The following is a 288,358-nucleotide window of genomic DNA, read 5'->3' as shown; positions in this document are numbered from 1 at the left end:
AGGCGGAGGGAGACTTGGCTCACGCTCGCCTCAGTGCCATGGTCAAAGTGTTCACTTCATCATGAAACAGAGCTACATCTGTGCCCTCATCGCAATGATGGTGAGAGACATTTTAGTGTGTGAATAGCTGTTTACTGTGTCTGTATTTCTTTTTTATTTCCTAACCAGCGCAGTTAAAGCCCTAAGCCAGTAAAACTCATTTTTGAAAACAGTTTAAAGGGCCCATATTACGCCATTTTCTGATCTTTGTTGTAAAGTTGTTTCCTCATCATAAACAGACCTGGAGTTGTGTTTTGTTTCATTCACACAAGTTTAACGCACAAACCGTTCTTAGGCTTTTTCTCTCAAACAGAAAACACCCTGTTCTAGCTTGTGATGTCATGTGGTAATACAGGAAGTGCTCTATTGCATTTTCAAACTCCCCCCCTTCACTAGAGTCATTTGGATAATTTCAGCCCTGGACTTGCCAATCTCTACTGAACAAAAAGTAAATGGTAGCTGTTAACTTGAAAACTACCACTACATAACTACTAATAATAAAGCATTACTCAAACATGTGAATGAAACAAAGCACAACTCCAGGTCTGTTTTTGAGGAGGTAACAACTTTGTAGCATGGCTTGAAGCTCACATTAGTCTATTTTCCTTAATATTTACAGATCCCCCATTGTAATTTTCTTATAGTACATCTGTTTTTGGAGCCTGGGACAACACAGCTAGCTGGGTTGGTGCCACCTAGTGCCTCCGCTCAATTTCGTTTCTCTCCAGTGAATAGGTCAGGAATCAGAATACACTACACGGTTTGCTAGAAACCCGGATGTTGTAGACCGAGCACCGGCCAATCAGTGAAGAGCTGTGATGCCATGACGTCAAACTCAAGCGCCTGTCTGGGTCCCTTTTGTGGTACAGCACAACAGTAAACAAAGCGGTCGAGATGGATGTAGACGAAGACAGATATTCTGTGTTGGCAACGATTCCTGAGATCGAGGCTTTAAAGCTGGAACAAAGAGAATGTTTGGTGAATTTTATCAAGGGGAACGATGTTATTGCCCTTCTTCCTATGGGGTTTGGCGCATTACATACATCATGACCAAATAGAAGCGACTGGTTAAATAAAAAAAGTACCCGCCTACTGTCAAGCGAACGAATCCTAACGCTGCGAGGTCAGACGGTTTCCTCAAAGTGAAACCAGCTGATGAATCAGGCTACAAAACAGCTGAGTTGGAACAAAAGTCTGTGCTACTTTTAATGGACTGCAGAAAAATGTTGTCTTATTAGAATTTCAAATTGCTAGCATTTTTAGATATTTATGGATTATCTGTACTAAAATATAAATAAAATTTGCACCAATTTACTACATTAATAATGCATTGGTCTTATCTTGTACAGTGCTGTTCCAGATACTCAAAGTCGCTTTACGGTTTTGTGCATTATTCATTCACTGCACACTTATTTTGAAGGTCCTCCATTACACAATCTGACTCCTGTGAACTTTGAGCCATGTTATAATGTTGTTACCTCCTTAAAAACTCAAGATGCTCTGTCACAAAGTAGTAGAGAATAAGATAATGCATGACCAGACTTTTTCTTGTATCCTCTCTGTCCTCCTTCCTCTTCCTCAGGCGTGGAGCATCACGTACGTCAGCTGGCTCACCTTCGTCTTCCTCATGTGGTCGTGCATGCTGTGGATGGTGCGCGACCGGAGACGCTATGCCATGCTCTCCTCGCCGTTCATGGTGGCCTACGGGGACCTGGTCATCGTGCTGCAGTACATCTGGAGCTTTGAGGACATGGGGGAGATCTCTGGGCTGTTTGTCAAGAAGAACAACCCCTTCCACTCACTCTCCTCCAAAGGTGGGGCTCCTCTGTGTGTTTGACATGTCATATAAACTTTAAAATCCAAATTCAGATTAAAATCCTTGTAACTGGGGCTTGTACTGAGTAGGGATGCAATGATATTTGATATAATATCCAATCGTTTGATACTGGTGTCACGATTCGATACACGTTTGGTCAATATGTCATTTATTTTGCTCTGAAAGAGAAACCGTAATCGCTGCGTCCTCCTCAGATGCAGCGAGTAAACAGCTCCATAGGGACTTACAGCTGAAATATTCTAACAGAGATGGGTTTTATCTTTCAGTCACTTTTTATTTTATGTTGTTAGACCCAGAAATGACAAAAATAAGAACTTGTAAATACTTTAGAATCGCTTTTGGCCTTACATCGGCTTTCATCAAATATGCTCATATACTCACATGTGATTCAGGTTACATGCGATTTTTTTCTTTGACTCTCTCTCAAAAGTTTTACACTGAAAATGGTCTGTTGAGACATTTCTATACATAGTTTGAGTGGTCAGAAAGAAGATAGGAGAGTGTAGTGTGTGAAAAAAGAGCAGGGTCGTGTGGGAGGAGCTCCTGTGTGTCTCTGCTGCTGCTGAAGACGAGGCAGAGCAACGTGGACACATTGTGAAAGAAAAGGCATAATGAAAAATAAATCATGAAACAATCATCAAAAAAGAAAAAAATCGGATAGTTTCCCATCGCAGTCTATATTAAGACTATGTTATAAGAACTGTTCTCCTTTGAAAGCACAAATCTTATTTTCACTGAATAAAAAATCTGAGCTGTAAATCATTGAACCAAATGAACTAAAACACTTCACATATAAACTACGTCTTTACACTGATTGTGCTGTAATGTATTAAAATGTGATGTTCTCATTAATATCATAGTGTTTAAGTCACAGGTGTCAAACTCATTTTGGTCCAGGGGCCATATCCAACCGACTTTGATCCCAAAGGGGCCGGATAAGAAAACTCATGGCATATAAACCCCAAAAATAACAATATGTTCAAATATTTGTGCAGAGAAACGCAAATCTATTACAGAAATCTTTTTAATTGATGGACTCTTTCTTTTACAAAATATTATAATATTATGAACAACCTGAAACTTGAAGAAAAATGCAATTTCAACACAATGTTTTAACATTAACTTGTGTGCATTTCATAGAATTTAGTCATGCTTTCTTTTTGCTCCTGGATCTTGGCATCTTTTAGCCTGTACAAGTGGATCAATATCAGGCACCATGTCCTGAGTAGCTGCTCTCTTCAGAATGTTATTCAAGTGCGTGTGTGTTGTGTGTTATGTTTTAGTGTTGAGCGCAGCTTTGTTTTATTAATGTTCATTACTGAGAAAACCTGCTCACAAAGGTAGTAACTGTAAATCTATTATTTCTAGTTGCATGTCTGCGGGTACATCAGAGGTTTTGACTGTGAATGGTGTGAGAAAAATTGCTAATTCTGTCTTCAGTTTTTAAAATATAATTAAAATATTTTAGTAGAAAATCAGCCGGATCTGGCCCCCGGGCCGTATGTTTGACACCCCTGGTTTAAGTGATTATATTACGCAGAAAACGTATCACAATCTATTGTGACCCATGTATTTAGATACGTATCAAATCGTTGGAAGACTGTATCGTTGCATCCCTAGCACACATAAATCAATTTGTTTAAATCAATTTGTTGTCTATATTATGCAAAATTTACTCTTGTGAGCTTTAAAGGTGTGCATTGTGTAACTTTTCTGCAGTGTCCGCCACCTGATTTTCTCCATAGAGATGTTATTGCTTTGTCTGAAAAGTTTCACAGTATCGTAATAAACCTTTCTATCTTCATGTAGACCAAACCAGACCAAGTTAATACATGTAACTGAATGAATGTATGGAAGATCTGTTTAATGTCATATTGTGGAACATTTCAAGCAGAGCAATGGCAGCATGCTGAAGGACCCCCAACCAAAAAGTTACACAGTGCATCTTTAAGCCATGTTTAAAAGTTCGTACCTCACCAGAAACAGACCTGGAGTTGTGTTTTGTTTTTCATTCACTTTAATATTAGTCTGTTTGTCTAACAGCTCAAATTAGTCTGTTTGCTCTGTACACTGCACCTTGTGATGTCATGTAGTGGTAGTTTTTATGTCAACAGCTTTTACCTTTTTACCTCTAGTTGAGTAGAGATTAGCAATTCCAGGCCTGAAATCATCCAAATGGATCGACACAATATTTGATATATTCAAGACTGAAAATCTAACTTAAACAATAAACCTTCAAAGTGACAAATTTTATTTTATTTGGAATAAATGGATTAAATACATCACCCCAATCAGAAAAAATCTTGTAACTTCTCCACTTCTGGTGAAGATTAGTTATATTTTATTTTACACTATATAACATATATATATAAGTTTTGTGTCTGTGAGCTTCCCTTTTCTTATAAATAGTTTAGTTTTTGTTTTCAGTCTTTTTTTCTCCTCTTTTTCTTGTTATTTACCAAAATTGGAAAGACCGTCTTTGAATTGAATTTGTAATATGTAAATATATATTTCCAAATAAAAAGAAAATAAAAAAAAAAAGAGAAGGAAATCATCCAAATCATTCTAGAGAAGGTGGAGCGCTTCCTGTATTACCACTCGATGACATCACAAGGTTGAACAGAGTTTTCAGATTGAGAGCACAGCCTAAATATGCAGGGTTTGTGTGTTAAACATGTATGAATGAAACAAAACACAACTCCAGGTCTGTTTTTGATCAGAATACGAACAAAAATATAACAAAAATATAACAAAGATACAACGTTTGGATAATAGAGACCCTTTAATAACAGCACAAATAATGTATACACGTGTCCTGTAGAGCTCGTAATCCTGTCTATACTAAAGGGCTATTTTAAAACTGTATTTACATATGATGTTACAGCACACTTGCGATCCTGTACATTGTGATTCACCCAGGCTCTTGTAAATCCCAGGCAGCGATCATATCTGGCCCTTAGTATTGAGTAAATGCCATTACTCATCAGCCATCGGTGTTTATTTAATGTGTGTGTATGCCGTGTCCCTGTGCTTCCACGCTTCCGTAGGTGCTGTGTCTGCTGACTTTCTGGCTGCTCCTCAGACAGACCCTAACGGAGAGGCAGGAGAGAGCCGACCAAGACCGCGCCGGGTTATCGCAAGTGCAGGTGGACGACCAAAAGAAGAAAGGTACGACAAACGATTCTCTTAAAAAGTGCACTGAGGAATTTTTCTGGTGGAGGGTCCATCAAATGCTTTTCTCCGTGGAGACGTTATTGCTTCGTCTGGAATGTTTCACAGTATGGTATTAAACCTTTCTATCTTCATGGAGACCAAACCAGACCAAGTTACAGGTCAGATCTGTGAAGAGGCGACCCCGCTCACAATCAGAATGTTGTATTTCTAGGTCTTTTTGAGCTATAAAACCATCTGTAATTGAATAAATGGAGCTAGGGCGAGAGCTGAGTAACATTCCAGACAGTATAATGACATTTCCATATCACCGAGAAGATGACAGACCCCCAATCGAAAAGTTACACAGTGCACTTTTAAAGGTTGTCAAAGTATTCTCTTTAAAGGTCCTGTACTATGCAGAATTGACTCCCATGAGCTTTTATTGTTGTTATTTCGTCAAAAACCTGGAGTTCTGTTTTGTTTCATTCATTTCATTCACACATGTTTGAGTATTGCTGCATTATTGGGCTATTTATTGATACTTTGTAGTGACATCACACTGGGGATGCTCTACATGTATGTGTGTGGCAGAATGTTCAGCAGTTACGGCGGCACCATGCAAACACAGCCAAAAAAGATTTTAGATCTGAAGTCTGAAACCTCAAGAAAAAGTACAAAATTGTTTAGGCGTTCATAGTCCTGCTTAGTACTGTTTACGTGTTCATAATCCTACTTAGGAGCCTTCATAGTCCTACTTAAGAGCAGTCATTGTCCTGCTTAGGTGTTCATAGTCCTGTTTAGGTGTTCATAATCCTGTTTAGATGTCCTTAGTCCTGCTATTGCAAATCTTTTATAAGCTATTGTTTGTGAATATGTCCTTGAAGAGTGTAAAATTATAATTCAAATATTTCTGCCAAAGTAGGTGTTTACTGGAGAAAAAGACACAGAGTTGAGAAGAATGGGTGCTTTTATGGCTTTAAATGTGAACCAGCACGCCTGTGATTGGCTGACAGGGACAGACAGTAGGTGGGCTTTGGTTAAAGATAGACTGCGTAACTTTTCTGATGGATGGGGCACCACCTGCTTTTCTTATAGAGATGTTACTGCTTTGCCTGAAGGTTCCTCAGTGTGGCATTGACCTAACCTATCTGGTAGTCCAATGAGGTTCATTTGGTACTACGAGTAGATGTGAAGCTAACTGAAAGCACTGCTCTGATAGAAGAATGCCCCTCAGCATTCTGACTGAGAGGCAGTTTAAGAGGGAAAATGCTTCTTTGTTTTTTCTTTTTCTTGCCACATTTTTATCCATGGAGTTGTTGTTTTCATCCACAATATTTTTTTTACTCAACATCCAAGCTCAGGAACATCTTATTTAAAGATCCTATATTACATAAAATTATTTTTTGTGAACTTTAAGCCATGTTAAAATGTTGTTTCCTCATCAAAAACATACCTGGAGTTGTTTTTGTTTCATTCGCACATGTTTGGGTAATCTGTTATTACTCTGTCTACATCTTCAAAGCTCAAAATGCTCTGATCCACCTTGTGATGTCATGTAGTGATAGTTTTCAAGTTAACAACTACCTTTTGCCTTTTATTCAGTGGAGAGTGTCAGTTCCAGAGCTGAAAACATCCAAATGATTCTAGGGAAGGTGTATGGAGTTTAAAAAGACAATGGAGCTCTTCCTGTATGACCACATGACATCTGTTCGAGAGAAGAAAACACGTAAATGAAACAACAAAACTCTGGTTATGTTTGTGAAGAGGAAACAACATTATAACATAGATCGGAAAATATTGTAATCTGGGCCCTTTAAGAAGAGAAAGGTTCAGTTCAACAGTGTCTGATCCAAAGTCTGTATCACTGACAAATGTGTGGTCTGCATTATCCCTATTGTTTAGCTAACTGTTAACAGGTTTTCTACGACTGTTTACCCGATCTTCCTTTAGATGTGTTTAGAGCTTTTACAGGAGAAAATGTTATAACTCATGACTGACACTCATATATACTAATAATAATAGCTTTAACACTTGATAATAAAGTTCCAAAGGTTGCAATATCATCTGCATAATGTCAATACCGAGTCCAATACCACAGTGATAATAAAAAATACTTTTTATTTTGACAATAGAAGGTAATTTTCATATCTGTGTAGTCCCTCAGTGGTTCAGGTTGGTTCCACAGTGGTCCATGTGCGTATATTAGTCTATGCGCTCTTATATTTGTTCTGATACAGCTCAAGGTCTTTCTAAAGCTTCAGAAAAGGTTCATTTCTGTCCTGTGAATGTGACTTTTTAGCATCAATACCTGTGCAAATGAGTAGTTTCGATACTAGTTTCTGTTTCAGTTAGTATGTGATTTTCTGTACTTTTGACAACTAAAGGTTGATTTTTTTTTTTTTTTTTAAATGGCCCTGCTGTAGGTTTATTGGACTTACGGTTAATGGTTTTCTCTGGCGAAATATCTGTGGAAATGTCTCGTGTATTTTCCAGCAGCTTCATAAATCTGCCCCATCACCAAATCTTCATCCAACAAGGTCGACAAAGAACTGTCCATGAAGAATTTATCCACAACTATCAAGGTAAGAAAGATGAAAACGTAAAGGTGAACAATGACGAGCTTTATTGAACTACTCCTGAGCAAAACTAACATTATGGTCATGAATAAAGCATAAGTAACTTGTTAACTCAGATTGATTCTACAATTAAAATTAAATATCAATTTCACTATGTAGATATTGGCAAGAGATTTGTGCAGTTTAAATGTCTAGCCTTTAAACTGCACAAATCTCTCTATCTATGCTAATATCTTCATCGTGAAATAGACTATTAATTTTAATTGTAGAATCAGTCTGAGTTAACAAGTTACTTCTGTTTTATTTATGACCATAATGTAGTTCACTAATACTAGTCGTTATTGTTAGCCTAAGTTTTCGTCTTTCTTACCTTGATAGTTGTGGGTAAATTCTTCTTGGACAGTTCTTTGTCGACCTTGTTGGATGAAGATTTGGTGATGGGGCAGATTTATGAAGCTGCTGGAAAATACACGAGACATTTCCACAGATATTTTGCCAGAGAAAACCATTAACGTAAGTGACGTTTACCCTACATCGCGCCACTTCCGGCCGTTGTGAAAAAGCTCTATTGCGTCTCGTGAGCTTTAAGTCATGTTATAATGTTGTTACCTCATCAAAAACATACCTTTCATTTACACATGTTTGAGTAATCCTTTATTATTAGTCTGCATGTCTACGTCTCTAAAGCGCAAAATGCTCTGTTCCACCTTGTGTCATGATGTTGTAGTTTTAAAGTTAGCTGCTATCTTTTAGTTTTTGGTCAGTACAAATTGGCAAGTCTAGGGCTTAAATCATCCAAAAGGCTTTAGTGAAGGTGTATGGAGTTTAAAAACACAGTGGAGCACTTCCTGTATTACCACACAACATCACAACAGAACAGAGAGAAGAACTCCTAAATATGCAGGATTTGTGTATTAAACATGTGAATGAAACGAATCACAACTTCAGGTACATTTTGGTTAAACAAACATTATAACATAGATCAGAAAATAATGTAAAACAGGCCATTTCTTTTGTCACATTTCCTCAAAAATCTGTCTAAACTGTTGTGCGTTGTGTGTTCCAGAGGAGGAGGGCGCAGAGGACGGGGCCGAGCAGGACACCATGCATGTTCTGGGCAGTATGATCATGGCCATCCTGGTCAAATACTGGATCTACATCTGTGGAGGCATGTTCTTCTTCGTCAGCTTTGAGGGGACCATCGTCATGTACAAGATTATCTACATGATGATGTTCCTGTCCTGCGTCGCCCTCTACCAGGTCAGTACCACTCACCTGTAAGCACTGCCCTATCTGAGGCGTGTTAGATTTTATCCAGTCTCCTTTATTTCTATAGCACATTTCATAAATAAAGTGCAGCACATACAAAAATAATATAATCAGCTATTTAATACAATAAAAAAAAAAAGTGTAAAAATAAAAACAACTAAATAAAAGTGTAACCTGATCTGACCTGTAACTTGGCCTTGTGATGTGGCCCCATGAGATAATTAAATGAAATGCCATATTGTGGAACATCCATCCATCCATTTTCCTCCACTTATCTGGGGCTGGGTCGCAGGGTCTAAGTAGGGACTCCCAGACTTTCTTCACCCCGGACACTTCCTCCAGCTCCTTGCCTCCTGAGGCGTTCCCAGGCCAGCCGAGAGACATAGTCCCACTAGCATGTCTTGGGTCTTCCCCGGGGCCTCCTCCTGGTGGGACATGTTTGGAACGTGCCCAAGAAGTATCCGGAACATATGCCCTCCCTCCAGCTGCTCCTCTTGGTGTGGAGGAGCAGAAGCTCTACTCCAAGCTCCTCCTGTGTGACTGAGCTCCTCACCTTATCTCTAAGGGAGCGCCCAGCCACCCTGCGGAGGAAACTCATTTGGGCCGCTTTTATCCACGATCTCATCCTTTCAGTCATTACCCAAAGCTCATGACCATAGATACTGCAGAACATTTCAGGAAAAAACAACAAGCAGGTACCAGAAAAGTTACACAGTGTGCCTTTAAACGTCTCACACATAAAATTACAGACACAAGTTTTTCAGTTCGTCACTCTCACCTTTTAAACACAGGACCATGAACGCTCATATTGATCACAGGCTCACCTATTTTGTATTTTCTTGTGTTTTCAGACTATTTTAAAACTTGTTATAGCTGCTCATGTGTGCTTTGTGTCACCGTGGTAACTTCTAAATATTCCAGTATTAGAAATACATGTAAAACCTCCCCAGTATGATGCCCAGTCAGTTACATTACTTTACTATCTCAGGTGGGTGTGATTGACAGATGGATTAGCCAATCAGAGACACAAATGATTCGTCCATATCAAAATAAGTGTGTTTGCTTATGAGGAAAAAAGAAAGGAAAAAAATATTACAGTGGACTGAAAACATGGCGGAGAGAAGTTTAATTTTGTTGATAGGTGAACAATCAGCTTCTTCTTTTCTCACGTGTCTCTAAAAAAACAAATCAGAGTGGACGATCATGTTTGGTTCTGATATCCCTCATGCAAACAGTGAACATGTCAAGACAAAACAACACTTTTTTTACAGTGCTATTTTCTAACTACTTATTTGCTCACCACAGTTTATACTTTTATGTCATTAACTGCATATTTTTAGTAGAGTTGTTGGCAAAAGCTTTTGAAGTACTAAATTAAAGGTGATTTTATAGCTCAACAATACCTAGAAAACAGATATTCTGACTGAGCGGGGTCGCCTCTCCGCAGATCTGACCTGTAACTTGGTCTGGTTTGGTTTTTATGTTGACAGAAAGGTTTAATGTCACACTATGAAACTTGAAAAGCATTTGATCGACCCTCTACCAAAAAAGTTACACAATGCACCTTTAAATCAACCCAACTTAACAAGATTCATCAAGATTATTATATATTTGACTCTTAATGTTTATTCTTGTAGATTTTCTTAAGAGACAGCCTTTTAATAGATTTATTTTTTGCTCTTGTAACAAAATTGAGGTATCGGTATCAGATTGGAAACCACAAAAATGGTATCAGAACATTAAAATTTTTAGGTGTACAGTAGAAATGGCATTTGTGTTTCTATTTTTTCTTATTTTGTAATTGAAGTTATTACATTGTGTGAAGGTTTTGTTGCAGATTTAGTACCTATCCTTAATTACTTCTCCAAAAACAGTGGTAGGGATAATTTAATGTTGTCATAACTCTCACCTCAGGCTCATATTGCGTGATGTTTTTTACAACGGTGATCACAGTAAAAACCATCCCCTGAAATTAAAATGCTCTGTGCGCTCTGTGTATCTTTATGCATATGGCCTATTAAAGTTTGGTAAGCAGTAATTCTGTGGCAATATAATAAAGAGAATTCTCTATAAACCTGAGATTACAGGTTGAGTAATAAGAGGGATGTGTTATTATAATCTTATGTACAAATGTTGACTTGGAGGGAGGATGTTTGGACTAAACCAGGTCTAAAACTAGATCTAAACCAGGACTAAACCAGGTCTAACCCGGGTCTAAACCAGGTCTAAATGTGAACTAAACCAGGACTAAAGCAGGTCTGAACCAGATCTAAACCAGTTCTAAAGCAGGTCTGAACTGGTACTAAACCAGCTCTAAACTGGGACTAAACTAGGTTTTAACCGGGAATAATCCAGGTCTAAACCGGGACTAAACCAGATCTAAACCAGGTCTAAACCGGGACAAAACCAGGTCTAAATCAGGACTAAACCATGTCTAAACTGGGAATAAAGCAGGTCTAAACTGGGACTAAACCAGGTCTAAACCAGATCTAAAGCAGGTCTAAAGCAGGTCTAAACCAGGTCTAAACCAGGACTAAACCAGGTCTAAAACTAGATCTAAACTAGGTCTAAACCAGGACTAAACCAGATCTAAAGCAGATCTAAAGCAGGTCTAAACCAGGTCTAAACCGGGTCTAAACCAGGTCTAAATGTGAACTAAACCAGGACTAAAGCAGGTCTGAACCAGATCTAAACCAGTTCTAAAGCAGGTCTGAACTGGTACTAAACCAGCTCTAAACTGGGACTAAACTAGGTTTTAACCGGGAATAATCCAGGTCTAAACCGGGACTAAACCAGATCTAAACCAGGTTTAAAACGGGACAAAACCAGGTCTAAATCAGGACTAAACCATGTCTAAACTGGGAATAAAGCAGGTCTAAACTGGGACTAAACCAGGTCTAAAACGGGACTAAACCAGGTCTAAAAAAGGTCATAACCGGGTCTAAACCAGGTCTAAACCAGGTCTAAATATGAACTAAACCAGATCTAAACCAGATCTAAATATGAACTAAACCAGCTCTAAAGCAGGTCTAAAGCAGGTCTGAACCAGATCTAAACCAGTTCTAAAGCAGGTCTGAACTGGTACTAAACCAGCTCTAAACTGGGACTAAACTAGGTTTTAACCGGGAATAATCCAGGTCTAAACCGGGACTAAACCAGATCTAAACCAGGTCTAAACCGGGACAAAACCAGGTCTAAATCAGGACTAAACCATGTCTAAACTGGGAATAAAGCAGGTCTAAACTGGGACTAAACCAGGTCTAAAACGGGACTAAACCAGGTCTAAAAAAGGTCATAACCGGGTCTAAACCAGGTCTAAACCAGGTCTAAATATGAACTAAACCAGATCTAAATATGAACTAAACCAGCTCTAAAGCAGGTCTAAAGCAGGTCTAAAGCAGGTCTGAACCAGATCTAAACCAGGTCTAAACCGGGACTAAACCCAGGTCTAAACCAGATTTAAACAAGGTTTAAACTAAACCAGAACTGAAGCAGGTCTAAACCAAGTCTAAAACAGGTCTAAACCAGGTCTAAATATGAACTAAACCAGAACTAAAGCAGGTCTAAAGCAGGTCTGAACCAGGTCTGAACCGCTTGCTTTCTCTCTTTCTGTATCTGCAGGTTCATTACGAGTGGTGGAGGAGGATCTTGAAGTACTTCTGGATGTCAGTGGTGGTCTACACGATGTTAGTCCTGACTCTGGTCTACACCTATCAGTTCAACAGCTCCCTAGACTTCTGGTCCAGCGTGCTCAAGATGGACGCAGAGGGGTGAGATCGAAATTTACGGATATATTTATGTTTTCTTGGCAGATATTTACCTACTAACGATGTCCAACCTGATTTATTGCCCTTGTTTTTGTGAGGAAATTAGAAAATCAGTCACATCAGTAATCCCATCATGTTGTTGACTGAGTGGGACTAGTACAGTGGACTGTCACATACTTAGAACAATGGAGCTGGAGAATATGAATAAAGATTTACTTCAGACTGCAGCCTAAAGTGACCCAAATACGATTTTGGGGGCCGGGACTAAACCAGATCTAAACTAGGTCTAAACCAGGTCTAAAAGTGAACTAAACCAGGACTAAAGCAGGTCTGAACCAGCTCTAAAACAGGTCTAAACCGGGACTAAACCAGATGTAAACTAGGTCTAAACTAGGTCTAAATGTGAACTAATCCAAGAATGAAGCAGGTCTAAACTAAACCAGGTCTGAACCAGGTCTAAACCAGATCTAAACCAGGTCTAAATGAGAACTAAAGCAGGCCTAAAGTAGGTCTAAACCAGGTCTGAACCAGATCCAAACCAGGTCTAAAACAGGACTAAACCAGATATAAGCTAGGTCTAAACCAGGTCTAAATGTGAACTAAGCCAGGACTGCAGCAGATCTAAACCAGGTCTGAAACCAATCTAAACCAGGTCTAAAACAGGACTAAACCAGATATAAACTAGGTCTAAACCAGGTCTAAATGAGAACTTAACCAGGTCTAAATGAGAACTAAACCAGGACTAAAGCAGATCTAAACCAGGTCTAAACTAGGCCTAAACCAGGTCTAAATGTGAACTAAACCAGGTCTGAACCAGATCTAAATGTGAACAACATCAGGACTGAAGCAGGTCTAAACCAGGTCTAAATGAGATCTAAACCAGGGCTAAAGTAGGTCTAAACCAGGTCTAAACCAGATCTAAACCAGGACTAAACCAGGTCTAAATCACGTCTAAAGTAGGTCTAAAGGAGGAGTTTTTAGTCCACGAGAGTCAGCTGGTGTTTTGTTTCATTCACACATGTCCGAATCTCTGCATCTCCAAAGCTCAAAATGCTCTGTTCCACCTTGTGATGTCATGTAGTGATAATTTTCAAGGTAACAGCTCCTTTTTACCTTTTGTTTCGTGTAGATTCCAGGTTTTAAATGATCCAAATGATTCCAGTGAAGGTGTATGGACTTTAAAAACACAATGGAGCAAGCCGGTGTTGTTTTCCTTTCAGTCTGAAGGATCTCGGTCTGGAGAAGTTCACTCTGGCTCGGCTCTTCACCCGGATCTTCATACCCACGTCGTTCCTGCTCGTCTGTATCCTGCACCTGCACTACTTCCACGAGCCCTTCCTCCGACTCACCGACCTGCAGGCTGTGGTGGCCAAAGAGCAGAGCACCATCTACAGGTGAGGAGGACAAACAGGTCAGGAGGTTTAAAACGGTAATATGGTTATGGAAATATCTAAAGAAATATCTAAAAATTTGCACTTTGTAACTTTTTGGTTGTGGCTCCATCACCTGCTTTTTTCATTGGTCTGCCTGGAATGTTCCACAGTATGACATTAAACAGCTCTACGTCACATTTATTCAATTACAGGTGGTTTTATAGCTCAAAAATATCTCAAAAAAACAGGCATTCTGACTGTGAGATCTGATCTGTAACTTGGTCTGGTTTGGTCTGTTTGAAGATTGAAAGGTTTCCTGCCATACTGTGAAACATTTCAGACAAAAATAATAACATCTTGATGAAGAAAAGCATTTGACCGAGCCTCCACCAGAACATTTACACAATGCACCTTTAAATGTAGCTCGCTATTATTCTAGAAGTGGAAAAGGCATTGATTATACTGTATAGACCTTTTTCACTATGGCCAGAAGTGCCGCGATGTAGGGTAAACATCACTTAGGTTAATGCTTTTCTGTGGCGAAATATCTGTGGAAGTGTCTCAGCAGCTTCATAAATCTGCCCCATCACCAAATCTTCATCCAACAAAGTCGACAAAGGACATATTCTGTCCATGAAGAAATTATCCACAACTATCAAGGTAAGAAAGATGAAAACGTAAAGGTGAACAACGATGACGCATTAGTCAATTACTGAGCAAAATGGTCGTGATGGTCATGAATAAAAGATAAGTAACTTGTTCACTCAGACTGATTGTACAATTAAAATAAAAAATCTATTTCATGATGTAGATATGAGCATAGACAGAGAGATTTGTGCAGTTTAAATGCGAGACAATCTGTGAATTTTAGTGTAGTGTAACAATATCCAAGTCTCAGGATACGATATCGTCATGGTACGAATCTCATGGTACGATATTTATTGCGATATCGTGGGAAAGCTCACGATTAGGGATGTAGCAATATCCAAATCTCTCGGTACGATATTTTCACGATATACATCTCGCAGTACAATATTTTTTGCGATATTTTGTGGAGGCTGCAAACAAAACTGTTAATATGCCACTTTTTCCTCTTAAAATGCCTTGACAAAACTTAATCCAAAGAACTAAGACTTAAAAGTGCTGTTATTTCTTCATGTATTCTGCACTGAAATGGAGCAAAGGATCATGGTCTATGTAGTTCCCTCTGTCTGTTTTTTAGCTATTGCTGTACAATAACTTTTAATTTAAGCAATGAGACTTGTAATTCAATATATTGTGATGGTCCACGATATTATTGTGAGAACTTTGATGATACGATATCACGATATTTCGGTTATTGTTACATCCCTAGTGAACATCTGTAGCATTTAAACTGCACAAATCTCTCTATGCTAATATTGACATCATGAAATAGATTTTTTGAACAAGTTACTTATTAATGAATTACTTATTACTTATCTTTAATTCATGACCATAATGTTTGTTTTGCTCAGGAGTAGTTCAGTAATGCGTCGTCGTTGTTCTTCTTTAAGTTTTCAGCTTTCTTACCTTGATAGTTGTCGATAAATTCTTCATGGACAAAATTTATCCTTTGTCGACCTTGTTGGATGAAGATTTGGTGATGGGGCAGATTTATGAATCTGGTGGAAAATACACAAGACATTTCCACAGATATTTTGCCATAGAAAATCATTAACGCAAGTGACGTTTACCCTACTTCCGTCACTTCCGGCACTTCCGAAAAAGGTCTATTGTAGTATAACATTTTAACTTTGTGTAACTTTTCTGGTGGAGCGCCTGCCACCTACTCGTCTCCATGGAGATGTTGCTGCTTTGTCTGAAATGTCCCAGTATGGCATTAAACGTATCCATCTTGCCTTTACTCAATAACGTGGGTTTTTATTGCCAGAAAAACTTACATTTTTACTGTGAGTGGGCTTGCCTCTCCATAGATCTGACATGTAATAGAGATAGACAAGTGTAATGCCATACTGTGGAACATTCCAAGTAACTTCTCCATGGAGGGAAGCTGGTGATGGATCCTGCACCAGAAAAGTTACACTTCAAATTACAAAACTGAGCTAATTTGCAAATACAGTAAATAATACCAAAAAAATACCAAATAATTCTTGATTTTCTAGATAAATTACAGATATTTTTCTGACATTTCTTCTCATTACTTCACATTTGCATTGCTTTAAGTCCATTGATCTGATGTATCAATGCTTGTTTTTTCATCACTTCATGCTCATTGTTGCTCGTCTGCTTAAAGGTTCGGTATGTAGTGAAGTAGTGAGTATTTACAGGTTCATACACGACCAGTCAAAAGTTTAAACTCACCCTCTCATTCTGTGTTTTTTCTGTATGTTTACTGTTTTATATGTGTTATATACAAACAGAAGACTACAAATATACAGTATAATTAAGTCAGAAAACAAAGAAGCAAAGTTAAATTAAAAGTTTAAGTTAAGATTTTATAACAGCAAAAGAGAAATTCAATTTGTCAATTGGACAAATGTTTATTTAGGTTGAAAACATCAAGCATTTTGCAGCTACATGTACTGAATGAGATGATGTGTCCAAACTTTTGACTAATGCTGTTTAAACATGCGTGACCCGTGAAAAGTTTGGACACCTTCTTATTCATAGTTTTTTTTTTTTTTCTTTTCTTTTTTCGTACTGCTTTTTACATTTTAGATACATAAAAAAAGTGAAATCTATGAAGAAAGATATATGTAAGATTTGGTAAATAAAAAAGGAAAATTACTAAATAAAAGCAAAGCAAAAGATGTTTTTTTCCATTCCAATTTTTTTTTCCCATTTCATACCTTACTTCATATATTTGATGTCTTTGATGTCCAAAATTAAGTCGTGGGCCAAACTAAATATTTATTGATAAATTTCAACAACATCTTCACATGTTTTCTCTTCTTTTGAGATATGTAATGTTAAACCTTTTCTTAGTTTTAATAATGTAATAATAATATAATAATAGTTTTGCTTAAACATTGAATCCAGAACAAGTATAATATAAAATAATATCAAAATTTTAAATAAATAATGTCTCTGTAGCTGTAGTCTATCTGTAGCTGGCGAGCAGCTCTAATACATATTTGATATGATCTTACGGGCCAGATATTATTATATCATCGGCCAAAATTGGTCCCCGGGCCTGAGTCTGACATGTCTGTGCTAGAATATAAAATGTAGAAAAAATATCAAACGTATAAAAAGAAACATTGAATGAGAGGGTGAGTCTAAACTTTTGACTGGTCGTGAAGATGAGAGAGTTCCTTTTAAGGATTGTCTTAAGTTAGTTCTAGTTTTGGTGTCTGGCAGCAGAAAGTCTGCAGCTCTTATCTGATTGGATGATTTCTTTCAATCTGAGAGAGCAGGCAAAGGTTTATTTAATAATTCTACATACCCGACCTTTTAAATTAACATTAACATCTTTGTCTTAATGTTAACTGAAGTCATGTGCAGCTTGCTTGGCTCATCTCTGCTTTTGTCCATTACCTCCATCTCTCTTTCTCTCTTTCTCTCTTCTCTCACCCCTTTCTCTCTCTCCATGTCCCTCTCTTCTCTCCCTTTCTCTTACCATCTCTCGTCCTCTCTCTTTCTCTGTCTCCATCTCTCCCTCGCTTATAATATCCCACCGCCTCTCTCTCTGTTTCTCCTTCTCTCTCTCTTTTTGGTTATCTGGCTTTCTCCCTCTCTCTTTTTCGGTCTGTCTCTTTTCTCCTCCCCTCTCTTTGCTCATCTTCGTTTCTCTCTCTGTCTGTCCTTCCATCCGTCTTCTCTCTCTCTTACTTCCTCCTTCATCTGTCTCCCGCTCTCTCTCCATCCCTCTTCTTTCTCTTACCTCCCCTCCATTTCTTTCCCTCTCTCTCTCTCTCTCTCTCTCTCTCCTCCCTCTCCCTCTCTCCCACCTCCTCCTCCATGTCTCTCTCTGTCTCTTTCCGTCCCTCTTCTCTCCCTCTCTCCCACCTTCCCCTCCATCTCTCTCTCTCTCTCTCTCCATCCCTCTCTTCTCTCTCTCTCTCTCCCTCCTCTCTCTCTCTCCTCCCTCCATCTCTCTCTCTCTCTCCCACCTCCCCTCCATCTCTCTCTCTCTCTCCTCTCATCTCTCTCTCATCTCTCTCCCTCTTTCTGTCTCTCCATCCCTCTCACTCTCATCTCCACCTTCCCCTCCCTCTCCCTCCTCCTCCTCTCCTCTCTCTCTCTCTCTCTCTCCTCTCTCTTATCTCTCTCCTTCCATCTCTCTCTCTCCTCTCTCTCCCCTCCATCCCTCTTCTCTCTCTCCCTCTCCATCCCTCTTCTCTCTCTCTCTCTCTCTCTCCATCCCTCTCCCTCTCTCCCACCTCCTCCTCCATGTCTCTCTCTGTCTCTTTCCGTCCCTCTTCTCTCCCTCTCTCTCACCTTCCTCTCCATCTCTCTCTCTGCATCCCGCTCTTCTCTCTCTCTCTCCCACCTCCCCCTCCATCTCTCTCTCTCTCTCTCATCTCCCCCTCCATCTCTCTTTCTCTCTCATCTCCCCCTCCATCCTCTTTTCTCTCTCTCTCTCTCTCTCTCCATCTCTCCCTTCCATCTCTCTCCCTCTTTCTGTCTCTCATCCCTCTCTCTCTCTCATCTCCCCCTCCATCCCTCCCTCCCTCTCTCTCTCTCTCTCTCTCTCATCTCCCCTTCCATCTCTCTCCTCTCTCCCTCTCCATCTCTCTCTCTCTTCTCTCTCTCTCTCTCCTCTCTCTCTCCCCTCCATCTTCCTCCTCTCTCCCCTCTCTCTCTCTCCTCCCCTCCATCCTCTTTTCTCTCTCTCTTTCTCTCCCTCTCTCTCCATCTGTCTTCTCTCTCCCTCTCTCCATCCTCTCTCTCTCTCCTCTCCATCCTCTTTTCTCTCTCTCTTTCTCTCCTCCATCCTCTTCCTCTCCCTCTCCATCCCTCTTTTCTCTCTCTCTTTCTCTCTCTCTCCTCCATCCTCTCTCTCTCTCCCCCTCATTCTTCTCTCTCCCTCTCCATCCCTCTTTTCTCTCTCTCTTTCTCTCCCTCTCCCTCCATCCCTCTTCTTCTCTCTCCCCTCCATCCCTCTTCTCTCTCTCCCTCTCCATCCCTCTTTTCTCTCTCTCTCTTCCCTCTCTCTTATCTCCCTTCCATCTGTCTCCCTCTTTCTGTCTCTCCATCCCTCTCTCTCTCTCATCTCCCCCTCCATCCCTCCCTCCCTCTCTCTCTCTCTCTCTCTCCCTCTCTCTCATCTCCCCTTCCATCTCTCTCCTCTCTCTCCCCCTCCATCCCTCTTCTCTCTCTCCCTCTCCATCCCTCTTTTCTCTCTCTCTTTCTCTCCCTCTCTCTCATCTCCCTCTTCCATCTCTCTCCTCTCTCTCCCTCTATCTCTCTCTCCTCCCCTCCATCCTCTCTCTCTCTTTCTCTCCCTCTCTCTCCATCTGTCTTCTCTCTCCCTCTCTCCATCCCTCTTTTCTCCCTCCCTCTCTCCCTTTCTCTCTCCATCCCTCTTCTCTCTCTCTCTTTCTCTCTCAGTCATGCTAAGGTCAATGGGCGTGTCTATATGATCATGAGTAGGTGGGTGCTGCTTGCGTTCTCTGCTCTCTCACCACAAATTTCACTTTTTGTTATTTTATTTTATTTTATTTTCAAATCCTCCCTTTCTTAAATAATGAAATATATAAGTTTATTTTTGCTTGTGGCCTCCTATGGGGTTTTTCCTGGGTCTTTGAATATCCAATTATGTCTTGTTTAGAAATCCCTGTCCTTATTCGGTAGTTTTGAGTTACTAAAAAAAATACAATTTCTATTTTATCAAGCCTCATCTTATGTAAGTTTCCAGCCTTTTTCCAACCAAAATGAGTTTATAGAAAAGCATGTGTTCAAACTATAGTCCCTCCAACATGTGTGGTCAGCCATATTCAAGACTTCACTCACCAAAAACATGCCTGAAGAGATTTTAGATGTCATCCGTGCATGTTTGAGTAATTTAGTGATCTCTCTTGGGCTTCATTCAAAACCTTTTTATGGTTAGCTGTAAAATTCTGTCCAAAGATCCTCCCACAAGCCTACATACAGAATTTCTCCAAAAAATATACAAAAACATGATACAAAACAGTAAACAACAAGTTGACAAACCTGATTAGCAGAATCCACACTGATTGTGTTGTGGTAGCGCTCTGAAGGGGGAGTGACTTATCGTGGAGAGCAGAGTGTCAAAAACCACTGTGAAACTTATTAATTCTTTAATATCCCCTGAATATTGTGTTAATATTGTGTTAATAATGAAATAATGTAGATTTACATTTTTGTCATTATTGCGCACCCCGAGGCCTAGTTAAAGTGTACAGGGTTCCCACGGTCATGGAAATCCTGGAAAAGTCATGGAAATTGAAAATGTCATTTTCCAGACCTGGAAAAGTCATGGAATTTTGTGAATTCAATGAAAGTTTTTGAAAAGTCATGGAATTTTTGTATCTCTTTCACACAACTACAGCGTTCTGTTAAGTTATCATGAGACTATTATGATTATTTCTGAACGTCTGCGCCTTTTGTTTAAAAGAGACGACAATAAATGCACTGACAGTATTCTGAATGTTAAAAAACTATAACACCAAACCATAAGGTGAGGAGAAAGGGTGAACATTTCATATTTAGTCCCAAAAATCTGATCAATTCTACACATGTAGGTGCTGTAAAGTTATATATAAATTCACTTTAGGTCATGAAAAAGTCATGGAAAAGTTTTAAAATTTTGTCAGTGAAATAGAGTGTGAACCCTGAGTAAAGATTTACTCTTATGAGCTTTAAGCCACTTTATAATCTTCAAAAACATCAAAAACATTCCTGGAGTTGTGTTTTGTTTCATTCACGCGTTTGTATAATCTTTTATTATTTGTCTGTTTACATCTTCAGAGCTAGAAAATTTCTGTTCCAAGTGATGCATTTCAAGTTTCAGCAGCGACCTTTTAGTTTTTCAGTAGAGATAGGCAATTCCAGAGCTGAAATTACCCAAATGACTCTAGTGAAAGTGTAGGATATTTAAAAACACAGTGGAGGATTTGGTGTGAATGAAACAAAACTCAACTCCAGGTGTTTTTGATGAAGAACCAACATTATAACAGCCATCAGAAAATAGTTTTTACTCTTAAATGCGATAGAATATGGCTGGCCAGGCATCCTCTGAACCACCCTTGCCCTTAATAACAGTTGTTTCCACTACCCCATAATACTGTGTCACACTTAAGCCCTCCCATTCTCCATGTAACCTGTGTAACCTTACTGTCCGGAGCAGCATCAAGAAAAGAATCCCTTTACGACAGTCCAAGTGAGTATGAACATCCCAGGGTTTAACCAGTGCCTGCTTTGACTTGGGTCGACCCTCTGCCTGAGAAGTCCAAAAAAAAAAAAAATCACCCAGAATTCAAAGCGCTGATGCATCTTTTTCCTGTGGGAGCTCCCCAGACTCTGTTGGACGAGAGTCTAACCTAGAGAATGCAACCGGAATGCACCCTGCTTTACTCTTAAATGCCTGATGTAGTGCTCATGAACACAAAGTAGACTTCTCCCCATTATCTCTTGCATCGTCAGAATGAAAACTAAATATCTGGATAGTTTTGTATGTATACCTTTGAGGACATTTCAAGTCAAGCTTCTCTACATCATACGTGGGGCAATCTTTGAAAGCTGGTTGGAACTTACACTGTGAAATTGGTTTGTTAAACAGCAGTGGTTCTCAAATGTTGTCTTTACTGAATAATATTCCTGCTTTAAAAAGAGGTAAGGGTAACCAGGGTCTAAATGGTGTAGTTTTGAATCAAGATTGGACCAAGACTTCTCAAAAATGTGACAGATTCAATCCAGGACTAACAGCTGGTTTAAACTTTGACTAAACCAGGACCAAATTTAAGCTTTATACGGAACAGAAGTCATGACTCATGAGTATTTTTTAGGACTTGAGACTTGACTTGATAAAATGGACTAATACTTGGGACTGAACTTGGACTTGAAGGTCAGTGACTTGGGACTTGACTCGGACTTAAGGTCTCTGACTTGAGAAGACTTGAGAAGCACTTGTAAATCTGAATTCTTTCTATTCTGACCATAATGATTCACACTAAGATCTTGTCAAGACATTTAAGAAAGGAAAAATTAACTAAATTAATTTCTACAATTCTTATATACTCTATAAATACTCATATATAAATATACTATGATATTTTTTAAGTGCAATTTATCTTAAAAATTCATATAAACTGCAAAAATCTAAGCTATATTTGGTGCTTTGGTTTAAAGACTTGAAATGACTTGAATCTCAAAGCAGACGACTTGGACTTGAATTGGACTTATGGCCCAGTGATTCGAGACTCGACTTGGATTTGCCTGCATTTGACTTGGGACTTGACTTGGACTTGAGGTTAAAGACTTGAGACTTCCCTGAGACTTGCAAAACGACGACTTGGTCCCACCTCTGCATAAGAGTACTGGACAAATCCTTAAAGCTACAGTATGTCACTTTCTGGAGATGGCATGTCAGCTGCGTGATTCCATAGAAATAGAAAGTTAAAACAATACTCTGGGACATTCTCCGTTAGGGCTGGGTATCATTAAGAAGTTGCTAATATGATACATACCTTGATATGTAGGTTACGATACGATACTTATCTCGATACAGTGCACTTTCGATTTGATACGATTCAGTACGATATATTTCAAATCAGTTCGATATGGCTCAACAAAAAATAATGGCTCAAGTCTTTGTTAAACCACTTCTTGTGCGAAATTAAAATGAAACACAAACATTTTAATCATAAAACCAGTGAAAATGTCAAATGTGTCGCATAAACAAATTTCCTTCCTCTGAACAAGCAACAAAATTGTAGCGCTCTAACAAAATAATTTAGTAAAATATACCAAAAAATACTCTTAGTGATATATTGATACAGCAGGCCCTGATATCGATACTGTATCATCACATTAAACAATACGATATATCGATATTTCAGTAGTTTTGTACACCTCTATTCTCCGTGGAGGTAAGTTTTATGCCGTACCGTGGAAGATTATTATCCAGAAGGACAACATCTTCATGGAAACAAGCAGGAAGAGATCCTCCTCCAGACCAAACATGAATCATGGTTGTTGTAGATCCAATCCTGCTCAGAGTAACGACCATAGACTGTATAAAGAAGTGGATTAAGTGGAATAAGTGGATTTATAGCTTTCGACTCCAGCCAAATGAAGCTCACTGAATTTTAGAGTTCCATATTTGGAAATCTGAGCTTGCATATTTGATTATTTATTTATTTATTTCGGTCACACGTATATTTTGACATTAATTCACAGACAGTCATATTTAACACACACAGACCGAAAAGGTGCAGGCTGAAGCTTAAGCTTATTATGCCTTTACCGTTTATTCCTTTGTCGAAGCGTCATCTTGACACCAGTTCATCTTCATAAATACAGCAAGAAGAAACAAACAAATCAGAAACAGAACAACAAAGTACTACGGCACAAACTAAGTATCATATTTCATCTGTCCAGAGTTAAACATTTAAACTTCTTTATAAAGTGAAAGAGACGAGTGCACAGTTTAAGGTTTTCTGTACAGTTGTTCCAGAGCTTCACCCCTTTAACAGATTTACAAAATTTCATAATGTTTGTTCTGATTTTCTTTTTAATAAACATGGTCGTGCCTCTGAGCTCATATTGGCTCTTTCGGATTTTGAACATGTTCTGTGAAGATTTTGACAGGAGATTATTGTTTTTTCAGAGTAAAAAGGTCGACTAAATCATAAAATTTCAGAGTTTGAAGGTTTATAAATAACGCATTGGTTGATTCGTTATAAGCTGATAATGTGATTGCTCTTATTGCATTGATGGAGCCAGAAGAGCGCCCGTGCTCACTTCCTTTCCTCACTGGAACTTGAATAAACACAACCAAAAAATAAATAACAACATCAAAAACAATAAAATCATGCTTTTATTTTAATCTAGTTTTGAGCCAAAAAATAACATACTGTGGCTTTAACTAAACCAAGAACATTTTATAAACTTTATAAACCACACAGATAGTAATGTGAGGTATAATAACCACATTTTGAGAACCCCTGCACTTAGGCTCTGTTCACGCTTACGTCACAAACCAGGAAGACTTTTGGAAACATGTGACGACAACTTCCAGTGTAGTTCCGCGACAGAAAATAATTGGGGAAGCACTGCTCTACAATAACATGTAGTTGAAGAAAACTGGACCATTTTCTCATTTTCCCGAGATTTTGTCAGACCTACTACTGCAAACAGAGCCCGTCGGAAGTTCTCATCGTATGTTTCCAAATGTTTTCCTGGTTTGTGACGTGAGCGTGAATAGAGCCCTTTGAGTTCCACTTGCAGCAGAACAGCTGAAAGTAAACATTCGAGTAATATCTGTTCCTCATAAGTATATCTATACAAGTGTGTTTATAGCTCTAGTCTGGATTCTAACTGACGTCATATTTCCAGATTGGCCCATCCGGAGGGCAGCCTGGCCGACCTCACCATGCTCAGCGCCAGCTCCGTGGAGGCCGCCCTGCCCCCTAGAGACGAGGAGGAGAAGGTGCAGGACAGGCAGGAGGAGTGGGAGGCGGAGAAGGAGCAGGCTCTGGTGGTGGTGGACGACGACGGCGGCGGCGGCGGCGGCGATGGGTTCAAAAGCAAAAGTCTGTCAGACCTGAGGCAGTCCAGCTCAGAGAGTCAACACTGCAGCGCCAAGACGGAGCCCGAGCCAAGCACAGAGCAGAGTTCAGGTACACACAAACTAGGACACAAAACTCGAAACTCAAAACTCAAAAATCAAAATACAAAACTCGGTACACAAAACTCAGTACAGTCGGTGTTAGGGTTATCTCTCTTTCTTTCTCTTGCAATTTTTCTCTTTTTATCTCTGTCTTTCTTGCTGTTTTTCTCTATTTATCTCTCTCATAGTCTCTCTCTTTCTGTCTCTCTGTTCCTCTCTCTTCTCTCTCTTTCTCTTTTCATCTCACTCTTTCCCTCTGTTCCTCTTTTGTTCTCTCTATTTTTGTCTTTGTCCCTCTCCCTCTTTCTGTCTGTCTGTCTCTCTCTTTCTTTGTCTTTTTATCTCTCATTGTCTCTGTTTCTCCCTTTCTCTCACGCTTTCTATATCTCTTGCTGTTTTTCTCTTTTTATCTCTCTTTCTTACTGTCTCTCTTCCTCTTTCTTTCTTCTCTTCTCTTTCTCTCTCTCGCTCTTTCTCGCTGTTTCTCTCTTGTTCTCTCTATTTCTGTCTCTTTGTCCCTCTCCATCTTTCTACCTGTGTGTCTCTTTTTCTTTCTCTTTTTCTCTGTTTATCTCTCATTGTCTCTCTTTCTCTCTCCTTCTCTCACTTTGTCTATCTCTCTCTTTCTTACTGTCTCTCTCTGTCTCTTTCTCTCTGTTCCTCTTGTTCTCTCTATTTCTGTCTGTCTGTCCCCCTCTCTTTTTTCTTATCAGTCTCTGTCTTTCTCTCTCTTTTACTCTTTTTATCTCTCTTTTTCTTTCTTTCTCCCCCTCTCTCTTTTTCTGTCTCTCTCTCTTTCTTGCTGTTTTTCTCTTTTTATCGCTCTCTTTCTTACTGTCTCTCTCTTTCTGTCTCTCTGTTCCTCTGTTTCTCTCTCTCCTTCTCTCTCTCTCTTTGTTCTTCTCTTTCTCTCTCTGTCCCTGTCTCTCTCACTCTTTTTGTCTCTCTTTTTATTTTTCTCTCCTTTTCTCTCTCTTTTTTACCATTTTAACCCCTCCCCCTCCTCTTTCACTCTGTTTCTAACTCAATACAGTAGATGTTAATGTTGTTCAAAAGTATCGAAAATCATTTACTAATCAACATTAAGTCTAGTATCGAAACTAGATACTCATTTGAGCCGGTATTGGTACTAAAAAAGTCACATTCACACGACAAAAATGAACATTTCCTGAATAGTTTTAGAATGATCTTCAGCTGTATCAGAACAAGTATAAGAGCACATAGACTAGTACCGTATTTTCCGCACTATTAGTCGCTCTGGATTATAAGACGCACTGTCATTAGAATGGTCTATTTTCCAACTTTTTTCACAAATAAACGGCACCGGACTTTAAATGAAAAACAACAGTTGGATGGGTCAGTGGGACTTTGTTTGTTTGTGGCGTTCACGGTGACTCTGGGCTTTGTTCAGTTGTGGCGTGTAGGGAGGGTGCTGTCTGGGACCGCTGGATTGTCGGCGTGTTCGCAGTGACTCAGTTGTTCAGTCGTGTCTAGAAGTGGCACATTGCACTCGCTTTTTTGGTTCGTTCCTCCGTTCTGTTCCTCGTCGGCGTGGAGTGATGAGTGTGTCTGCGGGTGTTTTCTGCTGTGCGGTCGCTGTCTGCTCCGTGTGTGTTTGCGTGCGCTGCGGATGATGCGGCTTTGTAGTTTACTGAAGTCGTACTGGGACACCCGAGTAGATTCGTGTACAGGGCGCTCTGGATTGTGGGGCGCACAGTCATTTTTTGATGGGGTTGGAGGCTTAAGAGCGCGTCTAATAGCCTGGAAAATACAGTATTCACACATGGACCACTATGGAACCTACCTGGACTATCTAAGGAATTATAATCGATTGAAATGGGAGCTGTGAAATGGCACCTGTTTTGTTTTGATCCCCAACTGATTTACCTGAACTACGCCCAGAGCCACGCGCTTTGACGAAACTTTACAAAACCACCTGTTAACTGGATCCTGGATTGACAGGCGGGTTAAACATTCAGAGGGACTCATGCTCTATTTGCGTCAAAACAAACGACGTGGACGACAGCGATGGGTTCAAACGCAAAAATCTGTCAGACCTGATGCAGTCCAATTCAGAGAGTAAACACCGCAACGCCAAGACGGAGCCCGAACCAAGCACAGAACACGACGGCGATGGGTTCAAACGCAAAACTCTTACACGGAAGTACTATATGGAAGATAATGTGCTCCATCAGATTTTGAATTTTAAATACTGCTTAATTACTCACTTAGATTTTTTTTTATCTGAAAAAAGATGTTTGAATTATTTTTATTCTGAATTTAGTTTAGTTTTTTAATATGTTTAAAATTCTAAATAAAAAATTCTCATATTTTCAAGCCCTCAAATTCAACAGTCAAAATTCAGAATGTAAAATTTGCTAATTCTGACCAATCAGATCACTTCACTGCACCATTTCCTGCTTGGTTACTAAATTTTGTTGGATCGCTTTGGATCGATTGCTTCGGCCTCGGCGTCTTGCATCTTTCCTGTGAATTTTTTTCCCTGCGAATTTTACACTTTGAATTTTGACTGTTGAATTTGAGAGCTTGAAACATATCTGTGCCGAATATTTAAAAGGTGACATTTTTTGTTTTGAATTTTAAACACTTGTAAATGTACACTTAAAATCTCAGCAACTAAAATTCAGAATAAAAATAATTCAAACATGTTTTTTTTCAGAGTTAAAAAATTCAAAGTGAGAAATTTTTTTTTTAATTTTTTTTTGTTTATTAAGGACATCACAATCGCATTAGACAAGCCAGATGCATTGCTTTGAGTGTTTTAGCACAAGTGATTCAAGTTTTCAACACCTGTCGATATAAAAATATAAACTACAGGCATAAAAACAGAGAATACAAGACACATAAATTACACACAGATAAAATATATACAGTACATTTTCAGTGGATGCAGTTTTGATTGGAAACATACAATAATTTAAATTTCCTTTTAAATTTGTTGTTGTTGGTTTCCAATTTTAAATGAGCTGGTGAACCGTTCCACAGACTGGCCCCTTTAAAAGAGAACGAGGACTGACCAAGAGTCGTCCTGTACCTGGGAACATCACAATTACCACTAGTAGCGCCTCTTGTGTTCGCTCTGTGTGAACATTTTATGGTCCTGGTAAATTCTGAGTGTAATGATGTATCGCAGTTAAGACACTTAAAAAATAAATAAGATTATTAAAATTGATAAAATTTTCAAAGTTAAAAAGTTGATGTTTCTTTGTAATTTCAGAGTGGTGCCAGTGTTTGGGCTTTTTGTCAAGGATCTTAAGGGTCAGTTTGTAAAATGAACAAAGCGGTTTCAATGTAGTTGAGGAGGCCTGTTACCATAGATAGATAGATAAGATAGATGAGAGAAGATCATTGCGTTCATGAATAGTTTAGAGGTGTGGAGCGATAGATCTTTATGAAACGAAAGCAACTGAGACTAGTCTTAATCTTCTTCACCAAGTATTTTGTGTGACCGGTAAATTCATCTAGAATGAGGCCAAGGTATTTAACTTCACTGACTGCTTGAATTTTCTCATTGTGCGTAGTCACTTCAAAGTCACAGTTTTTTGTTTGTGTACACACTGAAAAACAAAGAGAAACTGTTTTTTTCACATTTAAAGTCAGATGTGACACACTAAGCCATTTTGAGACAATTCAACAGCAAATTCAGAATCTAATGAAATAAATTATCTTCCAAATTATCTTCTAAAATCTCGGATAAGTTATGTATTGTATTCTGATTGATACGAGAATTTTCTAGCAACAGAAGTAGGACCGTCCCAAGTTAAAAATAGCTGTACAGTTTGATTCCAGGACCCTTCTAGATTCAAGCACAATGTGGAAGAGACTGGACCAATTCATGACGTCAGTGTCCCAGAAACGACTAGACTCACGATCAAATCAATTGCAATGAAATGTTTAGAAATCATCGCGTTTGTGCTGTCATCCACACGCCACGATCAATCTTCAGTACTGGTCTTAAGAGCTGTTAAGAGAGAATTTATTCTGCTCTGTGTCTCGTGTGAGTTCTTGGCCCAATCTTCTCTGCTCTCCGTCTTTTCACTGGGGCTTTGAGCTATAGGCTGACTCTGCCTGCTGCTAGTTTTCTGACCATAATTCTTAGACGTTTCAGAAACTTTGTCCCGAAGGCCTGAGTTTTTTTTCTGCCATGCTTCATTCCTTGGCAAGTATATAAAACATAATATGCAAATTTTCAAAGTTTTCAGGACCAAACATGACGTAAACCCCACTCACATGTTTTGAGCTCTTCTTTACCTCTCTCTCCTCCTCCTTCCAGACTCCTCTCTCTCTCTCTTTCTTTCTCTCACTCATTATTTCTCTCTTTTACTCTCTATCTTTCTGTCTCACTCTCTTTCTGTTTGTCTGTTCCTCTCCTGTTCTCTTTGTTTTTCTGTCTCTCTTATCTTTGTGTTTCTTTCTCGTTCTCTCTCCCCTTCTCTTTTTCTCCCTGGGTCCTCTCACTCTTTTTCTCATTTTACTTCTTTCCCTCTCTTCTGTCTCACTCTCTCTCTCTCCTTCTCTGTCATTCTTTCCCTCTGTTTCTTTCTTTTTGTCTCTCTCTTTCTCCCTTCCTTTTTTTCTGTCTCTGTCTCTCTCTTTATCTCTCTCTTTCCGTCTCTCTGCCTGTCACTTACTCTCCATTTTTGTCTATCTCTCTGTCCTGCTTTCTTTCTCTCCTTTTCTCTTTTTATCTCTCTCTCTCACTCCCTCTCTTTCTATCCATCTGTTCCTCTCCTGTTCTCTCTCTTTGTCGTCCTGTCTCTCTCTTTTTCTGTCTCTGTGTTTCTCTCTCGTTCTCTCACACCCTCTCTTTTTCTTTTTACTTCTCTCCCTCTCTTTCTGTCTCACTCGTACTGTCTCTCCTTCTCTATCATGCTTTCTCTCTTGTTTTCTCTTTCTTTCTTTGTGTCTCTTTCCATTGCTTGTTCTCCCTTTCTCTCTCTCTTTCTATCTGTTCCTCTCCTGTTCTCTCTCTCTGTCTGTCTTTCTGTCTCTCTTTTTCTCTCTGTTTCTCTCTTGTTCTCTCTCCCCCCGCTCTCTTCCTCCCTGTGTCCTCTCTCTTTTTCTCTTTTTACTTTTTCTCCCTCTCTCTCTGTCTCTCCTTCTTTATCATTCTTTCTCTTTGGCTTTCTCTTTCTGCCTCTCACTCTGACTTCCTTTCTTTCTGTCCTCTTTATCTCTCTCTTTCCATCTCTCACTCGTTCTCCCGTTCTCTCTTTATATCTCTCGTTTTATGTTTTTATCTCTCTTTCTCCCTCTCTCTTTCCGTCTGTCTGTCCTCCTCCTGTTCTCTCTCTCTGTTTTTCTGTCTCTGTTTCTCTCTCGTTCTCCCTGTGTCCTCTCTCTTTTTCTTTTTACTTCTCTCCCTCTCTCTTTCTCTCTCTTTCTGTCTCCCTCTTGCTCTCACTTCCTTTCTTTCTATCTCTCTCTCTGTTTATCTCTTTCTTATTCTTGTCTCTTTCTGTCTCTCTCTCCGTCACTCACTCTCCGTTTCTCTCTCTTTCTATCTATCTCTCTGTCTCTCTTTTTCACTTTTTATCTCTCGCCACCTGAGCATGTCTCTTGTTTAAACACCAGCTCCTCCCATCTCCTCCTCCCCTCTTTCCTCTCCTCCCTCCTCCCTCTCCTCCCTTCTTTCCTCTCCTCCCTTTCATACATCCAGCTGTATTTCTTCACAGACACCACCATTAAAAAACCCAGTGTTCTACAGAGATTTGGTACGGGGCAGATTTACTCCAAGTTTAACTCATAAGTCACTTTCGGTGCGCTCCCTTTCTCCTCTCATTCCTTGTACGACCAACACAAGCACAGTATTCGTATTTCCCACACACACGAACGCACCACTCTTAAATTAAAGCGTTGTATATACACAGAAAATAAAATAGGTGATAAAACAGAACTGCCAGACCCCTCTACATGTAATGAGCTGCTGCTGTATGAACTATATAAGCTCTCGGTGCAAACAATGGGACCACTATTACTCCAAAAATAATAGAGCTTTTAGAAAACACGGGCTATATTGCATTATTTTAATATACTTGGGAGAATATAAACATTTGATTGGAGTCAGAATTCCCCAATTAAATAATACGGAGTATGCTTTGCCAGTTTTAAAGGTGTTATAATGCTTATGTACTCGCAGTGACGTCATGGCTACGTTCAGACTGCAGGGCTCAATTTGGATTTTTTTGTGAAATCTGATTTTTTTGGCGAGGTTGTTCACATTTCCAATTTAATGCGAATTGTATGTGATCTCCAGTGTGAACTTTAAACGCCCCCAAAGTGTCCCTCATTCGCACTGGAGGACACGACGACGTCACACGCAGCGAGTAGCCTGAACGCTTGGCTTGTCTTCCAAAATACATTTCAGTTCTTCGTAAAGTGGACAGGCTACACGTCCACGGTCGCTTTGTTTGTTTGAGTCTTTAGCCTCCTTGTATTTGACTCTCAGGCTCTTCATTTTTTGAGCCAAGACCGACTGTAGCCATACTCGGACACTTCTTTGGGAATCATTTCATAAACTGCCCGGTTCCGATAAGACCCTTCCAATTTGGCCTGAATGCAGCGATCCCCCGAAATATTAATAAACTCTTTAACCTCACTTTTGACTAGACTCTGAGCCTGACTTGTAGGTGGGATGAATGCGACTTGGCCGTTCAGACTGAAGTCACATGTCAAAAGATCGGATATGTATCGGTTCTAGGACCACATATCCAAGTGTCCTGGGTCAAATTTGAAAAAATTGGATCTGTGTCGTTCAGACTGTCATTAAAAGATCAGATACAGGTCACATAGGGGCGAAAAAATCAGATTTGAGTCACTTCAGGCTGCAGTCTGAACGTAGTCCATGATGGGGTTGTTCTGTGCAGTCGTGGAAGAAGTACTTGATTTTGATACTGAACTAAAAGTACATATAGTGAAGCAAAAAAAATACTCAAGTAAAAGTAAAAGTATCACATGAAAAAAATAACTTAAGTAAAAGTATTAAACTACCCTTTTAAAATGTGCTTAAAGAGTAAAAAGTAAACATATTTCATGGAGATTTTGATATCTAATACAACTTAAAATAATCAGAAAAATACTTCAGTCCAGTTTAAAATCTTAGTGGAATAGAAAGTACAGGTATCTGTTCTCAGATGTGGTGAAGTAATGTATGTATGTCTATGGCAGAATGTTCAGCTGTTACCACGGTGACATAGCTGACCCATTAGCCGCTGCATTCAGACTCCTGAAAATGCAGTGTTATAAATCTATTTGGTGTTTTTTTTTTTGTTTGTTTGTTTTGAGTCTTAAAACTTTTTTGTGTCACCATGGTAACTAGTGAGCATTCCACCATACAGATAGACGTACAACACCCCCAGCATGATGTCACTGTGAAGTATCAATACTCTTTTTTTGTTGTTGTTGTTGTTTTCTCCAAAATCGTGCGAACCTTTTTCCAAGTAGCAGAGATCGACTCAAATTCCGACTTTATTGGATGAGACGTATCTGACCTTTTCATGCTCGGAGACTAAACTATGTGTTCTGGTTTGAATCAGTGAAGAATCTTCCCCAGAAAACAACAGAGACATGTCCAGGATCGGGCCTTTAAAAACACGGCGCTGTGATCTGCAGACACCTGGAAATGCTCCCCTCCTCTTTAAAACATCTCTGCGCTTCGTCTGGCTTTCATTCTGTAAACTATTTTCCACCACTCAGACAGAATAGTGACGGGAGATATGAGGTGTGTCCTGAACCAAAACACCTATTGATACTCTGCAGCTGACCTCGATAACGTTCCCTGGGGTGGGTGATGCTAACTGTGGGCACTGCTTTGTCTGAAGATCTGTTAGAGTTTAATCTGAGTTTTGTTTGAACACAGTCTGACCACAAAGAACTGGTTTTGTACTGTTAAACAAGTCCCTCTCAAATAACAATAGTCACAAGTTTTCTGAAAATCTAAACAGAATTTAAACTCGTATTGATCACACGCTCCTGTCATTTGAATCCATTTTGTGTTTATTCGTAAGTTTTCAGATCATCTTAAAACTTTTTTGATGGATATTGCTGTTGTGTGCTTTGTGACACCGGTGTTATTGCTGAAAATTCCACCATAGACATACAGGTAAAACACCCCCAGCTTGATGTCAGTGCAGGACGAAATCAAAACAAAGAAATAATCTGTGTCTAAAGCAGAAGTAAAACAAATACTAAACTGATGAAAACAGGCAATAATGATAGGTAAACTTGGACTTTTGAATTTTTTAGAAGGAGAGAACCAATCTGCAACTATGATGTTTGTCATACTAAATGATACAAAAATGTAATTTCTATGAAAAAATACTACACTAAAAATACCATTCTTTATTTAGACAATGGAGTGTCAAACATTAAATCTTAGTTCTTTTCTTTTATATTAGCCTGATTCGTCAGCCGGTTTTTCTTGGTGGAATCCATCTGACCTCACAGCATTAGGATTCTTTTGCTTGATGGTAGGCGGGAATTTTTTATTTAACCAATCGATGCTATTTGGTCATGACGTATCTAATGTGCCAAATCCCGTAGGAAGAAGGGCAATAACGTCTTTCTCCTTGATAAAATTCGCCAAACATTCTCTTTGTTCAGGTTTTAAATCCTTGATCTCGGGAATCTGTTGAATTACTGTTGTACTGTACCACAAAAAGCACCCAGACAGGCGCTTGAGTTTGACGTCATGGTCTACAACCAGGGTTCTTGCAAACTGTCTAGTGTATTTCCGATTCCTGACCTAGTCGCTGGATACAAGTGAAATTGAGCAGAGACACTAGGTGGTGCCAACCTGGCTACTTTTATATTCCCATGTGACCTTAAAACTTTTCAGGACAAGTTTCATTTTTGTCCTGTGAATGTGACTTTTGTAGTATCAGTATTTCCACAAATGAGTATCTAGATTTGATACTAGTTTTAGTCTTGATTAGTATCTGATTTTCAATAACAACCCTGTATAATAATCTACTCTGAGCTTTGTGTTCTCCTCTCATTGATCAAGACATTATTTAAATATAGTTTTGTATGACTGTAGCAGAAGTTACAGTGTATTTTGTTTCTTTGTCTCCTCTACGTGTTTCTCATTTGTCTTTTGAGTATTTCTGATTGTATGTCTGAGTATTTCTGTGTGTATATTTCTGACCAGACCTGAGGAATAAGTGGCACTTGGTGGTGGACCGTCTGACCGTGCTCTTCCTCAAGTTTCTCGAGTATTTCCACAAACTGCAGCTGTTCGTCTGGTGGCTCCTGGAGATCCACATCATCAAGATCGTGGCCTGCTACATCGTCCTGGTCTCCGTCAGAGAGGTACGCCAAACAACAGGGCAATCATTTCAAAAACCGCCCGCTTCTGATAAGACCCCTTCAATTTGGCCTGAATACAGCGATCCCCTCTAACATTAATGAACTCGCTAACCTTGCTTTCCCTCAGTTGACTAGACTCCGAGCCTGACGTGTAGGTGGGATGAATGTGACCTGACCGTTCAGACTGAAGTCGCATGTCAAAAGATCAGATATGTATCGGTTTTAGGAGCACATATCCAAGTGGCCTGGGTCACATTTTAAAAAATTAGATCTGTGTCGTTCAGATTGTCTTTAAAAGATTAGATACAGGTCGCACAGGGGTGAAAAAATCCGATTTGGGTCACTTCAGGCTGCAGTCTGAACGTAGCCTCAGTTCTGCTTTAAATTCCACCAACAAAAAATACAATACTTTTATTTACCGGCTCGGACAGTAAAGTTGATTAATTCTAATGTTTTTTTTCCTTCCCCTGTGTACTGCCCCCTGTAGGTGTCCCTGTTGAACTACGTGTTCCTGGCGTCGTGGGCGTTTGCTCTGCCCTACAGTCAGTATCGCCCCCTAGCGTCCAGCGTGTGTACTGTCTGGACCTGCGTCATCATCATCTGCAAAATGTTGTACCAGCTCAAGTCCATCAACCCGCCCTCCTACTCCAGCAACTGCTCCATGGTAAAGTGACGCCAAAAGTGCATCGTTATTCATCCACAAGAGTTTGTTTGTACAATTAAAAACATTTATGGACTTAGAAAATGTTAAGTTTGTTTGTGATAATCTTGGTTTGGAGACTGGACCAATCACAGAGAAGCTTTGTGGTTTAACTGGAAGCCAAAGGTGAAGTGCCAGGACTAAATCAGGACTAAACCAGGACTAAATCAGGATGAAATCAGGATGAAATCAGGACTATACTAAAACTAAACCAAGACTAACCAAGGAATAAACCATCATTAATACAGAACAAAACTTAGACTAACATAGAATTAACCAAGACTAAACCAGGATTAAATCAGGAATAAATCATGCCTAAACCAGGACTAACACAGAACTAAACCAGGACTAAAATAGAATTAAACCAGGACTAATCCAGGACTACACTAGAACTAAACCAAGACTATCAATCAATCAATCAACTATAACAACAATATAAAAACATTCTAAATTAAAACTAAACCAGGACTAAACCACACCTAAACCAGGACCAGGACTAAACCAGGACCGGTAGGACTGAACCAGGTCTAAACCACAATTTAACCAGGGCTAATCCAAACAAAACCAGGACTACAGCAGGAGTAAATCAGAACTAAATCAAGACTAAACTACAATTAAATCACAACTAAACCACAACTTAACCCATAGTAATCGGGGAGTAAACCAAAACTAAGCCAGGACTAAGTCAGGACTAAACCAGGGCCAAACCAGGACCACACCATGACTAAACCAGGACTATACCAGGACTATACCAGGACTAAACCAGGATTAAACCAGAACTACACCAGGACTAAACCAGGATTTACACCAGGACTAACCCTCTTGCTGCCTTCTCTCGCAGCCGGACGGTTACACCGAAGCGCAGGAGCAGGAGCTGAAGGACTCTCTCTTGTACCGGGACCTCGTGGATCCTGCCAACTGGGTCGGTCTAAACAAGGCTGACGACGTGTTGTCATACTTACGGGTGAGCATCAGGTTTAAATTATGTTAGACGATCTCATAAATGCATGGAGAAACTTGTATTTTCAATCAAATTATCACATTAGCACAAGATATAGCAATAATGTTTTGATGCAACTAAAATCGCATGTTTATTTTGTCCATGAGCAAAATATATAATTAAATTGCAAAATTATTGTACAAATAAAAATTATTTATCACAGTTAATAAAAGAAACAAGTCCACTGATTTGTACAATAGAAAACTGTGGTGCCCAAAGGAAGCTGATGTAGCTGTAAACATCATCACGACAAAGAGCCATGCAGTTGTTGACAGCTCTGACGGACGGCTGCACATCACACTATTTTATTTACTTATTGTTTGTTTGTTTGAACAGGGACAGATATACAAACTTAGATTAACAATTAAGTAATCTCATGTAGGTATCGCAGTGTTTGTAGCCAAGACTAATTCACAAACCACTTCCCAGAAGAGCTTTTAAAACTGTTTACTAAAAAGCAGTGGGATTGTTGGATGAAAAAACAGTAAATATAGTGAACGCGTCAAGAGAATCAATTAAAATATTACACATGTACAAACTCACACACACTCATTTCACTCTTTCTCATCCCCCTCTCATCCCTGCACTCCCATTCCCTCTCTCTGCAGGAGCCAGTCTGTTTTTAAAGGTTTACAGTCCAGTCATAATCTTTATGTAGCAGGTAGAGGATTAGAGAGCGAGTAGAGGATTTTTTTTTTTCATTTATACCAAAATGACAACGTAGTGCTGCTGAATCCTACATGTATAACCAGTTAGGAAAGTAAAATTGGAGAAAGGAGTAAGTACAGAGAGGGTAAATCAGAAGGGAAACTACTATAACATGGTAAACAGCTCTAAAAGATTGATTTTTGCAGAGAGACTTTAAGGTTTTACTACTAACTTACCCCATGTTAGTGTCCCCGACTACAGCAAGTGTGTGAGAATTTAGTTTTTTTGTCTGTTTAACAACCATTTTGTTATGTGTAAAATCCCTCACTCATCCAGGTAGAATTCTTGGCAAAGGAGAAGTTCAATTTGTCAACTGGACAAATGTTTATGTAGGTCGAAAACACTGGTGGACACTTCCTTAATGAGCAGCATTCTGACCAGAACTGAAGAAGCAGCTTGGATGAGCAAAACATTTTTGACCTAAATAAATGTTTGTCTAGTTGACAAATTGATTTTGTCCTTTGCTGTGGATTCTACCTGGACAAGTGAAGGATTTTACACATAACAAAATGGTTGTTAAACAGACAAACTAAATAAGCAAGTTATTTTGCGTATATTTGGAAATAAAATTATTCCACATCCTGTCTTGTGATTCATTTTATTATTGTCCATTGCTAATTTGCAGTTAAGTCATTTTAGATCAGGGGTCTCCAACATTTTTCCTCCAGTGAGCTACTTTTACAAAACGAAAATGCGCAAGAGCTACTCATTTTAATGGTCACAAGAAATTGAGCATATATAAGAACCATGGTGAGCCTTAGATGAGGTACAGTTAGACGCCTATTAAACATAAACCATTTTCCATTTATGAGTGTACAAAGTTAGGCATCAAAATGATACATTTACAATAGTAAAAGGCATTTAATTCATCAGATTTTACTTATTCAGCACAATGCATGTAATTCAGAAATACCTTGGTGAGCTACTTTAAAGGGGGTGGAGAGCTACTGGTAGCTCCTGAGCTACAGGTTCGAGACCCTTGTTTTAGATCAATATTGCAATTTAAAATGTTCAAATTATAACACAACAATCCAGAGGTGTCATACATATAACTATATATAACTATACAGCAGACACAAGCGCAGTATGTCTTCTTTTACAGTATTTACTAGTATTTATTGATTTAATGTGTTTCTCCTCTCAGAATAACCTGTTGATGCTGGCGGTTCTGGCCTTCGAGGTGACCATCTACAGACACCAGCAGTACTACAGACTGAGGAACAAGCTGAGCCCTCCGGCCGCTCGCATCATCTTCCACGACATCACCAGACAGCACCTGGACATCGGCATTGTCCACTTCGTCAAATACTTTGTCAACTACTTCTTCTACAAGTTCGGACTGGAGGTGAGCGTCAAGAAACTCAGTCATAAAAAAGAAGAGTCTGTGTATTTGTAGTAGTGGCCTTTTCTGTGTTTTTCAGAACAGATTTGCTTTAATAATCAGCGGTGTCTAGTACTCAGTTAGGTTTAATAACTTTTTAAAGATTGCTTTTCTAGCAGCATACTTTTACTCCTACTTGTGTAATAATTTGTATTGAAAAAAACAGTACTTAAATTTTAACTTTCGAGTAAAAGTTGTGGCTTCTCTTCCCACTGTGAGGAAGTCTAATGTGACGCTTTATGTTGACAATATGAAATGATTTGAACATTTGTGTTTCTTGCACCACTTCTTCAAATATGATGTTGTTAGTTGTTCTAATTTTATGTCAATCCTTTGAAAGTACCAGATTTTTTTGGTTATATTTATTGTTTTGTCCTTCAGATTACTGTATTTTTCGGACTATAAAGCGCACTGGATTATAAGGCACAGAATCAATAATGTTGAATTCTCTCGTCTATTTTTGGATTATAAAGTGCATTAAGTGAAACAAACGGACGACACTTGAGACTGATCCCTTAGCCCAGGCGTCCATGATCCATTGGCAGATCTTGGCGTAAAAAAAAATAAGTTTTTTAAAATTTCCTATGAGGAGGACTCAAATATACATTGAGTAATAATGTGTTTAATTGCGCACATTTGTTTACATTTTACAGAAATGAAACTTAAAACCGCATGCCTAATTTACATTAACTTGTGAGCTGGTGCGGTTCAGCTTCTGTGCCCGTGAGGCTCTTGACTACAGTAGCCATAATGCTCTGACCATCCATCAAGCGGTGCGGCTTCGTAGTTTATCAAAGTCATATTAAAACATTTTGACAGATTTTTAAGCGCCATGTATCACATAAAATCAGTTCAAGGTCAGTAAACACAACCAAAGTACACCAGGCACACTGGATTATAAGGCGCACCGTCGATTTTTGAGAAAGGATTTTAAGTGCTCCTTATAGTCCGAAAAATACGGTACTTTAACTTCAAATTATAAACCAGATGTTAAGATATCCAGACTCATGGGTTTCTGGCATTTCTCACACTGTCTCTCTCCTCAGACGTGTTTGTTGTTGGGGGTGAATGTGATTGGACAGAGGATGGACTTTTACTCCATGCTGCATGCGTTCGCCCTGATCGCCGTCATGTACCGCAGGAGGAGGAAAGCCATCGCGGAGATCTGGCCCAAGTACTGCTGTTTCCTGGCCTGCATGCTCACCTTCCAGTACTTCATCTGCATCGGCATCCCACCTGCAGCCTGTAAAGGTGGGTGTGGGGAAACTGCATTCTTCTGATGACCTAGAAAACACAGGGAGGACTGGAAACTTAAAGGTGCACTGTATAACTTTTTGGTTGGGGGTCCAGCATCTGCTTGTTTCTATGGATACGCCAATGCTCCACCTGGAATGTTCCTCAGTATGACATTAAACAGCTCTACCTTACATTTATTCAAATAGAGTTGGTTTTGTATCTTAAAAATACCTAGAAAAACAGGCATTCTGACTGTCAGTGGGGTCGCCTCTCCACAGAACTGACCTGTAACATGGTCTGGTTTGGTCTCCATTAAAATAGAAAGGTTTAATACCATACTGTGGAACATTCCAGACAATAACATCTCTACGGGGATACTTTTAATGGTATGGTATGTAGGAGTGTGCAAAATATATCGATTGTTTAATGTGATGATATTGTATCGATATCGTGGGCTGCTGTATCGATATATCGCCAATCATCAGGCTAATTACTTAGGGTTACAGTGTTGAAATACTTTTCTACTATTATATGTTTTGTTAATTTGTGAAAGAGGTTCCCTGGCTCCCCAACCTGTTCGAAGTTTGTATGTCTTTAAAAAAAAAAGCAAAAGCAGGAACGTGTGATATCATTCTACACATTGCAATGTGTAATCTGCTTTTTAAATAAAAAGTAAATTTCATGACATCACAGGGTAGAAGAGAGCATTTTGAGCTTTGGAGATGTAAACAGATTGGTAATAAAGTGTTACTCAAACATGTGTGAATGAAACAAAACACAACTATAGATACGTTTTTGAGGAGGTAATAACTTTCTAACATGACTTAAAGCACACAAGAGTCAATTTTGCATAATATAGGACCTTTAATATATATGTTTTATATTTTTTATTTACAGATTATCCCTGGAGATTCCCCAACTCTACAACAGACTCCAAAGTGGTGAAGTGGCTCTATGTCCCTGATTTCAAAACAAAACCCAACCCCTCCTTTCTCATCTGTACGTGGTATTTATACATATTTAGATTATTACAAAAACATGTCATACAAACGTTAATTCACCTCTCTTCTTTTCTCACAGATGACTACATGCTGCTGCTGTGCGCCTCGTTCCAAAAGCACGTGTTTGATGATGAAAACAAAGCGGCCGTTCGGATCATGGCTGGAGACAACGTGGAGATCTGCAGGGACCTGGACGCAGCTTCCTTCAGTGTCCACAACCCAGTGCCCGACTTCATACACTGCAGGTAAACCATCTTAATGCTCATCGATTCTGACACTTTAAAATCTACATTTATTTATTTACTTACATTTATTTCATTTATAAAAACAGTGTTAATTCTGTAGATTAAAGGGCTCATATTACGCTGTTTTCTGATCTATTTTATAATGTTTCCTCATCAAAAACATACCTGGAGTTTTGTTTGTTTGTTTCATTCACACCTCACAAACGCTGCATATTTACACTGAGTTCTTCTGTCAAATGGAAAGCACATACAAACAGGAAGTGCTCCACTGTGTCTTTCAACTACACACTGCAAAAAAACTAAATCTAGTCAAGTTAAGATGGCTTGAATTAAGAAAGTTTTATCATGATGTAAGTAAATTTCACTTGACAATCAAAATTATCTGCCAGTGGGATAAGACTATTTGTACTTAAAATATGAAAATACATCTTGCTACACTTAAAATAAGAAACAAAATCAAATGTTGCTTGAATTAAGAAAAACACACTTGGATAATTTTACTTGTCAAGTTGAATCTACACTTGTTTTTTTCCAGTGCATCTTCACCAGAATAATCTGTATAATTTCAACCTTGGTCTCCGCTGAACTAAAAGTAAAAGGCCCTGTTCACATGTAAACTACCACTTCATGACATCACAAGGGGGAACAGAGCGTTTTGAGCTTTGGAGATGTAGATAAACTAATAATAAAGTGCTACTCAAACATGTGTGAATGAAACAAAAACGCAACTCTAGGTATGTTTTTGCTTAGGTAACCAGAGGCGGCGCTACCATTAGGCAAAAGTAGGTGGCTGCTTGGGGCCCCCAAATCTTGAGGGGCCCCCAAACTATTGCCCTCAGTGCCACTAATGGTCAAAGCCTCAGAGCAATTTGATTTTCTCTCAGTATGACCTTAAATGAGAGTAGTTTACTTTAAAACAATCATCAAAAGAAAAATAATAATCATATGTGATGGATGTAAACAAAAATGTAATTGTACTAGAAAAAAAAAAAAAAAAACTTCTTTCAGTTCTGGTTATCTAGTAGACGACTGAACTAATAAGACAAGTTTCCAGTCCACCGTAATTCACGTAAATATAGATGTACATGTCTCAAGAACAATGGAGGAAAACAGAAAAAAAGAAAAACATTATATTGAGGGCCCCAAACTCAAGTTCACCTAGGACCCCCAAATTTCTAACTTCGCCACTGTAGGTAACAACATTATAACATAACTTAAAACTCACAAGAGTCAGTTTTGTGTAATATAGGATGTTTTAACTTTCACTTCCATCCAGACTTGTGTTGTTTTCTCACACTTTGGTGCAGCAGAGGTCTGGGGCTAATCATTGTAACCCGACTCTCAGTGATTCACTCAACACAGGAAACCTCTCATTACATCACTAACACGCTCACATGCTAACAACATACACATAGATCTGTCTTTCAAAGTGACTATTGTAAAGGAAACCACAAGCAGGAATCAAATCAGGAACAAAAACAAATGTAGACTGCACAGATATTTACATGAGTTCAAATTGAATCAGGATATTCATATTGATTATGGATGCTTTGACTGGTAGGGCTGTAAAATAGTTATGATTACCGCAAAACTAAAAAGAAAACTGAAAAGCATATCTTAATTGTTAAGAACTAAAAGCTGGTAGCAGAGTACATTTAGTTTGCCTCCCATTAACTCAAACACATGTGATACCTGCACCTTTGAAAAGCTGCTCTTAAACTTTGAACACACACAGAAATGAAATGCATGTGAAGTAGGGATGTAACGATATCGAAAACTCACGGTAGGATATTTATTGCGATATTTTGTGGAGGCTGACAAAACTGTGAATATGCTACTTTTCTAAAAGTGCTTTGACAAGAATTTGAAGAACTAAGATTTAAAAGTGCTTAGAACTGCTATTTCTTCATATAGTTTGCACCAAAATGGAGCAAAGGATCATGGTCTATGTAGTTCCCTATGTTTTTTTAAGCTATTGCTGCACCATCACAATTAATTTAAGCAAAGGAACTTGTGATTCGATATATTGTCATGGCCCACGATATTATTTTGAGACTTTTGACGATACGATATCACAATATTTTGTTTAATGTTGCACCCTTAATGTGACTAATAGAGATTTGTCAAAGAGTTTGTGAGAGTTTTGAAAATTACCCCTGCTTAAATATATTATACTATATCAACACAAAATTTACACATAGTTTTATGCAATTTTTATCTGAAATTATCTCGATTTGGTCAAGGCCTACTTGATATAGGCCTTACACTGCAAAAAACAACATCTAGGCAAGTTAAGATGACTCAAATTAAGAAAGTTTTATCATGATTTGAGTAAATTTCACTTGACAAGTAAAATTACCAGCCAGTCGAACAAGACTTTTTGTACTTAAAATATGAAAATACACTTAATCTTACTGCACTTAAAATAAGAAAAACAACAACTTATTCCAATGGTAGAAAATTTTACTTTTCAAGTTGAATCGACTCAAATAAAGTAAAAATTTTATTTAAGTAATTTTAACTTATCTAGATATTATATTATTATATTTTTTCTCCCAGTGTATTTTATGTGATGTATTTATCTTAACTCAGGGTGGTGCACACTGGAGGCTGCAGTGACCCGATTTAGTGAAACATGAAAATAAAAATGTGAAGTTTTATTTTGACATTTTTGTAGTTGAACATTTGTCAAAATTGTGTATTAAATTAGGCATAAATGCAACTTAAAGGTGCATTGTGTAACTTTTCTGGTGGAGGAAAAGTTATGTTTCACCATTCTATCTTCATGGAGACCAAACCAGACCAAGTTACAGGTCAGATCTGTGGAGAGGCAACCCCACTCACAGTTAGAATAATTGTTTTTCTAAGTATTTTGGAGCAATAAAACCACCTGTAATTAAATAAATGTAAGGTAGAGCTGCTTAAAGTCATACTGTGGAACATTCCAGGCAGAGTGATGACATCTCCATATGAACACGCCACCAGAAAAGTTACAGAATGCCCCTTTAAGCGCAGCCACACGGATGTATAGCCACAGTTTGCATCCCTTTTTCATCAATGGCGAGGAGAAAATAACCTTCCATCTTAGCAGCTATTTATCGACTTGAGTTTCGACCCCAGGGCCAAAGTGTCTGTGCTTTTTGACGGACACGTGTTTTTTTGTGGATTATGGATTTTTCTGGCCTCCACTCACAAAAGCGTAATGTGATCCCGGCGAGGAGAGCAGGGATATAAGTGCACGGGTCTGTGTGGTGTGGTGTGGACAGACTATAGGACAGGTTTTCCTCCTCCTCTGTGTTCTGCTATGGGGCCCTGTTGATGGACACAGAGTGCGTTAATAAAAGACTTGTCCACTTTGCACATCACAACAGCCCAATGTAAAGAGAGCAGCGATCGATGAGCAGGTGAGGATGCTAAGCTTGTCTTCGGATAATGTCCTGTACTCCACACACTTCACACGCACTGTAAAAAAAAAAGGCAGAGCTGCTAAAAGAAAATGCAGTGTTGATGTAATGTTTAATGTCATATTTTTCAATTTTAATACTTTTTATTAATTGTATCAAAATGCCAAATACAAAAGCACTTTTTGCTTTAGACAATAGAATGTGATTTTCAACATTAAATCGTACACAGCAAAAACTGGAGGGTTAAAATTTTAGGTTAAAATATTTCAGAGTTGTTTTTAACACAAAAAGTGTTATTTTAACTATTTGAAAGTTAAATGGGGTGTTGAGTGTTCTTCTTAGTGGTGTTAATTCAATTTGCTTAGTGTTAGTGCTTAGTGATGCTTAGTGTTGCTCTTAGTGTTAATTCAACTTTCTCTTAGTGCTTAGTGTTAATTAAGTGTTAATTCAACTTCTTCCTTAGTGTTAATTCAACTTCAACTTCCTTAGTGTTAATTCAACTTCCCTTAGTGTTAATTCAACTTCTCTTAGTGTTAATTCAACTTCTCTTAGTGTTAATTCAACTTCTCTTAGTGTTAATTCAACTTCTCTTAGTGTTAATTTGGGTCCTTTCATTCACCACTTCAAACTCTTGTGAGAGAAGACCAGTTTGAACCAATTTTGTACATAATTTCATTTTAAATGAACTAAAATAAAGGAAAAATATAAATAAAATGCCTCTGTGTGTTGTTTAGCTAAATCAGGATAACCCTGCCAAGTGTTATCTGTTTACTCTCTAAACGTGAATATAACTCTGGATTTCGGGGTTAAACAGGAACTTTGGTCCAGTGTTTCTTAATGAACATTTCCAAAAATGTTAAATTAACTCTAGAACAGATTGGACTCATATAAACTCTGAGAAAATGTTAAAAGTGATTCTGTGAGAGTCAATTTTAACACTCCACTTTTTGCTGTGTAGTACTTTCTTTTATATTTCCCTTATTCATTGTACATGTGCATTTATACTTGTTCTGATACAGCTCAACATCTCCGGTGTGACTTTTTTAGTATCAGTACCTGCTCAAATGAGTATCTAGTTTTGATTAGTATCTGATTTTCAAGACTTTTGACAGCGCTACTTTGGATATTGCTCTATACTCGACATAATTCCCACACGTGCACTGCAAAAATGTGCCAGTTTAAATATTGTTAATTGTACTAAAACGCCAAATATCAATATGAAATTCTAAATATTAAAGATAAGCTTGTCTTCCTTCTCTACACACACACGCTGGGTGAAATACTATCAAAACTGTTCAAATGTTAACTTAAAGTTGATTGTGCACTGTAAAAAAGGTCAAACCTGCTAAAAGAACATTCAGTGTTGGCATAATATGTAATGTCATATTTTTTTTATTTCAATTCTTTTTATTCATTGTATCAAACGCAAAACATGCCTCACAGGTCTCCAAGAACAGCTGATAGCCAAGGTCGGTTAAATACAATCAATCAATGAATCTGCCCAGAGATGACAGGTGGAACTTAGCACTGATGCTACAACCTGATGTACAATGCATCTCTCCTGTAAAAAAGGTTAATGTAAAAATTGTGCGCTGTCCCTGTTTCAAATAAATAAACAAATAAAATAAATGAATAAAATGCAAAATATTACAGATAAGCTTGTCTTCGGATAATGCCCAATACCACTTGCACTCTGAGGAGCTGAGGGACCGGCCTCCTGCTGGTGCCCAGAGTCAGGACTAAACACGGGGGTCAGAGTTTCAGATTCATGCAGCTAAAACCTGAAACAGTCTGCAGAGTTGAGACAGACTCTACTTTGACTCTGTTTAAATCTAGGCTCAAAATGGTCCTGTTTAACTGTATGACTGAAAGGTTTTTGTTCCACACTCTTCTCTCTAATTTATGTAATTAATGTCTCTCTTTTTAATTTTATTTATGTTTTGATTTTGTTTTTTATTGTGATTTTAATGTATTTCTTATTATTACTTTGTGTACGAATTGTGGTACACAAATAAACTTGCCTTCCTTGCCTTACCAGTGGTTCCCAAAGTGAGGCCTGGGGACCTCTGGGGGGCCTGAAAAGCTTTGCAGGGGGCCCTAAACTTTGTCACAAGAAAGAAAGAAAATTGAGGTTTAAACAAACTAGATATTTCTTTATATTTGATGATATTAGTATTAAGCCCGCAGGAATGTATTGTAGTTTTATATTCACAAATCAATCTAAAAAGAAATCATTGCATTTTGTTTATATTTAGTATAAAATATTATTAGAGGGGCCCTGTGTGATATTGGGATCAAAAGAGTTTGGGAATGGCTGCGGTATATGACCATCAATACACTTACACTCACTGCAAAAAATGTTTTAGGCAAAATGCTCTAAAAGAAAATGAATGAAGTAGTAATCTAATAAAAGTAATCTTGTACTAAAATGTCAAATTAAAAGAAACAGAAAACACACACCAAAATTCTTGTAGAGGTGCAAATGCAAGGAGCAGGAAGACAAAAGTGAAAAAATGCAAAGCGCACTCAGATGGCCGATGTCCAAAAGCTTTTTTATTTTTTTTAAATAACGTTTCGGCAAAAAGAGCCTTCGTCAGATATTTTTCTTACTTTACTGTGGTCCAAAGTGGCCATCTGAGTGTGCTAAAATGTGACATTAACAGATGTGTTTGACCTCGTATAATGTTCTATATTCTCTGCACAAATCACACATGTGCGCTGCAAAAAATCTTAAAAGGGTCCTATTACTCTGTTTTCTGACTTATGTTATAATGTTGTTTCCTCATCAAAAACAGACCTGGAGTTGTGTTTTGTTCCATTCACACATGTTTAACACACAAAACCTCCATATTTAGACTTATTCTTCTCTCAAGCAGAAAATTCTTTGTTCCACCTTGTGATGTCATGGGGTAATACAGAAAGTGCTCCACTGTGTTACCATTATTTGGGTCATTTCAGCCCTGGAATTGCCAATCTCTACAGAACGAAAGGCAAAAGGAGCTGTTAACTTGAAAACTACCACTTCTTGATATTACAAGGTGGAAAAACATGTGCGAATGAAACAAAACACAACTCCAGGTCTGTTTTTGATGAGGTAAAAACACAATAACATGATTTAAAGTTCACAAGAGTCAATTTTGCGTAATATTGGAGCTTTAAATAATCTTTGTTACTTGTACTAAAATGCAAGCTGAACTCTAAACTCTGCCTCCTCTTCCTCTCTCAGGTCGTATCTGGACATGCTGAAGGTGATCATGTTCAGTTACCTGTTCTGGTTCGTGCTCACCATCATCTTCATCACCGGGACGACTCGTATCAGCGTGTTCTGCATGGGCTACCTGGTGGCCTGTTTTTACTTCCTGCTTTTCGGAGGCGAGCTGCTGCTGAAGCCCATCAAGAAGATCCTCCATTACTGGGACTTCCTCATCGCCTACAACATCTTCGTCATCACCATGAAGAATATTCTATCTGTGAGTGTCTCGATACTGAACCGATACTACCGATACCACAATGATAATAAAAACCATTCTTTCTTTAGACAATAGACAAAATTGACCCTTAATTTTCTGGTGGAGGGTCCGTCACCTTCTTGTTTCTATGGAGATGTCATTGTTCTGCCAGGAATGTTCCACAGTATGGCATTAAACAGCTCTACCTTACATTTATTCAATTACAAGTGGTTTTATAGCTCAAAAATACCCTCAAAAACCAATCATTCTGACTGTGAGCGGGGTCGCCTCTCCACATATCTGACCTGTAACTTGGGCTGGTTTGGTCTCCATGAAGATAGAAAGGTTTAATGCCATACTGTGGAACATTTCAGACAAAGCAGTAACATCTCCATGGAGAATGGACCACTTCCACCAGAAAAGTTACACAATGCACCCTTAAATCATGTTATAATGTTGTTACCTCCTCAAAGACAGACCTGGATTTGTGTTTAGTTTCATTCACACATGTTTGAATAACCCTGCATTATTAGTCTGTTTAGATTTAAGTTCAAAATGCTCCACTTTGTGATGTCATGTAGTGGTAATTAAAGTTAATAGCTACTTTTTTTTTTTTTTTTTTTTTTTTTTTTAGTTCAGTAGAGATTAGCAATTCCAGGGCTGAAATTATACAGACGATTTTAGTGAAGGTGTATGGAGTTTAAAAATACAGTGAAGCACTTCCTGTACTACCACCTGTATGACATCACAATGTGGAACTGAGTGTTTTCAGTTTGAGAGAAGAACTCAGCCTAAATATGCAGGATTTGTTTGTTAAAATGTGTGAATGAAACAAAACACAACTACGGGTTTGTTTTTGATGATGATACAGCATTATAATATTAATCGGAAAATAGCGTAATATGGCCTTTTTAAATATTAGTACTTTCTTTTATATTACCATGTGGTCTTACATCTATATCTATAATCCCTCAGTGGCCCAGGAAGGTTCCATAGTGGTCCATGGGCATATACTAGTCTATGCGCTCTGAGACTTGCTCAAGATCATTCTAAAGCGATTCAGGAACGCTTCATTTATTTAATATTGAAATATCGATATATCGTATCATTTAATGTGATTATACAGTATCAATCTCATGGGCTGCTGTATCGATATATCAGCAAGAGTATTTTTTGGTATATTTTACTAAATTATTTTGTTACAGCGCTACAATTTTGTTGCTTGTTCAGAGGAAGGAAAATTGTTTATGCAGCACATTTGACATTTTCACTGTTTTGATCATTAAAATGGGCATGTTTCATATTCACTTTGCACAAGAAGTGGTTTAACAAAGACTTTCAGTGTCACAAGCAATGATTTAGCTTTTATTTTTTACTGAACCGTATCGAATCGATTTGAAATATATCGTATCGAATAGAAGGTGCACTGTATCGAGGTTTGTATCGTATCGGCGACTTCTTAATGATACCCAGCCCTACCTGTGAATGTGAGTTTTTAGTATTGCTACCTGCTGAAATTAGTATCTAGTTTTGATTCTAGTTTTTAGTGTTGAATAGTAGCTGATTTTCGATACTTCTGACAACTCTACAGGAGCCATAAAAATGTACTGGAGATTTACTGTTGAGTCACATTACATTATCGTTATTTGTTTGGAAGTGGCTTTACAAACTTGTCATATTCTTCTCATGACTCAAAGTTTTGGAGCTAGTGACACCACTTTTTGTAACAGTTGAACTCGTGTGTGCAGATCCTGGCGTGTGGATACATAAACTCTCTGGTCCGGCGCCAGTGTTGGCTGATCCAGCTCTTCAGTTTGGCCTGCACCATCAAAGACTACAACATCGTCATCAACCAGGACAAACTCTGTAAGTCACCATTTATATGCACAGTACTTACAATTTAAAGGTCCTGTCACACAAATTGACTCTCATCATGTTAAAGTGTTGTTACCTCCTCATAAACATACTTGAAGTTGTGTTTTGTTTCATTCACACATGTTTGAGTTTTGAGATTGACCTTGATTTATTGGGCTGTCTACATTTCCAATCCTCAATGTGTCAGTTCAATTCCAGGGCCAGTTTAAGAAAAGAGCGGCTTCTAAATTTACATTATTATTTTGGTAAACATGTGTAAATGACACAAAACACAACTCCAGGTATGAATGAGGTTACAATATTATAACATAGATCAGAAAATTACACAATATAGGCCTTTTATATAGGTCCTGTGAAGTGCATATAGGTGAGATATAGGTTTCACTAAAACATTTAGCTTCATTATATTTAACATTTTATAAATCTTTTCTGTTTTGCCATAGTTTGACCATTTAGATTAATTAAAATAAAGGTGTTTTTACTAGTTTGAGACAGGTTTTGTCTCAAACTATGGTCATATATTAACTGCCTGTGTTAGACCAGGAATTTAAATTAAAACTACAGTGTGTCACTTTCTGGAGCCGCCTAGTGCCTCCACTCAATTTCATTTCTCTCCAGAGACTAGGTCAGGAATCGGAATACACAAAACAATTTGCAAAAACCCTGGAGGTGTGAGTCTGGGCACCAGCCAATCAGCAAAGAGTCATACGTTGTGTGTTGGCTATGGTTCTTGAGATCAAGGATTTAAAGCCAAAACAAAGAGAATTTGTTGAGAGTTTGGTGAATTTTATCAAGGGGAAAGACGTTATTGCCTTTCTTCCTACAGGATTTGGGAAAAGCTTAATATACCAGTTAGCCCCGTTAATGGTTCATTACATACATCACAACCAAATAGCAGCGAATGGTGAAATAAAAAAAAACCCCGCAAACCATCGAACGAACTATCCTAATGCTGCGAGGTCAGACAGTTTCCACGAAATGAAACCGGCTGATAAATCAGGCTGGTCTCCTGCATGATTCCATAAAAATAGAAAGATAAAACTATGTTTTATGCCATACTGTGGAATGTTATAGACAAATTAACAACATTTCTATGAAAACAAGCAGGAGGAGGCCCTCTTTCAAGTAAGAATCAGGTTTGTGGAGATGCAAGCTGCTCACAGTAAGGGCAAATGCATGTTTTTCAGTGTAATAAACACAACCACAAACAAAAACAAAAAAAACATGCTTTTATTTTTTGGCTAATAAGTTACATACTGTGGCTTTAAATACTTCATCAAAATTTTAAAACTGGAAAAAAAAACTTCAGAAAATCCTAATTCTAATGTGTAGTGGTAGTTTTTTGTGAATGATGAGTAGTCTAACCTGTCACACGCTCTTTAAATCCATAGAAGGTACATTTTTGTTGTGATTTCTTGCTCTGATGTCATGTTTTGTGTTTGCCAGCGGCAGAGGAGCACTGTGACGTGCCCACAGGGGAGGCGGGCATCATCTGGGACAGTATCTGCTTTGCTTTTCTCCTGCTGCAGCGGCGAGTCTTCATGAGCTACTACTTCCTCCATGTGGTGGCCGATGTCAGAGCCTCACAGATCCTCGCGTCCAGGTACATGGCAAAGCTCAGATACGCACAGACCTGTCACAATAACAACATTTATCACTGACAGAATTTTTAAAAAGGCAGCAATATCCTCAGAAATATTCTAAATATAAAATATTGTTAAAACATATAAATATAAAACACGTTCTATGTTGCAGTGTTGTTTTCTTGTCGAAAACATGCCTGAAGTTGTGTTTTGTTTCATTCACACATAATTTTAATATCACAAGTTGGAACTGAGTATTTTGGGCTTTGGAGATGCAGACAGACTAATAATAAAGGACTCAAACTTCCTCAAACATCTGTGAAAAAACACAACTCCAGGTTTGTTTTTGACAAGGTGACAACATTTTAACACGACTTAAAGTTCACAAGAGTCAATTTTGTGTAATATCAGACCTTTAAGTGTAGTTAAGTACTTACGTTTGTATCTGTAATGAGTCATGGATGTTATTTATTCAACCCTTTATACAAATTATATTTCCATCCATCAGTTATTGGAAAATATTAAATGTACACTACTGGTCAAAAGTTTTAGAACACCCTAATTTTCCCAGTTATTTATTGCAATTCAAGTCCAATGAAGAGCTTGAAATGGTACAAAAATAAGAACAGAACAGACAGAGGTTAAAAAAAAAAGATAAAAGATACAAAACACAAGTCCAAGCTCTGCCAAAACTACCTCAGGAAAAAAGAACAAGATGGTAAAGCTTGAAAATATGGAGTGTCCAGCACAGTTTCCAGACTTAAACCCCATCAAGCTGGTTTGGGATGAACTGGACAGAAGAGTGAAAGCCAAGAAACCTACAAGTGCCACACATTTATGGAAAACTTCTGCAACAGACTTGGGAAGAACTTTCTGAAGAATATTTGATTTTTATTGTAAAAAGAATGAGCCACGAGTGTGTTCAGCTGTTATATCTTCCAAAGGTGGACACTTTTATGAATCAAAAGTTTACAATACGTTTTGGGCAACAGTAAACAGCAAAAAATTGGAAAAAGTGTGGTGTTCTAAAACTTTTCACCGGTAGTGTATTTTATATTCAAATTGTCCAAGTACCCACCCTTTGCTTGGTGAGTTATTTATTTTTCTTTACTAAATAATTCCATAGATGCTTGCTTCATATATTTTATTTCTTCTGTATGTATATCAAATGTAAAAATTAGGAAGAAAAAAGAAAAAAAAACTGTATCCAAACTTTTGAGTGGTTGTGTATATTAATTAATCTATTTATGTATGTATTCTGTGTTTTTTTTTTGTTTTGTTTTGATCACAGAGGGGCAGAGCTGTTCCAGGCCACTATTGTGAAAGCTGTGAGAGCCAGACTGGAAGAGGAGCGCAAATCTGTGGAGCAACTCAAGAGACAGTGAGAATATTTATATAATAATATATAATATTTACATAATAAGACCCCGTGGAGAGCTAATGTTTTGACCTTTGAAAAATTTTGATAACATTAGATATAAAGGAAATTCCAGTTGTAATTTCAGCTCAATTTCAGTCATACATAAATACGTAAATAAAAAAATTATAAAAGTAAATAGGCTGGGTACATTTACATGACCAGATGCCTTTTATTTGGGTATTTTTCTAAACAAAGAGTAGCCAAAAATTGTATTCAAGTAAGAGTACAGTACTTTAATATTATTCAAGTAGAAGTATAAAGTGGTCTAAGAAATTACTTGAGTAAAAAAACATACTTGGAAAAACTACTTCTACTTACTTATTATTCGAAGCTAATGTAATTTGAGTGACAAAACTTTAAATAATACACAAAATCTGGTTAGAATAGACACAGGATAGACACAAATATGAGAAAACCTACATCACATTTGAAGGAACTCACAGTAGGAAGGGGAACCACAACTTTTACTCAAGTACTCAAAATTCAATAAAATGTTACTCAAGTAGGAATTCTTGAAAAAGTTACTCAAATATAGTGTCCTTCAAGGTTCGATAAGATACTCAGTATACGGCTCATGATTCGATATTATCACGAAATGGCGATACTGCAGTTTTTTAAGAGCCAAATGCATTTAAGCAACGATATTTCTTTGTAAAACCACTTCCAGTCCAAAGTTAATATGAAATATATGTATTTTAATAATCAAAACAGTGATTATTAATATGTGTTAAGTGTCCTGCATAAACAAATTTCCTTCCACTAAATAAGCAACTAAATTGTACAGCCATCACAAAAAAAAAAAAAAAAAATGCTGTTGATATATATCGATACAGCAGCCCACGATACGATACTGTATCACCAATGTTAGTATCACGATATTTCGATATTTCAATATTTTTGCACAAGTACAAATAGTAGTGTGAATGTAGAGTCTGGAAAAGGGGGCAGAAAACATAAGATCATATTCCCTCTGCTTTTTTTCATTAATTTGTTGTACGTTTAATGTTATTACACTGTTGATGCCTTTTTATATTTTATGAATGAAATAAATGAATAAAAAAATACAAAATAAATTATAAATAAATAATAAAATAAAAAGAATACTATAAAAATCTGAAGTTGCCGATACGATACATACCTCCATACATAAGCCACGATACACGGTACGATTCGATACGATTCAATACAATATATTTCAAATCAGATCGATACAGGTCAATAAAAAATAATAGCTAAATCATGGCTGCGATACTAAAAGTCTTTTAAGCCAGTTCTTGTCCAAAGTTCATATGAAACACAAACATTTTAATCACAAAAACAGTGAAAATATCAAAAGTGTTGCATAAACGAGTTTCCTTCCACTAAACAAACAACAAAACTAGTGCTGTAACAAAATAATTTTGTAAAATATACCAAAAAAATACTCTTGGTGATATATCGATACAGTAGCCCACGATATCGATACTGTATCATCACATTAAATGATGCGATATATCGATATTTCTATATTTTTGCACACCCCTAATAAAAAATAATAACAAAAATAATAAATAATAAAAATAAAGATGTGTGTATTATAACGTAACATTAAAAAATTTAAATGAAAAATATATGTGTATGTATGTATGTTTGACTTTTCAATAATCTGATATCCAGAAATCAGATCATAATCAGATTTCTGGTGTGCATGTAAACAGTAAAAGGTTCCTTTCTACTGTACTACTCCCCCCTCCCTCCACTATCACAGTTGTATCATGCCGTCTGGGTGTGCGTAATTGCCCGCAGTTGTTTACACACAGTCTGTGCGTCTCTCACGTCTCCTGTCTGATCTAATGCAATCAGGATGGAGCGCATTAAAGTCCGCCAGCAGAAGTTTAAGAGGGGCAAGGAGAAGATGCTGAGTATTGCCCAGGAGTCCGGAGAGGGGCAGACCCTGGGCCAGGCCGAAGAGGACGATGACGATGGTACGCTGCAAACAGACAAACGCACACACGCAGGACATCTGAGTATTTACAGGGATTCACAGGGAGTTAAAGGACACATATTATGCATTAATTTTGTAGTTACTGGCCTTTGAGTACCTGTGCTTTGGCGTGTCATAGTTTAGAACTTAAAACAATGACCATTATTTTCCAGCTTGGCCTATTCTGGAATCTGGTGTATGGCTCCATCTACTGGGAGAAGTTAGAATTACCATGAGGGAAAACAAATCTTAGCTAATAACAAACATGCCCTAATATCTTGTACGGCACAAATCTCGTAATGATTAAGTCAGGGTTTCTGCCTCTGACGTTACAATCCTGGGAAAATTCAAACTACTACTACTCAGTACTTTTTTCTGATGCCTGAGGTTAAATAATTTCTATAGAGGGTTACTGAAACCAATTTGAAAGCTGCAAAATACAATTCCAGGTACGCCTTTGATTAAAAATTAAAGTCTATTTTGCATAATATGTGTCCTTTAATGAAAGAATATACAGGCCAAAGGGACAGTATGGTCATCTGTGATTGGTCAGGGAGAGAGTTACAGAAATTATTATTATTATCATCTTAGGGTGCGTTCAGACTTAAAAAAAAACAAAAAAAAAACATCAAAATTGTGATTAAACTGTAGAGCAAAACTTGGACCAAGCTAGGACTAAATCTGGGACCAAATTCAGTCTACATAAGGACCAAATGTGACAAGTGTGAACGCACCCTTAGATCCAGATAATGCACGTACAGTCCACCAACACATTTAGAATGACTGTAAACAGAATATTTATTGTCCAAAGCGTGATTACAATGTTAAGAAACACAGAAGCCAAAATGTACAAGTAATGCTCAAAATTAAAATATGAAGTCTGTTTAATAAACCCCAAATTCTGCACTAGAATTACAGAGATAGAGCCTCACCTCCATGTCCATGGCTGCCACATCTGTAACATTTAGCCCCAGGCAGCCGTGGCAACCCATCTTAAAGGTCCTATATTATGCAAAAGTGACTCTTGTGAGCTTGAAGTGTTATAATGCTGTTACCGCATCATAAACATACCTCGATTTGTGTTTTGTTTCATTCATACATGTTTGAGTAACCCTTTATTATTACTCTGTCTACATCTCCAAAGCTCAAAATGCTCTGTTCCACCTTGTGATGTCATGAAGTGGTAGTTTTCAAATTATCAGCTCCTTTTACATTTAGTTCAATAGAGATTGGCAATTCCAGGGCTGAAATTATCCAAATGATTGAAGTGAAGGTGAAAGTTTTAAAACTCAGTGGAGCACTTCCTGCATTACTAGATGACATCACAAGGTGGAACAGAGTGTTTTCAGTTTGAGAGAAGAATTCAGAATAAATATTCAGGAGTTAAACACGTGTGGATGAAACAAAACAGAACTCCAGGTCTGCTTTTGATGAGGAAACAACATTATAACATAGATCAGGAAATAGTGTAATATGGGCCCTTTAAAGTGTATCTCTAATTAGTATTTTGTTTGGTGGTGGGATAATAATTGTATTAAATATTTGTAGTAATAGTTTTACACCAAACAAGTGTGTGAATAAAAAGTAGACTTCACAAAAATAAAATAACAGGAATTTGTGCTGATTTCTAAAACATGTTGATGACATCACAAGAATAATTCCACCATATAACTCACATGTACGCGTAAGGAACACATTTCTGACTTTTTAAACATCATTTCAACGTCATTTAACAGAATTAAAATATTTACATATATTTATATGTTTTATGTTAATATCTATTGTGTAAATTAGACTATTGCAGGAAGTAAAATTATAAACCATAACATGACTAAACTGGGGGTAAAAGTGGTCAAAATGTGTAGCACAATCTGAAATACAATGACCTGACCTGCACTTTAAAGTGTTAGATTTAAATTCAAGGGTTTACTCCAATCACAGCAGACCATCCCTTTGGCTTGTAGGTGCATTTAAGGGCCCATATTACACTATTTTCTGATGTTGTAATGTTGTTACCTCATCAAAAACAAACCTGGAGTTGTGTTTATTTCATTCACACATTTGAGTAAGACTTTATTATTAGTCTGTTTACATCTCCAATGCACCAAATGCTCTGTTCCACCTTGTGATGTCATGTAGTGGTAGTTTTCAAGTTAACAGCTGCTTTTTACTTTTTGGTCAGTAGAGATTGGCAATTCCAGGCCTGAAATTATCCAAATAATTCTAGTAAAAGTGTATGGAGTTTTAAAACTCAGTGGAGCACTTCCTGCATTACCACATGACATCACAAGGTGGAGCAGAGTGTTTTCTGTTTGAGAGAATTTGCGTGTTAAACGCCAAGTAATAACATAACATAGATCACGAAAGAGCATAATATGGGCACTTTAACCTTATAATACTATGAATAATATAACTGTATAATATAATTCTTTTTCATGCCATAGATCTTGTACATATTAAGTTTTAGTTAAAGTTTAAGATGACTTCTGTTCTGTGAAAATAACATATTTACTGTGAAATGTTGCATTGATGTATTTGTGGAATTTTAGGAGCACAGCGAGCGAAAGCCAAGACCAAAAAAAAGCATTGGTGGAGGCCGTGGGTTGACCATGCGTCCAGTAGGTTTCCTCTTCTCTAATTGGCCCTTGTGTCCTTGACCAGAAAGCTCCGGATTCCCACACTGGCCTAGGGCTCTGAAGGCACCACCGAGACAGGCATTAGTCATTTTCTGTTTCTGTTTAAGGGAATTTTGGTTCGTTCGTTAGTCAGCCTAATCATTTAAATGGTAGAGAGGGAAGGAATGTACAATTCAAACCACAACCAGGCTTCACTAATAACATGATGGTAGGACGGTAATAACATAGTGACAAGAAATAAATGAATACTTTGCAGCTGATGTCATCAACATTCCCGGGGGGGCGATGCTAACTAGAGGCACTGCTCTGTCTGTCTCTCTGTGACTCAAATTAGCATCGTTTTAACACAATCTGACATTAAACAGCTGATTTTGTGCTATTTAATTCCCTCTCAAATAACATTACACTCACAAATTAACTCGCATTAACTAACCAATGATTTTTCAGTTAGTTGCAATTACTTTTTTGTTAAAAATCACCTAAACAGGACAATAAACACTCATATTGATCACAGGCTCCCTAAAAATGTGCAGTTTAAATCAGTTTTGTACTTTTTCTCAAGTTTTCAGATGATCTTTGAGGGTTTTTTTGTGTCTCTATTGTGTCATTATGATAAATGCTGAACATTCCTCCATAGACATACATGTAGAGCCCCCCCATCATGATGTCACTGCAAAGTATCAATAATGCATTGGAGGTGAGTGTTGTGTCTTTGCTAAGGACACAACGACAGAAATCATATTAATATAAAAAGCAGAATGACAGATGTGTAATAATAAAGTATAAATATGTTTTTACTGTAATCCCACTTTAATTCCCATGTTATTACTGTCCTATTACCACATTTTTACTGCGTTGTGATGTAAAGTACTACCAAAAATACATAAAAAATGCAATTCACTAAATTCAGTCTTCATATTTTAATCTCTGTCATTACTCACAGTAGCAAGAAAAAACACATTTTCCAATATATTTTATGTATTCTTCTTATTCATTTTATGCAGATTTCTAGATACAGTTTGAGTAAGAGACCGTATTAGTAAATATAAAGTGATTTATTTATTTTTTTTACTGAGTTGCCTTAAACAGATATTGGACCACTGGAAAATACTACTTCCCGACGGTGTGTACCTGCTTTTGCCTGACGAGCCTCCAGTCAAGAATCCGTATCATCATCACTATCACGCAAAGACATGAATAAGACTAAACTTTACTCTACATAAAGCTTAGAGACTTGATTCATTCTTTGCCTGCAGACATGAGCAACCAACAGACGTAAAAACATGCATTTGAAAGTTAATGTATTGTGAATTCAACCAGGAATGAGGAAATTTGGTGCGTAGACCCTGGCAGGAAGAGTGTGGTCGATTTGCAAGTGAAATTATTTTTGCGGTGCTGAAGAGGAAATGGAGAAGCTTGAGGAGGCAGTTGATTTTGCTGCTGCGGTGAACAGGGGAAAGAGAGTGCATTCACTTTGTATTTTATAAACTGAATGAAAAGTTAATGATTTAGAGGCAAAGGTAGCAAGAGATAGTGAGGTTGAGGAAGTTGTTGGTACTGCTGCTGCGTTGAAAATTAAGTGGATATTGGTGTCGATCCTGGACATTTTGCTGGATCGGATATTGGTTTCCAGATAACGGTTCAGTTGATATCCTGAATCCGTGTATCATTCATTCATTCTTTTTTCAATATAAAACCAAAAATAAGAAAACGAAAAAACAGTTTTCTTCATTATTTGTCTCCAAAACCAAAATGAAAAAGCAGATAACGATTTGTTTTTTCAGTTTTCTATTTTTTGTTTAAATGAATAATGGAGAAAAAAAAAACGGATAATGGCATTTCCATGATTTAAACTGCGATGCCGGACTTTTGAACTGCATAACTGAGTAAACCAGGACTGAATCAGTACTCAATCAGGACTGAAACAGGACGAAACCAGGACTAAATAGCTTTCAGTCCTGGTCTGGTCTCAGTCTCAGTTCTGGTCTCAGTCTCGTTCTGGTCCCAGTCCTGGACTCAGTCCTGGTCTGGTCCCGGTCTAAGTCCTGGTCACAGTCCCTGTCTGGTTCCGGTCTGGTCCCGGACCAGGTTTAGTCCTGGTTCAGTCAGTATGCAGCGCAAAAGTCTGGCATCGCAGTTTAAGTCACGGAAATGGGAAACTGCTGTTATCCATTTTTTACATTATTCGTTTAAACACAAAATCGAAAATTGAGAAAATGAATCGTTATCTGTTTTTTCATTTTGGTTTTGGAGACAAATAATGAAGAAAACTGTTGTTTTTCTGTTTTCTTATTTTTGGTTTTATATTGAAAAATGAATGAAAGAATGATACATGGATTACCCTGATTGGTCATATAAATTGCTGTAATATGACTATTACTGTTCATAGATGGTCCATAAATGCTAGATTGATATGTTTAATGTCATACTATGGACCCTCCACCAGGAAAGTTGCGCAGTGCATCATCTGTATAAAGGAAATAAATGCTGATTTCAGTCTCTGCACTGGTATCGATGGATATCGGCAGGTACTTACAGCTAGTATCGAAACTGATATCATAACTGAAAAAGCTGGATCGGTGCATTCTTAGATTGTAGCAAAAATGTGTATTTGTTGAGAGGTAAAGACAGTAGGCTGTGATTGGCTGATAATAAAAGGAAGTGGGGATAAGAAAGAAGTAGAATATTCCTGTTTGAATTTACAAATCAAATTAATTATTTTAGACAAGGCCAGGCAATTAATCAAATTTTAATTGAGAATGTGATTTCAAATGGTCAGTGATGGACTAATCTACAAGACCTGTAGCTGTCTGCGTGGTTTGAACTCATGTCTCTAGCTCACCCCCCACATCACATTTTGAAATTATTTCTCCATTTCATCTTTGTCATTTGGTCATCCCCCCCAGCCCCTCCCCGCTGTGTGCACTTCTGTTCAAGGACATAAGCCAGCCTCCATTGCTTCAGTATCATACGTAGTCCTGGTCTCACTTGCTCTGTCTGTAGCTTTCTATATGAGCTAAAACACTACATTTGTTTTCAGTCGTACAGTCTGCTAACAACCCACTGACGTTTTCACTGCCACACTGCAAAAAAGCAAGATTTGAAATGTTTTGAATGCAGAATTTCAGTCTTGAGTTGAATAGTTTTGGTAATTTAGATCGATTTACTTCATCAGAATATATGACCTGATCTGTTTCAAGTTATTTCTAGTGGCACCAGTGGCGTAGTATTTAGTGTTTAAACCTCGCAGCGAGAAGATCCCAGGTTCAATATCATGAAATGTTTGGGGTCTTTCTTTGCCTTTGCGTGTTCTTTAAGATCAAATCTCAGTAAAACAATGGTCGTTAAAGCCCACCGTGTAACTTTCTATCCAAAAATAGACTCAAACTTAAATGTCAATGCATGCCTTTTTCATTTTGGTTGCGATTATTGCGCTGAAAAACATGCATCCTGACCGTGAGCGGGCTTGCATCTTCCCAAACCTGACTCGTACTGGGCTTGCTTGTTTTCTCCTGCTTGTTTTCATGGAAATGTTGTTCCTTTGGCCTTAATATTCCACAGTATAGCATAAAACTCTGTCGAATTTCTGTCGAATCATGACGGTCACAAACCATAGCACCTCCAGAAAGTTACACGGTGTTGCTTTAGATTAAGGTTGAATATAAAGTCTATACATATAACTGACTGACTAATTTCCAAGATGTTTTATTCGTGTAAAAATGTAGCTTGAAATACGGAAAATATACGTCCAGAAATATCTTGAAACATGTCAAATAAAAATACATGTAAAACTGTTCAACTCAACATTATCATTCTGAATACAAGTCATTTTAACTCCTTCTTTTTTGCAGTGAATTTCTAACATTTTTAAAACTTGTATAATATAAAAGTGTGTTAGTTTGTGTTTCTAGTTTGTGCTTCTAATGCTTCTTCTGTGCAGTAGTCTGGTTTAAAGTGTGGGTTTTGGTTGTGTTAATTGGATTGTGTGTGGCTGCGCTTGTCTCAGTGGTGAGAAGTGGAGACTATTATTTATTTGAGACGGACAGTGAAGAGGAGGAAGAGGAGGATGACAAAAAGGACGAAGAGCCGCCGAAGAAGTCTGCCTTTCAGGTAAACTATGTGTAAAGCTCAGATATGTGTGAGGACAGAGGTGGGTAGTACTCAGTTATGTTTACTTGAGTAACTTTTTGAAGAAATTGTACTTTTTAAGGTACTTTCTTGCAACATACTTTTACTCCTACCTGTGTAATATTTTTTATTGAAGTAACAGTACTCTTGCTTGAGTAAAAGTTGTGGTTCGTCTTCCCGGTGTGTGTAAATGTACAAGTGACAAAAGCTTTACGTGACAATATGAAATGATTTGAACATTAGTCTTTGTTGCGGCGCTCCTTCAGATCTGATTTAGACTACGTTCAGACTGCAGGGCTTAATGCTCAATAAGGATTTTTTTGCGAAATCAGATTTTTTTGCGAGGTCATTCACATTTCTAATTAAATGCAACTTGTATGTGATCTCCAGTGTGAACTTTAAACACCCCAAAAGTGTCCCGCATGTGCATTGGAGGACACGACGACGTCACACTCAGCGAGGGTGCTCAGGGTTCATGGAAGTCGCCTAAACACTGCGCTTGTCTCCCAAAATTCGGTCCAGTTCTTCGTAAAATGGACAGGTTACACGCATAGTTTGTTTGAGTCTTTAACCTCCTTGTATTTGACTCGCAGGCTCTTTATTGTGTGTTAACATTGGAGCTAGGATTGCCTGTAGCTGTGATGGGACATTTCTCTGACAATCATTTCAAAAACCGCCCGGTTCTGATGAGACTCCTCCAATTTGACCTGAATACAGTGAGCCCTCCAAATATTAATGAACTCGCCAACCTCGCTTTCCCTCCATTTAGATTCTGAGCCTGATGTGTAGGTGGAATGAATGTGACCTGACCGTTCAGACTGAAGTCACATGTCAAAAGATCGGATATGTATCGGTTTTAGGAGCACATATGGGTCCGGTCAAGCGGTAACGGAGGGGCAGATTTTTTACATTCAAATGTCTCTTATTCAGAAACTAGAGGGACTATTGAAATAAGTAAAGTATCAGAATGTAGGAAAGAGTTAACACTCCAACAGGGTAAAGTTAAACCTGTGATATTCTTTCAAGTTGTTGACAAAAAATGTTAAAACTCATGTTGGTAACGGAGGGAATGAAATATGCAGTACTTTTCGGGCAATAAATACAAACAGTGATAACTAGTGGTTCTCACTTACATATCCTTAACAAACTGGTTTGAATATTTGCTTCATATAGTTTTCTACCATATGGTACAAGATTAGGTTGAAAAACCTCTTACTTTTTGAGTAATGAGATTTTTTATTAAGAAAGGTCATGGTAACGGAGGGAAAAGTAACGGAGGGAAAATTGTGCAAACAAGTAGAAGGTGCATGATTTTACATCATTTGTCAACTTTTTTCTTCTGAATACTTTAATATTACTTCAAAATGAAAGGAAACTATTTCTATAAAATATATCAGTCCTTCCAAGCAAATTTTTATCATTTTAAATACTTTTTTTTTTTTTGAAAAATCATGTACCTTCATCAACAGTTCAAAGATGGAATAACACAAGATATGATGAAATACATCCATTTATTTACATGATTTGCAGGTCTTTGAAATTTGGGAAATAATTTTTGTTCCATGTTGCATACATGGTCTGTTTAAAACGTATGTAACTTTAGAACCAAAAATGGTACAGAAAAAAGGTAAACAGTTTCATAAACTAGAGTACATATGTATCTGTTGAATACATTTTTATATCAGATGCATTAACTTGAATTTTTGGCCTTGCTGTATACTTCTGCTTGACCGGGCCCGCATTTATACGCGCTGAATACATCAACAATAAATATTTCTCCACAATTTTTTTGAGTTGGAAGTGTTACAAAAATTAGTCACATTAGTATTTGGTTATGATGATCAGGCAATGGCTGTGCTGAGGCCCCTGCAGCGAGGAGGTCTGCGCCGGTCCTTTCGCCTGTGATCACTCGACGGTCTACGTGAGCGTCTGGGTCTGTCCCGACACTCAGTCATGGTTTAGCCCTGGTTTGGTCTTGTTGAAGTCCTGGTTCAGTCCTGGACCCTCATGCCACAGGTCACTATAGGACAGTACTGGAGATATCAGTGTTTCCTGCAGTATTTTATAGTTAGGGCGGCCGACCTTGACAACAATTGCCCCTCACCTTGACTATGTCCCTCCGAACCACGTGAATCATCGCAAAACTACGGTCATGTATTCTGTATAATAAGATGCTTTTATAACCATAATATAGTTATTGAGAAGTGGATTGTTTCAGACGGAGCACTACTGAAGGCCTTGGTGTGAAATGCACAGTCCACCACTGTATTTCTTTGACATGAAAGGACACATGGAGTCAACACAATGAGCACCAAGTAGCGTTTTTACTGTAGATCTGCTTGGTGTGAGCTTACTCAACACCTCACCCACTTTGCCAAGATATGTAGACAATCAATTATAAACAAAAATTGACAAATAAGTTTGTAAATAAATGTGACAAGTCTAATGTCAGTCCAACTCTTTCCAAAAACTGCAGGAAGTACATGGTTCTCCTGCACACTACAGACTTTACACTATGGTACAGCTACCGTAATCTAAAGTCTAGTTTTTGCATCTGGTGGAACAAGGAGGAGGGTAGGATTTAGTGGAAGGTTCAAGGCATCCGGGGATGCCTGAACTTCGACGGCAAAATGCACTGGATCTTGTCATTGCTTATGCGTCTGAGACATGCAGTGTTCACTGCGGTTGCCTTTGGTACTTTTGCAGATTCAAGGCAAATGGGAGGAAGCTTCACAATTTCTTGCTTAGCTTTTTCCTTACCTAACATAGTTACATTTGTACGAGCGAACATGAAGGGCTGTCGTGCCGGAAGCGTTTTTGGAGGCACAGGCAGGTTGGGCAGGTGAGTGAAGTTTATGACAATGTTTTTTTACGATCTGATTCTCTAACTTGACGTCGTATGTTTGATTCTATTTTCCAAACAGCTTTTTCAGACAATTTACCCTCGTTCTTCCATCTTTCCGTGTATGGAAACAGTCTGTTGTCTTGAGTGTCGTGTCTGTGTTTCTCGGCAAGAAGAGGGAGCACAATGCGATTGTCAGCTCGTGCTTGCTGGATTTCCCGCTCCACATATTCCTCATATGGATCATTTTCCGCAGACCGACTGAGAGCTTCATTCTCTTCAGCCTGCAGCTTCCTGCGCTTAGCCAACAAAGGTACATGTGGAGCAGTTGTGCATTGGCCTCCATGTCCTCTCTGTCCTTGAGTCTTCTTTGCCTTCTCACGCTCCACTTCAAGGATGGCTTTGCGGCGGAGAGTTTCTTTGTTATAGTCAATAACAGCCTGGTTTTGGTGCTGCATCTTCTTTTCTCTCTCCAGCTGGTACCTGGTGACTGCTTCGTGTTGTGGCAGTCTTCTCCCCTTGTACTCCCACACACTCAATCTTTCGGCCCTCTCTTGCTCTTGCTGTTGTTTTTTGACCTGGAGCAGGACCCTGTTATCTTTGTCCACTTTGGTGGCCAAAACAGCACTTCGGAAGTCCCTGAATCTACCCTGGGCCCTCAGAATCTTCACTCGGGTGTCTTCAACGATCTTCTGTTTCTCTGAAGGAGAAGGAGGTTGAAAAGTGAGTGAAGTGCGCACAACTTCCCCTCTACCAACCTCAGGGAATTTTCTCCGACCACTGTCTGATAATTTCAAGGGGATGCTTGGGGCTAAAACACCAAATGTGCATTTGCAGTCCTTGGTAGACATTTTCCTGCGAAAAGATCTGCAAATCCAAATCTTCAAGTGACTGAGTACAGAGACTCAGCCACCTTTACAATCTGACTTTTTGAAGTCTTTGTGATATTACAAAGCAATGGAAGCATTAAAGTAGGTGTTACCATGGAAACAAAGAATGAATTATTTTGAATTATTATACCATGACGACGAGCTGTTTATTATGGATTCTTGTGTCTTACGTCATGTGGCACCTGATTTTCCCAGCGGTCTCTCACCCAAGCACCAACCAGGCCCAGCCCTGCTGAGCTTCTGAGATCTGACAACATCAGGCTTTGACAAGTCCGTATGATGCTATTATGCATTTCAGATCTATATAAAAGCAAATAAGAGAAAAAAATAGATATATATCTGATTATTATACACTGTTTTAAACAACATATATGACATTATCTGTTTATATTAAATAGTTTAGACATTATTAAATAATGATTAAATAATAGTCACAGTTGCACTGATTAAGTAAAAAGTAAAAAAGGTATGTTTTTACAAATTAAGCAGTGGATCTTACCTGGACGACTGACACAGTTACACAGATATAAGGCCACATGGGAATATAAAAAAGTAGTATGATTAAATGAAGTCACATTTTAAAAATCATATCCTCTTGTCTAAATATAGAGTGTTTTTTAATTCTCACCGTGGTTTCGGAATTGATATTGATTTGTATATCAAGTCCATTCCTTAGTATTAGGGTGCGCTCACACTAGAACCGTCCCTAAAGCGTGGTACGTTTGTCCAGTAAAACCTTACAAAATAAAAGGTTTTTCTTTTTTTGCACATGGGTCCAGTCAAGCGGTAACGGAGAGAAACGGGGCAGATTTTTTACATTCAAATGTCTCTTATTCAGAAACTAGAGGGACTATTGAAATAAGTAAAGTATCAGAATGTAGGAAAGAGTTACACTCCAACAGGGTAAGTTAAACCTGTGATATTCTTTCAAGTTGTTGACAAAAAATGTAAAAACTCATGTTGGTAACGGAGGGAATGAAATATGCAGTACTTTTCGGGCAATAAATACAAACAGTGATAACTAGTGGTTCTCACTTACATATCCTTAACAAACTGGTTTGAATATTTGCTTCATATAGTTTTCTACCATATGGTACAAGATTAGGTTGAAAAACCTCTTACTTTTTGAGTAATGAGATTTTTTATTAAGAAAGGTCATGGTAACGGAGGGAAAAGTAACGGAGGGAAAATTGTGCAAACAAGTAGAAGGTGCATGATTTTACATAATTTGTTGCTTTTTTCTTCTGAATACTTTAATATTACTTCAAAATGAAAGGAAACTATTTCTATAAAATATATCAGTCCTTCCAAGCAAATTTTTATCATTTTAAATACATAAAAAAAAAAAAATCATGTACCTTCATCAACAGTTCAAAGATCGAATAACACAATATGATGAAATACATCAATTTATTTACATGATTTACAGGTCTTTGAAATTTGGGAAATAATTTTTGTTCCATGTTTCATACATGGTCTGTTTAAAACGTATGTAACTTTAGAACCAAAAATGGTACAGAAAAAAGGTAAACGGTTTCATAAACTAGAGTACATATGTATCTGTTGAATACATTTTTATATCAGATGCATTAACTTGAATTTTTGGCCTTGCTGTATACTTCTGCTTGACTGGGCCCACATTCAAGTGTCCGGGGTCGCAATTGAAAAAAATTGGATTTGTGTCATTCAGACTTTCATTAAACAACAGATACAGGTCACATAGCAGTGAAAAAATGGGATTTGGGTCACTTCGGCTGCAGTCTGAACTTAGTCTAAGTCTCATTTTGGTCTCTGCCCTTTGAAAACACCAGATTTTGTGCATTATTTAATTATTAATGTTTTGTTCTTCCAATTACTTATCAGATTTTATGTCTTCTTGAGTAGTAGTTTCCCCAAATACTTTTTTTACTCTCACTTGAATAACTCTTGGACCACGACTTTATACTTCTACTTGAGTAATATTACTTTGAAGTAACTTTACCTTTACTTGAGTACAATATTTGGTTACTCTATCCACCTCTGTGTGTTAAATATCTATCAGTACTAGAATTTGTATTTTCAACTATACTGATTACAAAAGCCTCTTCTGCTCTCTACATGTTTTGTTTTATTTTACCTCTTTTATTGTTCTACAGATGATTATTGCATTGTTCTATTCAAGTGTTTAATACTCTTAACTTTGTCTCTGTTTATAATCACAGTACGAAAAGAAGTTTTACAGATTGTTATAAATGCAATGACAGTTGTTTTCCGGTGTATTGTCCCGATATCTTTACTTTTTAATATGTTGTTTTTTGCAAATACTGTATCACATTTTAAAGCGATAAAAGGTAACATGGTGATCTAAATATGCTGTGTTAACATTTAAAGAGCCTATATGACACTGTTTTCTGATCTGTTATAATGTTGTTTCCTCATCACAAACAGACCTGGAGTTGTGTTTTGTTTCATTCACACATGTTTAACACACAAACCTGCATATTAAGGCTGAGTTCTTCTCTCAGACTGAAAACAGGAAGTCCCCCACTGTGTTTTAAACCCTTTACACCCTCTCTAGAATCATCTGGATAATTTCAGGCCTGGAATTAGATAAAGATAACTGTTAACTTGAAAACTACTACTGCATGAACTCAAAAGGTGGAACAGAGAATTTTGAGCTTTAGAGATGTAGACAGTCTAATAATAAAGGGTAACTCAAACATGTGTGAATGAGGCCCGTTTACACGTACACAGGTATTTTTAAAAATGGAGACATTTCCCTTCGTTTGTACCCATCTTTTACACGCAAATGGCAAATTCACCTCTGAAAACAAATCTTTCTAAAAACTCAGACTAGAGTGGAGATTCTGGAAAACTACAGTTTGGCGTTAGTGTGTAAAGTGAGATAAACAAAGTTTTAGGAGCTGACATGTGACCAGTGTTTATCTTTTGCCCTGATGATGATCATGGAGAATCAGAGCAGCAGTCACGTTTCCTCTGGTGAAACACTTTTCATGTGTTTGCATTTGCACACACAGCTGATGAATCAGATCAATGACCAGAGACGAACGAGGCTCAGAGACGAGGCTCAGAGGTCAGCAATTTTGCCACTTCTTTAACAGATCTGTGGAGAGGCGAGCCCGCTCAGTAATGCACATTTTTCAAGGTATTTTTGAGTAAAACTTACAACTGTAATGAAATAAATGCTACAGGTTTGAATCTAATTCAGGTGCCTCCCTGAGACTTGGTGTAGTTATGACGGCGCTCGATGGCATATTTATGTGGGTTGATGTAGACAAAAACATTTTTGAAAACAATGCTATGTCCACGATGTTATTTTGGAAAACAGAGAGAGGGAAATATTCGTTTCTCAACATACCCAGCTATGTGTAAACGTAGCCTGAAACAAACACAACTCCAAATATGTTTTTGATGACATAACATTATAACCTGACGAAAGACAGCAGCCAATTTTGCACAATATCGGACCTTTACTAGAAGTGTAATACCCCCTCTTTTAAAAACATACTCTGTTTTTTTTGTATAATTACCTTTGTAGCTAACTAACTAACTAACACACTAATGAAGTAACTGTGTTTTTCTCCTGTCACTTGAAGCGTGCGATTGGGAAGTTTGTGTCTGCGGTCATAGCTTTGCCCAAGTCTATCATAAAGCTGCCTAAAACTGTACTGCAGTATGTAATGAGGATAGGAAAGGTACTACATGCATGGAGTTTGTCTGCATGCCAACCAGCTAATGCATGCGCTCGTATGAAGAAGAAAACTACTACAAATACTACTACAACTACCACTACTGCTACTACTAAACATAATAACATTTGGCTTGTCATGGAAATGCTTACATACGGGTAACTGCATGGTAGGAATGGATTCTGTATGTTTAGCTATCATTCCGACATACCACCACTCTGACATTGACGTCTAATTGTCACAGTGGCAGCATTTTTAGAGTTTTTACACTTTTTTTTTTCAACATGTTCGCCATTCTGACACACAAGATAATTATTCAATTGAGGTGGTGGTCTTTTCAGGACAATATTTGTAGTTTTAGTTCTGATTTTAGTCCTGATTTTGTTCCTGGTTTAGACCTGGTTTTAGTCCTGGTTTAGACTTGGGTTTAGTCCTGGTTTAGACTTGGGTTTAGTCCTGGTTTACTCCTGGTTTAGACCTGGTGTAGACCTGGTTTTAGTCCTGGCTTAGTCCTGATTTAGACTTGGGTTTAGTCCTGGTTTAGTCCTGGTTTAGACCTGGTTTTAGTCCTGGTTTAGACTTGGTTTTGACCTGGTTTAGACCTGGTTTTAGTCCAGTTTAGACCTGGTTTAGACCAGGTTTTAGTCCTGGTTTTAGTTCTGGTTTAGACCAGGTTTAGACTTGGTTTTAGACCTGAATTAGTCCTGGGTTTAGTTCTGGTTTTGCCCTGGGTTTAGTTTTGGTTTAGTCCTGGGTTTATTTTTGGTTTTTAGTCCTAGTTTAGTCCTGGTTTAGTCCTGGTTTAGTCCTGGTTTAGAGGGACAGCCAGCGTATACAAGACCAAAAAATAACTCTCCAAACTATGAATAGGTTGTCAGAATGGCGACATAAAAGGTGTCGGAATGGGGGCATGTCGGAATGGAGGGTTGTCGGAATGACTGAATGCCGGGGTGGGAATCTGTCGGAGTGATGGTATGTCGGAATTTTTATTCTGTATGAAATAAAAATATATTTCAACTTAAAAATACATCTCTAGATACTTGAAAGTTACATTCAGAACATTAAAGTTTGGTTCAGTTCGTGACAGTGAATTTATGCTGTGAGTCTGTGCACTAAGTAAGTTTTCTGGTCTAACTGAACATATCTATCTATTGTTTTGTTGTTTTTATTACTCAAGAACAGACCGGCCCTAGTTACAGACCTTCCACCAGAAAAGTTACATAGTGCACCTTTTAGCTTATAACGTCCAAGCAGGTTTACCCCCATTGCCTGCTGATACACTTCTTGCATCTAACTTTTTGTCCCTCTTCAGTTCCTGTACCACGCCTGGATCACAGACCCGAAAGCAGCGCTGAAGGCTCGGAGCAAAGAGAAAAGAAAGTTCTGGAAAAAATACACCAAAGGGGTCCGGAACAGGAAGGCCAAGAAAGAGAGTAAGTGCAAGCTGCCACGATGTATCACCCAAACATGGAACTATGACATGAAGCAAAGATGGCGGTGCATTTTTTTTCTGCAGTTATTTGATTTTCTTTTTGGGGGCATTTGTGTCCAGTCTTCACAGTTGTGAAGTTTGTTTAAATGTAAAATTTTCAATGGTACAGAAGTAATGGTGCGATCGACCGACATGATACACACAGGACAGAGGCTCTTTCTGCAGGAGACATGCGCAGTAGAGTGAAGTGACAGTGGTACAGGAGGGACAGGAGCAGCAGATACTGACACACAAGACCTCCCAGGGATGTTAGTGTGTACATTTTAATATATAAGTTGCAATGGAGTACAAGTCACAGGAAACACCCAAACCATGAAAAAAGTGTGACTTATAGACCAAAAAAATACGGTACTATATTATATTATATTTCAGAGTACAAACACATGGCTGAAGGGGCGGAGTTTGAAGTGTTAGACCAATCACAGTGTTCCTTATGTCCTCACTCGGTCGGGTTTAGGTGTTTAGTCCCACTTTAATCTTACCAAACTAACTTTTACATGATTTAAAACATGTAAAATGCTAAATGTCATAGCTATCTATATAACCGCCTCTAATCAAGATTGCATCACGACAGAGGGGGGAGGGTCTTATTCAGGTCTCGTTATAGTTCCATGTAGGCCTGTTACAGTCATTACTCTATCAACTTATCGTTCAATACATGAAAGATGGAACAGTATATTTGGGGCTCAGTATTTATGCACTTTTTTTTTTTTGCAACACAATAGTGGGGAGATTTTTGAAATTTGATGTAATAAAATTTCAGCAGTAGACTTCTATGGCTAATTATTGGATCATTCTGTTGCAACAGCTTATAAACATCGAAAACTACATATCCCATGATTCATTTCAGCGCAGACAACATGACGCGATATGTTTTTTACTTGAATTCTTGGGATTATGATGGAAATAATTCACACCAAAATCTTGTCAAGGTCGTTTAAAAGCAAAAGAGTGTTCCATCTACAATTATAATAGCCTCTTTTTAAATATGGTAATAAATATCGTTTATCGTAATAAGTAAGTCACCCATAGCGTTCGGTTCCAGTCAAATAAAGCTCACAGACGCTTGTAGTTTCGATATTAGGAACAGGAATTTATTTACAAACAAAATAGTGAAATAAAAACACCAGGAACATGTAGAGCAGGCGAATACGAACATTTTAAGACCAAAATAACGAGCAGTTGCAGAAAGAGGGGCGACAACTAGGAGGTGAGCTTTGTTCATTTATATATTCAGTCTATGGTTGCTCTTTATTTTGTGTCAGTGGCATAAAGTGGTTCCAATATTATAATTTATCGCAAAATGTCTCTGTAGCGATGTATCATGCTTCAAAGTGTGTTATCGTGACAGGCCTAGCTTCATGAAAACCTTTTATCTGAACATGTTTTTATATTTTCAAACTGCAGCGGGTCACGTGACTATAGACCTGGGCGAGCTCCTACACAACCCACAAACCGACGACGAGAACAAAGAAACAGATGGACCAGGTGGGTGTCAATATGCCTTAGTTTGGGTCAGTTGAATGAAATAAAAATGACATTGAAATTATTCTTTTAACTTACATGTGGAGAGAGGGGTGGGGAGTTGGGGTGTTGTTGGTTTGCATAATACCTTACCTTTCTGAAAAAATCTCCCCTTTCTCTCCTCAGATAACATCATAAAGCGTGTGTTCAACATCATTAAGTTCACGTGGGTGCTGTTCCAGACCACCGTGGACAGTTTCACTCGCTGGATGAACGAAATGTGCAGAGAATACATCGACATCTCCACTGTGCTGAGGATAGAGAGGTGTATGCTGACCAGGGAAGTCAAAAAGGCAAGTACAAACAGAGGGGTGTAGACTCAAAAGGGGAGAAAAGGTATGAAAGGATAGCACATTTAAAGCTCCTATATTACGCAAAATTGACTCTTGTGAGATTTAAGCCATTTTAGAATGTTGTTACATCCTCAAAAACAGACCTGGAGTTGTGTTTTGTTTCGTTCACACATGTTTGAGTGATCCTTTATTAGTTGTTTACACCTCCACCTTGTGATGTCATGAAGCGTTAGTTTTCAACAGCTACCTTTTACCTTTTTTTCAGTATAAATTAGTTCCTGGGTTAGAATTATCCAACAGATTTTAGTGAAAGTGTATGGAGTTTAAAAACACACTTCCTGTATTATCATGTGACATCACTAAGTGTTTTCTATTTGAGAGAAGAACGCAGCCTAACTGTGCAGGATTTGTGTGCTAAACATTTGTGAATGAAACAAAACACAACTCCGGGTCTGTTTGTGATGAGGAAACAACATTATAATATAGATCAGAAAATAGTGTAATATGAGCACTTTAAAAATAACCACAGGTGCCGAAGGTGCGCTACACAGGCTCAACCTGATAAAACCAAACATGCAAAATGAAGATGAAACCAGAGGTGAGTAGAGTAGCCAGAAATTGTAGTCAAGTAAGATTAGCAAAATATTTGTGGAAACGACTACTCAAGTAAGAGCAACTTAAAGAATTTGAAAGACAACATAAAATAATCTGGTATTTTCAAAGGATAGGCACAAAAAGAGAAAGACTAAATCATATCTGCGGTGCACAAGAAACACAAAACGTCAAAATAATTTCATATTCAAAAAGAAAAGCTGAAACTGACTCAAGTAAAAGTACACATTAAAAGTGTTCGATCCCCGTGTCGCCTGGGCTTTTCTGTGTGTACATGCTACAGGTCTCCAGGAAGAACAGTTGATAGCTAAGGTCAGTTAAATAAATTAATCAATGAAACTGCCCAGGGACGACAGGTGGAAATTAGCACTGGTGCTACAACTTGGTACAATGCATCTCTCCTGTTAAGGTTAATGTAAAAATTGTGCGCTGTCCCTGCCTCATTAAATAAAATAAATAAATAAATAAAATTACTTGAGTAAAAAGTATGCAGTCTGAAAACTACTCTGAAAAGTACAATTTTACAATCTTTAAAAGGTTACTAAAGTAAATATAAGTGAGTGCATATGAGTTTGTGCATTAGAGTGATTGATAAGTTTGTGTGTTAGGGTAACGTCCCGACCAGAGAGAGTATCCACGTGTACTACCAGAAGGCCATGAGGCTGAACCTGTCCCGGGAGTCTAGTCTGGACCAGCTCAGTGAGGACGAGTCCACCTCCGGCTCTGGGAGGGTCAGGAGGAGGAGGGCCGGCTTCAGGATACAGAGCCAGGACTCCACAGCCTCCAGGGACTCCATGTCCAGGTACTGCTCCCTGGGATCAGTGGGTCTGTGGTGAAGAACAGGGTGTGGTTGAAGGAATTAAAACATATTTCAGTGTTTTAGAGGAATATTTATGCTACTGTAAACACCTGAGCACTGTTTAGATTCCAAAAAAAAACTTTCCAATCATTATTTCAGGGCTCTAAACAGCTTAGTTTAGCCGAGTTTACTTAATGGATGGGCCGACCCTGCAAATTATTTACAGTAGATGTTGTGTCTTTGATGATTGGTCTCAAATGTTCTCTGGGTTGAAGTGTTTTCAAAAGTAGAATTTATTTCAGTGCAATAACAGTATCAGTCCATACCTTCTTGAAAAAATGTCTTCAACATATTATTAGTATTATGTGTAGAAGGTGGTGACAAAAAAGCTTTGTGAGGAGTTTTGAAAACTGAGAACTGTCTTCATTTCAACATGATACTATTGTTCACCATTAATCTAAACATCATGCATTTAGAGCCCGTCATTCTTCATGTTTTGTGTTCATATCATCACGTTTGTACCCTCCCGCCTCTCTCCCTCCTCCTCTTCTCTCACCCTCATCTTCCCCTCCTCTCTCCCTCCTCACCTCCTCCTCTCCTCCATCTCTCACCCCTCAGTGCGTACACAGAGGCCACCATGCTGTTCTCCCGTCAGTCCACTCTGGATGAGTTGGATGGGATGCCAGAGTGCGTCCCTAAAACCAGTGAGCGCGCTCGGCCTAAGCTCAGGAAAATGAGGGTCCTGGACGAAACCAACTCCTCTGCAGACAGCGGCAGCAGCTTTGTGTCCAGGTCTCACCTCACTCCCATTCTCACTGTACACTGTTCTTCACATAAACATTCACTTAACAGCATTTTGTCATAGTCATCCATGATTATTGCACCTGGCAACTAAGCTGGAAATATTTATGAAAAGATAAGATTAGTAATTGAATTAACCTTTAAACAGGGAGGCCAGATGAACACACTTCCAGATGACAAAGTAGGTCTAATATATCTTATTATGTAGAGCTTATTATTTGCTTCAAGTCATTGGTCTCCCCCCCAAAAAACTTTTCACTGGCCCTTTTGTTCACCCCTGGAGGTTCACCACCACTCAAAAGTTGCGACACACTTTTCCATTTTGTTTTCTCACTGAATGCATCAAAACTATTTATGACCACAGATCCAGAATACACAATTTACTCTGGTTATCGCTGGTAAATCTCTGTGACTTCAGATGGGCATGACTGACAGGTGGAGTAGCCAATCAAGCAAAAAAAATCACAGGAGACTGAAAAGCATAGTGGATTTTTGCAGAATCAATGAGCAAAGCACTAAACTCTGTTGATTTGAGGTGAGAGAAAGTAGATTTTATTTGTAAATGACAGGTGACCAATGAGCTCCTTCATTTCACGTGCGTCACTGAAAAAACTGAACGGATTGTATGTCATCATGTTTGGATCTGGCTCGAGATGTGACTGAAGCTACGTTTATATGTTGACTGTCTGAACAGAAGATGCAAAAGTGGCATCGCGTCTTCAGTATTTATTCCGCGTTTAGACGAGTGTTTTCAGGAGGAAATCTGCATGCATAAGGTGACACAAAAGTGTGTGGAATACGAATGTGTATGCATGCCAGGCGGCTACGTGGCGACGCTAGGTGGTGATGCAATTGACGTAAACACGGACGCGACCTGAGCAGATCTGGCCAGAGTTTTGTGTCTTGGGCAGTGTTGATGGATACGCTACGGCGGAGCATATTCAACTTTTCCACTCTGAAGGGTGGTTTCAGATTTTTGTGGCCCCAAAAACGCCATCACCCTCTAAACGAAAGGCACTTCCGATAAAATATTTTGTCATTTTTACCCTCAAGCTTTCTTGTGTAAACATGCCCAGAGGGTGTAGGGACCAAACTGATGTCTCTGTATAAAAAAGAGATGATATATAAGAGCAGATACTGAGATATAAAAATTGTGGCCTTTCCGGCTTGTCAACGCCTGATCTCTTCAGATCTCAGAAGCTCAGCAAAGCTGGGATTTTAAAAAATCCACCCTTTGCTTTGATCACTGGCATTTCTTGACTCTGATAGGGCACAGCTGTGAAGTGCAAAAACCATTTCAGGAGACGTCATCATGACTCCAAGTGTTTGCAATAATGTCAGCAAAGTAAAAGGGGGCTACTGCGAGGATTGGAATATAAAACATAATCAATTTAGTTATTAGTTATTTAGTATCTAGTTATTATTATTTACTCACTTTTTTTTGCTACTTAATTCCAGACTTCTTACTTTATAAACAGTATTTGATGTCTTCTGTATGAACATCAAGTGTAGAAAATTGTCAACATTGAATGAGAAGGTGTGTCCAAACTTTTGACTCGTAGTGTAACCGAAACACAGTTTGAGAACCAGTGCTCAAAAAATAAATCCATTTGACTGTCCATTAACTCCTGACTCCTGGTCCATTGCTTTTGCCTCCACAGTGAAGCCACCCAGTGCGTGACGCTGTTCTCCAGGCAGGGCACCGCAGACACCATCGAGGAGGTGGAGGACGAGCAGGACAAGAGCGCAGACAAGTCCCAGAGCGTGGAGCCGGAGATAGGGGAGAGCCCGTGGGGAGAGGGGGACAGAGAGGAGACCCAGGCCGATGTACAGGACGTCCCACAGGATTCAGAGGGTCCTGGGGCGGCAGAGGTGGAGGAGAAGGGCTGGGACACAGAGGGATGGGAGCCTTTTGTGCCAGAGGCGGAGGGTGCAAAGCAAGAGGAGGAACCGTGTGAGGTGAGAGAGTGCACAGATAACATGTTCTTATAATGACAGGGCAGTAATTGTAATATCAACAAAAAGTGTTTTGATTGTCACACCTCTATAGTAGGGATGTAACGATATTATTAACGATTTATTGTGATATTTTGTGGAGGCTAACAAAATTGTGAATATGCTACTTTTTCCTCTTAAAATGCCTTGACAAGACTTAATTTAGATTTAAACGTGCTTAGAACTGTTATTTTTTCATGTAGTTTGCGCCAAAACGGAGCAAAGGATCATGGTCGATGTAGTTCCCTCTGTTTTTTTAGCTATTGCTGCACCATAACAATGAATTTAAGCAAAGAAACTTGTATGAAATATCATCTCATACTGTGCTGTTGAGCCGCTATACCGCACTGCAGGAGAAAATCCCTAACTGCCCTAGGTTCGATCCAGGTGCTTGTACTTTTATACAGTTTTTTTGTCAATGTACTGCCGATACCAAGAGCCACTACCACTTACAGTATCTTACGTCTTAAGGCTGGTTTATAGTTCTGTCTCAAATCAATGCATAAATGAACAGCGCCCAGTGGCACATGAAAGACAGTCAGAGAGGTGTGGTATTTGCTGTGCCTTGTACGTACACCCTGGCCAAAAAGATACTACGTGTTGAGTTTCCGCTGAACACAAGAGCTGTGACTGGCTGATTGGTTCATCTACAAAGACTTTACAGATAACTGATTAAAACCGCTCAGACCAGTGAATATTTGGCACAGAAATGCCGCATATCAGGCTAATATGATTCATTGTCAAGGTAAATTCAATGAAATAAAAAATTCTAATTAAATAGTATGGATTCCCATGATGCACTTGATGAGGTCTGTGTCAGGACATTAGCTCCCAGCAGAGTCAGGTCCTACGCAGAACTATAAACCAGCCTTTATTTGATGCTCACAGCTGGCCTCTCAGCTGAGCAGTGAGGAGCTGACCATAAAGAGGCACATTAACTGTCCTGCACATTAAGTTCAGATTTAATCAGATGTGACTGTCATATGAACTATGCAAAGGTCTTAAAGGTTTTTATAGCTCACAGAGGAAATCAGGACAGTGCTTGTGTTTACAGGAGGAAGGTAACGTGGCTAAGGGGCGCTGGTGATGCTTTGCTTGTGTGCATTGTGACTTATTGTAGTAGCATATGTGATAAAAGAAAGAAAACACTTAAGAAAACATGGATCCTTAGCAATTAGGACAGAGATGAAGTAGTAAATATTAATGTTACTTCTCTAAATAATAAAAGTATACCTCTCTAGTAGTGCTGGGTATCATTAAGAAGTTGCCGATACGATACACACCTCGATACACATGCCACGATACGATACACTTTTCCATACAGTGCACTTTCTATCTAATATGATTCGATACGATATATTTCAAATCAATTCGATACGGTTCAGTGAAAAACAAAGCCTGAATCATGGCTGTGATACTAAAAGTCTACAAAGTCTACTAACTTTGTGCCAAGTTAATATGAAAAACACCCATTTTACTCATCAAAACTGTGAAAATGTCAACACAATTGTAGTTCTTACACAAAATATTTAAGTCTACTAACATAGAGAAAAATCCTGCACACTTGTAAATTGTGAGATTTATTAGGACAAACCTCAAAATTTGCAAGTGGGACAGTGTGTGGGATTTTTCTCTATGTTCTTGGGCTGCTCCCCTTCCTCCAACGCACCCGTCTCAAATAACTGATGTGCGAAGTTCTCATTATTTTACAAAATAATTAAGTAAAATATACTTGGCAATAGATCGATACAGCAGCCCACGATATCGATACTGTATCATCAAATTAAACGTCACAGTATATCAATATTTCAGTATTTTTGCACACCCTACTATCTAGTGATTTGAGTAGAAATTTAAACAGCCTCTCACATAAGCATAATATTCTAATAATCCAGTGAAATGAATTGTAAACACCTGTAAAAATAATGCCTGGTATCGATAAATACACAAAGTGAGGTATTTGTAATAAACAGAATAATATAAATACATAAAAGTGTTAGATTTAGGTGTTGTTTTACTCCCAATTATGACACAAACTCTTCTGATTCTTTTCCCGTCTTCAGCAGCTCCAAAGTGAAGGCGCCTGTGTGTGTCCTGAAGATGTGGAGATCGTGACTTCGGCCGATGAGAAAGGTTTTATCTCTGAGAGTGAAGACGGAGCGGGACAGAGGACCTATCTGTCAGAGGTGGGGAACAAAGCTTAAAGAGGCCGTATTTTACTTCTATGGGGTATTAACTGCTAACACATAACATATTTAGATCACTGTGTTAACTTTTGTTGATTTGAAAACGCTATATTTGCCGAAAACAACGTATCAACATGTTCAATAAGTTTCATTTTTGTTTTTGACACTATGATCTCGCAGCTTTGTCCCCCTTCAGAGCGCTACACTACAAAAAATAAAATCTTGTTAAAGTTAAAATGACTTCATTTAAGAGCATGTTATATTAATTTAAGTGTTTTTGTAGTTGAAACACAAAATGCACCTAGTTACACTGAAGATAAGAAAAATAACAACTCTTTGAACTTAAAATAAGAAACTAAATTGTATGTTCTTTGAATTAAGAAAAAAAATACTTAATCCATTAGTATATTGTTTTACTTGTCAAGCGAAATCTACTGAAATCAAGTTAAATCTTCTTAATTTGAGTCATTTGAACATACTTAAGGCCGCCACACACTACAAGATTTTTCAGTCTTAAATGATTTTTAAACACAGACACGAGGAGAATCTCATGAGATTTAAAATCTCCGTTCACAAAGACTGCAGAGGGATATGTCTGCGGACGACAGGATATAAAGTTATGAGTGCGATTGCGTCTGCCGTTTCCTGTCTGCAATAAAACCACTCGCTTTGAGACTCTTAAGTGTTCAAAATATCAGAGCACTGCACTTCTAGTTTAGATACAAGTCAAAACTCTGTTATTATTATTTGTGAAATGTGGTGCAAAACTTCAGATACATGATTTTTAAAGCATAAAGATAAGATAAAGTCTACAGGAAGTAGAGTTACTATCACGAATCTGCAGCTTCACCTCGATCCGTGCGCTGTGTGGATGTAAACAGACACATGTGAGGAACTACTCTCACCTTTTTACTTTAAAAGAACACCTCAAACTGGATTAATAGCGACGTTTTGTGGATTGGGGTCATTATTTGCGGATGATAATTTCTGTGGGTAAAATGCTGTAGTACAAATTTACCACTTTACAAGAGGTGAGGAATAAAGTCTTCTCATTATTTTCACTATGTCCCAGGTTTGTATGTTGCGCCTCTGTGTCCGTCACTTCTCTGTTTTATTGGCTGTTGCCGTAGCGTCGCTGATGTTTGGTGGTTACGATCTGACAGAGCAGCTCAGAGTCACACTGACCCCACACACGAGGAGCACAGCGTCTTCAAAATTGCACTCGAAGACACAAAGTCGGGTCACGCCTCCCCAAACTCGGAGAAAAGCAAATCGCAGCCAAAATCAAATTCTCTTGTAGTGTGTGGCGGCCTTAAGATGTTACTTTTTGCAGTGTGTCACATTTGTATATTACATGTCGTGTGAGCTGAAAACTGAAATTTATGAATGTGACATGTTAACACGTTGTTTTTGGCACTGTTTATTCTCATCATTGCTTCTCACACGTGCGGCATTGATCCGGTAGGGGGCGCTGCTGTACACCCCGGACACAGACGCCTCTAAAACGTCAGACGCAGAAGTGCCTCCCAGCTACAGTAAAGCCGTGAGCTTCGACCGCCTGGAGGTGAGCGACGACGAGAGCGACATGGACAGGAAGAGGTTAATGATCATGACGCCGGACAGCCAATCAGACTGCAGCAGATCTGACCTGGTCCTGCCCTCCATGACCACCGAGCTGACCGCCAGTGAACTGCTGCTCAACAAGTGAGGCTCAAATCTACTGAAACTACTACGCACTGTGCAACTTTTTGGTTGGGGGTCCGTCACCTGCTTGTCTCTGTGGATTTGTCATTGCTCTGCCTGGAATATCCCACAGACATTAAACAGCTCTACCTTACATTTATTCAATTACAAGTGGATTTATATCCCAAAAATATTTAGAAAAACAGGTCTCCTCTCCACAGATCTGACCTGTAACTTGGTCTCGGTTGGTCTCCATGAAGATAGAAAGGTTTAATACCATACGGCATGTCAAAGATATAAAAAGAAAAGTTATACAATGCACCTTCAAAACTTTAAATCTATTGAAGATAATTTGTTTCATCAGATTTTGAATTTTAAATGCCTTTGAATTTCTTACTTTGAATAGTTTTACTCTGGAAAAACATGTTTGAATTTGTTTTCATTCTGAATTCCTGGAGCTGAATTTTTAAGTTCTCTCTTAATTAAAAGTGAAAAAGTCGCAGTGAAAATTCAACGCTAAGTAATCGATCCAAAGTGAGTCGATTTAACTTAGTACCTACCAGGAAATGTTGTAGGCAACCAATCTGATTTCTTAACTATAAGCAATTAACTGAATTTTGATCGCCATTTCGATTTGTATGTCACATGATCTCCAAACTCATATTATCGAGTTGATGTGATGTAAATGATTAAAGCTTAACAAAGTGTATTTATTAAATTTTTTAAATACAGTGATTGTAGAATAATTGGATAGTTTATGTTGGATACATTTATGTTTTTCTGTGGCAAAACTGGTCTAAGGTACATATTTGTAGCCTATATTTATTTTCGTTTTGAAAGTTTTACGATCAATAACAAAGTGGCTTTTTGAGAGAGAAATGCTGACTAAATGCATTGTGTAACTAAAAAATAATCATTTGAATAATCGTTATTTTAATATTGACCAAAATAATCGTGATAACAAATAAATTTTTTCCATAATCGAGCAGCCCTACAGTAAGCCCCGCCCACAGAGGAGAAAGGCCAATAGGAAACCGTCTGCTTCTGTCCTCCTCAGCTTCCAATTTCCTAATTTTTCCACAACAAATTTTACACTCCAACTTTGAGGGCTTAAAATATATGTTCAGAATATTTAAAAGGTTTAAGCACTTGATGTATACAACTAAAATTCAGAATGAAATGATATTCAAATGAAAATCTGATGAAACAAATCCTGTTTTTTTTTCCTCAGGATGTTTTATGACGAGGAGCTGGAGGAGTCGGATAAGTTCTACACGGCGCAGCCTCTGATCCTGCAGTTGTGTTACGCCCTGTACAACATGCTGGTGGCGCACTCGGAGATGGTGTGTTTCCTGGTCATAATCCTGAACCACATGGTCTCTGCCTCCTGTATCACTCTGGTCCTCCCCATCACCATCTTCCTCTGGGCCATGCTGTCCGTGCCTCGCCCCAGCAAACGCTACTGGATGACCGCTATTGTCTACACAGAGGTAACAACACAACACATGCATAAATTAGCACTTAGGCTACGTCCACACGACAACGCTGGATTATTTCTTTTACGGGCTGAAAAAAATTACATCCACCCACGTATCGGATCCATAAATATTCACGTCCAGACGAAAAAGGACCACGGAGTGAAAACGATGTAATCTGTATGTGGCGCTCTTAACAATGATAATAATATTCAACAATGCAGATGTCATCACAGTTTTTTTAAACTTTTAAGGTAATTTAGCCGATTTTAGATGTATCCCAGAAATATAGCTGTTTTGTTAGTAAGTTGTAAGTTAAACATAAGTTTTTGTTTTTAGCTATAAGATTTGGATGAGTATTATTAGAATAAGTTGGTCTCAAAATCCAACAGTTTAATTACTCTTTGCGTAATCTTGTTATTGTTCCGTGTGTGTCATCTGTGGAGCGTGTTGTTAGTATTAGCGTTAGCAGCGTGTCTCGGTTGCTGGGTGAAAGGAGCGGCTCCATAGGTTACACCTGTCACATTTCGACAACGCTCTTACGTAGAAGCTAGTTTGAAGGCTGCAGGCTTTGCTGCATCGGAGGACGTCATCATTTTCCAAAAGCTGTGGTTTGTTTGTCCACACCACACCACAACGCTGGCATTCTCACATTTCTCCACTCTGGAACCTGTTCTCAAAAAACACAGTTTTCGCCCACCCGCCAGCTCCGTGTGGACGAAAAGACCAAAACGAATATAAACTTCACCGTTTTGACCAAAAAACGTTGTCATGTGGACAGACCTTTAGAGAAACCGTATGTAAAGTTACAGTTAAAATTTCACAAACCTGTTTATGTCCCTGGATATGTTATAGACAATTTCAAGCTTTTACTGACTGTAAGTTGTAATGTGATTTATTCTAAAGTAATTTTCACACATTTTAATGCACTCTCTGGACCAAACTCTGTGTGCCCTTTGTGAGTTAGTTCTGTTTACTTCACTTTTGGTTCAGCCTTGTTCACGTATACCGCGCAGCATTCACCCCAAACATCCCCCATGAGCCATGATCACCAAAGTTATTTCTATATCAATGCACTTCAAACAGCCATAGCCCCATGAATATGCACACACACTTGCTTCCCCTAACGTTCGCTTCTTTCACCTGAGACTAAATACACCATGACACCTAGACTCATTTGCATAAATATACGTGATCCAAGTGCTTTTACCCAATTCCAGGCACTGTTACTGTCACCACAGACTGTGTAGTTTGGCCCGAGGTCCTTTCACATTTGCTAAATACTTAAACTTCAGCGAATACATTTATAGACATGTTTAAGCACCAAAATATCCTCCTAACACTAACCCTATTATTGTTAGGAATAAATGTGAGTTATTGCTTATTGAAAATATCATTCCTGTTGTGCACTGCAAAAACGTTAGTATAAAGAAGAGAAGAAACATGGTGAAACAATAAAAAATAAAAAATAAACTTCAGTACCGACACTCTTGGGCACAATGAGAATATACATACAAGAAACACAGAAGGTCTCTCTTGTCCCAGATTGTGTTTTGAACCTGAACAATGATTTAAATAGTCATGTCAATATTGTTATAATTCACTGATTGGAGAGTCGGTGTAACCATGAAGTGTCTGTGTTCACAGGTCACCATTGTCATCAAGTATTTCTTCCAGTTTGGGTTCTTCCCCTTTAATCAGCACAACCTGGACAAAAACAAAGCGTTCTACCCCCCGAACATCATCGGAGTGGAAAAGAAGGACGGATATGTGCACTATGACCTGGTGCAGCTGCTGGCTTTATTCTTCCACAGATCTATACTCAAGGTAGTCAGTTTTTTTGGTTTCACTTTTCACTTTCACACTATTTTCTGATCTATGTTATAATGTTTTTTGTGTCTGTGAAACAAAACACACTTCCAGGTCTGTTTTTGAGGAGGTAACAACATTATAACACGACTTAAAGCTCTCAAGAGTCAATTTTGCGTAATATAAGACCTTTACGGATTTGTGTTGCTTTCAGAACTACCATAAAACTGAGTGTGTTCGTGTTTTTGCAGTGCCATGGCCTGTGGGACGACGAAGACCCTAAACAGAAGCGCGCCGCTCCCCCTCCTCCTCCTCCCCAGGTCGAAGAGTCCGAAGAGGAGAAGACCAGAGCGGAGGAGAGCGAGAGAGAGTCCGATCCGACTTCACTCCACAGCGCCACAGGGAGCAGAGGGTCCAGGACGTCCCTCAGGTCCATAAACTTCGGGACGTCCGTGGACTCGGGACAGGGACCGGTACAGGAGCAGGGACAGGTCCAAGTGTGCTGTCCTCCTCCACAGACCTACCAGCGACGCAAGAGCTCCACCTCCGCCGGCTCCCTCGCCTCCCACAAGTCCATGCACTCGTCTGCGCGCTCCAAGAGAGGTACGCTTTTGACCACGTTTAAATTTTTTTATCCAGGTCCAGGGCTCTTACTTCATCCAAAATAATTCTTAATAAATATCATCTAAAACATATCTGAATTATACTTGCACTTGTATGACCGATTTCAGTGATTCACAAAAAGACATTTAGTAATTCCAAGTTTGTGGAAACGCTGTGAGATGTGGCTAAAGCTTTTGTCAACATTTATTTTACTTTTCTCTGTGCCACTACGTCACGTTTTAGCATCTCTTTATGTAATGCAGTGGGTTTGGCTAGAGTCATTGTACACTTAATATGTTCAATCTCTATAAACAAGTTGCCATAATTGCAAATATATCAGTTTATCACAAGATCAAGTTCTAATTCTAGACAACAGCGCATCAATTACAAGATCTCACAGACCACCTACAAAGTCCTCCATACTGCAGACTTCTCTAAAATTCTAAAACTTATATCAGGTTATTCATCTTGTTTTCAGGTTTATTATCTACTTACTAGTTCTGAGACAGCTTAATTCTAGTCTAGAGTTTGTTCATTTTAAGATAACTGAAATATTGCTGCACAGACAGATAATTTCACTACTTTTAAGTCATTTTCCAGAAACCTCCATACCTCACTGACCTCGTCCAGCCCCACTCACCCTCCTGCCTCCTCCGATCAGCTGATTCAATCCTCTTCACTCCCAGAGTCAAATCACGGTGCCGGTTCTTTGGGGACTGAGCCTTTGCCATTGACCCCAGTAAACCCTCAGTATTAGAACTGTTATCTGTAAAAGCCAAACTTGATTTGAGTATGTTTACCTCACATCTGGGGATACAGATAGGTCACGTTAATTACATTTATTTTTCAGTTTCTTTTAAACAGAAAACTTCAAGCTTCATCCTAATTACCAACGCATTTCATATCCTCCTTCACAACATCCACGATTCTCCTGTTCTGCCTTCCTGTGGATCTCATGCCACAAACTAGTATTGCAGTCAAGACCGCACTAATAAAGACCAAAGCCAGGCCGAGACCACAGGGTCCCAAGACCAGGACAAGACCAAAACCTCTAATGGTCGAGATCGAGACAAGACCGAGACCATGGCCCATTGAGACCAAGACCAGCTTTGCCATTTTCTACATTTATTTGTATTTTAGAGTTATTTTGGCACATGTATATTAATGTTTTTATAAATCTATCTCCATTTTATCTGATTAATGTCCATTTAGTATAAGCAAGGCCAAGATGTGCTGCACTTAATCACTCTGTGCCCCTTTTTTGAACCCTCACCCACAGTTTGATCACTCTTTCTTTAAGCCAACTTCCACTGGCACTTTACAGAAAACAACTTCAAAGTGAATCAAGAGGGTTTTTTCAAGTTCATAACATTTACAGTTACATTATCTTACTGATTTTGTAGTGTTATTGAGGAGCCTCTGCCAGTGTTGGGGAGGTTACTTTTAAAATGTATTCCCCTACAGATTACAGATTACATACACCAAAATGTAGTTTGTAACAGAATCCATTAAATTACTTAAAGTGAGTAACGTAATCTGAATACTTTGGATTACTTGATTTTCTGTAGAGAAGCAAAGACCAAGAAATCTTCACATAAAAGTTTTGTTTGCTAAAAAACAATAAAATGCCCAGTCTTTCCTTAACCGTATTAAAAATGTTATTGATAGAAGAGGAGGAGGAGACATGGCCCGCGCGGCATGGTTTAGTCCTGTTAAATCCTGGTTTATACCTGGTTTTAGACCTGGTTTTAGACCTGGTTTTAGACCTGGTTTTAGACCTGGTTTTAGACCTGGTTTTAGACCTGGTTTAGACCTGGTTTTAGACTTGGTTTAGACCTGGTTTAGACCTGGTTTTAGACTTGGTTTAGACCTGGTTTTAGACCTGGTTTAGTGTCCGGCAATGAGTGGAATTACGAAAAAAAAAGGGGGGGGGGATATAGCCCAAAAATGTAAAATCAGGAAACTACCGCATTGTAATCCATTTATTTCAACAAAGTAACTGTAATCCAATTACCACTCACTGAAACAGTAACTGTAACTGAATACAGTTACTCATAATTTGTACTCTGATTACATAACTCCGGTACATGTAATCCATTACTCCCCAACACTGGCCTCTGCACATTTACCCGCTGTAATAAAATACGATCGCACTCGTCGAGTGTCAGACCTCAAGTCCGAGACCAAGCACCTTCAAGACCGAAACAAGACAGAGACAAGACCGAGTCCAAATGCACTCGAGTCCAAAACGAGACCAAGACCGTAAAAAGCAGTCTCGAGGTCGTTCTCAAGGCCAAGACATGTCTCGAGTACTACGACATTATCACAAACAACATAAATTAAAACTAGAAAGTGGCTTAATGACTTATTTTAGTAACTTGAATACAACATTTTACTGCATAACTACAATTTGCACTGTCCTTTACAACATGTGTGTATATAAGGTCAAATCAAACCTCAAACATTCATTGCTTTCACTGACAGAAAAATGTCTAATTTTCTTGGCATTACATTCTACGGCAATTTGTTAGAAAGAGGAAATATGCATGTATATAATGTTTGCTATATACTTTTTTTCTGAATTGTGAATTATATGAACTGCTTCCTAAAGTCGTGTAAAATTCCTCACATTCAGTAATTATCTTTTGTAAACGTCATTGACCTGAATTGAGCTGTACCGTCTGCCCTCCTCCTCCTTCTCCTCCTCAGTCCATTAGCATCTGTCTGCGCTTCGTTAACTCTTAAACATGTTAATTGTTTCCACAGGAAGTTCCACGTCTCGCCACAGCAGCCACAGAGAGGGCAGTGAGGCCAGTGTTCGGATGAAAACTCGCAAAGAGATGGTCCTGGAGAAACTAAAGGAACAACTGTACAAGGGCAAAGGATTCATGATCAGGAGGTACGAGCTTCTCTACAAAAACTAAAATCTTGCTCAGTTAAAATGACTTGAATTAAGAACATGTTTTAACGATTTGAGTAAAATTCTCAAGTCTTTTTTATAGTTCAAATCGGAAAACATACCGAGTTACACTGAAGATAAAAAAAAATAGCTCTTTGTACTTAAAATGTATTGTATTAAACCTTTGTATCTTCATGAGACCAAACCAGACCAAGCTACAGGTCAGATCTGTGGAGAGGCGACCCCGCTCACAGTCAGAATGCCTGTTTTTCTTGGTATTTTTGAGCTATTAAACCACCTATAATTTAATAAATGTAAGGTAGAGGTGTTTAATGTCACACTGTGGAACATTCTAGGCAGACAAATGAAGAACCAACCCCCAACCAAAAAGTTACATAATGCACCTTTAATCCATTGATAGTGAAATCTACTCAAATCAAGATTAATCTCCTTAATTTGAGTCATTTTTATTTACTTAGATGTTACTTTTTGTGGTGTAAACTTTTGACTAGGCAGGCAAGTAACACTTAAACAGATAAATAGTCGGGTATACTGATTGTAAAACGGATGCCAAAAGAATTGAAATGTTTATCAATAATACACTTTATTTATGTACTTCAGACTGGACTTACTTTAAGACAGTTGCTTAAATAAAGATAAAATGGACAACGTATTTTATTATTCCTTGAGGACATTAAATGAAGTGCCTTTCATTAAGACAGGGATGGAGTTTTTGGGGCTTAAAAGTGCAAAAAATCTGAAACCGCCCTCCAGAGTGGAAAAGTTGAATACGCTTTGCTGTAGCTTTTCCGTCTGCACTGCCCAAGATGCAAAACTCTGGTCAGATCTGCTCACGTCGTGCACGTGTTTACGTCACATACATACAGTACACAGAAACAAACATGTCGGATCATTTCCATGCATCGGACCTTCAAACAAACAAAACTTACAGGAGGCATCCCAACAGATGTACAGAATATGCAGAGATACTATTAGTGAACAGAGAAGGATCTGCAATCACCTCTGTCAAATTCTGGATGCAGCAGTTTGTCGAAGGCGAGACAGACGGTTATGGACGAGACCTGGAGAACTAATCGATGGTGGGACAACTTTGTGGATGAAAACGCTTAGCTGATGAAAATGCGTGGTGCGAAAACTTACGTATGTCCAAAGATGCTCTTGTTGCTTTAAGTACAAACATACACAATCGAATTCCACACACTTTTGCGTCACCATATGCACGCAGATTTCCTCTAAACGCGAAATAAAAAGTGAAGATGCGACTCCACTTTTGTGTTACTATGTTGTTTTCAGCAAATATAGTATATTCTCAAATTAAGGTAACATGGTGATCTAAATTTGTCATGTGTTAATAATTAAAACCCCATAGAAGTGTAATACTTCCTCTTGAATCTGTGTTGTTTTGCAGGTTTCTGGAGATCTACCTGCCCATGAAGCAGTTCTTCTATAACCTGATCCACCCGGAGTACAGCGCCGTCACAGATGTCTACGTCATGATGTTTCTGGCAGACACTGTGGACTTCATCATCATCGTCTTTGGGTTCTGGGCTTTTGGGGTAAGTTCGGCTTGAAGCTTAGTTTCCGAATTTTGTTTTTTTCAATTACTCAGTGCTCTCGCTCTCGACACACACATACACGTTTCAGTTTTTTCCGCGTGTTTCTCGTGAGTTCTCCTTCTGTATTGCGGTGGACTTCCTCACATCATCGTCTCACTGTCTCTGGTGTCCTTGCGCTTAATGTCCTAAACAGACATGTCAGGTGAGGATGTAACTGTTATCACACGAGGAGAACCAGAGTCCTCAGATCAGACCAAAAGTACTCTGAAAAATATGCTCAATTTAAGATCAGGGAAAATTCCGGTGGGTACTTGGAGATTTGCCTTGTGAGATCGTGGCCAGAGCTGGGATCAAGTCATTGTTTTGCAAGTCTCAAGGAAGTCTCAAGTCTTTGACCTCAAGTCTTTGACCTCAAGTCCGAGTCAAGTCCCAAGACAGGCAAGTTCAGGTTGAGTCTCGAGTCACTGGCCCATAAGTCCAAGTCAAGTCCAAGTCGTCTTCTTTGAGCTTCAAGTCATTTCAAGTCTTTAAAATAAAGTAGCTTACATTTTTGCAACGTATATTATTTTTAAACTAAATTGTACTTAAAAACCATAGTATATTTATATATGAGTATTTATAGAGTATTTAAGAGTTGTAGAATTTAATTTAGTAAATTTTTCCCTTTTAAATGTTTTCACAAGATCTTAGTGTGAATCAGTACAGTCAGAATAGAAAGAATTCAGATTTAAAAGTGCTTCTCAAGTCTTCTCAAGTCACAGGCCTCAAGTCTGAGTCAAGTCCCAAGTCACTGACCTTCAAGTTAGTCAGTTTTATCAAGTGAAGTCTCAAGTCTTAAAAATAGTGACTCAAGTCTGACTTGAGTCCAAGTCATGACTTGTAAGTCCCCTCCTCTGATCGACGCCTATGGCTAGAAGAGTCTGCTTTGGTGGAGCTGTGAAAAAACATTGTCCGTTGTCAGTGTAAATCTGGATTTGTTTCATTTTTTGCAAAGAAATATGGAAGATTGTATTGTTTGTATGTAATATTTTCTCATCCGGTTTGCAGAAATGGACTGTTGACATGAATAAAAAGATACTGAAGGAAGTCTGAAGTAGTGTTGTCACGATAAAAAAAACTCTTCTTGAAGGACTCAAACTTAGATATTAGAAACAGAATGTGATTTTCAGCGTTAAATCATAGTCCTTTCTTTACATTCCCATGTGGTCTTATATCTGTGTAATCCCTCAGTGGTCCAGGTAGGTTCCACAGTTGTCCATCTGATTTTGTTCTATAAACAAGCAAAAACAAACAAAAAAGGAGAAGGATGAAAAGTGCATAGACTGTATACAGTATATACGCTCACATAATCACAAATGAGATCATGACCTTCTTTACACATTTTACAACCTTTTTTCTTATTTCAGAAACACTCAGCCGCAGACATCACCTCGTCCCTGTCTGAAGACCAGGTTCCAGGTCCGTTCCTGGTGATGGTTCTGATCCAGTTTGGGACCATGGTGGTGGACCGGGCCCTGTACCTGAGGAAGTCCGTCATGGGAAAGGTCATATTCCAGGTCATCCTCGTGTTTGGGATTCACTTCTGGATGTTCTTCATTCTGCCTGGAGTCACCGATAAGTAAGAGCTCGCAGAACAATCAGTGGAGACTTTTCCAAAAGATGTTGTGCAAAGTGAATTACTGTTTTGCTTTTATGCTGCCATTACTTTGCTGTTTGTTAAAATAAAAAACCTGGAGCTATGTTTATTGGTTTTATTCAAGACAAGGGATCTCTGTCTATACACCAGGGCAAGTATCTCAAAATGGATTCACTTTGACAGCATTAAATCTATCTCTTAATTCTCAATTCAGATTTTTCTGTGAAATCCAATTTTTTTGCGAGGTCGTTCACATTTCCAGTTAAATGCGACTTTTATGTGATCTCCGGTGTGAACTTTTAACGCCCCAAAAGTGTCCCACGTGTGCATCGGAGGAAACGACGCAGCGAGTGTGCTCAGTGTTTCTGGAAGTCGCCTAAACGCTGGGCTTGTCTCTCAAAATATGGTCCAATTCTTCGTAAATTGACAAGTTACACGTCCATGGCTGCTTCGTTTATTTGAGTCTTTAGCCTCCTTGTATTTGACTCACAGGCTCTTTATTTTTCATTGACATTGGAGCCAGGACCCTCTGTGCCATTTCTTTGGCAATCGTTTCAAAAAAACCCCGGTTCTGATAATACCCCTCCAATTTGTCCTGAATACAGCGATCCCCCCAAATATTAATAAACTCACTAACCTCGCTTTCCCTCCATTGACGAAGACTCCGAGCCTGACGTGTGGGTGGTATGAATGTGACCTGGCCGTTCAGACTGAAGTCACATGTCAAAAGATCAGATATGTATCGGTTTTAGGAGCACATATCCAAGTGGCCTGGGTCACATTTGAAAAAAATTGGATCTGTGTCGTTCAGACTGTCATTAAAAGATCAGATACAGGTCGCATAGGGGCGAAAAAATCAGATTTGGGTCACTTCAGGCTGCAGTCTGAACGTAGCCTATGTTCAGACGGGTTCTTTTTGGAACTGGGCGGTTTTTGAAATGATTGCCAAAGAAATGTTCAAGCAGGCAGTCCTGGCTCCAATGTCAACGAAAAATAAAGAGGCTGCGAGCCAAATACAAGGAGGCTAAAGACTCAAACAAACGAAGTGGCCGTGTAACCTGTCCATTTTTACCAAGAACTGGACCATATTTTGGGAGACAAGCCCAGAGTTTAGGCTCCTGCTGGACACTTTTAGGGTGTTTAAAGTTCACACTGGAGATCTCATACAAGTTGCATTTAATTGGAAATGTGAACGACCTCGCAAAATAATCAGATTTCAGAAAAAAATCCAAATTGAGCATTAAGGCCTGCAGTGTGAACGTAGCCTAAGATGCAATTCAACCTTTTAGCTTTTCATCTTTGCCCAATTTATCAGGCTATTTACTGCTTTTCTTTACTACTTGACTTCTCAGTGTGCCAGCAGAAGAAGTCATTTTGTGCGTTCCCATTTGCGGATTTAGATCTAAACGTTTCTTTTCAGATTTCTAAATTATACATGTTTTATTGTGCTAGGATTTGTTTACACCCATCTAATAATAACCGCTGTCTTTTCTGTCTTCTTCAGGCGCTTCAGTGAAAACCGCGTGGCTCAGATGTGGTACTTCGTTAAGTGCATTTACTTCGGGCTCTCGGCGTACCAGATCCGATGCGGCTACCCCACCCGTGTCCTCGGCAACTTCCTCACCAAGAGCTACAACTATGTCAACCTCTTCCTGTTCCAGGGGTGAGCCATGCTGACGCTATCACTGCTCCAGCTGAACAAACAGACCCGAGGCTAGAGGAGGAAGAGGAGGAGGAGGAGGAGAGCAGGATGAGCAGAGAGGAGGAAAGGGAGGAAGAGGGGTATTACCTCATGAACTGGACTAACTTTCTTGTAAAGTTTATACGAGGAGCAAGGCCGCCGTCAGTCTACCCCTTGATACTTCCTCTGAATATTTTTGTTTGGGCTATGGGTTCATCAACTAAAATAAATAGTTCCAGTACATTTTCAGAGCCTATTACATTCACTTGGTTTTGTATTTAAACGCTGTAGCTGATTTTTACTCTTAAAAATGTGAAAAAACTGAACTAGTGTATTGTTATTGTCAGCTTTTCTCACTTTCCTGACACATTCCTAGCCTCAGTGAGTTTATAAGCGCTTTTCAGAAACCAGAGCAGCTTTTGTGCCATCAACTGTTATGCTAATATCGCACCTCCTGGTTCACAGACAATAAACAGTTCTGTAGTTAGATGCAGACAACACACACGGGTCTGTAAACACGATCTATAAACTTGAACTATTCCTTTATTTAACTGTATATTTTGTGTATGTCGTGTTTAGTTTCCGCATGGTTCCGTTCCTGACCGAGCTGCGTGCCGTGATGGACTGGGTTTGGACAGACACGTCGCTCTCCCTCTCCAGCTGGATCTGTGTGGAGGACATCTACGCTCACATCTTCATCCTCAAGTGCTGGAGGGAGTCTGAAAAGGTGTTTATTTAGAATTAAGGGCCTGTGAACATGATAAAGTTGTGCAGAGCGTTCACCCTCATACAAACACTCGTAAAGCAAATTAATGGTAAATGGTAGATTATCACATTTCTGGCTGTATGGAGGATTTTTTTTGTTTCAAATTGTCAATGAAAGTTTAAAATACCATTACAGAGCAGCCTTGTAATTATGATGACCAAAAAAAAGAATGAAAATTCATCAACCCTGGACATAGGGGGCCAGATAAACGTCAGGTGTGAGGTTGTAAATCAAGCTCCCTACATTTCTAGTGTAACTGACTTGTCGGCGTGCGGGGATTACGTGGTTTATGCAGCGGTTCTTAGAGGATTTTTAAAACTCTAGCTTCCTCACATTTCGCACAAAGTTTGTTGCGATGGCGGATGAGAATCCACAACCAGTTCGCCACAAAAGAAAGTCGGTTTTTGAGTTCGCTGAAAGACAAGGAGAAGGAGAAAAGGAGCAAAGCCAAACTGAGGTGATTCTTGGAGATTTCTTCCAGCGATTGCGCAACTGAAGCAGACGAAGGGTCTAAAAACTGACACGCCGGTCGCTAAGTTATTTCTAGACAGGTCACTTCAGCAGTAATTCTGAACACGCACTGCCTGTAAACAAGCGTGATTTCTAGAGTAAGGAGGCGGGAGGAGATGTTTCTAGGGAGCGGTGGAGGAGGGAGGTGGTGTCACGCTTGCACAACATTTGAAAAAGGACTGTCGCTGTTTTTCTCTTCCCTTAAAAAATCCTCTATACAACCTTTAAGTAGCACTTTTCCACCTTCAAAGTACTCAGAGCGCTTTACGGCAAGAAACCACTCACCCTTTCAAAGAGACATTCATACACCAGTGTACGCCAACATTGGGGTGAAGTGGGTTAAATGTCTTGCCCAAGGACACAACGACATTATTTATCTGTAGAAGCTGGAATCACACCACCAACCTGTGTGTCACTGAATCTGACTGCTCAACCAATGATGTTAATGTCAAGAGTGGGATTCGAACAGTGGACAAACGCTCAATGGTCCCGCACACAAATAAGTACAAGTCAAATATTGTACTGGTAAAGTGAAATGTGCACATAAAACAAGAACTTTACAGGTGGATGATGAGTCCGTTTAGCAACTCATGCTTGAGGCAAACCTATAAAAATATAATGCAAAAATAGGACATTATTGTCGTAACAAAAAGCGGCAGAGCCAGTGTGACGGTGTAATATTGTGGAGCGGATGAGGGCCAATCCACAGTGTGATGGTTTAATATTGTGGAGCCGGTGCGAGCTGATCAATGCAGCTTAAAGCTATATTCAGAAGGTTATTTTTGTCTTCTTTTTGAATAATATACATTTTCCAAGACTGAAAAAAATGCATATGCACAAAAAGCTTAGAGCCTGAGATTTTTTATTCATTGTCTTAATTGAAGAAAATGGAAACTAAAAGGTCCCTAGTTTTTGTGTTTTTATTCTCAATCCAGTAAAAAATTTTACCGTTCCATTACATAATTGTTTAGATAAAAAAAAAAAAAAAGACAAAATTAAATAAATAAAAAACACATCCAAAATAAACGTTAGATATTTTAGACTTAGACTTAGACAAACTTTATTGATCCACAAGGGAAATTATTTGGACAGCTCATACATCACAATATAATATAATAACAAAGAGTACAAAAAAAAAAAAAAAAAAAGGTAATAATAAATTCTAAATAAGTCGCAAAAAAAGAAAGCAAAAGACAGTTGTCAAATAAGACATAATTATATAAATGTAAATGTACAAGCCAAAATAAAATGGAAAGATAAGTAATAAAATATAAAATCCCAGCTTTATACAAGAGATTATAGAGTTGTTGTACAGTTGTAGGGAGTATTTTCCGTTATGTAAGGGTGAGTTGTTGTGCAGTCATGGGAGTATTATCTGTGACATAGGGGTGAGTTGTTGTACAGTTGTAGGGAGTATTATCTGTTATGTAAGGGTGAGTTGTTGTGCAGTCGTGGGGAGTATTATCTGTGACATAGGGGTGAGTTGTACAGTCGTGGGGAGTATTATCTGTTACATAAGGGCGAGTTGTTGTACAGTTGTAGGGAGTATTATCTGTTACATAAGGGCGAGTTGTTGTACAGTTGTAGGGAGTATTATCTGTTACATAAGGGCGAGTTGTTGTACAGTTGTAGGGAGTATTATCTGTTACATAAGGGTGATTTGTTGTACAGTTGTAGGGAGTATTATCTGTTACATAAGGGTGATTTGTTGTACAGTTGTAGGGAGTATTATCTGTTACATAAGGGCGAGTTGTTGTACAGTTGTAGGGAGTATTATCTGTTACATAAGGGTGAGTTGTTGTACAGTTGTAGGGAGTATTATCTGTTACATAAGGGTGAGTTGTTGTACAGTTGTAGGGAGTATTATCTGTTACATAAGGGCGAGTTGTTGTACAGTTGTAGGGAGTATTATCTGTTACATAAGGGTGAGTTGTTGTACAGTTGTAGGGAGTATTATCTGTTACATAAGGGTGAGTTGTTGTACAGTTGTAGGGAGTATTATCTGTTACATAAGGGTGAGTTGTTGTACAGTTGTAGGGAGTATTATCTGTTACATAAGGGTTCCTCTATATATGTGTTAATATTGCAAAGAAAAATATTACAAAGACAAACTTGGAAATGGTGTCCCTTTAGCCTGTTTTTTTTTTTAAGTCCTGTATAAATGTGAATCAGATAACGTGTTCTTTGGGTAAATTCGCGTTCAAACGTACTCAGCTGACCTGTGTTTGTTGTTGTCACGATGCAGAGGTACCCACAGCCTCGAGGGCAGAAGAAGAAGAAGGTGGTGAAGTACGGGATGGGCGGGATGATCGTCGTCCTGCTCATCTGCATCGTGTGGTTTCCTCTGCTCTTCATGTCCCTCGTCAAATCTGTGGCCGGGGTCGTCAACCCGCCGCAAGACGTGTCCTTCGAGATCACACTGGCAGGATTTCAGGTGCTCAATAATATAAATACAAATTCTGGTTTTGTAATAAACGTAGGGCTGTACAATTAATCACACGTGTTCAATTCTATCTGTTTTTTCAGCCCATTTTCACCATGAGCGCTCAGCAGAAACAGCTCCAGAATGTGTCAACAACCGAGTTCGACCAGTTTGTGAGGAAATACCTGGGAAAAGATGTACGTATATGGAGACATTTGTGTAATATTATTGTTAAATTAATTACAATACTTGAAATGTATTTATTTCAAATATTTACCCAAATTGAGCATGTCTGGCCATGAGTTTCAAAGCTACTCACTTTTCACTTAAATAAAATAAAATAAAATAAAATAAATAATCTATTAAAATTCTAATTAATAAAAAAAAAAGACTACCCAGTTATTTTTATACCATATTTTTCAGACTATAAGTCACTCCGGAGTACAAGTTGCACCAGCCAAAAAATGTGTAATGAAGAAGAAAAAAACATATAAGTCACACCGGACTATAAGTCGCACTTTTGGGGGGAAATTTATTATATAAAATCAGAGACCAGGAACCGACATTTCATCTTGAAAGGCAAGTTATAGTAATAACAATAGAAAAGAGACCTGAGGGCTGAATAGGCGTCTGGTATGTTAACGTCACATATGAAAAGTTCTTCAGATAACTATAGCGTAAACAACAGAACAGAACAAGTTTAACAAACTCTCCATCTCACTCCAAATCACTAAATCCACTGAATTCTTCATTCTCAGTGTCACTTCTGAGCAACTCTGCGACCTCCGGAGGTAAACGGAGCGCCGCTTCCTCTTCTGCATAGCTGATTTGTGACTGAACCAGGATTAAACCAGGACTAAACCAAGACTAAACCAGGACTAAACCAGGACTAAACCAAGACTAAATCAGGACTAAACCAGGACTAAACCAGGACTAAACTAGGACTAAACCAGGACTAAACCAGGACTAAACTAAACTAGGACTCATCTAGGACTCATCTTAGACTTGAGAGAGAAAGAGAGAAAGAGAAACCTCAGCCCATGGAGTAGAGTGTCCACAAAGTGCGGATAGGGTGATAGCTACGCTTAGCTTTGTAGGGCGCAGACCTCTGCGTCAGTCCTGGTTCAGTCCTGGTTCAGTCCTGATTCAGGTCACTATAGGACAGTACTGCAGATATCATGAGTCTATGCAGGTTGTTTTCATTGCCAGTAGCTCTGTTTTTGACATTTAAGTTGTAGCTGTTTTATATTTGTTATTTTTTATATCTCACGTCGGGACAAGTGGGTGTACGGCGTACCCCCGCGTACCATGCCCACTACACCCCTGAGTATATCTTAAATTTTGTCCGGATGTAGTTTCGAAACTAGATACTAATTTGAGCAGGTAGCGATACTTAAAAATCACATTCAGAAATGAACCTTTCCTGAATAGCTATCAGAACAAATACAAGAGCACATAGACGTGTATACGCCCATGGACCACTATGGAACCTACCTGGAAGACTCTGGGTTTACACAGATATAAGGTCACATCTATAAAAGTATAAAAGTACATAGCATTCTTTATTTTCATCATGGTATTGGATTTGCTATTGAGTATCCAGTCTATTTCTTACTATATAATTTGCATTTGAAATTTCAGTATCATGATAACACTAAAGAATCTATTTTCTTTGGCCTTGATAACATTGAGTGTCGTGTGTTCGTTTGTGTCCTGTAGGAGGCGCTGCAGTGGCTGGAGAGCTACACGCATGAGGACCTGATCATTGCTGAGCTCAAAGGCAGTTCAAACTCTCTGTGGACCATCAGCCCCCCGAGTCGCAAAAACCTCATCGAGATGTTAGAATCTAACGAAGATTTCCCCATCACCGTGTCCTGGTCTGTGCAGAGGTAGGTTGACCAGATTTTCAAAATAAAACACTGGTACATCCCTGTTTTTTCGGTGGTTGGTAATAATAAAATTGTAAAATGAGTGCGTACTTAAGGAAAATTGTTAAGCAGAGACCATTTGTGACTAAAGTGTGAGTCAGTATAGTCACATTTTCTTTGTGTTTTGATCATTTTTAAGCATCTTTTCTGTATTTTACTGAAACAAATTACAATTTATGCCTCTGCCAACACTGTTGGCAGGTATCAAATTGGTCAAAAATAGGGACACCTGGGACAGTTCTTTTATAAAATTGGGACAAATCACTGGTTTTGGATAAATCTGCTGGGACAGGGGACACAGGGCTCAAAACTGTGACTGTCCCGGGTAAAAAGGGAGTCTAGTCACTCTGTGCAGAGATACAGGGCAGCAGGCCAGCTTTTCCATTACATTAGTCATTAGGGGTGTGCAAGAATATCGAAATATCGATATATCATATCGTTTGATGTGATGATACAGTATCAGTATTGGGGACTGCTGTATCGATGTATCGCCAAGAGGATTTTTTGGTATATTTTACTAAATTGTTTTGTTACAGCTACAGTTTTGTTGCTTGTTTAGAAGAAAGAAACACGTTTATGCAACATGTTTGACATTTTCACTGTTTTGATGATTAAAATGTTTGTGTTTCATATTAACTTTGCACAAGAAGCAGTTTAACAAAGACTTTTAGTATCACAGCCATGATTTAGCCTTTATATTTGACTGAAACGTACTCAATCGATTTGAAATATATCGTATCGAATCAAAAGACCACTGTAATGAGATATGTATCGTATCGTGGCCTATGTATCGAGGTATCGGCAACTTCTTAATGATACCCAGCCTTATTAGTCGTTGTATTGTATTACTGCTACAATAAACCAACACTTAAGAAACTATCACTGGGAACTTTGACATGATCTGTAAAAACAACTAGAAGAATTAGATAACCCAATAATTAGATCATACTTTTTTGTTTGTTTTCATGCACAATAGGAAAAAAAAAAGATACAAAGTATAATGGATTAAAAATTATTCTTTAAATCTTTTTTCTTGGGCATATTATTCTTTTTTTAGTGAAATTTAAACTAAACCAAAGTTGATCTCATGTATTGCTTAATTGGCACAGATAAAGGTGTGTTCTCAAATTTTTCTTGTGGAGGGTCCGTTAAATGCTTTTCTTCATGGAGATGTTATTGCTTTCTTGGTCTGGAATATTTCACAGTGTGGTATTAAACCGTTCTATCTTCATGGAGACCAAACCAGATGAAGTTACATGTCAGATCTGTGGAAAGGCGACCCCACTCACAGTCAGAATGCCTGTTTTTCTAGGTATTTTTGAGCTATAAAACCACCTGTAACTGAATAAATGTAAAGAAGAAGTGTTTCATGTCACACTGTAGAACTTTCCCGGTAGAGAAATGACCATAGAAACAAGCAGGTCACAAACCCCCAACTAAAAAGTTACAGAATGCACCTTTAATCAATGCATTTTTTGAGTAAATGAGGGCAAAACGAGGTAGAGAGCTTTGCTGGGTCATAAATACACATAAATACTGAAATATACAAGTGAGGGTTATGTCCAAATCTTAACAAAATGTGGCCCTTAATCATAAATGTAAAAACAAGCAAGGTCCAAACCCAAGACATTACTGTTACCACTTAATTTGAGAAGGATTTAATTCCTTAATGTCTCATGTAATATTTAATGTCCAGTTTCACCTTTGGCTTGTTCGTAAATGAAATTTGAACGTGTACTATCAGTCGTTTACGTAATTTTTTCTGTGTGAATGATAGAAACCTGAGTCTGGGAGCGAAGTCGGAGATCGCGTCGGGGAAACTGGTGAAGCCTCTGGAGCCTCAGACCAAGACGGAGCTCATCGAGTTACTGAAAAGCTCCACCGACAAGAAAGTGTAAGAACCAGACACAAGTTTACCTTTCATGAGTAATTTAAAGAGTAATTGTTGAGACGTAACATGTGTTTTCTAATTTGATGTATTAAAGTCTTGATTTTGAAGAATCGGTGCAAGAAACACAAATCTTCAACTCATTTAATACTTCATTTTAAACATTTCCAATAAACCATGTAATTCTGGGTTTGTGTTTGTCTTTCAGAGTGCTGCCGGAGCTGTTTCCCCGTTACATCAGAGCGCCCAGTGACTCGGACTCTAAAGCAGTGGAGCAGCTCTATGAAGGTTTGGGTAAATGTTTTTTTTTTTTATTTAGCATGCGATAAATAAAAGCAAATACTGCTTTTATTTGTGTCACATATAGTATATAAAGAGAAAACTTGGGATATGTTATTATTAATGATACATTAAGGCTGCTTGGTGGCTTTTATTAAATCTCTTCTTGTTTCTGGCTATCAGACTAAGTTCTAGTTGATCTTCTCATGCCCCAAGACCATATTATATCATTTCCTCTTCCGGTGTGGATGGGGATATTTTTGAGGTTATATGGCGAGTTCTGATCCAGTTATTCTTCAGCACGTTGGGATGGGTGCACATTTTTGATACTGGTTTTGGTGTCGATGGTCACCCGGGTATCAATTTACCAACAGTGCTACAGATGTCTAATATGTGAACACAAACGCATGTGTCAGTCTGTGCTCATTTATTTAGATTTTGTGGCAGTGTTTGTGTCTTTAGTTTTCTGTTTTGTTTTTGTGTGTGTGTCTTGTGTTTGTCACTATATGGTGTCTTAAAACTTCACAAAATTAAAGGGACAGTCCGAAATTTTGGACATAGGACCTGATTTCGTTGTGAGCCAGAGTGTTGGAGACGTGTGGAGACACTTTTTTAAATATTCCATCCAGTCCTTGTATTTGCAGAGGTCACTGGCGCTAGGCTAGTGCATGTCAATGGCCATAGTTATCCTGCCACTAAAAACAGTCTTACCCACTCCACAAAACACCCGAAACAAATCTATTATTACACCAGACTGTCGATGTGAATGTCTGTGTTGATAGAATAATGTTTGAAATTAAACTAACCTTGCATCTCATGACTCGTCACATGTTGAGGGACTATTTTCTCATATACCAGTCCGCCGCTGCCAAGCTTTCTATCAGGAAGTACAACTCACTGCTGCTGCTCAGACATTAATCCTTCAAATGCAAGGCTGGTTTTACTTCTGAAATTATTCTATTGTTTTTAGTGGCAGGATAACTATGACCATTGACATACACTAGCCTAGCACCAGCGACCTCTGCAAATACAAGGACTGGATGGAATATTTAAAAAAGTGTCTCCACACGTCTCCAACACTCTGGCTCACTAGGAAATGAGACCCTATGTTAAAAATTCCAGACTGTCCCTTTAATAAAAAAAAAAAAGAAAAGAAAAAGCCTACGTCACCCCTGCTCCCACACAATAATTCTCCATAAATATACAAAAGCAGGAACAAAACAACACACTACAACTTCACAAACCTGATTCAATATGCAGTAGTTAGATTGGTAGACTGCACGCTGCATTGTGTTGTGATAGCGCTCTGTGGAGGGACACTCAGAGCACCAAAAACGAAAGTCAAACTTATACCGCATGTTGTTATTCTGTTGTTTTCAGCGAGTCTAGCATTTTCCAAACAAAAATGTAACATGGTGATTTGAATTGTGGCTAATCTTAAGAGTCTTTTTCTCCTCCTCAGACAAAAAGATGTTTAACCTGTCAGTGACATTGATGCGTGGTCAGAACGAGTCGGGGCAGAACCAGGAGTGGTGGATCGTGAGCCAGACTGAAGCAGGGCCACTCAACAGAAAAACGAAGTTTGACGTTGGGCTGGACGTCTACGTGTTCAGCGACCAAGTCAGTCCCCCCAGTCTGGGCTTCCTGGCTGGATACGGGTGAGTCTGAATGTGATACTGTGATACTTTAGCTATAGATCAGGAAGTGTGCCGTCCTGTGTTAGACCTGGTTTAGTCCTAATCCAGTCCAACCAAATGTGAACGTCCAGTCAGATTTGTTGTTTTTGTTTTTTCAGTAATGCATGTAAAACAAACAAGCTCGTTGGCACCTGTCATTTACAAATAAAATTGACCAATTCTCGTGTGGGGGGTCTGCCATCTGCTTGCCTCTATGGAAATGTTATAGCTTAGCCTAGAATATCCCACAGTATGGCATTAAAATAGCTTTCTCTTATTCAGCCAAGTGAAAAATATGCATTATTACTTTGAGTGGTGCTGGTTCTCCACAGATCTGACCTGTATCTTGGTGTTACCTGTTTGTCTCCATGGAAATGGATAATTTGAATGCCATACTGTCAGGGTTCCCACGGTCACAGAAATCCTGGAAAACCCATGGAAATTTAAAAATGTAATTTTCCAGGCCTGTAAAAGTCTTGGAATTTTGTAAATTTAATGAAAGTTTTGGAAAAGTCATGGAATTTTAGTATCTCTCTCACATAACTACAGCATTCTGTTAAGTTATCAATAGGCTATTATGATTATTTCTGAACGTCTGCGCCTTTTGTTTAAACGAGACAACAATAAATGCACTGACAGTATTTTGAATGTTAAAAACTATAATACCAAACCATAAGGTGAGTGGAAAGGGTTAATATTTCATATTTAGCCCTAAAAGTCTGATCAGGTCTACACATGTAGGTGCCGTAAAGTCATGGAAAATTCACTTTAGGTCATGAAAAACCATGGAAAAGTTTTGAAATTTTGTCAGTGAAAAAGCGTGGGAATCCAGTACTGTGAAATATTCCAGGCAAAGTCCCCCATCCCCCATGGAACCAAGTAAACAAGCAAATCTTCAGCTAACTCACTACATACAACTCGCTGTTGCTGCTGTTCTCCTATAAAAATCCATAAAATCTAAATAAAATAAATAGTCGACTAATACAAATTTTGGTCCACTAAGACATGAAAACTACAGTCAGTTTACCATGTGGCTCATAATTGAACAAGGCCTCAGTTCTGTAAAATATATAAAACATGAATGGATAAATGATCAGTGGTGGATGAAGTACTCTATTCTGTTACTTAAGTAAAAGTAAAGATACAGGGGCAAAAAGTATAGATTATGAAAACTGTTAAAGTGTTAAATGTAGTGATATTGATGAAGAACTGTGCACATTTTTTTCATAACAATAACAATTCCTTCACTGTTCGGTGGAATTTCATGGTTATATTTTTGTTTGCTCAAAGCCGAGACTTGAACTCAAAACCTTTTGTCCAGATATTACCATAAAACTGGTAAACCAACCACTGAAATCATTTAAAAAATACTTTACTTTTGAGTCCAGTTTTTTTAAAAAAATGTAGCGGAGTAGAAAGTACAGATCGCTGCTCTTAAATGTAGTGAAGTAAAAGTAAAAAGGATCCACTGTAAAATTCACTTATGTAAAGTACAAATACCTAAAAATTTTACTTAAGTAGAGTAATTTTACTTGTGTACATTGTTTCTTTCCATTGTTGTAAACACTTAACACCGTTCTCTTTCCGTTTCTTCCTCTGCAGTATCATGGGCCTGTACGCCTCAGTGGTCCTCGTCATCGGGAAGTTCGTGCGTGAGTTTTTCAGCGGGATTTCACACACCATCATGTTTGAGGAGCTCCCGAACGTGGACCGCATCCTCAAACTCTGCACGGACATCTTTCTAGTCCGAGAAACCGGAGAACTGGACCTGGAAGAGGACATGTACGCGAAACTCATATTCCTGTACCGATCGCCAGAAACTATGATCAAGTGGACTCGTGAGAAGACACAGTGAAAATAGTTTGACTTTTCGACAAAACTAGGGCTTTTTGGGTTGATCTCAATGTCGCTAATGTTTTGAGCCAAGTTAGCGCGACTTTATAGGCTTAACAAGTCAACCAAAAGAATCAAGGAGGCAAGCTCACTATTTTTAAGCCATCTACTATGACGCAATGACGTGAAAGAACGGTATTGTATTGTTATAGTAAAGCAATTTAAGTTGCTTGGATTTCAGTGGATATTTTGGTCACTCCAAGATGGCCGACCAAGGAATATCATTGCTAACACGTCAATCGAGGACGAACCCAAGCCTTGAGATGACAGTGTCGCCATTTTGGAAGCCATCTACTCTGAAGTAATGACGTGAAAGGACTGTATTCTAGAAGTAATGTAAAAGCAAGAAGTCGCGTGAATTTCGATGGATAATTCAGTCAATTCAAGATGGCTACCGAGGAATATCGTTGCTAACACGTCAATCAAGGACTAATTCAAGCCTTGTGATGACAATCTTGCCATCTACTATTTTAAAAATGCAATCAAACGGATACCTAGAAGCACAACGTCAACGGAAAACTCGGTCAATTCAAGATGGCTTCTTACAAATCAACAAATCAATCAAGGACTAAATGTTTTGCCTAGCCTTGGATCTCAATGGACAATCCGGTCAATTCAAGATGGCCCCTGGGTTTCAGTTACCTCTTATCGGCGCCATTTTGAGGACTTTTGACCATCCAGAAGATAAATATTTAGTTTTTATGTGTTAACTGCTATGGCAATGGTCTTAATGTTTTGCAGAGACAACCGGATCATTTTTGGACACCGTTTTCTCGTCTTCTTGTATGTTTTAAATTTAAAGCAATTACTGAACTTATCGTAGGTGCTTGGATTTCATCGGATAACTTGTCGATTCAAAATGGCGGCTCCCTTTACGCACTTGTTTCGTTACCTTTAATGAAAGGTAGGTCCAAGGTACAGTTTTAAACCAAAAAAAAAAAACAAAAAAACTTTTTGCGAAAATTGCTTCAACGGACTTAAAACTAAAAAACAAGGGCTTCCCACCAATTGTTTCTCAATGAGCACAATCTCATACTTACAAACTTCGTCCAACTGGAAACGCAAAGGATTATGGGTATGTGCAATAAAGACACTGCAGAAATGGGATATTCAACGTTTTTTAACTCAACACAAACCACTCAATAAAAGACGATGGACATGAACTGGCCTTACCTTTATATGAGAAACAAACTCGCATATCTTTCTCAGGAAGACGGGAGCGCAGATATCACTGTTTGGAAATAAATAAGTACGTATTTAAAGTAGGATTTGATCGTAAAAGTCTGAGTATTACTGTGGCATGATTTGTAAACGTTAAGTTATAAGAAGATGTGGACTGTAAACTGACCGGGTGGATGTGTTATAGATTATATCATTGGCTAAATCGATTCAAGAAAGGTCGGCAGGAAAGTGCATTTGTAACAGCAGTTTAATGGTACTTAGTTAAAAATTTTATTAAGGATGCACCGATACAGCTTTTTCAGTTCTGACACCGATATCGATACTTCAAATAACTACAAAAGCCAAAGCCAAAATCAGCCTGTAAATAGTTTTATTACATCCAGGATCATGGAAACAATGCTCAATCTAGTAAATTTGTCAGTATTGGCGCTAATATTCGATAACAGTGTCGGTATCGGTGCATCCGCAATTTTTGTCTCTATATTATTTGTTCACGCTTGCGTCAAAAAACCAGAAGACGTTTGGAAACACATGGATGACTACTTCCTTTGGGCTCTGTTGGCAAAAGTAACTCTGACAGAATTTTAGAAAACTGAGAAAATGGCTCTGTTTTCTTCATCTACAATGCAAAAAAGCTTAAAAATTCAAGTTATAAACACTTAAATCTATCAGAAAATGACTTAAAATTAGTGAAATTATCTGTCCATGCAGCAAGATGATTTCATTTTTTTACAAGTTATCTGAAAATAAACTACCTCTAGACTAGAATGAAGCCGTCTCAGAACTAGTAAGTAGATGATAAATCTGAAAACAAGATGAATAACCTGATAGTAAGTTTTAAAATCTTGGCTAAATCTGAGAAATTTGCAGTGTAGATGTCATTGTGCGCTTTTGTTTTTCCTCTTTTATAAATTGCCTATTAATTTGTGCATTGTAATTGGTCTAAAAAAACATAACAAAAATGTCATTGTAGCGTAAAGTTAAGTTCAGCAGATTAACAAGTTACAACCAGCTGCCTGTAAGTGACATCGAAGACATGATTAGAATCCCATTGCCCATAAAAAGCTTTGTCAGGTTGTGAAGACGCGGCTGCTGAATCCACGGTTTTATCACATGCCCAGTGACGGTAACTACATTGATAGTCGTGAACCGCATGTTTCCAAAGTCTTCCCGTAAGCGTGAAAAGAGCCTATTGTGAATTTTTTAAACTAATACTTAAAGGGCCTGGACCTGATTTCAGACCGTGAGTCAGGAACATGTTTTAGTTTGAACTCTTAACCCCGCTCACGTGACACTGCACCATGCCAGAGATTCCTAGTAACAACGTGACTGACTGGAGGAAAAGTAGCTTCTGTTTGGAACTCAGCAGTGACCTCCCACCTCCTGTTCTGGAAGTGATTTCTCATTCATTTTCCTCATTCTCATTTGATCTGTTTATCTATTTATTATCTATTTTCAGGGTTCCCAGTGTCATGGAAAAGTCATGGAAACTGAAAATGTCATTTTCCAGTCATGGAATTTTGTAAATTCAGTGAAAGTTTTGGAATAGTCATTGAATTTTAGTGTGTCTTTCACTTAACTACAATGTTTAGTAAAGTTCTCATTAGACTATTGTGATTATTTCCAAACATATGCGCCTTTTGTTTGAAAGAGACGACAATAAATGCACTGACAGTATTTTGAATGTTAAAAAACTATAACACCAAACCATAAGGTGAGTGGAAAGAGTTAACATTTATATTTAGACCTAAAAGTCTGATCAATTCTACACATGTAGGTGCCGTAAAGTCATGGAAAATTCACTTTAGGTCATGAAAAATCATGGAAAAGTTTGGAGATTTTGTCAGTGAAAAAGAGTGGGAACCCTGTATTTCTGAAACTTAAAGTTACTAAAACATTTTGCAGAATCTTGTGCTTTAAATGTGCTTTTTGGCTGTAAAACAATGGATTTTGGAAATGAGTTAGTGTTATGGGAAAAATTAGTGGAAAATTTACTTCAGGAACTGGAACTTGGAAGTGTGCAGGACTGTTGAACTCCATTTGTTTTCACCAGAGAAAATGCAATGTAAAATAGATATGTAGATTATCTTTTACAGTCTTTTTTAGCAGCTTTAACCACACAAAGCAAGATGTAAAGAGCATTTAAAATCAGGTACAGGTCCTTTAAATGTCCTTTTATTTTTCTATATTTCTGAACAACCTTTTAGAACCATTGGAATATCAGATGTATCAAATTCATACAGACTAATCTCTCTTATTATTATTTTGCATCTGTCTTGGTTTTTGTTGAGCAGAACAAACTAAACTACCTCTGAATGGAAATGGATCAACCAGTCAGAAAGCAGATACACAGATGCACGTACCAACTCTGATGCTTTTTTTTCTCCGTTTGTTTATTTGTTTTTAAGAACTGAAAGGCAGGACAGAGGCTAATCAGCTGTGGAATAACTTCTTACCATAACTCCATAATATGAAATAAAACTTGAACACATGAAAATACAGTATTATGTATTTATAACTTTGCCATTTATACAATTTGAGATATATATTTTACATAATGTTGTATTTTATGGTCATGAGTTACTCCACAGCTGTTTCGCCACCGACAAACATTTGGGGATTTTCTAAAGGTAGTTTTACTTTCTTGACCAGACGTGGGTGGGCAATGTTTTGTTTTTTGTTTTCTTTTTCATAATATTTTAGCTACAGGTCATAGACTGTATATATAAAGTCAAAGTCCAGTCAAATGAAGCTCACTGAGGCTGGTGGTTACAGGGTTGAATTTGGAGCCGAATAAGAATATAGGAATAGGATTTTTTTTTACGGACAAAATAGCGAAATAAAAAATTAAAGCAGGATCATGTAGAGCGGGATTAATACAAACATTTTAAGAGCAAAATGAAGAGGCTCCTACGTCACAAACCGGGAAGACGTTTGGAAACATGCGATGACAACTTCCGGTGTGGTTCCCGACACTGGGCTCGCCGACCGACTGATAAAACCCACTGAAGTAAATATGATCAGCAGTAAAATGAAACTGCATACGTATGTGCTGTTTGGAATCATTTTGAATTTGGCGCCTCGTCTCTTCTAATTGCATGTACCCAGTGCGTGAAAACTGAGGTATGGTTGAACGCTACAATGACATGTAGATGAAGAAAACTGGGCCATTTTCTAATTTTTCCTAGATTTTGCCAGACTTACTACCGCGAAGTTGTCATCGCATGTTTCCAGACGTCTTCCTGGTTTGTGACGTAAGCTTGAATAAAGCCGTTAGACCTTTTTCACAACAACCAGAAGTGCTGCGATGTAGGGTAAACGTCATATCTGCTTTTCTATGGCAAAATATCTGTGGAAATGTCTCGCGTATTTTCCACCAACTTCGTAAATCTGCCACAAATCTTTATCCAAGAATTTATCCACAGTTACCAAGGTAAGAAAGACGAAAAACGTAAAGGCGAACAACGACGAGCATTAGTGAACTACTCCTGAACAAAACTAACATTATGGTCATGAATAAAACATAAGTAACTTGTTACCTCAGACTGATTGTAGAATTAAAATTAAAAATCGATTTCATGATGTAGATATTGGCATAGACAGAGAGATTTGTGCAGTTTGAATAATAGACATGTAATCTGTGAACATCTGTAGTATTCAAACTGCACAAATCTCTCTGTCTGTGCCAATATCTACATCATTAAGTCGATTTTTTATTTTAATTGTAGAATATGTCTGAGTGAACAAGCTACTTATGATTCGTTCATGACCATAGCATTAGTTTTGTTCAGTCGTTGTTCACCTTTAAGTTTTCGTCTTTCTTACCTTGGTAGTTGTGGATAAATTCTTCATGGACAGAATTTGTCCTTTGTCGACCTTGTTCCAATCCAATCCACTTTATTTATATAGCACATTTCACAAACAAACAGTTCCCAAAGTGATGCACAAATACATAATAATAACAATAATATAAAATTATAAAAATAAATTACTAAAATAATCATACTAGTCTTAAAATAGTAAAACCAGTAAAATAAGATGAGAGCAAAACCACAGAATAGCAATAAATAAATAAAACCAATAAAAATACATTAAAAACACAACTCACGTGGTGTTAAAGGCCACAGAATAAAAGTGGGTCATAAGAAGATTTATGAAGCTGGTGGAAAATACGCGAGACATTTCCACAAATAGTTTGCCATAGAAAAGTATTAACCGGAAGTGACGTTTACCTACATCGTGGCACTTCTGGCTGTTGTGAAAAAGGTTGATGGAGCCAGAAGCGTCCCCATGTTCACTCCTCATTTGGAACACTTACAGCTCCATCAACTCTGGCTCTAATTCACTTTCTCTTTAGTAGCTATGATTCTCACGCTCGACTCTAAATTCTCCAACCTCGATGAGCTTCATTTGACTGGAGCTGAACACTACGGGTGACTCCAAACTCGCTCAGTCCACTTCTTTATACAGTCTATGATACTGGGGTACAATTAAACTGTTGTCATAAATGCATTATACTTTGAAAATATGCTTTAAAATCAGTGAAAGATAATCAAAATACTGTAAGAATACTCCGAGCGTTTCATTCACCATCACGCCGAATATAAGGGCTCTAGTACGGAAGCCTTTTGGTCCAAAACTGCATAGAAAGACACTGTAGCATGAGAGATAAAGATAGATATTTGCCATGATTATTTCACTACATGTACATAGACTTTGAGGAGAAGAATGGTCCGAGAGGAGGAACGAAATGTGAAATTATTAAATACCAAATGTCAGAGATGGTCAAAGATGTGTTCCCAAATTGTACGGCGTTTGCATTTGTCTGACGTTTCACTGTGGACGGAGGTTCAGGCGGAAACTGTTATTTATTAAAAGATCTGATTGTTTTAAAAGTGCATTTTGTGATGTCGTTTTTAATCCTCTGAATCGGGCTGTTAAAGGGCAAATATGATGCCGTTTTTTGAGCTTTGTTATAATGTTTTCTCATCACAAACAGACCTGGAGTTGTGTTTTGTTTCATTCAACTTCATACACGTTTGCTAGAATCATTTGGATGATTTCAAGCCCGGGAATGTCAATTTCTACTCAATAAAAGGTAAAATTTAGCTGTTAAATTTCTCGCATTTTCAACTTTTGAGATGTAGACAGATTATTAATAAAAGATTTCTCAAACGTGAATGAAATAAAACACAACTTGAGATATTTTTGAGGCAGTAACAACATTATAACATGACTTAAAGCTCACAAGAGTCATTTTTGTTTAATGTTGGACCTTTAAATAGTTGCAGTACCATTATTTAAAACCATTTAGTCCATTTTAAAATATCTAGAGCTGGTTTTAAAAATTAGGATGTTGCTTTTGACATCAAACCCACACACTGTAAAACCACTGGAGCGTGCCTATGTTCCCTCATTTCTAAGTTTTGTTTTGTTTTTTTCTTTCCAAAATTAGGCCCCACGTTCCCACATTTCCTTGATCATCAGTTTGCATCAGAATTTCTCCCCGGCCTCTGGTGACGACATGACAGGTTAAGCAGCTTGATTTTTGAGCTCCCTTAAAACTAACTTAAATATAACAAACCTGCACATATTTCACACCAAATTGGATTGTTAAAGTTTAAAATGTCTGGAGACTAGATCTACCAGAAAAGAGGACAAACGGGAACAAAGTGACGAAGCGGCCTTGGATGTGGATGAACCTGAAAAGAATGTGGCGTCGTTGCCAGCAGAGTTAAAAGACTTCAGGAAAGAGCGTATGGAGGCTTCAAATGATACTAAATCTACGTTAAGAGTTTCTCCCCATTTCTCCCACTTTGGTTGTCAATTACACCCAAACTATTCTCCAGCAGCAGTCGACTACAGATGTAATGTAGACAGTGTTGGGAAGGTTACTTTTAAAATGTATTCCCCTACAGATTACAGATTACATACCCGAAAATGTAGTTTGTAACGTAATCCATTAAATGACTTAAAGTGAGTAACGTAATCTGAATACTTTGGATTACTTGATATTGTCGTGCTTTTGAAAACAACATGAATGTAACAACCACATCCTGAAAATTCTTGTTTGTTCTCTTCAAATTTTCTGTTGAACCCAAGTCTCCATGAACAGACAACTGTTTACTGTAGAGAAGCAAAGACCAGGAAATCTTAACATGAGATATTTGTTTTATCTGCTAAAAGAAAATAAAAAGCCCTGTCTTTACTTAAGCATTTAAAAAATATTATTGATAGAGAAATTATTTCTATATGAGATCACTGCTGCCTTAAATTATGTCCACCCTACTGTTAGGTGTCATATTGTCTAGACCAGGTTTAGTCCTGCTTTTAGACCTGGTTTAGACCTGGTGTAGTCCTGGTTTAGTCCTGGTTTAGTCCTGGTGTAGTCCTGGTGTAGTCCTGGTTTAGTCCTGGTTTAGTCCTGGTTTAGTCCTGGTTTTAGTCCTGGTTTAGTCCTGGTTTAGTCCTGGTTTAGCCCAAAATGTGAAAACAGGAAAATACCGCAGTCTAATCCATTTATTTCAACAAAGTAACTGTAATCCAATTACCACTCACTGAAACAGTAACTGTAACTGAATACAGTTACTCATAAATTGTACTCTGATTACGTAATCCCAGTTACATGTAATCCGTTACTCCCCAACACTGAATGTAGAGGTCATGGTGCAAAGGATCCTTGGTTGAAATGACACTGAATCATCCCTTTAAATGTGGTATAAAAATGACTTAGAGTTTAATTTTGAGAAAAAAATCTTAGAAATAAGAAAAATCATAGGGTTGAAGTGCGTACTACCAATTTAGATTATCAATATCACATCTTAGTTGGTAGAGTGCTCGTCCGCTGATCCTAAGGTTGCTGGTTTGACTCCCACTGGACATCACTGGTAAAGCAGTCATATCCACTGGCCCACGGTTGACGGTGCGATTCCAGCTCCAACAAGTGAGTACTGCAGTTATGTCCTTGGGCTAGACACATAACATGCCACATACACTGATATATGAGTGTGTAGGTGCTTCTTTTAATTTATGTTATGCTGTGGGTTCAATTACCAGGGTTCAAACAGTCATGGAAATCCTAGAAAAGTCATGTAACTTGAAAATGTCATGGAATTTTAGTATATCTTTCAAGCAACTGCAGCATTCTGTTAAGTTCTCATTAGACTATTATGATTATTTCTGAACATATGCGCCTTTTGTTTAAAAGAGACGACAACAAATGCACTGACAGTATTTTGAATGTTAAAAAACTATAACACCAAACCATAAGGTGAGTGGAAAGAGTTAACATTTCATATATAACCCTAAAAGTCTGATCAGGTCTACACATGTAGGTGCTGTAAAGTCATGGAAAATTCACTTCAGGTCATGAAAAAGTCATGGAAACGTTTTGAGATTCTGTCAGTGAAAAAGAGAGGGAACCCTGAATTACTCAATTTAGTAATTCTAGCATAGTGCTGTTGTGAGTTTGGGCAATACACTGCACACACCTTCACTACACATGTTGAACCTGATCATTTCTTGACTAATAGACCCAAGGATTCACTGAACTGCAACAATCTGCATTTTAATTTGCCTATATTACACTATTTTCGGATCTATGTGAGAATGTTTCCTCTTTGCACAAACAGACCTGGAGTTGCGTTTTGTTTCATTCACACAAATCCTGCATATTTAGGAAAACTCTCCTTATGATGCCACATAATAATACAGGAAATGTGCCTTTCTTTTCTTTTTTTTAAACTCCATAGACTTAAAAGTTTGGGAAACACTGATTTATTTTCTGGGGCCCCATATTTTACAAATCACAAACTTCCACGACCCAAGTCAACAGACATTATTCTTAAATCACAAAATAAAGGTAGATTTGACCATTATTGAACATTAATGGAGGATATTTTATTGTTGACTGAGTGATCGTGTCTCTGAACAATTAGTATTACTCAAGTTTTAAACAATGAAAAACAGTAATTGAACCAGCAATAAAAGGATCCATAATTTTCCTGAAGGGCTCTGACCTTTGCTGATTGATCACCCTTCTTTTGGGACAACCAACCAAGCACTTCTCAACTTTAGCTGCAGAAACACTCGTTTGGAGCAGGCAGATGGGGTTCACTGACTCACTAGCTCCCTCATGTGTCAGATCTGTACATTGCAGATTGTGACAAGGCGACCCCCCCAAAAAAATCTCTTGAGGATCACGACTCAAGTTCCCTTTTAACACATTTCAAGATCTGAGATGAATTTGGCTTGTAATTTCAATATATTTACCGTTATAGAAGAAAGCTCGCCATTCTTCACCAAGGATCATTTTAAATTCATCCAGACACATGCACTTACAAGGCCATTTATTGCTGTAGTAACATTTCCGACGGGCTTTAAAGTAGCCGTGAATACTGAATAAATTAACTCTGGATAAATTAGCTGAATAAATAAAACGACTGGGAAACGATACTTTAAATCATTTGGATAATTTCAGCCCTGGAATCACCAATCTCTACTGAACTAAAGGTAAAAGGAGCTGTAATCTTGAAAACGATCGCTTCATGACATCACAAGGTGGAACAGAGCATTTTGAGCTTTGCCAGTGTAGACAGACATAATAAAGGAAAGGTGTGAATGAAACAAAACACAACTCCAGGTCTGTTTTTGAGGAGGAAACAACATTATAACTTAAATGTGCACGACGTAACTTTTTGGTTGGGGGTCCGTCACCAAGCCTGTTTCATCAGCCAGTTTCACTTTGTGGAAACCATCTGACCTCACAGTATCAGGATTCGTTTGCTCGATTGTAGGTGGGTACTTTTTTTTAAAATTTAACCAATCACTGCTATTTGGTTGTGATGTATGTGATGCACTAGCCTGGCTGGCGCTACCTAGTGCCTCCGTTCAATTTCATTTCTCTCCAGTGACGAGGTCAGGAATCAAAATACACTAGACGGTTGACAAAAACCTCGGAAGTGCGAGTTCAGGCACCAGCCAATCAGCCGTACATTCTGTGCTGTCAACGATTCCTGAGATCGAGGATTTAAAGCCAGAACAAAGAGAATGTTTGGTGAATTTTATCAAGGGGAAAGACGTTATTGTCCTTCTTCCTATGGGATTTGGGAAAAGCTTAATATACCTGTTAGCCCCGATAGCGGCGCATTACATATGTCACAACCAAATAGCAGCGATTGGCTAAATTAAAAAAGTACCAGCCTACCATCAAGCGAACGAATCCTAACACTGCGTGGTCAGACGGTTTCTACGAAGTGAAATGAAGGGAAACCGGCTGATGAATCACGCTATTATTACAGGCTGAATATATTAAGCTTTTCCCAAATCCCGTAGGAAAAAGGGCAATAACGTCTTTCCCCTTGATAAAATTCACCAAACATTCTCTTTGTTCCGGCTTTAAATCCTCGATCTCGGGAATCGTTACCAACACAGAATATATGACTCTTCGTTGATTGGCTGGTGCAGGGACTCGCACTTCCGGGGTTTTTGCGAACCGTCTAGTGTATTCCGATTCCTGACCTAGTCGTTGGAGAGAAATGAAACTGAGTGGAGGCACTAGGTGACGCAGGCCTGGATTTCCGTCACCATTTCTCTGCCTGGAATGTTCCACAGTGTGACTTTAAACAACTCCACCTTACATTTATTCAATTACAGGAGGTTTTAAAGCTCAAAAATACCTCTCCACAGATCTGACATGTAACTTGGTCTGGTTGGGTCTCCATGAAGATAGAAAGGTTTAATACCATACTGTGAAACATTCGAGACAAAGCAACAACATCTTGAAAGCATTTGACGGACACTCCACCAGAAAAGTTACACAATGCACCTTTACAAAACATTGCCCTACAGAATGGCGTGACGTCGTCTGCCCGCTCTTGTAAATCTGTGCATTAAACATCTCAGAGCCGAGCGCATTAGCCGCCTCAGCACCACGTCTGTCAGGGGCCATTTTGGATCTGCAGCCGCTCCCTCTGATATGGAAAAAGTGTTGGCTAACCCGTTTAAGATAAATGTACACAGACCATAAACTGCCACGCAACGGAAATGTTTATTGACGCAGAGTTTTTTGGGAGAGTGGACGTGGAGGAGCGCACAAGACGTGGTCAGCAGCAGCGCAAAGGAACGGAAAAAACTTCTGTTACATCTCATTGTTAAGATACAGACACTGCGAAAAATACATCTGCGTTAAAGGTGCATTGTGTAACTTTTCTAGAGGAGGGTGCGTCGCCTGCTTGTTTCTATTGTGCAGCCTGGAATGTTCCACAGTGTGACATTAAACAGCTTTACTTTACATTTATTAAATTACAGGTGGTTTTATGGTGTAAAAATACGTAGAAAAACAATCATTCTGGCTGTGAGCGAGGTCAATCTGTGTATCATTCGTTCATTTGTTTTTCAATATAAAACCAAAAATAAGAAAACGGAAAAACTATTTTCTTCATTATTTGTCTCCAAAACCAAAATGAAAAAATTATTATTCATTTTTTCAGTTTTTGATTTTGTGTTTAAATTAATAATGGAAAAAATGGATAACGGCTGTTTCCCGTTTCTGTGACTTAAACTGAGATGCCGGACGGAACCAGGACTGAACCAGGACTGAACCAGCTCCGGGACCAGACCGGAACCAGATTGGGACCGAGACCAGGATTGAGACCAGGACTGAGACCGGGAACAGAACCAGGACTGAGACTGGGACTGAGACAGGGAACAGGACCAGGACTGAGACCGGGACAGAGTCCGGGACCAGACTGGGACTGAGACTAGGACTGAGGCCGGGACCAGGCCAGGACCAGACTGTGATTGAGACCAGGACCAGACCGGGACCGGACCAGGACTGAAACCGGGACTGAGGCTGGGACTAGATGAGGACCAGACTCTGAGACCGAGACTAAGACTGGGACTGAAACCGGGACCAGGCTGGACCAGACCAGGACTAAACAACAACTAAACAAACCTAAATATGCAGAGTTTGTGTGTTAAACGTGTGTGAATATTGCACTGAAAAAAAAAAATTATATAAATAGACGGAAAGACAGTTTTGTTGTAGCTTTTCCTCGAGTGATTAGTGTTGTGTTTTAGTTTTAGTTTTTCCTTAAGTGACGCAGAAAAGAGGGAGCCACTTTCTGTTTTAATATTCATGTATGTTACCACTAAAAAAAAAAAAAAAAAACACGTGGGAATGAAACAAAAAAACACAACTCCAGGTCTGTTTGTGATAAGGAAAAAACATAGTAATATGCGCTCTTTAACTAACGTGGATTTTTAATTATTTTTTACAACATTGCACTGAAAAACAAGTTCCCTTTTTAACACATTTCAAGATCTGAGACTTCAATTTGGTTTGTCATTTCAACATTATTAACTGTATGGAAAAAAGCTCGCCATTCTTCATCACGGATCATTTTAATTTCGTCCAAACACATGCACTTACAAGGCTGTATATTGCTGTAGTAACATTTCCGATGGGCTTTGAAGCAGCCATGAATACTGAATAAATTAACTTTGTACAAACGCCTATACACGAATCAACACTTAAGATATGTATAGTCTAGTCATATATATATATATATTTTCTATAGCGACTAAGACTTGATTCACAAACAGCAGAATTTACAGCATCACGTTGACAGTTCGGTAGCACATAAACATACAACTTCAGGGAGATTTTGCATGTGGTTCTATTAGACACTTTTATATTTTAATACAGAAATGTTGGAGGATCAGACAGAAGCATGTGCCAAAGCTCGATTTTGTATAGTGTATGAAAGTTTGTGTTTGACCCATTCTCGTCCAGATACAGTAAGAGCCCGGATCTGGGTCAAAACATGCGCTCTCTCCGATACCAACACGGCCTGGGAATCGAACCCGAGACCTTCTTGACCTTCTTGTTGTAAGTTATTGTTAAAGGGACAGTTCAGAATTTTGGACATAGGACTTCATTTCTGGGACCGGGACTGAGATCAGGACGTAGACTGGTACCAGACCGGGACTGAGACCTGGACTGAGACCGGGACCAGACCAGAACTAGACTGTGATTGAGACCGGGACTGAGACCGGGACCAGACCAGGACTGAAACCAGGATTGAGACCGGGACCAGACTGGGACTGAGACTGGGACCAGACTGTGATCGAGATCAGGACTGACACCGGGACTGACACTGGGACCAGACCAGGACCAGACTGTTATTGAGACCAGAACTGAGACCGGGACCAGACCAGGACTGAGGCCAGGACTGAGGCCAGGACTGAGACTGGCACCAGACCAGGACTGAGACCAGCACTGAGGCCGGGATCAGACCAGGACCAGACTGTGACTGAGATCGGGACTGAGACCAGGACTAGATTAGACCAGGACTGAGACCAGGACCAGACCGGGACTGAAAACTGTTTAGACCTGGTTTAGTCCTGGTTCAGACTGTATGCAGCACAAAAGTCCATACAGACTGAACCAAAACTAACCTTGCATTGCGTGACTCGTCGCATGTTGAGAGGGACTATTTTCTCATATATCAGTCCGCCGCTGTTGAGCTTTCTATCAGGAAGTACAACTCACTGCTGCTGCTCAGACATAAATCTTTCAAATGCAAGATTGGTTTCACTTCTAAAATTATTCTATCGACACAGACATTTACATCGACAGTCTGGAGTAATAACAGATTTTCTTTGGGTGTTTTGTGGCGTGGGTAAGACAGGATAACTATGACCATTGACATGCACTAAAGACCTCTGCAAATACAAGAACTGGATGGAATATTTAAAAAAGTGTCTCCACACGTCTCCAACACTCTGGCTCACTGGGAAATGAGATCCTATGTCCAAAATTCCAGACTGTCCCTTTAATATTTAGAATGTAAAGATGCCGTGTTGCGCTGCGTAACTTTTTCGGCAGAGTTAAACTCATCCATCGCACTAAAAATCCCTTCCCAGCTTCTTGTTTTCATGGAGATAATGGAGTAATTTGTAACGCCAGCGATACCGTACTGTGGAGCATTCCGAGCAAAGCGGTGATATCTCCATGGAGACAAGCAGGACAAGCGGCAATTCACCAGAAAAGTTACGCAGTGCAGCTTTAACTGGCCAAGTATCGCATAGACCCACATTTACAAAATACTGGACTACCCCTTATAACTTTCATACGTACACATTTGGACGTTTTTACCATAAAGAAACGTTTTCATTGCATAAAAGTAAAACAAAATAATAAAAAAAAGGTAACACTTTATAATTACTACAACTTAATTAGCCTTAATAAACAAAACAAACAAAGCCTTAATTCATAATCTCAATATTTTATTAAAGAGGAGGTGTTTTACTTCTGAGGGTTATTAATTATTATTTTTGTCTTGAAATGCTAAATACGCCAAAATATTTCACTTCTGTTTCCTGACGCTCTTTAGTCTTCCCTCTCTTTGCTCTCCACGCTAAGTCACTCCCCCTTCAGAGCTCTATTCCGCTTAAAGAAACAACTATTCATAGCTTCAGTTTTGTGTCTCGTTTTTTTTATATTTTTGTAGAATTGTTTAGCGGCTTGTGGGCGGAGCTTTGGACCGAATCTTACAGGTAACCTTAAAGAAAGTTCGAATAGGGTCCAGGAGAGATCACTAGATGACTTAAACACACCTGGATGACATTTAAAACCTCTTCCGGCATGATATTAACAAAAATACTTTGCATAATATCTCTTTAAGTAATTACTAAGCCTGAATCATTCTTATTAAAATATTTGCTCATTATGAATTAAAGGTGCATTGTGTAACTTTTCTGGTGGCTTTTCTTCATGGAGAACAAACCAGACCAATTTACAGGTCAGATCTGTGGAGGGGCGACCCTGCTCACAGTCAGAATGCCCTTTTCTAGGTATTTTCGAGCTATAAAACAACATGTAATTGAATAAATGTCCAATTAAAAAAAATGACCAAAAAGTTACAGAGTGCACCTTTAAGTTTTAGTTCATGTTTTATTCATTCTAATTAAAGTGTAGTTATTACAAAGTGCTACCAAAAACGTTCAGATTTCCTTACACCTCCTGTCAATATGTTTTTGTGAATAAATAAAAAAAAAAACAGGCATTAAAGTTGGAAGTTTTGTCACGTTGGTTGAACACACAGGAAGTAGTGGGACAGTCACGAGACGGTGTAATCCCTCATTCGTCCAGGCATGGTTCAGCATAGAGAAAGTTTCAACGGCGCTCATGTGGACACTGTTTTTGAAATAAAAATCTGAGTGTTTCAAATTAAACATGGATTCTGGATGAGAGCTGATACTTCTTGAAAACAGTGTCCAGACGTCCGCAGCTGAAACCTTCTCTACACGGCGGGACAGTTCTAAAGTTAGCACAGTCCTCCCTCATAGTCGTCCTCCTCCTCGGCCGGGGCAGGTGCTCCGCTGGCGCCCCCTTGTGGAGCCGCCGGTGCCTTCTTCTTCTTCCCTCCTCCTCCAGGGACGCGCAGGGAGATGGCCAGTTTTGCATACTGCGGAGGACAGAGCACATGTTTGTTTTGTTCACTTGATTCGTTGTTTTAGCCACGCACGTCGACAGAAATTTAGGGGACGGGGCAAGAAGCCTCACGTGGACCCCTCTTTAATATAAAATAACAGGAAGAGGGTCCGATTCTGAGCCGCTAAAACCCTGGAGCCCAGAGCAACAGACCCGTTTGTCCCCTCCAGTCTCCTGCCCTGGTTGTAGCATTAGGTTTCTGGATACATATGGACTACCAGTCAAAAGTTTGGAGTCATCCTCTCTCATTAAATTGTTTAGTTTTTTTCTTTATGTTTACTACAGTACTTTTTGCAATTTAGATACATACAGAAGATTACTGTATTTTTCGGACTATAAGTTGCTCTGGAGTATAAGTCACACCAGCTAAAAAATGCGTTAGGAAGAAGTAAAAAACATATATAAGTCACACTTTTTGTGGTTAATTTGTTTTGTAAAATCAGAGATCAGGAACCGACATTTCATCTTGGCATTTCATCTGCTAGCCCCTTAGTCACTTTAGTCTCAAGACTGTTTTATTGGTATGTGTCTGTCTGTCTGTGTAGCCCTGGTGGGTTTGCACACATTTTTTATTGTATATGTGTAGTAACTAGTAGCTGATAGTACTTTTAGTTTTATATTATTGTATTTTATTATACTGTGTTGTGTGCACTTTGAAGGAGCAGCTCTGCATTCCATTATACTGTGCATAATGACAATAATTGTTTTCTGTTCTTGTCTGAAAGGCAAGTTATAGTAAAAACAATAGAACAGAGAACAACAGGCTGTTAACGTCACATCTTCCAAATTCCAGGAAAGTTACATGGAGCATTCTTCCGGTTGTCACAAGTTTCTCACTCAGTCCAAACTTTCTTTCTGCTGCTTGGTTACTATTTTCAGCTGCATATTTCGCTACTTGCAGCTTGTAATCTATAAAATATGATTTTCTTTTTGGGGGCATTTGTGTTCAGTCTTCTCAGTTGTCTTTATAAGATTGTTTTAGATTTTCAATGGTAAAGAAGTAATGTTGCGATCGACTAACATGATACAGACAGGACAGAGGCTCTTTCTGCAGGAGACATGTGCAGTAGAGCCAAGTGACAGTGGTACAGGAGCATTAGGAGCAGCAGATACTGACACACAAGACTAGAGCGCCCTCTGCCGGCTGTCAGTGTGAAAATATTAATATATAAGTTGCACTGGAGTATAAGTCGCAAGAAACACCCAAACCATGAAGAAAAGTGCGACTGACCGTCTGAAAAATACGGTATTAATATATGAAGTAAGATTTATGGAATTATGTAGTAAAGAGAAAAAGTGAAATAACTCAAATAAATATGTTTTATTTTTCATCCTCAAATGCTCAAAGTGGCCCCATTTGGTTTGTTGACAGAGCTGCAAACCTTTGGCCTTCTCTCAATGAGCGTCTTGATGAAATCAGATGAAATGGTTTTCACTCCACAGCTGTGCCTCATCAGGGTCAAGAAATGCCAAAAGTGCAAAACAGTGTTCCAAGTGTTGGTATTTTTAAAAAATATCAAATCTAAAACAAGTTTTCAGTGAAAATCTACAGTGTAAATAATCTTGGAAATATAGAAGAAACATAAATTAAAAAGTGTGTCCTGACTTTTGACTGGTAGTGCATTTAAAAATAAAAAAATTTAGTCCAAAAATCGACTAAAATAAAAGCATGTTTTTTGGGGTTTGGTTATGTTTATTGCAATGAAAAATGTGTGTCCTTACAGTGCGTGGGCTTGCATCTCCACAAACCTGACTCTTATTTAACACAGTCTGGTATAAAACATGTCTATTTCCGTGGAGAATATTCCAAAGTGCTTTTAACTTTCTATTTCTATGGAATCATGAAGGTAACGTGCCACCTCCACAAACTTAAATGCTGTATCTTTAATGATGAAAAAGTATAATATTCTAAAACTATTACTAAGACGCACAAAGGGGACAAAGTAAAATGTAAAAGTGAGCCTTAACAAATCACTTCTGAGCAACAGAAACCTTCTGTATCACTTATTACAAATATATATTCTTTAATTTCAAATCTTAAAGGTCCCATATTAGCAAAATTACCTTTTAGCCATGTTAAAATGTTGTTACCTCTTCAAAAACATACCTAGAGTTGTGTTGTGTTTCCTTCACACATTTGAGTAACTTATTATTATTCTGTCTACATCTCCAAAGCTCTAAATCCTTTGTTCCTCCTTACAATGTCATATAAAGGTGGTTTTCAAGCTCCTTTTACACCTGAGATTGGAAATTCCAGGGCTGAAATGATCCAAATGATTCTAACAAAGGTTTATGGAGCTTCAGAACACAAGGTGGAACAAAGTGTTTTCTGTTTTGAGAGAAGAAGGTGTGTAAAACATGTGTGAATGAAACAAAACACAACTCCAGGTATGTTTGTGATGATGAAACAACATTTTAACAAAGATCAGAAGTGTACAGGGTTCCCACGGTCATGGAAATCCAGGAAAAGCCATGGAATTTTGTAAGTTCAATTAAATTTCTGGAAAAGTCATGGGATTTTAGTATCTCTTTCACGCAACTACAGCGTTCTGTTTAGTTCTCATTAGGCTGTTATGATGATTTCTGAATGTCTGCGCCTTTTGTTTAAAAGAGACGATAAATGCACTGACAGTATTTTGAATGTTAAAAAACTATAATACCAAACCATAAGGTGAGTGGATTTCATATTTAGCCCTAAAAGTCTGATCAGGTCTACACATGTCATGGAAAAGTTTTGAAAGTCTGTCAGTGAAAAAAAGTGAGAACCCTGAGCGTAATACAGTAGTTGTGACTCTGCACTCACGTCGTTGTCCATGTACTTGAGCAGGGGGGAGTTGCACACGCGGTACACTTGGTCCTCGTCCTGCTCGTCGTATCCCTGCAGCAACGTCTCCATGGCAACGCAGTCCTCACTCCCGCTGTATCCGGGGAGGCTGAGGGGACAGGACGGACAAACATGTAAATAATCATTAATTTTAAAAACTAAATCATCAAATTGAGGTGATTGTACAGTGTGCGTGTAGTAGTGTTGTCACAATTCGGGCTGGGTATCATTAAAAAGTTCTCGATATAATACATACATCGATACATAGGCCTCGATATGATATATATCTCTATACAGTGCACTTTCAGTTCAATACACTACATTTTAAATTGATTTGATACGGTTCAATACAAAATAAAGGCTAAATCATGGCTGTGATACTTAAAGTCTTTGTTAAACCACTTCTTGTGCAAAGTTCATATGAAACACAAACATTTTAATCTTCAAAACAGTGAAAATGTCAAATATGTCGCATAAACGAGTTTCCTTCCTCTAAACAAGCAACAAAACTGTAGCACTGTCACAAAATAACTGAGTAAAACAAACCAAAAAATACTCTTGGTGATATATCAATACAGCAGTCCCCGATATCAATACTGTATCATCACATTAAACGATACGATATATTGATATTTTTGCAAACCGTAGTTACAACACTAAAATTTAAAACTAAATTTCGATACTACAGAATTCACTCAACACTCGATACCGAACACGATACCACAAAGATTAAAAAATGCTCCTGTTTTAGTAACAGAATTTTCATATTGATACTTTGCAGTGACCTCACGCTGGGGGTGTTCTACATGTATCTCTAAAGGGGTAATCTTTAGGAGTTACCATGGTGACACAACGCACACATTGGCAAACACTGTCATAAAAGTTTTAATGTTTAAGATTTAAGAAAAAACACAAAATAAACACATTTTCACAACACATTTTCAGGAGCCTGTGATCAATACAAGCGTTCATGGTCCTGTTTAGGAGTTTGATTTTCATCAAAAAAAGTAAGAGCATTTCACCTGTTGTAGTTTCAGGTAACTCAGTTCTTTCTGGTCATATTGTGTTAAAATAAAGCATAGATGAAAGTTTAATAAAGCCTCAGACAGAGCAGAGCCTAAGTTAGCGTCACAACCCCAGGGAATGTTGATGAAAGTATCAATACACAATAACAGTACTGTCTTTATCTTAGCATGAGCTCTTATATTTGTTCTGATGAAGCTAAAACTGTTCAGGAAAGCTCAAATGTTGTCCTGTTAATGTGATTTTTTTTATATACTTACTCAAATGAGTATCTCGTTTCAATAGTAGTTTTAGTATTGATCTGATTTCTGATACTGTTGACATCGCCGTGTGTGTGTGGACTCACCTGTAGCTCTCTCTGACACACTTGTCTGCGGCCACATAGTCTCCTCTGTGAAGGTGAATCAGCACCTGAGCTGTGGTTTTCTGCAACAACATGGAACAATTACTAGAAAGTAGTAAATTCATGTTTTTAAAATGTTATTTATTTTATAAACTTTATGAAGTAACATAAAAAGTAAACATGTTCAAATCAAAGTTGCACTGTTGAATTATATGAATTATATATATTTGTTTACATGATATAAAAGCTCAATTTGGGTTGCCAGATCTCATGACTAAAACCTGTTTGCAGTCATTAGTTCAGTTGTGATTGTAATTGTCATTTTTATAAATCAGTAAGAGCACTTGTTAGAGGTATTATCTTGTTATGCCCCTTACATCAGTCCTAGTGCTGCCCTTTACCAATTCTACAACAGATGGACAGATACTAGTATATTGGGCTGATATTTGCACTTTTTTGTGCATCGGCTATCGGCCTTATATCTCCTGTCTAGGCTGATAATTGGTTTGGGTTCACAAATTCCTACATAAACCTTTATTTTAACACTTATAATGATGGCATTCACAAAATAAAATTACACAACTCCATTATTGGTTAGTAGTAAAAACAAGGGTGTGAATGTCTAAAAATCATTTCTATTGATTATTTTTCCTTATCATAGTTTAATTATTCAGAGCAGTAAAAAAGTGCAGACAATATTTATATCAGTTGTAATTTCAAGTCATATATTTTTGGGGAAAATTGCCAAATTTCCCTACATATCAGCCTCAACATATCAGGAGAGATTATTGGCCATCAGTTGCAAATAATCAGTATTGGTGTCAGCAATGGGATTATACACTAACGTACTGTTGGCACTCACCTTGAAGCACATGGGGAAGTTCTCGATCTCTTTGTACATGTTTTTCTCTTTCTGGACTGCAACCGCTGCTTCATCCAGCCTGAAAACAGAACAAGAAGAAAAAGTCCAACAAAAGATTTAGTAATGATTAATTAAAGGAGAGAGATTATGCAAATTTAACTTTTCTGACCTTTTAACCACGTTATGATAGTTTTTCTTATCATTAGTTTAGTTTGACTAATCCTAAATCTAAAATGATGATCTATGGATTATAGTTTAAAGACAGGATATTACTTTTATGGGGTATTAATAACTGCTAACACATAACATATTTAGATCACCATGTTACATTTTATTGTTTAAAGAATGCTATATTCACCAAAAACTAACATTATTATTAAGTTTCACGCTCTGAGCCTCCCTCCCCTTTGCTCTCCACACTAAGTCACTCCCCGTTTAGTGCACTATCACAGCACAATCAGCATGCCTCCTGCTAAAAAAAACTACAGCACCAGGTTTGTGAAGTTGTAGTGTATTGTTTTGTATCACGCTTTAGTATATTTATAACCTGGTAGACACAGCTCCATAAATAATCCTCCAAAAGCATAATTATAAGTCCTCTTGAATGCATTAGTAACGACACTGCGCACTGATTCTGTATGAAGACATTGCAATTACCTTCTGAGTCGCACTAACAGTCTGGAGGCCTTCCCCAGCAGCTCCACAGCCTGTCTGAGCCGGTCCTCGTTCTGCAGAGAAAACACGTGTGAGCCTCCTCCACAACAGAAGCATCTCCTCTGGTTTGATCTGGAAACTCACCTCAAACACTCCCGCTGCTTTCTGATACAAGTCCACGGCCTTCTCCAGGTTTAAGGGCTCTATAAGTCTGGAACAAATACATGCAGTAGTTTAGAAAAGAACCCTGGATTTATGGAGTAGGGCACTGCATTTAATCAGATTTTAACAGTTCTATATTACGCAAAATGGACTCTGGTGATCTTTAAGCCATGTTATAATGCTGGTACCACCTAAAAACATACGTGCAGTTGTGTTTTGTTTCATTCACACATGTTTAATTAATCCTGGTGTATTATGTTTACATCTTCCAAGCACAAAAGGTTCAAGTTAACAGCATTTTTTAACAGTATTTTTCAAGTTAACAGCTACCTTTTACTTCTTTTTCAGTAGAGATTAGAAATTCCCAGGCTGAAATCATCCGAATGATTTTAGTGAAGGCGTATGGAGTTTAAAAACACAGTGGAGCAGTGTCTGTCTGAGAAGAACTCAACCTAAATATGCAGGGTTTGTGTGTTAAACATGTGTGAATGAAACAAAAACACAACTCCAGGTACGTTTGTGATGAGGAAACCACATCATAACATAGATCAGAAAATTGCTTAATATGGACACTTTAATTGTCAATAACATGTTGGGTCTTTTTAATCTTGAGATCCACAGTCAGTCCTCTGTCAGTAAAAGCATGTGAATTAGAGCAGTTCAGATTTAAGATTTAAGATGACAAGAACTAAAACTCATATATATTTATGCCTAGTGTCGCCTGAAGGTAAAAGACACGTGTTTGGGTAATATTTAAACCAGTTATCCTCTGGTTCACAGGCTTAGAGTGCGTTCACATGTGTCCGCAAACAGTATCAGATCAAAACTGCTGCTAAAATGGTTCTAAATCAGGACAAGAACAGGACCAAATCAAGTGTACATTAGGACTAAACAGGGCACATACAATGATTATGATAAATATGAATCTCAATATACAAAACAATCATATACGAATGTTATAAAATGCCATGTGCAGAGCAGCATAAGAATAAGATCCACTGACCCACAGGTAAGGAGGCAACTATGGGCCAAAAACTGTAATTTTGCTAACTGTGACAAAAAAAAAAAAAAAAAGTTATGGGTACATTTTGTCCAATCATGATAATCACCACACTTTGCAAAAAATAAATAAATAAAATAAAAAACAAGAAATGTATGTCTTTTTAATTTGAAGGGTCAGTATGTAACTTTTTGGTTAAAAATATACTAAAATAAAAGCACGTGTCTCCATCATGTATGTTTTTATTGCACTGAAACATGTTAAAAAGTGTTTTTACTCTAAGCGGGCTTGCATCTCCACAAACCTGACTCCTATTTGGCCTGAAGGAGGGGCTCATCCTGCTTGTTTCCATAGAAATGTTTCTCCTTTGGCTATAATATTCCACTGTACGGCATAAAACCAATTTAACTCCATGGAGAATGCTCTGATGTATGGTTTAACTTTCTGTTTTCATGGAATTAGGCATTTGATTTTCCATCTTCAGAAAGTTACTCACTATCACATTACGTACATGATGTGTATCGTCATTTAAATATATTTCCATGACATTGAGTGCCTTGAAGGTAGAAGAGCTTTTTATAAACTATGACCGACCAACTCCAAATGTCCACAGCCACAAAAACACACTGAGCTCTCCCTGAAAGGTAGTGTACCAGTATTGTGTGTATTGTGCATGTGTATTGTCTTACTTCCCGGCCCGGTCCAGAGCCATGGCTGCGGTGTCTGGAGTCCCGTTCTCCATGTACATCATACAGGCTTTCTCTATGTACTGAATGGCTTCGGGCATCTTCTTTTGTTCCTGGAGCAGACAAAAGAAGCTCGTGTTACCTTATGGCCTGGATATGAGCACGTCAGACACATTTGTATAGTATTTATGTAACCAAACTCACCTTCATCATCATTCCCGCCTGCTCGATCGCCCTAAAGAAAGGAAAAAAACAGGCACCACGTCAAACAAGTGAGTTAGTTATCTTACCAGGGACTATTTAAGATAATGACGATGTAATTTTTATATTTGATTATTTCACCGTCAATTTATAATTCAATGGCAATCCCCAAACATTTCACATTTTACTTTAAAACTACTGCAAAGGTTCATAGATACAAAACTCGTCAAAATCATAATTTCCAAAATGTGTCACATCAAGAGCTCTGTTTTGTTACGATAGAAAGGCTGTAAATTCTGGAGCCATTTTTTTCAGATCAGAGGTGTTGTTTAAAGAGAGTTTGAGGAAATGTTTGATATTTCATGGTAATGTTTGATAATAATTCAATTGTGGATGTTTCATTGTGTTTTAATCCATGTTTGAATCAAATAAATTTAATCCAAGATGTGTAAATGTTTTTTTTTTTTTTCTGCACAGCGATAATGTTCAGTTTTTAATGTATTCATAAGGTGGAGGTTTTAATTTAAGACCTTTTGGGGGTTTTTGCCTCTCTCAGCACCGACTTTTTATCTAGTGTGTTTTTTTTTATTGTTATGTTATAGTACGTGCAAAATAAATTAAATAAAAATAAAATACGCAGCTGATTATTAAAACATACTATATTTTCAACAAACTGGACAGCAGAGGTTTCCAGTTTGTCTTTTTCTGCCCTCTGAGCTGTTTTGTTGAATCACAAGTTTCTCATTTAAAGGTGCGCTATGTAACCAGGCCAAGATACAAATCAGATCAGTGGAGAGGGGACCCTGCTCAAAGTAACAATGCATGCACTGTTGAATCATGGCTTAGACCAGACCTGTGTGCAAGGCATTCATAAATCAATATATTGATAAGTTGAGAGGACCACAGTAAATTAGTGTAATTAAATGGGAATATGATCCATATGTCGAACTAAAACATATAACAGCTTTCTATTTAATCCATAGCCTCCTCCTGATTTATAGTGCAGCATCTATTTAATATGGATGCGCCACACAGCTTCCTGACGCACCCAGTCGCTAATCAGAAAGCTTGTAGTGCTCGCTGTGCAATGAGTGGGCACCTCAGCCAAAACGTTACCACCCATTGAATTTCCACCAAATGCACAAAGACCATATGGACAACTGATTAATAAACATTCAGAACAGCTACAGTTTGTCACAAAATTGTCTGCATATTAGCCTATAGTCATTGTTACTCGTAGTACTAACAAAACAAATTAAATGGTTTGGATTCTCATGATACATTTGGGTCCTGGTGAGCTCCACAGAAGCTTGTATGGTTCAGGTCTGCGTCAGGACATCAGTGTTGGTGCTCTACTGTGAACCAGCCTTTTTGCTGCACGATGTAAGTGTCTAGTATTAGTATTTACCACAATAGATTTGGTCTTTGTTCAGCGTTCAGAATCAGAATTATCACATTAGATATATTTTCTTTCAATAAAATGTTACAACTTGTCATTAATATTTATTTTAAGCTGTTATTTCTGTCCGTAGCTACTTTATGGTGTATAAAATCATAATAATGTAATTTGACGGACCAATAGGCTAAACTTGGAACTGGTTGATTAACTGGCAATCTCCATATTAATACCCTGGAGACACTAGGCAATATGGGTGACTAAGAGCACAACAAATCCAGCAGAGACACAGCCTACCCACTGTGGCCCCTGGTATTCTCTAAGTGGAAAATCTAGTCATATAAACAGCTGTAATACATAGAAAACACTTACTTGGCTGCATGAAAGAGCCTGTTGGGAGGGTCAAGGAAATAGCAATGCCAAAAATTGCACTTTAAATCAAATATACATGAGTAGAGTTAAAGATACGTCTTGTTTTCTGTGTGGTACTCTGCTTCCTTCAGGTAAGCATCCTTCGCCTGCTCGTATTGCTTGGCATTCTTGAAGCACACAGCTAAAACCAAATCATTACATAAGTCAATCAAGTTATTTTTGCATATTAGAGACACTTATATGCACTTGATTACCTGCTTTGGAGTATTCAGACGCTGCACTGTCAAAATCTGGCTTCCATTTAGTCAGACTGGTTTTTAGGCTGCAAAAAATGACATGATTCATTGAGAAACGCCTCACGCACGTATATTACTGCTTTGTCACATGATAATAACGCAGTCAATTAGCGTTTAGCTTTTAGCACGATCGTAAAATATATAATTAATACAAAAATAGCAGTGATGTTATTAAAATGAAAACGGCCTTATGGTTAGCTCGCATTGATAGTAAAACAGATTGACGTGCTTTAGATGGAAAACATTGAATAAACTCACCATTTTTCGGCTTTAGCTATGTGCTCGTGGGCTTCGTTAATCTTCTGCGCAGCCATCGCGTTACGTTTTCAATACGATCAGCGCAGAAATATCGATAAAAAGGGAATTATTTGATTTAGGTTCTGTCGATGTTTGGATTAACACGAGACTCCTCCTTTGGACTACAACGTCACGGCTGTCGCAGACTACGGCAACCTGAGGGGGACAGAAAATAAGGAAAGCGCTGCGTTAAACGTGCGTTAGATTCACGTACAGAACAAAATAAAAAATAAAAATGAAATAAATAAATAAAACAAACAATAAAATTAAATAAATGAATAAAGAAAATGCAAAAAAAATAATAATAAAATAAAATAAAAAATATATATTATAGTTCTATGGTACGGGCCTTTATTATCCATCCATCCATTTTCATCCGCCTTTCCTGGGCCGGGTCGCGGGGGCAGTTATGTAACAGGTTGCGTGCTCGCGGTGGTGGTCAGTTTGAGGATATAAAGCATAGAACTTTAATTTTAAAAATTATTTATTTATTTGTTATTTATTTTATATATTTTTTATTTTGTGTTTTATTATTGTTTTTATTTTCATTTTTTATTTTATTTTTTTGTTTTTATTATAGATCCGTGATATAAAGGAGAAAGCGAGACTTTAACAGTGATAAATCGTACCTTGTGTGCGGTTTACTTACGAACGAAGTGGCATTTATAACGGGAATATATATTAATAACACAATATATTTAAAATGAAGGCAAAATGTGACTGATATGAAGATTTAAATCAATGTCAAAGCGTCTGTTTGCGATAAACGAGCGGAAACGGAAGTGTTTTATCGTACGGACGGTGACGTCATGGTGTAATGGCTGAACAACAACCTTCTGCGTGTGACAAACTTTACAAACTTCTACAGAAGAACAGGAAAAGTTTGATTTTTTAAACACCCAGGACAGTGTTGTTTTGTGTTTGACTGTAGCCTTGTCCCAGATGTGCGCTTTGTGATGGATCACAGATATGACATAGCGCGGAGGGCCGCCGGAGGTGGCGGAGGCTCGGGGAACTCTTCTCCCGGTTTGGGGGCGCAGTCCCGCCGCAGGAAGGTGCCTCCGAGACCCGCTGACTTTAAACTGCAGATTATCATCATCGGAGCGCGGGGAGTGGGTAAAACTAGTCTCATGGAAAGGTTCACGGATACTTTCTGTGAAGCCTGCAAGTCGACCGTAGGTGAGATCTTAAACCGTGATTTTGTTTTGTTGAGTTTATTGAGGCTGCTGCTGGGTTCAGATGGCATCACAAATGTTACACTGACCTAATTATTACTGATGAAGCAACACAGATACCCCACAACTGCTGGTTTGTTTTTGCATGCTTGTATTCATTATTTTGCCCCACAGGAGCAGACTTCAAAATCAAAACCCTGATATTCAGTCTGCCAATAACATTTAATACAGACTGAAGGCAAGTAGAAATAATTAGGGCTGGGTATCACTACGAAGTTGTCCATACGATACATACAGTGTCAATACAGTGAGCTTTCAATTCAATGCAATTCTATACAATATATTTCAGATCAGTTCGATACGGTTCAGTGAAATAAAGGCTGTGATTCTAAAGTCTACTAAGCCCACTAAGTTTGTAGAAGTATTAAAAAAAAATTATCCATCAAAACTGTGAAAATGTCAACACAGTTGTAGTTTTTACACAAAATAATTTAGTAAATTATACCTAAAAATTCTCTTGGCAATATATCAATACAGCAGCCCATGATATTGATACTGTATCATCAAATTAAACAATACAGTATGTCAATATTTCAGTATTTTTGCACAGCTTTAGAAGTAATATAGTTAAAATGCACTTTATTGTTTTAAGTAAGGTAGGGTGGCCAGATTTTTAAAATAAAAAACTGGGACACTCTCGGTTTGGAGTGGTTTGTAATAATAAAATTGTGAAACGAGTGCGTAATTAAGGAAAACTGTTAAGCACTCGGCCCATTCACGACTAAGATATGAGCCAGTATAGTGACATTTTCTGTGCATTTTGGTCATTTTTAAGTACACTTTTCTGTATTTTACTTAAATAAATTACAATTTATGCCTCTCTTTACTGACCAGGACCAAATTTGTCAAAAATAGGGACATTTTTTGTATTAAACTGGGACAAATCAGTGGTTTTGGATAAATCTGCTGGGACAGGGCCACATGGCTCAAAACTGGGACTTTCCCGGGTAAATTCCTGGGTCTGGTCACCTTAATTACAGGACGATAATGTGTCTAGTCACTAATATTTGTGCATTTACCTTTTAGATATTTCAGGGAAAAGTACAATGTTATGAATAGGAAAAACTTTCTCTTGCCCCCATCTGAGAGTATGACGTCTTCACATTCTTGAATCTGAAAACCACAAAACTGCCAGAGATAAAGCACATCCACATCAATCTGAAGGCTAAAACATCTTATTAATGTAAAAAGACCTTACATAGAGAATAGGACCGCACAGTTTTAGGAAACAAATCGAATTGCAATATTTTCTGACAAGTATTGTGATTGTTAAAGCTGCATTCTGTACAGAGTGCTCAGTTCAAACACATTCAGGCGATTATTTTAGAAAAGACTGGAATATGAACAGAAACAATAATTCAGTTTCATTTCAGAATGTGTTTGTAGAAATCTAAACACACAATAGTTCACAGTTTTATTTTCTTTCAGTAAACAACATAAGAATATCCACTGTAAACAATATAATCAATTACATAAATAATTGCAGTTTTTGTGATTTGTTTCTTGACTTCAGCTACGGCTCCTGTTGATTTTAAAGTTGAAACTTGTCTGACCTACTACAACGCTGTAATATTTAATGTACACAAGAGCCTGGAGCCGTGGTGTTTGTGTGTAAACAGCCCAGAGAGCGCAGAGTCACTGTGTTGGCTCCCAAAATAGTCTGGCAGCTGCTGAACTGTCATTCCTGTGTCACTGCGCTCCACTACTGCTGTCAGAGGTGAAGGATATAGGTAGTGAGGTGTGGAAATAAATATTTAATCTGGTTATTGTCACATTTTTAGCAATACGTGGGAATAACAACACTTTTAACAGTTTTTTTTCAATCTCGTATCAATGTTTTATGAGCACCATTTGCTTTGAGTATCACTACGACACTTGGACTGAACAATGTCTAGTCCAGGATCGGGATGGGACACGATTTCATGAGACAAAATTGCCAGGAAATTGTGCACACATGCTGAAAATGATCTTGTGTAAGGCTGTGCAATTAATTGAATTTTGATCGCGATTTCAATTTGTGTGTCAAATGATCTCCAAAATCATATCACATTGAAATGATTTAAAGGTCAACAAAGTTTATTTTGGGATTTTTTTAAATATAGATAAGTATATTTATTTTACTTTTTAAATATAGAAATTGTAGAACAGCTGGATATATAATTTATTTTGGATACATTTATGTTTTTCTATGCCTTATTTCATGTTCAAAGTATGTTTTATTCATTTTATGTCTTATACATCACAAAACTCCTCTAAGGTACATATTGTAATTTGAAAGTTTTGCATAAATGCTCAATAACAAAGTGTTTTTTTTTGAGAGAGAAATGCGGAATAAATACATCGTGTAACTAAAAAATAATCGTTTGAATAATCGTGATTTCAATACTGACCAAAATAATCCTGATAATGACTTTTTCCATAATCGAGCAGCTCTAATCTTGTGAGATTTTCCCCCCATGTTTTTACATTTGGATTGGATAAAAAAAAAGTTAAGTACTGGTGAGAAAAATTTTTGGAGAAGCTGTAGTCCCAAAAAGCGACAGTAGAAATATTAACTAAAATAAATGCAAAAATGGTGAGGCCAAAATTGGGAACTGGATTGAACAATTTATTTATTATAAACAATGCCAAAATCTCGTCTTGTCTCATTCACATTCGTCCAGTTTCATATCTTGTCTCATCTTGTCTAAATTGTATTTTGTCCAACCCTAGTCCAGGACAAATATTTGTTAAACATTGGGCAAAACCAAGGACTAAGGCAGGTCAAAACCAGCATGATATGAAGTCTAATACAGGACTTTTTCAACTCAATCTGAAATTTCTTCGTACTTTCTTTTAGTATGTGGTCTCATATCTTTGTAATCCCTCAGTCGTCCAAGTTTTGTCACTAATTTATGTTGTCTATGTTTGTTCTGATACAGCTCAAGATGATTCTAAATCTATTCAGGAAAAGTTCATTTCTGTCCTGTGAATGTGACTTTTTTAGTATCAATACATGCTCAAATGAGTGTCTAGTTTCTATAGTAGTTTTTGTATCAATTACTGTCTGATTTTCGACAACCCTAGTACTAACACCAAGAAGCCAGTATAAACTAAACTCTTACATTGACCCAATTTCGGAAGAAGCAACAGAGATTTCTCGCAGCTGCTGAATAAACACTGCTGGTTTGTTTTGAATGCCTGTATTCATTCTTTTTTCCCCACAGGAGTAGACTTCAAAATCAAGACGGTGGAGCTGAGAGGGAAGAAGATCAGGCTACAGATATGGTGAGTCAACGAAACAAGTCCTTTTTATGTAGCGCACTTCCTCTGTCCTTCGAAACCAGACATTCAACTGTGGACTTAAAAACACTGTGATTTGATCTGATTTTTACTTTTAAGAAACATGAAAAACAAAAGTGGTTCACTTCCCTGGGGTATTTACTGCTAACACGTAACTTATTTAGATCACCATGTTACCTTTTATTGTTTTGAAAATGGTTTATTTGCCAGAAACAACTTATTAACATATTTTATGAGTTTCAGTTTTGTTTTTGGCACTCTGAAATTCCCTCTTCCTTTACTTCCCGCACTATGTCACTTCCCCTTCAAAGGGATATCACTTTACAATCAGCATGCATCTTTAACTTGGGTTGGTACAATACAAACATTTCAAACTTGCTTCAATACTAAGGAATATATTATTTTGGCAGCAAGATCAAATATTTATTAGAGCTGCCCGCCGGCTACAGAGACATTATTTATTAAAAATGTTGTTATTATTTTATATTCTGCTTGTTCTAGATTCAATATTTAAGCAAAACTATTATTAAACATTTATTTTAATAAGAAAACGTTTAACATTCCTTATGTCAAAAGAGGAGAAAACATGCAGATGTTGTTGAAATTTTTCATTAAATATTTAGTTTGGCCCAAGACTTAGATTTGATGATTTTGATTCTGGCCCTCTGTGAATTTCAGTTTGACACCCCTGATGTAAAAGTAATAAAATGTGGTTTTATATTTCCATGTAGTCTTATATCTGTGTAATCCCTCAGTGGTCCAGGTAGGTTTCATAGTGGTCCATGGGCGTAAACTAATCTATGTGCTCTTATATTTGTTCTGATACAGCTCAATATCATTCTAAAACTATTCAGGAAAGGTTAATTTCTGTCGCGTGAATGTGACTTCTTTTTTACATCTATGCCTACTTTAATGAGCATCCAGTTTCGATACCAGTTTTAGTATCTGATCTTTAATACTCTACCTTTTAACTAAATAGAAATGTTTCATTTTCAAACCCATGAGGCGCAGATGATTCATTTCTGTGACTTGGAGAAACACCAAAACTTCTGTGCAGATTTTGTACACTTTAATATGATTAGAGATGTCATCCTGTCTTGTGACTCGAATAAGCCGCTAACTACATTACAAAAACATCTAGACACCTACTTTTACATGGACTGTAAAAGTCAGACCTAGAACTAGACAAATCAGATACCCTAATAGATCTTGCATTCTATTAAAGCTGTACTGTGTAACATTTCTAGTACGTTTAAAGAGGGGATATTGCAAAATCTGTGATACATTTACAAAATATACAATATGTTTTTTGAAGCTTCCTATTATTATAACATTGTTCCCTCATCAAAAACACACCTGAAGAGGTTTTAGATCTCATCCATGCATGTTTGAGTAATTTAGCGATCTCTCCTGGGCACTATTTGAACCCTTGTTACGGTTATAGCTGTACGATTCTGTCCAAAGCCTATATTTATTTTCAGTTTGAAAGTTTTGTGTAAATTATCAAAAATCAAAGTTGTTGTTTTTTTTTAGAGAGAAATGCTGAATAAATGCATCGTGTATCTAAAAATAATTGTTTGAATAATCGTGATTTCAATATTGACCAAAATAATCGTGATAATGATTTTTTCCATAATCGAGCAACCCTTATCTGGTGAGATTTTTTCCTCATGTTTTTACATTTGGATTGGATAAAAAACAAGTTAAGTACTGGTGAGTAAAATTTTTGGAGAAACTGTCGTTCCAAAACGCAGAGTACAATGACAATAGAAATATTAACAAATAAATGCAAAAATGGCCAAAATTTGTAACTGGATTATTATAAACATCAGGAATCTCAGAATCTCGTCTTGTCTCGTTCACGTACATCCAGTTTCATGTCTTGTCTCTGTTAAAGCTCCGCCCACAAGCCTATGACACGACAATGTTACGCAAATACACAAAACCATGATATAAAACAATACAATACAACTTCACAAACCTGGTGCGATGTGCTGTAGATGTGATGCCGCTCTGAAGGGGGAGTGACTTAGCGCTGAGTGAGCCAAGGGAGGGGGAGTCATCAAAAACAAAAATGAAATGTATTAACACGTACAGCATTTCAAAACAAAAGTTAACATTGTGCTCTAAATACTAGTGTGTTATTTGTGAGCATTTAATACCCCATAGAAGTTTAATACCCTCTCTTTAATGCTCTACTGTGGGATATTCTAGTTTGTGGCATTTTTATTTTGTTGTGCATGATATTGTCTCATCCTTACTTCTCTAATAGCGTTCTTTCATGTCCATTTTATCCACCCAGCTCAACAGTCCCGCCCACTCTGAAGCCCACTGAGGCTCCAGAAGAAAAATCCCCCTCAGTTTTCCCATAAAATTCTAAATGTCACCACTTCAATAACTTTCTGTGTGCTAACTTAATAAACAACCCAAAAGACACTGTGTCAATTAACCAGTTTATTAAGTTTCAGAAACGGATATACCAGATTTAAAAGTTACCATGCAGCCGATTAGCTCCAAGCTGCTCTTAAAGTTTTAATATTATTTGTTGTTTTATTTTTTATGGGAAAAATAAATGGGGAATTTGCATCGGGAACTTAATGGACAGTCACTGTTGAACTCCATATTGCTTCTGCTCCTTTCACCACATGACTATCAGCATACTACTACTACTAATACTATTGTAGTACTGCTAAAGCTGTGTGTTTCCATGTCTCATCACATGCATCTTTACTTCACTGTGTGTTTGTCTGCTGTGCCTCATAAGCCATAAGACTCTGAGTCACTGGGAAAGGACTAAACTAACTCAAGGTACAGTAACCTCACTGCCTCATTGCAAACATTTCTGCTGTTGTGGCTTTTTGTTTGTTTTATATTGAGTATTGAGTTTTTGTCTGTCTTCATGTTGCTGTTTTTGTGTGTAACTATGTTGTTATTATTTATGACCCTCTATATTCAGATCATTTGATGCATTATTTTTTTAGGCTTGTGTGCATTATGTGTGTCACTTCTTTGTAGTATTTTGTAGTAGATTTACTCATAATAGAAAAATCTAATTTGTGGATTTAGATGCTCTGTGTTCCACATAATGCTCTCTTGTCTCACCACATTCTTGTCAAAATTAAGCTTTAATCACATCACTCCATTCACAGTTTCCCCCCAGTGCATCATGTGTTAAAAGTATTATGTATTTGACAACATTTCTTACTAAATCTAGATTTGTTAAAGGTACACTCTGTAACTTTTCTGGTGGAGAGTCCACCACTTGCTTGCCTGGAATGTTCCATAGATTGGCATAACATATATTTATCTCCATGGAGACGCCAGGCGGGTTACAGGTTACATCTGTGTGAAGAGGCGAGCCATTAAGGGGAATTTTTTAAAAAAATTAGACATTTCCCTTCGTTTGTACCCATCTTTTACAGAATCTTTCTAAAAACTCTGGCTAGAGTGAAGATTCTGGAAAACTACGGTTTGACGTTTGCATCTAAAGTGAGATAAATTGAGTTTTAGGAGCTGACGCACCAAAAGTGGAACCAATGCTTCCCTTTTGCTCTGATGATGATGATGATGGAGCATTCAGAACAGTAGCTGCATTTCTTCTGGTGCAAACACTTTTCACGCCCGCTCAGTAATGCATGTTTTTCAAGGAACAAAGTTTGAATCTAATCCAGGTGCTGCCCAGAGGCTTGGCGCAGTTATAATGGCGCTCGATGGCGTATTTATGTGGGTTGATGTGAAAACTTTTTTGAAAACGATGCTGTGTGCACAATGTTATTTTGGAAAACAGAGGGAGGGAAGTGTTCGTTTTTCAACATACCCAGCTATCTGTAAACGTAATCTAAGAGTGTATGTTTTTCATATATATTTTAGCTATTGAAACAGTGATATTGAATGAAATAGAAATGTTTAAAGCCCTACTGTGGAACATTCCAGACAAAGCAATAACCTCTCCAAGCAACCTGATGATGATCGCGCATTATCAGAACTTGACATAGTGAATCTTTCTTTCCTCTCCCAGGGACACGGCGGGACAGGAGCGCTTCAACTCCATCACGTCGGCGTACTACAGAGGAGCAAAGGGAATCGTCATCGTGTACGACATCACCAAACAGGAGACGTTTGATGACCTCGCCAAGTGGATGAAGATGATCGACAAGGTACACAACATGAGCTACACACCACTCTCTATGTACAGGAAAGGCCAGGTCTGATCCCCTCTCTGCTCTCTGTACACTGTCGTCGTGTCCTTGAGCACACTTTTTTGGTGGTTGGGTAGGTTAATCACGCTCCAAGATAAATGCTGTTATTGTGTCCTTGGGCAAGACACTTAACCTTCTTCGCCCCCAGTGTCTGCATACACCAATGTATGAATGTGCCTGTAATGGGTGAGTGGTAGAGGAGCTCATTACGGGAGTGGACAGGTGGGATGATAAACTGCAGTCCCGCAAACTAAATATAAGTGTAAAGTAAAATTTACAAACGATTAATATATGCCTAATTTACGGAATGTGTGCTGGATATTTTATTTGGCCTTAATAAAACATTTTTAAGCAGCCTAAACTTTAGGATGTGGTCTAATCTCACACACATTTTAGACAATTCCTTTCCACTTCTCGGCGTTTGATAGAGTTTAAGAAAGCAAATGTCCCCATCTTGGGATTTGCGGGCGAGAGCGGGACAAAATTTCGCAGATTTAGACGGGAGCGGGAATTAAATTTACAATTCTTTGCGGGAGTGGTCGGGAGCAGGCTGGAATGGAAATTTCAGTCCCGCGCAGATCTCTAGTGAGTAGTTACTTCATGTAAAATGTTTTGAGTCTTGAAGGTGGAAAGGAGCCATATAAATGTGACTGTTTACTATTTATTTACAATATTAGCTATGAAACGAGGAGATTAGTGAATAGATGTTTGTTTTTTGGTTTAATCTGGGACTTTGATATTCAAGACTGTTCTAAAGTAGGCCATGTGTTTATGTGAGATCTATTGGACGAAACGAGCAGCATGAAATCAGGACAGTTTGATTTAAAGTGGGACATATGTCTATCGTATGAGTTTACGTCTGTTTAATGTTTCCCTCCTTTGTGTCTGTGACAGTACGCCTCAGAGGACGCAGAGCTGCTGTTGGTCGGGAACAAACTGGACTGTGAATCGGACCGGGTCATCTCCAAACAGCAGGGCGAGAGGGTAAATCTCACACATGCGACATACACTGCATGTTTCTCAAATACTTTTCTTCATTCACACAATTCAGGTTACATGTAAAACACGTTTGGCCTTGTGTGTTCCAGTTTGCGTCGAGAATAAGTGGGATGCGTTTTTGTGAATCCAGCGCCAAGGACAACTTTAATGTAGACGAGATCTTCCTAAAGCTTGTGGATGACATTATTAGCAAAGTGAGTATTTCATTATTTCATCTCCTCATTCAAAGATTGGAAGTGAAAGAACAGTTTTGCTTCTTAACATATTTTCTCTTCTTCTTTTTACACGCTTTCCTTAAGGCTGTCGTTGATGTAAGAATCATAACATCAAATCGTACACTACAATTTTTATTTGATAGTGAAGGATATGATTATGATATTTGTCACTGTGGTCAGGAAACATTGAGAATTGTGTAGTGTAAATAAGGACTCTCCAACCTGTAGTTCTGGAGCCATCAGTAGCTCTCCACCTCCTTCCAAGTAGAATAAAATAAAATAAAATTGTTGGTGCATAATTTTCATGCCTAACTTTACTTTCTGCACTAATAAATGGATAATGGTCTATGTTTTTTAGGCCTATAACTGTTCCCATCTAAGGCTGTGGCTCTTGTAATTACAAAATTTCTTGTGACTGCTAAAACGAGTAGCTCTCTGGCATTTTAGTTTTGTAAAGGTAGCTCACCGGAGGAAAAAAGGTTGGAGACCCGTGGTGTAAATATTACTATTGTTATTATTATTAGAGTTTTTGATTTATATTAAGTTAATTATCAGTAAAATCTACTAGTATGTTCGTATTTGAGGACAAGGTTAGATCTTGTTTATGGAATTTAAAATCAGTGGTGGAGTCTAACGAAGTACCGTATTTTCCGCACTATAGAGAGCTCTGGATTAGAAGGCGCACTGTCATAGAATGGTCTATTTTCGAAAATTTTTCACAAATAAACCGCACTGGACTTTAAACAAAACGCAACAGTTCGATGGGTCAGTGGGACTTTGTTTGTGGCGTTCACGGTGACTCTGGGCTTTGTTCAGTTGTGGCGTGTAGGGAGGGTGCTGTCTTTGACCGCTGGATTGTCGGCGTGTTCGCAGTGACTCAGTTGTTCAGTTGTGGCTAGAAGTGGCACATTACCCTCGCTTTTTCGGTTCGTTCCTCGTCGGCGTGGAGTGATGAGTGTGTCTGTGGGTGTTTTTCGCTGCGCGGTCGTTGTCTGCTCCGTGCGTGTTTGCGTGCGCTGCGGGTGGTGCAGCTTTGTAGTTTAGAAAAGTCGTGCTGGGACACCCGAGTGGATTCGTGTATAGGAAGCTCTGAATTACAGGGCACGCAGTTGTTTTTTGATGGGGTTGGAGGCTTAAGAGCGTGCCCTATGGTGCGGAAAATACGGTAAAAGTAGTAAAGTACTGTACTTGCGTAACTTTACTTAAACACTTTTCATTGCTGGGTACTTTTTACTTTCTACTCCACTACATTTGTTAACAGGACTGAAAAGTAAAAGTGTTTTTTGTTTGAAACTTAATGAAAAGACGGAGGGGTTTAATTTGATCAAGTTCATAATTTGAGCAATTTGAGCATAATTTGACTATTTAATAATACTTTTAATATTTTTATGCAAGTAGCTTTTTCATATGATGCATTTATTTATTTGTTTTGCTCTGGTGTTTGTTGTTCCTCCACCACTGTTTAAAATCAAAATCTTAAACACAGGTCCTTGAAATGGTCAAACTAGGGCAAAAGCAGACAATCAGAGTAATCATAACCTTTCTTTGTGAATTGACAGATGCCTTTGGAGATGAATAAAGAGCTCTCCAACAGCGTCCTGTCCCTGCAGCCTGAACCTGACGTGCCCCCGGAGCTGCCCCCTCCACGGATGCGCTGCTGCTGAGTCTCCCTCAATCCTCCGTCTTCCTGTCTCCTCTGTCTCTCCGCTGTCTAGCTCCTACTCCCACAGAACTTCACATACACTTTGCGGTTTGTCCAGCAGGGGGCGACACACTGCGACATATCAACACACTTAACTGGCAGTATTTATATATATATATATATCTCTCCTCGTGTAACTACAGCGCTCTTCATTAACATCTGCACCACTTTAACTAACAGGAGTAAAATAAATATCCATTGTTTTTAAATGCACATACTGCACAATATAGAGTTTATTTTTATTGGTTTTATATTAGACAATATTTTTATGGGCATCAATGGTCCAAAAATACAAAAATAAATGCTAAGGAAAACATGAATTGTATGAAATCAAAATAGGGTTGTCTAAAGTATCGACAATCAGATACTAAAACAAGTACAAGACCACATGGTAATATAAAAGAAAGTACTACGATTTAATGTTGAAAATGACATTTTATTGTCTAAATCAGTGTTTCCCAAACTTTTATACATATAATTATAAAATCTAAATCACAAAATAAAGGTGGATTTGACCATTATTGAACATTAATGAGGATATTTTATTGTTGACTAAGTGATCGTGTCTTTTTGAACAATTCGTATTACTCAAGTTTTAAACAATGAAAAACAGTAATTAAACCAGCAACAAAAAGGATCCATAAGTCGCCTATTTGGACATTAAATGTAGCCCATTTCTTTTTCTTTTCAACATTCAATTGAACCAGCAATATTGGAACCAAAGAGTCCATAAAATAATTACAAAAAGATTAGAAATTATACAAAACATGTCTTAACATTTCAGCATTTCTAATGAGATAGGTGGGCCTGTTTATGTTTCAGTCCGAGTGCAGGAGGAGAGCACAACATGCAGATCAGGCGCAGTATTCAGTCTGTTTCTGTGCTTTGTCTTAATTTTTGTGCGCACAGAAAATTCCAGTTCACACATATACATAGTAGTGAAAGGAATAAGCCTAGAAACACTCGTTCGAGGCAGGCAGATTCACTGACTCACTTGCTCTCTCATGTGTCAGAACTTTATATTGCAGGCCTACATGCAGATCGTGACAAGGTGACCCAAAAATAAATCTCTTGCGACCCAGTCTTTGCAAAGCAATGATCTAAATAAACAGTGTATATTATTATTGTGGAATCAGAATCTGCATTAACTATTGAGTCTATTTGTTATCACAATCGAGTTTGAAATTGTATTTTTTTTGGCATGATACCCATCCATAGCCTAACACAAATTTAGTCCTGCCTTAGTCCTGCCTTAGTCTGCCTTAGTCCTGCCTTAGTCCTGGCTTAGTCCTGGCTTAGTCCTGCCTTAGTCCTGGCTTAGTCCTGCCTTAGTCCTGCCTTAGTCCTGCCTTAGTCCTGCCTTAGTCCTGCCTTAGTCCTGCCTTAGTCCTGCCTTAGTCCTGCCTTAGTCCTGCTTTAGTCCTGCTTTAGTCTGCTTTAGTCTTGCCTTAGTCCTGCTTTAGTCCTGCCTTAGTCCTGCCTTAGTCTGCCTTAGCCTAAGGCAGGACTAAGGCAGGCTTAAGGCAGGACTAAGGCAGCCTTAGTCCTGCCTTTAGTCCTGCTTTAGTCCTGCTGCTTAGTCCTGCTTTAGTCCTGCTTTAGTCCTGCTTTAGTCTTGCCTTAGTCTTGCCTTAGTCTTGCCTTAGTCCTGCCTTAGTCCTGCTTTAGTCCTGCCTTAGTCCTGCCTTAGTGCCTTAGTCCTGCCTTAGTCCTGCTTTAGTCCTGCTTAGTCTTGCCTTAGTCCTCCTTTAGTCCTGCTTTAGTCCTGGTTTAGTCCTGGTTTAGTCCAAATCCACTTTTTCTACAGCACATTTTATAAGCAAAGCAGTTTCCCAAGTGCTGCACAGAAATCATAAAATGAAGTAAACAAAAAGGTAAATTGCTAAAAATTTTGGTCATACCAGTCCTAAAACAATAAAACCAGTAAAATCTAAATAAAAGCAAAAACTAGAAAAATCATAAAATAGCAGTAAATAAGTTAAATAAATAAAGGACACAGAAGACCACAGAACTCACACAGTATTAAAAGCCAGTGATTAAAAGTGGGTTTTAAGGGTTTTGTTCCTGGTTTAGTCCTGGTTTAAATATGAATAAATCACTTTAAATTCTACCAGTGGTGCCAATATTAAAGAAGAGCTCTGTACTCTCATTTCTATGTCAAACTAACACTAGCTGAACCATGTCTCCCCATCCTACCTCATTCATACAGGTGCCTTTGAGGTAGACTGCCCTCTGCTGGGTGTTGCACATTTTAATGAGAAGATATTTTTGACGGAAAATATAAAGATTCTTTCTCTATGTATACTACATAACTACTTGTCTCTTGGTCAAACTTAAAGGCTGTCTAAAGCTTTGTGTAATCGTCTTTTTGGTCAGTTATTCTCAAACTGTGCTGGTACTTATGTTTAGTAATAGTTAAAGTGTACATATTACGCTATTTTCTGATCTGTTATAATGTTGTTTCCTCGTCAAAAACATACCCAGAGTTGTGTTTTGTTTCATTCTCTCAAGCAGAAATCACTCTGTTCCACCTTGTGATGTTATTCCACTGTGTTTTTAAACTCCATACACTTTGACTAGAATCATTTTGATCATTTCAGCCCTGGAATTGCCAATTTTGACTGAACAAAAGGTAAAGATGTAACTTCAAAACTACCGCTTCATGTAATCACAAGGTGGAACAGAGCATTTTGAGCTTTGGAGATGTAGAGAAACAGAAAAAAATGCAACTCCAGGCGTGTTTGTGATGAGGCAAAAACATTTTAGCGATTTTAACAATTTTGCGTAAATCAGGACCTTTAAATATTATTAGTGTTGTTTCTATCTCTTGTCCCCATGCAAAATGAATTCATGAATAGCTTTAAAATATTTATTAAGATCGCAAGATGTTCAAAACAGGAAAAAGTTAGTCAGGCTGGTGCTACCTAGTGCCTCCGCTCAATTTCATTTCTCTCCAGCGACTAGGTCAGGAATCAGAATGCACTAGACGTTTTGCAAAAACCCCGGAAGTGCGAAGAGACATACATTCTGTGTTGGCGACGATTCCCGAGATCAAGGATTTAAAGCCGGAACAAAGAGAATGTTTGGTGAATGTTATCAAGGGGAAACACGTTATTGCCCTTCTTCCTACGGGATTTGGGAGAAGCATAATATACCATTTAGCTACAATAGCGCCGCTTTACATACGTCACGACCAAATAGCAGTGATTGGTTAAATTAAAAAAAGTACCGCCTACCGTCAAGTGAATTAATCCTAATGCTGCGAGGTCAGATGGTTTCCACCAAGTGAAACCAGCTGATGAATCGGGCTAGGAAAAAGTGAAACCAAATTGAAAATGATACCCAACACTTACAAATCAGTACAAACCAGTCTTTCCCTAAGCATAAGCGATATATTTGACATCCTATTTAAAAGTGCACTGTGTACCTTTTCTGGAAACATTATTGCTTTTGTTACAATGCTTCAATATATGACATTAAACTACGTGATCATTTTGAATTGAATGAATGAATCTTAGAGTTTATTTCAATATGGGTGATTTTATTGCTTTACTGTGCGCTTGGTCTCACCTCTCCACAGATCTGACGTGTAACTTGGCCTGGTGACACCTTGTCTACATGTAGTTTAAAGGTCCACTGTGTAGCTTTTCTGCTCATCTCCACGGTTATGTTATTGCTTTGCCTGGAATGGTCTACAGTATATTTTTATTACTTAAAATACCGCAAAAACGTGCATTATTCCTGTCAGTGGGTCCACTTTTCCACAGATCTGACCTGTAACTTGGCCTGGTGACATCCCCTGCTTGGCTCCATGGAAATAGTTAAATTAAATGCCATACTGTAGAACATTCCAGAAAAAAAAAGACATAAAATAAAGCAGTTGGTGGACACTATCAGAAAAGTTACACAGTGCACCTGAAATGTCGTATAATGAAGTGTAGGAAAAGCAATAACATTTAAACGATGGCAATTTGCACTTAAAACATATAATAATTGTTTTGCTATTATTTTGACATTAGAAGTTAAGTATTTAGATGTACTACAAAATCACGAGCTACTACCACAGTTTGAGAAACGCTGATTGACCGTGTTATTACTGACAAGAGACTGAGAGTTGACAAATAAAAGCACATATTGTTTTATTAAAAAGATGTAAATATGACTAGACCCCGGTGTAGTGATGACTGACAACTTCAGACAACTTATATTATCGTTGCCTTTCAGTATTACGCATATGGAAAAAACTAATTCGTTTAAAGGGCCAATATTACGCTGTTTTCTGATCTGATGTTAGAATGTTGTTTCCTCAGCACAAATAGACCTGGAGTTGTGTTTTGTTTCGTTCACGTGTGTTTTTATGTTTAGGCTGAGTTCTTTTCTCAAACTGAAAGCACTCAGTCTCTACTAAACAAAAGGTAAAAGATAGTGGTCAGAGGTGGAGACTTGGACCCGTGTTAGACTTGAGTCACTATTTTTAGGACTTGAGACTTGACTTTATAAAATGGACTAAGACTTGGGACTCGACTTGGACTTGAAGCTCGATGACTTGGGACTTGACTCAGACTTGTGGCCTGTGACTTGTTGTTTCTCCTAAATGCTCCTTGATAAATGCGGCGCTTAAAGGAACAAACTGGAACATGTCCTTCACACTTCTGTTTGTTACTTTGGATGTAAATGAAGTACTGTTAGATGGTATCTTCAAATGTACTACAGTAATACACACTACAATACAGTAATATACAGTAAAATACAGTAATATACAGTACAATACAGTAATATACAGTACAGTACAGTATATACAGTAATATACAGTACAGTAATATATACAGTACAGTACAGTAATATACAGTACAGTAATATACAGTACAGTACAGTAATATACAGTACAGTACAGTACAGTATACATACAGTACAGTAATATACAGTAAAATACAGTAATATACAGTACAGTACAGTACAGTAATATACAGTACAGTACAGTAAGTATATACAGTACAGTACAGTAATATACAGTACAGTAATATACAGTACAGTACAGTAATATACAGTACAGTACAGTAATATACAGTACAGTAATATACAGTACAGTAATATACAGTACATACAGTAATATACAGTACAGTACAGTACAGTACAGTAATACAGTAATATACAGTACAGTACAGTAATATACAATACAGTACAGTAATATACAGTATATACAGTAATACAGTATATACAGTATAATAACAGTACAGTACAGTAATATACAGTACAGTACAGTAGTGTACAGTACAGTAAATAGTACAGTAATACAGTAAAATCGAGGTAACTACATAGGACATGATCCTTCCATTTCAGTGCAGACTACACAACAAAATAACTTATTAAGCACTTTTAAATCTTAATTCTTTCTATTCTGACTGTAATGATTCACACTAAGATCTTATCAAGACATTTAAAAAGGAAAGATGTGCATTTCTAAGTACATTTTTAAGTACAATTAGCTTAAAATTAATATAAATTGCAAAAATCAAAGCTATATTTGGTACGTTTTAAAGGCTTGAACTGACTTGAAGCACAAATCGGACGACTTTGACTTGACTTGGACTTATGAGCCAGTGACTTGAGACTCAACTTGGACTTGACTGTATTTGACTTGGGACCTGAGGTCAAAAACTTACTTGAGACTTGCAAAACAACAACTTGGTCCCTCCCCTGGTAGCTGTTAACTTGAAAACTACCACTTCATGACATCACAAGGTGGAACAGAGCATTTTGAGCTTTGGAGACGCAGACAGACTAATAATAAAAGGTTACTCAAACATGTGTGAATGAAACAAAACACAAAACTACGGTTACGTCTTGATAGTAACAACATTATAACATGGCTAAAAATTCACTAAAAGAGTCAATTTTGCGTAATATCGGACCTTTAACATCTGTATAAACAATTTTTGCACTTTTATTTTAAGTTACAGACATCCCAACTTAACTGGGAGACAAGATATGACAAAATATCGACAGAAATTGTGTTTTGTTTTTTGTTTTTCTGTTACATATGATCGGTGTTGCCTTGTTTGAGAGAGAATTTGCAGAGGGTTATGGGTAATGTAGTCTTTCAAATGGTTGTGCAGTATTCTTTACATGTGATATTAGCATTTGGAGAAGTTAGTAAACACCCCGCACATTTTAGAAAGCAATAGGATCGTATAGAAAGCAATGGTTTTCGAAAAGTTTGAAAAGTACCATATATATTAGCTAATGTAGTAATTATTTTTGGTTTATGTTCTGATTTATGAAAAAACTCCAGGAAAACTGATTTTTTTTTTTGTTATAGCTGGACAATTAACTGCACAAATTTAGCAATACTCGGCTATGCATGTTACCATCAGCTTCCTGGTTCGGTTTTCTGTATGCAATTTAACCTACTGTATTGTATTATATGTAGCAGTGTGGGTATAGTGAAGAGGGAATGGCAAGGGATTCAAATGGTTCTGACTAAGACTGACTTCTGAGGACTTTTGATGTTTTGTGCCTTATTGTAGTTTAAAAAATTGGTCATTGCTAATTTAAAGGTGCACTAAGTAACTTTTCTGGTAGGTTTTGCGCTCAATCTCACTTTATTTGTCCGTAGTTTAAGCACATGAAGTACAAAAATAATAGAAAGCTCAAACTAAACTCTCAGCTCGACAAATCCAGCTTGAGGAGGGTAGCAGCCCTCAGGACAAAAGTGACTCCTATGTCGTTTTCTAAGCCTCTCTCTTTCCACTCTGTTGTTTCGGTCGGTGAAGAGACTGGACGTTCTCCTGAAATTTCTCTGGAGCGTTTTCTGCCATATTTTGCCTAAAAAGCGTTACATTGGTCATTTCATTTCAGATCTAGTTGGCGGGCATAGCTAGGGTTGCCATGGATACAGTAAAACAGCTGCTTAAATCATACAATTCAAGAGTTCTTTATTTTTGTCATTTGAACTGCACAAGCTTCTTAGTTGGTCAAAATCCCCAGATATTAAGAACCATGTAAAATAAAAAAAATTAAAAAATGTTTAAAAACTGCTCAGTGTGCCAGCTAACCAGCCACAAGAGCAGGCATTTACAACTATGATAAGCAAGTGACTGGAATGTTTGAAAGCATGGCACTTACACTTTATATCTGCATGTTTTCAGTTATTCAGTGTATCTTTTGTTTGTTTGTTGTTGTTGTTGTTTTTGTTTTTGTTTCTGTGTCTTTAATCAGATTTTCTTGCTATGGGCAGGGTCACCTGTAACTTATGTTTAATGAAATACTTTGGGACATTTCAGGTAAAGTGATAACATCTCCATGCAAACAGGTGGCAGAGGCTTCACTGGAAAAGCTCCTTAGTGCATCTTTAAAAACACAAGTATTCTGACCCCCAAGTGTCACTGTGGTTTCACTCACCTTGCAATACACATCTACAATGAATAAATGCAAGAAAAGTGACATAGTGCACCTTTAATTTCAATGCCATCCAAAAAACCATCATAATTATCGCTACAACTTAACATATAAAAACAGTTTTTGTTCAACTTTGTCTTGTTTTGTTGGATTTAAAGTGGAACTAAACACCTAAACTCCACCTACAATAACATTTCAAACTTAAAAACGCATTTTTTGACGAGAGAACTGCAAATCAACGTAGTTTGCGCTTAAATTACCTACCACAAAATGCCAAGAAACAGTAGATAACCCGATTCAAACACAATTTACGCAATTTAATATCGAAGAAAAACGTGGATTTCGTGTTTAGTTCCACTTTAAATCTAAATGTACTCTTACTTTTCCTGTGTACTAACCCTGTGGCCTATAACTTTGCCTTGCTCATTGTTTTAAATCTACTTTTAAATGCTTTTATTTTGAAATGATGAAAAACTGTTACTTGTATTATTAGGCCTGGTTCATCGGTTTGGCTTGTGGTAAAAGAAGACACTTGTGGTATTTATAACTTTGTGGCATTCTTTGACTAATGAGATGCTATTAAAAAGACATTTATATTTATTACGTCTGTGTGTTGTGTGTTTTCCTTCATCTGTTTCCATTAGGAGACGTCACAGAGATAGTCTAATATTGTTATGCACTGGCTCTATACAATTTTAGCTCATTAAATGTTTGTGTAATTTGTCACTGATTACTAAATTTGACATAAAATGCAATCCAGATTTTGTTTCATTCTCATGTTTAACGCACAAATCCTGCATATTTTGACTCAGTTCTTCTCTGAAATGGAAAACACTTGTTCCACCTTGTGATGTCATATGGTAATACAGGAAGTGCTCCACTGTGTTTTTAAACTCCATGTGCTTTCACTAGAATTATTTGGATAATTTCAGCCCTGGAATTGCCAATCTCTGCTGAATGAAAGGAAAAAGGTAGGTGTGTTTTTGACCTCGGTAAAAGGAGCTTTAAACTACACACATTAAATCAATATTATAGTATATATATGTTATACTGTAAACACATGATATTATACATATAGACACATTATACACAGTGTTGGGAAGGGTACTTTTAAAATGTATTCCCCTACAGATTACAGATTACATACCCGAAAATGTAGTTTGTAACGTAATCCATTAAATTACTTAACGTGAGTAACGTAATCTGAATACTTTGGATTACTTGATATTGTCGTGCTTTTGAAAACAACATGAATGTAACAACCACATCCTGAAAATTCTTGTTTGTTCTCTTCAAATTTTCTGTTGAACTGTTTACTGTAGAGAAGCAAAGACCAGGAAATCTTAACATGAGATATTTGTTTTATCTGCTAAAAGAAAATAAAAAGCCCTGTCTTTACTTAAGCATTTAAAAAATATTATTGATAGAGAAATTATTTCTATATGAGATCACTGCTGCCTTAAATTATGTCCACCCTACTGTTAGTGTCATATTGTCTAGACCAGGTTTAGTCCTGGTTTAGTCCTGCTTTTAGACCTGGTTCAGTCCTGGTTTAGTCCTGGTGTAGTCCTGGTTTAGTCCTGGTGTAGTCCTGGTTTAGTCCTGGTTTAGTCCTGGTTTAGTCCTGGTTTAGTCCTAGTTTAGCCCAAAATGTGAAAACAGGAAAATACCGCAGTCTAATCCATTTATTTCAACAAAGTAACTGTAATCCAATTACCACTCACTGAAACAGTAACTGTAACTGAATATAGTTACTCATAAATTGTACTCTGATTACGTAATCCCAGTTACATGTAATCCGTTACTCCCCAACACTGAATATACATATATTAGATTATACACACCTTAGGAGAGTCTCCACGTGAAAATCAGGGAATTTACTAATCTAATATTATATAATAAGTATAAACAATGCATACATACATACTTACATACATTACACATTATAGTATATACATAGTACATTATACACACATACACACACAAAGTGAATTGTAATTTAAGTCAGCTATACCGTTCAGCTAAATGTTTCACTCTACCGGTAAGGAAAAAAATAATTACACAACTTGTACTACCCATAATTGACTATGCTGATATTATCTATCAAAATACATCTGACTGTCACCTACGTCCTCTGTATGTCACCTTCAACAGTTTGTGTAGATTCATCTTGCAATGTCCATATCTCACTCACCATTGTATTCTGTATGAAACTCTGGATTGGTTACCTCCTAATGCAAGAATGCACTTTCACTGGTTTCAGTTCATCTTTAAATGCATTTTTCTGTTCTGTCCATCTTACCTTCAACAATACTTTGTTCCATTTTCATTACCATACTCTCTCAGACAATTAGACCATCCTTCCTTTGTAGTACCTCGGACCTCCAGAGTCATTGGACGAAGAGCGTTCAGCGTCAAAGCACCATCAGACTGGAATAATTTGCCAAACTCTCTGCGCTCCACATCATCATTCCATATCTTTAAGAAAGACTTATTCATTCATCTTAAAACACAATGTGACTGCTTTTAGTGAGGGATCTGTTTGGTTGTTATATTAATGTTTCTCTATGTTTATGTTTAATGTCTGTGTCTATGTATTTTGTCTTATCGTTTTGTGTTTCTGTTTATTAGATATGTTGTTTTGTTTTTGTATTGTTTTGTTTTGCTTGTTTGTATTTTTGCGACTTGTTGTATTCTTTGGATGATAAGGATCCCCCTCAAAAACGAGGTGACTTACCTCAAGGGGCTTTTCCTTAATAAAATAAATGTACATTACATATTATTTTGTTAATTACAGACTTGCTTCTAAGTCTAAGTCATCTGTGTGTTTAAGTTACACTCACTTATACACACAATAGTTCCCTTTAATCAAAAAATATTAATTAAATTTACTCAAAAAGCAACTTGACATAATTAAGTTAGTAGAACTGTTTCTAAAACTTTGAGTATACACAGCTTAATCTAATTAATTACTTTGAACATTCGGGTTTACAGGGAGCTGTTAACTTGAAAACTACCTGCATGACATCACAAGGGGACGCAGAGTATTTTGAGTTCACTGGAATGAGTTTTGTGTAACACAGAATCTTTAATGGCTTTTGTGCTTTTCCATTTTCTAAACTATCAATGTTTTTCAGTGTATATTTAGTCTGCAGCCCTACAAATGTAACTTTTGAATATTTTCTTTGAGGTTTTTTTATGATCCTTGTGTTATTTTTATTTATTTGTAACGGGACAGCACATATTAGTGAACATTAAAAGTGTAAATATGTATGTCGTTTTTGGATCTAAATTGATGTTTACCTTTGAGTGTCTATACTTGGGAGATGTTAATGTCCAGAATTGAGGAAATGATGATAAAAAGTTATTAGCAATCCTACTTGTAGCAAGCAAAAAAGCCATTACAAGAAAATGGCTGAGGGTGGATCCTCCATCAATAGAGGAGTGGATAGAAATAGTCTTTGAAATTTGTGTGATGGAAAAGCTGTCTTTCACCCCCCGGAACCAAAGGGACTTATTTTATGAAACATGGACGAAATGGACCGAGTATGTGAAACCTATCAGATCGGACTTTATCTGAAAACTGATAGTATAAACACATTTTGATTGATATTTCATTGAACGATTGTAATGGCACTCTTCTCTTCTGTTTGTTTTTTGTTTTATTTTGTTTTGTATAATTGAAAAAATATATATAAAAAATAAAAATTGTAAATATGTAAAGATTATAGCCAGCATGGCCAATTTTCATCTTCAGTCCCTTGGCAGGTTGATGTAAAAAAATGTAAAATCATCTACAGGACAAGGAAAAGTACAGCGACAATCACACCAAAGTACATAACACCAGCACACTCACTGTACACACAATTTCAAACAGTTCATTTGGAGTTCAAAGACAAGAGTTTAAGAGTTAAACCAAGAGTTAAACCAACAACCCTGGTTAAACATGGTGACATATTTGGGCATTGAACAACCACTGTTTTAAAGCTTTATAAAATGCTGACAGTGTTGAAAGTTCTCGTATATTAGCACACCAAACATGGTCAAACAACAGGAATCCTAACTACTTTTTGAAACTAGGCAATTTCATCTAAATCAGGGGTCCTTAACCTTTTCAGTTTTTTTTCTGAACAAAGTAACCTGGGGCTCTATCTCATGTTAAAACCATTATGTTGTAAGGCAAGGCAAGTTTATTTGTATAGCACAATTCATACACAAAGTAATTCAAAGTGCTTTACAGAATAAGAAAAACATTAAAATCACAGTAAAAACAAATCAAAACATATATAGTCATTATAAAATTAAAGATTAAAATTTAAAAAGAGAGACATTAATTACATTACAACTTAAAGAGAAGAGTGCGGAATAAAAAACTTACTTATTGTGGGGGACCCAAGGAGGTGGTCCCGGCCCTGTGGTTAAGAATCACTGATCTAAAACACAAAATTCTCACGTCATTTTCATGCATTTACTGCTCTGTCCATGTCAGAAATCCTTTTGTCAGCTCATAGCATGTTCTGAGTCTGTTTATAGACCCGTTACCAACTATTTTGCAGCCTGAGAATACACAATATTAGTTTTACTTACAGTACGGTACACAACACAAATGTCTGTCTGCAGGGAGAATTTTTCCAGTGGTTTTAACTTTGTATTACCACTGAATCGTGCAGGTACATAATTGTTAAGGTCGATAAATGTTACCGCTTTATTTTTTTGAAAGTCCTTCGTGTTATATCCTATAAAGTTGTCTGTACAAGTCTCTTAAGGCTGTGGGTATGGTGGGTTACACTTGTTGTTGTTAAATTTTTGTTTTTCCCCTGGTTCTGTCTTCCCTTCCGCTTTGTGTTTGTGTGTCTGGACCTGAACGGAAACTCTGGAACCACCCTCACCTGTAGTCCCACCCGCTACACACCTGCTGCTGATCTGTCAACCTACAAACCTCTCCAGTATTAAAGAACAGCTCAATCATCCACACCTCTCCAGATCCAGTTTATCCCACGCAGTAAAACTTTTGGCTCCAGTTTGTCTCTCCAAGTTCTTAGTTTGCCTTGTTCTTCTTTTTTCCTCAGACCCGGTTTTTGCACTCTGCCTCCTGGACTCTCACTCCCTCTGACCCAGCTCCCACCAACCTGCAAATTTTATGTAATTAATAAATTCTGTTATTCTTTTTAAACTTTTTTGTCTGCCTTATTGATCCGCCAGTATTTACAACAGTTGTATTTTCTTGATGTCTTCCTTGTTTACAAAACAACTCTCTCTCTCTCTCTCTCTCTCTCTCTCTCTCTCTCTCTCTCTCTCTCTCTCTCTGCGTTCAGTTTTATTAAAACCCCGGTGCGCTGATCAAATGCGCTCCACTGAAACAATAGAAGTACACTACAGAACTCAACATAATGTAATAATGAATTATTAATTAAATAAATGCAAAGTAATATAAATTAATTATCAAAATTATATACAAAATAATAATTACCCAAATTAATGTTAATAAAAATGAAATAATACGTGAAATAATATGTGTCAAATAAATCAAAGGTTACGCTAGAAGTCAATAAATTAGTTTCACTTGTCACTTTTCTTTCCAAACGTTTAAAGTGGTCTACTGTTACATCGAATCGGTTTCTCATCTAACCTCTGGTCAAAGTTAAATTTAATGTTAAAGTTTAAGTAAATTCTTCCTAAACAAGGTGAACGGGGAGCGGCACGTCCGTGCGTCGGTGTCATAGCAACGCGCGGTTTAAATCGGTCTGTTTTCACTTGAACGCTCGAGTGGGATTCTTAACCTGAAACTCTGCTGCTGGTAAAATATGTTTTTAGAGTTCTTAAAACAAATATTTGTTTAAAGAAAATACACTAAAAGTATCAGCACACTTTCTAATCCTAATTTGTTAACTCTTTTCAAGGTTTGCAATTGGAACTCTGCCTTCAACTCAGCCATGGGCCGCCGTGGTGAACACCTGACCTTCTTGGACCATCTTGGAGGTAAAATAAGTCACTGAAATATTCGTGAATAGAGATAAAATTAACGAAATGCTACAGGTTATCAACAGTTTCTACTCGGCCAATGTTAGGGTCACATGGTACCATAGGTCGAAGCTTATGAAACTGAATCATTTGAGAGGTTATGACTTTCAGTCGACGATTTCTTAATGTAGTTGAAAAATACAAAGTCAAAGGGGCCTATTTTTCTTGGTATGGGTGCAAAGTAACAGGTTATCAAAGCATTTTCTAGAGAATTGGCTTATTTTAGTTTGTAGACGTCGAAATTCATCCGCAAAAAAAGATGGCGCACAGCCAAAGATTCTACACTAGAATATTTGCAGAGATGTAGATTTTATATTGAAAGTGATCATGTTATGAGGTTTTGGTTGAGTTTTACTTGAGTTTTAGGGATGAATGGGATTACTGAGGTGCACTGCACACTGTCAGATGCACTATAGATTTGAGCAAGAGAAGCCAGACAGACCTCTCTGTTTAGAGTCTTGTACAAAAACTCTAGGCCTGTATTTAGACCTAAAACCTTGTTGGTATAGTAAGTCTATATTTCAGGATGTGAGCCAAGGAAAAAGGAGGTATAGGCTACTAAATTGCACTGACTAGCAGCTCTTGTCTTTCTCTGTTTTTATAATTAGGCTGTGTAGAATCACTTGTGTGTAAAAGTCTACACAACAGCAGGAAAACCTTTGTAAGGAGCAAGTTGTTAATGTTATAAAATGTTGCAGCGCCTCACGACGTGTGGTTTCCTCCTGTTGTGGACGTCCCGCCAGACGAGGGCGACGCAGGTGTGGCGGAGGTAAGTATGCCTTTTGGTTTTGCGCGTCTCTTTCCGTTTTGGACAGAGGAGGTGCAAGGACAAGAGGAAGAGGACGATGAAGAGGAAGTGGGAGTGGGCTGGAGGGCTGAAGAGGAAGAGGACTGGAGCGAAGACAAGGAGGAGGACTGGAGCGAAGAAGAGGAGGAGGACTGGAGCGAAGAAGAGGAGGAGAACTCTGGCTACATCACTTTCTCCGAAGAAGACAGCGACGAAGATACGGACGTGGAGGCGGAAGAGGACGACCAGGTTTTCCCTCCAGAGGAGTTTTGGGCCGGCTGGCGCCAGAGGGCTCCTCCTGCTCAAGCTGTGGAAGTGGTGGGTCATCGAGCAGAGAGCCCTTCTCCTCCGTCCAGTGGCATCTTTGAAGAGGAGCGTCGCCCGTCTTCTCTCGCTGCTGTCCCCCCTGCGCCCTCCTGCAGTCCTGCTGCTTGCCTTCCCCCTGTGGGCCCTGCTCTGGACGTCCTGCCTCTCGGTGGATCCAAGCGCCACAGGGATGAAGGTGAGGATGAAGAGGGAGACCCCAGCTCCAAGAGGCTGCGTCTTTCCTCGTCTGAAGACCGCTCCCAAGGCCCTGCGCCCTCCTCATCTTCTGGGACGACTCTGAGCCTCCCGTGGTACTTCCGCCCCCTGCTCCAAGACCCTGAGTCGGACGATGACTGAATTCAGTCTCTGAGACTCTGGGCTTGGTCACATCATATCGGCAACATTTACCACCTTCAACACCGCCGATTTAATCTCATGTACATAGTTTTTCAATTTATTATCTTAGCTGTGTGTTAAGTAGTAATAGACAGTGTGTTCCAAAATATTTTTTCGTCTTCTGTGTGAGAGAAAGCAAGGAATAGTATGTAGGATTTGTAAAATCTTGAAATTCTGAAAAGTCTTAAAATCCAAAAAAAAAAAAAGTTAAAACCTGATCAGTAAGTAAATAGTGATAGATAAACCAAATTTACGATGCAGTGTCACAAACGTCCTGCATAGTACGCCTTGCATTCTACTCTGGGCATAGGTGGTGTCGTAGTAGTGGGGTCGCTGGTGCGATTCCCGCTTGTTTGCTGTGTTTGTGTGTTGAAAGAGAAGGAATATTATGTAGGAACGTAACAGACACAGCACAAATAAATTCTGTAAATCTCCTCAGTGACTAAATTCTAATTGAGAAAAAAGACAGTCTGATAGTTATGTGTCGTTTCCTGCATAGTACGCCTTGCCTTGTGTTTACTTTGAGCTGGTTCCACTCTGGCCATAGGAGGGTTAACTACTCAACTTATTAATATTACTTTTTAAAATAACTTAATTCATTTTAAGTATAACTTAATTCATTTTAAATATAACTACAATTAAATCCTTCACTGGAGGAAATATTTCCCTGTCTTCGTTAGGAGACTTGTATTTGTCCACTCATTCAGCAGTTGGTCAGACACTTTTTTGTTTTTTTGTTTTGTTTTTTTTGTTTTTTTTTTTCAGTAATTTGTAAAATGTGGAGGCTTGGGTTTGTTCATTAACTTGTCGGCTGTCGGGACACTCCCTACTTCTCCTGTTTAAGTTGTTGTTTTATGATTGTTTTGTACTACAAGTAGTATACAAATGAACAAATGTATACTATATTGTAACGTTACACTCCTGTAAACAGTCTCTGTGGAGATTGTATTTTTATTTTATAATGATTTGTAAGATGTGGAGACTTGGATTTGTTCAATCACTAGAGAATTAGTGGGACACCCAGTTCCTCTCTTTTTTTTCTTTTGTTGTTTTTTTAATTTTTTTTTTCAGGAATTGTAATTTAAGGTTAATATGTAGATTTAGCACAATATGGTATTTATAACTAAACCGTTTACACTACATGTGTATCAGTGTTATCGTGTCTATTCTGTAAAGTATTTAAACTGATTTGTAATGTTACACTCCTGTGAACAGTCTCTGTGGAGATTGTATTTTTATTTTTATTTTATAATGATTTGTAAGATGTAGAGACTTGTATTTGTCCACTCACTAGAGAATTAGTGGGACACTCAGTTTCTCTCTTTTTTTTTTTTTTTTTTTTTTTCAGTAATTTGTAAAATGTGGAGGCTTGGGTTTGTTCACTAACTTGTCGGCTGGTGGGACACTCCCTACTTCTCCCGTTTAAGTTGAATTTTAATTGTGTTTACATGATACAACACTGTACTTGCTTCTTTGCACAGCGTATCAGTTTGCAAAAGCCTCTGTTTTTCAGGATGGTTGTTCATTTAAAGGAGGGCCTAAACCAAAGTGCATCTTTATAGTATTTGTGGATTAATCCCACAGAAGGAGTGTAGATGCGCTCTTAATACTTTCTTCCTAGTTCCATAAAAAGGGCTTTAATTGGGGGGCAGGCCGCTGTGTAAGTTTGTCCAGAAATGTGTTTGAGTCGTATCCACCGTGTCCCTGGTGAGTAAAGATCAATACTAAGGTAATATTTTTATTAATTGCTAAAGACTGTTGTTTGCTTTTAATAGAAAGGTGCGTCTCTGTTGGAACTATCCCTGGAGTCATCCACAAAATGCAGTGAACCACCACCAGAGGGAGCCCTGATTCTAACGTCAGAACACAAGGTATTGTGAGAAATGAGACAAATAATAATGAAATAATGATAAATAATGTTTTTTTTTAACTTTTATTGCAATTTTAGGATCCATAATCATCGTCATCTCTGCTAAGAGGTCTACAGCTACAATGACAGATGATCCACAGACCTCTGTAAGTTCTTATTTGAAAGTACAGTTTAAATCTGTGTGGTAAAGTAGAATATACAGTTACACTGAACTTGTGTTTTAGGATCCAAAAACATTCCTGGAGTGTGGCCCATCAGATGCTGTCGCCCATATGAGAGGAAGAGGTGAACGAGGCCTGGTCCAATAAGAGACTCGGGCCAACACAAGGGAGAAGGCCTTCAGTCTGTGTAATCTGCTGTGACTCTGAAGTTCAGTCTAATCAAAACTAAAGCACCACTCCTGATGAAGATCTCCAGAGGAACGAGAACCTCCAACAGTGGTGAGAGAAAAGAACCTATACTAAATGTTTGCGAGTTTTACAACAAGATTTTGACTCTATGATCCCTGTTATATTGTGACTGCAGGTGCTGAGGGGCATTGGACCTGTGAATTTAATGGAGGAACAAAAAGAAACAAATGTTTTTTGGAGGACTTAGAAACAAGTGATGAAGCTCATCAAAAGACTGCACGCCTAGAGAAAAAGGACAGTGACGATGAGACAGACTACAGGAACGATGTGGGACATCTGGCCTCATGGTGACAACCAAGGAGATTATTGTGGACTTCAACAAAAATGGGCAAGACAACCACCAAACTCTGTGTCGGCACTGAGGTAGCAGAGAGGGTGATCGTGACTGAGGACCTGTCCTGAGACATTCACACTGCCTCCGCTCCGGGGAAAGCCCAACAACGCCTTTACTACTTGAGGAAACTGAGGAGCGCCAACATCCCCAGTCCAGTGATGGTGAACTACTACAACTGTGCCATCAGAAGTGTTCTGACATCTGGATTTTTAGTGTGGTTCTCTGCTGCTCTAAGGCCCATCTACAGGCTCTCCAGCGGGTGGTAAAAACAGAGGGGAAAATCACTGGGGCGCCTCTCCCGCAGATCAGTAGCATCTACGCCACTCGCGGTCTGCCTGACCGACACCACTCTGCCCATCACCTTTTCCACCTGCTGCTCTCAAGTACAAAGTACAGGTCCATAGAGTCCAGAACAACCAGACTGACCAACAGCCTGTATCCCTCGGCTGTGAGGATGCTGAACAGTGCCCCTTTCCCCTCTTGGCCTTTCTCCCTTGGACAATAAGCACATCCACCAATAAAATATTGAACTGGACTTTGCATTGTTGCATTATTACAAATGTGCTGCACTGAATGTCCTTATTGTGCAAATGTTTACACTGGAGTTATTTAAGGGGTTATTGGGTGGGGTCTTGCACCTGTAGTATTGCACTTTACATCCAAACTATGCAGTGTTTGAAGCTCGTATTAACGTATTTTTGTTGTTTTCTCTGACAATGACAAAAAAATCTCTTGAATCTGAAATAAATAAAGATAATCATCTAAATCTTTCCTTATTGTCCAGTATATTAATAGTGTATTTATGATATTAGTTATTTGATACTACATGGCTAGTGGGAATATGCTAAGGCTGCAACTAACGATTACTTTGGCAATTGATTCATCTTGCCATATTTCTTTTGATTAATCATTTAGTTGTCAGTAGGCCCCTGAACATGAGATTTTTACAACATTTTACCCAGAGAAAGCTGCTTGAGGTCATTCTGATGGGCTATATTTACAGACTGATTGAAAATGACAGTTGGATGATGTGTCTGTGTGTTTCATCTTGTGGTGCCTCGCTGCGGGGGGTGGCACAGAATACGGGCATCACGCTAAACCTGTTTTTGTTGTTTTATTACGAAGCTGTGCACGGGTTTAATCACAGCGGAGGGGGCGTGTCCGGACCTCGTGAGCCAAACGTACAAGTGTTTCCACTAATGCTGCGTCGTCTGTTTGTGGTTCAGCCAATTTCTCCCCTGGTCTTTTAAACAACAGGCTAATTACGAAGTATCAGGATTTCGATGATTAGTTGCTGGATCTTACTGACTAGTCGTGGTGAATGATCGGGACATGCGCAGCGGAGCGTGCCATCCCCGCTCCCTCAGAAAACACGGGGTGTTCTGCTGCTGCCCGTGAGGCTTCTGCGCATGCGCCTGGTACCGAATCACAGGCGTCGAGGCTCGGAGTGTCTGCGGTGACTGCAGATCTTCCATGTCAGGTCTGAGGAGCGAGGAGCCCGGGAGAAGGACCAGTGACAAGCGGCAACACCTGCAGAGCTCGGCGCTCATCTGTGGAGCGGAGAGCGGGGGATGGAGCGGAGCTGATCCGGCTCATCACTGACACTGCGCCGGTGCCACCTGCCTCCGTCTGCTCCGTGTCTGCGGCGCTCAGCCTGAACGCGCCCAGGATGGAGTAGGGCAGCCTCCGCAGGATGCGCTCAAGCTCAAAGCAACAGCGACAGAAGAGGAAGGTAAAGCGGAAGAAACGTGTGTTCAGTGTTTGTCCCCGAGCGGCGAGGCGGACCCACAGCCCGGATCCGTTCCCCGCTGCCGGTGTCAGAGCCGGAGCTTGTGCCGGTTTGTGATGGAGAGCTCGGGTGGCTCGGAGAGAGCGCACGGGCCGCAGCTCGAGAAGAAGCGGCTCAATAGAGCACCGTCCCCGGCCAGACCCTTCATCAAAGACGTTCACTCGCGCTCCACCAAATCCTCACTCGTGCCCAAGTCTCCAAAACTGACCAAACAGTCTCCTGCGGTGCCACTTGCGCATCCGAGCCGTAACTCCCGACGCACGGCTACTGCGGCCAAAGACAAGCCTCCTGCCGCAAAAACTGCCCCCAGAACCCCAGCCAAGAAGAGCCCCAAGGCCTGCCCCAAACCAGAGCCCACCAGCCCGGTCCTACTCGCAGTCCAGAAGGTCAAGCACGCGCATGGATCCCCTATCCGCGTGCCCACAGGGGCTGATAACGTCCGCGTGGCCGCAGCAGCGGGCAGCAGCTCGGACCTGTCGGACTGCTCGGCGCCGGAGTCTGGCACCGGCTCCAGTGACCGGGACAATCCACAGGCGCGCGCCCCCGCTGTGGGCTCCGGAGCCCCTATCCCTCCTCGCGCTGAGCCGCCCGGTGCCAGGAGCATGCCCCAGCCCGACAAAGCCTCCCCGGCCCCCAAAGAGGCCCCCGAGGAGGAGCTGCTGCGGGAGATAGAGGATCTGCGCTCCGAGAACGACTACCTCAAGGTACAGCAGCCCGTGACAGCGCGATCAACAGTGTTGTAGTGCAGGAACAGGTCTGAGGCAGGGAAAGTACTTTACTGTGGGTACCAATGCTGCAGCAGTTCAATACATGTAGCCTATCACTACCATACTACTACTGCTACTACTACTGCCAGTACGAGTATTATTACTACTAATACTGCTATTACTACTACAGCTGCTATTGCTACAACTGCTACTACTACTCCTTCGGCAGAGTTTGTGTGTAATGTCCTCTCACAGGGACAGTAGTAACCTTGAGCCCTGTACAGCTCCATTGCAGTGTGACTGTGCAGATCACGGGTGAGTGTGCTGTCCCGCTGTCATACGCGCTCCAGCCCTGCTCCCTGCCCTCTGCTCCAACCTCCCATTGACTCAATCCTATTGATGCTACTTTCATTTACTCAGCGCGTCCTTGGTCCCTTTATACCCACGTAAACCCCCTCTCCTCTGCCCCCTCACTGAGTTAAGGGCCACATATGTCGGCTGTTTCCTACGGGACAGTGATGGAGGGAAGCAGGCGTTATGAAAACACACTGTCATCCACCTGCAGGCCCATACACAATATCACTTAAAGGTACAGTCACTTTGTGGGGGAAAATAAAACGTTAAATGGAAATTAAAACCATACTTGGGAACATACTCCACAGAGAGAAATGTTTTATGCCATACTGTGGAATAAATTAACTAATTTTGTGGTACTGTAAAGCAAGGGTGTCAAACTCAAATTCACAGAGGGTTAAAATTAAAAACTGGTAATAAGTTGTGGACCAAACTAAATATTTATTGAAAAATTTCTGCAACATGTTTTCAGTTCTTTCGAGATATGTAATGTTAAACTTTTTCTTATTAAAATAAATGTTTAATAATAGTTTTGATTAAACACTGAATCTAGAACAAACATAATATAAAATAATAACAAAATTTTAGGCTACGTATATATGATGACGGTCTGAACAGAAAACGCAAAAGTGATATCGCGCCTTCACTTTTTATTCCGCGTTTAGACGATCATTTTTGGGAGGAAATCTGCGTGCGTACGGTGAAGCAAAAGTGTGTGGAATTCGACTGGGTATACATGCCAGGCGGCTCGGTGGTGACGCTAGGTGATGATGTATGTGATGTAAACGTGTACGTGACGTGAGCAGATCTGACCAGAGTTTTGCGTCTTGGGCAGTGTAGACGGAAACACTACAGTGGAGTGTATTCAACTTTTCCACTCTGAAGGGTGGTTTCAGATTTTTGCGTTTTTAAGTCCCAAAAACGCCGTCACCGTCTAAATGAAAGGCACGTCTGATCAAATATTTTGCCATTTTTACCTGCAAGCGTTCTCATGTAAACAGGTTCTTAAATAAATAATGTCTCTATAGCCTATCTGTAGCCGGCGGGCCAGCTCTAAAACATATTTGCAGGTCAAATATAATTATATCATGGGCCAAATTTGACCCCGGGGCCTGAGTCTGACGTGTCTGCTATGAAGGAATTGAAAAGTATTGATTTTCATGCAATCAATGTCAAGTTTATTTTTTTTTATCCAATTTTAAACTATTTTTTTTCTGTGCACCATAGACATTTTTATATCAGTTACAGCTGAAGTAGAGCGAAAATAATGATAGCCTTTATATGCCAAGGTTAAATAATTTTAAGTAAGTACAGGCGTTTCAATACATACATACAAACAGACTGATATTGCAAGCTTTGGTGGAGACATTATCAGCATGAAACCAGCTGATAGGTTACTTTATTAACAGATGAATTATATGATATTGTTGACTTTTTGTATGATGCACACTACAAAAAACAAACAGCACATCTTTATGAGAAAGGGTAAAATGGGATAAGAAGTTGTGTATATGTTTTATGAATTCTTTCCAAAAACACACCGAGTCTGGGCAGGTCCAAAATAAGTGAGAGGTGGTTATATTTTTCAGTTCACAAAATGTACAGTTTGTGTCCATTGTCCTTCTAAGATGATTCTTTAACGGATAACAGCGATGTAGAAGTTTGTAGCAGATTTCCCTTTGCTTGTTGGTGATGAGATATTTGTGAGGTCATGTCCAAACATTTTTCCATGGAATGTTGTCAGTAGAGTCTGGCTGCTAACAGCGCACGAGTAGGGCTCCGTTTTGGATTTGCACATGTGGTGATAGTCGCTCTTTTTCCGCAGCGACTCATTATATAGTAAGTTTAATTGAAGATGAAGCCAAGTAAGTTCCTTTTGAAAAGTTTTTTAAAGTTTGGTGCAGTGTCTCAAGCCACCATCTTCGGGTGCTGGCCCTGTCACTCTGTTGCTGCCAATGACATAACAGCAGAACATCTAATAAACAAAATGTGAACCAAAACGTGTAAAATTAATACAACTGAGCTTGGAAAAATATCGGAATAAATTTATATTTTTGTTAGATATTTTGTTAATTAAAATAAAATGGCAAATATTGGTCGGGACAATTTTTTCTTCCTCAAATATTGGTCCTGACATGTCGCCACCGTCCCTATGCAAACCTACGCCCTTGAGTATTACATGGTATCGGATCACTGGTATCATCCATCACATCTACTTAATAGTATTATTATAATCTACTTTATCCATGGTACAACTGCAGAAATATTATGTTACAGCGTACTCGAAACTCAGTGCTGATTCCAATACCACGATGATGATAAAAAGTACTTTATTTAGACCATAGAATGTGATTTTCAACATTAAATCATAATACTTTCGTTTATATTTCCATGTGGTCTTATATCTGTGTAATCCCTCAGTGGTCCATGGGCGTATACTAGTCTCTGTGCTCTTATACTTGTTCTGAAACGGCTCAAGATCATTCTAAAACTATTCAGGAAAGGTAAATTTTTCATTTAATCGTCTATAGTATTTGTGTCTCTTTGATCGGATACAGCTCTGGTTTGACCCCGTTGTCGTAGATGGTACGGGGGCGTTCCCATGTACTCCTCCCCCCACCCCCATCCTCGCTCGCCTTCTGCCCAGACACCAGATCACCGGCTGGGGCTCTCCCTCGCCCCTCACCCCTCTGATGTGGTGCCCCGTGTCTGGAAGCGTGGAGCTCAGGGCACCCCATTAAGCCGTCACTGATTTGATCTCGTTGCGTAATAAGATAAGAGGTGACTGTGCTGCAAAAGAGAAGAGTCATTTTTGTACTTGATTTAATGTTATTTATTTATTTATTTTCAACGTTAAAGGTGTGCTGTGTAACTTTTTTTTTTGTTTAACTCTTTCTCCCTCAGACGCCGACTAGGAACAACCCATACATGTATTACTGGGACTACCCATAGAGCATAACTGCATAAAAGAAAACAGACTTCCACGAGTGATTATAAATGATTTTCACACTCACTAACTTAATAGAAAGACAGACATATTAGGTATCTCTGGAAACCTTAGACCAGGCATGTCCAAACTATGGCCCGGGGGCCAAATGCGGCCCTCAGACAAATTTTTCTTGGTCCTCAGGCTTCTAGGTGAATTGTCCCAAATTACCTTGCATCAATTAAAAAATATTTTTTACCGCAAGTTTTTTGAAAATCTACCTTGATAATGCTGATATTTAATAATTAGTGTTTGGTTTTAAGGATTTTAGCATGAAAAAAGACTGATGGTTCATTTTAACATGTAAAACACACACATATTTCAATTATTCCCTGTATTGAGCTCCAGTCTAGGGCCCCCGATCGGCCCTCTGCTTTGTCTGTGTTTAGATATAGGGCCCTTGATGAAAAAAGTTTGGACACCCCTGCCTTAGACTCTGAACTCTTCATTTATGGATGTTTAAATGCGATTCATCTCATTTATAGGTTTATAACAGCTCACTGAAAATTAGAGTTTACCTCGTCAGGTGCAAAATTGAAAACAAAAAACTACATTCAGCATCTGATATATGCATGTTTTGAGTACTATATTCATAAAAAATTTAAAAATATATTTGTCAAAGGTTTAAACAGATTTCACCAGAAACAGTATAAAAATCACTTTCTCCAAAGGTATCCATAAAATATGTCCGCTCCTCATTATTTGTAAAACTGCGCGCCGCAATCTTTCCATCGCACGTGCTTCTTGTTGTGTTTATTCCAAAAGCTACAATCGTCACAACTTCGATTAACTTCATAAAAAAAAATCTGCGAAAACGTATCCTTGAATCCTATTGGTCAGCCAAGAATGAGTTGTAGTGACCCCCACCGATCGCAGCCTCCGTTACCGGTGCCGTTTCTAATGGTCGTCAAATTACGTCTTTAGTGATACAGCGGAGGTATCAAAACACGTCATTAAGGACACAAGGGGGTCGTCAAATGTCGTCTTCATGGGGAAAGAGTTAAGGGTTCGTTACCTGCTTGTATCTATGGATATATCATTGCTTTGTTTAGAATGTGCCACAGTATGACATTAAATAGGTCTGCCTTACATTTATTTAATTACAGGTGGTAGAAAAACATGTATTCTGACTGTGAGCGGGGTCGTCTCTCCACAGATCTGACCTGTAACTTGTAACTAGTTTCGATACTAGTTTTAGTATTGAATGATGTCTGATTTTTGATACTTTTGTAGGTAAAAGAGTCCACACATGTTTAAAAATGGTACAAAAATAGATATTTATTTAAAAGCAAGGTGCAAAAAAAAAAGTTGTGGCCGCATGGTAGAGAGGAGAGAGTAAAGGCAGTCTCCAGCAGCCAGCTTTTAAAGGTGGTATGCCACGCCCACAACCAGGTGCCGCTCGTTGGATTGGTCCTCCCACTTTGGAATCTGGAAGGGAGGGGGGAGAGAGCCAGCAACAGCGCACACACACGCACCCACAAAATACAAACCCAACCTGGGGTCGTAACAGTTGCAAAAGAGAAGTCATTTTTGTACACAGAAATAATCTATAACAAAAGTGAAGGGGGTCTGCTACATGCTTGTCTCTGTGGAGATGTTAAAACTTTGGAATGTTCCACAGAATGGCATGAAAATGATCTATTATTTATTTAATGACAAGTGTATTTATTCTGAAAAATACATTGATAAACATTAGGGGTGTAACAATAACTAAAATATTGTGATATCGTATCGTCAAAAGTCTCTCAATAATATCATCGGCAATCACAATAAATTGAATCACAAGTTTCAAACAAAGGGAACTACATCAACCATAATCCTTTGCTCTGTTTTGGTGCAAACTACATGAAGAAATAGCAGTTCTAAGCACTTTTAAGTCTTAGTTCTTTGAATTAAGTCTTCTCTCGTTAGCCTGATTCATCAGACGGTTTCACTTCGTGGAAACCGTTTGACCTCGCAGCATTAGGATTCGTTCCCTTGACGGTAGGCAGGTATTTTTTTTTATTTAACCAATTGCAGCTATTTGGTCGGGACGTATGTAATGCGTCATTATCGGGGGGCTAACTGGTATAATAAGCTTTTCCCAAATCCCGTAGGAACAAGAGCAATAACGTCTTTCCCCTTAATAAAATTCACCAAACATTCTCTTTGTTCCGGCTTTAAATCCTCGATCTCGGGAATCGTTGACAACACAGAACTGATTGGCTGGTGCCCGAACTTGCACTTCCAGGGTTCTTGCAAACCGTCTAGTGTATTTTGATTCCTGACCTAGTCGTTGGAGAGAAATGAAATTGAACGGAGGCAATAGATGGCGCCGGTTTGGCTATTGTCAAGGCATTTTAAGATGAAAAAGTAGCATATTCACAATTTTGTAAACCTCTACAAAATATTGCAATAAATATCATACCGTGAGATTTCAATATCGTTACATCAAAGTATCAAAAGTCAAATTCTAATCAATATTAAAACGATCAAAACTAGATACTCATTTGAGCAGGTATTGATACTAAAAAAGTCACATTCAAAGGACAGAAACGAACCTTTCCTAAATAGTTTTAGAATGATTTTAAGCTGTATCAGAACAAGTATAAGAGCACACAAACTAGTATACGCCCATTTACCACTGAGGGTTTACACAGATATAAAACCACATGGAAATATAAAAGAAAGTACTACTACTTAATGCTGAAAATTGCATTCTATTGTCTAAATATGTGTGTTTTTTATTATCATTGTGGTATCTGAGTTTCAAGTCTATTCCTTAGTATCGAAATGGAGTTTGCAATTCTAGCATCGTCACAATACTATTTCAGTTTTAATAAAGAGCTTAATCAAAAGTAGCTACTCTTTAAAGGTGCACTGTGTAACTTTTTGATTGGGGGTCCGTTACCTGCTTGTTTCTATGGATATGTCAATGCTCTACTTTACATTCATTCAATTACAGGTGGTTTTATAGCTCAAAAATACCTAGAAAATACCTATAAAAACTGGTACTCTGACTCAGTGGGGTCGTCTCTTCCACAGATCTAACCTGTAACTTGGTCTGGTTTGGTCTCCATGGAGATAGAGAGGTTGAATAAGTTACACAACGCATTTTTAAATCACTCTAACCCCACATTTTGATTCAGTAGCAGCACCGTTCTCACACTATCTTCCGTCAGAACAAAAGGCTAAGAAACAGTGACCCTTCGTGCTGATGTAAACCTATAGAAGGATGTATTCTACCTTTCCCATAATCCTCTGCTCCTGTGATTACATGGACTCTTCACCGCTGACGTAACATCAAACTAAGCATCTTATCTCTTGGATCGCATTCATATTTACTTCTAAAACAGCCTAGGATTCAGGGCTGTCTGTTTATTTAGCGCACACTTCTTCATTCACTCCATAATTACGAACATTTCAGGTGTTGTGAGGGACTGGTTTTCGATTTTGGGAGATTTTCAGACCCAAAATCCTAATGAGTGAAAGTAATAAAGTCTGTCTACATCTCCAAAGCTCAAAATGCTCTGTTCAATTTTGTGTTGTTGGAAGAACTCAGCCTAAAAATGCAGGGTTTGTGTGTTTAAAATGTGAAATAAAACACAACTCCAGGTATGTTTGTGATGAGAAAACAACAAAATGGTGTAATCTGGGCACTTTCAGCTGTGTTTTGTTTACATAATTGCATTTATTTCTATTCTCATATATTTTTTACAGTGTTTAGCTACATTTTCAATAAAAGATGAGGATTTCTGTACCACGTGGACACTTTTACAGTCACCTAACGTGTGCTGAGCTGAGTAAAATCTGCGTGTGAAATCAGTTTGTGCAGTGTTTTTCTCTTGGGAGTGGGGAGGGGGTCTGCTGCCGGCACCTGGAGTAAAACAAAGATAGAGTGAGGGGTAGGGCGGTAATTAATGAAAAGTTAATCTGAGCTCGTTAGGGGGAGCACGGAGCTGTTGTCATGCGCAGAGGCAGAGGAAAAGAGCTCGCGTTTCAATCAATACACAGGCAGGACCGAGGCACAAAGCATTCTGGGAGACATGGCAAACTGCAGCCACCTGTCAGCAGGCTCTGGGGTTTAAAATGTAAATGAAATCTGTGAATATAATTCCAAAATTTAATGTTGGAGGAGATTTTGAATGTTTTTTTTTCATTTAACTAGTCATCTGATTATTTCTAGAGGACCTTGCTTTTGTTACAATGCTTCAATATATGACATTAAACTACGTGATCATTTTGAATTGAATGAATGAATCTTAGAGTTTATTTCAATATGGGTGATTTTATTGCTTTACTGTGCGCTTGGTCACCTCTCCACAGATCTGACGTGTAACTTGGACCGGTGGCACCTTGTCTACATGTAGTTTAATGGTCCACTGTGTAACTTTTCTGCTCGTCTCTACGGTTATGTTATTGCATTACCTGGAATGGTCCACAGTGTGTTTTTATACCTGAAAACTACCGTAAAAACATCCATTATTTCAATGAGCGGGTCCACTTTTCCACAGATCTGACCTGTAACTTGGCCTGGTGACATCCCCTGATTGGTTCCATGGAAATAGTTAAATTAAATGCCATACTGTAGAACATTCCAGAAAAAAAATAACATTAAGTAAAGCAGTTGGTGGACCCTCTACCAGAAAAGTTACACAGTGCACCTGAAATGTCATATAATGAAGTGTCGGGAAAGCAATAACATTTAAGCAATTTGCACTTAAAACATATAATGAATGGCAAGGGATTCAAATGGTTCTGACTAAGACTGACTTCCGAGGACTTTTTTGGTTCATAAAATCAAACTGAAATATTTAAAGATACCATCTGTAGATAGATATACCAGTAGGTGGCTGATACGAAACCTGTTCCCCCTCACCTGTCCTGTTCAGACTCACCTCTGCACTCTGCTCTTCTTCTGTCAGTCCAAAGCCGGCACACTGTCAGACTAACCTATTTCACACCAGACTGATATGTGTGTTACTCTGAAGTGAATTCTCCACATTATGTATCTGTAATGGCTCTACCGAAAGAGATCAGAAAGCCTGGGGCATCATAATGACAAGACGAACAAATTGAGTTGAGAGAAAAGCATCTTCCCTTTCCACAAATGCACAAAGCACTTCCCCTCTGCTCATTCTACACAAACAAAATAGTCTGTGTTTTGGATAAAATACAGAAAATACTATACTAAAACTCACAAATATCGCAAGAATCCATCTTGTAGGGCAAGGTCACTATCAGACTGCAGTGATATACTAACTTGTAGATTGCATCTGGTGTTATGTGACAGTACAGATAGCAGCTTTAACTGATCATATTTTATTTTAAATAACAGCTTTTCTTCCTCTGACATCGTGTGTTTTACTCTAGACAGCACATGTGTCCTTAGGCAAGACACTGAACACACATTGCATAGTATGAATGTGGAGCATGAGAGAGGGATGATGTTGGTGCAGATTGGCAGCCTTGCTTCTGCTAGTCTGTCCCAGGGCAGTTGTGGCTACAGAAGTAGTTTAGCACCAGCAAGTGTGGAGTGAATGATGACTAAAATCCAACACTGTGAGAGGTTTCAACCAGCCTGTAAAGCAGTAATGTGTTCGGATCATATCATCAGTGTTCTGTTGTGTTCTCCAGGATGAAGTGGACGAGCTTCGCGCTGAGATGGAGGAGATCAGAGATAATTACCTGGAGGAGGAGGTGTACCAGGTGCAGGAGCTGCGCCGAGAGCTGGACCGCTCCAATAAGAACTGTCGTATCCTGCAGTACAGACTCCGCAAGGCCGAGCAGAAGAGTCTGAGGGTGGCACAGACCGGCCATGTGGATGGAGAACTGCTCAGGAGTCTGGAGCAGGACCTCAAGGTAACAGCAGCATATATCAGTCACTACATGAACATGCCCCCAGATACTGATGGCACACATACAGCAATCAGACGGCACACAACAGTCTCATTCTGATTCATGTTCTGGTTGTTCTTGTGTGTTTTTGTGGTGCAGGTGGCTAAAGATGTGTCCGTGCGCCTTCACAATGAGTTGGAGGCGGTGGAGGAGAAGAGGAGCCGAGCGGAGGACGAGAACGAAGCCCTGAGACAGAAGATCATAGAGGTGGAGATCTCCAAGCAGGCTCTGACCAACGAGCTGGACCGGACCAAAGAGGTGAGGGGCGATATCAGTATACATGTGTGTGTGGAAATACAGTAGCAAGATGGTGATAAGGGTCTTATCAGTATACATGTGTTTGAGGAAATACAGTAGGAAGATAACGGCGAGAGTCTATCAGTGTACCTATGTATGTGTTTAAATACAGTATCAAGATGGCGGAAAGGTTTATCAATGTACCTATGTGTGTGGAAATACAGTAGCAAGATGGTGACAACGGTCCATCAATGTTTGTGGGGAAATACAGTAGCAAGATGGCGGAGAGGTTTATCAATGTACATATGCATGTGGAAATACAGTAGCAAGATGGCGACGAGAGTCTATTGCTGTAACAGTGTGTTGGATAGATACAGCAGCAAGATGGCGGCTTGACAGCTGAAAGGAAGTTTTAGTTTTAGGATCTGATTGTAAATAAGAATCATTTAGTTCAGTGTCCTTAATTGGCATTTTTGGCTGTACCCGGGTTGAGATCTAGACTTGTTGTGCCTTTTAGCAAGACACTTCACTCAGCTGGCTTAGTATGAATGTGGTGTTGTGTGAGTGTTGGTGGTGGGCTTTCATATTGTGATTCCCTGCTTCTCTGTTTAATGCAGCTCAATGAAAAACAGACACATACAAGTATTTCCACCACCCTCTCCTCTTATTGGTCAGCCTCTGTCATGCTCTGAGTGAGTGACAGGTGGATATAACCAATCAGCAGACAGTAGACAGCCTTAGTTACCTTCTTGAAGACTGTAGAAAAGAAACAAGAAAATATATGAATGTTGTTAAATCGAAATTAGGACCAGGTATCACTAAGAATCTGCCGATACAATACAATACAATATTAGGGTGGTCCAGATTCTTCTAGATTAGAACCCTGGACTTGGTTCCATATCTGTGCAAAATATCTGCGTCCAAATTTTATGCAGATTAATTCATATTTAGAAGTTGCTCAAGACATTTGAAAATTGCCCTATACTATAACACAGCGAAACTAATAAATAAGACTTTTTTGAATAATTTGTCATTTTATTCTGCAAACACAAACTGAAACGTGCATAAAAATTACTTATAAATTCCATAAAGTCCATAAAAACTTACTTGAAAATGAAATATTAGTCAATTTCCAGGAAAATTCATGCAGCTTGAGCAACCTCTAAAGTATCTTCTTTTTCTTCCAAATTTCTTCTTAAATCATCTTTTGGTGCTAAAACTTAATGCAGGGTTCTACTTGAGGTTATCTGAAACTATATTTTTTATCATTCTTTGATGGAACTCCCTACAATACACTGGGGGTGTAACAATATCCAAATCTCTTGGTACGATATTTTCACGATATATATCTCATGGTACGATATTTATTGTGATATTTTGTGGAGACTAACAAAACTGTTAATATGCTACTTTTTCCTCTTAAAATACCTTGACAAGACTTAATCTAAAGAACTAAGACTTAAAAGTGCTTAGAACTGTTATTTCTTCTTGTAGTCTGCACTGAAATGGAGCAAAGGATCATTGTCTATGTAGTTCTCTCTTTTTAGTGGCACTGAGGGCAATTGGTTGGGGGGCCCCTCCAGGTTTGGGGGCCCTAGGCAACCACCTACTTTTGCCTAATGGTAGCGCCGCCTCTGATCTCACGGTACGATATTTATTGCGATATTTTGTAGAGGCTTACAAAACTGTTAATATGCTACTTTTTCCTCTTAAAATGCATTGACAAGACTTAATCCAAAGATTTAAAAGTGCTTAGAAATGTTATTTTTTCATGTAGTTTGCCCCTAAACGACGCAAAGGATCATGGTCTATGTAGTTCCCTCTACACTGACCATGATACTTTTTTAGCTACTTCCGCATCATAACTCTTAATTCAAGCAAAGAGACTTGTAATTTGATATATTGTGATGGTCCACGATATTATTGTGAGAACTTTGACGATACGATATCATGATATTTTTGTTATTGTTACATCCTTACAATACACACCTCGATACATAGGCCACGATACGATACATATCTCGATACAGTGAGCTTTTGATTTAATATGATTCGATGCAATATATTTCAAATCGATTTGGTACAGTTCGATAAAAAATAAAGGCTAAATCATGGCTGTGACGCTAAAAGTCTTTGTCAAACCACTATTTTTGCAAAGTTAATATAAAAAACGCCCATTTTAAGCCTCAAAACAGGGAATATGTCAGATACGCTGCTTAAAACAAGTGTCCTTTCTCTCAAAAAGCAACAAAACAAAACAAAACAATAACATAAAATAAGCCAAAATAATACTGTTGGCGATATATCGATACAGCAGCCCACGATATCGACACTGTATCATCACATTCAACTATACGATATATTGATATTTGGATATTTTTGCACACCCTTGATTGAAATTCTGATCTGGCTCCAAGAAAATCGTGATATGAATGTTTTAGCGCGTCGCTCGCTTAGTTACAGGTGTAGAAAACCACGAGCTTGTGGAGTGAATGAATAATGACGACACTGGAGCGCTTTGAGAGCTTGTCAATATTTCCTATAAAGTGTGAGACTATGAATCACTATTTCTTCTTGTCAGAGAAAATGATGTGGGATTTAGACGGGGTCAAGGTCGTGGAAAACATGCGGCACAAATTTCTGCTCCTTGCTGTTTTTTTTTTTTTACCATTGCACCATCTGTGCCCTCTGGGGTTTGTCCTTGAGCTGAATTCTAATACTTTGCTCTGAACTGAGGCAAATTGGAAAGGTGTTTTTTTTTTTTCCCCACAAACTTTATTTGTTTAACTTTATTTGTGCTTGAAAGTCCTGCTGAGAGTCAGACCTCTTATACTGTGGAGTATTTTTAATGTTTTAGGTTGTTAAAAACTAATTAATTGTCTTAATATAATTCATTTAAACTGAAAACACTGTGATGTTGTTAAGTAGCAACAGGAAATATGTGTTTTTAAACTCCATACACCTTCACTAGAATCATTTGGATCAGAGGTGGGACTTGCAATTCGTGACTTGGACTCGAGTCAGACTTGAGTCACTATTTTTAGGACTTGAGACTTGACTTGATAAAATGGACTAAGGCTTGGGACTCGACTTGGACTTGAAGGTCAGTGACTTGGGACTTGACTCGGACTTGAGGCCTGTGACTTGAGAAGCACTTTTAAATCTGAATTCTTTCTCTTCTGACTTTAATAATTCACACGAAGGAAAAAATAACTAAATTAATTTCTAGAACTCTTATTTACTCTATAAATACTCATATATAAATATACCGTGACTTTTTAAGTACAATTTAGTTTAAAAGTCATGTAAATTGCTAAAATCTAAGCGGTTCTTTGGTTTAAAGACTTGAAATGACTTGAAGCTCAAAGCAGACGACTTGGACTTGACTTGGACTTATGGGCCAGTGACTCAAGACTCGACTTGGACCTGCCTGTATGGGACTTGGGACTTGACTCGGCCTTGAGGTCAAAGACTTGAGACTTACTTGAGACTTGCAAAACAACACCTACAACAGATCTAAACTAGATCTAAACCAGGGCTAGACAAGATCTAAATGAGATCTAAATCAGAAATAAACTAGAGCTAAATCAGGACTCAAACAGGACTACACCAGATCTAAACCAGGACTAAACTAGATCTAAACCAGGACTAGACAAGATCTAAACCTAATCCAAACCAGGAGTAAACCAGAGCTAAATCAGATCTAAAACAGGACTACACCAGATCTAAACTAGATCTAAACCAGGACCAAACTAGATCTAAACCAGATCTAAACCAGGACTAAACTAGATCTAAAACCAGGACTAAACCAGATCCAAACCAGATCTAAACCCTATTTAAACCAGGCCTAAACCCGATCTAAACTCGGACTTAGCCAGATCAAAACCAGGACTAAACTAGATCTAAACCAGATATGAACCAGGACTAAACCAGGACTAAACCAGATCTAAACCATGATCAGGGCCAAACCAATACTTAAACTAACTCCAAACCCAGATTTAACTTAAACTGGACTAAACCAGGGCCAGACTAAACAAAAATAATAAAAACAATAAAACTAGTGTATTGAAAAGTAAAGCAGTTTAACTGAGGGTAAAAATTGTTGTTAAAACTGATGACAACACAAGGTGGAACAGAGCGTTTAATAAAGCACCTTTAAGTGTCTGTAGTCCATCTGTGCTCATTTCTCCTGTGCCTGTGTAAACGTAGTTATTTCAGCTTTGCCTTTTCCTTCTTATTCTCATGCAGAATTCTGTCTTCTGTGCTCTGTGGGATGAAACAGCATCAGATAAAAACTCCTTCACAAACGGAGTCTTTAAAGAGGCGTGCACACGAGGCAGGGCTCTAATCTGTGCAGCGCTGCAGAACACCAGAGTTTAGGAGAGTTTAGAGTTTAGAGAGTCTGAAAGTCAGTGAGATTAAAACAAGACTGGAAATGTGTGTGTTCATGTGTGGAAAATGTAGGAAAATATTTGGATTTAATTAAAACTAAAGTAGGAGGAAATTTCACCAAGAATAGACTGAACTAAACCAGGGCTAAAGCAAGACTAAACCAGGATTAAACCAGGATTAAACTGGGATAAAACTAGATGTAAACCAGATCTAAACCAGTACTAAACCATGACTAAACCAGGATTAAACCAGGATTAAATCGGGATGAATCTAGAGCTAAACCAGGACTAAACCGAGATTAAACTGGGATAAAACTAGATCTAAGCCAGATCTAAACCAGGAGTAAACCATATGTAAACCAGATTTAAACCAGATCTAAACCAGATCTAAACCAGGACTACCTCAATTCTAAACCAGGACTAAACCAGATCTAAATTAGGACTAACCAGGACTAAACCAGATCTAAACCAGATCTAAATCAGAACTAAACCAGATCTAAATCAGAACTAAACCAGGACTAAACCAGAGCTAAATCAGGACTAAAACAGGACTAAACCAAATCTAAACCAGGACTAAACTAGATCTCAAACAGGACTAAACTAGATATGAACCAAGACTAAACCAGATATAAACCTGATCTAAACCAGGACTTAACCAGATCTAAACCAGGACTAAACCAGATCTAAACCAGGATTAAACCCGATCTAAACCAGATCTAAACCAGGACTAAACCCGATCTAAACCAGATCTAAACCAGGACTAAATCAGATCTAAACCAGTACTACCTTGATTTAAACCAGGACTAAACCAATTCTACTAACTAATACCTAAACTAACTCCAAACCCAGATTTAACTTAAACTGGACTAAACCAGGGCTGGACTAAACAAAAATAATAAAAACAATTAAAACATTATGAATAAAAACACAATCTAATAAAAATAATCTAATAAAATGTCAACATCTCAAACTGTGTCAAAGGTCAAAATAAAGCGATCTCTCCATGGACACGACCAGGTGCTGGACTCTTACAGAAAAGCTGCATCTTTTTGTGTAGTATAAGTGTATTGTCTATCTATAGCTGTCGTGTTTTGGTAGCACACAAGTGAAAGGTGCCGTCCTTGTTTATTCTCGGCTCTAATCTAAACCAGCTTAGACTAATGCATGTGGACAGCTGGAGCTACCTGCTGTCTGGAGACAAACTAGGCTAATGCCCAGAACTCAGGTAAGCCGTCCTCTGCTGTCTCTGCTCCTCTACACTGTCAAAAGTGAAACCGCTCTATTTGGACTTTTTACATTTTATTTATTATATTGATTTGAACAGTTTATACCAAACCAGGACTAACTCAAGAATAACTCAAGATTTCAGTAAAGCCCACACACACTACAGGAGCATTTCATCTGTATTATTTGTAGAATTTATCAGCTGAAAATAATGACACCTGGTCCAAAAAACAGCGTATTTAATCCAGTTTGAAGAGTAAAAAGGCAAGAGTAGTTCCTCACGTGTTTGTTTACATCCACACAGCGCACAGATCGAGGTAAAGCTGCAGATTCGTGATACTGACTCTACTTCCTGTGGACTTTATCGCCAGTCTTTATGCTTTAAAAATAAAAAATCTGAAGTATTGCACCATATTTCACAAATTATAATAACACAGTTTGACTTGTATCTAAACTAGAAGTGCAGAGATCAGATTTTTTGAACACTTAAGAGTCTCAAAGTGAGCGGTTTTACTGTAGACAGGAAACAGCTGATGAGATCAAGCTCACAACTTTATATCATGTGGTCTGCAGACATATCCAACTGCAGTCTTTGCAATCACAGATTTTAAGTCTCACATTTGTCATTTGTTGCACGTTTAAAAATTGTTTAAGACTCAAAAATCTTGTGGTGTGTGGCGGCCTTAAAACTAAACCAAGACTAAAATACTAATGTTGGATTTAAGCAAGACTGAACAAGGATTTAACCAGGAACTCAGGACTAAATATTGTATTTTTTACTAGTATATAAGTACATACTAGTAAATATTTTATCAGAAGTGCCTTTCGTTTAGACAGTGACGGCGTTTTTGGGGCTTGGCCTGGGCCTGGGCATTTCCGTCATGATACAAGAACATCCATTTCACAAGAGATACTGGGTGTAACGTCATTTGCCCGGGAATTTTCCGTATGGCAGTGGAGCAGCTTTGACTGCCTGATGTTGTGTAGCTTTATCTTGGATGAAAGATGAAAAATGAAAACTTAACTATCTATCAAAAGCTGCTAATCTGTATGTTGATGTTGAGAGCCGGATGTTGACAGTGACAAGGAACGGAGCCCTCACCCATACAAGAACGCCCATAGCACGAGAACGCCCATTTGTGTCCGCAGCTGGATGATATTGGCTTTTTGTCACACGTTTAAAAATCGTTTAAGACAGTAAAATCCTAAAGACTAAACCAAGACTAAAATACTAATGTTGGATTTAAGCAAGACTGAACAAGGATTTAACCAGGAACTCAATCTTGTATCTTGTACTAGTATATAAGTATATATTTTATCAGAAGTGCGGTGATTGGCCTTTTTGGGGCTTAAAAACACCAAAATCTGAAACCACCCTCCAGAGTGCAAAAGTTGAATACGCTCCGCTGTAGCGTTTCCGTCTACACTGCCCAAGACGCAAAACTCTGGTCAGATCTGCTCAGGTCGCGCACATGTTTACGTCACATACATCACCACCGAGCCACCTGACATGCAAACCCAATTGAATTCCACACACTTTTGCATCACTATATGCACACAGATTTCCTCCCGAAAACGCTCATCTAAAGTGGAATAAAAAGTGAAGATGCGATGCCACTTTTGCGTCTTCTGTTCATACCATCATCATATAAACATTAATAGGCACTTGGTTCATTCTCCTCTCACTTGTGAATCAGTATATGACATATAAGTCTTCTGGCAATTTTCATGTCCAGTTTTCTGTATTTAGACAAAAATATTCTGCAATATTCCTCTCTTTATGTTGGCAGGATCAGACTGGTCAAAATTAGGGACACCTTGGACATTTCTTGTATGAAACTGGGACAAATTTTGAATAAATCTGCTGGGACAGGGGACACAGAGCTCAAAAGTGAGACTGTCCTGGGTAAATAGGGACGTCTGGTCACCTTACCACTATTCTGACTCGCTATTGTGATCTGCAGCTTGCTTAGGAGGTGCTGACGTATATTTATATGAATATTAAGATTTAAAATGTCCAAATTATATCGATATGATCCACGGGTGTCATAGGTTATAACTTTATGGGAGGCTCTTTAATGGTATTTTTTTCCTGCCTCGTTCCTGAGGGTCCATCGTATCCAGTTTCAAACCCACGAAAGGTAAACATGTCCTTAGTTGTGTGTAAAATCCATAAAGCAGAGCCTGACCTGCCTCTAAGCTACAGTGTGTCTCTCAGGTCATTAATCGCGCCTGTCTCTCTGAGCTAAAGTCCACCAGAGCACAGACGGGAAATCTATACATGACCCAAACTGTGAGGGCTTCGACAGCTATTCTGAAAACATGAAACTACACTATGTCAAGCACAGTTTATATCGTGAGCGCTTTGATCATTTCTGAAGGTGGAAAGAGAAACGTTAAAGTGGAGCTTCGTCCGAGATTGAGCGAAATACCTTCATCCTTGTTCTTTCTGAGAGCTACGTCATGAGGTTAGTTTGGATTTTGGACATAGGACCTCATTTTCTAGTGAGCCAGAGTGTTGGAGACGTGTGGAGACACTTTTTAAAAATATTCCATCAAGTCCTTGTATTTGCAGAGGTCACTGGTGCTAGGCTAGTGCATGTCAATGGCCATAATTATCCTGCCACTAAAAACAGTCTTACCCACTCCACAAAACACCCAAAGCAAATCTATTATTACGCCAGACTGTTGATGTGAATGTTTGTGTTGATTAGGGGTGTAACGATATCCAATCTCACAATACAATATTGTCACGGTATGAACCTCACGGTACGATATTTATTGCGATATTGTGGGAAAGCTCACAATTTGGAGGGGAGGCTCATGATTAGGGATGTAACAATATCCAAATCTCTCTGTACGATATTTTCACAATATACATCTCACAGTATGATATTTATTGCAATATTTTGTGGAGGCTCAGAATTGTGAATATGCTACTTTTTACTCTTAAAATGCCTTGATAAGACTTAATCTAAAGAATTAATTTAAAAGTGCTTAGAACTGTTATTTCTTCTAGTAGTTTACACTGAAATGGAGCAAAGGATCATGGTCTATGTAGTTCTGTCTGTCTACTGTTGCACCATAACTCTTAATTTAAGCAAAGAGACTTGTAATTCGATATATTGTGATGGTCCACGATATTATTGAGAGAACTTTAATGATACAATATCATGATATTTTGGTTATTGTTACATCCCTAGTGTTGATAGAATAATGTTTAAAATAAAACTAACCTTGTATCGCATGAATCGTCGCATGTTGAGGGACTATTTTCTCATATATCAGTCTGCCGCTGCCAAGCTTTCTTTCAGGAAGTACAACTCACTGCTGCTGCTCAGACATAAATCCTTCAAATGCAAGGTTGGTTTTACTTCTAAAATTATTCTATCAACACAGACATTCACATCAACAGTCTGGTGTAATAACAGATTTGCTTCGGGTGTTTTGTGGAATGGGTAAGACTGTTTTTAGTGGCAGGATAACTATGGCTATTGACATGCACTAGTCTAGCACCAGTGACCTCTGCAAATACAAGGACTGGATGGAATATTTTAAAAAGTGTCTCCACACGTCTCCAACACTCTGGCTCACTAGGAAATGAGATCCTACTTCCAAAAAGGACCAAGGAAGAGGAAGAAATGAGGAGAAGGAGCTGTTGGAGCTGCTTTTGGTAGATCCGGATCCTCCTAACCACAGGCGGGAACAAAAGTATTTCACACATTTTTTTGAGCTCTAATAAAGCTTCAGATGTACACCGCAAAAAAGCTTGGCCAAAATTTAAGATATAAACACTTAAATCTATCAGAAAATGACTTAAAAGTAGTGAAATGATCTGTCCACGCAGCAAGACAGTTTTACTTGGCAAGTTATCTTAAAATAAACTACCTCTAGACTAGAATTAAACACTCTCTGGTCTAGTAAGTAGATAATAAATCTGAAAACAAGATGAATAACCTGATATAAATTTTAAAATTTTTTGCAGTGTAGTGAAATTTGCAGTGTAGGGATTTTGAGAAAGATTTGTGCAGAATTTTCAACAGAAACAAACAGAAAGTATAATTTTTCCTCGCTATTTTTATCTGTATAGTTTTGTTTGCTCAGATTATGAACATGTTATAAATAAACTCTATAATGACTATAATGAAAAATACTTTTATTTTTCAGTCCAAGTAGGAAGTACAGATACCTGCTTTCAGATGTAGTGAAGTAAAAGTAAAACGTATCCACATGCTTTACTACTTTTACTGTTACGTTCCACCTCTGGTCCTGGGTTAATTTTTTATCAGTCCTGGTTTAGGGTGTGGAGAGTTTCCAGTAGCACTGTCAAGATACAATAACTAGTTTATAGTTATTTAGATATTAGTTGAACTATTGATACATTTTTGATAAAATTGACAAATTTTTGATTCTTTTGACCCAAAACTCAATTTCCGAGTCAGGACCGATCAAGTTTATGCTGATTATTTGTTCTACTGGCTATTGTAGTATTTTATAGTATTGAACAAAGGTGGGACCAGGTTGTTGTTTTGCGAGTGTCAAGTAAGTCTCAAGTCTAAGCCAAGTCTGAGTCAAGTCCCAAGTCAAATACAGGCAAGTCCAAGTTGAGTCTCAAGTTACTGGCCGATAAGTCCAAGTCGAGTCCAAGTTGTCTTTATTTTATTTTATTTCATTTCATTTTTTTGTTATTATTTTATTTTATTTTTTATTTTATTTTATTTATTTATTTAATAGGGACAGTGCATATTAATGAACATCTACAACAATGCTGTGTAAATATGACAGATTATAGCAAGAATTCCCATCTGTAGTCCCTAGTCAGGTGACACCACAAATTTAACAGAGAAAAAAACAACAATAACAAGTGACAGATCTAAAATAAAAGTGTCCACAAGTCTGGTTTTTCTTTAGCTGCTGTTTGAAGTGGGATTTGAAAGTGGCCAGTGTTGGAGTCTCTCTTATTGATAATGGGAGACTGTTCCAAATCCAGTCTGCTTTGAGCTTCAAGTCATTTCAAGTCTTTAAACCAAAGTACCAAATATAGCTTTGGAAGTTACAGTTTATATGACTTTTAAACCAAATTGTACAATATTTATATAAGTTATATAAGTTGTAGAAATGCAGTTATTTTCCTTTTGTCTTGACAAGATCGTACTGTGAATCATTATAGTCAAAAGAGAAAGAATTAAGATTATTTTGTCGTGTAGTTTGCACTGAAATGGAAGGATCATATTCTTTGAAGTTCCCTCTGATTTACTGTATTATACTGCATATTATTGTAGTACTTTTGAGAATACTACATCACAGTACTTCAGTTCCATCCAACGTAAAAAACAGAGAAGTGGGAGGGACATCTTCCAGTTTGTTCCTGTAAAATTAAGCAACACATTTATCAACTGTAAAGAGAAAAGTATTCTCTAAAAACATGTATTTTTTAGAAGCATCAAGTCTTCTCAGGTCTCAGGTCTCAAGTCCCAAGTCACTGACCTTCAAGTCCAAGTCGAGTCCCAAGTCTTAGTCCATTTTATCAAGTCAAGTCTCAAGTCCAAAAAACAGTGACCTCTGGCATTGAATCTACAAGGAATTTCTCAGTTTCACACTTTCATTCACTACTGTTTGTGGACTCGAGCTGCGCGCCTCAATCAGCTGTTTCTCATTTGTAACCACATGATGTTAGTTAAGGGAGGGGACTGGAAATGGAAAACGTAATGTAGTTTGAGGCAGAATCATAGAGGTGTGTCCCAGTCAAAAGAATGTAATCCGACTGCCTTTGTTATGAAGCAAACACAACACTTACTTTTAATCACAGCTGAAATCATTAAACAAACAAAACACATCATGGTTTAGTCTGAAAGAACGGAGTGAAAACTATGTGGGAATGTTAAAACTGTAACTTCATTCATAAAGGCGTTCACACATCATTGGTATTCAAAGTTTCATCACATAGAGGTCAGCACATGCTCTGGATTTTAATAATTCTGTCATTTCTCATTGTGAAATTTATCTCAAGTTTTGTTTTGGGAATTAGTTTACTTCTTCAACTCCTACTACTACTACTACTACTTCATCCTGATATATTGCGTTAAATGTCCACAGTATTACAAAGTGTTACTAGTATGAACATTTGCAGAAGACTTCACAGCACTCTGTAGGTCAATATTATCTAATACAGATGGGGGACAGATAAAATTAATATTGTTAAAATGCAAAATGATGTTGTAATACGGTGAGTCTTGTATTTAGTTAGTAGAAATACCATGTTCAACATTTGTGAATTTAGAAAAATATAGTGTAATCAATAGGGAAATCAACTTTCAAACTTTCAGACTTTCAGACTTTCAGAGTTTCACACTTTCACACTTTCACACTTTCAGACTTTAAGTTGGCAAAATACAGCTACTAAACAAAATTTAATAGTGGCAGTTAATTTGTAAACTACTAATTTACAAACTAAACTTTGGACTGGGGAAATAATATGTTAGAATAAATGACTGGAAGACCAAATTAACCCCACTGAATAAAAAATGAACAGCTGACTTGACAGCAAGATGAAGTTCAACCATAAAAACTCATAACAGCATCTATTTACACATCCATCCATTTTTCTTCTACTTATCTGGAGCTGGGTCGCGGGGGCAGCAGTCTAAGCAGGGACTCCCAGAATTCCTTCTCCCCAGACATGTCCTCCAGCTCCTCCGGGGGGAACCCAAAGGTGTTCCCAGGCCAGCCAAGAGACACAGTCCCTCCAGTGTGTCCTGGGTCTTCCCCAGGGCCTTGTTCCGGGTGGGACATGCCCGGAACACCTCCTGAGGGAGGCGCCCAGGAGGCATCAGGAACTGATGCCTGAACCACCTTAACTGCTCCTCTCGATGTGGAGGAGCAGCGGCTCTACTCCGAGCTCCCCCTGTGTGACTGAGCTCCTCACCCTGTCTCTAAGGGAGCGCCCAGACACCCTGTGGAGGAAACTCATTTCGACTGCTTGTATTTTTATTCACTATTTTATTTAATACTTTCCAACATTTATTCTTGTATTTCTTTCTGATTATGTCACTTTTGGTCCTCCATTATCAGGAGTGAGGGTGCTGAAAGGGGGAGGGATCTTAGCAACAACGTCAATCAATGTGCAGTAGTTTCATTAGTGAAATACATATTGATTGTGCTTATTACACATGTTAATACGTTGTTTTTGGCAACCATAGCATTTTCAAACCAATAAAAGGTAACATGGTGATCTAAATATCTTATGAGTTTGCGGTTAAACCCTATAGAAGTGTAGTCGTATTCATTATATAAAGCTTACTGAATACTTTGCTCTGTGTCTCTCTCGAGGATTAAAAAAAACAACTGTGCACTCTTTTACATTTTATTATAATTATTTTTATTGCTGTTGGAAAGTGTGTTGCTATGGATCTAAGCATTTCACTTCTCTCACTTCTTGGCATCATTAGGAGAAAACTGATGAACAAAACTGCTCCACTCTCACTCCCTCCTCCTCTGTAGTTCATCAGATCATTCCTCCTCTCTTCTCTTCTCCAGACTGACAGTTTGACGTTCAGGAGAGCGCTGCATGTGTTTCTGTCTCTCAGTCAAAGAGTTGTCTCTGCTCCTGTCTCTTAACACATAAACCCTGCATAAAAACACTCAAGAAGCGCTCCACTGTGTTTTTAAAGTTCACTAGAATCATTTGGATAATTTCAGCCCTGGAATTTCCAAACTCTACTGAACTAAAGGCAGCGTACCTTTAAGTAGATTTTGTCATGTGATACTTTTACTTGCATAGTTTTTGCTCCAGTATCTGTACTTTTATTTAAGTAACAAACTAGAGTACTTCTTCTATCACTGCTTATAGTCCATGAACATCTTGGATATTTTTAATGGATCGTTTGCCAGTAAAATCATGTGTTTTGGAGCAGAGTTCAGACTTAGGAGGTAAGTAAGTACAACCCATCGAAAGTAACATTGGAAGCTAGGGGTGTACCGGTACACAAAAATCACGATTCGGTACATACCTCAGTTTTGAGGTCACAGTTCGGTTCATTTTCGGTACAGTATGGGAACAAAATAGAAAAACCTTTACTTGTTGTTTATTTGTGTTTTTACTAAACCAACAGTTTGTTTTAACATTTTACAAACGGGAAAATAAAATAAATGCAAACTAGTGCTTGGTGATACTAATAAGTTAAATAAAATATTCTCAAATAAGCAACAAATGTATGAAATATTATAAAAAAATAAATTCCTTGTAAACAGTAAACAAAACTTTTCAAAAAGTAAAATGCAGCACTCCAGCATGAAGTTTTAAAAAAACAACTTCAGGAGGAGGAAGTGAAGAAAGGAGCGCGACGACTGTAGTTTTGCAGGATTCACATGGTTCGGAGGGACGTTGTTAAGGTGAGGGGTAATTGTTGTCGAGGTGGCCGCCCTAACTATAAAGCGATGCGGAAAACACTGCCACCCCAATCACGGATGAGTTCCCTTGTGAATATTAAAGAGCTGAGCCTTCTGTGTAGCTGCACATGTAGTTGCAAAATGTAAACACACAAATTGCACAAATTCACTCTTGCGCAGCCGCACACCGAACCGAACGTCCCGTACTGCAACAGTTTGGCACAAATACATGTACCGTTACACCCCTATCGGAAGCCCAAACTGAATGCTTTGCCCCTTTTGAAACCACCTTAACTACAAATATGTAAAGGTGCACTATGTAACTTTTTGGTTGGGGGTCCGTCACCTACTTGTTTTTGTGGATATGTCATTGTTCTGCCTGGAATGTTCCACAGTATGACATTAAACAGCTCTACGTTACCTTTATTCTATTACAGGTGGTTTTATAACTCAAAAATACCTAGGAAAAACAAAAGAAATATCTAGAAAAACTTGGCCTGGTTTGGTCATGAAGATAGAAAGGTTTAATACCATACTGTGGAACATTCCCGACAAATACAATAACATCTCCATGGACAAAAGCATCTGACAGACCCTCCACCAGAAAAGTTACACAATGCACCTTTAAACTGAAACTACTGAAACTGTTCTTAATTGATATGAACCTCCCTCCTCATCCTCCTCTTCTTCTGTGCTCGTGGCAGGAGTGTGCGAGCATCTCATTGACCTAGTTTAGCTGCTTCTTCTTCTCATCTCCGTACGGCACAGATCTGCGGAGGAGCGAGGGAGCGAGCGCGTTAGTTCTGGTGCAGTGACATACATTCACAGCAGCATCAGCGAATCACAAAACACACAGACAGAAGAAGAAGAGGAGGAAGAGGAGGAGGAGGAAGAGGCATTTCAAAGGAGGTTCCCAAAATACCGGTTATCCCCGCAGACTCCTTACAAAGAGAGAGAGTTTTCTGCGGTAAATGTTGTGATGAAATTGTGAAATAGGTTTAGTTTAAAGAGGCAGTATTAACATATTTAGACTACCGTTTTATTGTTTTGAAAATACTATATTCACTGAAAACATCTTATTAACAAGTTTAATAAGTTTCACTACTGCACATTGCATCAGGTTTGTGAAGTTGTAGTGTATTGTTTTGTATCATGCTTTTGTATATTTAGTGTTTTAGTGTGCGCCCAGGAGGGTTAAATAGGGCCCGGGAGAGATCACTAGATGTCTCAAACATGCATGGATGACATCTAAACCTGTTCAGGCATGTTTTTGATTCAGGAACAACCAGGTCACCCCTGAAAAAGACATTTCAATCCCAGTGGGTTTTAACCTGGTTAAATAAAGTTAAATAACAACATTATAACATGATATAAAGATCCAAAAAGTCAATTTTGCATAATACCCCATCTTTAAAGTTGATGGAGAGACCAGAGAACTTGGCAAACATAGGAAGAACATTCAACCTGGGAACCCAAGACTGTTTAGTTATGAGGCAAGAATGCTTACAACCAAACTTAAAATACACATATTTCTGTCTCAAATTAAAGCTACACTATGTAACTTTACAGGTAGAGTGGAGCGCGTACTCCACCGTGTTGTCTACATTGAGATGAGCAGGTGATGCCACCATGCCAAGTTACACATCAGATCTGTGGAGAGGCAACTGCGCTTATTGTAAGACTATATGTTATATGACAGATAAAACATCTGGAACTGAATAAATGCAACACATTAGGTCAGTTTAATGCCATACAGTGGAACATTTGAGGCAAAGCAATAACATGAAGCAGCTGGCCGACCCGTCCACCAGAAAAAGTTACCCACAGTTCCCCTTTAACACTGTGCTAATAGAATTTGACCGAACCCGGACTGAGGAAACCGTGTGTTCTGCATAAAGCACAGAGAGAGCGTTTGAAGTGTGGCCCCTCAGGAGGAGCTGGGCTTAAGAAGTGAAGACTCTTTGAATCTTACATGAATCAAGTTTAAAGTGGCTCCTATGCAGACAGAGGTATCAAAGAGCTGAGAGTTTAGATCATAAAACTGCTACGAGCGTTTGGGAAGGAGCTCATTTTGTCTTTACTATAACATCTGTCAACATCTGTGCGCTTAGACATTAATCAGCTCTACCTTACATTTATTCAGGTACTTTTCCCAAATACTCTTTTACTCTTACTCAATTTGTTCACTATGAATCCTGCGTCTCCTGGTTCAGTGTGTGACCTAATTGTCTGGAGCATACATTTTTAATCCTCTGCATTGCGTCGGATCAAATATGACACGAAAAAACACCCACCCTGTTTTCTTTTTTTTTTTTTTTTTTTTTTTTTTTTCCTTGTTCAAATCTGGATCACGTCTTCAGTCTGATCCTACACCCAGTCTCGAAATAAAATCACTGTGTGCGTGTGACGGACGGTTTTACTAGTTTGTATCTGGGACGCCTGACAGAGACTTGGCAGGGTGTAAGTCAGGTTGAGTCATCATGGTTTTCACCCCGCTCATACAAACAAACACAGAGAGAGATTTAAAGAGGACAGATACTGGTTTGACGAAGGGAAGCAAAAGATGGGATAGTGTATTTAAATCACCTTGTTAACTTTTAATGCTTTGAAAATGCTATATGCGACAAAAACAAGTTTCAGTTTAGTTTTTGACATTCAGAGTCTCCTTTCCCTTTGCTTTCGGTGCTAAATCACTACTAATGAAATTACCGCACATTGCATCAGGTTTGTGAAGTTGTAGTGAACAGTTTTGCATCATGTTTTTGTATATTTATGGAGAATTGTCAGGTGGGAGCATGAGTGATGTTGGCTTGTGGACGGAGCATTGCACAGAATCTTACTGCTAACCGTAAGGATGGTTCGAATAGGCCCCGGGAAAGATCGCTAGATTACTCAAAAGTACAGAAGCATCGACATCTAATACCTCTGGAGACATGTTTATGATGAGACAACATTATAACACAGTAGTCGAAAGTCGATTTTGCCTTGTAACTTAATTTTTTAATGAATTACCTGAAATGCATGTCATTAAAAGTCCTATATTACACACAATTTATTCTTGTGAGCTTTAAGTCATGTTATAATGTTGTTACTAGGGGTGTAACATTATGCAGAATTCATGGTTTGGTACGTATCTCGGTTTTGAGGTTATGATTCAAAATTGCAAAAGCATCTGCTTGTTGTTTATTTGTCAGTTTATTAAACCAACAATTTTTTTAATATGATACAAACGGGAAAATAAAATAAATGCAAAGTGCTGCTTGGTAATACTAATAAGTTAAATACAATTTCTTAAATAAGCAACAAATGTATGAAATATTATAAAAAATTCCTTTTAAACAGTAAACAAAACTTTTCTCGTGGTTTGGAGGGACATAGTCAAAGTGGGTGGCAATTGATGTCAAGGTCGCTGCCCTAACTATAACACAGCCACTCCAATCAGGGACGAGTTCCCACATGAACATTAAAGAGCCTGAGTCCTTCCCTGTAGCTGCACATATGTGGTAGCGGAATGTAAACATACATAAATTGTGCAAATTCACTCGTGCACAGCCCTGCACCGAACCAAACTCCCCATATCGAAAAGTTCGGCACAAATACATGTACCATTACACCCCTAGAAGTTAGTAGTAGTATGTTCCTCTGAAACTGCGAAGGGTGCTATCCAGGCTATTACATCTCCTCAAAAATATGCCCAGAGTTGTGTTTTGTTTTATTCACACATGTTTGAGTAACTCTTTATTATTAGTCTGTCTACATCTCCAAAGCTCAGAATGCTCTGTTCCACCTTATGATGTCATGAGGTTGTAGTTTTTAAAGTTAACCGTTTAGCTTTAGTAAATTCCAGGGCTGAAATAATCCGAATGATTCTAGTGAAGGTGTACATAGTTTAAAAACACAGTGGAGCACTTCCTGCTTTCCCACATGACATCACAAGCTGGAACAGAGCGTTTTCCATTTTTCGAAGAACAGCCTAAATATGCAGGTTTGTGTGTTAAATGTGTGAATGAAACAAAACGCAACTCCAGGTCTGTTTGTGACGAGGAAACTGCATTATAACAGATCAGAAAATAAGCGAAATATGGGCGCTTTAAAGCCATACTGTGGGACAAACGAGAAAATGCGACATCTCCATGAAGTTCCATAGTGTTGCTTTATATTCCTCTTGTCTGGCTCCTCTACAGTGTCTTTGCCCTCTGAAACTGCACATGTAGACGGATGCGTTAGAATTCTTTTTTTCTCTCTCCTCCTCTCGACGCTGAGGGCAAAGTCATGATTAAATAATGATCCATCGTCAAACTCGGTTCCTCTCGACATCCCTCCTCCTCTGCGCTCCTTCATCCTGTCACCAAATATTTAAATAGACAATCGTCGTAAAGTGTGTTTTGAAAATGAAATTACATTGCCAGTATCTATTCTTATTTGCGATCCATTTTGAGTTTTTATGGAGCTGTATCGTGCGTAATGGATGATGTGCTGTACAAAGGCGGCGTACGTGATGTTGGCTGTCTCGAACGTGGGAAACAGAACTAGCTCATTGTGAGTGGTATAGCAAAGACAATGACAGCTAACATGTTAACAGTGCACTTCCTGATTATCGGGGCAATAAAGCAGACATATTGGACCTTAAGAGCTGCTTATACAATATATCTGTAGTGGGAAAAGGCATGTTTTGGTCAAATACATAGGAGAAAAACTTAGACATTACATTTATTTTTGTAACTTTTTAATGAAATTGTACTTTTCAGAGTACTTTTACCCCTACTTGAGTTATATTTTACTGAAGTAACTCTTAACTCTTATTAGCTTTGTCCAGCTTTGTCCATTTACATCGACTCTGGCTCCAATTGACTTTACACTGAAAAATTGTCACCCCTCTGTAACTTCTACAGTGAGCCTTGTTATTTTGGTCTTCAAATTTTCATATTAACCCACTCTACATGATCCTGGTGTTTTTATTTCATTATTTTGTCTGTAAATAAAGACTTGCCTTATTTTTTGGACTATAAGGAGCACATAAAATTCTTAAATTAGTATATATTAGTAAGTATAATTCGGGACACCTTATGTATTTATTCTGGTTGTGCTTACTGACCTCAAACCGATTTTATAAGGCACACGGCGTTCAAAATCTGTCAAAATGTTTTAGTACGACTTTGGTAAACTACAAAGCCACACCACTTGATGGATTGTCGGAGAATTACAGCTACCGTAGTCAGGAGCCACGCGAAGTCTAACAGAAGCTGAACCGCATCAGCACACAAGGAGCGGGCTGTTTTTTTGTTTTTTTTTCCAGCGCTTATGCAAATTACCCATGTGGTGTTAAGTTTTGTTTCTGTAAAACATAAACAAATGTGAGCAAAGGTTAAACACATTATTACTTAATCTATATTTGTGTCCTCCTTGTAGGAAATGAAAATTCAGACTTAAATTATCCACCCACATTCACATTCATAATACACATTCACCAAGACAGGGAGGCAACGCCAAGCGAGTTATGCCACGATCTGCCAATGGATCATGGACGCCTGGGCTAAGGGATCAGTCTCAAGTGTCGTCTGTTTGTTTCTCTTAATACGCCTTATAATCCGGTGCACCTTATGTATGAAAATAGACGAGAGAATTCAACATTATTGGTATTGCGCCTTATAGTCCGAAAAATATGGTATTCCTAATATGGACCTGGCTCAAAATTAATTCCTATAACCGCCCGACTCGATGAGCTTCATTTGACTGAACTTCTGACTCCACTTCTTTATACAGTCTACTCTCAGGATACAACTGCGAGCGAGCCAATGAGGGAGCACCTTTAAAACGTTTTCAATCGCTTTTAAAAGTCCATTTTGCATAGTCCGTCTCCTTTAAGTGATTTCTAAATAAACTAAATGACACACTTAAATGTTACAGCTGCACACTTTCTGAGAGGCACTTCGCTTAACTACGCAGCATCAGTCACTGTCAAAGAACCACACACCCTCTGGAGCTGGAGACAGGAAATGAAAAGGCTTTTTAGGTATACCGGTCTTCAGTTATACAAGGACAAACGCTCTGTAACTCTTGTATATGGCTGAGATATATTTGTGTTATTATATTATATTGTGATGTGTGAGCTACTGTGTTCTTAGTTCCTTAGTAAGATCCTGGTCTAGTCCTGGTTTTAGTCCTTGTTTGTTGGTCTCTTTCTCTCTCTCTGTGTCCTCTTTTTGCTACTTTCTGTCCACAGTCTGCCCCTCCCTCTTATTAGTGAGTCTGTTGTGGTCCATTTGAGGCGCACAAAGGGACAGTGCAAATCTGGGCAGTGCTCCGGCCTCATTATCCACCAGCTGGACACTCCCCTCCTCCTCTCCTCCTCCTCCTCCTCCTCCTCCTCCTCTCCTCTTCCTCTCCTCTTCCTCTCCTCCTCTCCCCTTTAGGGCCGTTCCTCCCTCTCCGCATGGTCCCAGAGAGAATAATACTGTAGTGTCTGGTCCATTAGAGCACATAACAGCCCAGAAGGGGAACCTCAAAGTGACTGTAAAGCTCTTATGACATGGACATTTGTGTTTGAGTTTGGGATAAAAGGGCTGAGCTAGACTTTTGTATAGATTTAAACGAGATGTATTAAGCTATTTTTTCATTTTTTTGACATGTTTCCTCATCACAAACAGACCTGGAGTTGTGTTTTGTTTCATTCACTCATGTTTAAAGCACAAACCCTGAATATTTAGTTCTTTTCTCATACTAAAAACTCTCTGTTCTTGTGACGTGATGTGATGTGGCAATACAGGAAGTGCTCCACTGTGTTTTTAAAGTCCATACACCTTCACTAGAATCATTAGAAAATGTTCAGCCCTCGGGTTGCTTTGAATCTACAGCTATAGAGCCCAACAGTGACCTAATATTCATAGTTCAAAAGTATTGCGGAGGCTCACCAGCGATGTGCAAACTACAATCTACACACGGTTATTTGAAGTCCGAAAAGCACATTTAAAATGCAAGGTTCTGTGAAATGCGGTGGTTTTAAAGTTTCAAACACAGATTTTAACACATAGCTGATTAGCCCTGAGCTTTTCAAACTTTTCTTTTTTTCTGAAAGTCTATGGGAAAAAAGCTTAATGATGACTGTTTAAAAGTAGATGTTAACTTTAAAACTACTGTGGCCATATCAGCTTGTCAAAGTCTGATCCTATCAGATCTCAGAAGCTCAGCGGGACCGGGCCTGGTTAGTACTTGGATGGGAAATGCTGGGAAAATCAGGAGCCACAGGGGAGCACCAGTCATTAAAACTGTCATTGTGTCCTTAGGCAAGGCACTTCACCCAAATTGCCTAGTATGAAAGTGGTGTGTGCGTGAGTTAGGGATGGGCATTCGATGAAATTTTCTTAATCGATCGTCGGAAGAATTAACGATCGATTATCGATTAATCATTAACGTGTTTATATTAAAATGATCATCATTATTATTACTATCTGCACTACTAACCTGCATACATAAATTCAACTTTACGACATATAAACCGTAACGACTCTAGAGCCACATCAATCTGTTTGAGATTATAATGTGTTTAATTCAGTTTTGCGCAACTCTCACAAAAACGAAACTTAAAACCGCATCGCTAATTTGCATAAACTAAGCGAAGATAAAACTACAGCTCTTGTGTCGCTGATGCGGTCAACTTCTGTCGGATTAAAAGACATGACTCAATGGAATACAGGTTAGTGTGACCAGATTTGCGTTTGTCAAAACCAGGACACTGTACGGGGGGAGGGAGGTGGGGACTCGTCATCGACATTGCGCGACTCTCACCTGGTAAAGCTTTTTCCCACTGGACACCGAAACACATGTGCTGCTTTGTTCACTGTGCACATGGACTCACACTTGTCCCGAACGCAACGGAAAGCGTGGAATTTCTTGTACAAGTCATCGTTAAATACGCATTTGCGTTGCAGACTGACCCACTGTTTGTGTCTCGTTCCTTCTGAGTGCAAAGAGCTACATGTACGGACCCCTGTTTGGTCACGCTACGCTACGCACAGCAGCCTACATTCGGTTTGTCGATTAAAATGAACGTAATCGATGAAATTCTTAATGATCAATTATCGATTAATCGATTAATCATGCCCATCCCTAGCGTGAGTGATTGTGGTGGTCAGAGATGATGGTGCAGATTGGCAGCCGTGCTTCTGTCAGTCGGCCCCAGGGCAGCTGTGGCTACAATAGTAACTTACTATCACCGGGTATGGGGTGAGTGAATAATGCTCTGTAAAGTGTCTTTGTGCCATATGTCTGTGAAAAGTGCTATATACCGTATTTTCCGCACTATTAGACACTCTCTTAAGCCTCTAACCCCATCAAAAAATGACAGCGCGCCCCTCAATCCAGAGCGCCCTATACACGAATCCACTCGGGTGTCCCAGTACGACTTCAGTAAACTACAAAGCCGCACCACCCGCAGCGCACGCAAACACACACGGAGCAGACAGTGACCGCGCGGCGAAACACACCCACAGACACACTCATCACTCCACGCCGACGGGGAACGGAACGGAGGAACGAACCAAAAAAGCGAGTGCAATGTGCCACTTCTAGCCACAACTGAACAACTGAGTCACTGCGAACACGCCGACAATCCAGCGCTCCCAGACAGCACCCTCCCTACACGCCACAACTGAACAAAGCCCAGAGTCACCGCGAACGCGCCAAACAAAGTCCCACTCACCCATCCAACTGTTGTGTTTCCTTTAAAGTCCGGTGCGGTTTATTTGTGAAAAAAGTTCAAAAATAGACCATTTAATGACAGCGCGTCTTATAATCCAGAGCGCCTAATAGCCTGTAAAATACGATAAATAAAAATTACTTGTTTACTTACTTCTTAATGAGATGGAACAGAGCATTTTGAGCTTCAGCCTTGTAGCAGACTGTCTAATAATGATAATGAATGAAACAAAACACAGCTCATGTTTTGACGCGATAACAACTTCATAACAGGATTAAAAGATCACAAGAGTCATTGTTGTGTAATACAAAAATGGTCTTGTACTGCATTGTGTTCTATAAGATACAAAATAAGTCTGTCTGTATCTAATTAGAAAGCATTTTATTGTGCAGTAATCAGGAAGTGCATGTCAGCATACTAGTAATACATGAGGTAAGTGAGGAAACTGTTTAAAATGATCTAGATCTGTTTTTAAAGATTTTAAAAGTGTCTCTAGGTACAAAGCTTTTAAAGATAAGACAAGTTCTGACATAGTTTCTAGTTTATTCCTGAGTCTTTTCTGTGTGGAGTTTGCATGTTCTGCCTGTGTCTGTCTACTCCACTTTCTCAAATCATTCCAAAATATATTGTAGACAGTCCTGGCCAAGTTCCAGGTCCCAGACACTGAAGAATGAAGCTGATAATGATGTAGAGCAACAAAGTCTACAATCTTAAAAGTTTAATTTCACCCGACCATGAATTTTGTATCATTTCTCTTGTTCTGTTTGAGCTGTCTGAGCTTAATTTTAAAGCTTTTAGAAACTAGGCTGCAACACACTGGACCTGGTTTAGTCCTGGTTTAGTCCTGCTTTTTTGCCCTGGTGTAGTCTTGGTGTAGTCCTGCTTTAGTTCTAGTTTAGCAGTGGTTTAGTCCTGGTTTAATCCTGGTTTGGTCCTGTTGTGTTCTGTCCTGGTGTAGTCCTGGTATAGTCCTAGTTTAGTGCTGTTTTATTCCTGGTCTGGTTCTACTTTGTTTAATCATGGTTTAGTCCTGGTCTAGTTCTTCTTTGTGTAATAATGATTTAGTTCTGGTTTAGTCCTGCTTTGTTGGTCACAGTTTGGTCCCGGTTTCTTTGGTCCTGGTTTAATCCTGGTTTAGCCCTGGTTTAGCCCTGCTTTGTTGCTTACGGTTTAGTCCTGATTTATTTGGTCCTGGTTTAGTTCCGGTTTAGTCCTGGTTTATTTGGTCCTGGTTTAGTTCTGGTTTAGTCCTGGTTTATTTGGTCCTGGTTTAGTTCTGGTTTAGTCCTGGTTTAGTTCTGGTTTAGTCCTGGTTTAGTTCTGGTTTAGTCCTGGTTAGCCCTTCTTTGTTGGTCAGGGTTTAGTCCTGGTTTAGTCCTGATTTATTTGGTCCTGGTTTAGTTCTGGTCTAGTCCTGGTTTTATTTGTGGTTTAGTCCTGGTTAGCCCTTCTTTGTTGGTCAGGGTTTAGTCCTGGTTTAGTCCCGGTTTATTTGGTCCTGGTTTAGTTCTGGTTTAGTCCTGGTTTATTTGGTCCTGGTTTAGTTCTGGTTTAGTCCTGGTTTATTTGGTCCTGGTTTAGTTCTGGTTTAGTCCTGGTTTATTTGGTCCTGGTTTAGTTCTGGTTTAGTCCTGGTTTAGTACTGGTTTAGTCCTGGTTTAGTTCTGGTTTAGTCCTGGTTAGCCCTTCTTTGTTGGTCAGGGTTTAGTCCTGGTTTAGTCCTGATTTATTTGGTCCTGGTTTAGTTCTGGTCTAGTCCTGGTTTATTTGTGGTTTAGTCCTGGTTAGCCCTTCTTTGTTGGTCAGGGTTTAGTCCTGGTTTAGTCCCGGTTTATTTGGTCCTGGTTTAGTTCTGGTTTAGTCCTGGTTTAGTTCTGCTTTGTTGAGCCTGGTGTAGTCCTGTTTTAGTCCTGGTCTAGACCTGCTTTGCTGGTCCTGCTTTAGTCCTGTTCTGTACCTGGTGTATACCTGGTTTAGTTCCAGTTTAGTCCCAAGTTTCTCTGTTGGCTTTTGAGTGCAACTTTTGTCTCTGAAAATTTTGCTCCATCCACTTCCATAAAAAACATGAACAAAGACTTAAGGCCTGTTCATACTTCATAAGAACATAAGAACTTTATTCTTGCACCTGGGGCTGACAGCTTCTGTTGGGCAGTTCCAGTGTTGGGGAGTAACAGATTACATGTACCGGAGTTACGTAATCAGAGTACAAATTATGAGTAACTGTATTCAGTTACAGTTACTGTTTCAGTGAGTGGTAATTGGATTACAGTTACTTGGTTGGAATAAATGGATTACACAGCAGTATTTTGTTGTTTTCACATTTTGGGCTAGACCAGGACTAAAACCAGGACTAAACCAGGACTAAATCAGGTCTAAACCAGGTCTACACCAGGTCTAAACCAGGACTAAACCAACCAGGACTAAAACCAGCTCTAAACCAGGTCTAAACCAGGACTAAAACAGGACTACACCAGGACTAAACCAGGACTAAACCAACCAGGACTAAAACCAGGACTAAAACAGGACTAAACCAGGACTAAACCAACCAGGACTAAAACCAGCTCTAAACCAGGTCTAAACCAGGACTAAAACAGGACTACACCAGGACTAAACCAGGACTAAACCAACCAGGACTAAAACCAGGACTAAAACAGGACTAAGTCATGCTGTGTGGACCGTGTCTCCTCATCTTCTATCAATAATATTTTTAATTGGTTGAGTAAAGTCTGGGTTTTTTATTTTCTTTTAGCAGACACAACATCTTATGTTACGATTTCCTCGTCTTTGCTTCTCTACAGCAAATCAAGTAATCCAAAGTATTCAGATTACATTACTCACTTTAAGAAATTTAATGGATTACGTTACAAACTACATTTTGGTGTATGTAATCTGTAATCTGTAGGGGAATATATTTTAAAAGTAACCTTCCCAACACTGGGCAGTTCTTGCGGCTTTCTCAGCAGTTCGACAGCGTTGTCCGTCACCTTCTCTCTGATCGGTTATTTATGTGAGCGTGGCTTATCTGCTTCCCTGCCGGTGCAGAGCAAAAAAAAAAAAAAAAGGATGTTTTTTGTATGACACGATGCTCAGTGACTATAAAGACGCCAAATGGTAAGAAATTCACGGAGGGAGATTGCGTACATTTTATGCGCGGACGAAAATCAGTGTAGAAAAATCTGCCGCAATCTCCGTGACAAGTTTGCGAAAGCCAAAAGACGGGTCACCAAAACCCCCTGAACAGGACGAAAAGACGATGACGAAAAGAAATACCCTCGCTAAATACCTCCCTGCCGTGACTGGACTCAGGAAAACCTCCACCAATATGACTCCTATTCCAAATCTTCACACTTTCCTGGTTTTGAGTCCTATTGTAAATCTGGTTTGGTCTCATTCTAGTCCTGGTTTAGTCCTGATCTAGTCTTGGTTAAGTTCTATATGCATTTCTGTACAGACTATATTGCCTTAAAGAATCAATTAGACCCTCTATGTTGCCTCTTGTATCTCTTATCCTGCCCTCCTCTCTTTCTCCCTCTCTCTCCATCTCTCCATCTCTCCTCAGTGTCCACCAATCAATGTCCTGTGAAATCCAATCTGCTTTAGTGGCCCTTTAAACTGCTCGCCCCTCGGCCTCCTCCTGCGCTCAGAAGAAGAGAGGGAGATTGGTTTCCCACGGTTACGGAGAGAAACTGACCAACGGAGCAGAGACGGAGATCTGAAGTCGTTACACGGGCGTAGAGGCAAAAGAAAAGATGTTCCAGAAATTATCTCCCCGTAAATTTTAGATGGAACAATCGTTTCAGTCAAGACGGTTCACACCTAAAGGCCGACACACACTACAGGATTTTTCCGTCTTAAATGATTTTTAGGCGTACAACCCTTATTCCGACAGACCGACACCCCGACAATCTGTCATTCCTACACCTTTTATGTCGGCATTCTGACAATCCACTCGTAGTTTGGAGTGTCACCTTTTTTGCTGCACCTCTAAACCAGAACTAAAACCAAGACTAAACCAAAACTAAAATCAGGACTAAAACCAGCTCTAAACCAGGTCTAAACAGGTCTAAACCAGGACTAAAATTAGGACTAAAACCAGGCCTAAACCAGGTCTTAAACCACATCTAAACAGATCTAAACTAGGATTAAAACCAGGACTAAACCAAGTCTAAACCAGGTCTAAACAGGTCTAAACCAGTACTAAAATTAGGACTAAAACCGGGCCTAAACCGGGCCTAAACCAGGTCTAAACCAGGTCTAAACTTGTCTAAACTAGGACTAAAACCAGGACTAAACCAGGTCTAAACTTGTCTAAACTAGGACTAAAACCAGGACTAAACCAGGTCTAAACCAGGTCTAAACAGGTCTAAACCAGGACTAAAATCTGTACTAAAACCTGGTCTAAACATGTCTAAACTAGGACTAAAACCAGGACTAAACCAGGTCTAAACCAGGACTAAAATCAGGACTAAAACCAGGCCTAAACCAAGTCTAAACCAGAACTAAACCAGGACTAAAATCAGGACTAAACCAGGACTAAAACAGAACTAAAACCAGGACTAAACCAGGACTAAAATCAGGACTATAACCAGGTCTAAACCAGGACTAAAACCAGGACTAAAGTCAGTACTAAAACCAGGTCTAAACCAGGACTAAACCAGGACTAAACCAGGACTAAAGGACTAAACCAGGACTAAACCAGGACTAAACCATGCTGCACGGGCTGCGTCTCCTCCCGTACACTGGATGTATTGCGCCTCCTATGCCTCTAGTCCACAAAAATCTTGTCCTGAAAAGAGCGCCGCTGTAATTTAATAATTACCTTGTGTGTCGGAATTGCAGAATGTTGAAAAAAAAACGCAAAAGTGCCGCCACTCTGACCAAGGAAAAAAAAAAATGTCTGAGTGCAGGGACATTTGTTAAAACGCTGTCATCATATAAACGTAGCCTAAGGGACTGCGACGTCACCCATAGCATTCAGCTCCAGTCAAACGAAGCTCACCGAGGCTTGCAGTTATCGGAGCAAAGACTATTAATTTATTTACAGGAAAAATAGCGAAATAAAAACACCAAAATCATGTAAAACGGGTTAATACAAACATTTTAAGACCAAAATGGAGGAACGAGGCTCACTGCAGCGGCTAAGGACAGCGGAACGCCAATTTTTAATGTAAAATCAATTGGAACCAGAGTCGATGGAGCCGAAGTGCGCCCATGCTCACTTCCTACTTGTTTAGCTATGTCCATTTATGTTACAGCCTATTCTTCAGACAGACATAACGCAAAATGTACTCTTTCTTATAAACTTTCGTCCAGTTGATACAAAGAGCCTCACTGATGAAACGTTTTTACGAATAAATTTGTATTCATGTTTTTATGAACATTTTTGGTACTTTTTCTTAACTGGAAAATGTTCTTCTGGACGAACCAATCCTACGAACTGTCAGGAGCACTCGTAAGAACAAAAATCCAACAAAAATTCAGCAGTTTTAGAACATTATTACTCTGATAAAGCAACAAAAAAGCAAAATAGATGTAAAATTTTTTTATGTAAATGAAATGTAAATGAGCGTGGAGGTGTTCGGAGCTGGATGTTGGCGAATTTTTAGGCACAACGGTCACTTAAGAAGGAATTTGTGGTGAATCTGGTGCAGAGTTCTCTCAACATCTTCTGCAAAGTTGAAGTTACACACATTTTTTAAGAGCAGATTCACGATTGAGCCCCATTGTTGTTATTTTCTTGAGTGATGGCCCCCTGCTGGACGCCTGAGGGATTACACAGACGTGGCAGTGAGCGTTCTTTACCTGCTTTAACCTCGCAGACTGTCAGTGGAAGTGGAGCTGGAGAGTTTTCCCACACAGAGCTGCTGCTGCTGCTGCTGCTGCTGCTGCTGCTGCTCCTGGACTTTGTGCACGTCTAAACAAGTGTGAGTGTGATGACAGGAACAGTGTGAGAAGAGCTGCAGCCACTTTGATTTCAGATTAGTCAGCACTATCTGTCCTCAGGCTCTCCCTCTCTCTCTGTGTGTGTCTTTCTCTCTCTCTCTCTTTCTCTCTGTCTCACCCCCCCCTCTCTTTGTCTCCCTCTTCCCCCCCATTTGTCTCCCCCTCTCAGTTTCCCTCCCTCCCTCTCTCTCTCTCTCTCTCTTGCTGCCTCTCTATCTCTCTTTTCCTCTCCCTCTCTCTCTCTCTCTCTCTCTCTTGCTGCCTCTCTATCTCTCTTTTCCTCTCCCTCTCTCTCTCTCTCTCTCTCTCTCTTGCTGCCTCTCTATCTCTCTTTTCCTCTCTCTCTCTTTGCCTCCTTCCCTCTCTCTCATAGCCTCCCTTTTCTCTCTCTCTTTCTTTCTTAGCCTCTCCCTCTCTCTCTTTTTCTCAGCCTTTCTCTCTCTCTCTCTTCTTAGCCTCCCCTCCCTCTTTCTTAGTCTCTCTCTCTCTTCCTTAGTCACGCTAACTCTCTCTCTTTCTTAGTCTTTTTCTCACTCACTTATAACCTCCTTCTCTCCCTCTATCTTTCTCTCCTTCTCTCTCTCTCATAGCCTCCCTCTCTCTCTGTCTCTCTTTCTTAGCCTTTCTCTCTCTCTCTCTCTCTCTCTCTCTCTCTCTCGTTTTCTTAGCTTTTCTCTCTCTCTCTCCCTCTCTTTCTTAGCCTTTCACTCTTTCTCTTTCTTAGTCTCTCTTTCTGTCTCTTTCTTAGCCTCCCTCTCTCTCTCTTTCTCTCCGTCTCTCTCCTCCCACATAGCCTCCTCCTCTCTCTCTCTCTCTCTCTCTCGTCTCTCTTGCTCTCTCATAGCCTCCCCTTCTCTCTGTCTTAGCCTTTCTCTCTCTCCCTCTCTTTCTTAGCCTTTCACTCTTTCTCTTTCGTAGTCTCTCTTTCTCTCTCTCTTTCTTGGCCTTCCTTTCTCTCTCTTTTTAGCCTCTCTCTCTCTCTCTCTCGCTCCTTCTCTTCTTTTCCTCTCTCTCTCCCTCCCTCTCTTTTGTAGACTCTCTCACTCTGCGTCTTCCTCTCTTTCTCTATGCTTCCCTTCCCCTCCCTCCTTCTTTTTCTGTGTATCCCTCACTGTGTCTCTCTCTCTCTCTCTCTCTCTCTCTCTCTCTTATCTCTCTATTTGTCTTTCTCTCTCTCCTTTGTTCATTGTGATGGTTCAACATTTTGAGGACTTTTTTTTATCGTTCAAAAGTTCTGATATGGTTCAAATTGTTCATCGCTTTGGCATCGGTCCTAAATCTGTTAACTCAGGCCGAATGAATGAGTGAATGAGTGAAAGAGTGAATGAGTGAGTGAGTGAGTGAACGAGTGTGATCCTCCTCTCAGGGCTCTGTCAGCACGTAGCAGCCTGAACCTGAGCAGCTCCCCAGAGACTCTCAGTGTAACTGCAGAGGACACAAACAGACAGAACAGAGACTGACAGATCAGCAGAACGGACGGAGGGAGGGAGGGAAGAGAAGAGAGATGGAGAGAAGACAGGAAGAGGGAGAGGAGAGAGAGAAATTGAGATAGAGGGAGAGGAGAAAGGGATGGAAAGAGATGGAGAAAGAGGAGAGAGAGGGAGAGGGAAGGAGAGGAGAGAGAGGTGGAGAGAGAGGAGAGAGAGGGAGGGAGAGAAGAGAGCGATAGATAGAGAGAAGGGAGAGGGAAGGAGAGGAGACAGGGACAGAGAGAAGAGAGAGGGAGAGAGAGAGAGAGAGAGAGAGAGGGAGGGAGAGAGGGAAAGAGATGAGAGAGGGTGAGGGAAGGAGAGGAGGGAGGAGTGGAGAGAGAGGAGAGAGGGAGATGGAAGGAGAGTGGAGAAAGGAGAGAGAAGGAGAGGGAAGGAGAGGAGAGAGAAAGGGAGGGGGAGAGATGGAAGAGAGGGAAGGAGAGGAGAGGAGAGAGAGGGTGGAGTGAGAGAGAGAGAGAGGGGAGTGAAGGGGGATGGAAGGGAGACAATGTGAGAGAGAGAGAGTGAGACAGAACAAAATGAGACAGTGGAAGAAAGGAGGAAGAGACAGCGGAGAGGAGGGCAGAGAGAGATGGATAGTGACAGACAGAGAGAGAGAAAGAGTGGAGGAGGGGGGGAGTGAAAGAGACAGAGGAAGGGGGAAGAAAGGATAAGGACACAAAGGAGGGAAAGATAATAAGCAAGAGGAGAGAAGGTGAGAGAGAAAGACGAGAGAGTGAGAGGAAGAGAGGGATGAAGTAGGGAGAAAGAGAGAGAGGAAAGACAAGAGAGAAAGGAGATAGAGAGAAAGGGAAAGGTGGAGTGGATGGAGTGTTAAAAGGTAGAAGAACTGTTCCATTACTTCTAAAGGACAATAAAGGACAAATTGCACCATGAAAAATAATAGAGTGATTATACGATTATAAGTGTTGAAATTAAAGCTCCTGTATTACACAAAACTGACTCTTGTGAACTTTAAGCCAAGTTATAATGTTCTTACCTCCTCAAAAAGAAACCTGGAGTTGTGTTTTGTTTCATTCACATGTTTGAGTGATCCTGCATCATTAGTCTGTACCTTTCAAGCGAAATTATCCAATGATTCTAGTGAAGGTGTATGAAGTTTAAAAACACAGTGGAGCATTTCTTGTGTTACCACGAGGAAACAACATTATAACATAGACCAGAAAATAGTTTCTTGTGATATTCAATACATCATTTATTATTATATTAGTTTTAGTAGTAGTATTTGTAGTAGTAGTAGTAGTAGAAGCAGTAATAGTGGTAACAGTAGTAGTATAGAAGCAGGAGTAGTAGGCCTAGTCGTAGTAATAGAAACAGTAGTAATAGTAGTAGTAGTAGTAGTAGTAGTAGTAGTAGGAGGAGGAGGAGGAGTAGTAGGCCTTGTGGTGGTAGTAGTAGTATTAGAAGCAGTAATAGTAATAGTAGTAGTAGTCGTAGTAGTAGTAGTAGTGGTAGCAATAGTATAGAAACAGTAATAGTAGGCATTGTCGTAGTAGTAGTTGTAGTAGAAGCATTAGTAGTAGTACTAGTAGTAGAAGCAGTGATAGTAGTGGTAGTAGTAGTATAGAAGCAGTAATAATAGGCCCAGTCAGTAGTAGTAGTAGTAGTAGTAGAAGCAGTAATGATAGCAGTAGTGATAGTAGTATAGAAGCAGTAGTAGCCTTTACGTAGTATTAGTAGTAGTAGAAGCAATAGTAGAAGCAGTAAGTAGTAGTAGTAGTAGTAGTAGTAGTAGTAGTAGTAGTAGTAAAAGTAAAAGCAGTAATAGTAGTAGTAATAGTAGTAGAAGTAAAAGCAGTAATAGCAGCAGTAGCAGTAATAGTACAAGTAATAGTAGTAGTAGTAGAAACAATAGTAGAAGCAGTTGTAGTAGAAGTAGTTAAAGCAGTAGTAATAATAGTAATATTAGTAGTAGTAGAAGCAGTAATAGTAGTGGTAGTAGTAGTAAAGAAGCAGTAGTAGTAGGCCAGTAGTACGCTATTCAATACATCCTTTATCATTTTACTCGTCGTGTTTTACATATTTCTTGTAGTATATCACAGTACTGCACTCTAAACACCCTCGTTCTCTGTCCTGTCCTTTGATAACACACATATGAATCACCACTCACCTGTTTGACCTCAGCGGCGCCCCCAGCAGGCGGTCTGTTCACAGGAGACCAGTGACAGGACCACACACAGGCCTCCACCGTGTACTCTTAAATATATACTTAAATACACTCCGAAATACACTCTTAAACATAATCGGAGATACAGATGATGTCCTGAAGGCACTGCAGTCATTTCCACATGTGAAAGGTGAGCGGCTCCTGTGGGTCTGACAGCACAGATTCATCACACCCCACAAGAACTCAAGCATGACACTAACGGATATGGTAATAGTAGTAGAGAAGCAGTAATAATAGTAGTAGTAGTAAAAGCAGTAATCGTAGTAGTAGTAGTAGTAAAAGTAAAAGCTGTAATAATAGTAGTAGTAGTAGTGTAGTAGTAGTAGAAGTAGTATAGAAGCAGTAATAGTAGTGGTAGTAGAAGCAGTAAGAATAGTAGTAGTGGTAAAAGCAGTAATCGTAGTAGTAGTAGTAGTAGTAGTAGTAGTATAGAAGCAGTAATAGTAGTGGTAGTAGAAGCAGTAAGAACAGTAGTAGTAGTAAAAGCAGTAATCGTAGTAGTAGTAAAAGCTGTAATAATAGTAGCAGTAGTAGTAGTAGTAGTAGTATAGAAGCAGTAATAGTAGTGGTAGTAGAAGCAGTAAGAATAGTAGTAGTAGTAAAAGCAGTAATCGTAGTTGTAGTAGTAAAAACTGTAATAATAATAGCAGTAGTAATAGTAGTAGTAGTAGTAGTAGTAGTAGTAGTAGTAGTAGTAGTAGTAGTAGTAAAAGCTGTAATAATAGTAGTAACAGAAGTAGTAGAGGTAGTGATAGTAGTGGTGGTAGCAGTATAGAAGCAGTAGTAATAGGTCTAATCGTAGTAGTAGTAATAGTAGTAGTAGAAGAAGTAGTAGTAGGCCTAGTCATAGTCGCAGTAGTAGTAGTAGTAAAAGCTGTAATAATAGTAGTAGTAGTAGTAAAAGCTGTAATAATAGTAGTAGTAGTAGAAGCAGTAGTAGTAGGCCTTGTCGTAGTCGTAGTCGTAATCGTAATCGTAATCGTAATCGTAATCGTAGTAGTAGTAGTTCTGCCCCTCCTCCAGTTGAGTTTGAGAGCCCTGGACTAAATACTAAATATTCTTACGTGCAGTAATAATCGCAGTAGTAGTAGTGGTAGTACTGTTTTTACATCTCCAGTTATGTTTGTGATGGGGAAATTATTTTATTATGATTATAATCTTGCTCAGAAAATAACATAATATGAATCCTTTTGCTTTTGTGTTTAATTACATGAGATTCTGCTTGTTTTTTGTTTTTTCCTTTCCTCGTTCCTGTGTTTTTGCTTACACACAGTACTCACAACTGCTAAGTACTTTTAAGAACCTGTTAACTCCATTAATCTTAAAGTGTTTTTAATTAAACATGTAGTAAAACAATGAGCTTCTTTGTATTCTCAGGTTCCAGATCAGTTCGTCTCTCTCTGTGTCTCTCCCCTCGTCTTCTCTCTTCTCCCTCTTTACTCACCTCTGTGTTTGTGCCCGTCCCTGATTGGCAGATTGGCAGCGTTGGGCACATAGCACGCCGCCCTGCTGGTTGTTCAGGGCAATGGTGACAGAGAAAGAAAACAGTCACCATAAAGATGTCCTGACCTGACGCTGAGTTTACGTCTGCGGTTAGTCAAGAGAGGGATTTATATGTCTAGTAGTAGTTGTAGTAGTAGTTGTAGTTGTTGTAATAGTTGTTGTAGTAGTAGTTGTAGTAGTTGTTGTTGTAGTTGTTGTAGTAGTAGTTGTAGTAGTTGTTGTTATAGGAGTAGTTGTAGAAGGAGTAGTTGTTGTAATAATTGTAGTAGGAGTAGCTGTAGTAATAGTTGTTGTAGTAGTAGTTGTAGGAGTAGTTGTAATAGTAGTTGTTAAAGGAGTAGTTGTAGTAGTAGTTGTAGTAGGAGTAGTTGTAGTAATAGTTGTAGTAGTAGTTGTTGTAGTAGTAGTTGTTGTAGTTGTTGTAATAGTTGTTGTAGTAGTAGTCATAGCAGTAGTTGTAGTAGTAGTTGTAGTAGTTGTTGTAGTTGTTGTTGTTGTAGTAGTTGTTGTAGTAGTTGCTGTAGTAGTAGTTGTTGTAGTAGTTGCTGTAGTAGTAGTTGTTGTAGTAGTTGCTGTAGTAGTAGTTGTTGTAGTAGTTGCTGTAGTAGTAGTTGTTGTAGTAGTTGCTGTAGTAGTAGTTGTAGTAGTTGTTGTAGTCGTAGTTGTTGTAGTTGTTGTAATAGTTGTTGTAGTAGTAGTCATAGCAGTAGTTGTAGTAGTAGTTGTAGTAGTTGTTGTAGTTGTTGTTGTTGTAGTAGTTGTTGTAGTAGTTGCTGTAGTAGTAGTTGTTGTAGTAGTTGCTGTAGTAGTAGTTGTAGTATTAATAGCTGTAGGAGTTGTAGTAGTTATTACAGTAGTAGTTCTAGTAGTTGTAGTAGTAGTAGTAGTTGTTGCCACCTTAATTTGGTCAAGCTTTTTCCTGATATCTCTCAGAATAACTGAATCTTGACAGTAGTAGTAGTAGTAGTAAAAGTACAACAACACTCAAGTAGTAGAAGTAGTTCCCAGTTCTCATTTTGCCACTGATTCTACCTGAACGACTGAGGGATTTTAGACACATAAATAAAACAATTAGTCAATTAACACAAATTTGCTCGATTTAGAAACCATGGACTAGATCTACAGCCCTAGAATAAAATCACATTTCTCTCACCTCAGATGAGCAGAGTTTATGCGTCACTCATTGATTCTACAGAAATATGCAATATGTTTCAGTCCCCTTGTATTTTTTCCTTTTTTCGACTCTAAAGCAGCTGTTCTGTGTAAACTCTGCACACCTGACTGCACGACTGCGTTGGAGGAGAGGCACTCAGGAAAACTCCCGCACACTGTCTCACGCCTGCTTTTCTTTTATTGATGCAAAAAGACTAAACTTGAGCTCCGTGGGGACTGTGCGGTTTTGTTGTTGCCCGACGGCTGTGGAACCAGTTGCCATTAGTAAATAGACTGGCGGAGTCTGTACCTGTTTTTAAATCACTCCTAAAAATGCACCCTTTTTCACTGCCTTTTAACAAGTGACATGTTTCTTGTTGTTGAGTATCTTATTGTTTTCTATGTGCTTTAGTAGTTGTATTGTGTTTGTATTGTGTTGTACTGCGATTGTACTTGTCTATTGTGTTTGTGTACAGCACTTTGGTCAGCTGTAAAGTTTTTAAAGTGCTTCATAAATAAAGTTGGAATGGTACGGTTTACGCCTTTTCGGTCCCTCAGACTTTCCTCAGGAATAATACCATGGTCCGTCTGTATCAAAACAAATATAAATAGGTTGTTTTGATACGGATGGACCATGTATGACCCTGATTGGCTAATCCACCTGTCAGTCACGCCCATCTGAACTCAGACTTGCATCTTAAAGTATTGGAGCAGTGTGAATTCTGGATCAAAGAGGAGTGTTTTTAATTTGAGAGAAGTACTAAATATGCAGAGTTTGTGCGTTAAACATGTGTGAATGAAACAAACCACAACTCCAGGTCGTTTTTGATGAAGAAACAGCATTATAACATCAGAAAAACAGATCAGAAAATAGCGTAATATGGGTTTTAAAGGTCTGAATGTGAGTGTGTGAATGGGCGGTAACGGTATTGTACAGAACGTGTCCAGCTGCAGCGTCCACTCTAAGGCCGTTTGAAATATGGACGACAGGAAGGACGCTGATCTGTAATTACATTGTGCTCTGATGCTCCATAGATTTCCTCCGTTGCACCATGAGTCACTTCAGACCTAATGTGCGAGGCGTTCAAAGAGCGTCGGACAAAGCAGACCTCATCTTACCCATAGAACCAGCACAACAATGGAGTGTGACGCACATTTCTAGAGGGTCTGCCACCAGCTTATATCCATGGAAATGTTATTGATTTGTCGAGAATGTTCCACAGTATAGACTATCTATCACTATGCTACATTACAGGTCAGATCTGTGGAGAGTCGGCCCTGTTCACAGAGAGATTTGTTGTATTTTTGAGCAATAGAAACACCCATAATTAATAAATCCTAAATGGATGTGTTTAATGTCATGCCATGTTAGTGTTGTAGTCAAGACCGCACTAATTGAGACCAAGACCAGTCTGAGACCACAGGGTCCCAAGACCAGGGCAAGACCAAGACCTCTGAGAGTCGAGACCGAGACAAAACCAAGACTTTTAAAGGTCGAGACCAAAACCAGACCGAGACCATGGCCCATCGAGACCAAATCAAGTCTAGCTTTGTCATTTCCTTAATTTATTTGTGTTTTAGTTATTTTGGCACATTTATATCAGTGTTTTTGTAATGTTTTTATAAATCTATCTCCATTTGATCTGATTAATGTTCATTTAGGCTTAAAATAAGACACACAAACTGTACTGCGCACCTTTTTTGGACCCACAGATTGAGAATCCCTTCTTTAATCCAAGTTCATAACATTTACAGTTACATTATCTTACTGGTTTTGCAGTGATATTGAGCAGCCTCTGCACATTTACCGGCCGTAGTGAAATATGATCGCACTCATCGAGTGTCAGACCTCAAGTCTGAGACAAGACGAGACCAAGCGCCTTCAAGACAGAGAAAAGACAGAGAAAAGACCCAGACAAGACCCAGACAAGAGTGAGACCAAGTGTCTTCAAGACCAAGACAAGACCCAGACAAGACTCAGACAAGACCGAGACAAGACCGAGACCAAGCACCCTCAAGACTGAGACAAGACCGAGACCAAGCACCTTCAAGACTGAGACGAGACCGAGACGAGACAAGACCGAGACAAGACCGAGACAAGACCGAGACCAAGCACCTTCAAGATCAAGATAAGACCGAGACCAAGCACCTTCAAGACCATGACAAGATCGAGACCAAGCGCCTTCAAGACCATGACAAGATCGAGACCAAGCGCCTTCAAAACAGAGACAAGACCGAAACAAGACCGAGACAAGACCGAGACAAAACCGAGACAACACCGAGACAAGACCAAGACAAAACCAAGATCAAGTGCCTCCGAGACCAAGACAAGACCGAGTCCAAATGCACTTGAGTCTGAGACGAGAAAAAGACTGTAAAAAAGCAGTTTCGAGGCCAAGGCTGGTCTCAAGTACTACAACACTATACCATGGAACATTCCAGGCAAAGCGAGGTAGCGGACCCTCCACCAGAAAAGTTACACAATGCTCCTTTAACATTGCGTTTGCCCAACTCTTTTGCCATGTTATTTTGTTCCATCGTCTGTTGAGAACATTTGGAAAGTTTTATAACAGTGAGAAGAAATAATCGTTTTTCAGAATGAACTCTTTTATTGGCAGTTTGATTTTTAGCTGACAATAAAAAAGTGCATTCATAGCATCTGAAAAACAATTCTGTCTTAACATAACATTTTTGTGAAAGTATTTCTCACAGTGAATGGAGTTTTTTTTCCAACAGCAGCAATTATTTTGAGTTGTTTGAGAAAAGTATTGCAGTTTATGTTTTGCAAAATCAGCAAATCTATATTCTAACTCAACATTATTTTTGTTTTTCTTTTAGTGAATTATAATAGTTACTGTTTGGGACAAGTTACTAAGACAAATGAGGAAAAGGATTAAAAAAGAAAAACTGTGCTTGTGTCTACTGTACAGTTATAATCTATGACACCAGTGGATCATTATGTTATAATTTGGACATTTTAAGTCGTAATATTCATCTAAAAGGACTTAATAAAAGAAACAAATCCTCTGACTTCAGTGTTAGAAAAGTCTGGTGCCAAACAGGAGCTGACACGGCCACAAACGTCACAACAAAGACTCAGTTTTGCGATGTACAACTAATAGGGCTTGGTATCATTAAGAAGTTGCCGATACGATACATACCTTGATACAGTGTGCTTTCGGTTCAATACGATACATTTCAAATCGATTCAATACAGTTCAATAAAAAATAATGGCTGTGATACTAAAAGTCTTTGTTAAACCACTTCTTGTGCAAAGTTCGTATAAAACACAAACATTTTAATCATCAAAACAGTGAAAATGTCAAATGAGTCACATAAAAGAGTTTCCTTCTTCTGAACAAGCAACAAAACTGTAGCGCTGTAACAAAATACTCTTGGTGATATATCGATACGACAGCCCATGATATCGATACTATATCATCATATTAAACAACATGATGTATTGATATTTCAGTATTTTTGTGCTTGCCTACTAACTACTAGCCTGATTCATCAGCCTGTTTCACTTTGTGGAAGGCCTGTACTTTTTTTATTTAACCAGTAATTTGGTCGTGACGTATGTAATGCACCAAGTCCAGTAGGAAGAAGGGCAATAACATCTTTCCTCTTGTCAATCATTGTCAACACAGAATGTCTGTCTTCATCTGCATCCATCTCGACAGCTTTGTTTACTGTTGTGCTGTACCACAAAAAGGGACCCAGACAGGCGCTTGAGTTTGACGTCATGGCTTCTACAACTTCCGGGGTTCCTGCAAACTGTCTAGTGTATTCCGATTCCTGACCTAGTCACTGAAGAGAAATGAAATTGAGTAGAGGCACTAGGTGGCGCCAGCTCGGTTAAGCAACTACAGCCACACGGTTCTTTGTTGTGATGACATTAACATGGTTTTGCGTGATCGGTCTGCTTTAAACATTAAACAAACAACATTTTGGCAGCTAAGATAAAAGTAGACTTGTGTGTAACCCTCTGCATATACAGTAGGTACTGATATTTCCTGTGATTTGCGATGATCCATTGTCGCTTATTACATTAGAATAAGGACTTTAAAGTCTGCGGTGCACTGAGTGACTCCAGATTGCTGTAAATGTCTTTTTAATTTCACTGCATTAGTGTAGGACGTTTGATGTTCAGCTTGTCATTTTTCTCAAAGCTTTTCCTCTGCTCAGAAAACCGGGCTCACTTTATAACAGCAGACGTTTGTAAATGTAAATGCAAATGTAAATGTGGTGAAGTGTTGTATGAGCTTAAAAATAAATGAGAGACTAGCCTTGGTTAAAATGACTCAAAAATTGAAAAATAAACTGAAGTCAGATTTAATTTCCTTCATGATATTACGTAAAAACGGTACACAATATATTTTTGGTCCACCCTTTTTCTCAAGAATATAACTAACAATAGATTTTCATGGAAACAACTAACGCCACCAACTAAAGTTACGGTTCAGATCTGTGGAGAGCAAGCAAGTCTCACCTTTTCTTGAGTGAATATAGTTTATCTTGAAACTAGAATATAAATCTGCCGACTAGTGTACTTGATTTAGATACTAACGAATAGACTCAGTACTGATTCTGATACCGCAATGATCCAAAATAAACAGTAGAATGTGATTTTAAACATTAAATCATAGTACTTTTAAAGGTATTTCCATGTGGTCTTATCTCTGTGTAATCCCTCAGTGGTCCATGGGCGTAAACTTGTCTGTGTGCTCTTATATTTGTTCTGATACAGCTCAAGATCATTCTAAAGCTTCAGGAAGGTTCATTTCTGAGCTGTGAATCTGACTTTTTTTGTATCGATACCTGCTCAAAGTTTGCTCAAGTTTTTGTCTTGGTTATCTTGTAATCGGTAATCAGGTAATTGGTCCTATATTACGAAAAATCGACTCTTGTAAGATTTAAGCGCTGTTACTGCCTCAAAAACAGACCTGGAGTTGTGTTTTGTTTCAGTCACATGTTTGAGTATTCCTTTGTTATTAGTCTGTCGTCATCACCAAAGCTTAAAACGCTCTGGTCCACCTTGTGACATCATGAAGCTGTAGTTTTAACAGCGATCTTTTACATTTTCTTCAGCAGAGATTAGATAGATTAGCTCAGTGTTTCCCCAAACTTTTTTTCTGGGGACACACATTTTAAAAGTGACAAACCTTCACGACCCAAGTCAATAGTTATTATTCGTAAATCACAAAATAAAGTTGTGTTTGAACATTACTGAACATTAATGAGGATATTTTATTGTGTCTCTCTGAACAATTAATATTACTCAAGTTTTAAACAATGAAAACAGTAACTGAACCAACAACAAAATTGTCCATAAGTCACCTTAAATGTTGCCCATTTCTTTATCTTTTCAATATTCAATTGAAGCAGCAATACTGGAACAAAATAGTCAATAAAATAATTACAAACAGATTAGAAATGATACAAAACATGTCTTAATATTTCAATGATTCTTGTGAAAAACACTGTATTACTTGAGAGAAGAATTATTTGAGTGTTAAACATGTGTGAATGAAACAAAACTCAACTCCAGGTCTATTTGTGATGAGGAAACAACATTTTAACTCGCCCCAATCCCCTGAATTCCAGTTTTCTGCATGTGCTCCTTTACAGTGTAGAGTTATTGATGTGAGCAGCAGAGACACAGGCTGTTTACAAGAGCCTGTCTCCACTGGGAGGGCCTGACTTTGGGATGACCTCCGGATGCAGCAGGCGCCTGTCTCACCGCCTCAGACAGGGGCAGACAGGTGCAGAGAGACAGGAGCAACTACTACAGTATATTCTCTGCATGTAATATGAAGGAGGCACTGCAGTCTAGTGAAAGGGAGTGAAGGTTTATATTTATTTGTGCTCTCTTATATAATAGTGCGTAAAAAAGACAGTGGTAGACAGAGGAGTAACTCTACACCCTGTGACACATACAGAAAAAAGACTTAAAGCAACACTGTGTAACCTTGGTAGGGTGTCCGCCATATGCTTGTGTCCATGGAGATGTTGGTGTTGTATTAGCTAAAATAAACCCCAGAATTGCATCAAAGTTAAGGCGGCTCGATTATGGAAAAAAAACATTATCACGATTATTTTGGTCAATCTTGAAATCACAATTATTCAAATCATTATTTTTTTAGTTGCACAATGCATTTATTTAGCAATTCTCTCTGTAAAAAACACTTTGTTATTGATATTTTACACAAAACTTTCAAATTGAAAATAAATATAGGCAACAAATATGTACCTTAGAGCAGTTTTGCGATATACAAAACATAAAATGAATAAAATTACTATTACTTTGAACATGAAATAAGGTGTAGAAAAACATAAATGTATCCAAAATAAACTATATATCCAGCGGTTCTACAGGAGCTCGGAGTAGAGCCTCTGCTCCTCCACGTCGAGAGGAGCCAGTTGAGGTGGCTCAGGCATCTGTTCCGGATGCCTCCTGGGCGCCTCCCTCGGGAGGTGTTCCGGGCATGTCCCACCGGGAGGAGGCCCCGGGGAAGACCCAGGACACGCTGGAGGGACTATGTCTCTCGGCTGGCCTGGGAACGCCTCGGGGTCCCCCTGAGGAGCTGGAGGACATGTCTGGGCTGAAGGAAGTCTGGGAGTCCCTGTTTAGACTGCTGCCCCCGCGACCTGGCCCTGGATAAGCAGAAGAAAATGGATGGTTCTACAATCTCTATATTTAAAAATAAAATAAATATACTTATACATCCCAAAATAAACTTTATTTAGCTTTAACGCATTTCAACTCGATTATATGAATTTGGAGATCGTTTGACACACAAATCAAAATCGCGATCAAAATTCGATTAATTGCACAGCCTTAATCAAAGGTGCATTGTGTAACTTTTCTGGTGGAAGTTTCTGTTATGCTTTTCTCCATGGAGATGTTTTTGCTTTGTCTGGAATGTTTCACAGTATGGCATTAAACCTTTGTTTTCTCATGAGACCAAACCAGACCAAGTTACAGGTCAGATCTGTGGAGAGGCGACCCCGCTCACAGTCAGAATTCCTGTTTTTCTAGGTATTTTTGATCTATAAAACCACCTGTCTTTTAATAAATATAAAGCAGAGTTGTTTAAAGTCTGTGGACTTTATACTGTGGAACATTCGAAACAGAGAAATGACATATCCATAGAAACAAGCAGGTGACGGACCCCCAACAGAAAAGTTACACAGTGCAAAGAAATGGACCGTGGTTAGTGGTTGTCCCTCAGTGACTGCACCTTCACACTGTGCTGATCCATCATTTCTGGGCCTATCTTTAGTCCGGGTTCTGCAGGTGCTGGAGCTGTGCATTGATTTCCACTATAAAAATAACACGCCTATAAATCACTACATGACTCTGGAAAATACAATCCAGCTACTGTACTTCACTCACAGCAAATACTGGAGATAAATCCATCAAAGTTTACTGTACGATTTTCCACAGTGTGACATTAAACAGCTCTGCCTTACATTTATTCAATTACAGGTGGGTTTAAAGCTCAAAAATACCTAGAAAAACAATCATTCTGACTGTGAGCGGGGTCGCCTCTCCACAGATCTGACCTGTATCTTCTGGTTTGGTCTCCATGGAGATAGAAAGGTTTAAACCATACTGTGAAACTTTACATTCAAAGCAATAACATCACCAGAAAAGTTATATGATGCACGTTTAGGGTCAAAATTAGTCCACTTCCTCAGCCGTCCATCCTGGTAACGAAACTACTGCACATCGTATCAGGTTTGTGAAGTTGTAGTGCATTGTTTTGTATCATGTTTTTGTATATTTATGGAGAATTGTTGTGTGGGAGCATGGGTGAAGCCTTGGACAGAATCTCACAGGTTAGGGTTAGAAGAAGGATTTGAATTGGGCCCAAGAGAGATCACTAGATGACTCAAACATGCAGAGATGACATTTAAAAGGCGTGTTTTTGATTAGGGAACGCTGTTATAACAAATTGATTTTCTATAACACCCCCTTTTTAATATTCTAACTCAAATTCACAGAGGGCCGAAATTAAAAACTGGGACTAAGTCGTGGGCCAAACTAAATATTTATTGAAAATTTTCAACAACATCTGCATGTTTTCTCTTCTATTATATTATTCTTATTAAAATAAATGTTTAATAATCGTTTTGCTTAAACATTGAATCCAGAACAAGCAAAATATAAAATAATAACAACATATTACATAAATAATGTCTCTATAGTTGATCTGTAGCCGGCGGGCAGCTCTAATACAGATTTGATATGATCTCGTGGGCCAAATTTGGTCCCCGAGCCTGAGTTTGACAGGTCTGCTCTAACTAAACACTTTATTTTGTACTGATGAGAAAGTAGCCTGCATGTGTAAAACAGACATTGAAAATTGTGCACATTTAGTGAAAACAAAATAGCTAAATGGTAAGATTCATGAATAACACTCTTGTCAAATAAATTATACTTTATAAACTAAACTCAAAACATAATTAAAGGGCTCATATGATGCTATTTTCTGATCTACAGTATGTTTTAATGTTGTTTCCCAGAGGTGGGGACTTGCGAGTCATGACTTGGACTCGAGTCAGACTTGAGTCACTATTTTTAGGACTTGAGACTTAACTTGATAAATGGACTAAGGAACTGGGAACTTGACTCGGACTTGAGGCCTGTGACTTGAGAAGCACTTTTAAATCTAAATTCTTATATTCTGAACATAATGATTCACACTAAGATCTTGTCAAGACTCTTAAAAAGGAAAAAATAAACTTTCTACAACTTATAAACTCTATAAATACACATATATAAATATACCATGATTTTTTAAGTACAATTTGGTTTAAAATTCATATAAATTGCAAAAATCTACTTTGGTTTAAAGACTTGAAATGACTTAAAGCTCAAAGCAGATGACTTGGACTTGACATGGACTTATGGGCCAGTGACTCGAGACTTGACTTGGACTTGCCTGTATTTGACTTGGGACTTGACTTGGACTTGAGGTCAAAGACTTAAGACTTACTTGAGACTCTGTCCTTTAATCATTTGGGCAATTTCAGCTCTGGAATTGCCAATCTCTTTTAAACAAACACCAAAATGTAGCTGTCAACTTGAAAAATACCACGTCATGACATCACAAGTTGGAACAGAGCATTTAAAGGTTTGGAGAAATAGACAGACGAATAATAAAGAGTTACTCAAACATGTGAGAATGAAACAAAACACAACTTCAGGTCTGTTTTTGATGAGGTAACAAGAATTAAAACATGTCTATAAATTCACAAGAGTCAATTTTGCGTAACATACTGTAGGATCTTTAACATTCTAGTCACTTTCTTTACACATTTATTTTGTACAGCGCTCTGGGACACTAAATTTCAATCCACAAGCGCTAAGACGGCGTTTGATGTATTCCCTTATTAATTCTTTTATCAAACTGGATTAACTGTTCATCCAGATTGCGCTAATATAATCTGCAGCTCAAGATTTCAAATGCCGGGTTAGAGCTTTGTGCTTTGAGACACTTTCATTCTGTTGTGCTGGGGTCTTAGTCTGTCCGAGGCTTTATATTACAGGGCGTTATCTGCCTCCTCCTCCTCTCCTCCTCTCCTCCCTCCATCCTTCCATCCCTCCCTTCCTCTCTCCATCCTTCTATCCGTCTTTTATGCCCCGCCTGGTCACACTATTTCCCGTCAAATCCCATTATGAAGCCAGTCTCCGCGCACGCTCTCGGTGTCAGAAATAGAACAGGCTGTTGTGGGGAGTGAACGCTGCGGTAGTTTATCCCAATAGCTCGCTGGGGGGGGATCTACATGCAGGTCTACGGTGTAATGTACTGCAGTTATCGTGGCGACTAAGTGCATTAATTAACACGCTAATGCTCAAAGTTTTAGATTGTCTGAAAAATCAAGAAATAAACTAGAAAAATGGAGTTGATTATAGAAACTTTTGTGGCTGGGGGTCCTGTCACCTGCTTGTTACCATGGATATATCATTTCTCTGCCTGGAATGTTCCACAGTATGACATTAAACAGATCCACCTTACATTTATACAATTACAGTTTGTATTTTAAAGATGAAGAATTGACAAAAAGACTCAAACTAGAATAATTTCAGGACATAGGGGGCAAATGCTATGTTGGTTTATTCCAGTAGCTCGCTGGGGGGATCAACATGCATGTCTATGGTGTAAGGTACAGCAGTTACCATAGCGAATAAATGCATAAATTAGTGAACACGATTTGCGAAGTATTAGATCGTCTGAAAACTCAAGAAATAAACTACAAAATGGATTATAAAGGTGCATTGTGTAACTTTTGTGGCTGTGGATCCGTCACCAGCTCGTTTCCATGGATATATAATTTCTCTGCCTGGAATGTTCCACAGTATGACATTAAACAGATCTTACATTTATGCAATTGCAGTTCATATTTTAAAGATGTCCAGAAGAATTGACAAAAAAACTCACAAATTTCAGAAAATGTTTATACAGGGACCGAATGCTGTGTTGGTTTGTTCCAATAGCTCGCTGGGGGGATCTACATGCATGTCTATGGTGTAACGTACAGCAGTTACCGTGGTGACTAAATGCATAAATTAGAAAACACTATTTGGAAAGTTTTAGATCGTCTGAAAACTCAAGAAACAAACTACAAAATGGATTATAAAGGTGCGTTGTATAACTTTTGTGGTTGTGGGTCCGTCATCTGTTTGTTTCCATGGATATATCATTCCTCTGCCTGGAATGTTCCACAGTATGACATTAAACAGCTCTACCTTGCATTTATACAACTACAGGTGGTTTTTGAGCTCAAAAACGCCTAGAAAAACAGGTATTCTGACTGTGAGCGGGGTCGCCTCTCTGCAGATCTGACCTGTAACTTGGTCTGGTTTGGTCTCCATGAAGTTAGAACAGTTTAATGCCATACTGTGAAACATTTCAGACAAAGCAATAACGTCATTATCAGTTCTTTCTGGTCAGTTTGTGTTAAACTAAAGCTCAGATTTAAGTCTAACTTGAGCAACAGAGCTTTAGACAGAGCAGTGCCTACGGTTAGCGTCACACTTTGGGGAAATGTTGAGGACATGGGCTGCAAAGTATCAAAGTTCATATTTTAAAGACGCCCAGAAGAATTGACAAAAAATATGACAAATTAGAATAATTTCAGAACATGTTTGTATAGGGAGCGAATGCTGTGTTGGTTTATTCCAATACCTCATTGGGAGGATCTACCAGTCAAAAGTTTTAGAACACCCTAATTTTTCCAGTTATTTATTGCAATTCAAGTCATCCAAGTCCAATGAAAAACTTGAAATGATGCAAAGGTAAGAACTAAACAGCCAGAGGTTAAAATAAAGATAAAAGATACAAAACACAAGTCCAAGCTCTGCCAAAACTACCTCAGGAAAAAAGAAAAAGACGGTGAGTTTGAAAACATGGAGTGGCCAGCACAGTCTCTCAGGTTTTGGGATGAACGGGACAGAAAAGTAAAAGCCAAGCAAACCTATAAGTGCCTCACATTTATGGGAACTTCTGCAACAGACTTTCTAAAGAATATTTGATTTCTGTTGTAAAAAGAATGAGTCACGAGTGTGTTCAGCTGTTATATCTACCAAAGGTGGACACTTTCATGAATCAAAAGTTCAGAATACAGTTTGGTCAACGGTAAACTGTAAAAAATTGGAAAAAGTGTGGTATTCTAAAACTTTTGACCGGTTGTGTACATGCAGGTCTGTGGTGTTATGTAGAGCAGTTACCATGGAAACTAAATGCATAAATTAACGAACACGACGCGCAACGTTTTAGATCGTATCAAAACTCAAGGAAGAAACAACAAAATGGATTTAAAGGTGCTTTGTGTAACGTTTGTGGTTGGTTCTGTATTTGTGTTTATATTTTAAAAACGTCCAAAAGAATTGACAAAAAGACTGACAAAATAGAATAATTTCAGAACATATTTGTATAGATCTAAACTAGAGGTTCAGAAGCTTTAAGCAAAATAAAACTGTTTGTGGGGGAAATGATGGTTCTTAAAAAACTGCAGCGTCTATGATTTGCTAATTTTATCCTTTCAAATTAAAATTAATCTTGTAGCTGTACCTCCACCCCTGAGTTTCAATGCTCCCTTGCTTTTCTCGCTTTGGGGACTTTTGGTGAGCTCATTGTTTGATGTAATCTCACTCCCGCTCCAAAAATGATTCATATTCCACAAACGGAACAGAAGAGAAACGCCACAATGGGGACGTATTCCAGAGTGGTGCTAATGTCACATGTGGGACACTTGACTACGTTTGTCGCCATGGAGATGTTAAAAAGGGGCAAACACATAAGATCAATGTGTTAGCTTTTATTGTTGCTATTGTTAATTTGGCTTTTCCTTCTTTCTGGTACTCTGAGGCTAAGTAACTCCCCCTTCAGAGCGGTATCACAACACCATCTGCGTGATTATGAACTTACTCCACATTGCATCAAGTTTGTGAAGTCGTAGTGTATTGTTTTGTGTATTTTTATGTACAATTGTCGTGTAGGAACATGGACTACATAGCCAAAGATGTTCATTTCCTCTTCTTATGTACTTTAACTTCTATAACTTTCTTTTTTTAAGACAGTACAGTAAAGTGTGTTTACCTTGTTGACATGTTTCGGCTGCTGCTGCAAGCCATCTTCAGAACTGTCCCCGGTGTTGTTGGTGACGCGTCGTATGTCAGATGTTGTTACTTCCTGTAGGCGTTGGAGTAGACAGGAGTGGTGCATGGTGAGGTTGAGGGTGTGAGTGTAAGACTCTGGTGCAGAGGGACTGCCACTCTTTCTCTATGCTCACCCTTTATTTTCCATCTGGTTCTATCCATCTTCTTTGCTGCGCTGTGATAACTGTATGTCTGGTAATAAATATACAAAATACATTCTGGACCCCAGCGTATTAGTTTACAATAGCCTCCATGCATGTCACAAACTACGACCCCAGGACCCACTCTGATCTTCCCAAGCGGCTATAAGGTTGGTCAATAAGCCGCTACAGGCGTGTTCAGGCTGACCACGCCTCCCGTCGCCCGGTGCTCTCTGGAGGAGGGTGTCCCATGTGTGTCTTTCACACACCGGGGACTTTGTTTTTAAAAAATAACTCAAGAAGTTAATGGATTACACAGGCTTGTGGGTGAAGCATTGGACAGAATCATAAAACTATCTGGAAAAAGCATTTAAATAGGGCCAGAGGAGATCACTAGATTACTCAGACATGCATGGGTGATGTCTAAAACCTCTTCAGACATTTTCAGATGAGGGAACAACATTATATTATACAAGAAAGCTTCAAAAAGTTTAATGGTTTGACTCAAATGTGCCAAACTGTGAAACATTGTGAGCAAAACATTCACACCTCTCTGATGATATTAGTATGCTATCAAGGCACTTTCTGATTACTGGATATTAAAACTCTTTACAATTAGCTGCTCTTCTGTGGTAGAGAAATTGTGTACAGAAAACAGTGGTATGTTTTGGTCCCTGTTCTGTGTCTGTGTCTGTGGGCAGTGCACCTTTCCTCTGCTCTGTGCTCTGCTTGACATGTGTTTTCATCATGAGTTAAGTGCTGTCCTCTTGAGAGCACACTCACACTGTAATGAACACTGCATCAGACACACACACACGCACACACACACACACACACACACACACACACACACACACACACACACACACACATTAGACTCCACACCTCACTCCAGAGCCGTGGTTGTGGGGGTTTACCTATCAACCCTATTTGTGTAGTGAGCTCTCTAAGGCTAAATCTGCACCACAAGATGGATTCTCTCAATATTTGTGAGTTCACACAAACTCACGAGAATCCATCCTGAAGGACCTGAAGGTCAATCGGGCAAGTGGACCAATCATGTCACAGCATGGAGGTTTGCACACAACAACACAAAGGAGAAGCGCCCCAATGAACCAAAAACAAACGTGCAGAGGGAAGAGCTTTGTGCTTTTGTGGACAGAGAATATGACTGTGCTTTTATAGATTTTTTTTACATTTTTTGTCTGCTTTTTAAAATATTTTTTTCTGTGGCTTTTTAGATTTTTTCCCTGTGCTTTTTAAATTTTTTGTCTGTGCTCTTATTGAATTTTTTGTATGTGCTTTTTTCTTTTTTGTCTGTGCTTTTTTGATTTTTTGTCTTGTTCAGCTGTTGTGATGCTTCGACCAATCAGATCTAAATATTCACTTTAACATTCTGTCTTTTTTGATCTCTTTCAATGAGATATGGTATTAGGTTATTTTTTCAGACTGAGAGTTTGTTTCGACTGCTCACTAGTGCTCTTCCTCAGAGTGATCATGTGATGTTGCTGTGACATGTTCGGTCAGCTGATTTATACAGGTTTTGTCGCTGTCTTCCTACCGGAGGAGGCAGGATGACTATAAACCGTGACGAGGGGTCTTTTTTACTCTAACACACCTGGGATACTGTCCTGACGAAGTCTGACTGCAGATAGCGCTGTCATCCTGCCTCCTCTGGTAGGAAGACAGCACCAAATCCTGTTCAAATCAGCTGACCGGACACATGACCACCCGGAGGAAGAGCGCTAGTGAGCAGTCGAAACTGTCAGGTATGAAAACAAACTCTTGGTCTGAAAAAATAACTGAATAACATAAATTGGAAGACCAGATGAACCTCATTGGGTCATGTTTCAAGCAGAGCCAACCCAAATTGATCATGTGTCGAACCCAGCTCAGAATGACACACTGGCACTGCCCGGATCTGCACCACTGATTGTACATTTGACTTAAAGGGCCCATATTACACTATTTTCTGATCTATGTTAGAAATGTTGCTCTTTGCAAACAGACCTAGAGTTGTGTTTTGTTTCATTCACACATGTTTAACACACAAAACCTGCATATTTAATTTCTTCTCTAAAGGGAAACACTCTGTACCACCTTATGATGTCACAAATAGTGCTTCAATGTGTTTTAAACTCCATACATCTTCACTAGCAGGATAATTTCAGACCTGGAATTGTCAAATCTCTACTGAACTAAAGGTAAATGGAGCTGTTAACTTGAAAACTACCACTTCATGACAATTTTAAGATTTGGAGATGTTGACACGCTGCAAATTTCTTTGATCTGGCCAAGATTTTAAAGATTATTTCAGGTTATTCATCTTATTTTCAGATTTATTATCTGCTTACAAGTTCTGAGAGCATTTAATTCTAGTCTAGAGGTAATTTATTTTAAGATGAGCAAACTTATCTTGCTGCATGGACAGATCATTTCACTACTTTTAAGTCATTTTCTGATAGATTTAAGTGTTTATATCTTAAATTTTGTAGTGCAGACAAATAATAAAGGCTTACTCAGCATGTGTGAATAAAACAAAACACAACTCCAGGTCTGCTTTTGAGGAGGTAACAACATAATAACACATCTTAAAGCTCTCAAGAGTCAATTTTGTGTAATATAGGACCTTTAAAGGAACAGTCTATGTATCTGATGCTTCTCCTGTTGACTGTAGCAGATTATATTTGACCTTAATAGTCGCCCCATTTGAACCCCCCTCTCCCCGTTACAACATAGTGTCACTCTCACAGCCCCGGTTTAATTTGTCTCCATTGACAAAGCTGATCTCTGGGGAGACGGGGGATTAGACTCAGCGAGTGCAAAGCTCCTGCAGGGATCCTCTTTACTGCTGTTCACAACGCGACCAGCAGGGGGCCACACCTGCTGACTGCATTTTTAACGCTATATATATATTTTTTCGTGTTGGTGCACTTAAATAGAGCAAAAGATGATAGTTCCTTCTTCATATGTGACTTTTACGAGCCAGCCCACTTGCTTGTCTCCATGGTGATTCATTGTTTTGGCTGGAAAGTTCTGCAGTATGGCATTAAACTAATTTATCATGCATTAGTTGTATTACAGATGTTTTTATTTCTCTAAAATACATTGAAAAACATAAATTTTTACTGTGAGATCTGACATGTAACTCAGCCTGCGTATCTTCATGGCGATAGATAGGTTTAAAGTCATACTATGGAACATGCAAAGCAACCTCTGCCCCTCTCTTTTGTCTCTCTTCCTTCTGTATGTGTGTCTCTCCTTTTCTTTCTTTTCTCTCTCCCTCCATATCTTCTCTCCTCTTTTACACATGTCTCATTCTTTGTCCCTTGTTTCTGTAAATAACCCAGAGTATCAATTGCCTTTGTTAAAACCTCTTTTGACATTTTTTTATTTTTATATTGCACTATATTTTTATGTTGTTGACCATTAATTTCCGCTTTTACATTTAGTGCTTTTATTTTGAAGGGTGTATTTCTGGTTAGTGTAAAAACGAATTTTGGACTTCTGGTCATCGCTCAATGCATACTGGGAAGGATCCTCTGAAAAAGTGAGCATTAAATCGCCATGTTTGTTTTCCCAGTGGGATGTGTCTATTGATAAAGACGATATTTTCAAGTCTTTTGAACTATATCGCTTTTGTCTCTGGTTCTGATATTGTCATATTTTAGTTATGGGATTCGGACATCGTAATTGTGTGGTTGCTAGATGTCCTAACAGCGGAAAATGGGCTTCGGAAGTTTGCGAACTCCATAACTGTAAAAGGGAATCAGATCTGTGTGAATGCAAACCTCTGTTCAAACTGTTTCCCTTCCCAGCGGAATTGAAAAATAGTGAAAGGCGAAGGCGATGGGCAGGATTGATACACAGGAAGGACGAAAAAGGAAACCATTGGCTGCCTAAGAAATCATCCTGAGTTTGCAGCAAATATTTTGTATGTGGAGCATCACCAAAGCTAAATCCCATTTGCTAAGCGAGACATACAGAAGACAAATAGACTGAGCTCACACTTTCTTGTTCTTGTGGTTTAGAGCAACATCACATCTTGGTCACTTTGCAGTGGAAGGTGTTTCTTGGCGAACAGCTGGTGCCTTTCTCTTTGGCGTGGAGGCTGAGCGAGGGATTGGGGTTTTGCTTTAATGGCGCTTCACATACAAAATGTTCGCTGCAAACTCAGGATGATTTCTTAGGCAGCCAAAGTTTACCTTTTTCGTCCTTCCTGTGTATCCGTCCTGCCCATCGCCTTCGCCTTTCACTATTTTTCAATTCCGTTGGGAAGGGAAACCATTTGAACGGAGGTTTTGCGGTCACACACATCTGATTCCCTTTTGCAGTTATGGAGTTTGCGAACTTTTCCGCTGTTAGAACATCCAACAACCACACACTTGCGATATTCGAATCCCATAACTAAAATATGACAATATCAGAACCAGAAACAAAAGCGATATGACGCATCCCACTGGGAAATCAAACATGGCAGTTTGATGCTCACTTTTTCTGAGGATCCTTCCCAGTATGCATTGCGCGATGACTGGAAGTATACGGAGCAAATATATATTTTCTATGCCTTTGTTTAGCTACTGCTCTGAAGAGGCACAAAGGTATGTTATTGATTTAAATATGTGTTTTGGATAACTTTGTGTCTCTAGCTCTTATCTTAGTTGATTTGTGTTGTCAAAGTGAATATAAATGATGAGCTAAACTTACGCTGAATTTTGTGTATGTATATTTACATAGTGTATTTTATGTTCCTTTCAGCTCTTATGGCAGATTTGAGGATTTATTGCCATTAAATGTAAATATCGCTAGTTCAAGTGTCAGTCTTCGTTCAGAGGGATATGCTACACTCTCTTCTCTGTCTTTCTCTTTCCCCCTGATTTCCCCTCCCTCTCTCCTTACCCCTCCGTCACCCTATATATTTTATGTCCCCACACTTTTTCTCACTTTCTTCTTTCCCTCTCTTTCTTCTCACTCTCCCCCTCTCTTCTCTGTATATCCTCTGTTAGGTCACTATCTGTAACAGCCTGGCGTGTGGCTCAGACCTGATAAAGAAGGAGGATTTTATTTGAGCCTAAAGCTGTGTGTTTGTGGAGAGCTTTCTTTTTTCTTGTGGACAGTCTCAGTCATGTGGAGGAGGGCCGGTCATAAAGAGGATTTCAGTATTTCCTGGATTTCCTGAACATTATGATTCTGTATTAAAGAAGGCATATTGTGCTTGAGCTTGCTGTATGGTTATAATCTACCACACTGTGCATTATTATCATGTTATAATTTGGACATTTTAGATTGCAGATTGATCCAAAACGACTTAATAAAAGAAAAAGGTCAGCTGACTTCCATGTTAGAAAACTGTGGTGCCCAATGGGAGCTGACATCACTGTAAACATCATCAAAACAAAGACCTGGGAAGGTATTCATAGAAGGTAGTGAGCAGATAGTGTGATCTTAAACAAAATGACTACGTGACGCTGCTGAATTCTATGCGTTTCACCGATTAAGAAAATAAAATGTGGTGAAGAGGGAGCTGAACCAGAAGGCAAAGCTCTCGATTTACCGGTCGATCTACGTTCCTCCCCTCACCTATGGCCATGAGATTTGGGTAATGACCATAAGGACAAGATCGCAGATACAAACGGCCGAAATGAGTTTCCTCTGCAGGGTCGCTGGGCACTCGCTTAGAGATAGGGTGAGGAGCTCGGAGTAGAGCCGTTGCTCCTCCACGTCAAGAGGAGCAGCTGAGGTGGCTCGGGCGTCTGTTCTTGATGCCTCCTGGATGCCTCTCTCGGGAGGTGTTCTGGGCATGTCCCACCGGGAGGAGGCCCCAGGGAAGATCCAAGAGGACACGCTGGAGGGACTATGTCTCTGGGCTGGCCTGAGAACGCCTCGGGGTCCCCCTGGAGGAGTTGGAGGAAGTGTGTGTGTAGAGAGAGAAGTCTGGGAGTCCCTGCTTAGACTGCTGCCCCCGCGACCTAGTCCCGGATAAAGCGGAAGAAAATGGAGACATGGAAATGGATGCATAAAATCAATATAAATGCAACTTCAGAGGGTAAATGAGAAAGGAAACAACTATAAGATGGTTAAAAGCTCTGAAGTCGATTTTGTATTATAGGTCTGCTTTAAAATGTGCTGACACTGTAAACAAATTTGATTTTAAATATCCATTTCCATATCTTGTGAGCTCTAAGCCATGTTAGAACGTTGTTACCTAAACAAAAACATATCTAGAGTTGTGTTTTGTATCATTCACACATGTTTGAGCAATCACAAGGTGGAGTGTTTTTGGGTTCACAGCCTAAATACGCAGGATTTGTGAGTTAAACATGTGTGAATGAAACAAAACACAACTCCAGGTCTGTTTGTGATGAGGAAACAACATTATAACATAGAAAACAACTTAATATGGGCACTTTAAAATGAAATTGAAGCTTCCAGTTATTTTATCCGTCCCTTTGTTTTTCCAATATTGCTTGTATGTGCGTGTCAGAGAGATTAAAAGCTTTCAAACACGGCTAAATCTTGGTACTTTCTCTTATGTTATCTGACCTGTGCGTGAGTGTGTACATTATGTAAGATGTCTCCAGATTTACAGCGTTCTTGAATATTGCCGACTCAGATGCACAAATAGAGGCCCCATATGTAGCGGTTTCCTGTGCACCTGCTCATGAGTAAGGGCTTTAAACAAAATACACCGGATCAGCATCGGTGTACACACAGACAGTCACAATGAACCCAGCCAACTCTCTGACCTGAAAGTGTCAGAGTGAGACCTGGTTTGCTTATCGATAATATACATTTTCAGCATTTAAAGTGGGACTAAACACCTAAACTCCTCCCACAAACACGTAAAACAGAGCTGCTAAACTGGACAGTGCCTGGAGGACTAAAGGGGGGAGTGAGTTTAGTGTTTATGTATCCCAAGAGGTCCGTATAGAACATTTTAAAAACAGACAGGAGACAAACACAATGATACACATGAACGTTTATATAGGACGGTCCTTTTAATATAAATATAACTTGCTTGAATTGTGCTTTCGGTTCTTGTGCTGTACAATGTAAAGACGATTTAAAGGCTAAATGTCTTGGAGATCTACTGTCAGTAATAAAACAAGAACAAAGACTTAATTCATAATGAACAAATAGTTTATAGATAGAATAGATTGAAATAATTCAGACATAATACATCTTTATTTATTACCAGGGCAGTGCATATTGACCAACAGTGCACTTGCACACTATGCCAGAGTTAGTCAAGAGGCAAGTTTCATCTGTAGTCCTTTGCCAGATGTACAGAAGGCAGAGCCGATGGAGCTGGAATTGTGCCCATGCTCATGTCCTATTTGGAACGTGGCGGCCAGTGGCTATGTCCATTTACATGTGTTTAAGCTTGAAAAATCATGAAAACATGAAAAAATACGTAGTACCATATTTTTCAGACTATAAATCAGTCCGGAACATAAGTTGTACCAGCCAAAAAATGCGAAATGAAGAATTTAAAAGCATATATAAGTCACTTTTTGGGGGAAATTTATGAAGCCATGAACCGACATTTCATCCTGAAAGGCAAGTTAAAGTAATAACAATAGAAAAGAGAACAACAAACTGTTAACGTAACATATTACCAAACTCTCAATCTCACTCCAAATCACTAAATCTATTAAATTCTTCATCCTCGGTGTTACTTCTGAGCAACTCCACGACTTCCAGAGGTAAACGGAGTGCCATTTCCTCTTCTGTGTAGCTGTCGTCAGACTCAGCATCAGTTCAAGTTAGAATTATTCTGGCCTTTCTGAATCCCGACATGATGTTGTCTCTGAAGTCCCGGCTTTGTCGATCCATCCAGTGACTTCCAGGAAAGTTGCATGGTGCAGTCTCCCGGTGTCACAAGTTTCTTACTCACTCTAAACTTTCTTTCTGCTGCTTGATTACTGTTTTTGGCTGCATATTTCACTATTTTCAGCTTGTAATACTAGTATAATATTATTTTCTTTTTGGGGACATTTGTGTTCTCTTGTGTCTTCTCAGTTGTCAGCGGCTCTTTCTGCAGAAGTGACAGTGGTACAGGAGTAACAGCAGTAGCAGATACTGACACACAAGCCTAGAGCGCCCTCTCACGGCCGTCAGTGTGAACATTTTAATATATAAGTTGCACCAGAGTATAAGTTGTAGGACCACCCAAACCATGAAAAAAGTGCCATTTATAGAGATACAGAAAAACACAGTAATTACATAATAACAGAAGATTTGTATGACTATATTATACGGTGAAGAGTGCCTTTGATTGTGAATTGTTTGGATTGGCTCATTTTGCCCTGAAATATTTCACCTGTACTATCTACAGCTTCAAAATGATCTGCTAAATATGTACAAGAACAGAAAAAGACAACAATTTCAGAACAGACTCATAAAAAACACCAAGGACCATCTCGCAATCAAACTCGCATTGTCATCTTCATATTGCCTCTTTGTTCTGCGTTCATTGTACTAGACTCATTTGGCTGTGCTCTGAACTAACTTTGATTTCTCTCATTTTTTTGCAGATGGCGCAGCGAAGGAGAGGAGGCAGAGACAGTTTCAAAGATAAGAAATCCACAAACCAGGTAAATACAGTGTGTCTGCATTCACTTTGTTTTGCTTTATTTACATTTACTTAAAGGTACGCTGAAAGAACTGGTATTTGCCACCATCTCGGAGAATGAGACACTACCCATAAACCTATGCAAGTAAACCAAGGAGGGAATACGATCGAAAAACATCACTTAAAGCTTGCAGTATAACTTTTCTAAACGTCCTCTATCTTCCACTTCACATCCAAATCAAAGTTATTTCTATAGCACATTTTACAAACAAAACAGTTTGTGCCGCACAGAGATCATAAAATGAAGACAACAAATTGCTAAATTGCTAAAATGTGGTCATACCAGTCCTAAAACAATAAAATCAAATAAAAGCAAAACCATAAAAAACATAAAGTAGCAGGAAGTAAGTAAAGTAAAGTAAATAAAATAAATTAAAAACACTGAGGACCACACGACTCACGCAGTGTTTAAAGCCAGAGAATAAAAGTACGTCTTGCATCTAGTCATTGAGTCATTACAGATATTTTATTAGTGGTGGAAGAAGTATTTTAAGTTGTTACTTAAAGGTTGTATGGAGGATTTTTTTTGTTTCAAATTGTCAATGATAGCATTATAGAGGTGCAGTAGCCTTGTAATTATGATGACCAAAAAAAAAAAGAATAAAAATTCATCAACTCTGGACGTGGTGGGGCTAAACATTTGCCAATAGATAACGACACTGCCTCGTTATCTGTGAGCTGATAGGCTGTCAATCAATCTCCCTACGTTTCTAGCGTAACTGACTTGCCTGCGCGCCGCCGGTACGTGGTTTACGTACGCCTGTCACGCAGTCCACAGACGCAAGACGCACAGACGCTGTTTACTCCACCAACGCAACAGTTCTTAGCGGCTTTTTTTGACCTATATCTTCCTCGCAGTTAGCACAAAGTTTGTTGCAATGACGACAAGAATCAGGAGCAGTTAGCCGCAAAGAAAGTCCGTTTTTGAGGTCGCTGAAAGAAGAAGACAAGGGGAAAAGCAGCGAAGCCAAACTAAGGTGATTCTTGAAGATTCATTCCAGCGATGGCGCACTGAAGCAGACGCAGGGTCTAAAGACTGACGCACTGGTCGCCAAATTACTCCTGGACAGGTCACTTCTGCTTATTATGAAAACGTACTTTATTTCCAAGAGCTAGTCAAACGTTTTTCAGGTCACGAAAGCGATATCCTCTCCTCTCTCCCTGCTCCGCTCTTCTCCCTGCTCCTCACTTCTCATCCGCGCACGAAATGTCCCGGCACCCGCTCCCCCGCTCCTCACTTCTCCGTCTTGCCTAACCAACACTGTAGTTAGTTGTTTACGAGTCATGTGCAGCGCACCGGCTGTAAACAAACCTGTTTCTGGTGTAAGGAGGAGGAGGGAGGAGGCGTTTCTGCGTAGGGAGCTGTAGGGGAGGGGGGGGTGGTTTCACGCATGCGCAACATTTGAAAAAGGACAAACAGTCGCTGGATTTCTCGTTCCTTGGAAAATCCTCTATACAACCTTTAAGTAAAAGTACAGGTACTGGAGCAAATAAATACTCAAGAAAAAATAAAAGTATCACATGACAAAAGCTTCTTAAGTAAAAGTATTAAAGCACGTGTTGAGTAAAAAGTATTTTGTGCAGATTTTGAGATCTTACAAGGTGTAAGATGTAGTGATTTTAATTAAATTTTTCTAGTTTCTTATTTTTATTTGTGTATTTGTGGTTGCATAAAAACTATGAACATTTAAAAATTAAACTCCTCAGCTTTTTCAGCAGGTCTCAAACTGTAATAAAAAATACTTTAACTTTTCAATCCTGTTTAAAAATGTAGTGCAGTGGAAAGTACAGATACCTGCTCTCAAATGAAATGAAGTAAAAGCAAGTATCCACTGTAAAATGTACTTAAGTAAAGTGCAGATACCTAAAATGTATGCTTAATTACAGTATTTTCTACTTTTACTTCATTATGTCCCACCACTGTATTTTCTTTATTGCTTGTGAGCTGGGTCACCTCTCCACGGATCTGACCTGTAATTTGGCTTGGTGTTCGTCACCTGAGGCAAGCTTGTGGCAGAAACTCAACCAGAAAAGTTACTTAATGAACCTTTAACAGTCTCTTTTTGGGGGGGAGATTGAATAGTAACAAGTCTAAACGATAAATAGAAACACTAAACTTTGCACGATCATGTCTAAAGCTGAGATTGAGATTGTAATTCACGCATTTGTGTCCTCGAGACTAGACTATTGTAACAGTCTGTTTACCTGTCTGAGCAAGAAGGAACTTACCTTAGTCCAAAACTTTTCCACAAGGCTTCTGACCCGCACCAGCAGGAGAGCGCTTATCACTCCGATCTTAAACTCCTTACACTGGCTCCCTGTTCTTTTTGGGTCCACTTTAAGATCCTGGTGCTGACCTTTAGGGCCCCACATGGCCAGTCTCCTGCTTACATCACAAATCTGATAAAGCCGTTCACCTCTGCTCGTAGCCCCAAACTTGCTACTGGTCCCTCGGAGAAGTTTTAAAACATGAGGCGACAGATCTTTTCAAGCCGTCTCCCCTAAACCCTGGAATGAACTGCCTCCTTACCTAGGCTCTCTAGATAGCGTAGATGCTTTTAATGGCTTAGAGCTGTTACGAGATGATTATATTTTATTATGAATGTATCTTATGCTGTTTTTATCTTTTGTATGGGAAGCACTTTGTGACCTATGTCTGTGAAAAGTGCTACATAAATAAACTTTACTTACTACACTTGGACTTTATATAGGACAGTCCTTTTAATATAAATATAACTTGCCTGAATTGCACTTTTGGTTCTTGTGCTGTATGATGTAAAGGCAATTTAAAGGCGAGTAAATGTGTTGGAGCTCTTTAGTAGGTAATAAAACATGAACAAAGACTTAAAGGTTGTATAGAGGATTTTCCAAGGAACGAGAAATCCAGCGACTGTTTGTCCTTTTTCAAATGTTGCGCATGCGTGAAACCACCCCCCCTCCCCTACAGCTCCCTACGTAGAAACGCCTCCTCCCGCCTCCTTCTTACGCCAGAAACAGGTTTGTTTACAGCCGGTGCGCTGCACATGACTTGTAAACAACTAACTACAGTGTTGGTTAGGCAAGACGGAGAAGTGAGGAGCGGGGGGAGCGGGTGTGCGGACATTTCGTGCGCAGACGAGAAGTGAGGAGCAGGGAGAAGAGCGGAGCAGGGAGAGAGGAGAGAGGAGAGGGGAGAGGAGAGGGGAGCGGTGCGCGGAGATTCCGTGCCCGGAGAAGTGAGGAGCAGGGGGAAGAGCGGAACGGGCAGCGGGGACAGGAGCAGGAAAGGGGAGCAGAGAAGAGTTGCGCGGAGATTCAGTGCGAATGAACTAGCTACAACACGCAGCAGCAAGCGGACTCTTTCTTTGCCTTGAAAATTACGTTTTCAGACATAGGATATCGCTTTCGTGTCCTGAAAAACGTTTGTCTAGCTCTTGGAAATAAAGTACGTTTTCATAATAAGCAGAAGTTTCCTGTCCAGGAGTAATTTGGCGACCCAGTGCGTCAGTCTTTAGACCCTGCGTCTGCTTCAGTCGCGCCATCGCTGGAATGAATCTTCAAGAATCACCTTAGTTTGGCTTCGCTGCTTTTCCCCTTGTCTTCTTCTTTCAGCAATCTCAAAAATGGACTTTCTTTTGCGGCTAACTGCTCCTGGATTCTTGTCTGCCATTGCAACAAACTTTGTGCTAACTGCGAGGAAGATATAGGTAAAAAAAAGCCGCTAAGAACTGTTGCGTTGGTGGAGTAAACAGCGTCTGTGCGTCTTGCGTCTGTGGACTGCGTGACAGGCGTACGTAAACCACGTACCGGCGGCGCGCAGGCAAGTCAGTTACGCTAGAAACGTAGGGAGTTTGATTGACAGCCTGTCAGCTAACAGATAACGAGGCAGTGTCGTTATCTATTGGCAAATGTTTAGCCCCACCACGTCCAGAGTTGATGAATTTTTATTCTCTTTTTTTTGGTCATCATAATTACAAGGCTACTGCATCTCTATAATGCTATCATTGACAATTTGAAACAAAAAAAAATCCTCCATACAACCTTTAATTCATAATAAACAAATAGTTGATTCAGGCATACTACTTCATTATTTATGACCAGGGCAGTGCATATTGACCAACAGTACGCTTGCATATTACGCCAGAGTTAGTCAAGAGGCTAGTTTCATCTGAAGTTCTTCGCCAGATGTACAGAAGGCAGAGCTGATGGAGCTGGAACTGTGCCCATACTCACATCCTATTTTTATAATGGCAGCTAGTGGTTTAGTTATGTCCATTTACATGTGTTTAAGCCTGAAAAATCATGAAAACATAAAAACATAAGTAGTACTGTATTTTTTTGGACTATAAGTCGCTCTGGAGTATAAGTTGCACCCATAGACTGTGTATATGAGTAGACATAGCTAACGCTCTAGCCACCGCGTGCCAAATAGTAAGTGCTTCGAGCTCCTTCTGACCCTTGCTCCTATTGACTTACATTTGGATCTTGTCGTCCCTCCCTCTGTAACTGCTGCAGTGAGACTCGTCATTTTGGTCTTAAAATGTTTGCATTAACTCGTTCAACATGATGCTGATTTGTTTGTCAGTCAAAAAAATCCTATTCATAACGTAGACCCTGGCTCCAGATTCGCTCCTGTAACCGTGAGCATCGTGAGCCTCATTTGAGCGGCGTGAACAATCGCTGACGTCACAATCGCTTAGTCCACTTCTTTTATACACTCTATGGTCGCACCAGCCAAAAAATGCATAAAGAAGAAGAAAAAACATATGTAAATTGCACTGAACTATACTGTAAATCTCACTTTTTGGGGGAAATTTATAAAATCAGAGACCAAGAACCGACATTTCATCTTGAAAGGCAAGTTATAGTAAAAACAATAAAACAGCTGAACAAGTTTACCAAACTCTCCATCTCACTCAAAATCACTAAATCCATTAAATTCTTCATCCTCGGTGTCACTTCTGAACAAGTCTGTAACCTCTGGAGGTAAACAGAGCGCCACTTTCTCTTCTGTGTAGCTGTCGTCAGACTCAGCATCAGTTCCAGTTAGATTATAATTTGTTTTATGCCATAATTTAGAATAGTGGAGGTAAAACATAAACATTTCCATGGAGACAAGTAACTGGCACCCTTTAAAGTAAACAACTAAACCACTTTCATACTCAAGTTATTTGGTGTTAAAGGTTTATATTCCATTAAAACAAATGCTGAAAACTTGAAAACCCTGTAAAACGCCTTTATAACTTTATAGCCTTGCCATTCTTGCAGTTTTGGACGTTCAGCTAACTACACTGGATGGATCGTTATCTATGTTACACTTCTACCTTCAAGGCAGTATTAAGAACATAGCAATGAACTGACCCAATTTTCTTGTTATTTTTAGGAGGACAGTGCAGACCTTCGCTGTCAGCTGCAGTTCGTCAAGGAAGAGTCCAGTCTAATGAGGAAGAAGATGGCAAAACTTAGCCGCGAAAAGGACGAACTGGAACAAGAACTACAGAAGTACAAGTCAGTTTACGGGGACGTGGACAGCCCGCTACCGCTGGCCGAATGCTCTGGAGGGGGCCCTCACTCCACGCGGGAGGCCGAACTACGTCTACGCCTCAAATTAGTAGAAGAAGAAGCGAACATTTTAGGTAGAAAGATCGTAGAGCTGGAAGTCGAGAATCGTAGCTTGCGCGCGGAAAACGAGGACATCCGTTGCCAGTACGAACGCGATTGTTTCGGTCGCGAACCGTTTTCGAGCATGCCTTCTTCGCCGTACGGAGGAGATGCGTTAGAATCAGCCAACGAGCTACGCCGCCACCTGCAGTTTGTGGAAGAGGAGGCAGAGCTTTTAAGAAGGTCGATATCTGAAATTGAAGATCATAACCGGCAGCTGACGTCCGAATTGAATCGTTTTAAGTTCGGGCCTAGCGGGAGTAGCGCAGTGGGAGAAGAAAGCAGCGAAGCGGGGTTGTTCAAAAGCGGGAATGGGTCTAGCTTAATCATGGAAGAGCTCAAATCGGCGCGAATACAGATCAACGAACTTAGCGGCAAAGTCATGAAGCTGCAGTACGAAAACCGCGTGCTGCTTTCCAACGTCCAGCGCTACGATTTGGCGGCAAACACTGGAACGCGCACAGCAAGTCCGAGGGATAGCGACGCGGATCAGGCAGCGGAAGAGGAAGAACAGACTAATGCTTCTACAGCCTAAACGCGAGGGTCCAATCGGCGGGGAGAGTGATTCAGACGATCTATTTGAAAAAACGGGTACAACTTCTGGGTTTGGTAGTATCAAACCTTCAGATGGTAGCGAGTTAAGCGCTATCGAGCTTGCAAACCGTCGTAGAGAAGAGAGAGAGTCGTTTAACAATGTGAAACGGGAAGCAGACAGGTTAGGGAAAACTGTGGACAGACTTATAACTGATACGGATAGCTTGGTTTACGAAGGAAGACTGGTGGTAACAACCGGAGAAGCTACAGACGTGAGCAGTTCTTCCACTTCCAAACCTGATACTCAAGTTTTGGACACCATAAACACGCGGATGAAGGCCTTCCGCACGGAGTTGCACATTTTTATGGAGAAACTGGAGCACGTCGGAGAGGCGTTCAGGGACAGGACGGACGATCTTTCCCCGATGCCAAATCTTACCGAATCCAGCAGCTTCCTGTCCACGGTCACCTCCATGTCCAGAGATTCGCCCATAGCGACGTTTGGACGCGACCTCGGCACTGACTTCCAGGTAAGACGCAGTATGTAAAAAAACAAAAAAAAAAACGGTTCAAATCTGACTTTATGAAACCAATATCAAAGCCAGAATATATTTAGTTAAACGTGCATTGTGTAACTTTTCTGCTGGAGGGTCCGTCAAAAGCTTTTCTCACGCTATGGTATTGAACCTTTCTATCTTCATGGAAACCAAACTAGACCAAGTTACAGGTCAGATCTGTGGAGAGGCAACCCCAGTAGTAGCCAGAATTCCTGTTTTTCTAGATATTTTGAGCTATAAAACCACCTGTAGTTGAATAAATGTAAGGTAGTGCTGTTTAAAGTCATACTGTGGAACATTCCAGACCGTGCAATGACATATCCATAGATACAAGCAGGTGACGGACCCCCAGCCAAAGAGTTACATAGTGCACCTTTAATGCACGTTGAAAGAACATTCTCTTTATTAATTATTTTAGATTTGGCCTTTCTGACATGCTTCTTCTTCTTGTATGTCAATGTTAAATATTAATGGTACACTATGTAACTTTTCTGGTGAAGGGTCCGTGACCTGCTTGTCGTCATGGATACAACTGCTTTGTCTACGACGCTCCACTGTAAGGCATTGAAATGATCTATCTTGCATGTATTCGATCACGGGTTATTACAGTGAGCAATGTTGCCCCTCCACAGATCTGACCTGTAACTTGGTGTGCTGGCTTCACCTGCCTCCAAGAATAGAGATAGATTTAATGTCTTAGAGTGGAAGGCAAAGAAATAACATGGAGACAAAGCTTCAGACCCTCTCCAGAAAAGTTACACAGTGCATCTTTAATGAGCTATTATATGTATATACTGTTTATATATATATATATATATATATATATATATATATATATATATATATATATATATATATATATATATATATATATATATATATATATATATACATATATACATATACTAGCATCTCTTCAGGGTAGATAGTATTTAATGTTAATACTAATCCAAAAACATTCCTTTTGTCTTCTTTTAACATTACCAACTTCTTTTTTGAAACGTACACTAGGAGTTTCTGCCTTGTTGACATGTTTCGGCTGCCAGCTGCTGCGGTTGTCAAAAGTATTGAAAATCAGACTCTAATTGATACTAAAACTAACAGACCATTTTTCACAATGGCCAGAAGTGCCACGATGTAGGGTAAATGTCACTTCTGGTTAATGGTTTTGGTTTTCTATGGCGAAATATCTGTGGAAATGTCTCGCGTATTTCCCACCATCTATTCCTTACCATAATGTTAGCTTTGCTCAGGAGTAGTTCACTAATGCTAGTCGTTGTTCACATTTTCGTCTTTCTTACCTTGACAGTTGTGGATAAATTCTTCTTGTTCAGAATATGTCCTTTGTCGACTTTGTTGGATGAAGATTTGGTGATGGGGTAGGCAGATTTTAGCCAGGCTGGCACCACCTAGTGCCTCCGCTCAATTTTATTTCTCTCCAGTGACTAGGTGAGGAATTGGAATACATTAGACAGTTTGCAAGAACCCCGAAATTTGTAGACTGTGCACCGGCCAATCAGTGAAGAGCTGTGAAGCCATGACGTCAAACTCAAGCTCCTGTCTGGATCCCTTTTGTGGTACAGCACAACAGTAAACAAAGCGGCTGAGATGGATGTAGATGAAGACAGACATTCTGTGTTGGCAACAATTCCCGAGATCGAAGATTTTCACTCTCTGCTTTGTTTGCTGTTGTGACGGCAATTACTTGGACACCACTGAGCGTTCCGGTGCATTACATATGTAACTACCAAATAACAGCGATTGGTTAAGTAAAAAAGTACCCGCCTACTGTTGAGCGAACAAATCCTAATGCAACGAGGTCAGACAGTTTCCACAAAGTGAAACCGGCTGATGAATCAGGCTAGGTAGATTTATGAATCTGGTGGAAAATACGTGAGACATTTCCACAGATATTTTACCATAGAAAAGCATTAACGGAAAGTGACGTTTTCATTGTGGCACTTTCAGCTGTTGTGAAAAAGGTCTAAATAGAATAAGACAAATTTGAGCTGATATCGATACTAAAATAGTTTAATTCACAGGAAAGAGTTGAATGTGAGTTGAGAGGTTTCTGAATACCTTTAGATGATCATGAGCTGTATCAGAAAAAATATAAGGACCACTGAGGGATTACACAGATATTTTTTTTTTTATTATTATCATTGTGGCATTGTAATTTAGTATTTAGCATTGAAATTTTAGTATTATGCCAACATTACTATAAATGCAATCCATCTTCAGAAGTGAAACATGTCAGCGAGGTAAATACATCTCCTACTGTATTGTCTCGAAGAAGAACTGCAGTCGGCAATGTTAAAGGTGCATTGTGTAACATTTCTGGTGTACCTGATGTCTCCATGGAAATGTTATTGCTTTGCCTAGAATGTTCCACAGTATAGATTAAGCAGGTTACAGCACTACGCTACATTACAGTTCAGATCTGTAGGAAGTCGGTTCTATTCACAGAAGGAATTATTGCGTTTTTGAGCAATAAAAACACTCGTAATGAATAAATGCTAAATGGAAATGTTTAAAGTCATACCATGGAACATTCCAGGCAAAGCAATAACATCTCCTTGGAGAAAAGCATTTGACGGACCCTCCACCAGAAAAGTTACACAATGCAGCTTTGATTCTATTTCCTTGACTCTGGTAGATCTTCTAAAATGCTCATTGCTCTAAAACATGTTGACATCCGTAGCCGAACACACATCCCATGCACAGCCGAGATTTTAGGGTCACAAAGCTCCACCCAAATGCCACCCAGCTCTACCCCCGGGCACCTCCCCTTTCACCCCCACCCACCGCCACCCATGGACCACCCAGTACCACCCATGGACCCAGAGCCATAGCATCCACATCTGCATCTTACAACAACGCACTCACCCCTCACTGTCTGCTGCTGCTGCTGCTGGCTGTGCTTTGGCAGGGCTCGAAGTGAGATACTGCAGTGCTTGGTGTGAGTGGGAAAAGTAGTAGTAGTTGTAGTAATAGTATTTTGTTGGCAGCTTCTTCCATTTGGCTCATACCACCTTGTTTCTTTCAGCTGACTTATGACTGAGGCTGAAGACTGAGCTAGAAACCTTATACGCATTGTTTGCATTTCTACGTGTTTCAGTGCTGTGTTGAAGTCTTCATGTTGGTGTCTTCTGTAGGCTCAACACTACTGATGTTTCCACACCTGTCAGGGCAAACAGTTTAATAAAGTTATCTATTTTCATACAAAAAAGTGGAATAAATGTTAGTAGCCCAAGAGTTGACGACAAGAGACATGAGGTTGGAGAAGTTTAACACCTGGAGACAAGAATCGCTCAAGACTCTCTGACAGTGTTGTCCAGTCCAGTCTGGATATCAGAGGTGGGGACTTGCAAGTTGTGACTTGGACTCGAGGCAGACTTGAGTCACTATTTTTAGGGCTTGAGACTTGACTTGATAAAATGGACTAAGACTTGGGACTCGACTTGGGCTTGAGACCTGTGACTTGAGAAGCATTAAATCTGAATTCTTTCTATTCTGACTGTAATGATTCACACTCAGATCTTGTCAAAAATGTATAAAGGAAAAATTAACTAAATTCATTTCTATAACTCTTATATACTCTGTAAATACTCTTATATAAATATACTATGATTTAAGTACAATTTATCTTAAAATTCATATAAACTGCAAAAATCTATCTATCTATATGGTACTTTGGTTTAAAGACTTGAAATGACTTGAAGCTCAAAGCAGACGACTTGGATTTGGCTTGGACTTATGGGTCAGTGACTCGAGACTCGCGACTTGCCTGTATTTGACTTGGAACTTGACTCGAACTTGAGTTTAAAGACTTGAGACTTACTTGAGACTTGCAAAACAAAAACTTGGTCCCACCTCTGCTGGCTATGCTTCCGTTGTAGGGAGTATTATACCTCTGTTGACAAAGTAGACAGAAATGGAAACTCTCTAGGGGTCTCCAACCTTTTTCTCTCTCTGGTGACCTACCTTTACAGAAATGAAAATACAAGAGGGCAACTAGATTTAGAGGTAGACACAAGAAATTATGCAGCTAAATCATATAATGGTACAATCATAACAGGCATCTAATTAACCAGATTTTAGTTACTCAGCTCAGTACTGCTGGGCTATATATTTGTACAAATATGATAATAATTAGGGATGTAACGATAACCAAAATATCGTGATATCGTATCATCAAAGGTCTCACAATAACATCGTGGACCAACTCTCTTCACTTAAATTCATAGTTATGGTGCAGCGATAGCAAAAAAAAAAACTAAGGGAACTACATAGACCATGATCCTTTGCTCCATTTCTGTGCAGACTACATGAAATAATTCTTCTAAGCACTTTTAAATCTTAGTTCTTTGGGTTAAGTCTTGTCAAGGCATTTTAAAAAGAGAAAAGTAGCATATTAAGAGTTTTGTTAGCCTCCACAAAATATTGCAATAAATATCGTACCATGAGATGTATATCATGAAAATATCTGACCGAGAGATTTGGATATTGTTACATTCCTAATAATAATAATAATAATAATAAAACAGCTGTGCTCTAAGGATAGACAGCAACAATCAGTCTGCCTTAAACAGCTCTATAATTAAAGACAGTTTAACGAAAAAACATTGAATCGTGAAATCTTTGCAGACTTTTTATGAAAACCGTTACTTTGTTTGCTTTCTGTTTTGACCAGAAGTGCAGGTAGCATTATTAGACTGCTGAATACCACCTCCGAGTCTTGAGGTCTATGTGTGTCCACTGGAAGAAGCTGCTTTGCCCCCTGCTTTTCTGCCCCTGTCCGAAAGTGTCTCCAAACGAGGTTCATTATGTTGATCTCTCGGAGTTCCCTTAACGATCAGACTGACTTGTGGTGGAGTTTGTGTCCTTCCTGTGAGGGAGGGTAGCTGAGCGAAGCCGCTTCATGTTCACATCTTGTCCGTGCTCTGCTCCTGCCTCTGCTCCTGCCGCTGCTCCTGCCTCTGCTCCTGCCTGACAGATCTCTCTGCTTGTTAGTCTGGGTGAAGCTGGGTGGAATGACCTCAAACTATTACACAAAAACAGAGACTAATACCAAAACTTTTCTTTCACACGTAGCAGCTAAGCATGGTTCTATTATATTCACCAAAGACAATGACATTTTTGTACTTCGTATTTTTGTATTTGTTGTCTTAAAACTGCATATAGTTCCAAATGTGAATCAAATTTTACATTGACTTTACAATTTTAAACACATTATTTCTTTAATTGGTCTATATCAGATAATAATTTAAAAAATGTGGACTATAGACAGAATAAAATCAAATATTTGCTTTAGATAAACTTAAAATTGTTGAAAAATCTGACACATTTTCATTTATTTATGCAGTTTAACGCCAGTATCATTCCTTTGGTGAATAACTAAACAAAAATTAACCACATTTATGGAAGATAATTTGTTCCATCAGATCTAGAAATTTAAATACCACTGAATTTCTCACTTTGAATTTTTTTTTTTTAAACTTTTCTTATTTAAGTTGCTGAAATTTAAAGTAGGCTTTTTCAATATATTGCAACTTCAGAACACAAATTTCACCTTTTAAATATTCAGCACAAATATTTTCAATTCCTCAGACAGTCAAAATTCACAATGAAAATTTCACAACAAAGATCCAAGATGCCAAGGCAAAAGCAATCGATCACATGAGTGAGGAAGACAGAGGCTGTTTCCTGTTCGCCGTTCTCGTGTGTATGGGCGGGTTTTACTCTTAAAAATAAATAATATATAAATAAAAAATAATAGAAATAACTGAGATGAGGTTTGGATGAGGCTCATTTTGAACAATCCAATTTCCCGTTTGTTACTAAGTTCGATCGGATCACTTTGGATCGATAACTTCTGCCTTGGCATCTTGAATCTTTCCTGCGAATTTTCTTCACTGCGAATTTTACACAATGTTGAATTTAAGGGCTTGAAAATATTTGTGTTGAATATATAAAAGGTGTAATTTTTATATTTCATTTTAAACACACAAGAGTTAAAAGTGAGAAATTCAATTGCATTTAAAATTCTAAATGTGATGAAACAAATAATTTTCCGTAACATTTATTTAACATTTACGCTATGGTATATGTAAACTTTGTACTTTCCATATCTTTTACTTGCTGTATTAAGTTAAATACAGTGCGTGCATCTAATAATCCCAGGATGCACCTCGACGCTGACCGCTAGAGCTTGTCCCACTCGCGGCTGTGCACGGCTTGTGTTGTTTAGCCTCTTAGCCTGTGTAGCTGTGGCGTCCGGTTCCTGTTTTAGCCGTTGGTTTGGACTCATGTTAAACCTCCTCATCGCATGCGCTTCATAACCTGATCTTTTGCATCTCCCCGGCCCCTCTGTGCGCTCCCCCTTTGTTCCTCCTCCTCCTCCTCTTCTTCCTCCATCGGTGCATTTTTTTTTTAGATGTTTCAGCCCATAATCCTGTTCATCCTGGTCCTAGTGCTGTTCACGTCCCTCTCATACGCTGTCATCTTTAAGTTAGTCTTTTTATTTGCGCTTTTCTTCGTACTGTAGAATCCTTGTATGTTTTTGTGTTTGAGTTTACCCTTTGCATATCAAGGCTGCACAATTTTATTATTTAATATTTAATCAATTGTAAATATTGTTTGATTTCACTTAGTTTAGATATAGTTTCGACGCTAACTTCAAGGTTACACTATTTTATGATCTGTGTTATAATCTTTTCTCATTAAAAACAGACCTGGAGTTGTGTTTTTGTTTCATTCACACAAGTTTAACTCACAAACCCTGCAGATTTAGGCTGAGTTCTTCTCTCAAACTTAAAACACTGTTCCAGGATGTGCTCCACCATGTTTTTAAACTCCATACACCATGGATCTGTAGTAAAAAACTGGGTAAGCCCCTCCCACTCAGTCCCAGCTTGAGACTGACTAGTGGCCACTCCAGGTACTGCAGCTCCTTGGAATGTGGGCATGGATCTATTAAAATAACTGGATAGGCTGTTGCTGCTTGTAGCTGCCTCCAGTTGACGTAGTGACACTCACTGGAACTTCAGCGGAAAAACAAGACAAGTTTTTTTCACAGAGCGCAATGTAATCACAAATGTCTTATGTTCGACTGACAGGGCACCTACACCTTTCAAGAATGTCAGATTTTGTGGCGATTTTTACCTATTTTTAAGATCATAAACTTTTTCTCAGCTCAAAATCCTTCAGTTGTCTTAAAAAATACTTTATAATCGTTAGCTCCAGCTACACTCTGCTTCGCTCTAGCTCCTTTCGCTCTGATTGGTCAAAGCGATCACGTCATACACAAGCCCGCACTCCGTGCTTGTGGTCACATGCATTCGCGTGTGCCTGTGACAGAAAAGAGCACTACTGCACATGCTCAATCAGCCCAGAGTCATTGGAAGTACCTCGCAGGGCTAAAGACAAATCTGGAGTCATGCGTCATTGAGCTCGGCCCATTGACTTGAAGGGGCGACCATTTTGAAACCCCGGGGCTTGACTTGAGCCCAGAAAGAATTCTCTCACAGAGCGCAATGCATTTTGGGAAGTCAAACTGCCCGTGCTCAGCTGACAGGACATCCACAACTTTCACAAAGGTCAGATTTTGTAGGGATTCATTTCTATTTTCACAACATTTTTTTTTTTTTTTAAATCCTCGAAGCACCTAAACGTTAGCTTTGTAAGACTTAACCTAGCCCTGCTCTGAGCCCGTGCTCGCTCCGCTCTAGCAGCTCTTGTTCTGATTGGTCCAAATGCTCCACGCCGTACACGTTACCGATGTCACACAGGTGGGAGGAGCTCGCCTATATTGAGGAAGTAAATACGGTAGAGAAAATTATTTTTGGGCCCACACACAAATGAGCACAGACCACTGAAAACAACACGACGCCATCTTGGGTTCACCTTCCAAATTTTATTATAGTTCTGTGCCACACACCTTCACTACAATCATTTTGATTATTTCAGCTCAGGAATTTCCAAAAAATAAAAGGTAGCTGTTAACATGAAAACTACCGCTTTGTGACATCAGAAGGTGGAACAGAGCATTTTAAGCTTTGGAGATGTAGACAGACTAATAATGCAGGATTACTCAAACATGTGTGAATGAAACAAAACACAACTCCAGGTTTGTTTTTGATCAAGTAACAACAGTATAACATGGCTAAAAGCTCACAAGAGTCTTTAATTTAACCTTTAATTGTGAAACTCTGGTTTAACCACTCGCTCTTCAACCAGAGGCTCTGTGGTTTGAGCCTCATTTGAGCACAGCTGCTCACTACAACATTCTGTTCATTTAACTTTATGTGACTAGTTAGGACAAATTTTTTGAAAAGACAGTTCTTTCTTGAAATTCTGAACTCTGCTCCCATTGCATTAACAATTAGAGGAATTTTGGGTCTTTTATGGCATTTGAATCGTCATCAGTTCATGTCAAAGAGCCGTTTAAAAGACTGGCTCTTTCAGTATTTATTTATATGACAGACGCCAGTGTGATAACTCATATACCAAACTAATCACTGAGGCTCAGATCTGTTTAAAATGGTTCAAACTGAGAGTGGGAGTGTGTTTACCCTTTGAAATTATTATTGAAATTACTGTATCTGTGTAAAAAGCTCTCACTGGTGTTGCTGACTCTGCTTCTGTGCTGATGAAAAAGATTTGGTTCTTTGAAAAAACGAGAATCTGTTCCAACTATTCACGTCAAAGGACCTTTATTACAGTATTTTCTGATTTGTTGTAATGTTGTTTCCTCATCACAAACAGACCTGGAGTTGGGTTTTGTTTAATTTACACAAAAGAACAGATCATTTTGAGCTTTGGAGATAACTCAAAAATGTGTGAATGAAACAAAAACACAGCTCCAGGTTTGTTTTTTGAGGAGGTAACAACATTATAACGTGCTTTAAAGTTCACAAGAGTCAAATTTGCCTAATAAAAAAATGAAATATAATAATAGAAAATCCAAAATACAAGTTAAAACCACACAAAACTTTTTCCAAACATTGTGCAGCGTCCCTTCAGTTTATTTAAGTCCACCCTCATTCCGTGTTCAGTTTTCATCTGTTCCCCGTCCGATCACTCTCTCCTCCCTCACCGGTTTGTCTTCTGTGTGTTTTGTCCACTCTTCATACACGTCCACCTCCTCCTCCTCTTCCTCCTCTTCCTCCTCACCTCCCCCAACCCTCCCTCCTTCCTCCCTCCTTCCTCTTCCTCCTTCCTCCTCCCCTCACCACAGCCCTGTCCGAGGGATGAGCTGGAGTGGCGACTAGCTCAGGAGCGGTGCGCGGTCCCCGGACTCTCAAAGTACCAGCGGGGCCTGGCCTTAAGAGCAGAGGTCAGTCTCTCACTTGTCGCCTCATGTTACATTAATATTAGGCTTGTTCCGGTTCTGACGAGCTCTGATACTACACATTTTTCAAGTATCGGCATCTGCCAGTACTCAGAACAAATCACTGATCCGATATCACTCTGTATTTTCTGAATAAGGACAGGTAGATGTTAGTGGACGTCTAATACCAAAAAGCTCAGAGAAGGTTAAATACAGACAGAATAACAGAAAAGATATTTGTGTACATTATTTGATACCTTCATTAGGGTGTCCAGATGTCCCTATTTACCCGGTACAGTCCCAGTTTTGAGCCCTGTGTCCCCTGTCCCAGCAGATTTAATCAAAACCATTGATTTGTCCCAGTTTTTAACTATAAGAAATGTGCCAGGTGTCCCTATTTTTGACCAATTTGATCCCTGTCGACAGTAAAGAGAAGCATAAATTGTCATTTGTTGAGGTAAAATAAAGAAAAGCTGCTTAAAAATGACCAAAACACAAAGAAAATGTGACTATACTGACTCACATTAGGGCCGAGTGCGTTACAATTTTCCTTAATTACTCACAATTTTATTATTACAAACCTAACCCAAACCGAGGATGTCCAAGTTTTTTTTTTTTTTTTTTTGACTTCGGACTTTGTTTGAGGATGAGTCTTTTCACAGGCCTCAGTTTTGGTTTTATCTACACTCTGTGGTAGAAAGTGACAGTAAAAGAAGTAGAAAAGTAAAATAAATCAGCACAAAGTATCTTAACACTTCTTCAAAATCTTATTCTTGTAGATTTTCTTTAGACATAGCCTTTTAGTAGATTTATTCTTTGCTATTAAACTATAACAAAATTGATTAGCCTTAGTTTACTTCTTGACATTATGCAGTATTGGAATGGTATTGGTATCGGTGAGTACATTAAGGCCAAGTATCGGTATCGGATCCCCCCCCAAAATGGTACTGGAACAACACTAATTGATATTACAGCGCCTGTGAGGTTAGTTTACCAAGTGTTGATCCCCGTTTAAAGTGCAGATATGACGATTCTTAAATTTTTACTTACTTTGGTACCTGTTGTAAATGTAAATGATAGTTTTACAGCTGAAAAATATGTGTTTAAAATGATAGAAAACGTATTTTAGAGAGATCCATATGGAGAATTCTATCCCAAAGTTTTGGCACAATTTACACAAAAGAAACCAATTTATTTTCCGATGCTTAAATGTTCAGCTGTACACATCAATAAACACACTTAGAGAAGTTTGAGAAAAGTCAAGTAAATATACAAAATTGATTTAAACAACACATTATCAGGAGCTCGTGATCAATACGAGCGTTCGTGGTGCTGTGTAGGAGTTTGATTTTCGACAAAAAGGTGAGAATGACGAACTAAAAAACTGTTGTACTTCCAGCTTGGTCAGTTTTTTATGGTTAGATTGTGTCAAGTCTAATTTGCGTAACAGCTTCAGACAGAGCAGTGCCTCCAACTGCAAAGTATAAATACATTATTGCATTACATGACTACAGTAGAGGTACCAGATGTTGTTATTTACCCAGGACAGTCCCAGTTTTGAGCCCTGTGTCCCCTGTCCCAGCAGATCTATACAAAAACCGTGATTTGTCCCAGTTTTATACAAGAAATGTCTCAGTTGTCCCCATTTCTTACCAATTTGAGCCCCACCAACAGTAAAGAAGGGAATATACTGTCATTTGTTTAGCTAAAATATACAAACCATGCTTGAAAATTACCATAAATCAAAACAAAAAAAGCAACAACAGTCCCTCAGATTATGACTGACCCACAATTGAGTCGAGAATGGATCATATTACGTGCTCGTTTCACAATTTTATTCATACCAACCATCCAAACCCGAGTGTGTCCCAGTTTTTCATTCTGAAAATCAGGGCACCATATGTTTTTGGTGGCTGGGAATAATAAAATTGTGAAACGAGTGCTTACTTAAGGAAAATTGTCATGCAGAGACCACTCCCGACGAATATATGAGTCAGTATAGTCAGATTTTCTTTGTGTTTTGGTCGTTTTTAAGCAGCTTTTTTGGTATTTTACCAAAACAAATGACAATGTATGCCTCTCTTTACTGTTGTTAGGCATCAAATTGGTCAAAAATAGGGACATTTGGAACATTTCTTGTATAAAACTGGGACAAATCACTGCTTTTATATAAATCTGCTGGGAGAGGGGACACAGGGCTCAAAACTGGGACTGTCCCGGGTAAATAGGGACGTCTGGTCACCCAAATAAATACACTACTCCTGCATTACGTGACTACAAAATCTTGCACTTGTAATTTTCATTTCAGTTTACGATTCCCCTGCACGGTCAGCACACTCCTGCATCTAATGAAAGCCATAAAGAAGCCAGTTTATCATCCACTAAGTCCGACCATGAATCAGCAATTTATCAAATCCTCTCTTCCGATAATCCCACATGCAGAATGTCGTGCTCCCCGTGTCCATCGAGAAATCCCTCACCACAGAGTTACATAAGAACACGGGCAAACCCCCACAGTTATGGCATATAGGCTCATAGTCCATGTGCTTATGCTGGAAAATGAATGAATGAGAAACCAGCTTCGGGATTAACTGCGGCTTTGAGCGGCCACAAGCACGTTTTAAATTATCTGTGGGCACAAAAATCTGAATAAAAAAATGTCTGAGTAATGTGTTTTGATTGAAAAAAAAAAAAAAAGCATAAAAAAGGCATAAAAACATAACATCATTGTCTTGTGTTTTTGGTCAGATCCGGGATTCTTCGGTCTCTGACGTTCACTTCAGGTTGGACCCAGAACGAAGACTGAAGTCCAGCTCAGAGGAGGCCCCCTTCTGCCTCACACAGGTACTGCAGAGCTCACAAAACACCACCAGAGGGCGCTTGGACTCCATCTGCTGGCACTTTAAAGCTAAAAACAAAGCTAGTATCAAAGTTACTATAATAAAACTTGCTTAGAGTGACCAGAATTTCAAAATAAAAAACTGTGACACTCTCGTTTTGCGTAATTGGTAATAATAAAATTGTGAAACGAGTGCGTAATTAAGGAGAATTCTTCTGCACTATTAACATGTGAGTCAGTATAGTCACATTTTCTTTGTGTTATGGTAATTTTTAAGCAGCTTTTCTCTATTTTACCTCAACAAATGTCAATGTATATCTCTCTTTACTGTCAACAAGTATCAAATTTGTCAAAAATAGGGACATTTCTTTTACAAAACTGTGACAAATCAATGGTTTTGGAGAAATCTGCTGGGACAGGGGTCACAGAGCTCATAACTGGTACTGTCCTGGGTAAATAGAGATGTCTGGTCACCTTAAACTTTATAAAAACAAAGAAATGCTCAAAACTTGTAAGTGAAGTAACACAGAGAAACTAAAGGCTTTGTACCAGATTTATTATATTTCTTAAAAACATGAAAGCTTGAACTCATTCCTCACTTTTCTACCACATTCCCAACCTCCTAATTATTCAACCCAATGATTTTATAAATGCTTTTTACAATTTTCAGAGGCTAGAGTAGAATCACAGTCACAGTAATACTAACAGCAACCAAGTATGAGATTATTCTGTATTATTTTAAAGATCCATGACAACAACTAACATTCTAATAGTGCACTTCCTGGTTCGCAGAGGATAAAAACACTTTGTAATCACCGGGCAAAACACATTTTACTGTATTACATGAAAACTAATCGGGTACAGGCTCTTCGGCACACTGTCCCATGATTTATTTGTAGTAAAGTACTGTACTTAAGAACAAATTTAAGGTATCTGAGTACATTTTTAAGTGGACATTTTTTATTTACTTTTACTTCACTATATTTGAGAGCAGGTTTCTGTACTTTCTAGTCCACTACATTTTTGAACAGGACTAAAAAGTAAAAGGTCTGAGACCTGCTGAAAAGTCTGAGGGGTTATTTATTTTTAACATGTTCATAGTTTGATCAAATCAGTTGTTTCTATGGAGCAAAATTCTGCGCAAATCTTTATCAAAATCACTACATTTTAAGATTCATCAGATCTCATACTTTTAGTTTTTACTCTTTACTTTAAGTAGATTTTCCATGTGATACTTTTGCTTGAGTATTTTTTGCAGCGGTGTATGTACCAGACTATAAGTCACACTTTTTTTCATGGTTTGGGTGTTTCCTGTGACTTATACTCCAGTGTGACTTATATATAAAAATTTTCAGACTGACAGCCGCAAGAGGCTCTGGACTTGTATGTCAGTATCTAGTACTACTTTTAGTCCTGTACCACTGTCTCTTCGCTCTTTACTGAGCATGCCTCCTGGAGAAATAGCCGCTGTCTCTCCGCAAATAATAATTCAGCCGAAAACAGTAATCGAGCAGCAGAAAGAAAGTTTGGAGTGAGCGAGAAACTTGTGAGGGACTGGCAGAAAGTGGGGATGGAAAACACAGTTTCACGTCAACCGGGCGGGTGAGCCATGCAAATTTCCTAGAAGTCACTGGATGAATCGACAAAGCCTGACAATCAAAACCATCCTGTCGGGATTCAGAAAGGCTGGAATAATTCTAACTGGAACTGATGCTGAGACAGCTATGCAGAAGAGGAAGCGGTGCTCTGTTTACAGCACGGATCTATAGTTTATCTCCGGAGGTCGCGCAGAAGTGACACTGAGGATGAAGAATTCAATGGATTTAGTGATTTGTTGTGAGATGGAGAGTTTGGTAAACTTATGTTATGTTGTTTGTGCTATAATTATCTAAATAACTGTTCATATGTTACGTTTACATATTAACGCATGTTCAGCCTGTTGTTCTTTGTTCTATTGTTGTTACTATAACTTGCCTTTCAAGCTGAAATGTCAGTTCCTGGTCTCTGATTTTATAAAATTAATTTCCCCAAAAAGTGCAGCTTATAGTCCGGTGCGACTTACATATGTTTTTTTCTTCTTCTTTGTGTGTTTTTTTGGCTGGTGCGATTTATAATCTGGAAAATATGGTACTTTTTTTTAAGTAACAAAACTGAGTACTGAGTACTCCCAGTTGGAACGAAGCTGGTGTCAAAGTTGCTATAACAAATTGAAAAAAAACCCCAGTGAAAACAGTTACATGATCACTTGCTGTAACTCTATCTCATGATTTGTTTTCTCCAGGAGGACGAGCGGCTCCGTGCAGAGGCCCAGCGCGGCGCTCTGCAGCTACCCGGCCTCCAGACTCACGACTCGGGCTGGCCTCAGGAGAGAGCCGCCCTGCACCAGGAGCTCCGACTCTTCAGGAGAAACACCATCATACTGTATATGAAACTCAGGGCCACTCTGGCACAGTGGAGGAGCAGGCACAGGGAGGAGCCAGCAGAGGGCGCAACACAGCCAGAGGTCAGACAACACTCAGGGGATTATGTCATAAGTGTATGCATTTGTTTACTTTGTGGACCATAGATCTTTTACACAAGCGATTGGGGTAAAGAGTTAGAGACATTCAGCAAATTACTGGGAAACTTAAAGAGGAGATATTACACTTTTTAATATTTGCTCTACTGCACATTGCGTCAGGATTGTGAAGTTGTAGGCAAGCTGTAAATTGCTGTGTGGAAGCATTGGTGACAAGTTTGAGCCCAGGAGAGATCACTAAATTACTCAGACTTGCACTGATGACATATAAAACCTTGTCTGACATGTTTTTGATGAGGAAACAGTATAGAAAGCTCTAAAAAGTAAATTTTGCACAATACCTCTCTGTATCACTACATTAATAAACTAAACTGGTACTAAACCCAGAATTAAACCAGGACTAGAACAGGACCAAAACAAGTCCATGCCAACAATTGGGCTCAAACCAGGACCAAATGAGAGCAAGTGAATGCACCTTTAACTCACACTCATGCAAAAATATTACTATTAAATTACAATTTCTTATCATATACAGTTCGAAAACTTTGAAACTTTAGCAACAAATCCTCACCTTAACTTTACAAAGCGGGAGGATGATATGGAGTCTTTTTTTTTTTTCTTTTTTTTTTTTACAAATAAGTATGACAAGATTTTTGTGCTCAGACTTAGATTTAGACAAACTTTATTGACCCACAAGGGAAATTATTTGGAGACAGTAGCTCAAACATCACAATATACGTAATATAATAACAAAGAGCGAAAATATAAATGGTCATCATAAATTCTAAATATACACACATAAACAAGCTATTTGATAATTGCTCCGACTCACGTAATATTTAGATTTGATTGCGATATATTATTTTAGTTTGAAGAGCCAGTTGATAATTGGCGGTGGCATCAAGCTGGGAGTGTACTGTATGCATGTCTATGATGGAATGTTCAGCAGTTAACATGGTCATACAGAGCACACACACATACACTACACAGTTTTAATACTGAAGTCTTAAAAGTAACACATTTTCTGAAGCCTGTGATCAACTCGAGCGTTCATGGTTCTGTTTAAAGATTGATTTTCAACAAAAACAGTGAGAGTGACTAACTGTTAAACTGTTGCTGAAAAACTAATGCGAGTTTGTGACTGTAATGTGATGTGAGGGACTTGTTTAACAGCGTAAATCACAGCTCCTGTTGTAGTTCCAGCTAAGTCAGGTCTTTATGGGCACATTATTTTAAAACAAAGCCTGGATTCTGACTTGAATAACAGAGCTTCAGACGGAGCAGTGCCTTCGGTTAGCATCACACCCCCAGGGAATATTGATGACATCAGTTGGAAATAGGGATGTAACAATATCCAAATCTCACCAAATGATATTATCACGATATTCATCTCACGTTACGATATTTATTGCAATACTTTGATGAGGCTGATATAACTGTAGATAGGACACTTTTTTTGCTTTTAAAATATCTTGACAAGATTTTGGTGTGAATTATTTCCATCATAATCCCAAGGATTCAAGTAAAAACATCTCTTCATGTTGTCTGCACTGAAATGAATCATGGGATATGTAGTTCCCAATGTTTATAAGCTGTTGCTACTATAAAACCATGCATTCAAGCAAAGGAACTTGTGATTTGATTTATTGTGACAGCCCACGATATTATTGTGAGACTTTTGACGATACGATATCACAATATTTTGGTTATTTTTACCTCCCTAGTTGCAAATTGTCAATAATAAAGCAACATAACAGAATGTACCTAAACTTAAAGGGCCCAGGTGACGCTGTTTTATGATCTACGTTATACTGTAATGTTGTTTCCTCATCACAAACAAACCTGGAGTTGTGTTTTGTTTCATTCACACACCCTGCATATTTAGAGAGTTTTTCACTCTCAATGAAAGCACTCTGCTTCACCTTGTGATGTCATGTGGTAATACAGGAAGAACTCCACTGTGTTTCTAAACTCCATACACTTTCATTAGAATCATTTGGATAATTTCAGCCCTGGAATTGCCAATCTACTGAACTAAAAGTAAGCAAAATGTAGCTGTTAACTTGAAAACTACAGCTTCATGACATCACAGGGTGCATTTTCAGCTTTGGAAATGTAAATAGACTAATAATAAAAGATTACTCAAACGTGTGAATGAAAAAAACACAACTCCAGGTTTGTTTTTGATGAGGTGACAGCGTTATAACATGGCTTAAAGCTCAATTTTGTGTAATATACGACCATTAAATGACTTAAACTGTTGTTGTTTTGCAGTTGGAGAGACTGGAGGGGATCCCGGAGCTGAGCGTGGAGCAGACAGAAGCAGAGACAGAGCGCGAAGATCGACTGAGTTTAGCCCACGGCACAGGCGATGTCACGGAAACAGCGCCCCCTCTCGCCCTGCCCTCACCTGACAGGCACCTGCAGCACCAGAGACAGGTAAATACTCCAACCCACGCTGCGTGAACATATATTGACTGATTGATTGGAGAAGAGTAATGGACCATGAAAGTAGTTGAAATAATGTATGCAAGGAACCCAGGGTATGTTTGTGATGAGTATGCAGTGGTGAGTAGAGCAGCCAAATAGTAAGAATAATGCCGTACACTTGTAATGCGCTTTAAAGTGAGCCACTGTCACGCCAAGTAAGAATAATGTTACTTTGAAATAATATTACTCAAGTAGAAGCACAAAGTAGTGGTCCAAGAAATTACTTAAGTAACTACTATAAAAATTCATTTGGGAAAACTACGACTCCAGCATCCCCATTTCCATTTTCTTCCCCCGGATAAGCGGAAGAAAATGGATGGATGGATGACTCCAGCATTTAAAGTGATCTATCTCACGTCTATTCAAAAGCAGATATTTTTATTGCTTGAAGATACCCTGAAAAACATGCATTCTTACTGTGTCACCTCTCCACAGATGTCTCCAAGGAGATAGATCAGCTCATTGTTAGATATTCAATAATTCATTCTTAATAGCTGCACAAAAGTGGTGCCAGTATTCAGCCCAAAAGATGTGATTGTTGTCTTAAAGATGAATATGGTAAGTTTATTTTGTGAGAAGTGTTTACTCCTGTGGTGGTACACAAACACAATTTTAAACCTAAGTATAGAGGAAGAGCGTCACCGTGCTGTTTATAGTGAGGCTGGAGTGTGCGTCACAGGTGGTGTGACAGTTCATGTGCTGAAGGGAGCGCTAACAAGATGTAGCACCTCTGTGGAGTAAGTTTAGTGTCTATTGAATTAAATATAGGTTAGTCTACGGTAGCCCCGCAGGGACATTAAGCTGGTGAGAAAGAATAGGGTGTTAATATTATGATTTTATGATCATTAATGCATGATTTTGAGTTCAAAAGTACTATGGGGTATGTTATATTCCCCTTGGTACTCTGAGAATATGAAGTTTTAAACCCTCACCTAAATAAAAATATAGAATAATAGTGTCTCTTTAAAGGTGCACTCTGTAATTTTTCTGGTTTGATCACCTGCTTGTCTTCATTTTGTTTTTACAGACAGACCCAGAGTTGTGTTTTGTTTGATTCACACATGTTTAACACACAAACCCTGCATATTTAAGATATGTTTATATGATGACGGTCTGAACAGAAGACGCAAAAGTGGTGTTGTGTCTTCACTTTTTATTCCGTGTTTAGACGAGCATTTTCAGGAGGAAATCTGCGTGCATACGGTGACGCAAAAGTGTGTGGAATTTGATTGTGTATGCATGCCAGGCAGCTCGGTGTTGATGTATGTGAAGTAAATGTGTACGTGACGTGAGCAGATCTGAGCAGAGTTTTGCGTCTTGGGCAGTGTAGACGGAAACGCTACAGCTTCAACTTTTACACTCTGGAGGGTGGTTTCTAGGGATGTAACAATAACCGAAATAGCGTGTATCGTATCTTCAAACGTCCCACAATAGTATCATGGGGCGTCACAATATATCGAATGACAGGTTCCTTTGCTTAAATGCATTGTTTTAGAGCTGCAATAGCTAATAAACATCAGGAACTACATATCCCATGATTCATTTCAGCGCAGAAAACATGAAGAAATATGTTTTTTAGTTGAATTCTTGGGATTATGACAATAATAATTCACACCAAATTCTTATCAAGGTATTTTAAAAGCAAAAAAACATCCTATGTACAATTATATCATCCATCCATCCATCCATTTTCCTCCGCTTATCCGGGGCCGGGTCGCGGGGAGCAGCCTAAGCAGGACTCCCAGACTTCCTTCACCCCAGACACGTCCTCCAGCTCCTCCGGGGGACCCCGAGGCGTTCCCAGGCCAGCCGAGAGACATAGTCCCTCCAGCGTGTCCTGGGTCTTCCCCGGGCCTCCTCCCGGCGGGACATGCCCGGAACACCCGAGGGAGGCGCCCAGGAGGCATCCGGAACAGATGCCCGAGCCACCTCAACTGGCTCCTCTCGACGTGGAGGAGCAGCGGCTCTACTCCGAGCTCCTCCCGTGTGACTGAGCTCCTCACCCTATCTCTAAGGGAGCGCCCAGCCACCCTGCGGAGGAAACTCATTTCGAGCGCTTGTATCCGCGATCTCGTCCTTTCGGTCACTACCCAGAGCTCATGACATAGGTGAGAGTAGGAACGAAGACTGACCGGTAAATCGAGAGCTTCGCCTTTCGACTCAGCTCCCTCTTCACCACAACGGTCCGATACAGCGACCGCATCACTGCCGAAGCTGCACCGATCCGCCTGTCAATCTCACGTTCCGTCCTTCCCTCACTCGTGAACAAGACCCCGAGATACTTGAACTCCTCCACTTGAGCAAAGACTCCCCACCCACTCGGAGAGGGCAAGCACCTTTTTCCGGTCGAGAACCATGGCCTCGGACTTGGAAGAGCTGATCTTCATCCCAGCCGCTTCACACTCGGCTGCAAACCGCCCCAGTGCACACTGCAGGTCCTGGTTCGATGAAGCCAACAGAACAACATCGTCCGCAAACAGCAGAGATGAATCCTGTGGTCCCCGAACCGGACCCCCTCCGGCCCCTGACTGCGCCTAGAAATTCTGTCCATAAATACAATGAACAGAACTGGTGACAAAGGGCAGCCCTGGCGGAGTCCAACATGCACCGGGAACAGGTCTGACTTACTGCCGGCAATGCGAACACAGCTCCTGCTCCGGTCATACAGGGACCGGACAGCCCTTAGCAAAGGGCCCCGGACCCCATACTCCCAGAGCACCCCCCACAGGACACCACGAGGGACACGGTCAAATGCCTTCTCCAGATCCACAAAACACATGTGGACTGGTTGGGCAAACTCCCATGAACCCTCGAGCACCCTATGGAGAGTGTAGAGCTGGTCCAGTGTTCCACGGCCAGGACGAAACCACACTGCTCCTCCTGAATCCGAGGTTCGACTATCGGCCGGATTCTCCTCTCCAGTACCCTGGCATAGACCTTACCGGGAAGGCTGAGAAGTGTGATCCCCCTATAGTTGGAACACACCCTCCGGTCCCCCTTCTTATACAGAGGGACCACCACCCCGGTTTGCCAGTCCAGAGGTACTGTCCCCGACCGCCACGCGATGTTGAAGAGGCGTGTCAGCCAAGACAGCCCCACAACATCCAGAGACTTCAGGTACTCAGGACGGATCTCATCCAACCCCGGAGCCTTGCCACCAAGGAGCTTGCCAACCACTCAGTGACTTCGGCCAGGGTGATGGATGAGTCCGCCTCCGAGTCCCCAGCCTCGGCCTCCTCCTCGGAAGACGTGACGGTGGGATTGAGGAGATCCTCAAAGTATTCCTTCCACCGCCGGACAACGTCCCAGTCGAGGTCAGCAGCTCTCCCCCCGCACTGTAAACAGTGTTGGTCAATTATATCAGCCTCTCCAAAATATCGCATTAAACATCATATCGTGAGATGCATATCGTGATAATATCAAACTAAGAGATTTGGATATCGTTACATCCCTAGTGGTTTCAGATTTTTGCATTTTTAAGCCTCAAAAATGTCATTACCGTCTAAACGAAAGGCACTTACAGTAAAATATTTTGTTGTTTTTACCCGCAAGCGTTCTCTGGTAAACAGGCCCTTAGGCTGAGTTCTTCTTTCAAACAGAAAACAGTCTGTTCCACCTTGTGATGTCATGTGGTAATACAGGAAGTGGTCTACTGTGTTTTTAAACTCTATACACTGTGTTTTTAAACTCTCCACAGAACAAAATGCAAGTCGTAGTTCTTAACATAAAAACTACCACTACATGACATCACAAGGTGGAACAGAGCATTTTGAGGTCTGGAGATGTAGACACACTAATAATAATGAATGAATAGCCTTTATTGTCAATTCAGGAATCAAAAATTAGACCTCTAATAATAACTCTAATAAAGAGTGAAGAAAAACAGGTCAAGCACTTCACTGGGTCTTAAAAGAGTAAAAAATAGCAGTACACGTGCTCTATGAGGGTTAAAACAGTAGTCTTTAAACAGAAAGTTACCCATACTGGAAAATATAAAAATGTGGTCACTTTGCCCTGACGAAGACCATCTTGCTGGTCGAAAAGTGTTGGCGTCCCTTCATGCAATAAAGGACTTTTAATATATTCAGTTGGAGTGCCTCAGGTTTGTACCTTGCCCATTTTTACATTTTCCAGTAAGAGTAACTTTCTGTTTAAAGACTAATAATAAAGAGTTACTAAAATGTGTGAATGAAACAAAACATAACTCCATAACTCATAAAGGTTTGTTTTTGAAGCGGTAACAACATTATAACATGACTTAAAGCTCACAAGAGTCAATAGTGCGTAATATAGAATCTTTAATGTTGAAAATCAGATTCTGTTGTCTAAATAAATAGTGTTTTTATCATTGTGTTGAATCAGTCCTGAGTATTTTAGTATCATAACACTAATCTGGCCTGAAACTGTGAACGCACCCTTCATCTGACCCTTTAATTAGAGGAAATACATATGTTGCTGTAGCTAAAAGAGCTCGATCAAACATTGAACTTGTGTGAGGGAGATTCACTGCACGGCAATTAAAATTTTAAGCCAATAACTAGAGCAGTTTGCCCGATATGTAAATGAGAGCGCTGCCCTACATACACTATAGACACATGCATTCACTCACTGTGGTAAAGATCATCACCGGAGGGTTTCATTGTACTGCATTGTTTTGTAATCAGACAAATGTCCCTTTGTAAAGCTTTACAGGCTTAGACACATGGCTGAAGTGAGCTGCAAGAGACTCAAATGTTCAAATCACTTCATATTGTCAACATAAATCTTTTGTAGGAGGTTATAAGTACTTCTATAAAAAGATACGCAAGTAAATCTAACTCAGTGCTCCTCACCTCTGTAGGTTATTAGATTTTGCTGAATTAGAGACTGAGAAATTGAGAGAGTGAGAGACAGAGAGACTTTAATATGAGACGTTTTTCAATCCATGTGTACAGAAGAGAGGGAGAGAGAGAATATAGATGGGGAGAAAGAATGATGGAGAGAAACAGTGAGAGGGAGGAAGGAAGACAGAGAGAAACAAGAAGGTGGAGAGAAGGAGGCGGAGAAAAACTGATAAGAGCGAAAGACAGGTAGATGGAGATAGTGAGGGAGTGAGGGAGTGATAGAGAAAGAGGGAGTGAGGCAGAGAGAGAGAAGGAGTGAGGGAAAGAGAGATGGAAAGGACAATGGGAGGTTGTGCAGTCTCAACAGGAAGCTGAGGCAGAGGACACAGAAGTCACAGTGAATTGATTGAGGGCTGTACTTTAGAGAGCAGCAGGTTTAGTTTAAAGGGAAAGGACGATAAAACGATGAAGTTACATTATGTGGTGGAAGTGTATTTTTAATCATATTTAGTTATTGCAACATGTTTGTCAGAGTCAAAATGAATTCTTTCTTTTTGTGTTTGTGAGAAGAATTACATCACAACATTTAAAACAAAAACATCAATGTCCAAATAGCACCTGAATTTTTTTTTTTTTTTCAACTAAAACTATGTGAAATTTAAATAAAACATGCTATTTTTTCCCCCTAAATTGTACATTTTAGCTTTAAGATACAGCCATGTTTCTGTTTTAGACCGTTTTCTGAGGACCATATAAATACATGTCAATTACAGCACATTATCAAATCTTATCTCATTTTATGTTTTGTAGTTATAAATACTACATTCATGTACATTTCAGTATTGTTTCTACAAATGTACATTTCTTTTCTACACATTTTCTGGGGGAGGACCAAGCCCTGGGGTCTAAAAATGGTCACCCATTCAAGTCAATGGGCCGAACTCAATGGCGCATGACTCCAAATCAATTTTTAGCCCGGTGAGGTACTTCCAGTGGCTGTGGGCTGATTGAGCATGTGCAGTAGTGTTCTTTTTTCCAATGGGCACACGAATTCACCCGAGCACACACGCGAGCATGGGCTTGTGTATCACGTGATCGCTTTGACCAATCAGAGCCAGAGGAGCTAGAGCGGAACCGGAGCGTTTTTTAAGACAACTGAAGGATTTTGACCTGAGAAAAAGTTTATGATCTAAAAATAGGTAAAAATCGCCACACAATCTGACATTTTTCAAAGTTGTAGGTGTCCCGTCAGCTGAACACGAGCAGTTTGTGATTACATTGCGCTCTATGAGAAAAATCCTCTCTCAGCCCAGGGGATTTTCTGCTGTAGTACCAGTGAGTGTCCACAATGTCAACTGGAGCCAGCTACAAGCAGCAGTACCCTCCAGTTGTTTTAATAGATCCATGGGGAGGACCTCCAGACCCCCATTTTCAATATATTTATCACACTGAACCACCCCTCTGTTTATAACACCTGATTTAGACTTTTCTGTGTTAGGGTTCAAGGTTCTTTATTTTGTCATTCAAACATGCGAGAGAAACACATGACAGAACGAAATGTGCTCCCCGAGGCCCAGTGATCCAGAAAGAGTTAAAAAACAATAATAATAAGCAATGTTAAAAAATAAACACATTTAAAACAACAACATTTAGCAGTTCCAATGAACAAGTAGTAAAACGTGGCAAGATAGAGAGAGAGGCAACCAAAGCAGGAAGTCAGTGTGCACTGTTCACAAGTCTGACAGCCTCAGAAAAGAAGCTAAACTTCAGCCGAGAAGTTCTAGCTTTAATGCTCCTCAGTCTCCTCCCAGAGGACAGAGGAACAAACAGATGGTGGGAGGGTGCGAGGGGTCCCCCATGATCCTGGAGGCCCGTCTTCTACAACGCTCCTCATAAATTTCACAGATGGGTGTAAAGTCACATCCAGTGATCTTCTCTGCTGCTCTGACCACACGCTGTAGAGCTTTCCTGTCCTGGGCTGAGCAGTGGCCGTACCACACTGTGATGGACTGGGTCAACACACTTTCCACTCCACATCGATAAAAAGACATGAGAGCAGGGAGGCCTAGTCCAGCAGCCTTGAGTCTCCTCAAAAAATACAGACGCTGGTGGGCCTTCTTAACAATGCTCGCTGCATTAGTGTTAGCCCAATCATTTTACAATTTTTTTTCTTGGTATAATTGTAATAAATTATCCTAACTATTATTTCTTCTTCTTCTTCTTCCCAGTTTGGTGAGAACAAGCGCCTCCTGCTGGCCCTGCGCTCTCTGCTGGAGGAGTTTCGGGAGGAGCTGAGGGAGGAGGAGAGGAGGCGGAGCCAGCTTCAGCAGAGCTTCGCCAGTGAGAAGGCCGAGTGGACAGTGAGAGAGAGCGCCATGAAGAGCCAGATCACACAGGTACAGATGGAGCGCAGCAGACAGTCCTTAAAGCCACACACACACACACACACACACACACACACACAATATGCCCCAGTGAGTTTGGACATGTGCAGATTCATGGATCACTGCCTCTGCAAATACAGGGCTAGATTTACCTGTAATTACACATCGTTATTCTGTTCTAATTCGACCATTCTCTTGACAAATATGAAGGGAAAATGATCATATAGCGCCCACAGAGGAGTGTTTTAAGCCTCATCCCACTTTTATTCTCTGGCTTTTTACACGGCGTGAGTTGTGTGGCCCTCTGTTGTCGTTTATTGTTCTGATTTATTCATTCTACTTATTTATTCTTATGGGTCAGTTTTATGGTTTTATTTATTTGTTTTTACACCATTGTTTTTATGATGTTTTTATTGTGTTAAATAGTAGATTTTTCTATGTGCAGCTCTTGGGAAACAGTCTTTGTTTATGCAATGTGCTATAGAAATAAAGTAGATTGGATTGGAGATGAGTATGTGAATAATAAATTTCAAAAATAATTAAAGAGCTCCTACGCTAAAGGTTTGGTCAAATAAAAAGGAAACATTTCGGACAAGAAAGCCTTCCTTAAATGGCCCATATTGTGCTATTTTTTTTTATTGAAGTGTGTTATAATGTTGTTTCCTCATCACAAACAGACCTGGAGTTGTGTTTTGTTTCATTCACACACATTTAACACACAAACCTGCATATTCTGCATAGTTCTCAATCTTTTTAAACTCCATACACCTTCATCCCTGAACTGCCAATCTCTATTGATCAAAACTTTTGCTTCATGACATCACAAGGTAGAATAGAGCATTTTGAGCTTGTGAGATGTACATACTAATAACAAATGGTTACTTAAACACCCAACTCCCCCGGCTGGCCTAGGAACACCTCAGACACGCCCTCCAGCTCCTTCAGGGGGACCCCGAGGTGTTCCGAGGCCGGCCGGGGCCTCCTCCTGGTGAAACATGCCAGAACACCTCAGCTGGCTCCTCGCGATGTGAAGTAGTTTGGTAGTAGTTTTTGGGGCCTTAATCGCTTAAAAATCAAATCAAGTTTATTTAAAACAGCCAAAGCTTACCAAAGTGCTGAACAACATTTACAGTGAAATAAAACATACAATAAGCAAATCAAGCAGAATTATAATAAAAATAATTATAACAGTAAGGAAAGGATTTATAAACGACTTTTATTCTTGCAAATCTATGTATTTCTCCTAAATTTGTAACTCCTCCATTGCAGCTGAAGGGAGAGGAGAGTGAAGCTGACGTGGACCCGGACCAGGCGTTGCAGCAGGAGAGGGAGGAGCACAAGAGGCTGCTGTCGGAGAGCCACAGCGCCACCTTGGACCTGCGCTGGAAACTGCAGCACGGCGAGAAGAGGTGGAGCCGCGAGAAGAGCGAGCTCCTGGACCAGTTCGAGCGCGAGAGGCAAGAGTGGGACTCCAGCATGAGGGAGATGCACCGCAAGATGGACCGGGTAAGACGCAGACAGGACCATAAGGGATGTGGCTCTAAGTCTATCTGGTGCTTTATTAGGCTTGAATCTGTGATTTAATTGAACAAAATCTGCCCATAAAAAACTGACTTAACTGTTCTTGCACTTAGTTTGTCACTCTCACCTTTTTGTTGAAAATTAAACTCAAAAATAGAACCATGAACACTCATATTGATCACAGGCTCCTGAAAATGTGCATGTCTTTTTTTTTTATTGTCAGGCAATCTTAAAACTTATTTGACAGTGTTTGCTAATTTGTGCATTGTGTCACCATTTTTAACTCCTAAACAGGGTTCCCACCGTTATGGAAATCCTGGAAAAGTTATGGAAACTGAAAGTGTCATTTTCCAGGTCTCAAAAAGTCATTCATGAAAGTTTTGGAAAAGTCATGGAATTGTAGTTTCTCTTTCACGCATCTGCAGCATTCTGTTAAGTTATCATTAGACTACTATGATTATTTCTGAACATCTGTGCTTTTTTGTTTAAAAGAGACGACAATAAATGCACTGACAGTATTTTGAAAATTAAAAAACTATAATCCCAAACCATAAAGTGAGTGGAAAGGGTCAACATTTCATATTTCTAAAAGTCTGATCAATTCTACACATGTAGGTGGCGTAAAGTCATGGAAAACTCACTTTAGGTCATGAAAAAGTCATGGAAAAGTTTTGAAATTTTGTCAGTGAAAACGTGTGGGAACCCTGCCTAAATATTCCACCATTAGAGATACATGAAGAACCTCCCAGTGGCTTTGTGAGTATCAATACTTTGTGTTTATGTGACATTACTTTGCATTGATGCACACAGGGGGGGTTCTGCGTGTATGTATGTTTATGGTAGAATGTTCAGCAGTTACCATGGTGACACAATGCACACATTTTCAGCAGTCTATGATAATTAAGTGTACATGGTCCCATTTAGGTGTTTGATTTTCAACAAAAAAGCTGAGAGTGACTAAATGAAAAACTATCAGTACAGGTATTGGTTAATGTTGTTGTTGTAGTTCCAGCTAAATCCATTCTTTCTGGTCATATTATGTAAAATTAGCTCAGATTAATAATAATTATAATACATTGGACTTATATAGCGCTTTTTTGGACACTCAAAGATGCTTTACAAACAAATAAGAATTGACACTGTTGAAAAGCGGGGAATCATGGAGGGAATGCCAGCTTGAACAGGTGAGTTTTTCGTAGTGGTTTCAAGTGCTGCAGTGAGTTCACGAGTTCCTGATGGACTGAGGGAGTGAGTTCCAGAGGGAGGAGTAGGCGGCGGTGAAGGCTCGGTCTCCCAAGGTCCAAAAAAAAAAAAAAATCAAAGTCTAACAGAGCTTCACACCCACAGGGAATATTGATGATATAAGGTGCAATGTACCAACAGGCGGTGTTCATGTTGTAGAATATGAGGATGTTATTCTCTCAGATGGAGGATGGGGGTCTACTCTATGTAACTTTATGGGAGATTTACTGAAATATGCAAACTTAAAGGTGCATTGTGTAACTTTCATAGTGGAGTGTTCATCAGATTTCTCTGTGGAGATGTTATTTCTTAATCTGAAATGTTTCACAGTGTGGAATTAAACCTTTCTGTTTTCATGGAGACCAAACCAGACTAAGGCCACATCCACACTAGTCTGTATTCAAGTCGTTTTCGTTGTGGATGTAGTGTTCGTCCACACTAATCCGATTGAAAACTGCTCCAGAGATGGAACGATCTGGTACCGCCAGCTCCCACGAACTCATTTGAGTACTGATCTGATCCGGCGCTGTGTGGATGCCTGAAAACGCCAATGAAGCTAGAATATATGTCCATTCATATATACGGTCTATGTGTACGATATATAAACGTTATAATCTCTGAAAAGTTTCACATGAACCATCTCCAAGGTAATAGAAGCACAGAAGAGACTCACCATCAGCAGAACACCCCTCTGTCATAGAAACAACACACATAACCCACTGAGTCGTGTCCTTTAGTCCGACAGAAGCTGAACTACATCAGTGCACAATATCGAGCTGTTTTTTGAGCACTCAGTTTATGCAAATTAGCCATGTGGTTTTAAGTTTTGTTTCTGTAAAAAGTAAACAAATATGCTCAAAGCTGTGTGGATACGAAAGGCTTGCAGACACAGAAACGACGTGTCTGGACGCAAATCGTTTCTGATACAGTGATATGGTGATACGCAGATTCGTTTCAGTATAAACTTAGTCTAAGTTACAGGTCAGATCTGTGGAGAGGCGACCCCAGTCGCAGTCACAATACTTGTTTTCTAGGTACTTTTGAGCTATAAAATCACCTGAAATTGAATAAATGTAAGGCAGAGCTGTTTAATGTCACACTGTGGAACATTCCAGGCAGAGCAATGACATAGCCATAGTAACAAAAAGTTACACAGTGCACCTTTAAGATCCACAAATGTTGAACCTTCACAAAATCTTATAAAACGTCCAGCAAAAACAGAAGTAACGAGTATTCTTTGTGTATGATTGTGTGAGTGACTCCACACTAGAGCCGTCTGCGTCCATCCTGTTTAGTGCTCTGAAATTGCCTCTGCCTGAGAGACCAAACTCAGGGAATCACTGAATAATTGATGTCCGCTGTGAGCCACTGTAATGAGCTGAACCGGGCAGCTCGGCTTTAATTTAACACAAGTGCAGCGGATTAACATATAAAGAGCTGCCTCCAATCGTGAAAACACAGACGAGCTCTACACGTTAGCGCCGAAAAAACAGAAAAGTGCTGATGTGGAGAGACACAGAGGACACAGATGATGCATTATTCAGATGTGGTAAAAGGAGAAAAGCAGGTCAAGAGAAAAAGTAGCAGTGATAAGAAATGGTGATGCGTTTGTGAGGAAGTGGTTTGAAACATTTAACCTTGACATTAAACGGGGGTATTATGCTTAATCACTTGGCTTTCACTGAGCTTTTAATTTGGTTATAACAGTGTTCCCTCATTATACTCTGAGTTGGATTTTCAGTGGTTCATGAATGTTGTAGTAATCTTTTATTGGCCTGCATTTAAGGCTTTAGTTAGAGGTCTGCGCGGGACAGAATTTCAGTCCTGCTCCTGCCCGCACCTAGCCTGATTCATCAGAGGGTTTCAATTTGTAGAAACCGTCTGACCTCGCAGAGTTAGAATTTGTTCGCTCGACTTTTTTTCATTTAACCAATTGCTGCTATTTGGTCGTGACGTATGTAATGCGCCGCTAACGGGGCTGTATTAAGCTTTTCCCAAATCCCGTAGGAAGAAGGGAAATAACATCTTTCCCCATGATAAAATTCACCAAACATTCTCTTTGTTCCGGATTTAAATCCTTGACCTCAGGAATCGTTGCCAACACAGAATGTATGACTCTTTGCTGATTGACTGGTGCCCAAACTCACACTTGCGGGGTTTTTGCGAACCATCTAGTGTATTCCGATTCCTGACTTAGTGGTTGGAGAGAAATGAAATTGAGCGGAGGCACTAGGTGACGCCAGCCTGGAAGCCCGCACCCCCAAAGAATTGTAATTTTCAGTCCTGCTCCTGCAATATTTTGTCCCGCTCTCGCCCGCAAATCCTGCAAAATGGGGATGTTCGCTTTCTTATGCTCTATTAAACACATAAAGCATAAAGGAATTGTTTAAAATGTGCGTGAGATCAGACCACATCTGCAAGTTTAGGCTGATTTAAATGTTTTTATTAAAGCCAAATAAAATATCCAGCACAAATTATGTTTGATAGGCAAACATGAATCATTTTTATACCTTACATTACACTCATATTTAGTTTATCATCCCACCCACCCGCGCCCGCAATGAGCTTTACATAAATGTGTCCCACGCTGCACTGTTTTGTGTTGGGTGCAGGGCTCTAGCTATAGTGGTCAGAGCAGGGCCATTTGAATGCCCTAAGCACAAATGCTTGTGCCCCATTACCTCGCCCCGTCTCACCCGAAATGAAAAATAATTCAGAATTTGTTAGTGCGATTCCTTTTATTTCCAAAACAAATACACCAAACATGAAACGTTAAAATAATAAATAAATACCACCACCATTATTATAAACAAAGATTTGTGCAATGACTGTAGACTGAACATTGACCTGAACATTGTAAACACTGAACAAGTACATACGCTTGTAAGTAATAATGGGCAAATTTCTTACTGCACAATTAGAATTTACTCAGTCAAGGAACTTTAAATAAGAATTTGAAAGTGAAAATTTTTCCTCAAAGACTCTATCTGCTGGTGTACACGGAGTCTGGACACCATGGGAGAGAGAGAGAGAGCTAGAGGGAGAGGGAAAATAAGGGAGGAAGAGAGAGAGATTTCGGGGGATTCTGTTTGTCCTGGCACCTTCTCGCCTCTCTGTGCACTTTGGATGGTTTTGCAAGGATTCACGAGCCTGATTTTTGTGTGGAGTGACTGCACTGGCTCAAAGTATTTCTGTTTTCACCTACCTCCCGTCCCAACCATAGACTGTATAAAGAAGTAGACTAAGTGAGTGTGACGTCACTCGTAGCATTCAGCTTCAGTCAAATGAAGCTTATCAAGGCTTGCAGTTATAGTATCATAGCAATCAAAGAATCAATCCAGAGCTTAGTTACACTGCCAATCAAACCTGGCAAAAGAGGGCAGCTGATTGGTTTGTTATTAATGTTCATATCTTGATTTAAAACAAAACTGTGAAATAAAAACCCCAGGATCATGTCGAGCAGGTTAATACAAACATTTTTAGACCAAATAGAGCCTAAGAGCAGCAGTTTTTCAATTAGAAAGTGTCTATGTACAGTCTAAGGTGACGCCCACATCTTTGTACTTAAAGTGGAACTAAGCACCTAAACTCTGCTCAAAAATTCCAAATAGAGCTGCCAAACTGGGCAGTACCTGGAGGACTAAAGAAAAGAGGGAGGACAGGTAGAGTCTGGAGGTATAAAGAACAGTGTGATGTGCCCAATATTGATCCACGGGTGTCATCGATTATAACTCCACAGCAGACACAAGCACAATAGGTTGTTTTTAAGTGTTTTCCTTGACATTTCACTAACTTAAGAAATAAAGATTTATCCTTAGTAACTTACGACAAGATGAATGTTACCAAAGTTCTATGTTTGTGTTTCTCCAGCTGCAGAGAGAGCTGAACTCCCGTCGGGCTGAAGGAGCAGAGAGCACCCCGCACAGAGAGCCCTCACCCCCCCAGGACAGCCCCAATGTGGCCCCCGCCCCCCCTCCTGCCCCCATGCCCACCACGCGGTCGCACTCGGACTCGGACGCGGTGCTGGAGGAGCAGAGGGGGAAGGGTCCCTCTGAGAACCCCTTTGTGGACGCTCTGACGCTGGACCCGCTCAGCCTGGACGTCCCCTCATCAGGCCTGGACAGTGAGAAGAGGTTCCCCTGTATGAAGGAGGTACAAACCAGGACTATCCTTTAAAATCTGCTTTTGATAGGATTAGAGATGAACTAATATGATGTATCGGCGCTGTTACTGAACATTTTAATGGACTGGATATTGACTTCCATGATACCTGCTCAGCTTTTGGTCTATAAATTGGTGTAATAAGATGATGTACTCACTCTGAACATCTCAGAATATTAAACTTTTGACCAAATAGTTTTGTAGCTTTGTCTGCAATGTTCCATAGTGTAGAAATAAGTCAAGGCAAACTTATACATCAGACCTGTGAAGTGGTGAGCCCATTTAGAGTAAAAATGCTTGTTTTCAAGATATTTAAAGTAAATAAATTCAAGATAGAGAGGTTTAGTGCCATCCTATGAAACATTTTAGGCCAGACATGTTAAACTCAGGCCTGGATGCCAAAGTTGGCCTGCGATATAATTGTATTTGGCCCGTGAAATCATATCAAATATGTATTAGAGCTGGCCCACTGGCTGCAGACTACAGACAGCAGGCGATAGAGGCATTATTTATTTTAAATTTTGTTATTATTTTATATTATGCTTGTTCTTGACAACAGTGTGTTTCCCTCTCTGGCTTTAAATCGCCCTACCTTCTCTGTCCAACAGAGGCCCCCCAAGGTAGTATTTTAGGACCTATTTTATTTAGTTTATATATCAATGATCTTCCTGAAATGTGTCCAAATGTCAATGTCCAGCTGTATGCTGATGATGCTGTAATCATTACACATGCCAAAACTGTACAAGAAGCTTCAGAAAAGTTAACATCAGCCATGACTCATATCCAGAAGTGGGTCAACAACTCGTGCTTGCAACTCAATATAAAGAAAACTGTCTGCATGATGTTCAGTAAAAAAAAAAAAAAAAACAGCTGAGCTACAGCGGTCCAATGTCTTTCTGGACGGAGTGGAACTCAGCCTTGTCAAAGAGTTTAAATACCCGGGACTGACGTTGGACCCGACATTGACATTTAAGAAAGACATTGAGCACCTCACAACTGTTCATTTTAACTTGATGAATTTTATTTTAATAAGAAAAGGTTTAACATTATGACTTAGTCGAAGTTTTTAATTTTGGCCCTCTGTGAATTTGAGTTTGACACTCCTGATTTAGGCAAAGCAATAACATCTCAGTGGAGACAAGCATTTGTTAAACCCTTAATTATAAAAATTTAATTAGAATGATCAATAATAGAGTCAACAGAAACAATCAAAAATGTGATATTAGTTTCTGTGCTGTAGTTCAGTGTTTTCCAGCCAGGAGTACAAGGCCTCTGAGAGCACTTACAAGGGGGATTTGGAGTAATCTACAAAGTAGAATTGGAACTGAATCATTTTATACCCTTAATAATGTTTCTGTAGGATAAAGTTGACATATATTTCAATAAAACAAGAAAATATAATTGTTATAATTGGCTGCATTAATATCAAGAGTGTGAGATGAAGCTTTGAGGATTCCCGAGGCAAAAAACACCCAAAACCCTGCTCTAGTTGTAAATACACATCTTACAGTACTAGTATACTGACATACACCTAAACCAATGGAATGCAATGACATACATATATACAGTATATATCTATCTATCTAAATTATTTATTGTGATCTATAAATTATTTGTGCGTTCACTTCGCATATCCCAGGTTAGAAACATCCATTTTGTATGATTGTGAGAGATGTTTTATGTAATTGCATAGGTCAAAGTTAGAGCACTGCACCTGGTGTGCACGCTTCACTCTCAGAAATGTCAACATGTTATATAACCATTCGTAACAACATTTGCAATTGACTGGACTAAATGTAAATGTCCTTTTATTGATCGTGATTTTTTTATTGTTTTAGGCCTTGAACGAGCTTTCGGAGAGAGAGGGAGAATCCTACCCCGACGACGAGATGGGAGGAGGCAGTCTGCTCAGGTAAATGAAAAAGTCCAAGGACAACAATGGAAAAGTCAAAGGTGCACTATGCAACTTTTCGTTGGGGTCCGTCACATTCTTGTTTCTATGGATATGTCTCTATTTTGAATGTTCCACAATATGACATTATACAGACTTATCTTACATTTATTCAGTTATAGGTGGATTTATAGCTGAAAAATACCAAGAAAAATAGACATTCTGACTGTGATCGGGGTCGCTTCTCCACAGATTTAACCTGTAACTTGGTCTGGTTTGGTCTCCATGAAGATAGAAAGGTTTAATACCATGCTATGAAACATGTCAAAGCAATAACATCTTCACAGAGAAAAGCAGGTGGCGGACACTCCACCAAAAAAGTTACACAATGCACCTTTAAGTTAGGTGTTGTAGTAGTTACATTACAGAAATTGTACTTTTTACAGTACTTTTCCAGCAGCATACTACTACTTGGGTAATATTTAGCTTGAAGTAACAGTACTTTATTCATCATATCTTTTTTCATTTGTGTGGTTTAAACAAAATTTCAACCATTATTTATTGTTTTTTCCCTGTAATTACTATTAACTTCAAATTATAAATCAAATGTTGCATGCAGACAGCTACTTTTACAGTTACTCTTACTTAGTATTAGTTTACTTGGTCACTACTTTGTACTTCTACTTGTGTAATATTATTTTGCAGTAACAGTAGTAGTAGTAGTAGTAGTAGTAGTAGTAGTAGTAGTAGTAGTAGTAGTAGTATAGTAGTTGAGCACTATTTTTGGCTGCTCTACTCACCACTGATCCTCAGACAACAAACAACCAAATGTTAATGTGTTTAATAAAATGCTTCCGGAGTTGCTAACTAGAGATCTACAGATATATGGATGCAGTTAAAGACGACATAAAGTTGATCAGAGAGGAGGTAGAGCAGAGGACCATGGAAGGGAAACAGTACAAATAAATAGTTTTTATAATGTTTGAGTAGGCACAGAAAGGAATAATTGGACCTTTCATTTTTACTATTTCCTAGGGTGTTAATTATAGTGAAGAATGCTGAATCGAGAGTTTTACAAACGATTGTATAAGTTATATTTAATTGGCCAGTGGAGACAGATTTTTATGTAGGTTGTGATAAACACAGAGATAAGAGCTTGAGGTTTTGTATTACAAATCAATCGTTTAATAGCCTTCTTCCAAAGCTATTTGTCTTGTTTTTCGTGTATTTATACAAGGTATTTAACCACGCACACTGTGTTTAGTAGTACCTGTGAATAATGAAGAGCCATATGGCGGAGACAGGAGAACACATGGCAGTAGCTTGTCCCAATTACTGTAATTTTTCTTATAGGTATGCATGACATTTTTGATTTAAGTAAATATAGTATAAAGCTTGGGAGTGTGTTGGCGTACCTCAAAGAATATTCTAATACTAGACAAATCAGTTGTCCCATGGCTGTTTCATTTACATTTTTTATATAAATGGTCACATTTACATAGCACTTTTCTACCTTCAGAGCTCAAGCTTAAGGAACCACTCACCCATTCAGTCAACAGTGTCTTGTTCACGGAAACAACAGCAGTATTCATCTGTGGGAACTGGAATTGCACCGCTAACCTGTGGGTCTGTGGACCACTGTACCAACAAGAGCGGGATTCGAACCTCCAACTTGCAAATCAGAGGACAAGCACTTTTAGCCAGGCTGGCGTCACCTAGTGCCTGTGCTCAATTTCATTTCTCTCCAGCGACTAGGTCAGGAATCAGAATACACTAGACGGTTCACAAGAACCCCGGAAGTTGTAGACTGCGCACCGGCCAATCAGTGAAGAGCTGTGAAGCCATGACGTCAAACTCAAGCACCTGTCTGGGTCCTTTTTGTGGTACAGCACAACAGTAAACAAAGCGGTCGAGATGGATGTAGACGAAGACATACATTTTGTGTTGGCAACAATTCCCAAAATCGAGGATTTAAAACCAGAACAAAGAGAATGTTTGGTGAATTTTATCAAGGGGAAAGACGTTATTGCCATTCTTCTTATGGGATTTGGGAAAAGCTTAATTTACCAGTTAGCTCTGTTAACGGTGCATTACATACATCACGACCAAATAGCATCGATTGGTTAAATAAAAAAGTACCCACCCACCATTAAGCAAACAACTCCTGATGTTGTGAGGTCAGACGGTTTCCACAAAGTGAAACTAGCTGATGAGTCAGGCTACGTAGAGCTACCAACTGAGCTAGTTTTGTCTGATGCATCTTTATGGACGTTTGACACATATGGTTGTTTTCGGACGTTAGATCCCAAGCTCAATAACAGCAAACACAAATCATACAATGAAACTCACAAATAAAATGTCAATATGTTTATACTATCCTGTACTAATGTGTTTTCTTTTGTAGGGCCAAGTCTGTCTGCTCCATGAGTGACTTCCAGCGTTTGATGGACAGCTCTCCGTTTCTCCCAGACAAGAACCGCCACAGCGACCGCGGCCCTGACGAAGTGACCCCGCCCCTTTCCCCCGACGATCTCAAATACATCGAGGAGTTCAACAGTAAAGGCTGGGATTTCCCATCAGCCCTCGCTTCGTCCGCCTCCGCCGCTCCTCCATTTCCCAGAGAGGCGTGGTCCGACAGAGGATCCGAGTCTCACGGCAACGAGGGTTTGCTCGATCCGTACACGCCGCCGTCTTGGTTTTTGACGACGAACGCTACGTTGACCACAAGTACAATGAGCAGCCCCGAACACTGCCACAGGACGCAACTGAGAGGGCATGGGGCGGGTGCAGTCGGAGTGGAGCATTATGGGTACTTGCACAGTCCAACCAGAACGTCGCCAGGAAATGGAAGAGGGTCCAATTTGGGTGACGAGGTATTTAGCGCAGGGAGGTGGCCATGCACAGGGCTAAGAACTCCACCGAACCAGCCCATTTGCCCAACGGTCGGATTCCCTTCTCCGTTAGAACTACAGCTCTCTCGAAACTTGAGCGACGACATGAAAGAAGTGGCGATATCTGTCCGCAATGCAATACGCTCCCCTCCTGGACCGATACTTCGGGATATGTCCTGCCAGACCAACGGTTTCACCACTAGGGGGACCCAAACTACCCAAACGATAAGCGTGGGACTACAGACTGACTTGCTAAGAAACCTCACCAGCAGCCCGCACCGCTGTCTCACGCCAAAAGGGGGCGGCACTCCCATTTCGTCCCCGTCCCGCAATACGAGGAAGGTGCAATACTCTCCGGTCATCCAAAGCAAGTTCGAGCGACCGTGTTGTTCGCCCAAATACGGTTCGCCCAAACTTCAACGCAAACCATCGTCATCGAGCAAGACTGATATCGCGAATAGCAGTACACGCGCGCCTACGCCAACGACGCCGCAAAAAGGGAACAGCGAATCGGCTTGGGCGCGGTCCACCACCACGCGGGACAGTCCGGTCCACACAACCATCAACGACGGGCTTTCTAGTCTTTTTAACATCATCGATCACACTCCGGTTAGCTTCGAACCCATGCAAAAGTTCAACAAGTCCCCCAGCCGCTCGCGCCCTTCCGAACCAAGCCCCATTCACGAACACAGGACTCAACAAGACACCTCAAGGACAGCTAGGGGGCGCTCTCCTAGCCCTGTGCAGCTAATAGTGGAAACGCATGGGGACAGGAACTCGGAGGTTAGCATAAGGCAGGATTTGTCCGCGCCGCCGGGATACACGCTAGCCGAAAATGCCGCGAGGATTGTTAGCAAGAAACTTCAGGAAAGCTGTAGGGAGGAGCGCAGACTTCAAGGGGGGCAAAGCGGTCAGCGGGACAGCAGGATGACGGATTCGGATAGGCAGCCCGGGTGTATGGAGGTAAATATGCACCAACCATGGATTCACCGGTTCATCATTCATTTGATATGGGGCCCGTGTTTTGTAGACCAAACCTATGTCTGACCTGAAAAACTCCAAAGACAAAAGAAAGGTTACTGTTATCTCTTTTCCCAGATTGAAAGCACTGACTGATGCGATGGTAATGTTAAATTTAAATATTTAATTCCACTTTGCTTCGACTCTTTGTGTACAATATCTATAGCAGTGGTTCCCAACTGGTGCAAATGTAGAATACTCGGTCATTATTAGTTTAGCAATTATACTTTTGTTAACTGTAACAGGAAATTAAACCACGAAAGGTCCTCTGCCTGCTTGTCTCCACGGAGCTTTTCATGAATGTTCAGCAGTATGGCATTAAACCTATCTTGCGTTTATTCCGTTACTGCTGTTTTAATTTTTAATATTCTTTTAAAAACTACAAAAATGACAAAGAAGAAATTCAATTTGTCAACCCTATTTAGGTTGAAAATGCTTTGCAGCTCATCCAAGTTGCTTCTTCAGTTCTGGTCAGACGCTGGTTGACACTGCCTGAAGGGAGGAGCTAACTACACTAAAACTACTCTGAAACTAACACACTTATTGTTTACAGATTCTGTTTCAAAGCACCCATCATGGGCCCTGAATGATTATGCTAATATGACCCCACACTCAGTACAGATGAATAGGTCTAGTCAACAAAACAAACAGAAAACACACACCAACAATCTTGTAGAGGTGCAAATGCAAGGAGCAGCAAGACAAAAGTACCTGGGCTGGCAACCATTTTGTGTGCTGTGAACCAAAGCAAGGAAAATATCTGATTAAGCCTTTTTTTTTTTTTTGCCGAAACATTATTTTAAAAATAAAAAAGCTTTTGGACATCTGCCATCTGAGTGTGCTATGCATTTTTTCACTTAGGTCTAGCCAACAAACAGAAACTGTAAACAAGCATGGTGTTAGTTTCAGAGTAGTTTCATTGTAGATAGCTCCTCCCTTCAGGCAGATATAAGGCAGCGTCCACCAGCGTCTTGGATGAGCTGCGAAACGTTTTCAACCTAAATAAAGGTTTTTCCAGTTGACAAATTGATTCTAATTGGACAACTGAGGGATTTGACATGCAAAAATTAATAGATACGCCTCTCCACACATCTGACTTGTAACTTGGCTTGGTGCCGTCATGTGCTCGTTTGGAGATGGATAAGTTTAATGTCATACTCTGGAAGGTTCTAGGCTGAACAATAACAACTCCAAGGTGACAAGCAGACAGATCCACCAGAAAAGTTACGTAGTGCAACTTTAAACTTTATATGCATACCCATAATAATTTTATTAATAGCTTATTAGCTTATTTGTTTAAAACTTGATACTTTGCAACTGATATCATCAACATTCCCCGGTGGTGTGTTGCTGACTAGAGACACTGCTCTGTCTGAAGCTCTGTGACTCGAGTTTGACTTTAATCTGAGTTTTATTTTAACACAGAAAAAAATGGATTAGTTGGAACTACAAGTGAGATTTGTGCTGTTAAACAAGTCCCTCTCAAATAACAGTCACAGGCACAAGCTAACTACCATTAACCAACAGTTTTTCAGTTTGTCACTCTTAGTCATTTTATTAAAAACCAAGCCTAAATATGACCAGACTACTGAAAATGTGTTGTTTAAATACATTTTGGCAGCGTTTGCTAATGTGATATTACTGCAAAGTATCAATATTTGCTAAACACTAACTGTTCATGGTGTCCAAACTATGACCCGTGGGCAAAATGGGGTCCTGAGACCAATTTTTGTTGGGCCTTAGGTGGCCCTTAATGGACCACAGACCTAGATGACCACAAATAGTACTTTTTACTGCAAGTTTCAAAATCTCTAGTATCTTAACCTCATTTACAAACACTGATATAGAAAATATATTCTTGTTGTCAAACCATTTGGCAACCGCTGCACTCTAGTCACTTTTACTCTTTTCGGTGATCTATTACTTCATTGTATTGATGCTAGCTTACAGCGTTACTGGTTACTATAGAGCCTGGCTACAATGTGAACTGTGTCATATTGCTAAAACTACTACATGCTGCAGCAGTAATAACTCAACTATTCAATATCACTAATACTCTGAAAAGTATATACAGTTAACATGAATGTGTGTAGTAACAATAGGAGTATACAAACCTAATATATTTCTTTGACTTGTGGTAATGCATCCTTCACAAAGCCCTAGTGTTGTGTCCTAATTAAAGCTGCTCTATCTTGTGCCTGGTTCACTGTTTGTGTATTTGACATGATTTCCTCTGTCCGCCCTCCTCTCTCCGTCATATTAACTTGTGCTGCTCTCCTCTGCTCCTCTTCCTCTGGTGCAGAATCATACTGTTAGACTAACCACTCCATGGGGGCTGTAGTCTGGATGTAAGTTCACTCTTTGGGCTGTTGGTGGGGCCCCCTGCTGGACATGTCCCGTCACTGCATGCCTCACAGGACACAGTCAAATGTGTGAACCATCGGAGCCACAGCATCTGTTCTTTTGAATTGTGCATGTTCAGTGTGAAGATCATCTGTTTAAAGGAGCACACAGAGTGGGATCTGAGGAGCTCACCACTCCACCTTGTGGTCACACAGGTAGCAGTTTTTAAGGGCAGTCCAGTCTCATCCCAGCTACACTGTGGTGGTGAACAAAAAATTATATAATTATATAAATAATATAAAAATTATTCCAAAATAAAACATGCCCACAGGTCCATCTTATGGTTGTGCATTCTTTACCAAGATCATAGCACAAATATGGAGAAGAGCACCAAGGCTTTGCACTGTGACCACCCACAGGATGGTTCAAATATAACATGATAAATTTCTCTGTGGAGACAAATATACTTAACATGATCAAATGTGTTATATAAGTAACAAGTGTGGTGAAGTGCATTTTGCACACCTCCACAAACTTGTGTGGTCCTTTAAACCTCATTAAGAGCACATGTTGTGGATTACAGATTGCTGTGTTAGATTTTGGTGGATTTTGTGCCAAAATGTTTCTCAGTGTCTGCACACGCCCCTCCTCTGGGCGTCCCACACAAGGACAGTGCAGTGTACTCTGTGTACTCTGTGTACTCTGTGTACATGATAACTCTGGTGTTACCACAGGTCCTGTTCTGTGCTGCTGTTTATGCAGAGGGCTGTGCACATTCACTGAGCACTGCTCCTCTGTCTCACTTGTCTGTTCTGATAAACCATGTGACCAAACCATCACCTGCAGACCCATGTGTATGTGATCTGTTATTGTAGCTCCACTGGCAAAGGACTCTCCCCTGGCTGACTTCCTTCAAAAGCTTTTTCAATCTAATATTGAATGGCTAATGCCACGTGGAAGAAACTGGAATATTCTGTTGTCTCATCCCTGGTTCTCTGATGTACTGGTGCATGCCTCATGCTGTTGTATTGACCTCAATTAAATACGCAGATACATTTCAGACTGAAGAATCAAACGATCATTTTGTCCTTCATTTCATGACACTGTGTGGGTTGATTACACATGAATCACTCACTGATTTTCCCTTCACCTCAGATTTTTTGTGACAGTTTTTAAAGGGTCAAGTCCAGGATAATATTTTGTATTTTTCATGCAGAAGTATTGGAGACGTGTGTATTCCCGGCAACAAGTCTCACTCACAGATCTGACATGTCTCATGGATATATCCCTCCAGTGATTGACTATAATAAATATTGTCTACTTTACTTACATAAAAGAGATACTCTTTTTTTTTTTTTTTTTTTTCATTTTATATTTTTAAATATTAAATGGCTGATTTGTAAATGAAAACATAAAATTCTACAAACCTCCTTATTTGTCAGCATCTCATCGGACAAAAGACCCCATCGGTTTCTGTTTTGTTTCATTCATCTCTCATCCTTTAACCTCCACACCATCACATCGCGGGACACTGGTCTAAACCTTTGGCATGTTTTGGTTTCGTTTTGATCTGCCCCTCCTCCCTCTTCCCCTCCTCCTCCTCCTCCTCTTCCTCCCATCACTGACCTCTCTCTCCTCTGCAGGACCTGCCTCGCTCGCCTGTGGCTCCTCCCCTGGACTCGTGTTTCCACCGGCCGGCCCGACCCGCCAACCGCCGCCCTCCGTCCCGCTGGGCCCGCTCCCCGTCCTCCTCCCCCCGATGGAGCGCGGGGACAAACCTGGAGTTCACCTTTCCTCCAGCAGGGCGGCAGCGGGCCATAGCCGAGACACAAGAGACAGATTGAACAAGTTAGAAGAGTTTATTCCCAAAAGGTTGCGTTCACGTTATGGAATGAAATAATCTATTGAAATCTATATTTAATAGTCTATATATACATACATTTATAACTCTATGGGATATTCACTGTTTGAAAGTTTGAAAGAAAATCTACAAACGTATGATACACAAATGTTTCTTTATTTAAAGTTTGGATCCACAAATATGAATTTTATGGCAATCTTAAATCCATAAACCAGGTCAACAAATCTGTAACGGTTAAACAGCAAATTCCATTGAAATTGAGTAGTTTTAAAGAACACATATTATGCAAAATTAACTTTTTTGAGCTTTAAGCCATGTTAAAACATACCTGGAGTTGTATTTCACATCATTCATTTAAAAAAAAAAAAAAAAATCCTTTGCCTCTGAGCTTCGCCAAACACTCAATTTTCCCAGGATTGTGACGTCATAGAAAGAAACTCTGCACAGTTTTAAGTCCATAAATAATCAACAGACTCATTTTAAGCATTTTTAACATGCTACCCAACATGTAGTTTAATTTTTTTCTTCTGTTGTAGTTCCCTTCACTACCAGTAGATGGCAAGCTGCACCAGGTCAGACTATATTGAGCACTGAAGCAGTTTTTTTTTTTTTTTACTTATTTAGGCATTATTTTAAGTTCTAAATCATGAAATGTCAAAGCAAAGGTATTGGAGAGCATATTTAAAGACTAATAACAATACAAGTAAAGCATAATATTTGTTCTTTACACTGTAGGGATTATTATAGAGTATTGTGATGTCCCGTGAACTCAACCTATTGGGTATCTTTACAGTGCCCTCTATAATATTGACATTCTATAAGGGTAAAGAAAACTCTATCCATCTTTTTTTTTTTTTTTTTTAAATAAAGAAATGGTTCACAAATATCTCAAGAATTCATGTAGCTGCGCTGTAGCTTGTTCAGGTTTTTTTTGCTCAAAATGTCAAATATATATTGTAAACATGTGACAGTTGAAGATAATAATTCACAACATTAATTTTGAAATGATTTATGTGACAATTTTACAACAAATGACCCAAGTGTTTTACAGAAATGCTGTCCAATGCCAAAACATTTTAAAAATAATCATTTGATTTAAATGTCAAATATTACACAAAATTGACTCTTGTGAGCTTTAATTCATGTTGTTACCGCTTCAAAAACACACCCGGAGATGAAACAAAACACAACTCCTGGTCTGTTTGCAATGAGGAAACAACATTATAACATAAATTACAAAATAATATGGGCCCCCCTTTAATCGGTATTGCCAATATGAATGGAGGGCACTGTACAGGAATTACAGCGAGTACCTCAACGCCCAGAAACTAGCTCCCAAACCAGGGCATAACATGGGCACACACCAGCTTAGAATCAGACAGACTTCCTATGGTACTAAGATGAGCAGAGAATTCACTGAAATGGTGCCTGCTACACTTGACTTTATGTACGGGTGTCAAAACAAGCACTGGATTCATAATTTGTATTTTATTTATTTGTTTTTTTATGACGTGCACTTTTTTATTTATTGACGATTGTTTTGTAAAGAATGTCAAACTCAAGTTAACGTTTTAAAAAGGGAAAACAAAACTAGAGCGGTTCTCAACTGGTTAAGACCTTTATTTTTCATTTTTATGTTATTAACAAGATAAGCATGGTTGACTGTGGGGTTGTGAGAAGCATCGAAAAGCAGAGACTAATTGATACTAAAACTGGTATCGAAACTAGATACTCGTTTGAGCAGGTATCGATACTAAAAAAGTCATATTCACCTACCAACCTATCTGGACGACACAGATATAAGGCCACATGATATGAAAGTACTATGATTTAATGATGAAAATAACATACTATTATCTAAATAAAGAGTTTTTTTTTCTTTTTTTATTGTATTTGTGGTATCGGAATCGGTATTGAGTATCGAGTCAAAGTCAAATTTGGAGTTTTTGTGTCGTGACAACATTTTGACATAAAGGTCCTTCCTTGAGTAATTATTCTGTTTAATTTTAATTTTAATTTTGTTAGTATTATTGTTATTTTGTAGGACTACATTATGCAGTAGGCTCTATTCACGCTTACGTCACAAACCAGGAAGATATTTGGAAACATGTGATTACAACTTCCGGTGTAGTTCCTGACACTGAGCTCGCTGACCGACTGTGATAAAACCCACTGAAGTAAATGTCATCAGTAGGGATGTAACAATAACCGAAATATCGTGACATCGTATCGTCAAAAGTCTCGCAAGTAATATCGTGGGCTGTCACAATATATCGAATCATAAGTTCTTTTGCTTAAATGCATGGTTTTATAGTAGCAACAGCATATAAACATAAGGAACTACATATCCCATGATTCATTTCAGCACAGACAACATGAAGAGAGATGTTTTTTACTTGTATTCTTGGAAATAATTCACACCAAACTCTTGTCAAGGTATTTTAAAAGCAAAAACATGTTCTTTCTACAATTACATCATCCTCTTCAAAATATCGCAATAAATATCGTCCCATGAGATGCATATAATATAGATAATATTGTACAGAGAGATTTGGATATTGTTACATCCCTAGTCATCAGCGGTAAAATGAAGACTGCATACGTATGTGCTGTTTGAAATCATCTTTTTTTGGTGAATTTGTGTCATTGCGGAAATGATGAAAACCGAGGTTTGGTTGTAAATGTTGATTAGCCAAACATAACGGAACAATACGATGACATGTAGATGAAGAAAACTGGGCCTGAGAAGTTTCCAACTTTCCAAACATCTTCCTGGTTTCTGACGTGAATAGAGACTATAAGTACTTTGTTTTTTCTTTCAGTGTTCTAATTTTACCACATAAAAAATGTAACAATTAAATTTACCAATCAACAGTCTCAAATCAAAACACTCTTTAAACGGCAAATACAAGCAAATAGAAGCGTAACACAGTCTTTTTAAGTGCCCTAATATTCAACCATGTCTACGTATTCATCTAAATACAGGGTAGCATTTGGTCCGTGGTCCACCAGTTGAGAACCACCGTCATAAAGAGATGATGTCACTTCAGATGCTGGTCTCTGTGTCTGTTTGAATGTGAATTAATATCAGAAGCCTCTTTTCCACTGAACCGCTATGGCACAGTTTGAGTCAGTGTGGATCGGACAGTGTTTGAAATGTGGAAAAGTCAGAATAATTATGACTTTAATTGAATGTTTATGGTAACGATAAGCAAAATTTGAACAGAAAATAATGTAAAAACAGGCAGAGAAAGTTCATTAATTCAAGTGTTTAAATTGAATGATAATGGTATTCTGTATCTAAATATATTTGCATATTTTGGCACGTTGTTGATACTTTGCAGCTGATGTCGTCAACGTTCTCTGGGGGTGTGACGCTAACTGTAGGCATGCTCTGTCTGAGACTTTGTTAGACTTTAATATATTTTTTTATTTTAACACAGTCTGACCTGAATGAGTTTGATTTAGTTGGAACTACTTTTTGTTGAAAATTGAACACCTAAACAGGACCATGAACGCTCGTATTGATCACAAACTTGTAAAAATGTGTGGTTTAAATCCATTTTGTATTTTTTCTTAAGTTTTCAGACAATCTTGTGTGTCATTGTGTCTCTATGGTAACTTTTACCATTAGAGATACATGTAGAACACCCCCAGCGTGATGTTACTGCAAAGTATCAAATATAATAGATAGAGCGCAGGTTCTGTTGCCATGGGAATGTGGCGGCCATCTTGTGACTGCAACGAGAGCAAAATTCTCATTGAAAATAATTTAACGTATCTAAATATACAGTATATATCTATATTTTTGTCCCGTATTTTTAATGCAGTAGGTAAAAGCATGAAAGGAGTGAAGAACGAAGAAGGACATTTGGACAATTTTCCAAGTTGGGAATTGATCTCATGATGTTGCCCAGTGATAGAATGTTTTTTAAAATATATATAATTTAATATTTGCCTCTCAGAATCATTTTACCATTTTGTGCATTTTTTATTCACTTGTTACTTTTGGTGGTGGTTAATTTCTGTAGCAAAAGATTCACCTCAACAACATACGATGATACAGGTACGATCAAGTGTCCTGCCCAAGTGCACAACTGCAGTATTTCATGTCTGTAGCAGGAATCAAACTGCCAACTTTACTTTGTGTACTCAGAGGTGGGTAGTTACATTTACTGGAGTAACATTTTAAAGACTTTTTACTTTTCGTGCAGCATACTTTTAATCTTATTAATATTGTATTGAGTAAAAGTTTTAGTTCCTCTTCCCACTGTGAATAAATCTACAAGTGACAAAAGTTTTATGTGACAATATGAAATTATTTGAACGTTTGTGTTTCTTGAAGCTGTCCTTCAGCTATGATTTTTCTGTCAGTCCAGATTTTGTGCATTATTTAATATTTTGCCCTTCAAATTACATTAACTTCAAATTACAAATCAGTAGGGATGTAACAATATCCAAATCTCACGGTACGATATTTATTGCGATATTCTGTGGAAGGCTAAAACATTGTAAATTCACTACTTTTTCCTTATAAAATGCCTTGACAAGATTTAATCCAAAATAACTAAAATATAAAAGTGCTTAGAACTGTTATTTCTTCATGTAGTTTGCACCAAAACGGAGCAAAGGATCATGGATCAACGTAGTTCCCTCTGTTTTTTTAGATATTGCTGCACCCCACTCTTAATTTAAGCAAAGAAACTTGTAAATCAATATATTGTGATGGTCCAAGATATTATTGAGAGATGTTTGACGGTACGATATTACGATATTTTGGTTATTGCTGCACCCCTATAAATCAGATGTTACGTCCAGACAGTTACTCTTACTTGAGCAGACTTTGTACTTCTATCTGAGTAATACTGGGTACAGTTTTTGGTTACTCTACCCACCTCTGTCTGTACTACATGCTCCATCCATCCTGACTCTCCCTTTACCATAAAACTCAGTGGAATCGAGGCTTACGCTGCTTAAACTCAAATCTGGCCAAGTTAACATGACTTGAATTAAGAAAGTTTTACCATGATTTGAGTAAACTTGACAAGTAAAATTGATTTTTGTACTTAAAATATGAATCGTGCTTCACTTAAGATGAGAAAAACAACAACTCTCTGCACTTAAAGGTGTATTGTGTAACTTTGGGAATGTCATTGCTTTGCCTGGAATGTTCCACATTATGACATTAAACAGTTCTACTTTGCATTTATTCAATTACAGTTGGTTTTATAGCTCAAAAATATCTAGAAAAACAAACATTTTGACTGTGAGCGGGGTCGTTTTTTCACAGATCTGACCTGTAACTTGGTCTGGTTTGGTCTCCGTGAAGATGGTTTAATGTCATACTGTGAAACAATCCAAAGCAATAACATGTCCCCGAAGAAAAACATTTGACCGACTCTTTACCAGAAAAGAAACAAAATGTACTTTAGTTACTTGAATTAAGAAAAACACACTTATTCCATTGGTAGATCGATCATTTTACTTGTTGAATCTACTCAAATATGATAAATATTCTTAATCAAAGTCATTTTTACCTTATCTGGATGTTAGTTTTTGCAGTATATTTCTTAGTCTTTGTTCAAGTGTGTGTAGAACGACCTCATATGCATTGGGTTTAGAGGCGCTGTACAGATCTCTGCATGCCTGGGACACTAGCACTTTAGTGCATGTACATACGAGCCGTAGTCTTTGTGGTCACTTTGAAACCTGTCACCTGATTTGCATTGATAAGAATAAGACCTGTTTTTATTAAGTCTATTATTATTATTATTATTATTATGATTATTATTATTGTACCGACAGACTGTCTTTGTACAGTTGTTCCTACTGGATATGAGTTGAATGTTTTAAATGAAAGTCTCTATGTCAGAATCGTATGGAGCTACAAGTTTAATGTCAAACTGAATGGTATTAAATCTGAATGTGTATTTACAAAACTTGTCTTGTTTTTAATTATTCTGAAGATATTTTTGCACTTTTTTACACACAGGCTGTCATCAAATATCACAAAAGGTTTTTAGTTACAATTACTAAAAAGTAGTATTAGTATTAGTAGTAGTATTAGTATTAGTATTAATAGTAGTAGTAGTAGTATTAATAGTAGAAGTAGTAATATTAGTAGTAGTAACATTAATAGTAGTAGTAGTAGTAGTAGTAGTAGATTAGTAGTATTAGTAGTAGTAGTAGTTGTTGTAGTAGTAGTAGTAGTTGTAGAAGTAGTAGTAGTATTAATAGTAGTAGTAGTAGTAGTAGTAGTAGTAGTAGTAGTAGTAGTAATAGTAGATTAGTAGTAGTAGTAGTAGTTGTTGTAGTAGTAGTAGTAGTAGTAGTACTAGTTGTCGCAGTAGTAGTAGTAGTAGTAGCAGTAGTTGTAGTAGTATTAGTAGTATTAGTTTTAGTATTAGTAGTAGTAGTAGTAGTAGTAGTCGTAGTAGTCATAGTAGTCGTAGTAGTAGTCGTAGTAGTCGTAGTAGTTGTAGTAGTAGTAGTCGTAGTAGTAGTAGTCGTAGTAGTGGTAATGGTAGTAGTAATGGTAGTAGTATTAGTAGTAGTAGTAGTTGTTGTTTTTGCTGTAGTAGTATTTTATTATATATTTTTATTAATCAATACTAATAATGTCATGTACTAATTAGTAAAAAAATAATAATAATAATAAAAAATACTCTTAATTTTATAAGGATTTATTTTAATTTTTTAACTAAATGCAGTTCAACGTTTTATGTGATATTTACACATTTTTTATTTAAAGTAATAAAAAAGGGCTATAAACTGAAAACAAACAAAAAAGCGAGGCAGCCATTTACCTCAATATTTATAATTTCTGCTTAATTATTCAGGTTTACAGTAATAAGTGATATGGGGTAATAAGTGGAGAGAGACATTCAGCAAACTGATCCAGGAAACCATCTCACAGCGCCATTACTATTATTAACTGTACTGTCCTCCTCTGACCGTCAGAATTTCCCATCATGCACCAGGACACATTCATAATTAATGTGTTTACAAAGCTAGTCCAGGCTCTATCCTTTAGTGCCAACGTTTAGTGACTGTTCTGGGAATTATAAGTCCCCCCTGAAGAAATAACACATATTTACTGTTTCATAGGGTTTACAAATGATTAAAAACATATATTAAAATTGGATACTAATTCATATTAAATCTAGTATTGAAACTGGATACTCATTTATTTATATTCACAAAACAGAAATGAACCTTTACTGAATAGTTTTAGAATAATCTTGAGCTGTAAAAGAACAAGTATAAGAGCACATAGACTAGTGTGCACCCATGCTGTCCTACAAAGACAAAAGACCATAATTCGGCAGAGTGTGAAACTGAGAAAAATTACTTAAAAGTTTCTGTTTTGTCCAGACAAAAGTAAATTTGACAACTAATTGCTATAATGAAGAAATATTTGTATTCGAAAAATATTGAGCTCAAAATTGACGTTTGACCCTTATTTGTCAGTTCCTGTACTCTGCCTTTGTATCATGAGCCAAAAATGAGGAGTCATGCAAAGGCAAAAGGCAGCCATCATCATCATCATCATCATCATCATCATCATCATCATCATGGCAAGGCAAGTTTATTTGTATAGCACAATTCGTACACAAAGTAATTCAAAGTGCTTTACAGAATAAGAAATACATTAAAATCATAATAAAAACAAATCAAAACATAAATAATCATGAAGATTAAAATTAAAAAAGAGAGACATAATCATAATCATCATCGTCTTTATTTCAGATAAGGACAGTAACATTACAAAACAACAAACATTTATATTTTTAAAAGACAACAGTCTAATGTTATAATATTTAACCAATTTGCAACAGTTGTGTGTGTTTAAAGGTGCGCTGTGTAACTTTTCTACTTGTTTCCATGGAGATGTTATTGCCTTGCTTATAATTTTGCAAGTCCATCCATACATTCATTTTCTTTCACTTGTCTGGGGGTGGGTCGTGGGGGCGGCAGTCTAAGCACGGACTCCCAGACTTCCTTCCCCCCTGACACTTCCTCCAGTTTCGACGTGGAGGAGCAGCGGCTCTACTCCGAGCTCCTCCCGTGTATTCGCCGCTTGTATCCTTGACCTTGTCCTTTCGGTCATTACCCAAAGCTCATGACCATAGGTGAGGAGAGGAACATAGATTAAGTGATGAATCGAGAGCTTTGTCTTTTGGCTGAGCTCCCTCTTCACCACAAAGGTTTGATACAGCGACTTCATCACTGTCGACGCTGCACCAATCCGCAAGTCACTGAACTACCTTACATTTATTCATTACAGGTGTTTCTATTGCTCAAAAATACCTTTAGATGCATTCATTCTTACCGTGAGTGAGCTCGCCTCAGCAGATCTGCCCTGTAACTCACACTGGCGGCGTCTCTAACTTGTCTCCATGAAGTAGATACAATAGCAGACTGACTATATTTTGGAGAAAAGAGTCGGACGGCACCACAGCTGTTCTCATGTCTGTCTGTCTCCTTCACAAATGTCCCGAAAATGACTCTGGATTTGGGAATTTAATCCTGGGTTATCCTCAGCGCGGCAGCACGGCGTCTGTTTGAATGTGAGAGCAGATTAAAGGCACCACTGCATATGTTTAATAAAGAGGGATTGGGTCTTGTCTTCAGAGAATATCTCCACAGAGACTAAAAGATGGTGAATCTGAAGTTACACCTTTAAAGTTTCATTGTGCATTTTTTCTGGTGAAGGATCTGTCATCTGCTTGTCTTCATGGAGATGTTATTTCTTTGTCTAGAATGTTCCATGGTAGATCTGTCAAGTGAGACAACTATAGGCTACATTACAGGTCAGTTCTGTGGAGAGTCGCCCCTATTCACAGAGAGAACGATTGTGTTTTTGAGTAACAGAAACACCTTTAATGAATAAATGCTAGATCCATGTGTTTAATGTCACACCATGGAACATTCCAGGCAAAATGATAACATCTCCATGGAGACAAACAGGTGACAGACTTTCCACCAGAAAAAAAAAAGCAATGCAACTTTAATAATAATTCATAATAACAATAATGACTGGGTGTTGTGCAAGAAATCTTAAACGTTTTACAGTGCATTGTTCATTCACACTGCAAAAAACTAAATCTAGTCAAGTTAAGATGACTTGAATTAATAAAGTGGAGGTTAAGACATTTATCAGTGGACCTCTTCCCAACATAGACCTAAGGAACAGGAACAAATTTACCCGACTGTTTCAGCTGAACACGTGGCTGCTGAATGTGTGCACGGCCAGAGGATTGCACTACATTGAGAACTTTGATCTTTTTTGGAAACGGAAGGACCTGTTTGAGGGAAATGGCCCACACCTAAGCAGAGGTGGAGTGAGAGTGTTGACGGAAAACCTCCTCCACGCTCTGAGGCACCGGCCTGGACAGGGTCCTGTGCATCCAGTGAGAGAAAAGAGAAATGGGAGAAGCATCCCTGCTGCACCTAACAGAGAACCAGCCAACAAGTCAGCACCATTGACAGCACCACCACTGCCACAACCACAACCACTTCCCCCTCCCCCAGACAACAACTCAGCAGCATCATCACCTCCCCCTCCCCCAGAGAACAAGTCAGAACCACCTCCCCCTCCCCCAGAGAACAAGTCAGCAGAACCACCTCCCCCTCCCCCAGAGAACAAGTCAGCAGCACCACCTCCCCCAGAGAACAAGTCAGCATCACCACCTTCCCCTCCCCCAGAGAACAAGTCAACACCACCACCACCTCCCCCAGCGCCACCAGCACACCCATCACCTCCGCTGCCCACAGACCAGCCTGGAGTCCCCCTTGCTACATCTACTCCATCAACGGACTCTTCACTGTCCTTCTCCTCCCCACCTTCACCCATGGCATTGCCCAACCATCTAGAAAGCCTCATCAGATCGGGAAATCAAGATGGTTCCTCTCACACCTAACATAGCACGGTCAAGGTTATGTTGAACTCTCCCCCATACAAAACTGTGCCTGTTTCACCACCAGAGACTCTCTCAGCTCTCCCCTCTAATTTTTCACCCAAACCTCCCCCTACTCCACCTCCTCGGTCCTTACCAGGCCCCTCACCCAAACCTCCCCGTATTCCACCTCCTCGGCCCTCACCTGGTCCCTCACCTGGTCACTGTGCCTCTGCTGTCCCAGGACATACAGTCATGATAAAGGTAATATCAGGCTGGGGCCCTGCGATGGAGCTATAGCTCCAGTTACAACACGTAGACGGATTAAAAGAAGGACAGTTAGACTGTCTAATCAGAGAAATTTAGTTCACGTTCCCTGTAAGAAGATAACATCCAGTCCTACTGAAACTAATCAGAAACTTGCTGTGCTCAATGTCAGATCTTTATGTAACAAATCATTTCTAATTCATGATTTTATTTCTTCTTTTAATCTTGACTTTATGTTTTTAACTGAAACATGGCTTGACAAAAACACAGGTCATGCAGTGCTAGTGGAATCAACCCCTCCTAACTTCAAATTTGAATCTGAAACACGAGCAAATAAAAAGGGTGGAGGAGTGTGTGCATTTTTTAGAGACCATTTGGTTACACACAGGTTGTCATTTGGGGTGTTTTCATCATTTGAGTATGTTTCCTTCAAAATGGAGCTAAAACAATTACCGTCCATACTCTACATAGTCATATACAAACCTCCTCAGCACTGTCAAAGTTTTATTGATGATTTTACTGAGATGCTTTCAGTTGTTTGCACAGACTTTGATGGTTTAGTCATTACAGGTGATTTTAATGTACATGTGGATAATGTGTGTGACAAAAATGCCAAAGAGCTTAGTGTTGTCCTTGAAACTTTTGGTCTGACTCAGCATGTCAGTGAGCCCACTCACAACAGAGGACACACTCTGGACCTGCTCATTACAAAGGGTGTAAATATTTCAAATGTCAGTGTGGTTGATGTTGCTCTGTCTGATCATTTCTGTGTCTTCTTTGACCTGTCTGTTATTCCCAAACCACCGGCTGCTCCTACAGTTGTTCGAAGGAGACACATAAATGATAACACAGGTGCACTGTTCATGGAAATGATACATTTTGAAATTGCCTCATGTTCTAATGTTGATGATGTGTTGAACTCTGTGACTTTGAGTGTTTTGAATGTTCTGGATGCCATCGCTCCGATAAAGGTTAAAGTGGTTAAAGATAGGCAAAAAGCTCCGTGGAGGAATGATGACTCAGTCAGGGCACAGAAAAGGGAGTGCCGGAAGGCTGAGCGGAAAATGGCGCAAGTCAAACCTCCAGGTTCATTATGAGATTTACAGAGGAACAATGCATATGTACAACTACACTTTGAGTAAAACAAGAGAGAAGTATTTTTCGGACATTATTGGTAATTGCAGTAACAACTCTCGTGTCCTGTTTGCAACAGTGAACAGATTAACAAACCCTCCAGCTCCACTGCCACTAGAACTAATTTCCACATCTAAATGTAATGAGTTTGCAGTTTTCTTTAATGACAAAGTTCAGGGCATCAAAAATGCCATCAATTCCACAACACAAATAACAAGCATGCAGCCACAGAGACACTTAGAGCTGAATCACTTTGCACCTGTAACTGACAAAACTGTTTTAGAGATCGTTACCAGTCTGAGTTCATCTACTTGCTGCCTGGACATGTTACCCACTAGATTTCTAAAGTCCGTCCTCAACAGTTTACTTTCACCACTCACTCACATAGTTAACATGTCACTTCAATCTGGAACATTCCCAAATGCGTTGAAAACTGCGGTCATTAAGCCTCTCCTAAAGAAGAGCAGTCTTGATGCCACAGTACTGAACAATTTCAGACCCATCTCAAATCTGCCGTTTTTTGGCAAAGTCCTTGAAAAAGCTGTTTACCAACAGCTTACGAACTTTCTCCAAATGAACAAACTCCTTTGATGTTTTCCAGTCAGGTTTTAGAGCCCACCACAGCACTGAGACTGCTCTTATCAAGGTGACAAATGACATCCGCCTGAACACTGATGCAGGCAAAGTCTCAGTCTTGATCCTGTTAGATCTGAGTGCTGCTTTTGACACTGTCGATCATGGGATCCTCTTACAGAGACTAGAGGACTGGGTGGGCATCTCTGGTACTGTACTAAACTGGTTCAAGTCCTATCTAGAAGACAGGAAGTATTTTGTTGAAATTGGAAACTGTGTCTCAGATGACATGGCCCTGACCTGTGGGGTGCCTCAGGGGTCAATCCTGGGCCCCCTGTTGTTCAATCTCTACATGCTGCCATTAGGCCAGTTAATAAGCAGCAATAACGTGTCGTACCACAATTATGCAGATGACACTCAGATCTACGTCTCTCTGGCAGCAGGAGACTATGGACCAGTGGACTCACTTGGTCACTGCATCCAACAGATCAGTGTGTGGATGCAAAACAACTTTCTCCAGCTAAACTCTGACAAGACTGAAGTCATAGTGTTTGGTCCACAGAAACAAAAGGGACAGTGTCAGCAGTCACCTCCAGTCTCTCGCTCTAAAACCTTCAAATCAGGCAAGAAATCTAGGGTAATAATGGACTCAGACTTGAACTTTAACAGTCACATAAAATCAATAACATCTGCAGCCTTTTACCATCTAAAAAACATAGCAAAAATCAAAGGTTTACTGTCTAAATCAGACTTGGAGAAACTTATCCATGCATTTGTCTCCAGTAGGTTAGACTACTGTAATGGTCTGCTCACTGGTCTCTCCAAACGAGCTGTGAGACAGCTGCAGAACATCCAGAACGCTGCAGCTCGGGTCCTTACTCGAACTAGGAAGTACGAGCACATAAGTCCTGTGCTCAGGTCTCTGCACTGGCTCCTGTGCCTCAGAGAATAGACTTTAAAGCAGCTCTGCTTGTGTACAAGTCTCTCCATGGCCGAGCACCAAAGTACATCTGTGACATGTTAGTGTCATATGAACCATCTCGCACTCTGAGGACCTCAGGGACCGGCCTCCTGCTGGTGCCCAGAGTCAGAACTAAACAAGGGGAGTCAGCATTTCAGGTTTATGCAGCTAAAACCTGGAACAGTCTGAACATGTGAGACAGACTCTTCTGTGACGCTGTTTAAATCCAGACTCAAAACATTTCTGTTTAACTGTGCATATAACTGAAAGGTTTTCATTCCGCACTCTTCTCTCCAATTTATGTCTCTCTTTTTTAATTTTAATCTTCATGATTATTTATGTTTTGATTTGTTTTTATTATGATTTTAATGTATTTCTTATTCTGTAAAGCACTTTGAATTACTTTGTGTACGAATTGTGCTATACAAATAAACTTGCCTTGCCTTGCCTTGCCTTGAATTAAGAAAGTTTTATCATGATTTGAGTAAATTTCACTTGACAAATAAAATTATCTTGGCCAGGCTGGCACCACCTAGTGTCTCTGTTCAATTTCATTTTTCTCCAGCGACTAGGTCAGGAATCAGAATACACTAGACAATTTGCAAGAACCCCGAAAGTGCAAGTCCAGGCACCAGCCAATCAGCGAAGAGCCATACATTCTGTGTTGGCAACGATTCCAAAGATCAATGATTTAAAGCCAGAATAAAGAGAATGTTTGGTGAATTTTATCAAGTAGAAAGACGTTATTGCCCTTCTTCCTACGGGATTTGGCGCTTTACATACGTCACGACCAAATAGCAGCGATTGGTTAAATGAAAAAAAGTACCCGCCTACCTTCGAGCGAATGAATTCTAATGCTGTGAGGTCAGACGGTTTCCACAAAGTGAAACCAACTGATAAATCAGGCTAAAATTATTACCAGTGGAATAAGAGTTTTTGTACTTAAAATATGAAAATACATCTTGCTACACTTAAGAAGAACAACTACTTTTTGCACTTAAAATAAGAAACAAAATCTAATGTTGCCTGAATTAAGAAAAACACACTTATTCCATTGGTAGATGACTTTACTTGTCAAGTTGAATCTACTCAAATGTTCTTAATTTAAGTAATTTTAACTTACCTAGACATTGTTTTTTTCCAGTGCAGTCCACTCTGGCAGCAAGCTCCTGGCATGCTCTGGGGCAGACTGATGAAAGTGAGGTTGCCAATGATAAATAGTCACATTTTTATGCAGCGCTTTCCACCTTCAAGGCTCTCAAAACACTTTAAAACAATGAGCCACTCACCCATTCACACCAGTGTTCCAAGTACACAACAACAGCGTTCATCTGAGGGAACTGGAATCGTACAGCCAGCCTGTGGGTCCCTGGATCTGACCGCTCTACCAGTGATGTTTTATGTCGCGAATGGGACTCAAACCACCAACTTTCAGATCAGTGGACAAACGCTCTACCAACTGAGATACTGTCGTCCAATCTG

The 288,358-nt window shown here is 39.1% G+C and overlaps 5 protein-coding genes and 1 long non-coding RNA gene across 6 annotated transcripts in view; 5 read left to right on the top strand and 1 right to left on the bottom strand.

Moving 5' to 3' along the window:
* The window catches only part of LOC110174909 (piezo-type mechanosensitive ion channel component 2), a 238,212-nt gene extending 135,440 nt beyond the window's left edge, over positions 1–102,772 (top strand). Inside the window, 47 exon segments of the mRNA XM_055152112.1 lie at positions 1–48; positions 51–100; positions 1,622–1,870; positions 4,924–5,044; positions 8,672–8,865; positions 12,496–12,644; positions 13,862–14,035; positions 19,550–19,591; positions 21,309–21,341; positions 24,518–24,801; positions 33,961–34,121; positions 34,606–34,782; positions 35,660–35,782; positions 37,671–37,871; positions 38,954–39,158; positions 40,041–40,142; positions 40,224–40,389; positions 47,020–47,263; positions 48,991–49,084; positions 50,558–50,720; positions 51,992–52,081; positions 53,963–54,084; positions 56,633–56,701; positions 60,726–60,829; positions 69,581–69,701; positions 70,036–70,083; positions 71,234–71,248; positions 71,411–71,577; positions 72,798–72,991; positions 73,607–73,780; positions 75,451–75,625; positions 79,436–79,674; positions 80,885–81,143; positions 82,776–82,955; positions 83,189–83,540; positions 86,307–86,439; positions 87,869–88,016; positions 89,423–89,634; positions 91,157–91,315; positions 91,913–92,060; positions 94,855–95,043; positions 95,136–95,228; positions 96,751–96,920; positions 98,737–98,853; positions 99,056–99,135; positions 100,589–100,784; positions 102,405–102,772. The exon segment at positions 1–48 is cut by the window's left edge and continues 96 nt beyond it. Of these exon segments, the coding sequence (XP_055008087.1) occupies positions 1–48; positions 51–100; positions 1,622–1,870; positions 4,924–5,044; positions 8,672–8,865; positions 12,496–12,644; positions 13,862–14,035; positions 19,550–19,591; positions 21,309–21,341; positions 24,518–24,801; positions 33,961–34,121; positions 34,606–34,782; positions 35,660–35,782; positions 37,671–37,871; positions 38,954–39,158; positions 40,041–40,142; positions 40,224–40,389; positions 47,020–47,263; positions 48,991–49,084; positions 50,558–50,720; positions 51,992–52,081; positions 53,963–54,084; positions 56,633–56,701; positions 60,726–60,829; positions 69,581–69,701; positions 70,036–70,083; positions 71,234–71,248; positions 71,411–71,577; positions 72,798–72,991; positions 73,607–73,780; positions 75,451–75,625; positions 79,436–79,674; positions 80,885–81,143; positions 82,776–82,955; positions 83,189–83,540; positions 86,307–86,439; positions 87,869–88,016; positions 89,423–89,634; positions 91,157–91,315; positions 91,913–92,060; positions 94,855–95,043; positions 95,136–95,228; positions 96,751–96,920; positions 98,737–98,853; positions 99,056–99,135; positions 100,589–100,784; positions 102,405–102,657 (7,187 nt within the window). The 3' untranslated portion in view covers positions 102,658–102,772.
* Positions 102,773–115,109: 12,337 nt separating this feature from the next.
* Positions 115,110–128,636, bottom strand: napgb (N-ethylmaleimide-sensitive factor attachment protein, gamma b). The gene is made up of 12 exons (XM_020941034.2): positions 128,452–128,636; positions 128,152–128,219; positions 127,994–128,078; positions 127,898–127,915; positions 126,133–126,163; positions 125,932–126,041; positions 124,225–124,291; positions 124,084–124,154; positions 123,427–123,505; positions 122,568–122,647; positions 121,178–121,307; positions 115,110–118,348 (listed from the first exon to the last, which is right to left on the bottom strand). The coding sequence occupies exons 1-12, from the start codon at positions 128,505–128,507 to the stop codon at positions 118,208–118,210; spliced, it is 936 nt and encodes a 311-aa protein (XP_020796693.2). The 5' UTR covers positions 128,508–128,636; the 3' UTR covers positions 115,110–118,207.
* Positions 128,637–129,274: 638 nt separating this feature from the next.
* rab12 (RAB12, member RAS oncogene family) lies at positions 129,275–141,603 on the top strand. Its single transcript, XM_020941011.2, has 6 exons — positions 129,275–129,669; positions 132,932–132,992; positions 137,026–137,164; positions 138,101–138,190; positions 138,295–138,399; positions 139,980–141,603. Exons 1-6 carry the CDS (start codon positions 129,447–129,449, stop codon positions 140,082–140,084), a joined length of 723 nt encoding a protein of 240 aa, XP_020796670.2. The 5' UTR covers positions 129,275–129,446; the 3' UTR covers positions 140,085–141,603.
* A 10,906-nt stretch (positions 141,604–152,509) lies between these two features.
* LOC129408240 (histone H3.v1-like) lies at positions 152,510–154,991 on the top strand. The gene is made up of 3 exons (XM_055151367.1): positions 152,510–152,662; positions 153,421–153,499; positions 154,240–154,991. Exons 2-3 carry the CDS (start codon positions 153,454–153,456, stop codon positions 154,989–154,991), a joined length of 798 nt encoding a protein of 265 aa, XP_055007342.1. The 5' UTR covers positions 152,510–152,662; positions 153,421–153,453.
* Positions 154,992–156,381: 1,390 nt separating this feature from the next.
* LOC129408431 (uncharacterized) lies at positions 156,382–157,317 on the top strand. The gene is made up of 3 exons (XR_008631933.1): positions 156,382–156,901; positions 156,979–157,046; positions 157,125–157,317. It is a non-coding gene; the product is annotated as an uncharacterized LOC129408431 (long non-coding RNA).
* Positions 157,318–159,489: 2,172 nt separating this feature from the next.
* Positions 159,490–274,025, top strand: LOC110174907 (microtubule cross-linking factor 1). The gene is given in 16 exon segments (XM_055151366.1): positions 159,490–160,137; positions 169,097–169,321; positions 169,457–169,615; positions 225,899–225,958; positions 231,359–232,146; positions 232,148–232,700; positions 241,966–242,064; positions 244,807–244,902; positions 247,179–247,400; positions 249,690–249,854; positions 256,957–257,206; positions 258,404–258,618; positions 263,746–264,027; positions 265,875–265,948; positions 268,332–269,781; positions 273,825–274,025. Coding segments are annotated over 16 exon segments (5,487 nt in total).
* Positions 274,026–288,358: the final 14,333 nt, after the last annotated feature.

The sequence above is a fragment of the Boleophthalmus pectinirostris genome, unplaced genomic scaffold, assembly GCF_026225935.1.
Source record: "Boleophthalmus pectinirostris isolate CB_2022bp ecotype Guang Dong unplaced genomic scaffold, ASM2622593v1 HiC_scaffold_16, whole genome shotgun sequence".
Lineage (NCBI taxonomy): Eukaryota > Metazoa > Chordata > Actinopteri > Gobiiformes > Gobiidae > Boleophthalmus > Boleophthalmus pectinirostris.
This window is presented reverse-complemented; position numbering and strand designations above follow the sequence as displayed.

Excerpts from the sequence above, each read along its gene's own strand:
- napgb (XM_020941034.2), bottom strand. The coding sequence starts at position 128,507 with ATGGCTGCGCAGAAGATTAACGAAGCCCACGAGCACATAGCTAAAGCC. Across the intron at positions 123,506-124,083 it reads CTGTTAGTGCGACTCAGAAG|GCTGGATGAAGCAGCGGTTG; the intron begins GTAATTGCAATG and ends TTCTGTTTTCAG. Across the intron at positions 121,308-122,567 it reads TGTGTCAGAGAGAGCTACAG|CCTCCCCGGATACAGCGGGA; the intron begins GTGAGTCCACAC and ends CTGTCCCCTCAG.
- rab12 (XM_020941011.2), top strand. The coding sequence starts at position 129,447 with ATGGATCACAGATATGACATAGCGCGGAGGGCCGCCGGAGGTGGCGGA. Across the intron at positions 132,993-137,025 it reads AAGATCAGGCTACAGATATG|GGACACGGCGGGACAGGAGC; the intron begins GTGAGTCAACGA and ends TTCCTCTCCCAG. Across the intron at positions 137,165-138,100 it reads GGATGAAGATGATCGACAAG|TACGCCTCAGAGGACGCAGA; the intron begins GTACACAACATG and ends TGTCTGTGACAG.
- LOC129408240 (XM_055151367.1), top strand. The coding sequence starts at position 153,454 with ATGGGCCGCCGTGGTGAACACCTGACCTTCTTGGACCATCTTGGAG. Across the intron at positions 153,500-154,239 it reads CTTCTTGGACCATCTTGGAG|CGCCTCACGACGTGTGGTTT; the intron begins GTAAAATAAGTC and ends AAAATGTTGCAG.